The sequence below is a fragment of the Myotis daubentonii genome, chromosome 3 (assembly GCF_963259705.1).
Source record: "Myotis daubentonii chromosome 3, mMyoDau2.1, whole genome shotgun sequence".
In the NCBI taxonomy this organism is placed as follows: Eukaryota; Metazoa; Chordata; class Mammalia; order Chiroptera; family Vespertilionidae; genus Myotis; species Myotis daubentonii.
Genome location: NC_081842.1, coordinates 128,621,677 through 128,910,034, shown reverse-complemented (window position 1 = coordinate 128,910,034; position 288,358 = coordinate 128,621,677). Strand labels below are relative to the sequence as shown.

Below are 288,358 nucleotides of genomic sequence, written 5' to 3'. Positions count from 1 at the left end.
TTGAGTGCAGGAGGCAGCACAGAGGTGCCCAGAGGCAGGGGACAGCATCTGCTCTCCCCAGGAGCCTGGTGAGCTGCTTCCACCTCACACTGGCTCCAAGGAGATATGTTTTGAACAAGCTGTGAAGGGAATGCTTTGCAAAACTCACAGAGGTGCCAAAGAGCGCAGGAAGCTGGGGAAGAGATGAAGGGTAGATCTGAGGGTTGCCTGTGGGGATTTGAAATTTCAGGCCTAATGTTGAGGGAGGAGCAGGGAAAGAATTGAGGATTCCTAGATGGTTAGGCCAGGAGAGGGCCTCAGGATCATCTAGTCTGACTGCTTCACTTAACAGTTACTGGGCTGGGGGTCTTGCCTAAGAATGAGAGATGGAAATGGTAGAAAAACTAATTTAGGATCAACATCCTTTTAAATAGGCAGCTACCCTACATGGAACATGCACCTTTTGGAACAAAGAACTCCTCTTCATTGCCAATATGTCACCTGTAGAAGGTATGATGATAAATTTTATGTGACTACTTGACTGGGCCGGGGGTGCCCAGATATTTGGTTAAACAGTATTTTGGTTATGTCTGTGAGAGTGTTTCTGGATAAGATTAGCATTTGAATTTATATACTGATTAAAGCACATTGTCCTCCCGAATTTGGGTGGGCCTCTTCCAATTAATTGAAGGCTGAATAGAACAAAAAGGCAAGCCTCCCTCTAGTGAGTAAGAATTCTTCCTATCTGACTGTCTTCAAGCTGAAATATGGATCTTCTCCTTCTCTCAGCTGGAACTCACACCATGACTTTCCTAGTCCTCAGGCATTTGGGCTCAGACTGGAACTAACCATTGGCTCTCCTAAGTCTCCAACTCACTGATAACAGATTTGGGGACTCTCAGCCTCCATAATCACATGAAACAACTCTCTCTCTCTTTCTCTCCCCCTCCCTCCCTCCCCCCCACTGACTAATGCAAAAGTGTTCATAGCAACATGGTCCCATAGAAACATAATGTAAACTGTGTATATCATTTTAAAATTTCTAGACATCTCATTAAAAAAAATAAAGAAAACAGGTGAAGCTAATTTTACAAATTATATGGTTTAATTCAATATAGCTAAAATAGTATCATTTCAACATGTAATCAATATTTAATATAAAAATTACTGATAAAATATTTTACATTCTATTTTAAAATCCAATGTTTCTTTTACACTTAGAGCACACCTCAGTTCAGGCTAGCCATATTTTAAGTGCTAGCTGGCTGTGGTCCTATGCCAGAGGTAGGACCAGATAACTTCTAACATTGTTTATTCTCCCTAAAAATAGACTTATCTCCATTTATTAAACAGATATTTAGTAAGCACTTACTATACTTAGGCACCATGTTAAACTCTTCAATGACAATGACTAAACTGTGATTTAAAAAGTCTTAATGATTGAGATAAAAACCCACAGTGGATGGAACTAGCTTGCATTTCTCTATTTCATTTCCTTGTTATTGATGGGGGGAATGTGATAATTATGAATTTATTTACTAAATGGACAAAGAAATTAATATTTGGCCCAAATTAGCATCTCCTTCACCTATGATGGCTCATATACCAAACCCATGCCTTGGGTCTTCACAGCCTCACTGACAAGCTCCAACTGGTCTTATTTGGCCGATCACAAGCTACGCTGTATATCTCTCATTCAGAACCCCTACTGCCTGCTTATGCATTGTCATTGTGAAGCTGGGCAACTGAAGAAATGGTTGTGCCAGCATTGGAGCATAAAAATTGGAAGAAAGACTGGTCTGGAGGGGAAGATGAGAAGGTTGAGCTAAGCAATTTTGTTTGAAGACACAATTAAATTTCCAATTAGAAATATTCAGCAGGAAATTGAAAATATGAGTCTGGCCAGAAGCCTCAGCTCTGCAGGCACCTTCGCTGTAGAGAAGTGATGGCTGAAACCATGTAAGTGGATGAGTTATCAGTGGGGATGGGGAACGGGGGTGGGGGACACTGAGAAAGAAGCTCAGAGAAAATAGCACTTAACCAGACATAACACAAACATTCATGAAAGGAAAATATGCTTCAATTCAACTCAACACCCCACTGTCCGAGTGCTTACTATGTATCGGGTGCTATGGAATTTATGGCTGTAAAGGTCGTTGCAACCTCTGCTCTCAAGGAAGTTGTGGTCTACACTTTCTGAAAAGATCAAGAGGACATGTTAGAAGTGGAAGACTAGCCAAAATCCACTTATTTCAACCTCAGTATTACAGCTTAGTGGTAGCACAGCTCCAGGCTGATCCCTTCCAGAGTGGACAGCAGTATTTTCCCTTCTGGGGAGGCACTAAATCAGAAAGTTCTTTGACAGCCCTCTGAGATAGGAGGATAGACCCCAGGCCCCACACATTACATGGTATGGATTTCCATCTCCTCAACATTGGGATACTTGTCTCTGAGCTTTTAATGTCCATGCCATCTTAAAGTACACACCCAGAAGAGTTCACAAAGCTCTAGCTCTCATTTGGCCAGCAAGGACAGGAAGATGACTGCCCGAATGAGGCCACAGCATGTGCCAGGCACACACTTCACTAGATGCTTGATAGCCATTCAATCAATCACTGTCTCATTCATCAATGAGAAAAGTTAGATTCCCATGTTCTATATCTCAAACTTCTCTAAACATACCCCACTTCACTTACCTAATTCTCCTTCTTAAACTTAACAACTACCACCCATGGCTCTTAGCCCACTTCTCTTTTTCCCCCACCCCCAATATGGATGTTGTTTTGGACTCAACAAAGACGAAGACTTAGCAATTGGCTCATTGTTCCAATCTGTTGATTTCTTATTGTCTTCATTGTACAATCCATCACAGCAGGTAAGTTTCTCAGCCTCACAGAATCCAAAAACTGTGAATGACATAATATCAAAGTTTTTATCTGAGATACTATCAAATTTTAATAAGACATCATCCCTCATGTAATCCAATCCAGAGTAGTCTAAAGCCAGGTGCAGAAACAAAGCTGTGAATACTGGAAATACATTTTTAAGAAGGAATGAAGTGGTTAGCAATGGCAAAGGAAGAAAAGAAGTCAAATGGTGATATTCCTGGGAAGGTCCAAAAAATTGATCAAAATGTGAGTAGAAATCAAACAGGAGGTAAAAGTGAGAACAGGTAGAAAAGTGAAAATAACCTTCATACACCAAAGAGTATCTTAAATGTGAATCCACTCCATTAACTTCCTGCCACATATGAGTATAAGCTGTAGAAAGAAACTAGTCTCTAAGTGTTTAAAATTCTTTGAAATAATTTCTACTCAATTCAAAATATTTCCAGATACAAAAAGTGGTGTTATTTTTTCCATCATTAATTTTATTCCTGTTACAATGAAGCCACTTTAAAAAGGAGGGAATGAGATAGAGGAGGCAAGGTAAACTCAATTATCTTCATCCTGGGTGGGTGCTCTAGAATGTCTCCATTCTATGGTAAAAAGAAGAGTAAGCATTTTCAGAATCTAATTTCTTATTTGCTTGCTTGCTACTATTCAGCTTACTCATAATTTTTATCTATGGAGAAAAAGCTGTGAAAAACAGGAAATTTCATCATGCTGCAGGAACTGTCAAAATGGTTGTTTAGCAAGAAACTAAATATCATGCTAACCACAATCCCAGTCCTGCCTCTCATTTCCTTTGTAGAATGATTGGCCAGAAAAGAAGAAAAGAAAACACTTAAAATAAAGCAATATTCTTGGATTTTAAATATTATCTCTTAATAACAATAATGAAAGTAAATAGGTTAATTATTAAAATAATTTTTGACTATTTAGTATGTGATGGTCTCTAAGTTAAGGACTGTACATGTTTTATCTTATTTATTTTTCAGATAACCCTATGAAGTGTATATGTTTATTATCATTATTTTGTAGATTTGAAAATGAGGGATAGAGCTAGAAAGTGACAGATCTAGACAGAGGACACCAGAGTCCCAGATTTTAATCAAAATCTTATATTGTCTATACATCACATAGCACGCCCTCTAAGCATCAGTAACACACCTTTCATAAGTATGTAGGGAATGAATAAAGAATAAATAAATAAATGTCAGCAACAGGGAAGCAGTCAGAGAAGCAAAATAAAGCTTAGAAATAAACTTTATTAATCACACAAATAAGCTTGTGTTGATCACACAAGCAAATTATCTCTGTGAAATAAAGAAATCAGTAATAAAAACAGCAGGTATATTATCACTGTGAATCAACATGATAACTGTAAGTAAGACAATAATACAAATGAAACATATCCTGTAAACAGTGACCTTTTGTAATTAGACCAAATCCATGCATATGGCAAGAGGACCACAGAGCAAAGAAGCAATTATGTTTTAAAATCAAGGATCAGAAATGAAATAGTTGAAACAGTGATTATTTAGAAATAATTTAAATTTCCTGCAGAATTAGAAATGTTCTATGTGTGCTGCTACCCACATGTGGCTACTGAGTACTTGAAATGTAGCTAGTTGACTGAGGTGCCGAATTTTACTTTTAATTTGAATTAATTTAAATTTAAATTACCACATGAGCTAATTGCTACTGTATTTGGAAGTGCAGAGATTGAGAATGTAATAATTTCCCCCCTAGATCATATGTCCATTAAAAACAGCAGGAACAACAAAAGAAACAGTGAATTAATTTAGCACCAAATCTGAGCTTGAGAGATTTAGGATTTTCTCATTCTGACTGAAAGGGGTGGGGTTGTCTACACACAAATACCCAACCCACACCTGAATAAAGGGGGAAATCAACGATTCCCAGCTACCGGAACATTAGCTGAAATCACAGAGTGTATTAAAACACTGAGCTGCTGGGGAAGGGTCCTGGGAGCCAAGTGGATGACATCCACTCCAAATTTAGCAGTAGTTAGTGTCATTTTACTGCAAAAGACCCACAGCTTGAAAAGAGGTGAACTTGCAAATTCAGATCTTAGCCAGCAAGTCAGACTGAGGAGTGAGAAAAGGAGGAGTCACTCTCACTGGCTTTGGTTTGAAGAATGCCAGTTTGTGGGAAAAATCAGGGGGCACCTGAGAGGAAATCACAAGGGACCTTCAAACTATGAATACTCCTCCATAAAGGTCTGTTGCTGTTGTATCTGGGTTGCCCTGTGCATTTGAGTAGTACCTATCTTTTCCTCCCAGGGGTGAAGGTGAATGAGGCTGTGGAAGGCCATTTTCAATTACAGGTGAGCGATCTAGCTCTGTTCTCTCAGGCCCCTTCCGCACTCACTTCCCTCTCTGTTCAGGGAACAGAGGTGTTTCTCTCTGGCCAAGCTCTGAGCTATGTCCTGGACAAGGAAACCTACATCTAGTTAGTCACCAAATTCTGGATAGTCTACCCTTAGAGTGTCTCTTGAATTTATCCCCTCCTCCATTTCCTTCTATTTGCATTTCTATTGCTACTGCCCTAATTCAGTAATTACCCTTACCTACAGTAAACCAGTAATTACCCTTGTGTTTCCTTGCTGCCTATGCATCCCACACAATGCCAGCAGAGGTCTAGCTTGCTGAGAAATAATAAGTGCGATAATGTTTTCCCTGCTCAAAATCTATGCTGTCTCACCATTACATATAGAATAAAACACAAACTCCCTAGCCTAGATTTTAAGATCCTCCCTGCTATGGGACAAATTGTGTCTCCCATATATTGAAGTCCCCAGTGTATTAGAATGTGACTGTCTTGCTGGGTAGTGTTGTTCAGTGGTTGAGTGTCTATCTATGACCCAGGAGGTTACAGTTCAATTCCAGGTCAGGGCACATGGCCGGGTTGCAGCCAGCCAATTGATGATTCTCTCTAATCATTGATGTTTCTATTTCCCTCTCCCTTTCCCTTCCCCTCTGAACACACACACACACACACACACACACACACACACACACACACACACAGAACAAAAACCCCCAGAATGTGACTGTCTCTAGAAATAGATCCTTCAAAGAAGCGAGTACATTAAATTGATGCCATTTGGTGGGCCCTAATCCAACGGGACCGGTGAGGATACAGATGTGATAGGGAAGACCGTATGGAAACACAGAGACAAGATGCATCTATAAGCCATGGGGAGAGGCCACAGAAGAAACCAACCAGCTGACACCTTGATCTCAAACTTCTGGCCTCCAGAACTGTAAGAAAACATACTTCTGTTGTTCCAGCCACTCCGTATTTGTTATGGCAGACCAGTCAAACTAGGCACTCCCCAACTAGCCTCCAACCTACATGTTCTAACTGAACTCCAGTACCTTTCCTCACCTGCCCATATGCCCTAAACCTCAAGGTTTTACATGATTTATCGTCTCTAATTTTCTGTCTTTGCTGTGATAACCCCACTACATAGATTTCCCTTCACCCTGTGCTTGTGTCTGGATCCAGCTCAAATCCCACATCCTCTGAAAACATTTAGTGGAGCATCACAGATGAATGACTTCTCTTTGCCCTATACTTGTACTGTTCACACCAAGTCCATTCTCCCCTTCACCTTTCACTTTCTGTTTTGTTGAAGGGTGATCAGCAAAGTGTCCAGGTAAAATTGTATTTTTCAGCCTCTCTCTCGAAAGGGGGTTTTGTGGCACTGATCAGTGGAATGTTAGTGGAAGTAGATGGGTAGGATTCAAAGTGAAAGCCCTAAAATGGGCTGTCAAAACAAACCAACAAGAACATACAGTTCTAGACTCCAGAAGTCTGAGATCAAGGTGTCACCAAGGTTTGTTTTTCTTGAGGCCCTTGTCCTTGATTTGCAGCTGGTGCCCTCTTGCTGTGTCCTCGCATTGCTGTGTCCTTCCTTTGTGCACAGGCATTCCTGGTGTCTCTCCCTCTTCTTCTTCTTCTTTTTTTCTTTACATTTTTTATTGATTTTTTATAGAGAGGAAGGGAGAGGGATAGAGAGTTAGAAACATTGATGAGAGAGAAACATTGATCAGCTGCCCCCTGCACACCTCCTATTGGGGATGTGCCTGCAACCAAGGTACATGCCCTTGACCGGAATCGAACCTGGGACCTTTCAGTCCACAGGCCGACGCTCTATCCACTGAGCCAAACTGGTCAGGGTCTTTTTTTAAAAAATATATTTTTATTGATTTCAGAGAGGAAGGGAGAGGGAGAGAAAGAGAGAAACATCAATGATGACAGAGAGAATTGATTGGCTGCTTCTTGCACGCCCCACACTGGGGATCAAGACCGCAACCCAGGCATGTGCCCCTGACTGGAATCAAACCTGGGATCTCTCAGTCTAGTGGCTGACACTCTATTCAAATGAGCTAGGGCTCTCCCCCTTCTTATAAGAACACCAATCATATTGGCTTAGGGCCCACTCTAATGACTTCATTTTAACTTACTCATCTCTTTAAAGACCTTATCTCCAAATATGATTACAACATGATTTATTTAGTCCCAAACAACCTTCATACATGGTTTACACCATGTGACTGTGTGTGTATGTGTGTGTGTGTGTGTGTGTGTGTGTGTACCAATTAATGTAGAAAATGACGAGAACTGAAGGGACATTAAAAAATACTTGTCCCAAATTCCCATTGTAGACATGAAGAGATCCAGCAATGATTTTGTGGCCAAGGTGGACAAGGGACTTAATGAATTTCCACTCTATTAAAGAAATAAAGGTAAGAACATTTTAGTTTATAAACTAGGTCTGGGACAGCCTCTTGAAATTAGGAAGACACAATAGATTATCAATCTCCATTCAATGTTCAAGATACTAAACTGTTTTCTAAAGAACATTATTCTTATTGGCATTTATGATATATTTTCTGGAGTTTAGGAAGTTTGAGATGAGAGAGAGAGAGAGAGAGAGAGAGAGAGAGAGAGAGAGAGAGAGAGAGAGAAGGAGAAGAAGAAGAAGAAGAAGAAGAAGAAGAAGAAGAAGAAGAAGAAGAAGAAGAAGAAGAAGAAGAAGAAGAAGAAGAAAGAGGAGGAGGGGGAGGGAAGAGGAGGAGGAGGAGGAGGAGAAGGAGGAGGAGGAGGAGGAGGAGGAGGAGGAGGAGGAGGAGGAGGAGGAGGAGGAAGAAAAGGAAGATATATAGGGAGAAAGAAAGAAGGGAAGGAAGGAAGGAAGATAGTATCAGAACAGACAGATCAATGAAACTGAATAGAGAGCCCAAAATAAAACTAGGCATACACAGTCAATTAATTTTTGACAAAGGATCCAAGACTCTTCAATGGGGAGAAAAACAATTTATTCAATAAATACTGTTGGGGTAAGTGGCTATCCATATGCAAAAGAATGAAACTGAACCCTACCCTCTACCATATACAAAAAAGTCAACTTAAAATGGATTCAAGACTTGAACTTCAGACCATACAACCTCTAGAAGAAAACGTGGGGGTAAGCTTCCTGACATTGCTCATGGCAGTGATTTTTTTGGAATTGACATCAAAGCAAATTCAGCAAAGGCAAAATAAGCATATGGGATTACATCAAAGTAAAATGCTTTGCACAGCAAAGAGAACCGTCAACAAAATGAAAAGGCAACCTACAGAATGGGAGAAAATACCTTATTAAGGTATTTAATAAGAAGTTAATGTTTAAATTATACAAGGAACTCACGCAGTTCAACAATAATAATAATAATGATGATGTAATTTAAAATGGGCAAAGAACCTGAATAGACATTTTTTCCCACGAAGACATACTAATTACCAACAAATATGTGAAAAGGTGGGCAATATAATCACTGGGAAAATGCAAATCAAAACCACAATGAGCTATTACCTTGGGCCTGTTAGAATGTCTGTTATCAAAAAGATAAGGTGTAAATGCTCCCAAGGATTTGGAGAAAAGGGACTCCTTACACTGTTAGTAAAAATGTACATGTGTGCCGCTGTTATGAAAAAGAGTATGGGAATTTCTCAAGAAATTAAAAATGGAACTACCATATGATCCAGTAATCCCATGTCTGGATATATATCCAAAGGAAACAAAATCACTATTTAAAAGAGAGATCTGTATTCCCATGTTCATTGTAACATTATTCACAAAAGTCAAGGTATAGAAACAACCTAAGTGTCTCTCAACAAATGGATGAATACAGAAATAAGTTATGGAACATTATTCAGCCTTAAGAAATAAGGAAATGATGTCATTTACAAGATGGATGAATCTGGAGGGTATTATGCTAAGTAAAGTGAGCCTGACAGAAAAAGACAATGTATGCTACCAGTTATATGTGAAATATTAAAAAAAAGCTGTAACATAACAGAGTAGAATGGTGGTTGCTATGGCCTAGGCCCTAGGGAATGGGGAGAATAAGGAGAGCTGGTAAAAAGGTACAAACTTTCAGCGATTAAATGAGTAAAGTCTAAGAATCTAATGTAGAACATGGTGACTATAGTTGGTAATACTGTATTGCATAAATGAAATTTGCTAATGGAGTACAACTTAAGTGTTCTCTTATAAATACAAAAGGTAAATCTGTGAGGTGATGGATGTGTTAATTAACTTAGCGGTGGGAATCCTTGCACAATGTTATACATATATCAAATCACCACATTATACACTCTTAAATAAAGTACAATGTTATTTGTTTTATTTACTATATTTTAACACAACAAACCTAAAACAAGAAATTAACACTGTGCTCCATAACAAACAACTTGCCTGTAAAAATATTTAACAAGTGATAAAGAAACAAAGGAAGGAAGAAAGGCAGAAAGAAGAAAATAAATTTGTGGCTGTTTCTTAATTAATTTGTTTTAAACCACAGAAAAGCATATCCCTCGGGAACGATACTCTCTTTGTAAGGGGTGGCCCCTGCAGTGAAATCGCTGTGTAGGTGGCATTTACAAACGTGATTCCTGTTTTATAAGAGAAATAAATTTGCTTGTTATGTGAGAAACAGTGGAAAATGAGCAGTTTTTACTGCACACCAAGATCTCACCTTGAAGTCAGGGAGGACAATGGCTAAGAAAGCCTTGGAGGGGGAGAGACGGAGCCTGCAGCTGCCTCTCCTGATGGGCTGGGTGGGGAGACATCTGTGCGTGGTGGGGCGTCCCGGGACCTGTGCTGCCTTATTCAGTGTGGGGTCATGACAAATGAGCTTGTTTGGGGTCTGTGGCTCATAGGGTCAAGGTGACGTTACATATGTAATGTGGCTCTTTCTGGACATTTAGGGAAGGAGGAAGTGAGGCCAACAGCATCGATGCATGCCTCATTGCTTCTGTCTTGCAGAAAACATAATCTCAGGTTGGTGACTGCCCTCAACTTTCAAACCCTATTTTCCCAAATCTATTTGCTCACTGCACTTACACTTCACTGAGTGAAAGTTACAGAGTATAAGAAGGATAAATACTGTGACATTTTCTCTAAGAATCCTGACATCAACATATTGCATATTAACTGGGTTTATATGTGCATTTTAAATGTTTTAAAGTTCAAACCTAAAACATCTAATGTTTAATGGGTGTAAGTGGAAATAGCCTTCTGTATGAAAGTCTCGCTTTTCTGGTTTTATCTAAGAAAATGTCTTAGGGAAAACTGAATTGGTGTAGTGTGAGAGTGGGTATTGCAAAATTTTAATGAGGTCATTTATTCACTCATTCATACAGAAAATGTGTATTAAGAACCTGCTAGGTACTATGGCATCAGACGAAGGATGACCAACCGAGCTTTCCAGGGACTGAGGCATTCCAGGGACATGGGCTGCTGCGAAAACCAAAGGGATGTGGTGACTCTGGTCAGAGCTGAGGCATCAGTGACAAATCAAATATGACTGGGTAGCAACGTGATAGTGTTTTAGAAGTATTATCTGCTTTCTTGTAGGAACACACAAACAAGCTACTAATTGGCCATTTCCAGGTATTTTTTAAACTTCAATTTTGAAGACCCTTGATTGAATTTGTTGGAGGTGGGTGGTTAAGGCTGTGTTCTAGAACTCTTTGGCTGAGACTGAATATTGGAATAATGATTTTTAAAATGCAAATAGCATAACAGTTTAGATAAGTTGGGGAAAAATAAACCAACCAAATGAGAAAAAGGAGGAGGAAGAGAAGGTGGAGGAGGAGGGAGGGAGGAGGAAGAGGAGGAGGAGGAATAAGAAGAGAAGGGAAAGAAACTGATGTGCCAAACTTTAATGGACAGAGTTTATGGGACACAGCCTAGAATTGTACTCCATCCACCTGCTCTTACATGAACGTCATCACCTTCACTAAAGCCCTGTGAGAGGCAATCGAGTCTTGCTAAACTCTGAAACCTGGGGTGTGGGGGAAGTAAAACCAGACAGTGCCACATCCTCAGCAATTCAGCTACACAAGGCCTGGGCCTTGTCTGTTTTGTTTAGCACTAGAGTCCTGGAGTCAACTGGTTCTTGGCATGTCACAGCTGTTCAGTAAGTGTTAGGTAAATAAGTGCATAAATAAGAATAAATCCTGGAATTGTGTAAATGATTCTTGCTCCATATGAGAAGAACTTTAATGATTTCTTGATATAGCTACTTCTTACTTCCCCACAGTGACCAACTTAGTTATATCTATACTAGAGGCCCGGTGCATGAAATTCGTGCACAGGTAGGGTCCCTAGGCCTGGCCAGTGGTCAGGGCCAATCAGGTTTTGCCTCCCCGCCGCTCTGCCTCCCCACATCCCTGCCTCCTCCTTCCCTCACTCTCTCAGCACCCTGCTATCACCGCTGATCGCCCGCCATGTTCCGCGCCGCCCCCTGGTGGACAGTGCACATTGTAGTGAGCCATCAAACTCCCAGTCTCCTGAGGGGGCAATTTGCACATTAGCCTTTTATTATATAGGATGCATTTTAAAAAGTTTCTTTTTGTTGCACCTGGCTTTCTTAGAAATACATAGGCTTATTATCTAACCTGAGAGTTTACTGGAAAGTGGATGGCATCTTTAGAATGATGATATTTGCACCTTTAGTGTGCTCTGTATCACACTTCGGTGTGCAAACATGAACTAGTTCACTTTCCCAGACAGGTGAGTCTATTTCAGGTGCCTGATTATCCACAGAAACCAGGGCAGTGTGCATCATGGCACAGAGCCTGTTGAGGTGGTGCGCTACCTCTGAAGGTCTCCTCATACTAGTTTGATTTAAGAACAGGAGAGCAATCACACCACAGTTGCAAATCATAGTTGTGACAGTTGTGATACTGTGTCTAGTGCCTCTTCTATCAACTCCATCTACTCTGTCTCTACCTTCACCAGTGCCTCTGCCTGCTCAGTGCTTTCATGCATTCTGGCCCCCTCCCCTAAAACCAGGTCCAGAAGATGTGTTGGGGGCAGAAGGGGGCTGCAAAAGTACTTCTCAAGGTGTGCTTTTTAAAACACAAGTCCCAGAGGCCCTCCAGAACTATCATGCTAGTTATTGTTTGCCTCTCCCAGACCTCCCCCCCTTTCTCTGCTTGGTCTATGTCCTGCCAGGTCCACCCTTGCTAATGGCATCTCTGGCTTTCAGTCTGATGTCTGGCCACTAATTGGGTTTAGTGAATGGGAGGCTCCAGAGGGAGATGAAAGAATAGGAGGGGAGAGGGGTGAGCTTACTTCTTCCAACTCCCTCCCAGCTTTGTCCTCACCTCCCTGCAGTACCTGCATCCTCATGGACGGATGGATTCTCTTGAGAGACAGGCCCTCGTCTTGGTCAGGGCCTCATCATAGCTTCAGTTTTTATTGGGCTTGGGTGACACAAACTCTGTCCTCTGCCTCTTCAGCCTTTGGAGCGGCAATGTTTTCCTGCTGCCACTGTTCTCTGGGTGCTGCAGCATCCCTGTTGGCCTTGTTCAGTCATCCACATCTAAGTAAGTAGTCTCTCATCATAGTTCCTTCCTCTGAGCCATCTAGGATACTTCTCCTGATGAGACCCTAACAGATATGCCTATGCAATCAGCCCTCTTGACAGCAGGCCCCAGGAACCTACTCTCCCCACCTTTGTATTATTATTTTAAACTAGAGGCCCGGTGCACAAAAATTTGTGCACTCGGGGTCCCTCAGCCCGGCATATGTATGCCCTCTTGCAGTCTGGGACCCGTCAGAAGATGTCCACCTGCTGGCTTAGGCCCACTCCCTGGGGGATCGGGCCCAAGCTGGAAGTCAGACATCCCTCTGGCAGCCCAGCAGCCCTCGGGGGATGTCCACTTGCCAGTGGGGAGCAGGCCTAAGCTGCAGTCGGACATCCTTAGCGCTGCTGAGGAGGCTGGAGAGGCTCCCACCACCACTGCTGTACTGGCAGCCATTAGCCTGGCTTGTGGCTGAGCAGAGCTCCCCCTGTGGGAGCGCACTGACCACCAGGGGGTTGCTCCTGCATTGAGCGTCTGCACCCTGGTGGTCAGTGTGTGTCATAGTGACCAGTCATTCCCAGTCGTTCTGCTGTAAGGGTCAATTTGCATATTACCCTTTTATTATATAGAATAGAGGCCTGGTGCACAGGTGGGGGCCGGCTGGTTTGCCCTGAAGGGTGTCCTGGATCACGGTGGGGGTCCCACTGGGGTGCCTGGCCAGCCTAGGTGAGGGGCTGATGGCTGTTTTCAGACTGACCAAACCGCCTGGCAACTGAAGCTCCGGGCCTTTCCTTTTTTTGTTTTATTTATTCGCTCCAGCTCCGTGGCCATGGCGACTGGAAGCAGGTATCTGGGGTTTATTTACCTTCTATAATTGAAACTTTGTTGCTTTTGAGTGGAGCTCAGAGCCGGCAGCAGGCTGGCTTCCTCCATCACTGGAGCAAGTAAGCCTCCTGCTCGCTCAAGCTCCGTGGCTGCCGGCCGCCATCTTGGTTGGGTTAATTTGCATATAGTCACTCTGATTGGCTGGTGGGCATGGTTTAAGGCATAGCAAAAGTACAGTCAAATTTGCATGTTTGTCTATTATTAGGTAAGATTGTGGTAAAATATAAATATATATATAAAAGCCCAAGTGACCATTATGACCAAACGACCAGAACAACCAGAACAACCAGTTGCTATGGCATGCACTGACCATCAGAGGGAAGATGCTCAATGCAGGAGCTTCCCCCTGGTGGTCAGTGTGCTCCCACAGCCAACCTCCTGTGGCCAGCGGCTGGCCAACCTTCCATGGTCCCTCCCCCTGGCTAAGGCTCTGGGCACCAGAGAGTCTGAGTCCAGGAAGCCTGTAGGAGGAGAGCAACCCCAATGCTGATCGAGACAGAGTAGCATCTCATAGGGGGCGGAAGGGGCAAGGCAGCAGCCTAACTGCAAAGACTTAATGTAAGCACCACCAACATCTTACCTCGGCCGTTGCATTGCACCGTGTGCTGCTTTCCCTTCTGCCCTCATCAGCCACTTCTAGCTTAGCCCCACACCTTTCCAGTATCCCAACCACTGGTTGGCTAGTGTTCCTATGGTGGTGTGCCAACATTGGCCAAAGTCAGCTACCTATCGTGCTTGGGGTGGAGCCCCAAAATGTGCAGCTGATGTAGGAGAGACGACCTATCTGTCTGTCAGTAACTCATCTTTGGGGAGAGTGAGGTGGCCCAAGTGCGGCAGCGGAGTAGAGCTGTATTTCCACCTCAGAGCATAGCTGGGGTTCAGACCATTTTGGGGTGCTCTTTCTGAGGTCTTTGCTTGCCACAACCTCAGCACATCTACACAACTAGATCGGGGCCTGCCAGCCAACCTCCTGTGGTCCCTCCCCCACCCTGACCCCCATGCACGAATTTGTGCATCAGCCCTCTAGTATATAACATAAAGTTTACCCTTTAAAATATACAGTTTGGTGGCAGTACACGCTCACATTGTTGTGCAACCATTGCCATCATCCATCTCCAGAACCCTTTCATCTTCCCAAACTGAAACTCTGTCCCCATTAAACACTAACTCAGCCCCTAGTAACCACCATTCTACTCTCTGTCTCTATGACTTTGTTCTAGAGCAGGGGTGGGCAAACTTTTTGACTCGAGGGCCACAATGGGTTTTTAACTGGACCGGAGGGTGGAACAAAAGCATGGATGGAGTGTTTGTGTGAACTAATATAAATTCAAAGTAAACATCATTACATAAAACGGTACGGTCTTTTTTTTTTTTAGTTTTATTCATTTCAAAAGGGCCGGATCCAGCCCGCGGGCCGTAGTTTGCCCACGGCTGCTCTAGAGACTTCATGTATATAGAATCACACAGTGTTTGTCTTCCTATGATTGGCTTATTTCTTTAGCATGACATTTTCAAGGTTCACATGGTAAAGGATGTATAAGAATTTCCTTTTTAAGGCTGAATGGCATTCATTGCACGTATATACCAAGTTTTGTCTATCCATTCACCTGTCAATGGACACTTTGGGGAATAATGCTGCTATATATGAGTGTACAAATATTTGAACCAGCTTTTTTTAATTATTATTCTCACCCAAGGATATTTTTTCCATTGATTTTTAAGAGAGAGTGGAGGGGAAGGGAGGAAGGGCAGAAAGAGAGAGACACACCAACATGAGAGAGACACATCAATTGGTTACCTCTCACATGAGCTTGACCAGGGCCAAGGATGAAGCCTGCAACTGAGGTAAATGCCCTTGACCAGGAATCAAACCTGAGAGCCTTCGGCCCTCGGACCAGTGCTCTAACCACTGAGAAAGCCAGCCAGGGCTGAGCCTGCTTTTAAGTAGGATGCCCAGGTAATTCTTCTTCTTCTTCTTCTTCTTCTTCTTCTTTTTTTTTTTTTTTTTTTTTTTTTTTTTTTTTTTTTTTTTTGCACACTGCAAACATTTTAATAATTGTTGAGTTGTTGAGCATACATTTTGGAAACATTTTACTTCAAACTGCAACAAGTTAAATAAATGTTTATAATATAACATAAAATTCAACCAAAAGTAAAACTTATTTTAAGTGTGCCTTGCATCTAGACCAGTGCTTTTTTCTTTCCCCCTTAATATATCTTTATTGTTGAGCTGCATACACACACCTAAGAATATTATCTTTGTAGTATGGCATTTAGGAAATAAAAATACACTGCTTGTTAATGTTTAAAGCCACTGTGCTTAGGAAGTTAGAAAAGATCTGACATCATTATTTTTATTTTGGCTCAAAATATATAAATCTTAAGAAGTTACCTCTCTGAAGGCATTTTATTTTTAACTAGAGGCCCAGTGCATGAAATTCGTGCACTCGGGAGGGGGGCAGTCCCTCAGCCTGGCCTGCGCCCTCTTGCAGTCCGGGAGCCCCACGATCCATCGCCCGTAGAGGGAGGGCCTGCCCACTTGCCTCAGCACCGTCGGCCGGTTAGCCTGGGCCTTCCTATGCAGGGGCAATTGTGGGGCAATGGTGGGGGCCTCCCGACCAGTCACATCACACCCGCCTTGGCTGGTCTGGCGCCAGTGCATGTCATAGCGTGGTCATTCTGCTGTTCAGTTGTTCAGTCGATTTGCATATTACACTTTTATTATTATAGATTATGGAATGAAACATTTATTCTCCCACTTTGTTAGAGGCACTACTGACTAAATAGGTATTTGGGGGCTTGAGGGACTCTGACCTTGCCCTGAAGTCATGCTGTCCTGAAGGACTGTCTAAGGACAAACCCATTGAACCTGTTGCTGATATTTAGAAAGTGTTGAGTGGAAGGATCTGGTTGACCTCCCTGAGCTTTCTTAACAGCTTCCTTTACTCAGACTTCTACATGGGATACTTGCCCACCACCTCTCTGGCTGGATCACTCATGTTTAAAGTTAAATTAGATGTCATCTCTTTAGAAAGGTTTTTTTGGAGCCCAATTCCCAAATAGGATTACCAGCCAACCCCATGGGTTCTGCCCACTCATTACCATTTATCTGTCTAGGTCCTCACTATACTTTAAGTTCTCTGTTGGTGGGACACATGGATCCCCAGAGTACAGCCCTGCTGCCGAAGGTGCCCAGACCATCAGCACAGACGTGTGGGTGGAGGGGCTGTGGAGAAAACACTGGGATGCCCTGTGCACACAGATGAGGCACAGGACACTGTGCTCAGCAGGATGGGTGTGGAAGGGAAACCTGGGTATCCATTTGTTTAATTGTTTGAGAGCACCTGTGGGCCATGTCAGACGTGATGAGCATTTCTAGACAGTATCTGAGAAGTCATTAATATCGATACTCACTATACAATCAGCTAAGTTAGAAGAAAAAAATATCCTATTTATTCGACAGTGCAATTAAAGTGATTTATTTATGAGAACTGACCATTCTGAAGTTCTATGGAGTATTACAATAATCATATATATTATTAGATGTTTTACATTGTTGTACATTTGGAATCAATGGCAGTAGAATATCCTATGCAAGTCCTTTGTTCTTGTTTGCTCCTGGAACATGTTTGTCTATTTGCAACTCGGAAAAACGGACTGTGCTAAGAACACCGGAGATGTTCCCATGATGCCCAGGGCCTGGGACTGAAGCCATCTAAACCCAAATGGGGGTAGGGGGTTGGGACGATTCCTGGAGGTGTCTGAACTCTGCTTTAGAGCAAAAGGGTATATATAGGATGCCCCCAAAATGTATACTAGTACACACACTCTGAATAATTATACAGGCAGTGTATATTAAAAAATATTTCATTTTCAAAATTGAAATGTGTGTGTCAGAGGATTTGAAGACATCCAACCTTGCAGGATACTCTATGACTACATGTCTTGAGATTGGCATGATCTCTCTAGGCACAGGAGGGTATATGGAAGGTATGTGTGTGGGGGGTCAGGGGGTGTTGGGGAATTGAATTGATGAAGGATTGTTTTGCCTAAATTGGTATGACCTCAGAGGAGCTTGGATTAGGCTTATAATAATGTGGATATGACTGTAGTTCTGGAAAATATCCTTCTAGATTTAATAGGCTCCCTTTAAAGGAAATTTATAATCCCTTTCTTGATATTATCAGGTGGATAAAAAATGTAATTCCTTTACTATTCCCAAGAACTAGAAAAGGTAACCAGAGTAATCAGTTCCTAATGCTAGCTGTGCTCCAGAGCTGGTTCCAAAAATACCTGAGCTGCCCTAAAGCAAGTCCCCACATTTCGCTGGCTTCATTTCTTCATCTATGAAATGGATGGTTGCACAAATGGTCGCTCAGCTCCCTAGACCTTCTACCTCAAACATTCTGTAGTTCAGTTACTATCCATCTTCTGTGGCAGTGAAATAAACTGGGGCTTATTTTAATCCCAGGAGACATCCGGCAAGCCTGGAAATGCTTTTGGCTGTCACAACTTGGGGGCAGGGTGTTGCAGTGGGCACCTAGTGGGCAGAGGCTCGGGATGCTGCTCAACAGCCTTCGGTGCACAGGACAGCCCACCATTAAAAATTATCCAATTCCAAACGTCAAACGTGCTGAGGTTGTGAAACCCGCTGAAGGAGGAGAAACTGACGCTCACATGAGGAAATGGCATGGTCACTTTCTCTGTAGGTGTGGCTGGGAAAGTTGTGACAGTTGCTGTGCCATGAGCTATGAGGAATCACATAACGTATTAGGGATAACATGTAGATAGGCTTCCCCCTTGTAGAGTGTACTACACTATTAAGATGAACTATCATTTCTCAATAGCTTTCATTTAAAAAGATGCTGAAATAAATTTTAATTGAATGCACCATCTGGGAACATTGAACTGCATGGCGAGAGCAGTGGGCTCAATTCACAGCATCCTTCACACCCCCACGGGGTAAGTCTGAGTGTGAAATTCCTATGTACTCAGTAGTTATCGTGCTGTGCATTTTGAAACACTTTTCTTTAAAGCTCAGAGTGCTACATTTAACTTGATAACACCACTCCTCTGCTTCTCTTAGTGTGGTGCACGCATTCTAAGGGAAATTGGAGTGCAGCTGGTATTGTGCAGCCTATATCTCAAGAGCAGTGGTGGACTTGGGATCACGAGTTGACTCTCTGGTTCTCAGCACTAGGTTCAACTCATTAGCATATTTTGCCCATTGCCAATGTTTCTACGGTATGTAGGTGTTCTGTGTAAGCTGTGACTCTTCAGGAGAAGCTACTGTAAGCCCTACTTGGGAGAATTAAATAGACAATGTATAAGAAAGTATCTCATGTAAAGCAGATGCTCTGAAAATGTTGTATTCTTTGAACGGGCCAAGCTAATGCTGAGTGGCAGCAGTGGGAACATCTTAAAATTAAATGCCACCTCCATGCTGCTCCTTCTCCTCAGCCCATTGAAGCAGGTGGTGATGGAAACTTAAGGAGGTCTGTTCTGTCCAAGTCTGGATGTGCTCCATGTTTGGGTAATGGGGGCGTAACACAAGTGGCACAAAAACTGCCTGTTTCAATTCAGTGACCACGAGGACTAGTTGCTGTGCTAACAAGAATGCAATTTATTCCGACTTGCCGGGTCAATGGACACATTCAATTCTCTCATGCACAGCTTAGGTCTCTTCCTCCCTCTGGGTGAGCATTCCAAAGTCCTCCCTCCTCAGTGTGGGATACTCCTTCTGCAAGGGAGGGCCCCACAGGCTGCTCTCAGTCAGTTGCCTTGTCTAATCAGCTCTAGCCTCTCTTCTATATCCCTCTACCAATACAGTGTTGTTGGTTTTTTTGTTTGTTTGTTTTGCTTTTCAAATTCAAAGTATGTATGCTATAAGTAGAATAAATCCTAAGAGGTTATGTGAAAATCCAGTTCTATTAGTTCTGGATAACTGAAGGAAACAAGATCTTGAAGGGGTTAGAAAGAAAGAGAAGAGAAAGCAACTAGCATACAATTTAAAAGCAGACATTGTCTTTTCCTATAAGGATGGACCTCAGTTTGGTCCCGGATGGATGATTCAGCTGTTCTGCTGGCAGCACTTTCACAGGCAAGACTTGAGTGATTGGATTTATTTAGGGAAGAATACTCAGTGTTTCAGAGAGTAAAGCTGTTTCTAAAGTGCCTATGGCATTGCCCCTCTTAAAGATGGACTTTAATGGATTGCTCGAATACCAACACCAACTCAATGCCAACATATACTCTTCTATATAAACTTTTACTGCCATATAGCTCTGGCCAGTGTGGCTTAATTGGTTGGAGCATTGTCCCATACACCAACAGGTCCCGGGTTCGACTCCTAGTCAGGGAACACACCTAGGTTGAGGTTTTGATCCCTGGTCAGATGCATATAGGAGGCACCCATTGATGTTTCTCTCTCTCCCTCTCTCTTCCTCTCTATAATCAACTGAAAAACTAATAAACATATCCTTGAATGAGGATTTTAAAAATGTTTTTAAAAAATCTACCATCTAATCTTAGCCACTTACTAAGGTGCGAGCAGCTAGTATACCAGTAAGTTAAATTTCTTAAAGGAGTTGACCTAAACAACCTTCAGGGTGTGGTAGGGAGACTAGACTGAGTTTAAGGAATGTTTATACTGCACTCAGACATGACTAAATATGTTTGGGAGTCCAGTGGATTGTGGTCTACAATGATCTACTTAAATAAAGGAGACATTGATCTGGGTTATTTTTTGGTTGTAAATTTGAGAAATTAACAAGTTTTTTAAAGGGGATGGGAGGAGAATGTGATGACTCTTCCAGTTAATGTGAGCTTTAGGCTTGACTGGACCCAACTGCTCAAACAATGTTGGCAGGAATTTCCATGTCTTAACTGAGGGTTGTCTGTTGGCTTTATTCTTTGACACCAAGTTGATAGCAAAGTGGCTATCAGTCATATTCACAATTCTACCAGCTTTATCCCTGGTGGAAAAAAATGGAAAGAGAACTCACTTTTCATCCATCAATTGGACAAGTTCTGGGATTGGATTTCTTTTGTTTGGTTCTCATTTCTCTCATTTTATTCCCTTGAAACTATTCTTCTCAAAATCACCAGACTAGGATGACCATATGGCTCAGTTTTCCTGAGTTGCTTCATATTCATATTTATATCTGTTGTCTGGGCACAAATATTAATAATACTCTGTTGTTGTCATCCTCTAGGATGGCCCCAATTATCCTGGCCTCCAGTTCTTCACACCCTCTCCCCCCAGGCTGAGTAGAGCTGTCATGTGAAACCATTTCAGCATGCTGTTAGGGAAGTGCTGAGGCCTCCACCAACAACTAGCCATGAGGTGAGCCACCTGAGGGGCAGAGCTTGTAGTCCCAGTCAAGCCTCTAGGTGACTACGGCCCTCGCCAATAGCTGACTGCCATCTCATGAGAGGTCCTGAACCAGAACTGTCCTGCAGAGCCATTCTCAAATTTTAGTCCCACATAAACTGTATGAGATAAAGAATGTCTATTGCTATGTTAAGCTACTAAGTTTGGGGGTAATTTCTTACACAGCAATAGGTTACTAATACACATATCTTTCATTCTAAAAAATTTGGGAAATAAATGTTCATTTTGTCAATAACCTTCATGTTGCCAACAGTAGTCTTCAATTTTCAGCCAATCCTTAGACTCATCTTACTCAATGCATCCACAGAATTTGGTGCAGTTGATCTCTCCCTCTTCTTTGATATGCTTTCCTCACTGGGTCTTCAGGGTACCACTCCCACTGGCTGCTTCTGCTCAGCCTCTTGGCATACTTTCATCCTTTCCTTGGTTCTGAATGTGACAGGTTTCTAGGATCCTTTGGAAAAGGTCCTCAGATCTTTTATGTACTAACTAGAGGCCTGTAGCATGAGTGGGGGGGGGGGGGGGCACCGGGGGAACAGGCATGGATTCGTGCACTGGTGGGGTCCCTCAGCCTGGCCTGTGGGGATTGGGCCAAAACTGGTTCTCCAACATCCCCCAAGGGGGTCCCAGATTGCAAGAGGGTGGTTCTCAGGTGACATACCCCAGAATCAGGCTTCCTCCTCTCTCTCTGGTTCCAGGTGCATCACCCAAGAACCACAGCTGCCAAGTCACCTCAGCTCGGCAGTTCCGAGCATCTGCCCCTTGGTGGTCAGTGTGTGTCATAGCTACCAGTCAAATGGTGGGATGGTCGCTAAGGCTTTTATATGTATAGATGCTTAGTACCTAGTTGATCTCACTTAGTCCCATTGATTTATATGCTGAAGACCCCTCATTTTAAATCACCAGTTCAGACTCCTTTGCACTCTAATCTAATAGAATCAGCTGCCTCATCATACTTTTCGCTAAGTAGGTATCTTAAAATCAAAACTTGCATGGTTTTGATTTTATCCCACCAGTTTGCTTCCCCCTCAGACTTTCCCAACCCAATTAAAGACAACTAACTCTATTCCTCATTTTACTCAGGTAAAAATAAACACATAACCTGGAGTAATTCTTTGTTCTCTTCCCTTCCACCTCACATCCAATATGGCAGCAATTCTCAGCCCAGCACATTCTCCAAACCCACTACTATTATCCTCATCCCAGTTACCATCGTCTTTCACCTGTATTATTTCAATAGCCCCAAAATTGTCTCCCTACTTCCCCTCTTGGCTCTTATCAGTCTATTTCTTTGCACCACCACCAGAGTGTGCTGATTCTGAAACCTGAGACAGATTGTATCATTCATCTGCTTGATCTTCACAACGGCTTCTTATCCAACTCAGAAGAAAATACGAAGTCCTTTTCTAGACCTGTCAAGCTCTATGTGGAACAAGAAGACTCTATGGGATCTGACTCCTCTACCCCCGGTCTCATTTCCACCTCATTCACTCTGCTGTAATCACACTTGCTTCCTTTAGGGTTGCTGGAAGATGTCGGCTGCAATCCTCCTATCTCAGGGCTTTCCCACTTGTTGGTCCCTTTGCCAGGGGTGCTCTGCACATGGCCACCTCCTTCTGTCTCAGCTCAAAGGTCACCTTGTCAGAGTGACCCTTGCTGACCACTCTGTATAAAGCAGTATTCCCAACATTACTATCAGTCTGTTTATATTATTTTGTTTTTCCTCTAAACAGTGGTTACCATTACCTCATAGAGTTATAAGATGTCAACAACATGCGTGTGGACAACTCTGCCGCAACGGGACGTAATATCCTGGCTTCAGCATCCTCAGCCCTTGTAGGCCTTGGTGTGGTCTTCCACATCTTTGACAGGTGTACTGCCAGCCTTGAAGCAGTTTACAACTCAGAAGCTAGAGGTTGTAGCCAGACTATTGGTTGCTCTCAGACTTGAAATTTTACTGTATTCATTTTTCTACTATTGTCATTCCTGGTATTGATGTCAATAGAAATAAGTCTGCTCCACATTCTTTCTTTAAACACTGAAGTTTTCTGGTGTTCACTGGGTTACTTGTTGACTCATGCTACAGGAAATCTGGAAATTAATGATATGAGCAGATAATTAAGTCCCAACTCTCTCAAATAAACTCCTTCCCCCTTTCCCTTATTTCCTTCTTAACTTTTTATTATCTACCATGTGCCAAGCACTATGTGGTACACTGGGACTAGAGTGATAAAATATATCAAATTGGTTTAACTTTCTTTATTTTTAATAATCATGACCTTAAGATATTTTTCCATTGATTTTTTTTTTAAAGAGAGAGTGGAAGGGAGGGAGGGAGAGAGAGAGAGAGAGAGAGAGAGAGAGAGAGAGAGAGAGAGAGACATTGATGTTAGAGAGGCACACTAATTGGTTGCCTCCCAGATGTGCCCCAACTAGGGCTGGGGTGGAACCTGCAACCCAGGTACATGCCCTTGACCAGGAATTAAACCCATGACATAGTGGCAGATACTCTAATCATTGAGCAACAACTGTCAGGGCTGTTTAACATTTTTAAAATAAGTATTAACAAAAGGTGAACCATGATCCTTGAAAAAAATACAAATTACTATTTTAGTTTAGACTGAAAAATCCCCCTGCTTTTATCCTGTATGTTGAAAACTGGATCTTGTGATATAAGGAAGAGATGTGAATGCCTAGGGCAGTGATGGTGAACCTTTTGAGCTCGGCATGTCAGCATTTTGAAAAACCCTAACTTAACTCTGGTGCCGTGTCACATATAGAACTTTTTTTGATATTTGCAACCATAGTAAAACAAAGACTTATATTTTTTATATTTATTTTATATATTTAAATGCCATCTAACAAAAAAATCAACCAAAAAAATGAGTTCGCGTGTCACCTCTGACAGGCGTCTCATAGGTTCGCCATCACTGGGGAATATGATCCTTAAAGGGGTTGCCATCCAGATGTTAGATAAAAGAGACTATGACTCATTCAACTAGGAAACTGGGCTTTCGAAGGCCCATCCAAGTCATGGTGCCTTTGAGATTTGTCTGTTAGCATTCCAAACTTGGTATGTGTCATTGAATGTAAATATTATGCAACAATTTGAAAACGAACACCAGATTGAAAGACATAATAACAGTGTCTTATACCACTGGTCTCCACCTTGTGAGTAGAGGTTACCAGAGACCACACTGAGTGAACGACAGCCCACAGACCAGACTGAACATATGACTATGCTAAATTCTGCTGCTATTTTCAGAGCTTGCTGCTTTTCAAAAACACTCCTTGGGGCCAACCAGGAAGCCATACTTTCCTGATCTATTTTCTGCAGTTGCTTCATTTACTGTTCTTTTCTCTTGACTGGCTGCTGCCTGATGTGGTATTTCTGTGCCTCCTTGTTAAAGCTTTTTGCGCCCACATTTTCTACTCTAAATCTGCATGTTTGAAGACCATTTTATATAACTTCCGTGCTTTTGATATTTTCTGGGTTCACCACAGACTCAGTAAATAACATACAATGACTTCAAGCCAATATGTTTTCAATGGATTTCTTAGCTTCCTGCTTAGACAACCTCACTCCGCTTACAAATATTTTTTTTTATTGCTGGTCTGTTTGCAGATGCATACGCAGTTCTATACAAAGAAGTAAGAACATGCTGAGTTTAGGACTGCTTTTTATAAACTCCCATCACTGCTTCATTCAAAAGAGGAATGGAAATATACAAGTAAAGCCACATATGTTGACAGAAATTTGGTAAAAAATACAAACTCTTCAGAAACCTGATTTTTTTTTTTTTTTACTCAGAAACATAATGTGGATACACAGAGCTCTACTTTCCCCATTTTAAGAATTGCATGGCTTTCCACTGTATGAGTGTGCTATAAGTTATTTCAACAAGCCCCCATTAACTGACATTTGAGTTGTTTTCTCTTTTTGATAATTTATAGATAATGATACAATTAACATCCTGAGACATCTTTGCATATCTGAACAAATATGCCTATAAGATAAATTCCTAGCAGGGTAATTTTTGGCTCAAAGGCAACATACATTAAAGCTGATAGATATTGCTAAAAATAATTCCTTTCTGTATCCTTGCCAACTCTGGGTATTAACATTTTTGAAATTAATATTTTAATTATAGTTCACATTATATTAGTCTCATGTGTACAATATAGTGATTAGGCATTTATATACCTTATGAAGTGATCACCACAATAAGTCTAGTAGCCATCTGACACCATACAGAGTTATCATAATATTATTGACTATATCCTAGTCTATCCTTGGGTATTCGCATTTTTTATCTTTTCCAATTTGATGTGTCAAAAACCGTATCACTGTTTAATTGTGCATTTATTTGATTCGTAAAGAGTCTGAATATCTTTTATACTAAATAGCAAACATTTACTAGCCATTTTTCTTTCATTTGAAAATTGCCCATTCATGAGCTTTGCTCCTCTTCTCATTCACTTATTTGAGTTCCTTATATAGTATAGAGAGAAACTCTACTTTGCCTCATGGCTGCAACTATTTTCATATTGATCAATTTTTGATTACTGTGAAGTATTTTTCTATTTTACTTTATTATTAAAATCACCCTCAATTGGCTTTCCAAGCAATCCTGTAAATGTTTGTGATAAAATTATGATAAAGCCATTTATCTTAATCTATAATAATAAAAGCCTAATATGCTAATTAGACCCAACAAACTTCTAAACAACCTTCTGGATGACCTTACGGATGACCACGCTATGACACCCACTGGTGCCAGGCCAGCCAAGGCACATGCGATGAAATTGGTCGGGGGCCCAGCCATCGCCCTATGATTGCACCGCAGAGGGAGGCCCAGGCCACTGACCAGGGGGCTGTGGCTGGTGGGCGGGGCCTCCCTCTGTGAGGGAAGCCTGGGTCCCGGGTGCCAGAGGGAAGCCCGTGCCGGCAGCTGGGGGAAGGAAGGCCTATTCTTGCATGAATTTCATGCATCAGACCTCTAGTATTATTATAAAAAATGAGCAGGAACCATTGCTTAAATATGCAAAGGCTATGGAAATGCCTGTAAGAATAAAACTTGCTTTTTCCCAGAAGATTCTGGAAGCCTGGAAATTCTCCAAGGCCAAGAGTCTTGCACTTCTAATGGGCATTTCAGGCATAGAGAGAGGCTTGTCTGCCTCACTCAGAATGCGCCACCATCAGCTCCAGCAGGACTGGGATCATAGAAAGAATCTGGGGAATTCAGACATTCTGGCTCATTCTTCAATCACGTGGCCTGGTCTCCCAGAGCCACTTTCTCATCTACAAAGTGCACATGATTATACTGAGGTGTAGTGTAGGCCTACTGTGATTATTAAATTAGATACAATATACAAAATACCTATGCAGAATGGATGCTCCAGAAATATTCATGTTCCCAATCCCAGGAGTTAAAGAAAACTTATACCTCTGATTTCTCAGCTGTGACAGGAACATTTTTAAAATGTAAGATCACCAACAAGTCAAATGTAGCGGTGCAGCATGCTTGAAAAAAAACTGCCAGATTCCTCTTCAAGTGCCAAAACTTCTCACACACACGTATATCAAGACCTACTTGATTTTCTGGAATGAGGTCGAAGTGATATTCTCTGTGATCACTCACCTCTGTGCATCTTAACTAGTTAGTGTTGGTGCTGGCAGTGCTGTGTACTAGGGAAAGAGCATGCTGGACGATAATTAGGGTCCACAAACCATGTGAGTGAAAAGAGTCTAGAAAGTGGGTCAGTGCATCCAATAGGTCCCTTGTAGGCCCACTTTTTCCAGAAGTCTCTTAAACATTGTTTGGCAACAGTCTATGGGGGAGGGAAAGCAGTCCCTGACATGTTGATAGCATGTCTTGATTAGCATACAGTGGTTTTCCTCCCTCAAAATCATAACTCTTGTCTAATCATGACAAAAGCATCAGACAAATCCCAGCTTAATTCTGCAGATGTCTGGTCAGTACCCCTCAAACTGTCAAGATTATCAAAACTAAGGAAAGTCTGAGAAACTGCCACAGCCCAGAGGAGCCTCAGGAAACACGAGGACTAAAGGTATGTGGAGTCCTGGATGGGATCCTGGGACAAAAAAAATAGAGCTTAGGGAAAAACTAAGGAAGTTCAAATAAAATATGGACTTTAATTAATAACAATGTATCAATACCGATTCATTAATTGGAGCATGTGCATCATACTAATGTACGATGTTCATAACAGGGGAAACTAAGTATGAGGCATATGGGAACTCTCTGTATTGCTTTCGCAATTTTTCTACAAATGTAAAGTTGTTCTAAAATAATAACTTTATTTTTCAAAAGGCTCCCTGGATTACCATTTATTCTACTTTGACATAGTACCCTAAAAAACATAAAGGAAACTTCCCCCAAATGCCAAGAAGGTTAAAGTCCCAGCTCACACATCAACATTTAATTTTCTCCAAATGCACCTCAAATACTCTCTCCATCTGGATTGCCCACTGCTTTTGGGGCCACTGTTAAGGGAGGGACATCAGGAGGCTCAATAAATACTAATTGATACAATGCAATAAGTAAGCCTTCATTAGTGAATTCTGGATTCTGAAGAAACTAGAGTTCTTGCCGTCAAATAAATTTATCCTGCAAGAAGCCAGCCTCCAGACTGAGCTATGGGGGCAACCCCGATGGTCAGCCTGCACATGTGCATACAGTCAGCTCTGCTCACATTCCCATTCACACGTGGCAACAAATCAGTCCAGGACATAGAGTGTAAGATTCAAAAGTCGCAGTTGTGTTTTAACAGTGGACATCACAGCCCTACTCTCCTTGTCTGAAAATTTGGTTGGGTATTGACATGGTCTTAAATATAACCAACGAGTTCAGGCAGAAATCACTGATTGAACATTTTAAAACAAACAAGCAAACAAACAAAAGCACATCATCTCCCAGTCTCTCAGCTAAATAGAGTGCTAGGAATTTGCCAGCATTTTATTTAAATTAATGAACCAAATAATTTATCTGACTGAGTAAATGATGACTATACATTTACATATTCACATGAACACATATTCCCAGCGATTTGGCATGTTATCCATCTATACACCCCAGAGTACTGTACTGTTGGCAAGGCATGTGGAATATAGAATAATATCAAGGTCATGTCTCATGCGTGTGTGTGCATGCTAGTGGATGTATAGATGTGTTGGTGTGATGTTGGTTAATAATGTTGAGCCAGAAAAAGGAAGGGGCAGGAATATCTTGTATTTAGTGGTCTTTCCAAATCAATTTTAAATGAAATTGTTGCTTAGTGTTTTCTTTTCTGTTGATAATGAAAATAGTGGGGGTGAAGGCGGAGTGCTGACTTTTCAGGTCCTGAGATAGTAACAGAAGGAGCCCAGCAGGCCTGCCCACTCCTGTTGTTAATTAAAGCATTTTCACATTCTCCAGGGTGTAATGCACTCTGGGCACTCAGAGTGGTGTGCAGTCTGATGATCACACATTCAAATAAATACAGTGGGGGGGCCACCGGGGGAACAGATCACTTCCCCCACCTCATTAACGGCTGCAATGCTTAGCAAATGTCTGAGATGCTCCATTTCTTATGAATAATAAATATCCGCCAGGCTCCCAATTGCTCAGTGTCTCAAGGTACCGGGACCCTGACCTGCTCGGCTGAGACCTGCAGGAGGCAGGAAGTGGGGCTGACATTTGCAGCTCAGAGCTGTCTCCATTGCATTCACTAAGTGATTCTTGCCAAGGCAGATTTCCCCCCACTTACTGCACCCCTGTGTCTGAACTGCACTGTAATTCTTATTTGTTGGCACTGACAAGCCTGTCTGCAGATGAGAGGTGAAGCGCTTCACAAAGCTGATTGTGAGTTGTCAGGAAATGTATCTTGAGGATCTCAAAGCCTCAGGGAAAAAATACATTTTAAATACTGAGCAGCTTTTCAAATGGTTAAATTGTATATAAATCTTCCCAATACTTGTAATTGCAGTTGAAAGAAAGCAGGGGCAATTTTACTTCATGGAGATATATAGTAAAAAACAAACAAACAAAAAAAAACAAAAAACAATGTAGGAACCAGATAACAAAATAATGCCAGGATTTTGACACTTTCAGGTGTTTTAGAAGAGTTTACTCCCATTTCAGTTAGGATAAAACAAAAACATAGATTAACAAAAATAACAACTTACATTTTATTGTATTGTGGACAAAAGGGGCCACATGCCAACCTGACAAGCTCAGGGGAAGCCTGCATGGCAGTCTTGCAAACTCAGAGACCTAAAGTAACCACAAAGGATGGTCTGAAATTAAACTTTCACTAAAAGCAGTTATGGTGGGTAGTTAGGTCCTAGGCTTGTACCTTCACTGACAAGGTCAACCTTTACCTTAACTGAGCCTATCTGTCTTTATGCATCTATAATAACATAACCTAGAAATGTCTGGGTAACTTGTAACTTCCCTTTTTCTGGACCCTTTGGGGCACAACCTAATGTGCTGGGCCCCAGGACAGATACCACAAATTCCTTCATTGTTAATCATGTTAATTGTTCCTGCACCCACCTAAGTATGTGTCTATCATTTTACTTTTTATCCAATCCCAGGGGTTCCCCAGCTCCCCACCTGCTTTCTTTCTCCCACCTCTCTAGCCTATCACCAATGGATTTCATGTAACCCACCTACATCCCTTCCTTTGATTGTAATGTATAAATATAGATGTAACCCGCCATTCTCTGGAGCATTATCTCAATCCGTTGAGGTTCTGCTTCCTGACAATTGTCAACAGTTTGACTCAAATAAACTCACAAAAATTCTTCACAGGTTTGAAAGTTTTTATGTTAACACTAGAGGCCCATTGCAGGAAGATTCCTGCAAGAATAGGGCTTCCTGGAAATTGTCATTTTGGCTTCAAAAAACTCATAAAAATTTTCTACAGGTTCGGACGTTTTTATACATCGACAGTATAAACAATAAAATTGAGTCTCAGAAGGTTAAAAGCACTGGTCCCAGATCACAGAGTATATGCAGGTTATCCTCAAATTCAGATCTTCTGATCCTAAGAATGTTTGACATGATAACCGTGCTCCATGCTGGGTAGAGATTTACATGTTTCAGCCTTTCGCTTCAGTGAATATCCACCCTACATCTTCACTTTGTAAATAGCTGTCTTATAGCTGTGACATGTAAAAGCGTAAGTTTTTTTTGACATACATTGTTGTCAACTGCCCCTGGGCCAGTTGTGAAATAGCTTGGCTGCTCTACACTAAAAAGTTTAAGTTAGCAAAATACCAAATTTTGCTGAGCCATTCACTTACCAATAGCTTCAATTGAATTAATTAATAAAGTTGAGGTGGTCATGTGCTATTACACTCCTTAATATATGGAAGATACATCAGATACTCATGATCAAGGAGGCGGAGACGGAGGAAGAGGAGAAGAGATTCTATGTTCCAGCCCCCCCACTCCTCCTCCCCAAACTGGTATGGTTGACTATTGTGATCGTGATATTTTGTATTTGTGTAATTTTTGTGTGTGTGCAAAAAAGAACTTTTGTGGTTGGTGATGTTATTTAAGCTTCACAAAAGCCATAATGAGTAAGGAGATAATATCCTCAATTAAGGATGAAGAAGCTGAGTCATAGTTTGCACATGAAAAAATCTTAGTCCTTTCTCCCTTCCCTGTACATGAGCTGTTGTGTCCAGGGCCACACACAGTGGCAGAGGAACGGCTTTTAATTCAGCACTTCTGACTCCCAGTCTCACCCTTTCTTACCAACACAATCTCCTCATTTATGGCTGGGCAGAGACTCCCCCAAATAGCTTCACACCCTAATTGCACAAAGCATGAGTTTGTCATACTCATCGGGGCAAAGCAGATGCAAAGAATATTGTACTTGTTCGTTGGTAGGACAGTGACCTAAGTCCATCCCTGCCCTCACTACTGCCTGTTAGAGTTGCCATAGGAAATATAGAATGCCCAGCTAAATATAAATAAGTTTTTATGTATAAGTGTGTCTCATGCCATATTTGGGACATACTTACACTAAACAATTACTTGTTGCTTATCTGAATTTTATTTTTATTTATTTATTTTTTTTAGAGAGAGTGGAAGAGAGAGGGAAAGACAGAGAAATACCCATGTGAGAGAAACACTTCGATTGGTTGCCTCCTGCATGTGCCCTGACCAGGGCCTGGGCCAGGGAGGAACCTACAACCACAGTACATGCCCTTGACTGGAATCAAACCCAGGACCCTTTGGTCTGCAGGCCGACACTTTATCCACCGAGACAAACTGGCTAAGGTGTTTATCTGAATTTTAAATTTAACTGGCTTTCCTATATTTTTATTTGTTAAATTGGGCAATCCTACTCCATGGGGGTCTGGGCTCTGCCTGCCCCCTGGGCTACTTTGGACACTGGTGTGTATTCTCCTTACATCTTTCAGAAAGATGGTGGGCACCATAGGACAATGGCTCTTCTGGGATCTGTCATAGGCACTATGTGAGTGAAGAAAGGGATTTATAAACGTTGAAAGCCTCAGTGTAGGCCACCTGATTCTGACATTGGCATTTTGCTCCATGAGGCCTCCTCAGGGAAGCAAGGTGGTAAGGGCACTGGGTCTGAACTCCTGTCTCCAGTTTTAAAATCTTATTCCTACTTAGATCATAACATCCTTAAGACACTGTCCAAGTAACTGCTAATGCTATGGGAAAATACTTTAACCCTTGAGTATCTGATTGCATTCTATATTCAAACAATGACTTCATTCAAACAATGTTAAGGGATAAACAGCTTCAATGTAGAACTTAATACATGAGTAGAATTTCCTAAAAATGAGAATAAAACTAAAGTAGATAATAATAACATAAAAGGTCAGTGATGATCAGTAATAACGAGTTAACAATAGGATTAACAAGATGAAGGTCTAGGATTTTATAATAGTCAAGTCAAGAAACGTTTACACTTACAATAGAATTTTTTTGTCCTTTGTACCATTTTAAACTAGATTTAGACTGTTTTTATTAGAGGTAAATAAGTGAACAGCTTAAATGAAAACCTTGTGAGAGCAGATTTCCTGACTGTTCATACTCTTTAGTATGAATTGTACCACAACTAGCATTTGTTGCCACAGTTAACAAATTTATCATCTATAACTTTGTACAATGCCTAAGGCTTTGCAAAACTGAATTTGAATGGTCAGAAGGTATGGATGAATATAGCCCCAAATCATGTTAGAGAGTTTGTAGCCTGGAAAAATATCCATGTAAAAATTTGAATACTACCCAACTGCTCAACTAAGTGTGACTAAATCCTCCTCACAGGTCCATGTCCAGTAGAGAGCGAGTAGAGAAGGAGTGCACACAAGCTGGGGGAATTGAACCGGAATGCAAAGGCTGTGGAGTCAGAGGGTCTGGTGGGCACAGGCTCTCCTGCATGCTGGTTGGCTGACCTTGAGCCTGTTGCCTAACTTGCCCATGCTCCAGCTTCCTCCTCTAAGTGGAAATAAGAAACGCATTTGCAGTTTTTTTAAATTAAATCCTTATTGTTCAGATTATTACATTTGTTCCTCTTTTTTCCCCCCATAACTCCTCTCCTCCCAGTTCCCGCCCCACCCTCCGCCCTCACTCCCCACCCACTGTCCTCATTCATAGGTGCACGGTTTTTGTCCAGTCTCTTCTCGCATCTCCCACACCCCTTTCCCCCCGAAGAATAGTCAGTCCATTCCCTTTCTATGTCCCTGATTCTATTATGATCACCAGATTATTTATTCACTTGATTCTTAGATTCACTTGTTGATAGATGCATGTTTGTTGTTCATAATTTGTATCTTTACCTTTTTCTTCTTATTCCTCTTCTTAAAGGATACCTTTCAGCATTTCATATAATACTGGTTTGGTGGTGATGAACTCCTTTAGCTTTTCCTTATCTGTGAAGCTCTTTATCTGACCTTCAGTTCTGAATGATAGCTTTGCTGGATAAAGTAATCTTGGTTGCAGGTTCTTGGTATTCATCACTTTGAATATTTCTTGCCATTCCCTTCTGGCCTGCAAAGTTTCTGTTGAGAAATCAGCTGACAGTCGTATGGGTATTCCCTTGTAGGTAACTGAGTTTCTTTCTCTTGCTGCTTTTAAGATTCTCTCTTTGTCTTTTGCTCTTGGCATTTTAATGATGATGTGTCTTGGTGTGGTCCTCTTTGGATTCCTTTTGTTTGGGGTTCTCTGCGCTTCCTGGACCTGTAAGTCTATTTCTTTCACCAGGTGGGGGAAGTTTTCTGTCATTATTTCTTCAAATAGGTTTTCAATATCTTGCTCTCTCTCATCTTCTGGCACCCCTATAATTCTGATGTTGGTGTGCTTGAAGCTGTCCCAGAGGCTCCTTACACTATCTTCGTATTTTCGGATTCTTTTTTCATTTTGCTTTTCTGGTTGGGTGTTTTTTGCTTCTTCGCATTTCAAATCTTTGCCTTGATTCTTGCGCTCCTCTGGTCTGCTGTTGGGAGTCTGTATAGTATTCGTTATTTCAGTCCGTGTATGCTTAATTTCTAGTTGGTTCTTTATCATAACATCGAGGGTCTCATTAGATTTCTTGAGGATCTCACTACATTTATCGGCGGCTTCTAGACAGTTCTTAAGAGACCTTAAAAGTGTGGTTCTGAACTCGATATCTTCCATTGACAGTTTTGTCCTGTTTCTTTGTCTCCACATTTTTTATGCTTTCTTGGTGCACCCCTTAGTGGTCTTTGTGTGCAGTCTTGTTGTAGTTAAGCCTTGATTGTTGTCGGCAATACTGGGGGTGATTTGACCTCCAGGCAAACTGGCTATGAGAGTCCGCTGTGTCTGCAGTGGGAGAGCTTCTGTACTGGATCTCTAGGGCGGTGCTAATCTATCTTTTGCCTGAGGCTATCGGGCAAATGGCTCTGCACAGGGCTTGGGTGGGGTGGGTCCCAGGGGATCTACTGGGTGGGCCTGAGTGAGCAATTATGGCTGCTCTCAGTTCTGTCCCTAGGGGCTCTGCCTCACAGAGTCCCAGCAACCGCTGCAAACCTCGGAGAGAAAGCTGCCTTCGAGTTCCGACCGAAGCCAGACAGTCCCGCTTCTCCAGTTTGAGTCTGGGTCCCTATAGACTCGCCTGGATCTGGAGCTCCGAGTCTGAAACTCCCTCCCGATTGAAAACAACAACCGCACCCTCCGCCTCCAGCCTGCTCCGTGTGCACTCTGCACCTTAGTATTTCACTTCAGCACTGTGCCTCCTCTGAGTCTGGGTATGATATTCTCTTTCCTCCTAGTTATAGAATTTCCACTCAGCCAGCCTTCCTGTGGTTCTGGATGATGTCCGTTCCGTCTTTTAGTTGTTTTTGGAAGTGGTTGTTCGAGGCAGCAATCTCCGGCGTTAACCTATGCCACCATCTTGGTTTCTCTCCTGCATTTGCAGTTTTGAAGTTATTGTGAAGATGAAATGAATTATCATTTACAAAGGGCTTAAGAGTGCCTTACACACAGTCACTGGTATGCAAATATACCTATGAATTGGTATGTATGTATTTGTGAATGAAATAAAAGGTGTACATATGCTGTATACGTGTATATATTTTTTCCAAATTAATTTTTTTAATGAAATCTGGTTTCATTAAAAGCCAAGGTCCTGTTTAAAAGCACTAGGGGTGATCTCAAAGCAACCAAGACTCACAGTCACAGTTTTGCTGGGGGATATGCAAGCGATTGCTCTGACTCTTGCAAAATCCAGGCACCAGCACCAATACCTGCCTACCCACCACGAGAATCAGCAGCTTGAGGATGTCCTAAATGTAGGTAGGTGGCTTTCTCTGCAAACCTCTTGTCAATGATGGCAGAACAGGGTGAACAGTTCCCTCCCAAATGCTTGGCTGACTTCTTTAAAGAGAGCTTGTGAGGACAGTTTTGAATCTGTCAGTTCACCAGACAGTGCTTACAGCATTTAGGTCTCAAGGCCCCTCGGGTTAGCGGCCTGCCCTCAACTGGTGGGCTGAAGTTCCAGGCAGGGCTGAGGAAGCCATACTGCTCCGGGTGTGCTGGATTCTCACACAACCAATCTTTGCCCACTTTACAGGCTTCTCTGTGCTTCCCCCTGCCTCTCCTGAGCGTGAGTGGACTTTGGTGTACTCCTCCTCATCCCCCCTTCTCTCCCAGGTGGATGGCCAACCCCGCTGCACGCCCCCCCCCCCATGCTGTACCCAACCCTGCACCTGCTCCCCTGTGAATACAACCTCAGGAATTTTGCTTTGCAGGATTTCACTTTCTTGTCAGGGACTTGATTGTGCTCCTCTGCCAGGGAAAACGCCTGCTGACAGCCTTTGGGGAAATCCCCTGGGTTACAGCCACCTCTGCACCCATTTTCTTAGGACAGATGGTATTTTGTGACAGCTGACAGATTTACCAAGACCTTCTGATTCTAGGAAAAGAGATTCAAGTGAAGGCGGAAAGCTTCCTAGGGAGGGGAACCTCACAGGTTTCAGTTCTCCCTTCATTCAACTGCAGATTGCCTGTGCTCACTGCTTGTCACCCCTCCCGCGCCCCATCCATTTTTGCACCCATGCTCTGGGGGAAAGATCTGTGCAAAAAGGCAAGTGGTGTTATTTTATTAGGAGTAATTTTCTTGCATCATGGTTACTGTACATTTCCACTTCGACCACTTGATTTGCTGCTTTCAAGATGGATCCTAGCAGTTTTTACTTTCTGGAAATGAATGGCTCGCTTCATCTCCATTTTAACGTGTGTGTGTGTGTGTGTGTGTGTGTGTGTGTGTGTTGTGTGTGTGTGTGTGTGTTTTTTTTGCCCCAAGTGACAAGTATTCTGAAATATCTTTCAGTTTTCAGCCTATCTAAAGTAGTATATTAGAGATCACAGTCATCACTCATCTAAATATTCTTCCAGGATAATCTGACTGTCACCCTATTATTACAGGGTCCAGGGTCCATGTGACATTGCCTCTTCTCTCTTAAGCCATAGATGATTAGACCAGAGGTGGACAGCTGTCATAAGGTGCTTCTATGCATGTCATAGTGAACCTCAGTCCTGCCACACACGTCTGAGTGGGACCAAGCAGATGGGCCTGAGGTATCAGGATCACTGGCAGCGGGTCAATAGCAGGGCCTGCCAGGTAATGTACGCTTGGGACCTGGGAATGCTATTTGGAAGCATTTGTGGGGCAGGTCAGTAGAGAAAACTGGTGAGATGGAAACAAAGGAAAACATAGGTGAAGGAGAGCGTGTGGCTCCTGAGAGACCATGGAGGGAAGAGGCTCAGTCTCTGACGTTTCCATTCCAGGCAGCATGAGGCCAGGGTGTAGTGTCATTCCCATCCATGCAATCATCTGATAGAGCCTTAAAATAAGTGTTCCTCTTATGTGACCTTGTCTTTTTATAATCAACGTTCCCAAGAGCATGTTCTCTATGACTAACAGCACTAGTTTATTCTAGTATCTACATCTCCCTGTTCTTGTGTAATAGAACCCTGATTCTTAACTAGCCCACTGATACTTAGCATATAGACTGACTTTCCCATTTTCCCTTGCAGCTACCAGTGGTCAGGTGATTCTGTACTGGGAAAACAAAGGCATACTATATAATAAAGCCCTAATATGCAAATCTACCAAACGGCAGAATGACCGGTCACTATGACGTGCACTGACCACCAGGGGGCAGACATTCAACACAGGAGCTGCCCCCTTATGGTCAGTGCGCTCCCACAGGGGAAGCGCCACTCAACCAGAAGCCAGGCTCATGGCGGGCAAGCACAGTGGTGGTGGCGGGAGCCTCTCCCACCTCTGCAGCAGCACTAAGGACCCCTTGGGGGATGTCCGCCTACCAGCTTAGGCCTGCTCCCCAGCTTAGGTCCCTCAGCCTGGACTGCGAGAGGGCACAGGCCGGGCTGAGAGACCCTCCCCCCCTCCAGTGCATCAACATAATGCACCGGGCCTCTAGTTCTATTATATAAGCACACCACAGTGCAAATCCTAAAATCAAGAAACTAATATTAATACAATTCTATCATCTAATATATAGACCTTATTGCAATTTTGCCAATTGTCTCAATAACATGTTTTACAACAAAAGAAAATCCCAAATTATGTATTACATACAGTTGTCTGTTCAGTTAGTCTCCACTATTATTATTATTATTATTATTATTAGTAGTAGTAGTAGTAGTAGTAGTAGTAGTAGTAGTATTTTAGTTTCCTTTAGTCTGGAATGGTGGTCCTCAGTCTTTGCTTGATTTTTGTGACTCACATTTCTACAGATGTGGACAGGTGCTTTGTAAAATGTCTTTTCATTTGAATATGTGTTTGTTTGATGTTTCCTCACAGTGAGGTGCAGGCTGTGCATTTTGGCATCAGTACTTCCAAAGTGCTGTTGTATTCCAGTACCACCTATCAGAAAGCATAGGGTGTTGATTTGTTTCATTATTGGACTTATCAGTCTCTTGGTTAAGGAGGTGTCTGCCAGAGGTTTCCAGTATAAAGTTACTGTTTGTCCATGTTTATTGTGTTAGAGCTGCTGCTCATAGTGGGGGCTTGTCTGTGCAGCTGTCCCTTTTTTGATGACTGACAGATAATTACGAAATAGGCACGCAAGCATAGTTTGCTCTGTAAGGCTCAGTGAGATCGTTTTGATAAAGTGGTTGAGCAAAAATTTAAAGACCTGCCACTTTGTGAAATAGACCTTTTTAATGCAGTGCTGGCAAAAATAAAACAAGAAGAGGCCAACAGACTATCACTAAACAGTTCTTTTTGTTTACAGAAAGTACAGTGAGCTAACTGTATACTAAATGAGTGCAACATACATATTTCAAAATAGAAGAGAAGCAATTACGAGAGGATGCTTCAATAATCCACAGGATCAAAATTACTAATATGGACTGTACCCACTTTTTTAGTTTATAGGGTCTTTCAACCATCCAGGAGGCACTTGATGGGAATTTATCTGGAGTACATGTGGCTGCAGTAATACTTGAGGATTAGTACTATATTCAGTAACGAATTATTGCTTTTGAAGTTCTGAGCCTGTCGCATCTGATCCTTTAAAGACCCAAATCCCATAAGGATAAAAAAAATCCATATTTATTCACCTCTTAATTCCTAAAGTATGAGTAACTTCTGTGTTTAAAACAAGCAGCATCCAGCCGTAGACAGTTTTGCTCAGTGGATAGCGTGTCTGCCTACAGACTGAAGGATCCTGGGTTTGATTCCGGTCAAGGGTGTGCACCTTGGTTGTGGCTCGATCCCATGTGAGAGAAACACATGGATGTTTCTCTCTCTGTCTCTCCCCCTCCCTTCTACTCTCTCTAACAAAAGCAATGGAAAAATATCCTCAGGTGGGGATTAACTAAATAAATAAATAAATAAATAAATAAATAAATAAATAAATAAACAAACAAACAAACAAACAAATAAATAAAACAAGCAGCAGCCACGTAGAAAGCAGTGTCCAGAGATATTTTGTTTTTAAAGTCTTTATTTAAGACAGGGCAGGGATAGAAGCCAATGAGAAATACTAGTCCATCCGTAACCCAGCAGGTTTGACTCCTGTGGTAGAGCATGAGGTGAAATGATGACAGCATCTGGCAAGCCTGTCCAGCAGGCCTCCTCCAGCATTGCACTGCCCAGCACCTTTAGTAGTTGGCATCAATGTTTACAGTAGCCAGTTATTGGAAGATGAGAAGTTAAAAGTTCAGTAAATATGAAATTCACAAATTTTATAAACCTAACTGATGCAAATGCAAAAAGGTGCATTGTCAGAAACAATGGAGTGGTGTAACCCCAATGTAGCAATAACTGCAACAACAGTTATTGTGTGTCCACATTTTGTGTTAGAATGAGGTAAGTTTTGAGCCATTTTGAGAATATATTTATCTACCATCATCAAAAATGTATTTCCTTGTAATGATTTTACAAAATTAATATAGACTCTTGGTCAGTATCTTTGAAAAAATATGCTATGCTGTCCAATGTATTCTTTATTCCTTTATAGCCCTTTCAACATCAGAACCATTTTTAAAATTATCACTCCCCAACCAGGGCCGGGGATTGAATTGCAACCAAGGTAACATGCCCTTGACCCGAATCAAACCCAGGACTCTTCAGTCTGCCGGCCAATGCTCTATCCACTGAGCAATTATTTTTTATAATTATTGAATGGAAAATGCAGCCTAAGGATTAATTAGATACTCTCATACATTGCTAGTCAAGGTAAGACTTACTACAAATGTTTTTAGATGACTATTTAAAAATATGAAATAATAGCCTTCAAAATTTTCATGTCTATTGATGCTACATTTCTGCTTCTCAAACTCTGTTCTAAGAAGAAAAGGATTCTAATCATTATTGCTACTATTCAACATTATTCTGAAGGTTCTGGAAATACAATACAAGAAAAAATATGGGTTTTAAATACTTTGAAAAAGAGACGAGAACTTTGGGTGTTTTTTGTTTTTGTTTTGCAGATGGTAAGGCAGTATATTTTTTAAATATAAGAACCAAATTGAAAAATAATTTGAACTAATGAAAGAACTAGCAGAGTGATCACTTATTAGAACAATTTCCAAAGAATCAGTATATTTTTTATAACCAATAACCAACTGACCTTATAAAGAGAAAGAACAATTTATGGTAAGAATAAAGATCATGCAACCTGAGATATAAACTTTACAATAAATTAAAACAGAAGGATGGATCATGTTAATTTAAAGGAAGATTCAGTATTTTAAAGACAGCTATTATTCCAGAGTCAATATATAAACAATGCAACTTCAATTAGCATAACGCCAGGATACTGTGTGGAAATTGGTGCGCATACTTAAAGAATTTTCTGGGAGAGTAAATAGACAAGAATAGCTATGATAATTTTAAAAGAATATCACAAGTACAATGAGAACTTTGTGTGTGTGTGTGTGTGTGTGTGTGTGTGTGTGTATTCTATAATAATTGAACTGAGGTTGTGGCATGAGATGATATTAATAGATCAATGGAAAAGAACATTGGATAGAGCCACAGTCTTGTGTCTATATGGAAATTTGATGTATGAGAACAGTGTCACTTTAAATCAGCAGACTGAGAAGAAATTCAACAAATTATATTGAGATATTTGGCTATCCATTTGATGGGGAAAAAATTTTCTATCTCACACCATACCCAAGGTAAACTTCAGATTCAAAGTCCTAAATGTTAAAAACAATATTATACATTTTTAGGGGATTTTTTGTTGGTAATTGAAATAGAGGTCTTTAAAACAAAACACGAATGATTTGCAGACATGAACTCATAAAAATCAGTATCTTCTCTATTAAAAAAGACATTTAAACAGTTAAATGACAAATTAGAATTGCATGAAAATATTTGCAATATCTGCAACAGTAAAGAAATGAATGACTACAATAAATAAAGAGTTTCACTAATTAATAATTAAAATACAAATAACCAATAATACATGGACAAAGAATAGAAACATATAATTCACAGAGATCAAATTATTTAATTAAATACATTAAAGTTTGCTCAGCTTCATTAGTGTTAAGGGAAATTAAAACAATGGGATTTGATTTTTTATAAAAGTAAGTATGATTAAATATCAACTTAAGTTTGATAATATGTTCTGCTGAAACTGGGGAAACTAGTACCCTCTTACAATGCGAGTTGCAATGTAAACCAGTATGGCTATTTTCATGGGAATTTTGGCAATATCTATTAAAATGCGAAATATCCATTAGCCATTCTCCGTGTCCCTGCAGTTTCTTTTTTTAGTATCCCTGCAGAAAAATTTGCTTTGTGAGGTAATTTTAATCACTAAATAATTGTTTATGTAGGGGGATTCATTCTAGTTTTCAAAACATGAGTGTGCAAAAATAAAAATAAAAATCTTCTTTTCTATTACCGAGCTCCTGAGGCCTTAATTTCTATAAATGTAATAAAACAATACAGTTAATTTAAATTTAGCTGGAGGGTAAACAAATTGAAGTAGGGCTCAGGTGACGGAAAAAGAGCAGGCGAGCTCAGGCCAGCTGGTCTCTCTGGTCTTGGGAGGAAGGACTTGTTTTCTGCCGCTGGTTTTTGTCTTTTGCATCCTTCTTTCTCCCACAGCAGGAAAGGTGAGCTTCAGAACCAAGGCCAGGTATAGTTTGGGGGAGAGGGGATAAGGAGCAGCCTACTTCCAGTTTATGCCTTAGGATGATGGATAAACAAAGGTTTTGAGGCTCAGTTGTTATTTGCTTAGTTCCCTAGGATAGGAAAATCCAATAGGGATTGGGGACCCAAGTCTCAGCTATGCAGAATATGTGTGTTTTCATAGATTATTATGGCATGATGACTGACTATTCCTGTACAGAAGTGTGCAAGCCAACAAGCCAACAGGCTCTATGTTATGCTCAGTCAAATCGTCAAGCAAATCTCTACTTTAGACCTTAGTTTTCAGGTTGAGGAGTAATAGGGGCTTAACTACATGATCTGTAAAGTCTTCTTTAGTTCTAAATATTACACATCCAGATTTTACATGAAATAGATAAGAACACAGTAGGTAATCTGATAAATTCAGTGGTTTAAATTTTATCAGTTTCTGGAATGGTGCTCTCTACAGTTATAAATTCCTTACTTAGAGATTCAGCTTTCTTCTTCACAGTGATGAGTAGAAACTTCTATATAAAGAAGGCAACCTACTCAATTTCAAGGAAAATTAAGTGTTGGTTAATTACAATTCTTGAAGACTTTTGCCAGTGGCGCCCCCCCCCCTCCCCCCAGGAAAACCAAACAAATTCTTATGATTTGTGAGCTGCTATTGTCTGATGTAACATTGTTGCCTATTGAAACCCTGCAGCTGGAGATAACCTGGTTACACCTCTAGTTATGGTCATCTATTTATGACCCTTAAAATTTGTCACGCCAGACTTCTAAATATTGTGAATAATAAAATTTCAGAATCCCTTCTGAAGATGGTCCCTTTTCTTGCAAAAAATGCTTTATCTTAAACCTCTTAGCAACTTATCAGTGAAATCATCTGAAGCACAAGCAGGAGTTAGTCATGTCTGAGCTGGTCTGCAGCGAACCCAGAACATACATTTCCTTTTTTCTGTTAGGTCCATTCCAGGTAGCCTTCCATCCTGTGTTAAACAGGCTGATTTCATTAAATACTGCTATTTTGTTTTTCTATGGACTGTATAATAATAAAATATGTGGTTTTATTAACTGAAGACTTTTCTTGGAGCTCAAATTTGATTCATCCAAGAAGTGCAAGTCACCTAAGTCATCTAAGAAATCCCTCAAATGTCAATCTGATTTAAATGATTCAAATATCTGCACAATAGTTGACAGAATAGTAAAGACTTATGCTTTTGTGATCAAATTAATTTATCAATGTTCTTAGTTTTAGAAAACATAGAGCTATGAGAGGCTATTATTATTATTATATTATTATTTTATTAGTTTTTAACTTGTTTTAGTAGGGGGTTCTCTACAAACTGAGGATCCCTGTAAACTTCTGCTCACACTCTATTTATTTTGCTTTAGGATGTAGTAATATTGTTTCAGCTTATGAATTCTAAAGAAGTGACTAAGTGACTGATTAATATCAGGTTCTTTACATAATTCAAAGAAGTCATTTAAAGTAAAAGGTTTAGGAATTTCATTTCTTATAATAAACAAAGAGTTTATGTGGATCAATTCTTCTTCAAAATATAAAATTAACTACCTGAAGCTCCTGAAGAATGACTACAATCAGAAACCGGAGGAGAGGCCATGCTTGGAAAAAGGAAATAGCAGGGGGTCAGTTTCCTGTTTTTCTCAACTAAGGTCAGGCCACAGACAGTGACCTGCAAGGCAACCCACACGCAGACGGGAACCAGCCATTTTATGCTTGAGAAATCAGAACATAGCCTTTGGTTCCACCACAGCAACTGGAACATGATGGGAGGAATCTTGGAAAAGAGAGAGAACATTAGAGGGAAGTTCCAATTTCTGCAAACAAAATTTACTCAAATCTTTGCTAGCCCATGAAGCATACATGCTTGAGGTAGATTCCAGGCAGCTAATCTAAAGCTAAAGTAAGTAAACAGAGATTTCAGCCACTGCCCACCTCAGAGGAGACAGAATTTGGACTTTGAGTTCAGTCAAGTTAATTGACTGTTAAGACAGACAAAGAAACAAATCAAGACTATTTGGAAGAACATAACACAAGTCATGGACTCTATAATATATTATTTTTAATGTAATGGTGCAATCCAGGGTTACTACAAATAAAAACAAACAACAGGAAAACATGGTCCACACTCAAAGGAAAGAAATTACTGGTGATGAACTTTGAAACAACTTAGATATTGAAATTACCAGACAAGTATTCTTTAGTAGTTATGATAACCATGCTCAAAAACATAAAAGTAAGTGTAGTGATAATGAATAAACATATAGCAAGTTTTATATAGGAACATATAGGAAAGTTTAATTGAGAAAAAAGCTATAAAAAACAATCTACTTGATTTCTCTCTCATCAATAAAAACCATATCCTTGGGTAAGGGTTAAAAATAACTAATTAACTGAATAAATAAATAAATCACAATGTACTAGCATAAGTACAAATTATCTTCACAAACACATTACAGAGCAAAGAAATTAACTAGGAAAGTTTGGTTTGTCAGTGAAATTCTATAATATCTAGAGTAGCCTCAGAATTTGAGAAATGAAAGGGACTTTTAAACTCATTGAAGTCAGTGAGGATGTTGAGGCCAGTGATGGTTTTGAAGCCAAACACTCAATTCTGTTTCCCAGTTATATAGTCTTGGGAGTTAGTTAATCTATTCTCATTTGGAAAACAGGTTTTTAAGAGCACCAAATGAGGAATTTGGGCACTTACCACAGTATTTGGCTCAACTGTCCACAAAGTTAATACCCATCCCTAGTGATTTGACCAAGGGCATATAGCCAGTTAGACATGTATCTACCCCCAATTGATCTTGGACTCTACCCTTCAGTGCTTTTTCTCTCCACATTCCCCACTCTTAAAAATGTTTTTTTTTTTTTTTTTGGGGGGGGGTGTCCTAGGAACATACTGCATCCAGAAAACTCAAATCAGACACCACTTCTATTTCTTTGGAATCCAGAAATGGCTTCTTGAAGAAACTACTCCCCAACCTGAGACCTCATTTTAATTATAATTTTGATTTAATTATGATATCCATCATTATATCTCATCTAATTATTTGAAAATATGGTTGTAAGATCAACAGGGGGCATTAAATGGAAGTTACATCAAGGTATAGTAAAAAGAGTACTAGAGAACGTCTCGTGTCACCTCTTCCCACCTGTGTTCCAGTTATAGAACTTCATTTTTCTGGCCTAGATTTTCTCACCAGAAAAAATGTATGAGTCCCTATTTCTCTATCTTATAGAATTCATGTGAGAGATAAATGGAATAATTAGTGTAATGGGGCTCTGTATATAATAACATACTATTTAAGTGAGATTTCATATTACACATTTATGGAAGTTTTTCCAAAACTTACAGCACAAATCAAAGACTGGTTATTATTGGAACTACATTTGTTTGCAATGTGCTTCATTCATATGAGCACTCCCAGCATCTTTGGTTTATGTAACGATCAGTCATAAATGTGGCACCAGATGTTCCTTGGTCCCTGAGTTCTGGGAATCATGTCAGAAAATGTCAGTGGTGACCACTGAGAGGCATACAGAGTCACCCAATACAGCTCTTGGATCTAAAACTCACAGCAAAAAAGACAGATGGTTTTAACTGTTTAGTGCTTAATTTATAAGTCAGTTGATATTTAACTCAATGTGCTTATTTACAAAAGTTTCTATTAAGATATAAGACTCCACAAATAAATATAAAAAATCCTAAATGATAATTATCTAAACTACAAAAATAACATGTAGTTTTTAATTTAATTAAGATTTGTTCTATACTGTCCTCTTTCTCCTTTGAAAAGTATGGTTGAATATAGAACAAGCTAATTTTCTTGTTTGTTTGCAAAATACAGATGAGGTTCTGCACTACAATAATTTTACAAATGATGTAATGTCCAAAGGAGAAGCAAAATAAGGGTTGATGACTAAGAACAGATGTGACATTACGTCTATCATTACTGAAAAATTAAGAAATTTCTTTCAGTTTGTGAAAACACTTATCTCCTGTAGAACTCCAAATTGCTTCAAGATAGAGCTAAATTCAAAATTGACACTATTGTCCCAAAGCTTTATTATATTGTAAGTTATATGTCCTTTTCATTTAGCCATCTTCAAATGAAATCCAAGTATGTATCTCTCTTTATTGACCCACTGAAATAGGACATACATTTAATTTTTTCTCCCGTCAGGGGTGAAGGATTGCTGTAAGTTCCCATAGCTCATTCTCAGCCCTCCCTTTGATGTGAATGGCTGGGAAAGACACGGGAAACAGCCTGAAACCATGGAATAGAAGTTCATGGTTATGCTACATCAGTATTTTTATTAATTTTTCTTATTTTAATAAAAATGTGGTTAAATAAATATGCCTGCATATACGAATAAGTGAAGGAGAACAATATGCTCAACACATAATTAAATGCTCTCTCTCGACATTGGGCAAACAGATCAGGAATGTGCCATCAATCTATTTATAGTCACAGACTTTCCAGAAAAATACACAAATATGCAAGATTTTTCATTCCATTTATGAATCCACCAGATAACAATTGACCTCAGAGTAAGAAACCTTAAAGTGTGAGGAAGGAAATACCTTTTCTTGTTTGTTTTTTTAAAGGCCTTTTATGTCCTCCTCTGAGTAAAGGATCAATTTTGCATTAGTGTCTGATGGATGGGTGCTTGTCCAGAAGCAGTGGGTCCCAAATGCTATTCACGGAGGATATCATTTTCCATATTCCTCAACACACGAGGAAAAATGAGCACAGGCAGAGGGTGTATGTGTGGTAGAGTAGGATTTTTCACTCCCTTGTCTCTTTCTTTACTTCTTTTTCCTTTGAGGAAGACAGTGCTTTATTAATAAAGTAATACTCAAAGCTGTCCCATAAAAAGTGGTTGATATTAGCAAAAATGGGTGGTTTTGGTATGTTTTGTCTGTAGATGCTTCACTTGGAGGAATCTCAAAGCCCTCAGGCCCCCTTCCTCAAGCACAGTAAGGATCAGACTTCATGTATCTTGGTTGGAGCCAGGAGCAATTCTCAGAACCGTGGGGACCTAGTGAAGCTCACCTAGAATGGAGCTCAGACCCTGGGAGTGAACATAGGATGGGAAATGCTGAAGGGTGTGCGGGAAGATGGGACAAGAGCGAAGGGGAAGTGATATCAGAGAGAGGGAAGGAAACCCAAAGAGAATTCTTTATGGGCTGATTAGTAACTTGAAAGGAATAGCAAGAATAAGTGTTTTGCACCATTATAATGACTCTCTATATATGTGATTATTGTACAGTAAGAGATTTCTTTCAGGTAATAGACTGAAATAGCACGCCATTCCAAACACTGCATTGTTGGAGAAAGACTGGAAATTCATTGCTTGAGAAAAACTGGCCTTTATTCAAATAGAATGCATGCTTCCTTCATCGCAAGTCTTGTTATGAAAAAACAGCTGAACTACACAGTACAAACAATTTGTAACTGGTCCCTGGACCACAATTTGGGTAACACTGAGCTAGAAAACATCTAAAGTAGTTGAAATTACAAATAGAGGACTTGGGCTCTGAAATCAGGCAAGTCTAGATTTGAATCTTGAGCGTGCTCCTGAGCAAGTTACTTAATTTCTCACTCATTTGATCAGTGGGATCTGATTGGGCTGTCAACATTCAGAAGGAACACTTGCTATAGTGTGTTTTGGCAAGTTATAAGTCCTCGATAAATGTTAGCTGTCAATATTATTTTATCTTATTAATTAATTACACATTTATTAAGTGCCTACTTTCTACTGGGCCCTTGTAAGTATTAGGGGTGCAAAGATGAATGAAATGGAGTTTCTCCCCTTAACAACCATATAGCTCATGTTCTTTCTACTTCGAGATTCTAGACCAAGTGGATACTTGCAAATGCATCACCTTTATTGCTTCCTTCACAGCCTGCTGAGTGAGTGCAGAGAAAAAATTAGCATGGATGAGTACTTCAAGTACAAGGAAATGAAAATTTCAAAAGTCTTTGTATGCAAGAACCAGAAGAACCAACTCCAGCTGCCTGAAGCAATAGGAAATGTGTTGACTCATGTAACTGCAAGTCCAGAGTAGGGTCAGTTTCAGTGTTGACTTAATCCTATGGTTCTGGATCCATTTCCCCCAACATTTCTTTGACTTAGCTTTTCTCAAAATGCTGGTTTCACATCTAGAGTGGTAGAGAGATAGTGATAACATTTCAGATTCTACATCCTGCCCCAACCAGGTCTAGAGAAAGAGAATAGTTTACTCAAAAACATTCCATGAACATTCCAAGAATCCTTTCAATTCACTGTTCCCCAACCTGAGTCACAGTCCCATTTCCAAACTAATCGCAAACAAAACTGGTTCCTCTTAAGCCTTGGGATTTTATAGGAAGGATGAAGGAGAAAGCAGTAGTGGTCTCAATAGGTGTTATGAAAAAAATGACAACAAAACTTTTTAGGAATTCCTAAAGGAATGAATAGCTGCACATAAACATACTAAAGGTCAGATCCTAAAAAGCAGTTAAAAATAATCTATTGAAATTCTTCAGTCCATAGAAAAGGAACTCAAGACAAGAAATAAATTAAATTGTCCAAGGTGGCTAAGCCAAAGTTGGTAGAGTTGTGACTCTAACTTCAGCATTGTTATTTCAAATCAATTGTACTTTCAACACCAGCCTAATTTTTTTTCATCTTACCTAATAAAAACAAAGCACATAATTCTGAATTTTTTTTTCCATTGCTTAGGGATTCTAGCAGCTGTTGAGAACCATAGCTCATACTGAGGAGAAAGGTAAGTGCAGTTTCTGTGATATAACTTGTTTACAATACCCTTTAGTTTCTTTTGAGGATATAGATTACCTTTCAACATTCTGGTCTTGTGTAGTTATTTTGTCCCTTATCAATAAAAATTTAAAAGGGCATCCAGTGCTCAGAAAAGAACTATAGTACTTGGGGAGCAAAGCTGCATTAATTTGTGATGACTGCTGTTATGTATCATAACCTGTATCTTATCGAACCAAGCTTTATTATGGATGGATTCTCGAGGTTTCATTATTTATTTGTGCAGACTTTTAAGATTATTAGGAAGAAGTGTCTTATTTGGAGCTATTGCATTATTTCTTAATGCATTATTTCATTGTATTTAGAGTGGATCCCAGAATAACTCTTACATATTGAAGGCCTTAGACTTAATTATTCTAAAAAATAACCACATACACTGTAGTGAACACTTATTGGTTCATGTATCTGAAACAGTTTGGGGGAGGAAGAGATTAGAGTAGGAAGCCTCACTGGTATTCTGTTTTAGGCCAGCAATGGAACCATTAATGTAAATCTTTAACATCAAATCCTTAATATAAAAAATCAGTCACTGAGCTGTCAAACCGGGCACTTTCATCTGGCCTGTGATCACTCCATCTCTTCTATCCCATAATAGGTTTAAGGGGGATTTTAGTGTTACCATAGAAAGACACATGTGAAACTGGTAATACCTTTTGGATATGCAGTCTCGTTGATTGTTTCTCAAATCCCACTAAGAGGTCTTGTTTTCATAGAAAAACCATTCTGATGTTTTAACAAAGTATATAGGTTGTGCATATTTAAACCATATAACCTAAATTTCTTATCCTTTTGGTTTTTTCCAATGAGTATTGTACCATTTCTAAAGATTTGATGAAGGCAATAAAGTACATTAGCCCTCCACACTACAGTGACCCATGGATTTACTCCCAGTTGGAAGCACTTCTGTCCTAGGAATGCTAAAATCAGTGACCTTTTGGATGTCAACTTGTTTCTCCAGCTGTCCCACATGAAGATGTGAGAAATTGCACTGGTGCTATTACGCCATGCTTTCCTATGTTTGAGTGTCAATATGTGTATTCCTATGTCGAGCTTCTTTGCCAACTTCTCAGGCATGTTCTCTCCCTTCACTTGAGTGAAGATAGCTCACAAGTGAGGAGTGTGAGGATGAAGCCTAAGGTCTGTGATCCATTCCCAGCTTCTCTTTTGAGTGTATGGTTTCTCAGAGTCTCTTCTAATGTTCTAGTCTCTTTACTAGCTCCAATGAGACCAGCTAAATTATTTCTAGCTAGGTAATGTTAATTTAGGTATAATGTCATGACTTATAGGAACATGTGTTTTATTTTTCTGAATTGTCATCAGTTTTGTCATATGGGGAGTTAGAGCAGTATACCCTGTCTTAATGACAGTCTATGAAATAATGTTGTATATGTGTCAGTAATTAGAGATTAAAAGGACTAGATGTATTTCTAATAATTTCCAAGATTATATCACCTATTTTATTAAAGGGCATTTGAACCAAGTAGGTCATTAACTCTGGGCTTTGTTGTAAGTCTTGATTTTATGAATTATTTTTCAGTCTTGTATCTTTGAATGGGTAGAAGGGAAGAATGACTACCAACATATCAGTCTGTATTGTCTGCATATTATCCCTCCTGAACTTAACACTAATTTTGGTATATAACACACAAAACATCCATTTTATACTGTTTTATACTATTTTATTAGAATTTTAAAATTATGCTTCTTGTTCTGGTTATTTCTTGTCATATGCTTCAAAGACTGATGGTGTATCACATTGTACACCTTAAATTTATACAATGTTTTACGTCAACTATGTCTCAGGAAAGATGGAAAGAAAGAAAAAAGAAGACTGATGGCTTACTGTTTGGATCGGAAACCCTAGTTCTGAAAATTAGGTACCTCCTGGTTCTAACCCTATGTGTATACTTTCTTCCTTTCTCTGGCTAGTACTTGAGTTTGAGTATCTCATCTGGGTCACTCCCTTAGCCTCCACATCTCATGTCAAGCTCAAAGATAATCCTGCTGAGGTATTTCAGGCTCTATAAAGCATCATACAAAAAGAAATTGTGTTGACCAATTTGACTTTTTTCCCTTCATTATGAATTCCTTGAATCCTGGGATCATGTCTTGCCCCAAGAATGGAATATACTATAACTTAGTGCAGTGTTCATTATATACCAGAGGCATACACTGGTGGCCCAGGCATAGGGCCAGTTCAAAGATGTGCTTTATTTGACCACAATGCATGTTTTATTTATTTTTTAAATATATTTCTATTGATTTTGGAGAGGAAAGGAGAAGGAGAGAGAGAAACATCAATGATGAGACAGAATCATTGATTGGCTGCCTCCTGCATGCCCCATACTGGGGATCAAGCCCACAACCCAGGCATATGCCCTTGACTGGAATTGAACCCTGGACCCTTTAGTCCCCAAGCTGACACTCTATCCACTGAGCCAAACTGGCTAGGGACACAGGCATGTTTTAGAAAAACCTGCGTGCATCCAGGCAGGGAATGGACTCTCGGGCTTTGAGCATGAGTTCCTGACACTCCGGTAGTCTTAAACTGTACTCCATTTACATTACCTGCTTGTCCCTGAAGGATTAGAGATTGATATTGTGAAGCCTGGCTTTTTACCAGGCTTCTTTCAAGAAAACTTACCCTTCCATCTTTTCTAACCTGAGGCTTTCCTGGTGCTATGATATCGACATTGCCTATATAGTTGACATGGCATTACTTTATTCTTGGTGATAACACAAAGGCAAACAAACATCAGTGGCTGGATATAACAACCTCTTATCATCCTGTGTGTATGAGCAGCTCTAATTCACTAGAGTCTGTGAGCATGAATAGTTACTATTTGTGACTCCAGGGTGATTCAAGGTGACAAAGGCAAGAGCAGTCCTGTATGGTAACAATACTCTTCCTAACCTTTAAGACCAATATTATTCCCTGCTCTTTGATTATTTTGTTATGTGTGTTAGGAATAGATTTGGTTGCAAGTGATAAAAAAATCGTGCTTTACATTAGACACCTGTTTATTTTGCTTTCACTTAAGGGCTGGCATAGGAGCTCCACAGCCATCAGGGCCCCATGCTCTTTCTAATTTAGTCATTATTTGCCATCCTTAAGGCTCATAAAGGTGTTTAGCTCCAGCCCTCAGGTTCACATTCCAGCCAGCTGTAAGGAAAGTGCAGCAAGAAAGAGCACACCCCCACTTTTAAGAACTCATACCAGAAATTTCACACACGTCTTCCTTTGTTCCTCATTGTCCAGAGTTCTGTCACCTGGCCACAATTAGTGACTAGAGAAATTGGGAAATAAGATTCCTCTTCCAGAGAAGTGTTCAGCTGAAAATGGAAGGTTCAATTACTGTAGAAAAAAATGGAAAAATAAATATTGAGGTGTAGCTAGGAATCTATACATCCATATACATAACAGAATAATTATTTCTATAACTTAATTTCTTATCTCTCGTGCAATAAACACATACATATTGTTCCCCCCCCAGAAAATATACGTATATCCAAACGTATTCAACATCTCTGAAATCAAAGCCGAAAAAGCCCTAGACACCAGATGTATTATTTATTTCCTATGAACTGTTTAAATGTTAAAATATTTTACATTGAGTGCCTATGGCCATTTTAGTTTACTGGGTCAATCTAATATGTGATCAACTTACCTGTTGAATTTTTCCATGAGAAATAAATTGAAGTGCAATAAATAAGCAATTCAGTAAAAAGGAGAAAGGAAGCCCTAACACATGCACTTCATTTAGGGAATTAAATTCACTAGACATCCTGGGAGCCACATCAGGAGGAGTTTCCGGGAGCAAACAAAAATGAGGCAAGCAGGAGCTGGTCTAGAAACCTGAAGGAAGGACATCTCTGCTGGAAGACTGGCAGCCCAACTCTGTGGCCGAGCAGCTGCAGACAGATGGTGAGTGCAGAAGGTGTTCCTGCAAAGCCTCAGCATAGTGGCTAGGGAGCAGTGCTGTGGAGCCTTTGTAAGTGCTTGCCAGGAAAAAAGATGACCTCGCTCAGTTGCTTGGGGCCTGCAGGCCTGTAGGATGCTAGCTTTGTAGGACCCCTCCTGCAGAGTTTCCATTTCCCTCCATCAGCAGAGGTACTGGGTCCCGCAGCTGTATCCATCCAGCAAGAATCCGCAGGACTCCCCTCTATCGGGGGACTTGGGAGCTTCTGCAGAGAGCACTCCGTTAAGTTGTTCTTTCACAGGAGGTTGGGAGAAAAGTGACCCTTAGTCCTTGACGGCTCCCAAGCAGCCCTGGCATCTCTGCAGGGATCCAGGACTTGGCTTGTGCATTGTGAGTAGCAATGCAGCCCAAGAACTGGGCTTTATTCAGGGGCCACTGGGCCAATACCTTTTCCAGGAGTTTACTCGTTATCGATCTGGGGGATTATAGAATAAACAGAACCTAGGTGGGGATTAGGAGTGCTCAGAAAAAAAGAAAGGGACACTCACAAAGTCACCTGGTAAGTGGACTGGGGCTACAAGCCCCAGAAAAAAAATGGACTGTCAAGAATAAAAAGTATATAGTAAAATAACAAAATAAAAGGAGAGATGACATCAGGACAAGCCCATAAAACCCTACAGTACCCAGGTCTTTCTAAAACAAAAATGAAAGACTGAATGTGCAAAATGGACAATGGTCAGACCATATGTAAAAATGGCTCTGCAGCAGCCTGCATAGAAAACACCCTTATTCACAATAACCAGTCCAGGAAGCCTACCTGCTCTAAGCCAGAACTTCCAGGAGGCCACACTGCTATCCCAAGTAACAATCCAGAAAGCCAAGCAATGGCTGCTATAACCATTGGCTCCACAAGTCAGGACAGAATGAGTGGAAGCATCTCTAATTTTTGTTACCAGTTCTAATTTAGGACTGACCAGAGAAAGCAGAATATGTACCCCTAACCAATCACATGGGGTGCCCACAGCTAGTTAGCCCGCCTGCAGCCCCCTCATGCCAACAGCCTCCAATCAGGGCATGCCTGAAGCCTTTCCTTTTTGTTAGTATAAAACTTTCCCGTTCCTGTCTCCCAGTGAGTCTGCCAGAACACAAGTGCTGGCAGCTGACTCCCTTGCCTGAGCAGGTCAAAATAAATGCATTTTGCCTGATCTCATTTGATTACGTCACCATTTATTTCCACAGAAACTATGAACACCAATCTCATCAGCTCTCAGTGCAAACTCCACATTCAATCACCACCTTTACTGTCATGCAATCCCCTTTATTGTCCTCTTCCAGAAAGCCTTTCCCTCTCTTCTCACCCGCCCATGGCATGCGCTTTCCTCAAAACCCTGCCTCCTCCAAAGCCCCAGCCCAGGCTAGTGGTAACTACGGTGACCCTTGAACAGCACAGGGGTTCGGGGCGCTGACCCCGGTGCAGTGGAACATTTGCATGTAACTTTTGACTCCCCCAAAACTTAACTACTAATAGGTTACTGTTGACCAGAAGCCTCACCAATTACATGTTACATGTATCATGTGTTGTATTCTACGTAAGATAGGGAAAAAGAAATATTAAGAAAACTATAAGGAAGAGAACATGTATTTATGGTACTGTATGTATTTATTTTTTTAAATCTGCAAGTAAATGGATTCATTGAGTTCAAACCTGTGTTGTTCAAGGGCCAACTGTAGTCTGATAGATACCTTTGGCCCACATTATTCTCATCACCTCCTGCAGGCCCTTGGCATTCGTTATCTCCAGTGTGCACCTGGGGACTCGGGTTATTTGGTCCTGTGTTACTGGTTGTCTTAATCTCTAATTTAAATGTGTTTGTCTTTCCAGAAACCCCTGAAAATGCCTTAAGGGGTCTCTCACAGCAGTGCTACTCAAAGGGGGTCCACAGACAGCCACCCCTTGGAACTTTTGATTGGACCCTGGCCCAGACCTTTGTGAACCAAAGCTCTCCGCGTGATTCCATGCACGGCACAGCGGCGAGACCCTACCAGCGGCCTCCGGCACTGCTCTCAGGCCGGAGGAGGTGTTCAATGAGCTCTCGCAGAATTAAATTGATTGCTCCCCTTTGAATGAAGCAAAGCTTCAAGTAGAAGCACTGCCTTCTGCCTTCAAGGACTGAACAAATGTGACTGAACAATACGTCTGTGCCCTGAGAACACAGGGGAAAACATTAAAAGGCAGCTCCTCCCCGCACATTCTGTCTTCACACACTTGAGAGACTTCAAGGAGCAGAGGCTTTTATGGTCTGTGACAAGTGAGTTAAATACTAGCCAATTCAGACTTCACAATAGTGCCAACGCTGACTACAAGATGGAAAGTCTTACAGAAGAAAGGAGGCTAATGGCCATGGAGAGTGTCGATTCCTAACCAGGGCTGGATCAAAAGCCCGACACTCAAGTGAATGAAGTCTCCATTCCTTCTAGCTGTCACTGCACCAGAGGGAGTAGTGCCATGAAGCCAAAACTGCCGAAAATGAAGTATTTTCCCCCAAACATAGTGACTACTGCAAAATCTAGACTCTGTAAACAGATTAAACCAACTGGAGCAATCAAGAATGTGAGCTTGTGTTGGGCGGGGATGGGGGGGGTGGGGGAGGGGCCTGCCGTCTACAGGGTGTGTAGCTGCAATCACTGCTGAGAGGAAATGAGCTGCAGTAGGCAGATCCTATGCATTTCTGTCAGCTTCACTTTAAGGAAGTAAGGCCAGAAGACCAGAGTTTTTCTTTCTTTCTTATTTTTTTTTAGAAAGCGTATGAAGTTGGCAAGAAAAAGAACATCTGAAACTAGAAGGATTGTAGCTCTGGCCTTGTGTGTGGAGTCCTGGCGACCAGCCCCTCCAGGCCCTGTCATTTCTATATCACACTTTTCTAAGTGGCCTGTGGGGTTCTTTGGTAATGGGGGCTACAAAGGGAGCCCAGGGACAGGCTATGAGAGCCACCCGCTGTCCACACGAAGAGGAGGGAAGATGCTCCTTGGACCCGCAGGCCCCGTGTCACACCTAAGCAGGGAAGCATGTCTCATAGGAAGAGCGGGCTGCAGCTTACACAGGCCTGGACCCTGCTGCGAATGAGAAAATAGAGTCGGAGGTGTGTTATTGGAAATGCTCTGTATTCTGTGCCACCAATATGAAAAACTAATAATAAAAAGCAAATATATAAATAGGTCAGTAATTCCTCCATCTCCATCCTAAAGGAAAAATATGATTAAAATGCCACGTGAAGACAAGAGCCTGCCTGCAGATGGGAAGGCTGGCAAGTACATTAAAGCCACCTTACAATGTGAGTATCATGGAACCATCTGAGCAATTAGACATGACAGTGCAGAATAAAGAACTAAAAGCCAATTACCAGTCCCCTGGGCCCTAGAGAGATTTCATAAAAAATTAATACCAGGTGAAACAGAAATCATCTGAACTGCAGCTGGCGAATGCATGTGCTGCACTTCGACCGCCAAGGCCCAGCACCGAAGAGTCTTTTCTGTTATCATCTGTTAGACTGGAGAGTCCTTCTGTCGTATTTCTTGCCCGTGTTGAAAGGCATTTTTGGATGAAAGAAGAAGTGGTGGGAAGTGAGGGGTGGAGTGACGGTGGTCATTGGCTGGTATATTCAGAATAACTGGGTGGTCTTAACCTGCTGTGGCTAACCAAGGGGTCCACAATATGATGAGCAAAATTCCTTAAAGCCAAGTCATCAGCAATTTCTTTAAGGGGTGGGAGTATCAGGATCAATGTGTTCAGGACAATAATATATGTTGCTCTTTTTCTTCACTGATATGAGCTTAAGGATAACCTCTCTCTTGTTCCCTGTTGAATGTCTTGCAGCACCTGGCCCACACAGCTGACCGGGAGTGCAGTGAACCAATGGTGAGCATCCTGGCAGCGAGAGGGCTTGGTGGACCAACAGGTCACTCCCTGCCTTTGGCCTCTGAGTGTGGTCCTGAGGGGTGGACAGTACTGAGCACAGCCCTGCCTTATAGAGTTTGCTATTGGCTCCTTCTGAGCTTCAAGTTCAATGGGAAATTCCCCTATATCAATCAATTAATTATCATCAATCTCCTGCAGCACCTAGCAGAGTCCCTGGCTCAGATTCTCTGAGCAGTGACATAGGAGCAGTGCACCTTTTATGTGGCTCTCAGATTTGGAAACTGAAGTTTACAGTGAGTGGCTAACGGTTAAAGGCAAGAAAAAATAAAATGAAATCCAGCTCTCCATACATAATTCACTGAAAGTCTTTACTTCCTATTTTTTGTCAGCAACCGACATTACTTTCATTGATCAGAGATAGTCTATTGACTTTAATTTATTTATTATTAAACATATATTTTGAACATATATGCCAGATTATGTCCTTATAAAACATATCTATCTGGTAGCAATAAAGAAAATATTTTGGAAGTTTATGAAATCATTCAAAAAGTCACCCACAAAGGCTAACTTTTAATACAGTTTTCCCTTCTGGACTGTATGCTTTAAAGATAAATATAATTTCTTATTTATTGCTCAGTTCACCAGTAGTAGGTATTTGATAAATATTTGTTGGATTAATGTGTCTCAGTTACCTTTGCTGTATAACAAACTATCCCAAAGCTTAGTGGATTAAAATAAAAGCCATTTTATTTAATTGTTCAAAATTTTATGAATATAGCAGGACTCAAGTGGGCAGTTTGTCTCTGCTCCATGTGGCATCAGCTGGAGCATCTTGACAGGGGCGGGGCATCCGCTTCCAGTTGGCGCACTCACATGGGCAGTGAGCTGGTATGAACCGGTGAAGTCTGGGCTCAGGATGCTGGAACAGCTGGGCTCCTCTTTCTCTCCATGTAGTCAGGGCCTCTCCATGTGATCCATCCACATGGTAGCTGACCTCCATGAGGATAGCTAGACTTTTTCACGCTGGTATACATCCCAAAAGCACGAAGTGGAAATTGTTAGGCCCTCCTAAGGGTTAGGCTGAGCACTGGGACAGTGTCACTTCCACTGCACTCCGCTGGTGAAAGCCCAGTTCACTGTGGGAGGGGACTGTACAAGGGCAGGAATGCTTGGAGGCATGGGTAATTGAGGCTATACTTGCAAAATAGCTGCTTCAAGAATAAATAAATAAATAAACACAATCATTAAAGAATACTTCAGATTAGAGAGAGAGAGTGTTTTAGAACAAGTGGAAGAAAGTACTGCATAAAACCATACGTATCTATATCTATATCTATATCTATATCTATATCTATTGCATAATGCAAAGTTCCCTAGAAGGCTGCATACAAAATGAAAATATAATAGAGAAATGCATGGCTGCATGGACACATTTTAGACCAAGTCAATATCCATAAAGTGCAATGTTACTTATACAACATTATTGGTTCTATTTCCCCCTCTGAAAATCTTTTTAATGGGCTCCAGGGGGAATACTTTGTAAAGTATATGATTGTTTAACCACTATGCCATACACCTGAAACTAATACAAAATAATATTAAGTGTAAACTGTAATAGAAAAAAATTAATAAAAAACTTTTTGAATAATCAAGGATAATGTCCTATAATAAGTTATGGCTGTTAGAGAACTTCTTTCTGGAATTAATGTTAGACTATTATCACACATTGAATATAAGAAATAAGATGGACCATTCAAGACCCTTAATATTCTAAGTCACAATATCTGAATTTATTAAACATGAACGTGTGTGTGTGTGTGTGTGTGTGTGTGTGTGTACTGTTTATTTAAGTTAAAACGAGTTGTGGGAACTATTCTCAGTGGATCACGACATACGTCCACACCATACAGCTAATATTTCCAGTGCGACTTTAGCAGCTTACAGTGCCCATTGCGACAGGAAAAATGCACTAACAAGGACACATGCTCAGGAAGCGCTCTGGCATGTTTCTTGGCAAACCTTCTGCAGAAATTGCTGAGTGAGCATCAAAGAAAAGAGAACTTGCCCTTTCTTTGACTGCATTTTAGTGCCCATCCATATGATTATGCAATGGCCTTGGCTTGCTTTGGAAGTTCAAAGGTCGTTATCCAGAAGCTCTGCTGCTAGGAAGGCCTTCCATTCCCAGCCTGGCTGCACTCGAAGCTCCTCTCCCAGTTTCCAAGTTTCATGTTCTATCTCTGCTCTTGCTCCCCTCAGAACAGCCCTGCAGGCCTGGTTCCAGGGCTTTTCCTCTCCAGCAGGAAGGTGCTGGGCATTCCTCAGAGGGAGCAGCCGGTGACTGCCATAAACTGGGGAGACCTGCCCGGCATCCCGGGCCTCGCTGGGAGAGTCAGTGAGATGCCTAAGGAGGCCTGCCCTTTGACCCACCCGGATGTGGGCTTCCAAAGAGAGCCTGGAACCAGACAAAACCTGATCTGTTCACTCGACATACGTCATTTAAAATCTTCCGGACCCACTCCCCTGCCCTGACAGCTTCTTTGTGTTAGAAGGTTTTTCATTGGCTTCAGTTTGAAAGAGATCCGTAGGCATCCTCACGTATACAGGTGCAACCAGCCAGTTATAGATCTAATTCCCCACCCACAAGGGTGAGTGGCAGACGAAAGCCCCAAAGAGCTTCCGGACTGAAAACTAGGACAATAAATGCTGATTATGAGCCCCCCAAATATATGAAATTATTAGCAAGTTACATATTCGCTTCTCAGATAGTGAGAAAGTATGAATGGTATCAATTATTAGAAAAAGTTAATATAGTCCTCATGGATGAGTTGAGGTTGCTCAGTTCAACCTCCCCCTATTGGTAATGCTTAGTATTAGCTTCACACACAGCGTTGCTTAATATTCTCTTCTTTGATCTTCATAACCTGTGAGGGAGACACTATCATGATCACTACTCTGCAGGTCAGGGAGCTGAGGTGCAGAGACAATAAGTAGTTTGCCCAAGGTCACCTAGGCAGCAGGTGAGGAAGCTGCCACATTACCCTCGGGGACACTGCAAACTCCTGCTGAAGTTGCACCCGCACATGCACACACAAGTGCACACCTGCACACACACAGATAGTTGGCATTCTGGCAGACTGAATGAAGCAAGCATTGCTTGTAGTGCATCTTTCGAACAGCCTTGGGGGAGTTTTCACAAAGTCTGACAATCACATGTAAAGGCCCAAGAAGGATTTATTTCGCATTACTTCTATTTTTTTCAATTAATAAATTTATGGTATTATTATTAGGTTTCACTACTTTGATCATTTTGTTCATAGGCATTGCTATGTTACCATTTTAATTGCTTTTTCCCCCATAATTCTTTGTTATCACTGATTGCTTTTTCTCCTGAAAAGTGAAGTAAGTGGGATATGTGACTGTCTGGGCCACAGCAGAGTAAGAAATGGAATCAAATAAACCCAGCAGGCCTTGCCACGTTTCTGGGCTGTAAGATCTCATGGGGCTGCTTAGAGCATCGAAAGGACATCTCTCCCCCTTTGGATATCTTTAATCAACTCATATTTTATAAAAAATTTACTTTAAACTTGAAAGTCTTCATCTAAGAGAACCATTTCTAGTGAACTTTTGTTATTTTATAAAGTCTTTATAAACCAGTCCAGCCAGAACTCAGGAGGTGCTTGAAGCCCATGGAGAGTGTTTTCTGGAGCTGAACCTCATGGCTGAGACGCCGAAATGTCCACTTGGGAGTTCTCCAATCCTCCCTATGTCCCTGAAAACACACTCACCTCACACACACATTCACACAGAAGAGCATACACTCACATATAAATGCACACTCATAAATACAATCAGACATGCACAATCACATGCACTATGCACCCCATGCAGGCACACACAGTTACAAATACCTTACACACACACACTCACACAAGGACTCACATAGATGGGTACACACTCATGTATAAACAAACTCACACAGATAAACTCCCATACAGGCACACACTCACAAATACTCATACACACATACTCACAGAGACAGACACATTCACAAATACAGCCAGACTGACACACTCATATAGACAATGTACTTCCATGGAGGTATGCACACTCATAATTCTCTTGCACATGCACTCATACAAATACACAGGTCATATGCAGATGTTTAGTGGGTATAGACTTTCAGTTTTGCAAGATCAAGAAATGCTGGAGATTGCTTGCACAAGAGTGTATGTATTTAACACTACTGAATTGTACACTTACACATGGTTAAGATGGTAAATGTGCCCTGACATGTTTGGCTCAGTGGATAGAGCTTCGGCCTGCGGACTGGGGGGTCCCGGGTTCGGTTCCGGTCAAGGGCATGTGCCTTGGTTGCGGGAGCATCCCCAGTGGGAGGTGTGCAGGAGGCAGCTGATCGATGTTTCTAGCTCTCTATCCCTCTCCCTTCCTCTCTGTAAGAAAATCAATAAAATATATTTTAAAAAAGATGGTAAATGTATGTTATGTGCATTTTACCACAATTACAAAAAGCAATAATAATAGAGATATTCACTGTAAGCATGCGAGTGCATTAGTGATATCACTCATCTCCAGGAGAAAACAGCCTTCCTGCACTCATCCTCCTGGAGGGCCGGCATGAGGCAAGACAGCCCAGCAATGCTGCTCCTCCAGAAGGGAGAGGGGTGATGGCAGGTGATGGCAGGGCACTGGCAAGAGGCGGCCGTGCCCAGGGAGCTGAAGCAAGCAGAGGCGCCTGCCATCTGGAGCTGTCACTGGCATGGATTACATCTCTCCTAACAGGAGAAGAGGGAGGAAAGGTCCTCTCTTGGACCCCCGTTTCATTGTGTGGCGGCTGTGCTGGTGCTTTATAACTTCCTTCCCGGGCTTTGTGTGTCATTGTCAGACTTCGTGAGAACTCCCCTGAGCTTTTCTGAAGATGTGAAGGAAGGCAGAGGGCCACTGTCCTTCACCAACTGCTCTCTACTGCAGCCAGAACGTGATTATAAACATTTTGCCCAGCTCCCTCCCATCCTCAACCTATCCCACCTCCTTCTGGAGTGGAAAGTTTCCCCCAAAGTCCTAAGGCTCAAGGGCATGGAGGAGAAGGGCTTCCCAAGAGATGGATTTGGTCATTTATATCGGAGGGTTTAACACCTGCATGCCAGGCCAATTGTTATTTATATCCACTCAACCTCCTGCATCTACATCTGTAACCAACAAAATCCTGGTGGAAAAACACAGCAGGAACCAGACACAACTGGGTTTTGTTTGTTTTCTTTCTTTTTCTTTGGGATGTGAAGTTTTGCATGTAAATCAAATAGTTTGCTGGAAAAGTCATCCCCTGAGCAAATACCGTCTGCTTCCTGAATATTGGCAAGAAGGAGAAAGTGCTTTGTCTAGAGAGAAGAGGACCCCTACCTTAGAACTAAAAGCTCAAAATTAAAGTCAGAGTAAAGCAATGTAGGTCCCTCTTCCTACGTGTTTTCTGTCACATATCACTCCCAAAGGTTGCTGGGTGATTCTGACAGGAGCCAGGACTCCTGAGTGCTGCTTAGGCATTCTTGCCTTGACCCTGAGCAGGCGATGATGTGTAAATTGCGGCTATCTTCAAGTTTCAATCCACAGGACATTAGGATTATTGTCCCTTCAGTTGCAGAAAAGTGAGAAGGTGTGCCAGGGCTATGCACTCAGAGAGAACACAGTCCCCTCAGAGGTTCCATGCTGAGTCTGTGAGTCAGGGTAAGTGGGGGAAGGAGTTGCATGACCCCAGGGACTTTCCTCTGGAGTGTCCTTTTGCTCTCGGACATTGCTGTGGCCCAAAAGCATGTCTGGCGGGACTGTGAGGAAAGATCCATTGTTTGAGGTGCCAGACCTGGAGCTCTTGCTCTGAGGTCCACTCCTTCCTTTCCTCTGCTCCATGGTCACGGGTCAGGGTGAGGAGAGTGTACAGAAAGGAGTCAGCCCAGCAGACATGGCCCTGCTCCCCTGAGAAAGGCCTCCTTACAAGGCTGGCCCCTGGCTGGTGTCTAGGAACTGGGTTTCAGGAGTCATCCCTCCGATCCCTAACTGATAGCATGGTTCTGCGCCTACACAGTTTGCACAGACAGTGTGGCTTATGGTGAACACTGGCCAGCTGCTTCCCTTCAGAGAGCGTGGTGTTTGGCACGTGCCTATGTGACCAACCTCAAATGAAATCCTGGGCTCGGTGTCTCTAAGGATATCCCTGGTAGACAACATTTCACGCATGTCACACCTCTTTGCTGGGGGAGTTGCGCATGTCCTGTGTGACTCCAATGGGAGAGGACTCTTGAAAATGTGTGCCGGGCTTTCTCCTGTCTCTGTCCCATGTGCCTTTTCCCTTTGCTGATGTTGACTTGTAACTTTTCACTGAAATAAATCATAGCTGTAAGGATGACAGCCTGGTGGATCCCCTTGTGAATCGTTGAATGTGGGGGTGGTTTGGGGACACCCCCCTCCAATATAGGTGTGGTGGTGCCAGCTGTGCAGGCTGTGTTTCCCAACTCCATTGTCAAGTGATTGTAGATGAGCACAGCAAATGCGAGACAATGGAGGGGGAGGCAAGCTAGGATCATTCTTCCCTCCTTTTGACCTCAGACAGTGATTCATGTAATAACTGAATCTCAGATGACCCCAGTCCTTGCCACATAACCCCAGCCCCATGCTGTGATGACACCAAACTCCCAGTGCTGCTGCTAATGGCTGGGTTGACTCAGCTTCCCTTGTTTGGCTTCTTGTCTCTTCTATCACCCATGTGAAATTCCCTCTTTCCTCACAAAAATACCTAAAATGGTTTTTATTTTCCTGGTGGGACCCCACCTGCTATATTTCTTAAATACCTACATTGTGCCACCTCTGTGCCAGGCAAGGGGCATTCAGAGATAAAAGATACTACAGACCTTAGTGCTTCTGAAAAAGTCATATTTTCTGGCACAGCCCAAGGTTCATCACATGGCCAGCAAACTTTGTTCTGATTTCTAAGTCACAGGACGGTGAAGAAGGGTTCTGTCACGTGGATGGTCTTCAAGCGCGTGCTTGGGCTTGGCACACTCAGACTCTCTCTGATTGACACTATTTGTTAGGCACAAGTAAAGCCTTTGCACTTTTAAGGCTTCTGGGTTGGTAGTTTGGAAGAGTTAGGAAGTTAACCAGCATGTGTCACAATAATCAGCAAGTCTGGGGCCAAGAGTGACACTGGGGTGGAGGCTGTGAGGGTGACAAGCCTGTCCTGCAATTCTCAACATGGCCAGGAATCCCAGGGGCACCTGGCAGCTGAGCAACCTAATCTGGAGGGTGTGAGGCTGACCACTCTTCCCAACCCCACATGGGCCAGGGTTGGCAGGATCCAGCACACCCAGGCTTGATGTTTGTGGTGACACTTTCCCTAGGGCTTTTCTCTACTACGCTGCAAAGAATATGGGAAGGATGGGCTCTAAGTAACCGAATGGCCTGCAGTATCTTCTTGGGGAGCTCTGGTTGGATTTTCTACTCTAGTCTAGTGAAGGGGCAGCCCAGGAAACCAAAAATCCCCTACAGTGTAAGGAGCACATCACCAGGCAAGCTCCTTGCAGGACATCCTAGCGACTTAAGTTGAGATCTGGAGGGTGAATAAGAAACAGTCTCATGGTGAGAGGAGGGGAGGGAAGAGGCACAAGGTAAGTTCATTGCAGCTGGAGCATAGAATGGGGTGAACAGGGTGTAGGTGGGGGTGGGGGTGCCAGAGAGAGTGAGAGAGATGGGGCTGCAGAGTAAAGCAAGGCCTAGACCAGCCGTGGGCAAACTACGGCCCACGGGCCAGATCTGGCCTTTTGAAATGAATAAAACTATTGAAAAAAAAGACCGTACCCTTTTATGTAATGATATTTACTTTGAATTTATATTAGTTCACACAAACACTCCATCCATGCTTTTGTTCCGGCCCTCCGGTCCAGTTTAAGAACCCATTGTGGCCCTCGAGTCAAAAAGTTTGCCCACTCCTGGCCTAGACTGTGTAGAACTTGTCAGCTGATGCTTGGAATTTTTAGTAAAAGCAAAGAGAAATAGCAGCATAAAGGCTTTGTTCAAAGTATTTGATTTTAGATTTAAGTTCCACAAAGCTCATTCTGACTGCCTTGTGGAGAATGGATTAAAAGGGGTAACGGTATATTAAGAGATGTTTAAGAAGTAAAGTAGAAAATACTTGTTGAAGGTTTGGATTTGGGGGTTGAGAGGACAAGAAGGGAGGGTCAACAATGATGCTACATGTTTGGCTAGGCAACTGGTTGCAGGGTGTTGGCATTCATTGATATAGAGCAGTGGTCAGCAAACTCATTAGTCAACAGAGCCAAATATCAACAGTACAACGACTGAAATTTCTTGTGAGAGCCAAATTTTTTAAACTTAAACTATATAGGTAGGTACATTGTTATTAACTTAATTAGGGTACTCCTAAGGCTTAGGAAGAGTCAAACTCAAGGGGCCAAAGAGCCGCATGTGGCTCGCGAGCCACAGTTTGTCGACCACGGATATAGAGGACTCCTGGGATGAGCCAGGTTTGCAGGGAAAATGACACATCTCATTTTAGATATGATGAATGTGAGTTATTGTGACATGCCCAGTAAAGATGGCTGGTAGGCAGTTTGGCATTTTGTAAAAAATATCATGGCTAAAGACCTAGATTTAGGTGTCAGGACACAGATGGAAATTGAAGACATGGGAGTTGCTGAGATGAGCAGGGGAGCTTGCACAGTGCTGAGGACACCCCAGAGAGTTCAGTGTCTCCGACACCAGGGGAGAAGACCGACACAGCGAGAGTGGGCAGCAGAGTTCAGTGTGTTTGAAGGTTAAGTACATGAACATGGAATCCTGTCCTTTGGACTTAATGGAGGCCATTTAACTGCAGCTTCAGTAGAATGATGGGGTAGGAGCCGGGTGGCAGAAGCTTGCAATGAAGAGGAGGAGAGAGAGGAGAATAATAGGTGGGTGGATGTGGATGAAGAAGAGTTTCAAAATTACAGAAGAGTCTTGACGTGAAGCTGTGCACGTGCTGCTGGGAAGCAGCTGCTGAAGGGCAGGAGCGAAGGCTACAGGAGGGAGAATGGCTGGACAGGACAGCAAGGCCTGGAGAAGAAGGGGCCTGGAGCACAGCAAAGGGGACAAGGCTCACCTGGCCATGGAAAGGGGGGGGGGTGGGAATCCATCCCACTGTAGTAATAAGAAAGAGGGGAAAGATGTATGAGGTTGTAGGTAAGTTCATAGAATTGGCAGCAGAAAATTGAGAGAATGCGTAACAAAAATGGCATCTTTCCTTTTCTCTCCCTATGAAATTAGACCAAGGTCAGGGTTAGAAATTTGGAAGCAGTAAAAAGAGGGTTAGAAATAGGCATGACTTAAAATAGGAGTATTTAGAGATACAAAGACTCAGAAAAAAATATGGAAAATTTTAGAAGAAAATTTATTTTTTTCTCAATTAGTTGAAGATAAACCAAAGTGGTTTTCCAAAAAAAGGTGTTATTTTCTAATTTTTGTGGCCCTCTTAAAAGTATTTATTCACTTTCCCTCTGCCTGGGCATGCCCTCCTACGGGAAGTGTGTGGTTCGGTGTTGGCTGTGGCTCCGTGGATGGTTCAAGAACATATAGGCCATGTCCCTCAGCTTTATTTATACAAGAAGGACCTGGGCTCTTGCTTTACATGTGGTCACAGCGGTCTGTGACGACCTGTCTGCTGAAGTGCAGACCCTCCTGTCTGCCAAGCCCCACCTGCCTGGATGGCAAAATCCAGACCCTTCCCTGAGGCTGACCTAAGGGAAGGGGGCGGGGTCAGGCTGGCACTGCAGGGTCATTAGCTGATCCTCCTGGCCACCAAGTGAGGAGGGGTCGGCACAACTGGAGGTGGGCCTGGTGGGGAGAAGTGGGCTGGGAAACTGGGGGTCAGGGGGTGCTGGGCGGGAGGAGGGGCGCCTGCCAGAAGAGCAGAGCAGAATGGCAGAGTAAATAGAAAGTCCCGAAGCCGCTCACTTGTTCCAGCTGTCAGCAGGGGAGGAGAAACCCTGTGGGACTGGGGAGAAGGGAGGGAGCTGTTAGGAAGTTATTTAAGAGCCAACTTTCTTGTCGTTTCTTCCTGCGTCCTTTTGAGGAAGTACCCTAGAGACACACAGAGCCAGCCTGTGCTAGGACACCTCAGGAGGGGACCGCAGGTAAGCAGCCGGCCCTCCGGCCAGCATAGGCTTAGCCCCGCACCCAGAGGCTCCCCAGGGCCTACTGTGTCCACCCCCCCCCCCTGCGTCCCTCAGGGGGCTGCTGGGAGTGCAAGGGGCTGGAGTCCGAGGCAGCCCCACTTGAGCCATTGCCTGTTCTTGGCCCCTAGCTCCGCACCTACCTGGCCCTCTTCTGAGCGGGACTTCTCTCGGGTACCCCCTGAAGCTTTCTTGAAGGCACTGCTTGCTAAAAGGCCACCCAATGGGAATGGGGGGTTGGGGTCTTCCTCAGGGGAGCAGGCTAAGAAGAAGGGACACAGAAGGTTGGAGGGAGGAGGAAGTAGGGCTGTGTCGCCATGTGGGAGCTGAACTTGAGCACCTTCCCCTCCCCCAGACCTGGGAGAAGGGGTTGCTTCTGTCCACCTGCACAGGCGCTCAGGTCTCTGCTTTAGGGGTTCTCTCTCTCAGTTGGTACTGCATAGTTGCAAGTTCTGTGCTGTGCTCCCCTAAGCCCTCCCCTCCCTCAGGGACCTCCAGCCTCCCCTCCTTGCTATTTCCCACCAGAGGTCTGCTGTTTCCTGCCTTCTCTTGCCTCACTCCCTGCCTCCCTCGTTCACTAGAAACTGCCTGTAAATATGCCTGCAGGTATTTATGGCTGCCTGTTCCGACCCTATACTTCCAAACAGTGCTGTCTCCTTCCGAGACCAAACACCTTAGAAGTGATTCTCTTGTTTCCGGCTGTGTTGCCTTTACTCATCATGTTCTGGAACAGTCTCCTCTAGTTGCCTCTGTAACAGTGGCTCCTCATCTTTGGAGGGTGTGCCTGTTTTTTTCAAAATAGCCAAATCACCGGGAGTCATGATTGTGTAATCCAGGTGATCAAGGGACGCTTCATTGGGGCCAGAAACAAGGTCTCCCTTCATTTGGTCAGTTGATCAACAAGTACTTTTTGGGCACTGGCAGTAAGGTGTGGCGTTCACACTGGCTCTCTGCCTGCACACACTCCAATGGAAGGGAAGCGGGCTTGGAGCGAGGGCATTGCCAGCACCGCTGACCAAGTAAACTAGAGAATGGACTATTTACAGCCCTATCTACGATTGCACTGGTGCCTCCCTCTCTCTTGCCCAAACTCTCCATCTCCCATATTCTATTCCTTGTGATCTTGGAGCCAAAGCAGGTACCACCTTCTCACACCCTGCCCAGTTTACTTCCAAATTTTGTTGTGCGGGACCCTAACCGCCACTAGACCAAAAGCTCCCCAAGGCAAGAATCCTTCTGTCTTATCCCCTGAGGCATCCTGAGTGCCCGGACCACAGCCTGGCACGTAGCGGGCCCTCAATAACTATGGGTTAAATTAAATTGCAAACACGAATGCTTGGGAAGACACCACTTACCTGCACATGGTTGTCTGAGTTTATTCTTCAAAGTCTATACGAAGTGGGCCTGTGTACATGCACAAGAGAGTCAACATTTCTTACAAACATGTCTTACGTTTCTTACAAAATATTGCTTTAGGGGCAAGAGAAAAAAACCTTGCTCCCCAAACCTGTTACATTTTTTCTTTCTTCACATCAGCCCCCTTCCTTCTGCTTTCCGTATGCTTTGACAAATCTCCCCGAGATCCTCGGGGAACTCTACTCCATCGTGAGACGACCCATCACTGCCACTTCTCAGTTGTTATTTATGTGAAACCCAAAATGTGCTGCTCAAGTGCTATCACAGAGTTACGTCTGCGTCTCTATTTTTAATCCTTGTGTCAAATGTAACTGGCTTCGAATTCCTTTTCTGTGTGTCCTTTTCCCCTCCAAGGACTCGAGAAACTGAAAATGACGGAGACCCCCAGGCCCGCCTTTGGAGGCAGGAGAGCTGTCCCCCTCAACAACTCCAATGCTGAAGAGAACAACCCCCCCACTGAGGAGCTGCTGGGCCTGGTGCCCCGAGGTGTCAACCTGCAAGGTACCGGCCCCTCTGCCCCAGGCACACCGCCTGGCCCTCCCCCCACAGGCGCTGGCTCAGCACCCTCTGTCTCCCACAGAACATCTCTGTTTTAAAGAAAGGCCTCCAAAATCCTCGTCTGAGTGGTCAAATCACTGAAGACCTCATTCTTGTCCCAATTCTGCCACTTAATAGCTTTGTAATCTCAGGGATGGCACCCCTAGGAAGCGAGGGCACAGTAGTGGTCTCTTCCAGCCTTACCACTCTGTTTTTAAGAATGTTCTCTAGCTGGAAGTTTCCACTCCCAAATATTGTTGCTGTTTTGATTGTCTGGCTTGTGCTACCTTCCTTCTCCCCCTCCCTCCTCCCTCCTCCATCCACTGCTGTGAATTTCAGAGCTGGCGAGAGAGCCAGCCTGACAGTAATGGAGATGGAAGTCCTCTATTTCTCTCCAGAGCAGCCCGGAGGGCAGGCGAGGCAAGCTGCTTTCCCTGCTCTGGCCCCGCTGATCCCCAGGGACCTGCTCTGGGAGCAGCAGCCAGCAACTGACTTCCCCTCAGCCCTGTCAGCTGTGACAGGGCCCAGGTGCCACTGGTGGTTTGGTGGCACAGACACCATTCTCTTGGGCCAGGCAGGGACATTCAGACCCTTGTTCCTGAATGGCATCCAGCAGGGAGCACTTTTTGTCAGTAGCACACATGTACCAAGACCCACTTTTCCTCCTGACTGTGCTCTGTGTCTGGTTCCACCCGGGGGTATAAACACCCACGGTCACCCGGGGGCTGTGTGGTTAAGCCGCCTCCTCAGAAAGAGCCCAGCAGTTGAAAGAAAAGGAAGCACAGTGGTCATTTCCATAGTCCAGAAGGTCAGACACCACCTGACTGTGCCACCCTCATGTTCAGATGATTTGATATCCAATTGTGAAAACAGAGAGATATTCAGTACCATCCGTCAGGTACCATCCAAATTTGGAGGAGGGTCTTACAGAACAGAGGGCATCTTTAGCTGGGTAGAGGAACCGTGCCAAACTTGTAAACTTGTGGTTGTGGGCTCTCTCTCCCAGCAAGGGGCCACACTCTCTAAATCTGCACCATTAGAGTCACAGAACTGAGTTTCAAAGGACTGCTGCTCAGCTCATCTAAGCCCTCAGGTTTTAGGTTAGGAAACGGAGGCCAAAGCTAGAAATTGATGTTCAACTCCTTCACTGCCCAGAGCAGGAGTCTTTTTTTTTTTTAAGGCAAATAAGTTGGAAAATGTGCTGATGCCAAATTATCAAGCAGGTTACCTTGATGGATTCAGTTTTCTAGCACAATTCCCTTCTGGCAGAGAAGCCTGTGGGCCCTGGGGCAGGGTGCTGGAGGGAGTGGCAGAGAACAGAGAGGGGAGGCTCGGACCCACCGCTGAGGACTGTGAGCCTCACAGAGGCAGTGAGGGAAGTTCCTGTTCCCCAGCTGCCCCTCACTGCCCTGGGACTCAGGGCAAAGTCATGTAAGTGCCCCAACCACAATGTTTCCATCAGCAAATGGAAGCAACTTCACAGTTGTCATGAGGCTCAAATGGCCAGTGCCTGTGAGAGTCCCTGGCCCACAGCGCATGACCAATAAATGCTCACTGGTTTAGAATGTCAGTTATCACACCCTGCACGGTTCCTAGGGGGAATATGTACAGCCTACTCTCCTGTATATCTGAAATTTGAACAATATGTTGTCAGTGAGGAATCAAAACTGCCAGAGAACTTGAGCGTAGAGGTCAATTTTTAAAGAATCTTGTTTTACTGTTTTTTTGTTTATTTATTTTTGGAGGCAGAGGTGAGAATTATTTTGAACTAAATTATTTTGAAAAAATCTGTCCTTACTTGCTTGGTAGTCATATGTCCACAACCAAGTGACATTCTGGGGTAGTTTTACAGACCCTGGCATAGGAGTGTGAGTTCCCAAAGACTGTTTGTAGAATGAACAGTTGATGGCTTGAGAATTGAATGACTCAGCAGCCCTGGAGTCATTATAATCCTATTATTAGTAACAGCTTCCAGATTTCATAAACATGCACCCACTTACTATTTCTCACACAGATGAGCTAAGTGCTACATGCTATGAGGGTAGGGTCTCTGAACCCACAAAGCAGAATAGTAAGTCCCAGATGAGTAAGGCAGAAAAAAATAACAGAATATAGATCATCTGACCAAGTAAATCTATCTCCTAGTTATCTTTGCATTTCAAATTTCTGTTTAACTATGCTAAAAGAGTTTTCTGGCAATAAATATATCCATTTCTCCCCATGTGTCTAAATGCCATGTGTGAGAAATGCCATCTCCTTGCAGTTCACCCAGTGGCATTAGTGGCTCCAAGAGGACTTGTATCTCCCTGACTCCCTGTCTGACCATGACTTTGGCTCCAGGCACACAAAGCCCTAAATCAGACTCTCTCTCTCTCCTCATTTATTTCAATGGAAACTTTTTTCTAAAGTGTCCCTTAAGCAAGCTGCTCTTGTGTATTGACTGACAAAGGCAGACAAGCAAGAGGAGAAAGGGCGGGGCATGGGGTAGGGGGAGGAGATGGCAGATTTTTAATAATCCTATGGCAGTCAATGTATAAATTATATACTGAATGGATATAATACCTTTAATTCACAGCTTGCATAATTATTTGGCTAAGAATTATTTAGCCTATAACTCAAATGTATAAACTTAAGTAAGTTTCCTCCCATACAACAGCACAATATCTAAGAAAAATTGAAATATTTGAGGTGACAATGGAACCTTGGAAGTGGGGTCAGTCAGGGTGTTTGATGTCATTTGTGTTTCTAAGGATCCTTAATGCCCCCCTTTGAACTCAGTTATAGCTGAGAAAAGTATGTGAAAATCTCCTTAGATTGTTGGAATTTGCATCTATTCCTAATAGACTGCTCTGTATGCACTGCTGGTGTTTCTGAAAAATCACTCCATAACCTTCTTGTCTCAAAGGTTATTTTAGCAGGAGATGTAATGTTCAGGATCATAACCTTATATTCTTGGGCTGGTTTGACTCTGTATTATTAACAATAGGTGATCATTTGCAAGAGTAAACATAACACTAATTTGACAGGTCTAATGCACTGAATTCATACTGGAAAGCAAGTCTAGATCTATTCTTAAAAACCAAATGCAGGCAGAATCTAGTATTTATTAGCTTAATGAGGTCATGTGTCTTTCTGAGAATTTCTTCCCTCCCACTACTCCAAGCCAGAACTAAATCAACTAGTTAACTGGTTAATTATCAATTTGCCCTTTGTGCAGAGTAGACCTCTCTGGATTTAAGGTGATTGAAAGAATAAGAAAAGCATTCACAGTATGATTAAGAAATGATGTTGCATAGAAACAGTTCATCCTCTCGTTTGGTTTGAGGAAAACCACTTAGTGATGACCACCTATGTGTCAGGAGCTACACCACACTCTCTGGCGTCACAAAGATGAGTAAAACAGTCCCTGTTCTCAAGCATCTCTCCTTCTGGTCGATGAAACAAGTTAAAAGAATGACTACTAGTGTCAGTGGAGAGGAAAGGAGGGTGAGAGAGATGAATAGGAGTGCTCCAGGTAGACAAGTGCAAGGGATTCTATTTATAGCAGAGGGAACAGTATTTGTCAAGTAATGAGGACAAGAGAGGGAAGATGAGCCTGGGACAAATAGGCAGGCATCACACCATGACGGACTTTGAAGACCTTACTTTTCTTCCTGCTTGCAAAGGATTCTAAATAGTGGAACGGAATAATCAAGATTATCCTATCTAATAAAAGAGTGATATGCAAATTAACCATCACTTCACAATAAAGATGGCAGCACCCAGAGCCAATAAGGAGGGAATATGCAAATTAATGCGACAAAGATGGCAGCGCCAGCCAGAGAGTGGGCAGGAGGCGGAGGTTGGGTTGCCCCCACTGGCTCTGTGGCTGCCACCCAGACAAAACCATAGTGGCAGGGCCTAGGCAGAGGTGGTTAGGGGCAATCAGGTCAGGAGGGGAAGGCTGTTGAGGGTGATCAGGCCGGTGGTGGGGGAAGTTGTGGGCGAGCAGGCCAGCAGGGGGGGCCAGTTGGGGGCGAGTAGGCCAGCAAGAGGGGGGGGAAGTTGGGGGCAAGCAGGCCAGCAGGGGGGGTAATTGGGGGTGAGCAGGACAGCAGGGGGGTATCAGTTGGGGCCAAGCAGGCCAGCAGGGGGGGCAGTCAGGGGCAAGCAGACCAGTAGGGGGGCCAGATGGGGGAAAGCAGGCTGGCAGGGGGGGCAGTTGGGGGCAAGCAGGCCAGCAGGGGGGTGTAGTTGGGGGTGACCAGGCCAGCAGGGGGCCAGTTGGGGGCAAGCAAGCTGGTGGGGGCAGTTGGGGGTGATCAAGCTGGTGGGGGGCAGTAGGGAGCAATCAGGCCAGCAAGGGGGGGCAGTTGGGGGTGAGCAGGCTGGCAGGCAGAGTGGTTAGGGGCGATCAGGAAGGCAGGCAGGTGAGTGGTTAGGAGCCAGCAGTCCCAGATTACGAGAGGGATGTCTGACAGGTTCCAGATTGGAGGGGGTGCAGGGTGGGCTGAGGGACACCTCCCCAGGCATGAATTTCATGCACCAGGCCACTAGTGTTTTATAAAGGGAAAGCTCATGGTGAGGAGAAACTGGAGAGGAGATAATTTAGAGGCTGTTGAGATACTTTGGGGTAGAAAGAAATTGATTAGAAGCTGTTAGCCCCTGGGGAAGATGTTAGCCTCATTTCTCTTATTCTAGCTTCCTTTAAGCAGCTGAGCATTTCTTATACATTCTAGGTACAGGACATTTTTTATAGCAACAGTTAAAAAGCAAGCTGATTAAGAAAATGTTTTTAATCAGTCTAGCTAATGATACTTTAACGGCGATCCAAAACAAAAGAAATATTAGGAAAAAAACCTTTATTTTGTAGTTCTCACAATAAACAGACCATCTTCCTCATGGGCAGTATGTATGCCTATCATTTGGTAATAATATTAAAAAGATTGCAGGGAGAATTCAATTCACTCGGGAATTCCGAGGATATGAACCTAAACATTTAACTTATTTCAAGATTCCATCTGTGACAGGTATAATCATTTTTGGAAGAACATTTGTATAACCAAAGGAGAATATAATCCACTTTTTACATATTAGGGAAAGGGTAGGGGGACAGGGAGGCAGCTGGCTCATGGGGAGAGATTATTTTTTAACAATCCATTTTCTGATGTGTTTAAAATTAGGCTAAATTGTGGTAAGTAGACTTTTTGAAAGCTGTCACTTTGAAAGAGTGAGCTGCCAAGTTCCCAGCTATAATATTTCTCTAAAAAACAAAAAAGTAACTTAGCAATGAGTTGCCCCATTTTGCCAGGAACTTGGCTTGGACAGGGAGAAGCAAATTAATTTCCTGTTTGTGGCAAATGGAGCTTGGATGATGAGATGGCTCTTTTGGTTTAAACTACATTTCGTTAAGCAATACACAAAGCAAAAATCAATATGCCAGCTTAACAAATGTATATCGAGTACCTCCTCCATGGGAAGGGGCAATACTAAGAAAAATGAACAACAGGAAAAAACTATATTTGTAAATCTATGTTTGACTTGATCCCTGGATGACTCTCCAGACTCTGGAGTCCAGAACAATGAAAGAAGTGTTGTTTAATCAGTGGTGTTGGGGACGTCAGCTCATTGCCCAACGTTGGGGCAAACCCTAGTAAGTGTATAGACCTCTTAGGGGATGGCACTGGAAGAAGGGCAGCCTGGTCGCCACGTCCTTCTCCTTCTAGAGAATAAACTGTGTGTCTTCTAAGTTCCACTACAGGCTAGATCATTGTTTCTTTAAACTCTTGACTTCTCAGTGTAGCTTTTAAGCTTTCATAGTTTAGTCTTTTTATTTTTAAATAAAATGTTTTCCTTCACTTAAATCATCTTAATAATTTTTAAGAAATCATATGGAGAAATTGTATTTACCATTGCATTTGTTTTTCCCCTATTTAAAGGACCAATGTGATTTCTTATGATTTTTTTCTTTCTTCCTGAAGGCATTGAAAGGAGAAAATTATTCCATCTACCTATCGACATTTGGGAAAAGAAAAGGAAGTCTGTGTGCTCAGAAAACATTTTATTATTTAGTCCCCACACTACCACCATTTTTCAGATGAGAAAACTGAGGCACAGGAAGTTTATATAACTTGTCCAAAATCACAAAGATAGTAAATGTCAGAGTTGGGATTTAAGTCCAGGAAGTCTGGCTCCAGAATCCACACTCTTATCCACTATGCTATTCTGTCTCCTAATAATAACAATAGCTACATAATAAAAATTGTTGATAATTTACTTGTTGCCCGACACTGTGTTGGAACACTTTACAACATGTTTTTCACTCGATAAATTTTTTGTTGTTGACAATATTACAAATGTCTCCCATTTACCCACTTTGCCCCCCTCCACCTATCAACCCTATGAGATACTTTGTTGCCTTTTTAAATATAAGAAAACTAGGCTCAAAAACATTAAATAACTTTTTTGAGGTTGCACAATTAGTAAATAGTGAAGCACCTTCCAAAACATGTTCTGCAAACTACTCCACAAAATAGTTTGCATGGTCATTTAGATTTGGAAAACATTGTAGTGGTAGGACATTTGCAATGTGTATTAGCATGTTAAAGCCTCCCATAAACCTCACAAGAGTCCAGCATTTCCCAAACTGCTTTAACGACCATGGAACTCTTACTTATCCCAATACGTATCAATATCCCATGGGACTAGCCCTTTCCCGCACTACCTCAGGGATGGACCGAGGCACTACATTAGCAGGTTCACTAGACTCAGGTGCAGAACTGGAAAGTCAGGTTTCTGTCTGCAGTGAGAATTAAAGCCAGTGAGAAGTAGATACCAAAAATATGTTTGAATTTCTCTCTCCAGCTTTATGTTTCCATGTAGGCAGAGCTGCTTGGGAAGCCAAGGCAGTAAGCTAACCTGCTCATTCCTCAGGGGCATATTATCATGGGGATGGGCATGGGAAGAAGTGAGGCAAATCCTGGCAGTACTGCAGGACCAGAGCATTCATTCTCTACAGGCAGACTAGACTTGCCCATCCCTCACCTGGAATGCTGCAACAGCCTCCCAGTTGACCTTCTGCCTCCAACCTGTCATCATCCAATCCCTTTTCCAGGCTGCCACCAGAAGTACTTTAAACGTGTATAATCATGACAGTTTGCAACTTCAGATTCTTCCCTAGGTCACAATAGTGCAAACTCCTAAGAAGTCTGCAGGGCTTGTGGGAGCAGCTCCTGCCTACTCTGCCATTGTGATCCCACTACCATGCTTCAGACAACCAATCATCTTTCAAATTTTTAAGTAAACCAAGTGCCCTCTTGCTTCAGTCTTCACTCATTCTCCTCTCTCCCTGAAACATTCTTCTCCCCACCTCTTTCTACCTGCATAACTTGCTCATCTTTCAGACCACTGCTTATGCCTCACTTCTTCCAGAAAGCTTTCTTAACCCCCTCTAATCTGGCTTAGCGGCTGTCCTATACCTCCTAGAAACCTCCCTCACCCGATATCCTGTACTTCCTTTATCAGAGTATTCATGACACGTATCAGAGCTATCTGTTCACTTTTTAGTGTCTACCACTGTGCTTGTATTATTTAGGTCATGACATAATCAGCATTTATATTCATGTCTTGAATGCCAATATAAAATAGCACACTTATAATACGCCTGGAGGACAGGAAGTTAGAAAGGATATTAAATACATTGAATATATACTTAGGGTCTCAAATTATCTTAAGAACTTGGAACAATTAACCAAATTTAATACAATGGAATTCAATATTAGTGCATGTAAGGCCTTAAAAGTGAGCTAGAACAGAGAAAACAATTGCATAAATAGATGTGGCTAAATAGCAATGTAATTAACTGGCTTGTATGAGTCTGGAATGAATTTTAATCCACTACTGGTAAAAATTACATCATAATGTCCTTTTAAGGCTTTTGCTTCACCAAATGCTTAATGTTAATCAACAATATAAGAGTATTCAAAACACTAATGATAGCTTGGCCTGAACTAGTAGAAACATACTATTTCTTTTGACAGATGTAGTGGTCTCACTGTTTTTCATCTAGAAAACGAGAGCTAGAGTAATGTATTATTTATTTATTTTTAAATTTAATTAAATTTAGTTTTTTCCATCACCATTTATCCCCTCTATACCCTCTTCTCATGTCCTATACCTCCTAGAAACCTCCCTCACCCAATATCCTGTACTTCCTTGGTTTAAGTCAGACAGAAGGATAAATACTGTAAGATTTCGCTTACATGTACATGTGAAGTTAAAAAAGCAAAACTCAGAGACACAAAGACAAACTGATGTTGCCAGAGGGGAGGGGAGTGTGGGTATCTGTGAAAAGGTGAATGGCATTAAGAGGTACAAAGTTCCAGTTATAAAATAAATAAGTCATGGGTATATAATGCACATAGAGAATATAGCCATTAATGTCATAAAGACTTCTGCAGATGGTTACTAGACTTATCATGATGATCACTTTGTATGATATCAAATGTCAAATCACTATCTTCTCCCTTCCCCCGCACAATTACCACACTGTTGTCCATGTCCATGAGTGAAATAAGCCAGTCAGAGAAAGACAAGTACCATATGATTTCACTCATATATGGAATCTAATGAACAAACTGAGTTAACAAGCAAAATAGAGACAGACTCATGGAGAGCAGGCTGACAGCTCTGGGAGTAATGGGGGAAGCAGGGGTGAGGAGGGATTGAGCAATAAAGAAAAAAAATAGAATATATTTAATTCCAAGGAAAATACCACAGGAGATAAATTTATAAAATGGAATATATATTCCAGAACAGAGTAACGAGTAAAAGATATGGAAATTATTTCTTAAGAAATAAAGATATGAAGAATGCTTTACTTAGAGGAAACCTTACAGTGGTCTTTAAACTTGGAGTGCCAGATGAAATGAATAAAACGTATTCTATATTTATCCAGAAGTCAGAACCAGGATCCATGGTTAAAAACATACAAGGAAGCAAATGTCAGTTCATATTAGGAGGATTTTTCAGATAATTAGATTTGTTTAAAAAAAATGAACTAGGGACATCTATAATACTTGCAACAATAAAGATAATTTTTAAAAAAAAAATGAACTGTTTTTTTATGTGAGATGGTAGGTTCCCTGTTCAGATGGAGGCCTAATTATTAGGGCTTTCATGGAGATATTTTATGTAGTATATAGCAGGTCTCCAGATGGTCTACAAAGTACTTGTGCTCTCTGAGATTCTGTGAGGCTAAAATATCAGTATATTTTTCCTATTGTTGCTGAAGAATAAAGAGTTAATTAAACTCTACTTCTGAGGAATTAAGATATTTAGACTGTTTGAAAAAGAAACATTACTAAAAACATAGTCCAAAAAAAGAGAACCAGGCAAGTTGGTTACTAAGGTCCTTTTAAACTGGGACATTTATGATTCTTCAGCTCTTTCTTTCCTTTATCTTAATTAAAGTACAGTGGGGCCTTGACTTACGAGTTTAATTAGTTCCATGACGGAGCTCATAACTCAAATTACTCGTATGTCAAATCAAAAAGTGAACGAGTGAGACAGGTGATGCTGGGCTGATGTTGTGGCGTTCACTGTGACGTTCGCTGCGCCAACTAGCGGTGGGGTATCTGAAGCTGGTTCGTAACCCGAATTTTAGCTCGCAGCTCAAAGCAAAAAATCGGCCGAGAGATGGCTTGTATCTTGAAAAACTCGTTAGTCGGGACACTTGTAAGACAAGGCCCCACTGTATAGTTGACATACAATATTATATTAGTTTCAAGATAGTGATTTGACATTTGATATCATACAAAGTGATCATCACGATAAGTCTAGTAACCATCTGCAGAAGTCTTTATGACATTAATGGCTATATTCTCTATGTGCATTATATACCTATGACTTATTTATTTTATAACTGGAACTTTGTACCTCTTAATGCCATTCACCTTTTCACAGATACCCGCACTCCCCTCCCCTCTGGCAACATCAGTTTGCCTTTGTGTCTCTGAGTTTGTTTCTATTTTGCTTTGTTTGTTCATTTGTTTTGCTTTTTTAACTTCACATGTACATGTAAGCGAAATCTTACAGTATTTATCCTTCTGTCTGACTTAAACCAATCACCATTATACCCTCTAGGTCCATTCATGTTGTTACAAATGGCAATATTTTATTCTTTTTATGTCTGAGTAATATTCCATTATATATATATATATATAACATCTTCTTAATCTATTCATCTATAGATCTATAGATAGACACTTAGGTTGCTTCCATATCTTGGCTATTGTAAATAAAGCTGAAATGAACACAGGAGTACATCTATCTTTTCAAATTAGTAAATTTTTTCTTTGGATAAATTGTCAGAAGTGGAATTGCTGGATCATTTGGTAGTTCTATTTTAATTTTTTTGCGGAACCTCTGTACTTTTTTTCATAGTGGCTGCACCAATTTACAATCCCACCAACAGTGTCTGTGGGTTCCCTTTTCTTCACATCATCACCAACACTTGCTCTTTGTTGTCTTTTTTATAACAGTCATTCTGACTGTGTGAGGTGATAACTCATTGTGGTTTGGATTTGCATTTCCCTGATCATTAGTGATGTCATGCATCTTTTCTACATATGCCTGTTGGCCATCTGAATGTCTTCTTTGGAGAATTGTCTATTCTGGACCACTGCTCATTTTAGCTAGATTATTGTTGTTTTATTTTGAGTTGAGTTTTTAAATATATTTCGGATACTACCCCCTTATAGAATATATTATTTGTGCATATCTTCTTCCATAGGTTTATTATTATTATTATTATCATTATTATTATTTTAAAGAATAGTTTATTGATTTTTAGAGAGAGAGTAAGGGAGAGGGAGAGAGACAGAAACATCTCTGTGAAAGTGCAACATCAATCTGGTGCCCCCCACAAACCCCCTACCAGGAATGGAACCACAATTCTGGCATATGCCCTGACTGGGAATCGAACTGGCAACCTCCTGGTGTAAGGGACCACAACCATCTGAGCCACACCGGCCAGGGTGGTTGTCTTTTTGTTTTGTTGATGTTTTCTTTGCTGTGCATAAGCTTTTTAGTTTAATGAAGTTCCATTTGTTTATTTTTGCTTCTGTTGCCCTTGCTTGGGGAGACATACCCTAAAGAATTATTGCTAAGACTGATGTCAAAGAGTTGATTGCCTATATTTTCTTCTAGGAATTATGGTTTTACATTTAAATCTACAATCCATTTTGTGTTTATTTTTGTACATAACATAAGAAAATGGTCCAGTTTCATTTTTCTGCATGTAGCTCTCCAATTTTCCCAGCACAATTTTTTAAGAGACTGTCTTTTCCCCATAGTATATTTTTGCCTCTTCAGTTATAAATTACTTGATCATATAAGTGTGGCTTTATTTCTGGGCTCTCTGTTCTGTTCCATTGATCTATACATCTGTTTTTGTGCCTGTACCATGCTCTTTTGATTACTGTAATTTTGTAGTATAGTTTGCAATCAGGTAACATACTTTCAACTGGTTCCTTCTTTCTCAAGATTGCTTTGGCTATTTGGAATCTTTTGTGGTTCTATAACAAATTTTACAATTATTTGTTCTAGATATGTGAAAATTCATATTTCATAGAGATTGCATTGAACAATATTAGTTCTTCCCATCAATGAGTATGATATATTCTTCCATCTATTTGTGTCTTCTTCAATTTCTTTCATCAAAGTCTTAAACTTTTCAGAGTACAGTTCTTTCAACTGTTTGGCTAAACATTCCTTTTTGAGGCAGTTGTAAATGAGATTATTTTTTATATTTCTCTTTCTGATATTTTATTATTAATGTACAGGAATGCAACAGGTTTCTGTATATTAATTTTGTATCTTGCAACTTTACTGAATTTATTTATTAGTTAATAATAGTTCTTTGGATGAATCTAGGATTTTCTATATGTAGTATCATGTCATCTTCAGAAATGAAAGAGGAGAAATGACAACTGATACCAGAGAAATATAAAGGATCATAAGAGAGTACTATGATCAATCATACACCAACAAATTGGACAACCTACAAGAAATGGATGATTGACCTGGAATATTGATAATTATAGGGAAATTGACCTATATTATATTTTTATTTTTTATATTGTCTTTGTCTGGTTTTGGTATCTGGGTACTGCTGGCCTTGCAGAATGAGTTTGGAAGCATTCTTTCCTCTTCAATTTTTTGGAATACATGACAGTTTTACTTCTTCCTTTCCAGTTGGATAGCTTTTATTTCTTTTTCTTATCTGATTGCTATGTTTAAGACTTCCAATACTGTATTAAATGAAAGTGATAAGAGTGGGCATTCTGTTTTTATTCCTTATCTTAGAGAAAAAGCTTCCAATTTTTTCAGCATTGAGTATGATGTTAGCTGTGGGGTTTGTCATATATGACCTTGATTATGTAAAGATACATTTCCTCTATCTCCAAATATTGAGCGTTTTCATTATAAATGAATGTTGAATTTTGTCAAATCTTTTTCTGCATATATTGAGATGATCATGTGCTTTGTATATTTTATTTTTGTTGATGTGGTCTATCACATTGAATGTGAATATTGAACTATCTTGCATCTCTGGAATAAATCTAGATTAATCATGGTGTATGATCTTTTTAATGTACTGGCAAAATCATTTTGCTAATGTTTTATAGAGTATTTTGCATCTATGTTCATCAGGGATATTGACCTGTAATTTTTCTTTCTTTTTTTATATATTGCCTTTGTCTGGTTTTGGTATCAGGGTAATGCTGGCCTTGCAGAGGGAGTTTGGAAGTATTCCATTTTCCTCAATTTTTTGGAATACTTCGGAAAACTTTGAGAATACTAACTTTAGTTAGTAGTTATTGCTCTGTTCAGATTTTCTGTTTTCTTCTGATTCAGACTCAGAAGATTGTATATTGATAGAAATTTACCCATTTCTTCTAGGTTGTCCAATTTATTGGTGTATAATTGATCATAGTATCTTTTATGATCTTTTGTAGTTTCCTGGTGTCAGTGTCACTTCTCCTCTTTCATTTCTGATTTTATTTATTTTTGCCCTCCCACTTTGTTTGTTTGTGGGGTTTTTTGGTAAGCCTGGCTAACAGTTTATCACTTTTGTTTGTTTGTTTCAAAGAACCAGCTCTTAGTTTCATTGATCTCTTCTGTTGTTTTATATTTATTTATTTTTTCTAAAAAACATTTATTCTTTTTTTATGATTTTTTTATTGCTTAAAGTAATACATAGGGTATTACATATGTGTCCATTTTTCCCCCCCGCCCTAGACAGTCCCCTAGCCTCCCCTACCCCCCAGTGTCTTATGTCCATTGGTTATGCTTATATGCATGCATACAAGTCCTTTGTTTGATCTCTTACCTCCCTACCTCCTGCCCCCCAACCCTCCCTGGCCTTCCCGCTGCAGTTTGACAATCTGTTTGAGGCAGCTCTGCCTCTGTATCTATTATTGTTCAAAAGTTTATAATGGTCTCTATTATCCATGAATGAGTGAGATCATGTGGTATTTTTCCTTCATTGACTGGCTTATTTCACTTAGCATAATGCTCTCCAGTTCCATCCATGCCGTTGCAAATGGTAAGAGTTCCTTCCTTTTTAGAGCAGCATAGTATTCCATCGTGTAGATGTACAACAGTTTTCTAATCCACTCATCTACTGATGGGCACTTAGGCTGTTTCCAGATCTTAGCTATGGTGAATTGTGCTGCTATGAACATAGGGGTGCATATATCCTTTCTGATTGGTGTTTCTGGTTTCTTGGGATATATTCCTAGAAGTGGGATCACAGGGTCAAATGGGAATTCCATTTTCAGTTTTTTGAGGAAACTCCATACTGTCTTCCATAGTGGCTGCACCAGTCTGCATTCCCATCAGCAGTGCACAAGTGTTCCTTTTTCTCCACATCCTCTCCAGCACTAGTCGTTTGTTGATTTGTTGATGATAGCCAGTCTGACAGGTGTGAGATGGTACCTCATTGTTGTTTTGATTTGCATCTCTCGGATGATTAGTGACTTTGAGTATGTTTTCATATGTCTCTTGGCTTTCTGAATGTCCTCTTTTGAAAGGTGTCTATTTAGGTCTTTTGCCCATTTTTTGATTGGATTGTTTATCTTCCTTTTGTTAAGTTGTATGAGTTCCCTATAAATTTTGGAGATTAGGCCCTTATCAGATATGACATTGGCAAATATGTTTTCCCACACAGTGGGTTTTCTCGTTATTTTGTTGATGGTTTCTTTTGCTGTGCAGAAGCTTTTTATTTTGATGTATCCCATTTTTTCATTTTCTCTTTAGTTTCATGTGCCCTAGGAGCTGTATCAGTGAAGAAATTGCTTTGGCATATGTCTGAGATTTTGTTGCCTTTGGATTCTTCTAGAATTTTTATGGTCTAAAAACATTTATTCCTTTAGTTCTTAAAAGCTTTATTACTGAAATTATTACATATGTCCTTTATTTTGCCCCATTGACCCCTTCTAGCCTGCCCCACCCCACACCCCAGGCTTTCATCACCCTATTGTCTGTGTCCATGGGTTATGCATATATGGATACAAGTTCTTTGGTTGATCTCTTACCAACCACACACCCACCCCTGCCTTCCTTCTGAGGTTCAAAAGTCTGTTCCATGTTTCTATGTCTCTGGATCTATTTTCTTCATCAGTTTATTTTGTTCATTAGGTTCCACATATGAGTGAGATCATGTGATACTTGTCATTCTCTGACTGGCTTAGCCTAATACTCTCCAGGTCCCTCTATGCCAGTGGTACTTAACCTTCCTAATGCCATGACCATTTAATACAGTTCCTCATGTTGTGGTGACCCCAGCCATAAAATTATTTTCGTTGCTATTTCATAACTGTAATTTTGCTACTGTTATGAATTGTAATGTAAATATCTGATATGCAGGATGTATTTTCATTGTTACAAATTGAACATAATTAAAGCATAGTGATTAATCACAAAAACAATATGTAGAGCAGACCCACAGGTTGAGAACTGCTGCTCTATGCTGTCTCAAGGGTAAGAGATTCTTCTTTTTTACTGCTGCATAGTATTCCATGGTATATATGTACCACAGCTTTTTTGTCCACTCATTTACTGATGGGCACTTGGGCTGTTTCCAGATCTTAGCTATTGTAAATTGTATTGCTGTGAACATAGGGGTGCATACATTCTTTCTGGTTGGTGCTTTGGGTTTCTTAGGATATATTTCTAGAAGTGGGATCACCAGGTCAAATGGCAATTCCACATTTAATTTTTTGAGGAAACTCCATACTGCTTTCCATAATGTCTGCACCTATCTGCTTTCCCACCAGTAATGTATTAGAATTACCTTTTCTCCACATCATCGCCAACACTTGTCGTTTGTTGATTTGTTGATGATAGCCATTTTAAAAGGTATGTCCACTTTGGAGAAGTGTCTATTTATGTCCTTTGCCCATTTTTAAATTGGATTATTTATTTTCCTTTTGTTAAGTTGTATGAAGTCCTTATGCATTTTAGATATTAACCTTTTATCAGATGTATCATTGCCGAATATGTTCTCACAAACATCGGGCTCCCTTTTCATTTTGTTGATGGTTTCTTTGCTGTTCAGAAGTTTTTCAGTTTGATGTAATCCCATGTGTTTATTTTCTCCTTAGTTTCCTTTGCCCTAGAAGATGTGTCCTCAAACATATTGCTACAAGAAATATCTGAGATTTTGCTGCCTGTGGTTTCTTCTAGGGTTTTTATGGTTTTGTGACTTGCATTTAAGTTTTTCATTCCTTTTTAGTTTATTTTTGTATATGGTGTGAGTTGGTGGTCTAGTTTCATTTTTTGCATGTATCTGTCCAATTTTCCCAACACCATTTATTGAAGAGACTCTCTTGACTCCGTTGTATGCCCTTGCCTGCTTTGTCAAATATTTTTTTAAATATATTTTATTGATTTTTTTACAGAGAGGAAGGGAGAGGGATAGAGAGTTAGAAACATCAATAAGAGAGTAACATTGATCAGCTGCCTCCTGCACACCTCCTACTGGGGATGTGTCTGCAACCAAGGTACATGCCTTTGACCAGAATCGAACCTGGGACATTTCAGTCCATAGGCCAATGCTTATCCACTGAGACAAACCGGTTAGGGCAGCTTTGTTAAATATTAATTGAGCATAACAGCTTGGGTCAATTTCTGGGGTCTCTGTTCTGTTCCATTTATCTATATGCCTGTTCTTATACCAGGCTGTATTTACTGCAGTGGCTTTGTAGTATAACTTTAAATCTGATATTGTGATCCCTCAACTTTATTTTTCGTTCTCAAGATTGCTGCTGCTATTTGGTGTCTTTTTTGGTTCCATATAAATTTTTGGAGTATTTGGTCTAGAACTGTGAAATATGCTATTGTTATTTTAATAGGGATTGCATTAAATATATAGATTGATTTAGGTAGTATGGTCATTTTAATGATGTTAATTCTACCAATCCATGAACACAGTATATTCTTCCACTTGTTTATATCTTCCTCTATCTCTTTTTTCAACATCCTGTAGTTTTCTAAGTACAAGTCTTTTGCCTCCTTGGTTCAGTTTATTTCTAAGTGTCTTAATTATTTTGTTGCAATGGTAAATGGGATTGTTTGTTTAGTTTCTTTTTCTGAGAATTCATTATTGGCATATAAAATGCCATCTATTTCTGGATGTTAATTTTGCATCCTGCTACATTGCCAAATTCATTTATTAAATCTAGTAGTTTTTGGTGGAGTCTTTAGGGTTTTCTATGTACGATATCATGTCATCTGCAAATAATGAGAGTTTTACTTCCTCCTTTCCATTTTGGATGTCTTTCATTTCTCCTTCTTGTCTGATCACTGTGGCTAGCACTTCCAGTACTATGTTGAGTAAGAGTGGTGAAAGTGAACATCCCTGTCTTCTTCCTGTTCTTAGGGGAGATGGTTTTAGTTTTTGCCCATTGAGTATGATGTTGGCTATAGGATTGTCATATATGGTTTTTATTGTGTTGAGGTATCATCCCTCTATTTCCACTTTGCTGACAATTTTTATCACAAATGGGTGTTGGGTCTTATCTAATGTTTTTTCTGCATCTATTGATGTGATTATGTGATTTTTGTCTTTAAATATGTTTATGTGATGTATAACATTTATTGATTTGCAAATATTGTATCAGCCTTGCATTCCTGGAATAAATACCACTTGGTCTTGGTGTATGACTTTTTAATATATTGCTGGATGCCATTTGCTAATATTATGTTGAGGACTTTAGCACATATGTTCATCAGGGATATTGGTCTGTAATTCTCTTTCTTTGTAGTGCCTTTATCTGGTTTTGTTATTAGGATAATACTGGCCTCATAAAAAGATATTGGAAGTGGTCCCTCCTCTTGGATTTTTTGGAGTAGCTTGAGGAGGATAGGTGTTAGTTCTTTGAATGTTTGGTAAAACTCCCCTATGAAGACACCAAGGACAGGGCTTTTATTTGCTGGGAGTTTTTTGTTTGTTTGTTTGTTTTTAATTACTGCTTCTATTTCATCAGTTATTATGGACCTATTCAGGTTTTCTGATTCTTCCTGATTCAGTTTTGGAAGATTGTATTTCTCTAGGAATTTGTCCATTTCAACCACAGTGTCCAGCTTGTTGGTATGTAGTTATTTATAATATTTTATTACAGTCCTTTGTATTGCTGTGGTGTCAGTTGTTATTTCACTACTATTGTTTCTGATTTTATTTATTTGGGTCCTCTCTTTTTGTTTCTTGATGAGTCTGGTTAAGGGTTCATCTATCTTGTTTATCTTTTCAAAGAATCAGCTCTTGGTTTCATTAATTTTTTCATTGTTTTTAGTCTCTATGTCATTTATTTCTGCTCTAATCTTTATTATTTCCTTCCTTCTACTTATTCTAGGCTTTTCTTGTTTTTCTAATTCTTTCAGTTGTAAGATTAAATAGTTTATTATTAATTTTTCTTGTTTTTGAGGTAGACCTGTAGTGCTAGGAACTTCCTTCTCAGGACTGCTTTTGCTGTGTCCCAGAGATTTGGGATTGTTGTTTGTTCATTTTCATTTGTCTCATTTATTACTTGATCTCATTGGTAACACATTCATCCTATATAATAAAAGGCTAATATGCAAATCGACTGAACAGCTGAACAACTGGTAACTATGACATGCACTGACCACCAGAAGGCAAATATTTAATGCAGGAGCTGCCCCCTGGTGGTCAGTGTGCTCCCATAAGGGGAGCACCACTCAGCCAAAAGCCGGGTTCACACTGGAGAGTGCAGCTGTGGTGATGGGAGTCTCTCCTACCTTCACAGCAGTTGGACATCCCCTGAGGGCTCCTGGACTGTGAGAGGGCTCAGGCCTAGCTGAGGGACACCCCCCCAAGTGCACGAATGTCGTGCACCAGGCCTCTAGTTGTTTAATAACATGCTTTTTGGGCTCCATGTTTTTTAATGTTTTTGTGTGTTTTTAATGTGGTTGATTTCTAATTTCATTCCATTGTGATCTGAAAAGATTCTTGATATAATTTCAATCTTCTTGAACTTGTAGAGACTTACTTAATGTCCTAACATGTGTTCTATGTTTGTGAAAGATCCATGTGCACTTGAGAAGAATGTATATTCTGCAGCTTTGGGTGAAATGTTCTATAAATGTCAATTAAATCCATCTGATCCATTGTGTCATTTAGAGTCATTGTTTCCTAGGGGAGCTCAGCTAGCCCTTTCATACCTCAGCACTTCCTACCAGTCTCTCTGCAGTCTCTTCTTTCCATCCTGGGTCTCTCCAACTAGTCTTTGGTTGAATATTCAGGACTATAAGCCCGGTGCACAAAAATTTGTGCACTGGCAGGGGGGAGGGGTCCCTCAGCCCAACCTGTGCCCTCTCACAGTCTGGGACCCCTCAGGAGATAATCACCTGCTGGCTTAGGCCCGTTCCCCTGGTGGCAGATGGCATGCCCAATCCTGCAGTGTCTGCCCCGTCTCCCCAGGTCGCACACAGCAAGCCCAGATCCCACACTGGGGCGGGCAGTGGCTGGGGATCACGCTGCCACCTGCCCCACCTGCCCCACCCGCCCTGCCCCGAACACAGCAGGCCAGGATCTCGCTCTGGGGCAGCCAGCAGCTGGGAATTGGGCTGCCACCAGCCCCAGGTGGGGAGGCTCAGCAGATCTGCCTGCAGTATGCAAATTAGCAACCTTCTTTGTTGGCAGTTAATTTGCATATCACACTGATTAACCAATGGGAGGTGTAGCAAAGGTACAGTCAATTACCATGTTTGTCTATTATTAGATAGGATGGTTTTCCTGTGTTTTAGTTCTAATTCCAATTGTAGTTCCTGGGAGTATGTTAGTGTAGCTCCCAGTTACTCAGCTTCCGCTGCCATTTTGCAATCCCTTTCTATTGTTTTATTTATTTTTTATTTTAGTATTTACTTCACTTATTTTTTTCTTATCTTTGTTATCTTCATTCTTCTATCTTTTTCTAGTTCTTATAGATTTGAGCTTAAATGATTTATTTGAGATTTTTCTAGTTTCCTGAGGTAGGCCTGTGTCACTATAAATTTACCTCTTAGAACTGCTTTTGCTGTGTCCCAATGATTTTGGAAACTTATGTTTTTGTTTTCATTGGTCTCAAGGTACTTTTTTATTTTCTCTTGATTTCTAAGATGAACCACTGTTTTTTGTTGTTTTTTTTAGTAGCATATTGTTCAGCCTCAATGTATTTGATATTTTTCTCCCTGTTTTATTCTTGTAATTGCTTTCTAGTTTCATACCCTTGTGGTTAAAAAATATTATGTTTGATATGATTTCAATCTTCTTAAATTTATTGAGACTTGTTTTGCAGCATAATATGTGATCTATACTGGAGAATGTTCCTTGAGCACTTGAAAAGAATGTGTATTCTGCTGTTTTGTGATTGAAGTTTCTGTATATATTTATTAAATCAAGCTGGTTTAATGTATTGTTTAAGGCCAATATTTCCTTACTTATTTTTGGTATGGATGACCTACCTATTGATGTAAGTGGGATGTCAAAGTCCCCTACTATTACTGTATTACTACCAATATCTCCCTTTATGTCTATTAATATTTGCTGTATGTATTTATGTGTGCCTATGTTGGGTGCATAGATGTTTACAAGTATTATATTCTCTTGTTGGATTGATCCCTTTATCATTATGTAATGCCCTTTTATGTCTCTTGTTACAGTCTTTGTTTTAAACTCCATTGTGTCTAATGTAAATATTGCTACCCAAGCTTGCTTTTCACTCCCATGTGCATTAAACATCTTTTCCCATCCCTTCATTTAACGTTTTTGTCTTTAGATCTGAAATGAATCTTTTGTAGGCAGCATGTATATGGGTCTTTTTTTATCCATTCAGACACTTTATGTTTTTTGATTGGCACATCTTGTCCATTGACACTTAAAATGCTTATTGATAAGAATGTACTACTGCCATTTTGTTAATTGTTTCCTGCTTGTTTTTGTAGTTCTTCTCCATTCTTTATTGCTCTCTTCTCTTGTGATTTGATTATATTTTTTAGTGTTATGTTTTTATTCCATTTTTCTATTTTTATGTGTCTTTTATAGGTTTTTTGTTTGTGGTTACCATGAGATTTATACATAACAAGATATGTATATAGCTGTCTATATTAAGTTGATGGTTGCTTATGTTTAAATGCATTCTAAAAGCACTACCTTTCTCTCCCCTCCACCCCCCACAACCTGACATTTTATTTTATTATGTATTGTTTCTATGTATTTATTTTTCTTTTTTATTGATTAAGGTATTACATATGTGCCTTTATCTCTCCATTGCTCCCCCCCACTCCTACTCATGCCTTCAACACCTGGTATCTGTGTCCATTGGTTAGGCTTATGTGCATGCATACAAATCCTTTGGTTGCTCTTTCCCTCCATTTTATTTTTTTGATATCATAGTTTGCATCTTTATGTATATGTATGTATTTCTTAACTATTTATTATAGACATAAATGATTTTTGTTGTAACCATTATATTAGCTTTATAAGTGATTGTTGCACTACCTTTATACTTTATGTTTTCCTTTATTAGTGAGATTTTTTTCTTCCATATATTTTCTTTTAGTTTTGGCCTTTCTTTTCCAATTAGAAAAGTCATTTTAACATTTCTTGTAATGACAGTTTAGTTGTGATGAACTCCCTTAGCTTTTGCTTGTCTGGGAAACTCTCCTTCAATTCTGAATAATAACTTTGCTGAATAGAGTATTCTTGTTTGTAGGTTTTCTCCCTTTAACCACTTTGAATATAATGCCACTTTCTTGTGGCCTGCAAATTTTCGGCTGAAATATCAGCTAATAGTTTAATGGGTGTGCCTTTGTACCTAACTAGTTGTTTTATTCTTGCTACTTTTAAGATTCTCTCTTTTTCTTTAACTTCTGACATGTTTAATTATTATGTGTTTGGTGTGGGTCTCTTTGGATTATCTTGTTTAAGACTCTGTGATTCCTGAATTTGGATGTCTGTTTCCTTCACCAAGTTAGGGAAGTTTCCAGCCATTATTTCTTCAAACAGGTTTTCTTTTCCTTTCACTCTCTCTTCTCCTCTGGGATTCCTATACTGTGAATGTTAGTATGCTTGATGTTGTCCCAGAGGGACCTTAAACTAGTCTCATTTTTAATGTTTTTGCTGTTCAGATTGGGTGATTACCACTACCTTGTCTTCCAGATTGCTGAATTGTTCTCTTAAATCATCTAATTGTTGTTGATTCCCTATAGAGTTTTTTTTTTCAGTTATTGTATTCCTCAATTCTAATTAAATTTTCTATCTCCTTATTGGAGTTCTCACTGTGTTAATTCATTCTCCTTCTGAATTTGGTGAGTATTCTTATGATTATTATTTTGAACTCTTTATCTGATATACTGCTTATCTCCATCATCATTTAGTTCTCTTTTTTTCTGGGATTTTGTCATGTGCTTGTTCTTTTGGAACATATTCCTCTGTCTCCTCATTTTGCCTAACTCTCTGTATTGTTTCTATGTATTTGAAAGATCAGTTATGTTTCTTGATATTGAAAGAGTGGGCTTATTTAAAAGGTGTCCTATGGGCCCAGTTGTGCAATCCTTCCTATTCACCAGAGCCAGGTGCTCCAAGGTCATTCCCTGTGTCAGTTGCATAGACCAGTTTTGATTGGGCCGAAGATGCTGAAGGCATGTTGGTAGGTAGGTATGGCCCCAAGCCAAATGCTGTGAAACCCTGTCACAATTGTTTCAGATACTCTGTGGACAAGGGTTGGTTCTAGGCCCAGCTGTCAGTGAAGCCTGGGCATGACTATTATGGTTGCCCTGAAGGGCAGGGCTGCGTGGTTGGTTGTGAATCCAAGCTGCAATTTCCTTGGGGCACTAGTGTACAGGTAGACCCCCTACATGGCTAACCACAATGTCAGTCTCAACTGTTGTGGACATGCTGATGTGTGGGGGCTAATCATGTGGAGTGAGAGTCACTTTGTAGGGACACTAGTCCTAGACAAAGCTGCCCACAAGGTATGGATGGGATGGTAGCTGCTCTGGAGTGATGCTAGGTGGCTTGGGAACATTGGGTAGGATGGAATCTCAGGGGAACACCAGAGCAGAGTGAGTAACATTAGAAAAGTTAATGGAGAATGTTAGAAATGGTGCCTGCCAGCTCTAGGCCAGCTAGGAGTATAAAAAATAAATGGTGTTTGTCAGTGCTTTTGTCCCCAGAGAAAACTTGAACAGATTCCTGCCCCTCCATCACTTGCCCTAAAATTAGTCAACACACCTCCTTCATGTATGACCCAGGAGTTTTTCAAACTGCTGCCTCAGTGCTGGAACTCCAAGTGAGTGAGTTTGTGCACAAGCCCTTTAAAAGCAGAATCTTGGTTTCCTAAAGCCCTTCAGCTCTCCTGGACATAACCCCACTGTTTTTCATAGCCAGATGTTATGAGGACGTCTCTTCCTGGCTTAGATTCCCCCAGGCTGGGGAGCTCAATGTAAGGGTGGACCTCCCTGTTGGTGAAATACCTGCAACTTGTGGGAAACCACACTGGGGATGTAGGTCATGACTACACCCTCCTGTCCTTTTTTAATGTGACTTTTCTCTAAATCCTAAGTTGTAGAAAATCTATTCTGCTAGTCTTTAGTCATTCTCAAAGATATTTTTTCTACACATAGTTGTAGTTTTTGTGTGTCCATGGGTGTAGATGAGCTCAAGATTTTCCTACCCCCTGATCTTGATGCCCTCCTCTTCACTCTTTCTGAAACTGGATTAACACTGGGGATTGTGACTTTAATAAGGCCAGAGAACTTAGGGGAAAGGCAGCTTGCAGGAGAGAGGTTTAGAGAATTAAACATCTTTAGCCTACAACATAATGGAAATAAAGTATCTTTCAGGGCCCATGTACTATGGCAGGGTTCTGAGGTAAAAATAAAACTGCATCTTGCACTTTCTGTTTGCTGAAATGTTGCAGTCAGAATAGCCCATTGAGCACCACCCCATGCAAAATGTAAATTAGCTCCATCAGAGCTCATATTCAGTGAGACACAAGTAAGCCTATGACCCCACTCTGTGCCAGGCATAGTTCCAGATACATTGCATCATGGTGTCATTGGGTCTTCACAGAAATTCTCAAGGTATTAGGATCCCCATTTTAAAGTTGAGAAAAATTCAGCTTCTGAGATACAATGTTCCTGAACTAAGTTACAGTAGGTCCTCAGGTTACGTCGGAGATCTGTTCCTACAGCGTGAGGTAACGCGATTTTCGCTGTAAGTCGGAACCCACCTACATAAGCACCTACGTCACTTACATGGAGCACATACACAGCAGTAATGAAGTGAAACAGTAATAAATAAATAAATAAAAGATAACAATTACTGACCTTCACTTGGGATAAATAAATAATAAAAAACATAAAGCACATATGTACATACATCAAAATGACAGAACTTTTTATATATATATACTAGAGGCCCGGTGCACAAAAATTTGTGCACTCAGGGGGGAGGGGGGTCCCTCAGCCCGGCCTGTGCCCTCTCGCAGTCTGGGACCCCTTGGGAGATAACGACCTGCTGGCTTAGGCCTGCTCCCAGGTGGCAGAGGGCAGGCCTAATCCCTAGGTGCAGCCCCTGGTTGGGCTCAGAGCAGGGCTGATTGGGGAATTGGAGTGCCACCCCCTGTCATGCACCGAGTGGGGCGGATTGGGAGGTTGTGATGCCACCCTCAGTCACGCTCAGGGTAGGGCCAATTGGGGGGTTGGAGCACCGCCCCCTGTCACACTCAAGGCAGGGTCAATGGGGAGGTTGCGGTGCCACCCCCTGTCACGCACAGAGCAGGGCCAATCAGGGGGTTGGGGAGCTCCCCCCTGTCATGCACAGAGCAGGGTCAATCAGGGGGTTGGGGAGCTCCCCCCTGTCATGCACAGAGCAGGGCAGATCAGGGGGTTGGGGTGCCGCCCTCTATCACCCACAGAGCAGGGCCGATCAGGGGGTTGGGGCGCCGCCACTGTCACACTCAGGGAAGGGCCAATGGGGAGGTTATGGCTCTACCCCATCACACACAGAGCAGGGCCGGTGGGTTGGGGGGGTTGGGGCGCCGCACCCTGTCACACACAGAGCCGCAGCGCGATCAGGAGGTTGGGGAGCTCCCCCCTATCAGGCACAGAGCAGGGCCGATCAGGGGGTTGGGGCGCCTTCCCCTGTCAGGAACTGAGCAGGGTGGATAGGGAGGTTGTGGCTCCGCTACCTGTCACACACAGAGCCACAGGGCAATCAGGGGGTTTGGGCGCTGCCCCCTGTCATGCTGATCCCCGTGCCAGGAGGCCTCGCGGCTTCGCTGATCCCGGTGCTGGGAGGCATATTACCCTTTTACTATATAGAATAGAGGCCTGGTGCATGGGTGGGGGCTGGCTGGTTTGCCCTGAAGGGTGTCCCGGATCAGGGTAGGGGTCCCCACTGGGGTGCCTGGCCAGCCTGGATGAGGGGATGATGGCTGTTTGCAGCTGGTCACACCCCCTTCAGGGTGGGGGTCCCCACTGGGGTGCCTGGCCAGTCTGGGTGAGGGGCTGAGGGCTGTTTTCAGGCTGGGACTGAAGCTCCCAACTGCTCCTTTTTTTCTTTTTCTTTTTTTTTTATTCTGAGCCAGCTTTAGCTCTGAGGCTCCAGCTCTTAGGCCTCCACTCCTGAAAGCAGGTATCTGGTTTGTTTAGGTTCTACAATCGAAACTCTGTATCAACTCCAGGTCTGAGATCCCGGCTAGCTGAAAGCTGGTTTCTGGGGTTTTGTTTAGCTTCTATTTTTGTTACTATGTTTCAAACTGCCAGCTCAGAGGCCTGCAGCGACAGGCGGGGAACGTTGGAGTCCTCCATCACTGAAGCAAGCAAGCCTCATGTAAGTTTCAAGTTGCCTGGCTGCCGGCCGCCATCTTGGCTGACAGTTAATTTGCATATCTCGCTGATTAGCCAATGGGAAGGGTATTGGTCATACGCCAATTACCATGTTTCTCTTTTATTAGATAGGATATGGGAGATGGTGACATAACCACGAAACAATGTAGGTCAAGTCCGACATAACCCAAGGACTGTCTGTATTATGATAGCTGAGATTCAAAATTAGGATTGCCTGAATTTTGAATTAATTGTGTTTCAGAAACTCCTCGACTTTAGAACTGGAGAGTATCTTAATGAGCGCAATTTCTTGGTTTCCCCAATGAGAAAAAGAGTAAGAGTGGAGAAAACCAGGTGCCCTACACAGATTCCTGTGTAAAAGCAAAGGAGTCATTGGAGTCTTACAGAGTGATGCCCCAGCACACGCTCAGCAGCTGTGCATTCCATGTACACTGTGTTCACAGCTGTGAGCGCAAACCATTGAGCAGGCTGGGTCAGGGAAAGGGAGGGAAGGCAAGAGGCCATTGCCTTCCCACCCAGCCTTCTTTCCCCAGGGCCCCATTAGAACTGCAAATGCACAGACAAAAATCGGTCTCTAGACTAGACTTTCTAAATGATAGTTGTAGTTAGCTTCACATTCAGTGATCATTTGCAGAGGGAATAGGCAAAGGCAGGAGGATATGTAATCTTTATCCAGTGCTATCTTGTCTCAGATTAAAGGTATTACTGACAGTTATACTCTCAACACTAAGAAATCTGTAGATTTTGGCATCAGACCAGGGTTTGCTTCCAGATTGGTTGATTAGTAGCTAGGGAAATGTAAGCCTTGTTTCTGTATGTGCAAAGTGGAAGCAATTATAAAGTGGAAACATTTTTCATAGAAATGTTAGTATCTTTTCTCCACACCTGTTCCCTTTCTTTCCTGACTTTGAAGGACAAGATCTACTTTAAGAATTACAAAAGGAGGGCTATTTGACCTTCTTGAAGTAAGAAAATAATTTGGGGTTAATACTCAACTTTGTCCTTAGAACATTTTTACAGGCTCTGTCAGATTTGATTCCTCCCTTTTTAAAGATAAGAAGATTGAGGTGGCTACTCCCTGCTTATCTCTAGTTAGTGATACAGTGTGGTGGTAGTCACCATGAGAAGGACCTGACATAAGGAAAACCAGGGAATGTGAAGACTTTGACTTCAGTACTGGTATCTCTGTATCTACCAGGGGTGGGCAAACTTTTTGACTCGAGGGCCACATGGGTTCTTAAACTGGACCGGAGGGCCGGAACAGAAGCATGGATGGAGTGTTTGTGTGAACTAATATAAATTCAAAGTAAACATCATTACATAAAAGGGTACAGTCTCTTTTTTTTTAGTTTTATTCATTTCAAACAGGCCAGATCCCGCCCACGGGCCTTAGTTTGCCCACGGCTGATCTAGACCTATACAATAGGCACTGTCAACACCTCTCTATTTGTCTCAAAGCCAATGCTGTATGGTCTAGAATGAGATCAGAGTGTGAAAAAGCTTTTTAAAAATCCTCTTTGAAAGCAAAAATGTCACAAGACACTGACTATCAAACCTACCAGCCCTCTGAATAGAGTTTTACCCAATAGACCTTCCTGCTTCAATAAAAATTATCTTGTCTTTGAGGTTTACATCTAAATAAAGTTACAAAATGTTTCCCCATTTTTTTTTCTTTTTGTGCAGACTACCTTCATGTTACTACTGTTCACCTGTTCAAGGAGCCATGGGACACCAACAAAGTGGATCACCACACTGACAAGTATAACAACAACAAGCTAATTGTGCGTAGAGGACAACCTTTCTACATCCAGATCGAATTCAATCGTCCATACAACCCCAGAAAAGATTTCTTCAGGGTGGAATATGTCATTGGTGAGTGCCATGTGCAAGCCATAGTCATGATAGTCCATCTGTGTCATCATGTCATGTTAGTTATGATACTATGAGTCACAAAATATATATTTTAGAATCATACTTTAACAGTTGGCTGAAGCTGAAAGTGTATTCAGCCTCTATAGACCGTATGGTTAAGATGGGTCTGTACAATGCCAAACATCAATAATTAGGGCCTAATCAGGCAAAACTCTGGGTATAAGTAAAAGTGAGTATAATTGGCATAAATATTAGTTAAATTAATTTTTCCCAAATGATTTTGGCATCCTATACTTGCGACTTTTAATTTATCCTCTGCCCTCATGATTTAATTGGTCTCATATGCTGAAATATTTGCAAATCTTAGCATACAATCTCCATTTAAGCATTTCCAAAAGTTGTTCTGCTTAACAAAGCACCAGAAATTGGTCCATGAAAAGTGGATGGTCAAATAAAGTTCACTAAACACTTTGTACCCTAATCTCTTCTTATAAGTTGACAATGCACATTAGCTGTAATGGTTCTGAGAAGTACCATTTAACTGTTTGATTCAGTGTTTCTCTAAATAATTTGGTCATGGAACCCTTTATTAAATTATAGCTGTTAACATTTGACACATTTGATAAATATTTATCTAGGAATTTAAAAGAGTAGCAAGTAAACACATGCACAAAAAAGCAAGGATGGCTCAATATCAGGAAATCTGTATATATAATCCTATACAGAAGTAAATAAAAAGAAAAATCAGGCAATCAAATAAATAGTCAGTAAAAACTAAATGATTAAATTCAACAGTAGTTTTAAAAAAAATCTTTAAATATAGCAAAATAGAAGAAATCTCCTCAATTATACTAAAGATTATTTACCCCAAACCAACAACTTTTGGTATATTAAATTAAAACTTAATAATTTTAATAATGATCAGAAATTAGAGATGCCTGCTATCATAATTCTTTTTTTTAAAAGCATTGCTCTAAAGGTGTTAGCTAATGAACAAAATTTGAGAAATATATACTGTAAACACTAGAAAATAAGAAAAAAGTATACTTTATTAATGCAATGCTTGTACATGTAGAAAACCCAACAGATTAAAGGAAAAAAGCACAGAACTAATAAAACTTTGAAATATGTCTAGATAGAAGTCAGTAGCGTTTCTCTACCACTAAGGACCTAGAAATAAAAAAAAATATTCCATGTATCCTAGTAAATATAAAGTCATGAAATGTAGAAAAAATTATAAAACAAAATCTATGTAAAGCACCTATAAAATCTTAATAAAAGTCATGAGAAACCAATAAAAAGGCGAATATGTTCTTGGATGTGAAGTCTCAATATATTTTATAAAATGATCTCCCAAGATTAAAGTAAAAATTTAATTCATTTCCAATTAGAGTCCCAATGGAAGGGTGTCTTTTTTAAATATTTTTTTTCCTAATTTCAGAGAGGAAGGGAGATGGAGAAAGAGATAGAAACATCAATGATGAGGGAGAATCATTGATTGGCTGCCTTCTGTAATTCCCCTCACTGGGGATTGAGGCCACAACCCGGACATGTGCCCTGACAGAATTGAACTGTGACCTCATGGTTCATAGGTCAACGCTCAACCACTGAGTCATGCTGGACGGGCTGGAAGGGTGGTTTTTTTGTTTGTTTTGGGCTGGATAAAATAACAGTTACTTTAAAAAAATAATTACCTGACAATAACCATGGAAATTACAAAAAGAAATAATAAGGAAATAGCATTTTATATCAGAAGCAGCTATAAGGGCATATAATAAAAAAAATTATTTAGTAGAACAGAAGACCCAGAAATAGACTTCAGTATATACGATTACTTAATATAGTTGTTTAAGGGAGTAAGAAAAGTATGTGTATATTTTGTGTTTTGTTTATTGCTCTTTTAATAAATTAACTGATGAAGAAACAACTGGTATTTTGACATTTTAGTATACATATGAATGTGTATTTAATATACTAGTATGTAACATGTAGTATATGAATATGTGTATTTATTAAATACATACCCTAATACCACAAGTGACCATATATGTAACCAAAATATAAATACATGACCAAAAATAAGGTCAATGGAACAGAGATCTGGAAGAATATTGAAAACATAAATTAGAGATGAAGGGTAACATAGATACCAAAAAGCTCTTATAAATTGCCAGAGTAGAAGTTGGAGAGGACAAAAGAGAATCCTGAGTCCGAATAAACAGCATCAGTGCGATGCTTGGGTTCTGCACAGAATTGCTCTTCATCCCAGTTGTGGACGAAGAGAGGGAAAACTAAATTCCTGGCCCTGCGTTAGGGAAAATGAAATAAACACAATCTAATTACACTTAGGGGACAGACCATTATTGTTAATATTTTTTAATAATGGGTACTTTAGTTGATAAAGGAGTTCACAGCTAGTATTTTAAACAATATTTTAAAATCTGATGAAAGTTATTTTATTTCTTTCCCTAAGTTTATCTATCTGTCTTTTTTGTGTGTTTGTGCACATGGTTGTTCGGACTAGATTTGATTAAAATGCCCTTGACACATTTATAATGGGATGATCATTCCATGAATGTCAAGAAATACCCAATTGGAATTCTGTCCACAGTTTTGCTCCAACTTCGCAGTAATTTTTATCTCTGTCTTTAGCGAAGCAATGTGGGCAATGAGAACAGGGCAGGAAGCTTTGCCCCTGCATTGACCTGTCTGAGGCCTGAGACCTTCTCCCACTGAGCATTCAGACAATAAATATAATAGTGAAAGTCTTAGGAAGACTGAGAAGCTGAGGGTCTCAGATTGGGTTCTCAGGAAATGAACCCTGAGAAGGCAGTGTGTGTGGAGAAAGCTTATGGGGAGTGCTCTCAGCATTGGCATCTCCGAGGGAGTCGGTGTTGCGAGAGGGAGGGGTTGAACTACCATGAACAGAGGCCTCTGTGGACCGCATGCTGAGTCCTAGGCCTGGACTGGATCTCCAGCACTGTCCAGTCTTGAGGCAAGGATGTGGGCCTTTCTACTCTAGCATGCACTGGACATTGGCCACAAGCTACCTGCAGAACGAGGATCATGACCCTCGTGGGCTGTCCATGGCTGAGGGCAAACCTCGAAAGCGGCTCAGCGAGAGCTGTGAGCCACCACCCTCAGCATCAGGGCCATGATGCCTGCGTCCTGCACAGAGGCAGGGCCTGCACCGCAGCACCCACCACAGGGGCATCCGAAGTCCTCTTTCTACAAAAGGCACGCTGTTACTTGTGTTCCTTTAGTAAAAGGTGGGGGAAGGGAAGCATAGCAAATTTGTCTTTGAGGTAAAAATTTATATATTATTTATGTATTTAAAAACCCAACATGTGTTTTAAATTCCTCTTAGAGACCATAAAATTTACTTTCAGAGGTAAGCTGTAGTCCAATATGGGTAGCCAATTACAGGCATTATTACAGTAAGTCTCACTGAACGTCGCCTATAGATTCTTGGAAATTGCCATTTTAAGCAAAATGATGTATAATGAAACCAATTTTTACTACAGGATAATTGATGTAAACAAAAGTTCCTATGGCATATTTCTAGTCATAAAAACATTACCAAACTTCTAAATAAAGACCCAAAGGACTTCTAATATTAAACATTGAAATAAATGTGAACTATACATACATTTAAGTAAGATGAATAAAAACATGTAAGATCATTATTTTCCAACCCACTGATTCCAGTTCAGGATCATGGTTGCCCAGAGCCTATCCTGAAAGCTCAGGGCAGGAGGTGGGGCCACCCTGGACAGGCATGGCAGGGCACACACACACACACACACACACACACACACACACGTGCGCACGCTCAGACTGGAACAACATAGACTCACCCATCTGCTTTCAGGGAAACCAGAGTCCTTGGAGAAAACCCACACAGACATAAGGGGAATATGCACCCTCCATAGACAGTGGCTCTGGCTGGGAATCGATTTTTCTCTTGGATGTTATAACAAAATGTTATTATCTGAGGACCTGCTTTGTATCTGAGAATTTTTTATTTCCAAATTTATTATGGAAACAAGAAAGGAAAATGACAAGATTCCACATTCTGCTATTTAGTGGATGAGAATCAAGCACATTCCTAAAGGCCTTAAGGACAAGTGAGGGAGGTTTTATCCCAATCAGTCTTTTCTGCATCTCACATCATTCAGGGGGCCGCACAGCCTCAGGCTTCTCGGCTTCGACAGGGCTAAGACCGAAAAAGAGAACAGTGTTGGACACTCCCTGGGACTCAGAAGTAATTCTCTTAAAATGCAGAACTTATTTCAGTAGGATTGAATAAAGCAATGGAAACTCGATTTTAAAAGTAACTCTTGTAATGAGAAGAGACAAGTATCGAATATGAACTAAAAATGAAATTAAGTGTAAACGCTTGTATATGTAGGAGTGCCCCAATTTCAGGAAACCTAGAATGTGAAAACAGTGACTTCAAAAAAACAGAAAAGATAATACTGTGCAAAAAATAAAAGACACAAAAGAATCTCTTCAAAGATTTCTATTAGAGTTTACATAGCAAGATTAGATGTATCAACAAAGATCAATATAGGCACTACTCTTAAAGAAAATAACTATGCCATAGAGCCACTCATTATTATATTAAAAATAAAGAAAAAATAACTTTACACTTAGTTATTTTCAGTTCACATTCAGTTTGTTGTTATTGTATTTTTCTTTCCCTGTGGCTTTAGGTTAGATGAGTTGCCTTGTGTTAGTGCACTGCGGTTTCTCTATGTTGGTGTCTTCAGAACCTAGATCATGGGATTTATTTATAAGCGATTCTGCCTTCAAATCAAGTTTTTTTTCTCTCTTTTAAATGTTTAATTGCCCCTCTCAGATGGTCCCAGATAAACCCACTGTGTGCTGGGTTCTCTGATCAAGGGAGGTGGGCAGGGAGCATGTGCTGCGGGTGGCCCTAGGGCTTTGAGAACTGCATTCATTAGTTGCAGGCAGAGCACAGCCATCTGTGTGAGGTAGATGAGAGTTGTTAATGAATTCGAGGAGGTAGGTGTGGATGAAAAATATGCTAGTAGTCTGTGGGGTCTTTTGTCTCTCCAGTTCTGAGCCTGCAGCCCTGGCAGATTGTGAAAGGCATGGGGCAGAGTGTTAATGATAGGTTTTGTTAACCTGTATGTGGAGCTGTGAAAATTTAGGAACAGCTAGTGGTGTAAATTGCTATTACTTTAACATGGCTCCCTATTTCTTTGACACCCTGTTGAGAGAGGGTCATTGTAAGGAAAGAATGCTCAACTGTACTTCTTCCCAGCTCTCCCCCTCAAAATAGTAGATGCCCCCCTACCCAGTGAGCCCTCTAAGGTTAACGACACAGTCCACGAGCAAGTTTCTTTCACCCTGGAGTCTAATCACAAGAGCCCAAGGGCGTCAAGGCCAGCCCCTGGGAGGTTCTTTTAACCCACAGCTCCAGGCTTCGTGTTTTTGTCCTGCAGAAAGAAGGCAAGGATGACATCAGCAAAGCCTGCTCCTCTTGTCAGAACAGTAGCGTTCCCAGAAGCTGTCAGCACGCCATTCATGTCTCATTTGCTACCCTGATTTGTAAGCGAAGCATTTCATTTTTCCAGTCTCTTTAGAGAAGAGGGACAGGCAGAGCGTGGTTGCCAGCAGACACCAGTGGTGTGTGCCAGAAGTGCCTTCCAGCTTTGCCGTCCTGTGAGTCAGCAAGTGCAGCCCTTACAGATTTGCATACTGAGGTATGCAGTTCATGAGGGCAGTTGTCATGTGCCCAAGCACTTACAGGACCATGTCAATCGCACATGTCCTGCATTATTAACCCCTTAAAGCACTGAAATATCCTCAACACTTCAATGTTTTTTATTTCACTTATTACTTGAATAGCATTTATCGAAAACTGGCTAGGGAAGCAGATTCTGGTGGGTCTTAGGATGGGAGTGACTTGACCATTCTCAGGTAGAGTTCAAGACTGGAGAGGATGTGCTAAAAGGAGTGAGGACGAGAGCCTGGATGAGGGCAGTAGTACTAGAGATGGGGAGGAGGGGCTGGATGTGAGAAATATTTAGGAGGCACAATCTACAGGATTGTAGCCTGCAATGAGTGAGAGGGAAGAAAGAGTGGCTGATTTGTGTGACTGTGACAATAGTTTCTCCCAAATGGAAGAAAGATTGTAGGGAATTCGGAAGAAAAAAATTGAGTGTGAGGAACGATGGTGGTAGTGGCTCCCATTGATAACTTACTCACTGACCCTGGGTACTCATTTAATTCTTTAAGCACCCCCCTGGGCACAGGACTCTGATTATCTCCCTTTTCATCAGATGAGATTAGGGTTGACGTGGTTACGTTTACCCAAAGTTACACCTAGAAAGTGCTGAAGCTTCCATTTGAACTCAGGCATTCTCACCTAACCACAATGCATAGGACCTCCACCAACAAAACAGTGGAAGGTATAAACATGACTCTACTTGAGCCTGATGAAATTTGAGAGACTTGAGGGATTTCCAGGTACGTTTGTCCAATTGATGGTTGCATAGATAAGTCTGAAGCTTAGGAAAGAGGTTTGGGTTGGATATGTGAAAATGTGAATATCATACACAGAAAGGTGGGCAAGATCATTCCAAAAAAGTAAATCAAGTGAGAAACGGGCTCTGGCACTAGGAAAAAACAACTTTTAAAACATCAGTCCAGGAGCCTGAGCTCCTGAAAGAGACAAAAACCACAGTCAGATAAATAGGAGAGACATCAGGGGAGGGCAGTATCACTAAATCCAAAAGTGACCAGCTTTATCTGATACTCAAGGAGATTCAGTGAGGAACTTTCCACTGGATTCAACAGTCAGGGAGACACTGGCTACTTGAGGAGAAACCAAATTTTAATGGTCTGAAAATAAATGAGATGTGAACAAATGGACATAGCAAACGTGGGTTAATCTTTTTAGAGGACATGAAAAAAGGGAGGGGTGCTTTAGCTTGAGCGCTTGTTTTAGGATCAGAGATACCTGAACGTGTATGTAGTCAGAGGGAAAGGAGCCAGTAGAGGAAGAATCTTGAAGGTTCAGGAGAAACATTGAGTAGCTGAGGAGAATGCTGGGGGAAGTAGAAGCACAGAGCGAAGTGGCAGAGATGAGGGACTGACAAGGAAGAAGAAGCCCTTTGCCCTGGGAGGGGTTGGGAAAGAGTAAGGGGCAGTGTGGCTATATTAGGTAAAGAGACAGGGAACTGATCATCACGCCTGGTGATATAGGAAGAGAGCAGATGCTGCAAGAGCTTACAAGGGAAAGGGACCATTTCCTATACCCAAGGGCATCACCCAAGTCCTTTAAGAGTACATGTCTCTATGGGTTTTCGGTTCAGAAAGTCCAGTTAAAATTGCCATTTGTGATTTTCAAGGACATAGCACATTTTTCTGCTGAGAAATTTCTTGCCCCAAATCATGCAGCTGGTAAGATATGAAGAAACATTTAGCCGATGCTCGTTCCGCTATATTATCCTGTGTGTTGATGAGAATAGGCTACCTGTGTCATTATTTTGAAGCAACATTTATATAGGCTGTCTTTTAAATATTTGCTTCTGTGTGTTTTGGCAGTGGGCTCATGTTTAAGTGCCTCTTGAAGTGACTAATAATAGCATCTGAGAAACTAGGGCAGTGTTTCCCAGAGTTAGGGTATGAACGTCTGATATGTGAGATGCTCTTTAAAACAAGTTCCGTGGACAAACACTTCTCAATATTGCTGTGTTTCATGCCCCTTCTCAGAGTCCCAATCCCAATACACATTAGTATATTAAGACCTCAGAGGAGGCAGAGAGTAAAAAGAAAAAAAAAAAAAGAATCTTCTCTAGCTTAACATTTCCCCAAATCGCTATATTATAAACACTACTCTACCATATTTTTATTTTATAACACCCTTTAGTAAAATGTAGAACTCACTCTAGAAAATGCCTAACTACTGTTTCAAATTACCTTTATTCTGTAGAATACGAAGGAGGGTGGGTGATGGAACCTGAATGGATTTGCAGTCTATAAGTTATGGTAACTTAATGTAATATCCATTTCTTCCTTCTGACACTTAAGATTGTGTGCCAACATTAAAATAACTCTATAAATCTGGCATTCATATCAAGTAACTTTTGTTTTCAAAAATGATTACTTTACTTTTTTATATTTATATATTTACGAGAGGCCTGGTGTATGAAATTCATGCACTCGGGTAGGGGGGTATCCTTCAGCTTTGCCTGTGCCCTCTCACAGTCTGGGAGCCTCACAATCGATCGCCCCAAAGAGGTAGTCCCTGCCCACCCAGCCGGGGCTCCGTGATGGATCGCCCACACAGAGAGAGGCCTAGGCTACCCACCGCAACGTTGCTGGCCAGTGGCCTGGGCCTCCCTCTGCAGGGCAACCATGGGGCAATGGCCAGACTCCCAACCAATCATATTGCACCCACTTTGGCTGGCCTGGCGCCAGTGGGTGTCATAGCATGGTCATTGGGAAGGTCATCCAGACAGTCGTTCTGCTGTTTGGTCAGTTGATTTGCATATTATGCTTTTATTATTATAGATTTTCCAGGTTTTTATTTGGCTTATTTTATGATAAAGCCAATTTACTTTCTTCCTGAATGTGTTATTGAACACCTTTCATGTGCACAGCACTGTATTAAGATTAGAATAGGAATACATAAATGCTTATCCTCTGCCCTCAAAGAGTCTGGATGGTTCAGCCTGAACAGTAGCAGTTGGGTTCAATGCCAGCCTCTTAGACAAAATACTTGGAAAGCAACTTGGAGCGAGACATTGTGAGGCTAGTAGGAAGAGTCTCTATGAGCTGGGTCTCAAAGGATGGGTAAGAGTTGACCCAACTGAATGGATATATTATAGAAAAAAGGTGAAGTTCAGTGGAGAAAAAGCACTTGGAAACCTATTGGTGGTCTTGTACACTCAGATAAGACATATATATCTTATACTACAAACAGATAGGAGTTTTTATGGAGGAGTTTTAAGTGGAGTCTTAAAAGATCTATGTTTTTACTTTTTAGATTATTGTTACACTAGTAGCCCAGTGCATGAAATTCGTGCACATTAAAAGGGAATTAATTGCCCTAACCAGTTTGGCTCAGTGGATAGAGCATCAGCCTGCAGACTCAAGGGTCCCAGGTTCGATTCTGGTCAAGGGCATGTACCTTGGTTGTGGGCACATCCCCAGTGGGGAGTGTGCAGGAGGCAGCGGATCGATGTTTCTAACTCTCTATCCCTCTCCCTTCCTCTCTGTAAGAAATCAATAAAATATATTTCTTTTAAAAAGGGAATTAATTAGCAGAGATATTTTAATATTGCTATTTGCCCTTTCTCTATAATAGAAGTGTGAGAGATGAAAGGAAACTAGTAAAATGTATATGAAAATAATATATAAATTTATTAATAAATAAACAGTAACAAAAAGATATAACAACAACAGAGGCATGATATAAAAACAACAAAAACATGATACGAAAACAACAAAAACATGATATAAAAACAACAGTGATGCAAACAATGACTGATAAAGTGATTAAACTTATTCTAATATCTCCCTGTACACCACATTAAGAGTGAAAACACTTTCAGAGTGCTTGACTAATTTCCCTTGTGATGAAGTACTTAGAACTTTAACTGTAACATCACAGGCTCTTCAAACTCGAGAGAAAGCAACATATAATTGACCATGTGCAAAAACGGGTTCAGGTAGGAATATGCTTACTTTGTCTAGAGTTTGTTCTTGTGATTTATTAATAGTTATCACAAATGCTGGCATCACGGGAAACCATCATCGAATCAATTTAAATGGGAGGCCAGTGTCAGATGGGGAAAGATTAATTCTTGGAACCAGAACAACCTTTCCCTCTACAGATCCTGTTAATACTTCAGCTTTGATAATGTTAGTTTGTAATGTTTTGATAATAAATCTGGTACCATTACAAAGACCCCATTTACTATTGAGATTTCTCAATAGCATGATGATTGCACCCACTTTCAATTTTAATTTATGGCACGGCATTCCCGAAGGAGTAATACTATTAAGAAATTCGATAGGAAAATTTTCCTTTTCAGCATCATCTGTGGAATCAATGGAATCATCATTCAAATATGGGTGAAAATCTCCATTGAGAATATCCAAATTTTCTTCATTTAATATCTGAACATGCTCATTTTTTTGGACAAAGAATTGCACATTTAGATATATTTTTAATATTATCTAGAGCAGTGGTTCTCAACCTTGGCTGCACATTAGAATCCCCTGGGAATCTTTTTAAAACCCTGATTCCTGGGCCTCATCCTCTGGAAATTGTTTCTTTGTTATGGGGTGGGGCCACAACATTAGTAACAAAGAAACAGAATTTCCAGAGGATGAGGCCCAGAAATCAGGATTTTAAAAAGATTCCCAGGTGATTCTAATGTGCAGCCAAGGTTGAGAACCACTGATCTATATAGTATTTCCAAAGGTAGCTTCAATAATAGATCCATTACAAATCATTTCACTTCCATGCTCCACTCTGAGGGCGGGTTCCTGCCTGAAACCTCTCCCTGAGGGCCAGTTCCTGCCTGAAACCTCCCCCTCCAGGAAACAGCTGGGGGAGGGTGCAGCCGTTTACAAGACCACCCATGCAGGACTGACTTCCTTCCGGTTGGTCACAGTTCTGGCCGTGATGTTACAGCCAGGGTTTTTATATAAGTAGATTGTTCAGTGGATTAATTTGTAAATTCTGTCTAATGTCCTTGACTGTCACCTGTAAATGGAGACTTTTGCTGAGGCACTAGCCTAACCTGACTCTGGATACATGTGACTCTTCAAACAGTTTTCTATGGGATCAACTTCTCCATTATTAAGTATCCACTCAGTAATGCCCACCCCACTCTGGGTCTGAAACCATAGGGGTGAGAGAGAAGATTCCCACCCCTCGCCCTATGGTGACCCCTTAGACTTTATAGTCAACACCAGTGGTGCTGGATGAAGTTCTCCAATGAAAGACTAGCACTAAATGAGAAAACATTGTCAAAAAGGTAAATAGGAGGCCATTGCTTTCTGTTTTCTCTCTCTGGTACCAAGCAAAGATAACAATCACCAAATCTACAAACGAAAATATCCAGTGTCTTCATGCTGACAGCCAAATCAGTCAACTCTGACAACCCACAGGCCAAGTTCTGCCAGGAATTCTTTACCCACAGTTCTAGCTGAAGTGACAGAGATTTTTTTAGTGTCAGTGTAGGAGGGATTGGCATCTGTATTCTAGTGCCAGAGACCTACAGGGAGCCCCTTCGCCCCTGCCTTGTGACTCAAATCTCATCCTGCAGAGCTCGAGTTTCTAAGCAAAGCTCAGTGTCATTAGGGTAATAGAGTGGCCAATGTGTTTCATAACATCAAGTGCAGTGTGTGGAGCACTTGTAAAGGACCATGGAGAATTCCCACACAGATGCCTGACTTCCCCCTTCTTCCTCCCCTTTCTTTTTTATCTCCCTAATTTGCCTTCATCTTCACTCCTTTCTTTGCTTCTATCTTCTTGCTTGTGTCTTACACTTATGAGAATTCATAACAGTGGCTAATTAAGCATCCACATATTTGATACTGTCCTTTACTGGACACTCATGATCTGAAGTCGAGGATTATACAATGTAGGTATTCCCTGCCTTTTCCATATAAATTCTAAGAAATTCTTGCAGGATGTGATGTTAGGGTTAGAAAAGATGGGGGAAAACTATTTAATGAAACCTAATGTCCCCATTGTTATATCTTGCTCTAAGTCTCCAATCTGTGAAATGAGAGATGGCATCCAAGCGAAATTAAAACCCACTGAAGAAAGAATAAAAGTGGACTAATTACTCATAATCCGTGCCCTCTCATTATGCCATGAGTGTGCTGTGAGGATTGATGAGGCACTAATTGGAAAGCTCTGGGAACTCCTGGTGATAGTTGCTTACTAATAAGATGACCCAATTACCAGCCTTATTTTGAATATTACAACTGTATAGGAAAGTTAAATCCTTATAGTATTCCTTAAGGAGGAATAACCTTCATTACAGCAGTCAGAGCCAGACAGGTACTAGAGAAGCATAAAATAAGCTATAAATAGCTCTACCTCCTTTATGCTATCCTTTTCACCCTTTCTTCTCAACATCTCAGCCCTTCTGTTGTTTTCTACCCTTTCTTATAATTTTTTTATTCTCCATCTCTGTCTGTTTCTCTCCTGCTCTCACTCTCTCCTGTTCTCTCTCTTGTACACACATAAACACTGTCCTATGCATGAATGTTTTATTACTTATTCATTAGTTAGGGAACTTACAGGTGTTACCTTCAGTAGGTGGGTATAAAAACTTTTGTATCTATTCACAAGTGTTTCCTCAGCTTTCAGGAGGCCCAGCCAGATGTTCTAAAGGCCCTGGGTTTTGGGGAAGCACTAACTCAAAAGGCTCCAAAGTTTTGAGGAACTTGCAGTGGTATGCAAGGCCCATTCTGGCAGGCCCATTTGAGAAGTGCTCACTTATAGAATCAGTTTCTCATGGTTGTTTGTTGTGTGACTGCACCTTGGGACAGTGAAATTCAGAGCTCAGTTTTTTCTGCTTGTGTAGAGGTGAGTTGTGGCATCTGGTGTTTCCACAAAGCGGAATCATTATCCTTCCTAAACAATCCATTTCCTCATATCTGATTAAAACGTGGACCATGATAAACTATCCTTTATCAGGAATCGGAATCTCATTAACATGATCAAATGCAGTTAAGTTACCATTACTTTTCAAGAACATTTTAAAAGGGGCTCAATAAATGGCACAGGTCTCTGTACACATGGGAGTAAAGAGAGACTTGGATGATATCCACCCCCTTTACTTATTCACCTTCTTTACTTACATGCCTATGGAAGAGGAGCGAGGGGGCATATATAATCCATACTTTTCTGCTAACCTGGAGATGATCAGATTCTCATACTTTACACTGTGAAAACAAATATATATTTTAAAAATTAAAGGTTTCTGGGGGAGGCATGCGTAGAGTAAGAATAATATGGGTGTGCCAGGCCAGCTCAGTCAAGGGTTCAGTGAGCCTGAGGGGTGGTGGTGAAGGATGTAGAAAAGACAAAGTGAATAAGCTGGGTCTAGTTGGATCTCCTGTGCCTGGCTAAGGCTACAGAGAGAAATCCAGAAGGCAAGCTGAGCCTTTATTTTATAGCCAGAGGTAAACAAGGTAGTGGTCACCATAGTTACAATATTCTTGTGAGTTTCACTTGTTTTGGCAGCACTTGTTGCACCTCCCACAGCCCATTGCTACCCAGATAAGATCTAGGAGAGTCATAAGGTCAAACCTAATTATGCTAACAGGGCTGTGACTTCTAAGCTGGGACTTATTTGTGACTTTGCCAACAGGTCAGTCCGAGGCTTAACCCTACAGCCGCTCCCTACAGCTGGGTTATAATAAAAAGATTTATTTTCAATCTCATTCATTCATTTATACAGTAGGTTCACCAATCTTATGTTGATGAACATAGGATTGCCACCTGCCAGATCTGTAGCAGATGGAGAGACTGGGAAGGTGTTCCAGCAACAGCATGTTGAATTCCTTCATAGTAGTTACTCCTTTGAATTAATATGTACTTCTGAACCTCCCTTTGCAAAGTGAAAATGCTTTGTGAGAATAGATAATACTATACAACTGGCTGCTATTTATAAATTTGCAGAAATTAGCTTTGCATAATAACTAGTTGACATCCTGCAGAGAGCAGTGTCCTAAGAAAATAAGATATTCTAAGAGTCTGTTTTGAGAAAAGATAAAGAGCATGGGGAGTCAGGCATGGACAGATGAAGGAGAGGAAGGTACCATGAGTTAAAAGGAAGTAGAATGAAGATGCTGAGGGCTGCGTTTGTATTCAAGGCAGAAACAGGAAGCTAAAAGAGGAGGAAAACTGCCTGGGCACAGTTGTCCACTGAGTAATTAGGATTGGTTGCTCCAAAAAAATCATGCCTTGCTAGATGTTTTACTGTATGCATGTGCTCTCTGTTAAAGATAAAGCAATCCAAAGCTTGGTGTGTTGTATAGAATCACAGAATCAGAATTATTAGGGCTAAAAGGAATCACAGGAATCACTTTTACCACCCACTTGGTTTACAGGTCTAGAAAGTATCCATATCCAGTAAAAGATTCAAATATATTCGTGCACAAGGTCAGCCCCGGGATGGATGAAGTTCAGTCAGTCACAGCCAGGGTAATGCTATAATTTATCCTCCAAACCAGGACACTTTTTGAGAGAAAAGGAAGGGCTAAATAGATGGGATGCTAGAAAAAAAGGCATAAGCAGGAGCTTAGCAAACCTTGCATATATTGTTGTCAAATCAGAGCTGAAAAGGAAGCTACTAGAAAGCTAGAGGAATGTAGAGGCCAAAAGGGAGCTATTGCATGGTACTAGCAATGGGTATAGCTGTCCAAATAGGGCACAGAAAATTTGTGCCAGCAAGGGGAGACATCAGGAGCCTAGGGCATTGGATTGGGTGGGGTATAGTATTGATTTGGCTTTGAAAGTTCCAAATCAATGGAGGTGGTGAGTTCATTGAGAATAGGTGAGATCAAACAGAGATATTCACTCAAGATAAGGCAAGACAAAGGGAAGAAGATCCAGTCACATGAAAGGGTAAACAGACACATAGCTGGAAGCTTCCCTAGTGAGCCATCTAAGGCATAAAGGAGGCTCTTTGTACCTCCTCACTACACGAGCAAAGAAACCTGAGGGGTTGAGCAAGAAGCCAGCTACCTGTGCATTCTACCATACAAGAGTTAAGCCTCTTTTCACATCTCTCTTTGGGGGGCTGTGCAGGACATTGATACAGGACTCTATAACCCCTCAGGGTTTCAGGTGAAGGTGATAGCCTTGAATTAGCTGGATGTTCAGTAAGGTCATCTGGGAGAGGACTAGGTCTTGAAAGGGCAGGAACAAATGGCGAATAAATGGGTCAAAGTCACATGGGTGTGGCTCAACCACTGTGGAAACCCAGGTCTACTGGTACAGTCATTCTCTGTGCATGTGATCTAGCTATAGAAGGTAGTTATAATTGTGATTCACCTTTTGCACATGAGGAAACTGAGTCAGTAGCCTTCCAAATGTACCAAGAATTTTTCACTGCCACTTGCCTGATCAGAAGTCATTATGCTGGGACTTCCCCTGGACCTGCTTTCCCTGGAAGCAGCTGATCACCAAACACCTCCACACTGTACCCCATAAACACAGTGTTTAGCAACTCCTTCTAGGGGGAACTGGTATCAGATAACTGCTAGTTGCAAAATTCTAGTGAATCCATTCTTACTAAAATTTTAACTGATAAGACTAATTTCACTCCTCCCACCTCCATATTTACTCTTTATGAAATTAATTCCCTAACATTTTAAATAGCTAAACTGTCATAGTTGAATTCCATTAATCACATAAGATTTGGAGAGGAGGGTGGGTTCCTGTCTTCACTTCCCATTCAGGGGACTCCATATTCTTCCAAGACCTTTCCAGATCCCTGCCCAGCATCAGGTCAGGAATACTATGAATAACCAGTAATCTGGACCTCAATTCTGTTGATTCCTCCTTGAGGAGAGAGTTTAGGTATAAGAAACGTGGTTAAGGTACTTTGTGGGCAGGACAACCTGAAGGCTTGGTAAGAGACAGAGGATGAGGAAGAGAGATGAGACATTGCTCTGAAGTGAATGTTTGTGTTCCTCCCCTCCTCCCAGCAAAGTCATATGTTGAAGCTCTAACCTTCAATGTGATGGTATTTAGAGGTGGGGACTTTGGGAGTAATTAGATTTAGATGAAGTCAAGGGGGTGGTGCCCCACTGAGGGATTCATATCCTTTTAAGAAGAAAAAGAGAAACCAGAGAGGACATAGAAAAAAAAAGTTATCTGAAAGCCAGGAAGAGGGCTCACCAGGAAGCAAGTCTGCCAGTACCCAGCACCTTGGTCTTGGACTTCCCAGCCTCCAGAACCGAGAGATGTAAGTGTCTGCTATTTAAACAACCCAGTCTGTGGTATTTGTTTTAGCGTCCTCATACATCCCCGAAGTCCAGAGCTAAATGAAGTGTGGGAAACACTCAACACTGTAGTGTTACCTGAGGGGAAACACATGGGCAGGTTTTTTTTTATATATAAAGCAGTCATCAACATAATGCTATCAACTCTTCCAAGTATCAAGCTTTTCATTTGAACATATATCCTAAGAACTAACATTATTTCTAGTCCTCTTTCCTTACCCAGGAAAATACAAAGGCAAAATATTTTTTTCTCTCAACCTCATAACTGGCTCCCAAAGAGAGAGGCCACATTAGATGTTCAACATCTCAAAATTAGGTTGACATGTATGCTGTTAAGTACCCTGGAAAACTACTGCACCGGATAGACAAGAGCCTTTGGTATTCTGAAGCAATTACTTTCATAAAAAAAAGAGACAAAATGTGTGATTCTATGACTAAAATGATGGACATGAAGTAGTGAAGACAGCTAGGGTGGCGTTTTTCATCAAACAACGTCTTTATTTTGTGTAACAAATTTCTAAGTGATGGAAAATGACACACTGTCTCCATTACTTCATTTCCATCATTTCAATCTTTTCTAACTTTCATGTTGGTGAAACAAATTGCTTTAAACATGTCAAAGTCACTTGAGTGGAGTGTTAGCCAGATTTTTAAAATAAAAATGATTCATAAAGACAGCACTTGTGTTTATAACCATCAAGATAAAATTTCAAAAAAAAATCACAGTCTTGATTACTTAGGGCACATGTACTGGTATAAGATAATCATTTTCAGAAAGTAAAAAGAAATTTTCTCTCTTCCTCCTTTCCCCTAGATTTATATGGCACAGTAAACCTGGTCTTGTGGGTGCTAAATCATCCCTGTTTCAATGATTTACTAAGTCCCCCCTAAGGCATATTGATTACTTCAGCCTTGGATTTTGGATGCATTTGCATTATTATGCAACAGGTTGCACTCTTCATTGACGTCCTGCTTCTTACCAGTTAGTCTTATATTCTTTCAGTGCTGATGCTTCTTGAGGTGGGGGGGGGGGTGACCTTTTTTTGAGATAGGAGGCTGCCTAATACAGAGCAATTGGAGATACCTTTAGGCACATACTTTTGAAGAATTTTATTGGTATGCCAATGAGAGAGAGCTCAAAATATATTGCTCATCTTAAGAAACTTGGTTAAGGTACTGTGTGGGCAGGACAACCTGAAGGCCCTTGGTAAGGGACAGAGGATGGAGAAGAGAGATTAGACATTGCTGTGAATTGAATGTCCTCCCTCCTCCCACCAAAGACCTACATCATTGATAGCTTAAAAAAAAAAAGGAGGACATGAATATCTATAATAATAATCTATAATAATAAAAGGATAATAAAAGGCTAATATGCTAATTAGACCGAATGTCCTTCTGGGTGTCATTCCGGATGAAACCAGGGCCAGAGAGAAGCAGCCAGGTCCTGGGCACCTGCCATCAGCAGCCAGAGCGAAGCCCAAGTCTCAGGTGCCAGAGGGAAGCAGGTTCCAGCAACCAGGGGAAGGAAAGCCTATTCTTGCACGAATTTTTGTGCATTAGGCCTCCAGTACAAGATAATTGTACAAACAGTGGCTATACATGTTATTCTCTTGTTGATGTTACTGTTGGAAAGCTTTTAAATTTTGAAACAAACTCCACTTTACAGAAAATTTACAACAGTGCAAAGAACTTGTTCCCCCCCCCCATGCCAGAATCATTAGAGAGAGGTCAACATGATGTCCCATCATCCCTGAATACTTTAGTGCAAAGACTCTCTCCTATATAACTATCAAAATCAGGATATTAACATTTGTATGTGACTAGAAGCCCAGTGCAAGGGTGGGGTCCCTCGGCGTGGCCTGGGGGCATTGAGCCGAAACCAGCAGCCCAACACTGCCTGCCACTCCTGCCTGCCACTCCTGCTCACCCTGGCCCAACTGTGCCTGCCCCAGGCTCGTGCCCAGTCAGTCCTGATCAGGAGAGGCTTGCGCCGCCACAGAGGCACTTGCCAGCTGTGAGCCCTGCATCTAGCACCCATCAATCAGCTGAGTGGCACTCCTGCTGTGGGAGCACACTGACCACCCGGGGGTAGCTCCTGCATTGAGCGTCTGCCCCCTGGCGGTCAGTGCACATCATAGCGACCAGTCGTCCAGTCGTTCGGTCACTTAGGCTTTTATATATACATGATCATCTGGTCTCCAGGCCCCATTTGAGTTTCAAAAGTTCTTCTAATACTGTCCTTGATAGCAAGAGGATCCAGTCCAGTATCCATGTGGCATTTTGTTGTTATGTCTCATCTCTTTAATTTTTTTTCTTCAGTTTGGGACAGTTTAATAATCTTTTATTTTGGCTTGCATTATTTGACACCTTTGAAGTTTTATTAGGCAGAATGCCCCTCAGTTTGGGTTTTTCTGTTTCCTCATGATTAAAATCAGGTTATGTATCTTTGGCTGTAATAACGCAGAGTGATGCTGCGTTCTTCTCAGTGAATCCTATCTAGTTACACATAATTTTTTACAGGTTTCATTACTGCTGATGTTAACTTTGATCATTTGATCAAGCAGTGTTACAGGTTGGTGTCTTAGTCTGTTTGGGCTATTATAACAGAATATGATATACTAGGTGGATTGTAAACAACAAAAGATACTCTTCTTTCTCACAGTTCTGGAGGCTGGAAAGTCAAAGATCAAGGTGCCAATAGATTTGGTGTCTGGTGAGAACCTATTTTCTGGTTCATAGATGACATAGATGGCTGTCTTCTCACTATGTCCTCACATGGCAGAAGGAGTAAGGGAGCTTTCTGGAGTTTGTTTTATTGTAAGGACACTAATCTCATTAAATACCTAATCACATTCCCAAAGCCCCACCTCAAAATGCCATTATATTGGGGGTTATATGAATATAGCAATTGGGTTCCCCAGGAAATAGGCTTTGAAATGAGCATGCAAGAAGATGATTAAGGAATATTCTTAGGATAAACCCCTGTGGAAGAAAGCAAAATTGGCAAGCGGAGAAGTTGAGCTATGATGAAGTCCCAACAAAGACTACAGAAGGGTCTATGGAGCTGGGATGGCTCTTCAGAATTCTCCTGTGTGGAAGCAAGAGGACTGGCTTTTGTACCCCCATGGTGTTCATCCATCGGATGTGAGATGCCCCTAGAATGACGCAGTTTACCTTAGCTAAGGCAATTCCCAAAGAGGACTGACCCACTGAGGACCATCTTCTGACATCACTTCCAGCATCTTGGTGTAAGTCTGTCATCATTCAGGGATGCTTTGTAGCACATCACAGAACCCAACACAGTGATGTCTGTCAGGGTCTGCACTGAAGAATTACTCTCTGTTCCCTTTGTAGTTGACAAGTGATTTATAAGAAAGTACCTTAAGACTATGAGATTATGTTATTCATCATCAAATTTTTATTGATAGAATAATAGATTGATATCAGCAAGAATTCATAATTTTCTCTTTAAATAAATGGCTTACTTAAATCTGTTAAATAATTTTATGTTCAAATTGTCCTAGATTTTGCCAGTTGGAAACTCTTCCAATTGGCGTCAGTATATTTATTTCCTTATTTTTTTGCACAAAAAGATGTTTCAGGCTCATTTTATGTTTTCCCCACCCCAGTCCTGAAAACAGTTTCTCTAAGGAGCTCTGCTCTTTTTTAATAGAAAGTGATATTTAGAAATCAAAATCTGGGCTCGAGGTATGTTCATTGCTATTTTTTACCTCCTTTCAGTATTGCCAAATCTAACCTAGGTTTATCTCCCTTACCATTGTTTTTGCCTCCTTGGTATGCCTTTGATGACCCCTGACCAAGACCCCTGAACTTCATAACATTTTTCATCCTTGAAGTTTTTCTTAATTCATACCTGAGGAGGTTTGAGTGAGTATGAGTGTAAGATCTATAGCAGTGATGGCGAACCTATGACGCGTGTCAGAGGTGACACGTGAACTCATTTTTTTGGTTGATTTTTCTTTGTTAAATAGCATTTAAATTTATAAAATGAATATCAAAAATATAAGTCTTTGTTTTACTATAGTTGCAAATATCAAAAAATTTTCTATATGTGACATGGCACCAGAGTTAAGTTAGGGCTTTTCAAAATGCTGACACGCCAAGCTCAAAAGGTTCGCCATCACTGATCTATAGTAACAGCATTCATAAAATGACTTGTAGAGAATCTTCACAAAATGCCAAAATGTGCCTTGTGTGTGGGTTAGTTTTCTATTGCTACTCTAACAAATGATCACAATCTTAGTGGCTTAAAACAACAAATATTCATTATTTTGACATTAAACATAATGACAATGACTTGTCCAAGTATAATGATACCTTAATTGAGCTCCTCATACCTAATTTCTTCCCTCAAGGAGGAATCAGTAGAATTCAAATCCTTATTACTAGCATTCCTGGCCTGACACCTTTCCTGGAATCTGGAAAGGTTTGGAAAGGATATAGGGTCCACTGAATGGGAGCCCATATCCCTTCCAAATTGTATGCGATGAATGGATTTAAACTATAATAGTCATTCATGGAAGATATTAAGGAATTATTTTTTATAGGGGGTAAATATGAATGTGAGAGAAAGTACAGTTCATCTTATCAGATATTAAAATTTTAGCAATAATGGATTTAGTAGATTCGTGTCATTAGCTGTTAACTGAGACTAGTTCCCTTAGAATGAGTTGCCAAATGGCTGTTTTTTGTTTTGTTTTTTTAAATATATTTTTATTGATTTTTTACAGAGAGGAAGGAAGAGAGATAGAGAGCTAGATACATCGATGAGAGAGAAACATCGATCAGCTGCCTCCTGCACATCTCCTGCTGGGGATGTGCCCGCAACCCAGGTACATGCCCTTGACCGGAACCGAACCTGGGACCTTTCAGTCCGCAGGCCGACGCTCTATCCACTGAGCCAAACCGGTTTCGGCCAAATGGCTGTTTCTATGGGTTGCAATGTGGAGATGTTGGGTGACCAGAAGCTTCCGGGGAAGGCAGGCCTAGAGGAAGTCCCAAAGTAAGGATTATTTGGCCACTCAGCAGATAATGTGAAACTTAAAAATACGTGCTTCAAGCCTGGAGTTAAACTTTGGAGTTTAGGAGCAGTGACAGAGGTTTCAGACAAAATTCTCTAACTGCCATTTTCCAAAGGACTGGACTTGGCTGTCATTCATGGAAGGCAGAATTAAACCTCTTCTGTCTATAATAAGGTATTCAGCAATGACCTTTATTTTAAAAAAAATTTAGGAAATCAGTAGGTCAAAAGTAACTGGAGGGAACAAGGGAAGATTGAAATATTTGCCAAGGCCTTGGGGAGATATGATGAACAGTCACCTTCTCCTACAAGGTGTCCCTAGTCAGGATTCACAGTCCAGCCTAGGATGTGGTCCCTTTACAGCCTTATGTTTAAACAAGGTCTTCATATTCACTTATAAAATTGAGGTTTGTCAATTATGGAAACCAGGTTTGAATATAGTTCTTTTCATGATGCTTTCAAATGTACGTAGTGATTAGCTCATGAAGCAACTATGAACATCCTATATAATAAAAGGCTAATATGCAAATCGACCAAACGGTGGAACGACTGCTTGCTATGATGTGCACTGACCACCAGGGAGCAGATGCTCAATGCAGGAGCTGCCCCCTGGTGGTCAGTGCACTCCCACAGGGGTGGCGCTGTTCAGCCAGAAGCCAGGCTCATGGCTGGTGAGTGCAGTGGTGGTGGCGGGTGCCTCTCCCGCCTTAGTGGCAGCGCTAAGGATTGGGGAGTGGGCCTAAGCTATCAGTCAGACATTCCCCCGAGGACTTCTGGACTGTGAGAGGGCACAGGCTGGTCTGAAGGACCCCCACAAGTGCATGAATTTCATGCATTGGGCCTCTAGTCTATAATAAGCAAATAAACAACCACACATCAACACACATATATCCTATCTAATAAAAGAGAAAAATGGTAATTGGCGTACGACGATACCCTTTTCATTGGCTAATCAGGGCTATATGCAAATTAACTGCCAACTATGATTGGCAGTTAACTGCCAACTAAGATTGGCAGTTAACTGCCAACTAAGATTGGCAGTTAACTGCCAACAAGATGGCGGTTAATTTGCATATGTAGGCACAATGCAGGGAGGCGAAAGGGAAAGCAGGAAGAAGCCCCCTGCCACTGACAGTGATCGGAAACCCAGGGGGGAGCTAAGAGCTGGGGGGGCAGGGCAAAGGCGGCCCTGGGGCCGCCTTTGCCCTGCCCCCCAGCCATGATCGGAGAATCAGACGCCTTTGCCGCCCTGGCCAGTGATAGCAGGAAGTAGGGGTGGAGCCAGCGATGGGAGCTGGGCACGGTCGAAGCTGGCAGTCCCAGGAGCTAGGGGTCCCTTGCCTGGGCCTAAAGCGGAGCCCACGATCGCGGGGCCGCTGCAGCTGCGGGTCCCCGCTGCCCGAGCTGGACGCCTCAGCCAGAGGCGTCAGGCCTGGTCAAGGGGCCGATCCGGTGATTGGTGATCGGAGGGTGATGAGGGTCAACTCCTCTGGCCAAGGCGTCAGGCCTGGGTGGGGGGCGGAGCCAGGGATTGGGGGGATATGATGGTTACCTTGCCCAGGCCTGAAGCCTGGGTCAGAGGCGTCAGGCTTGGGCGGGGGGTGGAGCAAGCGATCAGAGGGAGATGGGGGTCCCCTGCCTAGGCATGATTCCTGGGCCAGAGGCCTCAGGCCTGGGCGAGGGCCAGAGCCAGTGATCAGGGGGAGATGGGGGTCCCCTGTCCAAGCCTGACACCTCTGGCGGAGGCGTCAGGCCTGGGCAAGGGGCTGATCAGGCGATCCGAGGGTGATGGGGGTCTACGCCTCTGGCCGAGGCATCAGGCCTGGGCAAGGGGCCGATCCTGCGATTGGAGGGTGATGGGGGTCAACGCCTGAGGGCTCCCAGTATGTGAGAGGGGGCAGGCTGGGCTGAGGGACACCCCCCCCCACACACACACCCAGTGCACGAATTTCGTGCACCGGGCCCCTAGTAAGTTCATAAAATACAATACGTATGTCCTTCTTTCTGCCCATCCTTCAGGTTCTATCTTTGTTATGTCTTAGTAAAGTTGTTCTTGTAATATATATATATATATATATATATATATATATATATATATATATATATATATATTATTGATTTCAGAGAGGAAGGGACAGGGAGAGAGAGATAGAAACATCAATGATGAGAGAGAATCATTGATCGTCTGCACACCCCACACTGGAGATTGAACTCACAACCCAGACATGTGCCCTTGACTAGAATCGAACCTAGGACCCTTCAGTCCACAAGCTGACGCTCTATCCACTGAGCCAAACCAGCTAAGGCTAAAGTTGTTCTTAACTCCACCAGCAATCACTGCTTTTGGCCTGTTACTGTCACGTGACAGTAGTCTTCAGGCTTGACTTACAGACCAAACTTGGATGTCTGATTGTAAACTCACTGAGCACAGAAAGTATATCACATACATCTCTTATATCTACACCTGTCACCTCAAGGTTAAGTGATACTACTTTGCTCATAGTTAGCACTAGTAAATACTGGTTTAAATAAATGTTTATTGAGCATGTATTGTCAATATCCACATGCAGACTGATACCAAGTGGACTGCATCCTAATGTCAGGCTGGATTTTGCTTTACTAGCATTTGGTTTAATCTCTGGCAATGCAAACTCATTTAACAATTGATGTTATTGTATTCATATATAATGTATTTAAAAGACAGAGACATATTTTGTTAAAACTGCCAATGATTTGTCCTTTTGTTGTTGCCATTAAATCATTAATAAGAATTAACTGTTTTAGTGGAAAATTCATCAGAGGCCTGTTTTGTTTGGAAGACATTCAACCAAACTTTTGATCTTATCCTTGTTGGCTAACGATAATGTTTTTTAAATTAGCTTCCATGATTTTAACTAAATAAATCTTTCTCTTAATACCCACAAGCCTCAGTTTACTTACATGATGGGTAAAACATACCCAAATGAAGCTTTGGCTCCACAGATTGCCATTTGCTGATCAAATGTAATTCTTGTAAGAGAGAATTCCTTATGGCATGCGTCCTGAAGCTGCCAAAATCATGAAACAGGCAGGCCCCAAAGCTGCTGGCTGCTGCATCTGGTCAGTGGTCCCTACTTTCAGTCTGAAGTATTTCCCACCCCTTCCAAACCTGCCTTAGGCTTCCAGAGCTCTGCTTGCAGGTGACAGAACCTCAAAATATGTGGAAACATCCTCTGCCCGTTGAACGTGTTGCATGACTAGTTGGAGTGAGGAGGGACAAACAACTGGTATGCAGTTTGGTTACAATCATGAAATCCATCAAAGGACACTAAACTAGACATGTGACACCAACATCCTATCACTTTCCTCCATATCCCTCATTCCGAGTAGGGTTCACCCTCAGTGGACTGATAGAACAACAGAGCCTCATTTAAACGCATGCTGGAAAAGGGTTAGGGATTGCCCTAGAAACAATTGTGATGTAGATAACCTTTATACTTCAAGTGGCCACATTTTTATAGCATCCTCTATGAGCAAGTTTCCCTATTCACAATGTCCAGTTCTCTCCCACTTGTTAACACCAGCTTTTAGAAAAGGTTTCATATCACAGAGTAACAAATTTAAGCAAACATATTGCCTTTTCCAGGGATAAAAGCATTTTAGCATTATCTCTATTAGAGGGTTTTTCATGATCAACAATCAAAATGGGAATATTGCCCTGACCGGTTTGGCTCAGTGAATAGAGCGTCGGCCTGTGGACTGAGGTGTCCCGGGTTCGATTCCGGTCAAGGGCATGTACTTTGGTTGCGGGCACATCCCCAGTGGGAGGTGTGCAGGAGGCAGGTGATCAATGTTTCTCTCTCATCGATGTTTCAAACTCTCTATCCCTCTCCCTTCCTATCTGTAAAAAATCAATAAAATATATTTTTTAAAAAAAATGGGAATATTGTGGGAAGTCAAGAGATCTTTATAGCAATCAAGTTGTTCTCCTTTTTAAAATCCTGATTTCTGGGCCTCATTCTCCAGAAATTCTGTTTCTTTGTTACTAATGTTGTGCCCTCACCCCATAATTTCCGGAGGATGAGGCCCAGAAATCAGGATTTTAAAAAGATTCCCAGGTGATTCTAATGTGCAGCCAAGGTTGAGAACCACTGTTCTACAGTCTTCACACAGCAATCAAAGTGGTCTTTAAAATAACTTAATGTAGTCCATGTCTCTTTTCTAGTGACTACTTTAATCAATCAGAATAAATTCCTAAGTCCTGACAGCTGTCTACAAGGCCTTATTTGATATCCTAGTTCTCCTTGACCTGATCACTTATGGGTCTCCTTTTAGTTCCCTCTACTTAGGCACATCGCTCTACTTGAGTATGCCGAGTATCGCCTTCCTCAGGACCTTTGCACTTACTGCAATGCTCTTCTCCCCAGGTTTACAGGGCTCATTTCCTCACTTCCCTTACATCACTGTTCAAATGTCACCTTAACAGAGTGTCCTGCTATGGCCACTCTCTCCCCATGAGCACACCCACCCTCATCACTCTGTCCCCTTAAGCTACTTTATTTTTTCATAGCACTCATCTCCATTTGTCATAGTATATATCATATAAGTTCACGTTTATGCTCTATGAACATATCTGTGTTGACATTGCTGTGTTCTCAGTATCTAGAACTGTGGCTGGCAATTACATGGTGCTCAATGATTTTTTTGTTTTTGTTTTGGGTTAACTTTTTATTTATTTATATTTTTATTAAAAATTTTTAATGTTGCCGAAACCGGTTTGGCTCAGTGGATAGAGCGTCGGCCTGCGGACTGAAGGGTCCCAGGTTCGATTCCGGTCAGGGGCATGTACCTGGGTTGCGGGCATATCCCCAGTGGGAGATGTGCAGGAGGCAGCTGATCGATGTTTCTCTCTCATCGATGTTTCTAACTCTCTATCTCTCTCCCTTTCTCTCTGTAAAAAATCAATAAAATATATTTAAAAAAAATATTTAATGTTGACACTATTGCAGATGTCCTCTCCCCTACTCCCCCCTAATGGTCTCCTCCACCCAAACCCCACTTCCCCCTCCCTTGGCCTTCACCACACTATTGTCTGTGTCCATTAGGTATGCAAATAGGTTCTTTGGCTAATCCCTTCACTGCCATTATCCAGTCACCACCATCCCCTCCTCTCTGGTACCCATTAGTCTGTTCCATGCTTCCATATATCTGGTTCCATTTTGTTCATCAGTTTATTTTACTTATTAGATTCCACATATAAGTGAAACCATATGGTATTTGCCTCTTTCTGACTGGCTTATTTCACTCAGCATAATACTCTCCAGGTCCATCCATGCTTTCGCAAAGGGTAGGAGATACTTCTTTTTTGCAACAGCATACTATTCCATTGTGTAAATGTATAATTGCTATTTTATCCACTCAGCTGCTGATGGGCACTTGGGCTGTTTCCAGATCTTGCCTATTGTAAATAACACTGCTACGAACACAGGGGTGCATATATTCTTTCTGATTGGTGTTTCTGGAGTTTTAGGATATATTCCCAGAAGTGGGATCACTGGATCAAAAGGCAGTTCCATTTTTAATTTTTTGAGTAAACTCTATACTACTTTCCATAGTGGCTGCATCAGTCTGAATTCCCACCAACAGTGCATTAGGGTTTCCTTTTCTCTACATCCTAGCCATCACTCGTTGTTTGTTAATTTATTTTAATAGTAGCTTTCTAACAGGTGTGAAGTGATACTTCACTGTAGTTTTAATCTGCATCTCTCTGATGATTAGTGACCTTGAGCATTTTTCCATAAGTCTATTGGCTAAATGTATGTCCTCTTTGGAGAAGTGTCTATTTAGGTCCTTTGCTCATTTTTGAATTGTTTGAGTTGTATAAGTTATTTATATTTTTGGAAATCAACCCCTTACTGAAAGTATCATTGCCAAATATGTTCTCCCATACAGCGGGTTCTATTTTCATTTTATTGATGGTTTCTTTTGCTGTGCAGAAACTTTTAGTTTGGTATAGTCCCATTTGTTTATCTTTTCCTGAATTTCCTTTGCCCATGGAGACATATCAGCAAAAATATTGCTTCAAGAAATGTCTGAAATTTTATTGCTTATGTTTTCTTCTAGAATTTTTATGGTTGAATGACTTACATTTAAGTCTTTTATCCATTTGAATTTCTTCTTGTATAGGGTATAAGTTTATGGTGTCGCTTCATTCTTTTGGCATGAACCTGTCCAATTTTTCCAACACCATTTATTGAAAGAGACTGTCTTTACTCCATTGTATGCTATTGTCTCCTTTGTCAAATATTAATTGACCATAAAATCGTGGATTGATTTCTGGGCTCTCTGTTCCATTCCATTGGTCTATATGCCTGTCATTATGCCAGTTTTGATTATAATTGCACTGTAGTATAGTTTGGTATCTGGTATTGTGATCCCTCCAACTTTGCTCTTCTTTCTCATTACTGCAACTTACCAGGGGTTGGGTTTTTTTTTTGGTTGTTCCATATAAATTTTTGAAATATTTTTTTCTAGATCTCTGAAAGACGCATTGGTATTTTAATAGAAATTGTGTTGAATCTATAACTTGCTATGGGTAGTATGGACATTTTAATTATGTTGATTCTTCTAATCCATGAACATGGTATGTACTTCCATTTAACTGTATTTTCCTTAATTTATTTCTTCAATGTCCTATAGTTTTATGTGTATAGGTCTTTTACCTCCTTGGATAAAATGTATTCCTAGGTTGCTTATATTTTTGTTGTTGCAAGAGTAAATGAGGTTGTAGTCTTAGTTTCTCTTTCTGAGAGTTCATTATTAGTGTATAAGAATGCCATCAAATTCTGGATATTGATTTTGTATCCTGCAACTTTGCTGAATTCATTTATTAGATCTAGTAGTTTTTAGGTGGAGTCTTTAGGGTTTTCTATGTACAATATCATGTCATCTGTGAATAATGACAGTTTTACATCCTCCTTTCCAATTTTGATGTCTTTATTTATTCTTCTTGTCTGCTCACTTTGGCTAGAACTTCCAGTACTATGCTAAATAAGAGTGGTGAAAGAGGAAAACCATCTTATATCTGATCTTAAGGGAAATGCTTTTAAGTTTTGCCCATTGAGTATGATGTTGGCTGTAGGTTTGTCATATATGGCCTTATAGAGTTAAGGGATGATCCCACTATACCCACTTTGCTGAGAGTTTTTATTATAAATGCATGCTGGATTTTGTCAAATGCTTTTTCTGATTCTATTAATATGATCATATGATTTTTATCCTTCATTTTACTTATGTGGTATATCATGTTTATTGATTTTCAAATATTGAACCATTCTTGCATCCCTGGAATAAATCCCACTTGGTCATGGTGTATGAATTTTTTTAGTGTATTGGTGGATCCTATTTGCTAATATTATGTTGAGGATTTTAGCATCTATGTTCATCGGGAATATTAGCCTGTACTTCTTTTTATTGGAGATATATATATATATATATATATATATATATATATATATATATATACATCCTATATCATAAAAGCCTAATATGCTAATTGTCCATTCATCTGGTCGGCCATTCAACCAATCAAAGCGTAATATGCTAATGATATGCTAAGACCACTCAACTGCTTGCTATGATGTGTACTGACCACCAGGGGGCAGATGCTCAATGCAGGAGTTGCCTCCTGGTGGTCAGTGTGCTCCCACAAGGGGAGTGAAGCTCAGCCACAAGCCAGGATCATGGCTGGTGAGCACAGCAGCAGTGATGGGAGCCTCTTCCACCTCAGTGGCAGCGCTAAGGATGTCCGACTGCTGGCTTTGGCCCACTCCCCTGAGGGCTCCTAGACTGTGAGAGGGTGCAGGCTGGGCTGAAGGGACCCTTCCCCCTCCCCCGAGTGCATGAATTTCATGCACCAGGCCTATAGTATATATATATATATATATATATATATATATATATATATATATATATATATATAGTTTTTTATGTTATTTATTTCCACTCTGATCTTTATTATTTTCTTCCTTTTACTTACTCTGGGCTTTTCTTGTTTTTGTTTTGTTTTGTTTTGTTTTGTTTTGTTTTGTTTTGTATTCTTTTAGTTATAGGGTGAGGTAGTTTATTAGAGATTTTTCTTGTTGTTTTTAAGTAGGCCTGTAGTGCCATGAACTTCTTTCTCAAGACTGCTTTCACTGTGCCCCATAGATCTTGGGTTGTTGTGTGTTCCTTTTTATTTGTCTCCTCCAGGTAACTTTTTATTTCTTCCTTGATCTCATGCATATTAATTGTCTAATAATATCTTATTATCCTTCATATGTTTAAATATCTTTGAGCTTTTTTATCGTGGTTGATTTCTAGTTTTATGACATAGTGATCTGAGAAAATGCTTAATATAATCTTAATTTTCTTCAGTTTGTTGAGTCTTATTTTGTGTCCTAATTTGTGGTCTATCTGTTATAATGTTCCATGTGCACTTAAGAAGAATGTGTATTCTGCAGCTTTGGGAAGAAATGTTCTATAAATACCAATTAAATCATCTGATCTAGTGTGTTGTTAAAGGTGTTGTTTCCTTGTTGATTTTTTGTCTTGAAAAGCTATTCATTGATGACAGTGGGGTGTTAAAATCCCCTACTATGACTACATTGCTGTTGCTCTCTCTCATAATGTCCACCAAGAGATTTTTATATATTTAGGTTCTCCTATATTGGGGGCATGTATGTTAAACATGGTATATCCTCTTGTTGGAATGATCCCTTTAGAATTATGTAGTGACCTTCTATGCCTTCTGTTATGGCCATTGTTTTGAAGTCTACTTTGTCAGATATAAGTATTGCTACCTCCACTTTTGTTTCGTTTCCATTTTCATGGAAATTTTTTTTATCCCTTCACTTTCATTCTGTGTGAGTCATTTGTTCTGAGATGGATCTCTTGTAGACAACATATATATTTGTCATATTTTCTTATCCATTCATCTACCTATATCTTTTGATTCGAGCATTTAATCCATTTACATGTAAGGTTATTATTGATAGTTCTTTATTATTGCCATGTATTTTCTTTATGCCTATGTTCCTCTCTCTCTGTCTCTGTCTGTCTTTCTCTCTCTCTTTATTCTTATTTTTATAGCAGTTGCTTTAGCAATTATTGCAATGATGCTTTGGTGTTAATAAACTCCTTTATTCTTCTTTTATCTTGGAAGAACTTTATTTTGCCTTAGATTTTAAATGATAGCCTTGCTGGATAGAGCAGTCTTGGTTGCAGGTTCTTGCTTTTCATTACTTTGAATACTTCATGCCATTCCCTTCTGGCCTGAAGTGCTTCTGTTGAGAAATTAGGTGACAGCCTTATGGGAATTCCCTTTTAAGTAAGTGACTATTTTTCTCTTGCTGCCTTTAAGATTATTTATTTGTCTTTAATCTTGACTATTTTTTATTATTATGTGTCTTAGGTTCATCTTGTTTAGGACTGTCTGTGCTTCCTGAACTTGTGTGACTTTTTCCTTCACCAGGGCTAGGGAAGTTATCTGTCATTCCTTCAAACAGGTCTCTACCCCTTGCTTGATTTCTTCTCTTTCTGGTACCCCTATGATGCAGATATTGTTGTGTTTCATATTGTCCTTAAACTATCCTCCTACTTGTTTTTAATTTTTTTTATTGATTTTAGAGAAAAAGGAAGGGAGAGGGATAGAGAGCTAGAAACATTGATGAGAGAGAAACATAGATAGGCTGTCTCCTGCATGCCCCCTACTAGGGATTGAGCTTGCAACCTGGGCATGTGCCCTGACTGGGAATCAATCTTGTGACCTCTGGGTTCATGAGTTGATGCTCAACCCTAGCCCCTCCCATGAACACACAAGTTTAGCAGACATAGACACAAACAGCGAACAGAGTGGTAACTATGCACAGGCATCCCAAGGCCAGTTACAAATAACATCTATAGGCTTCTTTTAGCTTAGAGCTGGGGGCCGATGTGTGGTTGGACTGAGGCTCCCTGAGGTCTGCACCCACCTATAAACTATCCCACCTACCCCTGAGTCTTCCAAAGAGTCTTTAGGATGAACTCAGTCTAGCCTAGCTCTGGCTAGTGGGCCCCCTGCTTAGAGATTACACAGTCAGGCGCTCAATGAGGGGAAAATAGTCTCTGCTTCAAAGCCAAACACCTCAGTCTACCACAGACTCTAACTCTACTTCTTAAGGGCACTTGCTGCAGGTTCAGGTTGGGTACAGCCTCCAGTCTCCTCTGCAGGAGCAGGTTCAGCTGCCCTGGGCTCAAGGGGATAGATCAAAAGAGTCTCTGATTCAGAATGTTGCCTGCCCAACCCGCGAGGGGTAAGCACTTCCTCCTGGTTCCAGACAAAAGCCTCTGTGGGTCTCATACTTTGAATGTCTGGGTCTGAGTTCCTCTCTAAGCCAGCACAGAACTTCACCCAGTGGGGGTATTCAGGACTTTACAGAGCTGAACCAAATAGTCTTCTGTTGGTGATGGTATTCACAGCCTGCAGGGGGTGGGGACTAGCTCTACTTCTCCTTCCAGAAGCTGCCTGGCTGAACTCACAGGAAGCTTGGAACAGCCTTCGTATGGTACAGCCACAGAGTTCAGCACTTGGCTATCTGTCTCCCCGACAGAAGCCTTCTGGGGGACAGAATCTAAAAATCCCAGCTCTGAGTGGTACCAGTGCTCTCTTGCCACCGAACCAAGCAGGAGAGGGTAGAAAATCAGCCCCTTACAGGACTCTGATCTCTCTCCTCAGCTGGTCTCAGCAAAGTGGGGACCAACATTTCCTGCTCCACTTGGGCTCCAAACTCTTCAGGATAGCCCCAAAATTCCAGACCTGTGTCACTGCCCCATGCCACCGACCAAGCCGGCTGGGGCAGCCTGAGCAGCTCCACAGGTATGGGGAGGGGTTCCAACCTTGGGCTCCAGGTGGGACAGACCTTTCTCCTTTTCCTGAGCCAAACAGTTTAGTCACTAACTAGGGCTCTGCACGTTGCCTTTCAAGAAAGTAGAGGGTCCCTCAAGGTCACTGCTAGGTGTGCCTGCAGACCATTCCCCTGGGCCCAAACGTGGCAGTGCAGCTTCTCCAGCAGTCAGAGCCCAGAGCGAATTTATTAAGCTGGGACTGCGAACAACAGGAGTGCTCCTTCACTGGGAAGGTGTGATTCAAGTCTCTCAGACAGACAGAATCCCCCTGGATCCCTCTGCCCGATGCTACGACGCTACGCGGGCTCTGCTTCCAGTCTCTGCTGTTCTGGGTTTGGGATCCCTGCAAGGGGTTGAGACCCTACACTCCCAGGGTGAGGGAGGTTTACAGCCATGATATCCTCCAGCCTCTTAGCCATCGTACCTGCTTGAGGGGGGCTCTTCCTTTCCTTGACTACACTCCTCTTACCAGTCTCCATGTAGATTCTTCAGTGCTCCTTACATATAATATCTCTGATCAGCTACTCTTCAATTGGTTTTTCAAGTTGATTGCTCTGTAGTTGAGAAGTAAATCTGGTCCCTGGCTGGGAACATCGGCTCACAGGCTGCAGCTCTACAGCCATCTTCGATTTGGGTTTGGTGCTCAATAATTGCCTGTAGCGTAAAACCCAGCCCCCTTCTTTATTACTCATGTGGTCATACTCAGAAGTAAAAATAAAATAGGTGTTGTAAGTTTTCTTTGCTGTTGTGACCACAGATACCGTATAAAAATGAGAGTAATAATAATTTGTTCAGTTCGTGGCATGGCCTTCAAATATATTATTATTTAATTCTTACCTTTTATAATTGCCACTTTACATATGGAAAATAGACTGAGTGTTTCATTAGCTTCCCTAATCATGACTGCTGGCCCAAACAGACTTGGGTTCAAATCATTGTTCGGCAACTTGAGAACTATGTAACTTGGAGCCAATTACTAAGTTCTTTGAGTCCCAGTGTCCCCAGATATAAAATAGATAAAACTTTTAAAGCCAATATAGAGTGTTAGTACAATATCTGATGCATTGCAGGGTCCAGACAATAAAATAAAAAGTCCTCTAGTTTTATACTCAACAGAAGTTTGTTTATTCAAAGGAATTGCTTATGCTGGTGAGAGGAGAGATCAACTAAGAAGTCAGACAGGTGACACAGTGAAGCAACCCAGGAATTAGTAACAGAAAAAACTGCCACCACACCTGGAAGGGGAGGCACATGGAGGAGGAGGTCCCACCAAAACCCAGAAGCCAGCTAAGAGCTGGAGCCACAGCAGGGGAGCACCAAGGAGACTTGGGTTCTCAGGAAGGAGAGAGAAGGGGACTCACCTTGGTGTCTCCCCAGCTCTGTCTCCAAAGCCTCTCACTGGCTAAACTAAGTAAAAGCAGAGGGTAAAGGAGCCTGGGAATAGGGCTTCTTGTGGAACCAAAAAGAGGGTTCTGGAAGGTGTGGGCATTGGGTCAGAGAGCAACCAGGCAGCCAGTTGGCACAGTAGATAAGCACAGACAGTAGTTACTAGTCCACAGTGTACAATCTGGAACTCAAAATAAAATTCTCTAGCTCCTGCTCTTCCTTTTCCCTGGGAATGGATCAGTACTATAAACAAATTCACAGTGTAGTGTTATGCTTATAACCAAGTTTGTCTAAATAGTTGAGATGTTACATTAATTATTTTTTTCTTAAAGACTAAAGATATTCTGTCTTCTCTCAAATGAGGTTACATACACATGTGGTTAAGGGAATTTCCAGAACACCAGCTTCATGAGTAATTCCGCATAGCGGTTAACCACACCAGTCCCTAATTTTTGGAGCAAACTCTTCAAAACAGCGTGCTCATCCAGGCTTTGGATGAGCTTAGTCATGACCCCTAGGGTTAGAAGAGATTGCTTGTATGCCCGACATCTAAAACAGTGCCTGGCAACTAGTCGGCACTCACAACCTCTTTGGTGAAGAATGAACCAAACCTGAGGTTATCTTTGGCTCAGCCCCTCTCACTCAGAGCCAGCATCTCATTTCTGACCCAGCTCCCTGCTTCTACTCTGTACGTCTCCACTTACCACCTGCCAGAGCCAATCATTATCCCTCTGGAGGCACTGTCATGCCTGGCCTGAAAACTTCAGCAGCCTCTGACTGGTTTCCTGGCTCTGCTCTTGCCCGCTCCTGATCACTCTCCATCCTGCAGCCAGTAGTCTTCTGAAGTAAGTGCACATCTCATAGGCCCTTAGAGCATCTCAGTGGCTCCTGCCCCTTTCCAGCCCCTCCTGGGATGCAGCCTAAAGACCTCTGCACGGCATCAAAGGTCCCTGGGGCTTTCCTGTTCAAGTCAGCTGCTTCTCTTGCCACAGGTGTCCTGAGAGTCTCCTGGCTCCCTTGGGCTCCAGGCTTGCATTATTCCCTCTGTGAGGAAGGCTCCTCCCCACCTTGTCCACCTTTAAGATCATATTTCAAAGCCACATTCTCTGAGGGGTCTTTCAGACTTTTGTAGGCAGTTTCTGGGTTTCTACTACACCCACCAGTTGTGACAATTTATGTTTCCGAAGCCCCCACCACACCTTGCTCCTCAGGCCAATAATCCCAGCTATAGCCTGACATACTGTGGGCACATTTCAAATGTGAGTCAAATTTGTCAGAGGAGCGCTATAGTTTTATTTCACAGATGAAGAAACTCTCATCTCAGTGCTGTTGAAGGTTTTATCTGCTGTCCTTTCCTTCCTCTCTCTGTTGCTGGCAGCCACCTGAGCCAGGGTCTCATCTCTGCATATCCAGATTATGGCCTTGGTTGGCCATCGAAGGCATGTGCTTTTCATGAGGACGGTCAGCATCAGGCGGTCACCTTATGATTTTTTCTGAATCATTCAGAGTCTAGCACAGTGCTAGTTTCATATATATTCCACAAAATTATACCCTACTCCAAAAGGTTTTAAGAGATTGAGGTAGCCCTCGCCAATTTGGCTTAGTGGATAGAGCATTGGCCCGTGGGCTGAAGGGTTCTGGGTCCCATTCCAGTCAAGGGCACATATCTCAGTTGCAGGCTCAATCCCCAGCCCTGGTTGGGGCATGTGTGGGAGGCAACCAATCGATGTGTCTCTTTCACATCGATGTTTCTCTCTCTGTGTCCCTCCCCCTCCCTTCCACTCTCTCTAAGAATCAGTGGAAAAATATCCTCGGGTGAGGATTAACAAAAACAAAACAAAACAAAACAAAAAACCAGAAAACCCAGAAATCGACACAAGCCATTATGCTCAGTTAATATTTGACAAAGGAGGCAAGAACATACAGTGGAGTCAAGACAATCTCTTCAATAAATGGTGTTGAAAAAATTGGACAGATACATGCAAAAGAAAAGAATGAGGTAGGATTGAAAGAAAAGTGAAATAAAATCAAGGTAGACACGACATCTTAAAAAGTATCTACCTTCAATTTACCAACTATTTATTAAACACCTACTATGTTCCAAGCATCATGCAAGCCACTGGATATAAGAATTTAAAACTCAGTCCCTTCCTCAAGAAGCTTCCTTTTCCTTCCCCAGTTTGCTGGAGCCACAGAATAAGAGCACCAGACAGCTTTCTTCCTTTAGGAAACATCATTTATGTTTACCCATGTATCCATGTATCTTTGTCTATACATCTACACCTATACAAAATAAGGGGTGAAATAGAAAGGGCGGGTTCCTGGGGGTCCTTACTAAATTATTTGCTTAACCACTTTTGTTTCTCTCCTCTTTGTTGCTATCATCTGAGATTTCTGTGCCTTTTTGATTGTTTCCTTTTTTTTTTTTTTTTTTTTGGTGTTGTTGTTGGTCTTTGTAGTTAGTAACCTGATGTTTCTAAAAACTATTCAGGGACTTCTTCCATCCTGGTCTCTGCATCCGCATTCCATCCTGGGGCTGTTGGAACAGGCTTGTTTCCCTTCACAAGGCACTGCCTCATGCTTCCAGCTCTGCCCAATGCATCACGCTGTCACAGAAATCCTTCCAGGGCCCATTTGGAGATAGATTGATTACTTTGAACATGAATGGTGTGTCTTGGGGAAAAAAACAAATGAATCAAATGGAAAAATGAATGAACATCATGAAATTTACCTTACCAGCTGGAGACATGACATATTCATGAGTTCCTTGGAGACAATCCGTTTAGAAGAATTCACTATTAAAGAAAGTCTGCAGTTAGGTGGAGTCAGAGTTCAGCTTAAATGTATTTATATCTGAATGGAAAACACCCTCTGAAAGAAAAAGTCTAGAACTAGAATTTTTTATTTCATGTGAAGGGCGGTTGGAGTGTTGGTGGGCTTGCTGCAGGCATCTCCTCTCAGGCCTTCTCAAGTCTCTCTGATGTGTTTAATGGGATTGGGCATCTGCAAAAGGTTCTGTTCAGTCCCATTGACATGTATTGGCATCCATTCGGTGTAAGGCATTGTGACATCCTGTGGGGCTATAAGGACAAATAAGATAATGTCTTTAATTCAATTCAATGAGAAAAATAGATGTCTAAGTAAATAAAGGGAAAAGGTTTTGTTTGGGGTTTTCTGGTAATTAATTAAGACTTGCACAACCAGAAGTGTTGCTATCACTAAGTATAGTATGGAGACCACAGATCATGGCCACTTGATTTACAGTTGAGATGCCCATGAGATGAGGGAAATCGGGTGCCCTAATGTAGGAGCTTCTTCATGTCAGAGCATCAGGACAAAGTGACTGACAGGTGGGGGTTTGTCAGCTACTAGGACCTACCTCTCCATGTTGAGTACGTCCTTCCAGGTTCTAGACACGAGCGAGGGGAAGTCTGATTCATTTCATTAGCAATAATATTCACTGGTACTGACCATCCTATGCTAATTAGTGGCCATCCTGGGAACCTAATCACCACATAGGATGTGTTTTTAATGTGAAAATATTGCAAAGCCATCAAATGAATAAAAAAAATAATTTGTGAAATGCAACACATTCCTCTGTGGGGTACTATCTATGTACAGCTTTGCCTGCAGTGGGTTCTCAGGTATGAAATGAATGTTTGAGAGTGGATTTTCCCAAAATCACAGAGCTGAGTCTGAGCTGGAGGTAGATTTCTCCTACTAACTTGGAAGAAACACTAATGTGAAGAAGCCATGAAAAAGCTCAGGCCCATTGAGCCAAGGTTGGTATAGAATAAAATCTTAAAGGAATGAAATATTTTCACCATCTTTTGCCTGATTCCAGGCTTGGTTAGGGGGGCGGGGAGGTGCAGGCAGGAGGATGGAGTAAGGAATTAAAGTAGTTGCATTTCTCTGTATCCCTACAGTTACATGTAAGGAGAGAAGAGAAAAGAAAAAATGCGATTAAAGAAAGCATGAGGGGATTCCAATATAGGCATATGATCTAGCCAAATTTTGCCTTACAAATAAATAGTATTTCTGTGGCCTCAAATATAACTTACAGATTGAAACCAGCATTTAAACTAAAAGTGTAAGTTAATTTCTAGATCACTTGGGAAGATGGCACCAATTTTAGATAAGTATGAAAAAGGCAATTGGTAATTATATTTTTCATGTTTAGTAGTCTATATTATTGAAAATAAAATGAGGATCTTTTGGAGATATTAAATGTCCTGCTTCTATTTTTCTTGCTCACATTTTTAAACACAAAGATTACACAATTTGGGGTTGGGGAAAACAAAACCTCTCTCTAGGCATATACACCTCAGCAAACGTGTGCACACGCTCACCCGAGTACGGCAGGCTTCGCCCAAGCTGGTCCCGGGCAGCTGATAGGCGGCAGTCGTGGATGTTGATGTATGGGTGCTCCGGAGTGCAGCCCGATTGTGGTTTCTTAAACATGCCACGTCCTGGGGGTGAGAAGGGCTCTTTAGTGAAATGAAATACTACTCTGTCACAGTTTCCTTGCTCACAATTCAATCATGGCAAATCCTTCCCCAGTGCTGCCACTGAAATCATTACATTCAGAATTAAACATGGTGTAACAGAGCAGGCGACAATACCCTGAGGTGCTATTGACATGTCAGGTCTCACATCAATAATCAGCTTTCCCATACAGTGAATATGAAAAGGCCTGCAGATGCGGATTCTTTTTTCTCCCTTTGGAATGAGTGTAATCACTGCCTGTTCCTGATTCACTGCCATCTGCCTGTCCGGTGCCACATGGCCTGAACTGTCATCAGTGCTGCTCCCCCTTCTCCCTCCAGTCACTGCCCTCATTCTAGAAACCTGCCCAACTCAGCTCCCTAGGAGCCTTGAGACCCTCTGTGCAGGGTCTTCTTTCTCGCCACCAGTGAGCAAGCCCTTGGATCCAAACTTTTTTCTGATGTACTACACATCTACTATCCACCATCGTGTATCCCCTCACTCTCCTCTTGCCTCATATCCTTCAGATTTCCCCACTTTCTTTTCCTCTTGGCTTCCTTCATCTTTCTAATCCCTCCAGCACCCTCCCCCTCGCCTTCGTGGAAGCAGCATGATGCTGAGGAAGGAGAACAGCTTTCGCAGCGCAGAGAACTCGATCCCAGTCACACTCCCTGTTACATGATGTCCTGCATGTAACAAGCTCATGGAGCCTCAGTTTCCCACACAACGTTGTTGTAGGGACCCAAGGAAACAAACCTTTATTCCTGTCACTTTATTTCCATCTCCATGTGAAAGGCCTTGGCAGCTTTTACACTAATAAAATTGAATATTTTAGCTATGTATAGTGGAACAAGACTGAGGAATTTAACTCGCAGGCTTTAAGGAAACTAAATGTTGACCTAATAATAGGGCAGATGTTTGTTGTTGGTTTAATAACAAATTTTTCTTTGGAAGGAAAAACTAGGTGATGGTATTTTTTTCTGAGTCTGAGACTTCTGTGTCTATAATAAATCATCCCAGTAAACTGTATAATTCTCTAAAGGAAAGTGGGCAAAGTTTTACTGTAAGGGCCACATGCTAAATATACTAAATACAAATAGGCATTGCAGTTCATATGGTCTCTGTGACAGCTACTCAACTCTGCTGCTGTAGCACAGTAATACCCAAATGAATGAGCTGGACTGTCTCCCAATAACACTTTATTCACAAATAGGTGGCAAGTTACCTTTGGCCCCTGGACTCTATTTAGCCAGCTCCTGCTCTGGGGCATGAATGGAGATTACAGTTACCGTAAATGATTAAGGAAGTCAGAAATTATGAGTGAGTTACAGGTCTCAGGTGACTCTTTCGTGATAATTCTAGAATCATTAAGGCTTTTTGGTTAATAATGAACATCATTGTGTGTGTGTGTGTGTGTGTGTGTGTGTGTGTGTGCATGTGTGTGTGGCCTGTATAAAGTTCTCCTGACAGAAATATTAGTCAGCGCCAGATTTTGGGATGTAGAGTAAACAGGCCCTTGAAAGCAGATTTGGGTTCTATAGGTTTGTTGGAAGTTGGTAAACCCATCCTGGCTTCCTGGAACTCCTGGAGCTGAGAAATCAGAAAGCCTGAGAGAAGGGGGATAGCAGTGATGACTGACATTCATTGGGCTGCCCTTCTTGTCACAAACTATGGCCACGATTCTCTGCACTTTAAGTGAAGGTTCAATTGAGAGAGGATGAGTGCTCAGCCCACACCCACACTTAGGACAGAGGCTTCTTTCCCTGTGACCACAACAGTCCCCTCAACAAAAGTGACTGCCTTTCCCTGGGACACCCACCTTTCTCCAGATTTAGAACCAGAGCAGGTAAAATGGTCTCTTCTTCCTTCTATGTTTACTTTCCAGGAGCGGTTTCAAACACCAAACAATAAATATATCCTGAGTCACCCAATATGGCGTGCTGGGCATAAAGCTTCCACTATATTATATTTTATTGTTTAAATATATTTTTATTGATTTCAGAGAGGAAGGGAGAGGGGGAGAGAGATAGAAACATCAATAATGAGAGAGAATCATTGATTGGCTGCCTCTTGCATGCCCCACGCTGGGGATGGAACCCGCAACCTGGGCATGTGCCCTGACCAGGAATCAAGCCCAGGGCCCTTCAGTCAGCAGGACGATGCTCCATCCACTGAACCATACCAGTCGGGCCTTCATTATATTTTAAATTTTCTTTTCTTTCCATTTCCAGAACTAAACTGCAAAGAGACAAGAAAATGAAAGCTCAATTAAGAAATCTGCCCAAAGCATCACCAATAACTAACTGTGAAGTGATAACTTGAACATAGTTCTCACCAACTGCAAGCGTTCTCTATGCATATAACTGCTGTGGAGCAATGGCTAACATCGCAGGCTCTCAAGCCTTACTGACTGGGTTCAAATCTCAATTCCACTACTTACTAGCTGCATCACCTTGAACAACCCTGTGTCTTAGTTTTCTATTTTATCAAACTAGAATGATACTGATCCCCCCACATGCACAGCTTGTCCTAAGTAATGAAGCAGTAACGGGCACATAATAAACAGCCCAGGGACTGGCTCTTTCTGTGATCGCAGGAGTCTGTCATTCACTGCTGTGTCTCTAGCACTTAGAATAACTCCTACCACATAGTCGGCAACATTGTTGTATAAATGAAAAATGTTCAAACAAACTAGTCTTTGAATTAGGTCATGTCTGGGTTCAAAGCCAACTTTTCTTTGTATCGTGTGAATTTGATAGGTCAAATTTTATATGAGTCTTTGAAATCATGATTTGAAATGTAGTAATGGAAACTACTGATTGTCTTAGTTATTTCAATGCTCCCAACAAAAGTGGATGCTGTACAAAGATGGTGCTGAGGTTCATAGCACACAGCACACGGCACACGGCACATTCACATATATTCTTGTTCTTTGCTATTCCCGAAGGAGTGTCCTTATGTAATTCATTCTAAAATTTCCTTCATCCTTTTTTAAAAAACAACAACAAACAAACATCTAAGTCTGTCATTATGGCATAGACTTTATCTCTGAATGTTTGTACTAAACTTGTGCCCTGTTTAATACTGTATATTTTAAATCCAAGCTAGTATTTTGTGACAACAGCTGCTGGGAGTTACTGTAATAAGTGAATTATGGTCCTATTCAGCTGGCAAGATTGCCTTTGATTGCACATCAGCAATGATGGGAGTACAGAAGGCAACAGTGACTCCAGAGGGGGCATACACAGCCCCCAGTGGACCATACACAGAGAGGAGCACGTCCAGGAAATATGGGGATGGAAGTGCATTTGAAACCATCAGCTTTTTCAGGTAGAATTTCATGCAGTTTCTCAGAAGCTGAGACCTGTAGCCCCAAGAACACCATCTAGACACTGTCACTTCTTGGCAGACAACCATTTTTAAAGCTTTATCAGATTTACAATAACATTCGTTCCGAGTGGTGATTAGCAGATACCCCTAACACAGCAAAGCACTGGGGTTCTAATCTTTCTCCCTGTCTTACACTGTAAATTATTTTCATTAAGATTAAGCATCTCATAGAGTAACTTAGGCAACCACCACCTCAGAAGGCTCTATCCCAACAGTACATGGACCAAAGAATACTTTAAAGACCTCAGCAACTTCAGATGCCAACATGAAGCATCATTTTTGTTTGTTTTAATGTAGTATCCTCTACATGTTTTGTTTAAAACAATTAAAGTGAATAAGTTTTACTCTTGAAGTTTCTTCTGTTTACAATCAAAATGATGTACACACTTAGTCTGATATGTATTTTCTTCAAGTAAAGAAAAATCAAATATTAAATATGTTTTGGAAATATGTACAACTGAAAAGTTTGCCTCAGTTTAAATTATTGATGCATTTGATTACCTTATAAACTAAGCTGTAAATTAAACTGTAAGTAAGAGAGTTAAAGAATACTGGGAGGTTGAATTTCCACATACAGTGAAACTCTGATTTTTCAGGAACCCATTGGTAAAACATAGTTATGAGATTAACATATGAAATAACAATTTGGTCCTAAATGGAGTAATAAAGAGAAATAAGATTTACCCTGAGATAGTTTATATTTAAAGTATGATGAGTCTGAAAACATCGTAAATTATAACAACGTTTAATCTTCTATTGACATAACAGCTAAAAAGTTGTTATGTATGAGGAATTATGTCCTATGTATCTTACTTGTATTATTTTATTTCATTCTTAGATAGTATTATTACCCTCATTTGCTGATAAAGAAAAAGAGAAGAAAAGAGGGATTTGTAAAGGTCAAGTAATTTGCCAGAGGTTGCAAGGATAGGGAAATTGCAGAGCCAAGATTGAAACTAGATAATTTGCCTCAGAAGCCTGAATTCTAGCCTATGACACAAGCTTACGATGTTAATGAGACTGACAATAAACACATGTTTTGGTTGTGTATGAAAATGGTTGCATATGACAACCTATACATATAATGCTATTATAGGTAATATAACAGATAATACAATTGCATACAGAATAGAAATAAAAATAAAACATTTGCCTTATGTCCTTTAAAAAGCAATTCTACCTTTTTAGAGAGCAGAATTTCAGGGAATGATAACTTCACAGTACTCTATAATAAACTCCGTTTTTGTTTTTGCATTCCAGATTAGTATTTCTATATCTTATTAATCAACCAATTAAAATTTCTATACAAATTGTTATTGCTTTTTAGCTAGACATGACACATCTGAGCCTCAAAGAAGTTAAGAAAATGGACTACCATCATGTAGGTAGTTGGGAGCAGAAATTATATTCAACCCAATTCTTATGATTTCAAGTGTAATACAATAATTTTTTTTCCACCTTCTGCTGTAAGGTGGCAGAATGAGGACAAAATTGGTTTGTGAAATCTACTCAACACTACACTTGTTCTTTCTTCGCATAGGGCGCTACCCTCAGGAGAACAAGGGAACCTACATCCCAGTTCCTGTCGTTCCTGAGCTGCGAAGTGGCAAATGGGGGGCCAAAGTCATCAGCAGAGAGGACAGGTCTGTCCGGCTGTCTATCCAGTCTTCCCCGGAGTGCATTGTGGGGAAATTCCGCATGTACATTGCCGTCTGGACCCCCTATGGTGTACTCCGCACCAGCCGGAACCCAGAAACCGACACCTACATTCTCTTCAATCCTTGGTGTGAAGGTAAAGGGCAGGAGTCTGTTTTTATCATTAAAAACAATTCATATATTTACGATGTTTCTCTTTTTTGAAGTTATAGCAGAATTATTGTGGAAGACATGTTTCTTTTCTACATACACTCCCCTCCACACCACTATTAACAGACAGAAAAAAATGAGAAATTTGTCCTTAAACTATATGAGAACAAAACCTGTATACATAACATTAATGCTGCTATACATTTATTCCAGGAAAAATGAAAGATTGCCTAAAGTTGCACAATTAGTTAATTGTCAAGTTATAGTTTTATGGCATGACCTCTGTGTTTGTGATTTCTCTGTGAACAAAATAGGCTTATGAAACTTGACTTTCAAACCTATTAAGATCCATAATCTGGCTTCAGAAAAATACCATAAAGTTGATCCTGTCCATAGTGGAACTAATTTCACTATCTAATTCAAGAATAGACAGCCTTAAGGTCTAATGATCCCATAAATTTGTTTATATGCATAGTGGATGCAAATTTCATAAGCCATAAGTCTGGATGTGCAAACATATAACTTTATTTTAATGGAATACAACTTAATCTCTGATGCTATTTTGATTCTTCTTTCTGTCTACTGCAGCTTAACCTAGTTTTACTTAAATAAATGAAACCAAGTCCAAGAATTTCTCTATCAATGCAGTTTAAAAACTCAGTCCTGCACCATAGTTCCTCCTCATGCCCATGTCTATCCTTCTGCCTCCACTCTGGCATGGGACTGATTTTAGTTCCAGAGGCAGCAGCACTGATGGGAAAGGAACCACTTTTAGATCTTGAGAAATAAGTAATGAAACATGTAAAATCTGACATTGCGTGGGAGACTTCTCACATCATCTACCCCACATGCATTGCTCTCTAAAATCTCCCAAAAGGACTCAACAGTATTGTTAATTTTGAGTGGCTGTTGTCTGTGAGAGGTGTTCTCTACTTCTATATAACATCAACCTGGATCCTACTGACCTTTTCCTTGAATTATCTCATCCACAAATGTTGGCAGATGGCACTGCGCTAATTCTATACTCCCCTCCCACCAACCCTATTATCTTGTACCAAATAGCCTTATCCATGTGACAGATGTTCAAGGTTGATGGTATCGTGTTAACTGGCCCATGGGCAGTTCAAAGGTGCACTCCTGCTTACAGTCATCTTGTTAACCAGATAGAAGGCGTTCTGCAGCTGAGCGAATGGGATGTTATTTGCAGGATTGAAAAGACTGAGGCACAGAGACAAACTAAGATTTTGAAAATATTAAGTTAGAGATAACTTTAGATACCAAACAGAAACTACAGTGGAAGCACTGGAGTGGAGGAGAAGATGGATTGGCGATTTACTTTGGACTTAGAACAGAGAGTGCAGAGGGATTAAACATGGGAGGCGAAGAAAAGGTGGAGTCAAGAATTATTCTGTGTAGCCCAGCGGGCATGGCTCAGTGGTTTATCATTGACCTATGAACCCAGAGGTCATGTTTAGATTGCCAGTCAGGACACATGTCCGGGTTGCAGGCTCGATCCCCAGTGTGGGGCATGCAGGAGGCAGCTGATCAATGATTCTCTTTCATCTTTGATGTTTCTATCTCTCTCTCCCTCTTTCTTCCTCTATGAAATCCATAAAAATATATTTTTTAAAAAAGAATTACTCTATGTATCTGGTTTAACCAACTGGGTTGCCATTTTCAGAGCTGCAATCAGAAGAACATGCTGTCACAGAGGCAGATACATTGGTTGATTCAGGAAGGCAGCAATCAGTTCCTTGGGGTGCTGCTGATGAGCTGAATGATAAGGAAAGACAGTGGCCATGTGTTTGGAAAATACACAAGAAATTAGGGAATAAAATGGATAGTTTTATTAGAGAAAGAAGCCAGAGAAGTGGGCGTGGGGTACAGTGTAATGCAAGGTGAGGGAGTGAAGATAACAGGCATTGCCATTTCCTTCAGGAAGACTTTCTGTGACACCAAGATGGTGATGTATGAAAGGAGAATTTTTTAAAACAGTAGAGAGTAGGCATAATTTATGGTGATGGAGACAAATCTGAAAAAGGGCTTGCTGCCCAGAGAGAGGGTAGTGGCTCAGATCCTTGGATGCACATTGAAATGACCTGGGCAGCTTTGAAAATTACTGATGCCTCAGTCTTCCATTCAGACATCCTGAGGTAACTTGTCTGGAGAGCAGCATGGGCCTTGGGGTCCTTACAAAGCTTTGCAGGGGATCCTTAGAGCCAAGGCTGAGAAGCACTGACTTCCAGAGTGGAATCTTTGAGGGGGAGGGATGCAGGGAACAGAGATCTGAAGGGCTTGACAGATGGAGCTGTCCACCCTCCATTGTGACAGGAATAAAGCAGGAGGTGGGTGAAAGCATGGGTTTCTAGAATCAAGGAGGAGGATGACGTTGTTGCCACTTTGTGATTCTCTTTTGCTCAGTGAAGTGTAAAGCAAAGTCATCTGTGGAGAACAAGAAGCAAGGAGAGAGTTTTAGAGGCTTAAACATGAGTTGGGAGCGGGAAGTGGGCCTCTTACCTACCAAAACAAGGCAGGTGGGTCCTCCCTGCTCCCCAGAACACAGGGACACTACTGCAGACCCCCTCACCCCCAATGCCTTGGCCTGTGAAAGTCCAAACATTTCTGCAAACCCCTTAGGGGTTTCTGTCCTTAATTCCATCTCCTCCTCCAGGAATCCTATTTCTCCCAGTGCTGACACCAATCTGCCTCAAAACCAACAATGCTCCTCCAAACAGCATTCCATGAAACATCCAGAATGACTAGAAATTAATTGCGATTTGATGTGGAGGGTGAGGGGTGGAAAGATTTACTCTGGTTCTGAAGCTTGATGCACATCAGAATCACCTGGAGGGCTTGTTAAAACAGATTTCTGAGCAGCATCGGAAGGTTGAGCAGGTCTGGGGTGGGGCCTGAGAATTTGCATTTGTAACCAGTTTCCAGGAAATGCTGATGCTGCTAGTCAAGGACCACACTTAGAGAACCACTGGCTCTTGTAATAATCATCAATCAATAAATACAAAATGCAGGAGAGTATTTTTTTTACTCTTAAATTTGTGTTGACTCCTCCCTACACCTAACCCCAGGCTCTCCCTATCTCACTGCCTCTTTGTTTGCCCATTCTGTTCTCCCTTGTTCTCCAAAAGTCTCTCCCATCCTCTCTTCAAAGAAAACTCTTTTTTCCCGCATGCAGAGTGGTTCAGCAACCTTTTTTATTTTGTTGTTTGTGCTCCTCCAATAGTCAGGCTTTTGGGGACCCCACACTTTTTGAAGACCATTCCATCCTTCCAGAAAAATTCTGGTGTCAGCTTTTCAGATAATAACTTTTTATATTCTACACTTGATCTTAGCCAAAAGGCCGAGAAGCGATAATAACTTTTTATATTCTAACTAGAGGCCCAGTGCACAAAAATTTGTGCACTCGGGGGGCGGGGAGGGTCCCTCAGCCCGGCCTGTGCCCTCTCGCAGTCTGGGACCCCTCGGGGAATGACCACCTACTGGCTTAGGCCTGATCCCCAAGGGATCGGGCCTAAGCAGGCAATCAGACATCCCTCTGGCAACCCTCGGGGGATGTCTATTTGCCAGCGGGGAGCAGACCTAAGCTGCATTCGGACATCCTTAGCACTGCTGAGGAGGCAGGAGAGGCTCCCTCCACCACTGCTATACTGGCAGCCATCAGCTTGGCTTGTGGCTGAGCAGAGCTCCCCCATGTGGGAGCACACTGACCACCAGAGGGCAGCTCCTGTATTGAGCGTCTGCCCCCTGGTGGTCAGTGTGTGTCATAGTGACCAGTCATTCCCAGTCTTTCTGCTGTTAGGGTCAGTTTGCATATTACCCTTTTACTATATAGGAGAGATGCCTGGTGCATGGGTGGGGGCTGGCTGGTTTGCCCTGAAGGGTGTCCCGGATCAGGGTGGGGGTCCCGCTTGGGTGCCTGGCCAGCCTGGGTGAGGGGCTGAGGGCCATTTTCAGGCTGGCTGGCAACTGAAGCTCCCAGCCTCTCCTTTTTTTCTTTTTTTATTCTGGGGTTTATTTACCTTCTATAATTGAAACTTCGTTGCTGTCACTGGAGCTGAGAGCCGCTCACTCCAGCTCTGAGGCCTCGGCCTGCTGAAAGCAGGTAGCTGGGGTTTGTTTAGCTTCTATAATTGAAACTTTGTTGCTTTCGGAGCTTAGAGCCGGGGCGAGGCAGGTGGGGAACCTTGGCTTCCTCCATCACTGGAGCAAGCAAGCCTCCAGCTCGCTTCAGCTGCGTGGCTGCTGGCCGCCATCTTGGTTGGTGGTTAATTTGCATATCACCCTGATTAGCCAATGGGAAGCATAATGAAGGTACGGTCAATTACCCTTTTTGTCTTTTATTAGATAGGATGTGAATATTCACTGATATCTCCCAGGGAATGTTAATGAAATGGGAGAAAGAAGTCATCTCCTCATTTCACTTACTGTGTGATTTTCCCAAACTACAAGCTAAGGCATAACCCCAAAAGGGGATCTGTGTCATGAACCCCAGACACACTCAAATACATGGTTGCCTGACAGTCACCCAGTTTTTTGCTTGCATATGCTAATTCATAACAAGGGACTCTTGAAGATATGGTCTGACAATTGGAAAGTAGATAAAAAGAGAGGGGTTTGGCCATTCCCCAGGTGGGAAAGATAACAGAAGAGAAAGTCAGAAATTGTCAAAAGAGAGCAAGCTGAGCAAGATGCTGAAAACAGCACACTCAATGTGGAAGTGGCATCCAAGGTGGCTTAGGACACTGGGTTGAAATTCTAGGGGCATGTACAGTACTTATTGATAAAAGCATGCTCAGCTGTCTTCCAAGGGGCCCTTCAGCTTGCTTTGTATTCATCAGTGATCTATCCTTAATCACTAAATCATTAATGGTGATCAATAGCAATACCACACTAGTGAGGGCAGGGGTGGGTGCAGGGAGAATTATTGGCTAGATTTTTTAATTTAATAGCACCAAATGGGCTTCAGATAAGTTCCATGAGGGAGCCCTTCTCCAGGAGGTTTGAAAGAGAACTAACTGTACCCACAAAGGCAGCAGGAGTAAGTCGGACAGTTTTGTGAATTCTGATTACTCAGAAACTCTGTATTATTGAATGCATTTTACTACTTAAATTTAGAATTTTCCAGATTGGTAGTCTAGCTTTAGTGCCAAATAGTATGTTCTGAAAGATTTAGATGTCCCGTACCTGTGTTCTGTCCTTCATCCAGGCCAATATTTCATTGGTTGAGCATCATTTATTATTATGGGATATTTCCTTTCTTGATGACTTGTTTCCTCCCATATTCTCCAGCATTGATTTTCTTTACTTCATTCAGTCTTGTATCTAGCTCCTAGCACAGTACGTAGTACATGCTTAATGTTTAATGAATATTTGCCGCATTGATTTAATAATTCCAAATAAATGCTTTTTAGGTTCACACCACCTACCATCACAGATAAGTTGTAAATGTAATCTTACACCGAACCATCTTGAAAAATGTCAAAAAACTATATGGTGTATGTTGGAGTGTGTTTGTGGGAACGTGTGTGTGTGGGTTTTTCTCTCTCAGCATCTGACATCAAAATAGCACCTGGGATTTCTACCTATGGATTCCATGTGATTTCTTTTTTTGTATTTCCCTTGAAACCAAGAAATCAATTACAATTAATGTAAATAAATCAATACATTTCTAAATATCTGGGTGCTTTTAATAGGTAGTAAGTAAATATGACCAGTTTGTATTTTATTATGAAATTCATCCTTATACTATTTTCTTTGTAATTATACATGTCTTTTATACCCTTCAGTACAGAATGGAGTAATCACCAGGACTGGTATTTCCTGAGGTTACAATGACCAACACTTTTTATCTTGGAAACCCTTGTATCCAGATCAGAATTCATACCCTCAGACTAGAGCCATTCACCCATTCAATCCATACATATTGAGAGTATGTCTTCTCTGCACCTCCAGGCCCATGACAACATAAATACCCATGGGTAGTACAACAATATTATTTATTTACTCACAAATATGAAGGGTTAATGCTATATTAGGCACTGGGCATATGACAGTGAAATAGACAATCTTTGCCCTCAGAGAGCTTCTACAAAGGTTTCACAAATGGTAAAAGTACTAAAATAAATCATGGCACAACAAGAACATATAATAAAAGCATCTGGTTTAGTTGGGGAGAGAGGAGACTTCTCTAGCCCCTAGAATAGTGCTTGAATGCAATAGCACTCAAATAGTTGTTTAATTGAATTTTTGTGAAGTTTTAATAAAGCTTATGTAAAACTTTAAGCCCTTGCTTATTCAAACCTTCTACTGAATAAAAGTTCATATATCACTCTTCCCAGTGTCAGAATCATTAGAGGCTCATTCATCATTTTTTTACACTAAGTGAGTATCGTTCATTGTGGTATTGCAATCCACAGGACCCCAGAGAACAAAAAGTAAAAATTCTTTTAAATGGCATACATGTGACCCCAGAATCAGGGTCAAATCACATTAATCTGCAAGTTCATGTGTTTTACAATTCTTTATATGTGTAATATTTTTATACTCCTCAAAGCATGCTCATGGCCAGGAGCTCCCTGCATTGTGTGTTTTGGAAAGCAGAATCCTTCTCTCATTCAGCTTAGCATGGTGCTAGGCACAAAGTGAATGTTCAATGAATGTTTACTTAATGGAATTGATGACCATTACTCTGAGAGGCAGGGAGAAGATTATTAGCCTCATATTTCAAGAGAAAAATCAGACTTGTGGTGTTATATAAATTTCTCAAGGTCACATAGAAAATTAAGAAACAAGCTAGGGTTGAAAGTTGAATTCCTGGTTTGGTACGGATAAGCTCTTTTTTTTTTTTTTTTTTTTAAACCAGAACATTGGTATTCTGTCTTGTGTAATATGATAAACAAGAAGTAAATGCCAGCCAGAAAGCTTCTATAATGTTCTAATCAGCATTGGAAAGGCCTGCCGTTAAAAATAAATTAAAATAAAGCCAGGTTGATAACTATAAGATCAAACAAAAGTTTTCTTTGAAAAAAATGTAAGCGTGCCAACAAGGGCGCAGGCTCCCTTTGAGTCCACATGCTAAGTAAAGACTCTCTGACACTGTTCCCTGTGGAGTTACTTCATGAATAATAGCCTGCCTTTGGAAGATATTGGAGTATACTGAAAAGTCCTTAAATGGCAAAACAAACAAATCAAATCAACTTATCAAGCTGATCTGAGCTGTAATGTAATGCAACATATTTGCCTGTGTTTTATGGATTTGTTTCATTTGGGTTAATAGGAACAAAGGCAGGCCTCTAGAATGTATTGAATCATTTTAGGAAGACAGTGGCTTTAGAACCTTCCAGAAAGAAAGGAAGCACAACTAGCTGGTGTGGCTCAGTGGTTGAGCATCAACTTATGAACCAGGAGGTCACAGTTTGATTCCTGGTCAGGGCACATATCCAGGTCACAGGCACAATTCCCAATGTGGGGCGTGCAGGAGGCAGCTGATCAATGATTCTCTCTCATCATTGAAGTGTCTATCTCACTCTCCTTTCCTCTCTCTGAAATCAATAAACATACACACACACACACACACACACACACACATATATATATATATATTTAAAGCATAGACTCTGGAAATGCCATTTCTTATATGCTCTGTGGACAAGAAGTTATTCCTAACGTGCCTACACAGAAAGCCTGCTGGAGTCCCCAGCCCTTCTGATTTACTTTGAGATGGACAAACATATCATGATGACACCAATCTGGGATCACATTTGCTCTGCAGATGGAGTCACTCCCTCGAAGAGTGATTGCACTTGGCCAGCATAAGTCTTCCCTCTGTCTCTAGTGATGTTCAGCTTTTATACAAACGGGAGGGGAGTAGAAGTTATTCCTAATACCCTCACTCAAAATTTCTCCCTTCACTAAAATGATGACACATTTTGCCTTTTTGAAGGGTCCAAACCATCATTCCTTCTAAAGGATGAGATACAAATCCAGACTCGAATGTAAACCATCAGGCAGCCTTTGCAGAGATAACTTGCACAGTGGCATTTCTGGCCACTATAATTTCCTTTGATCCCTGAGTTCGCTCTGCTAGGCTTGACTTCATTGACTTTGAGATGGGACTTGCTTTAAATTTAAATGTAAATAAGCAAAAGAAATTTTTCAGCCCAGGTGATGATGAATAACCCTTTCTTCCAAAGACCTTATACAGATACTAAAATCAATAGGCTCAGCATTCATTTTTACATGTTTGTTATAAATTCTTACTTTCTCTGGGTGTGGAGGCAAGTGGTAATTTCCAAGGTTACCTGAAATCAATCCTACTGAGTCGTAACATTTTTCAGCCCATAATGCTCTTTCAAAACTACCTCATATTCCCACCAGAGGAGCAGTAAAATGAATGAGATCATTCTTGTTTACTAGTTGCCTCGTTAGTCACCTGGAAGAGTGGGTATTCACAAGGAACATTGAAGGTCTGCTCTGTCTGGTGGCAGAGCTGCTAGACACAGTTGGTGGAGGCATCGGGCCACATTCACCAAGGACGCCAGGCAGGGGCTCTTTTCCTGTTGAGTTTTATGTGGGTGATTGTTTACGAGGGGTCACTGAGAATCAAGAAGTTGTCTGTAGGTCAAGGTGCTGCCACACCAATTCCATGAGCTATCTAGACCTAGCCTCTCCTATCAGTTCTCAATCACTGCATTATATATAAGCACATGCCCACACACACACACACACACACACACACACACACACACACACACACACACACCTGCCTTCTAACACTTAAAAGTGCTGGGTTCTACAACACTGAGCTCTTGGTCAGTTTGTTTTTCCTCTTAGTAGTACCCTCCATTTTACTAAGTGAAGAATGAATTTCCTCCTGGAACTACAAAACCCCACCACGCCTCTAACACTAACCAAATTCTTTTTTAAACAACACCAAAACAAAAAGCCAACAACAAAGTCTCCGAAGGCAGATGATTAAGTTTTCCTATTTTTTTAGCCTATCAAACATGGGGGGGGGGGGGGCGGGCGGTTGGAGTTTCTATAGTGATGTGTTCGTTTGTTTTTATCCAAGCTTTGGACAACTATATTTTAAAGTGACAGATCTGAGTAAAAACATGAACTAAAGCAGTACCTTCCACTCTCAATCTTCTTTTAAAGTCATAAATAAATTTAAAATTAAAATCAAGGCTTCCCGTTTGACTTCCTTGCCTTGGTGAGGATTCATGATTATGCCGCCCATTCTCTGGGAAGATTTACTTCAGCTGCTGGAAGGAAAGGAGTTGCCTGGTCTTGAGCTACAGAACTCCCTGCAGTTCACAGAGCACCACCTGAATTTATAACTCCCCATGAATAGTAACCGAAACCCAAAGGCAAATCCTTCATTTTCTTGGACTTGTCTCTCAATCTCCAAACTCCAGACATTCATCCCCCTCTCATTTTCTCAGTAGGCGCTCTGTGCTGGGTGGTGGGGATACACTGAACTGATCTCTGGGACTCAAGAATCATAGTCCACATGTATTAGTAGTCAAAGCCTGGCTTCATCTTTTACAGGCACTGTGGCCTTGGGAAAGTTGCTCTACTTTTCTCTTCCTCGGTTTCCTCATCTGTAAAGCAGGGATTAGATAATATCTTCCTCTCAGCGCTATTGTGTGTTTCAATGAGTTTATTTGTTTTTGTACTGCACTTAGAAAGTTCTTGGCACATAGAAAATACTGAATACATGCTTTTTCGATAAATAATTAAATTTTACAGAGCAACCTCCTTCTAGTGGGATGGATGCTACCACAGCATCCATAGGACACTAAGGGAACAAGGCTTAATCTAGTCTGTGCTAGTAAGAAAAGGGCAGAGGGAGACTTAAGGAAGGAGGAAAAATTATGATTATACTAGAGGCCCAATGCACGAAATTTGTCCCCTCAGCCAGGCCTGTGACCTATCATAGTCCCAGAGCCCTTGCGGGATGTCCTATTGACGACCCGCTCCTTGGGGGAAGCCGGCCTAAGCCATCAGTTGGACATCCTTAGCACTGCCGGGGAGGCGGGAGAGGATCCTGCCACAGCTGCTCCACTTGCCAGCCATGAGCCCGGCTTCTGGCTGAGCAGTGCTCCCTCTGTGGGAGTGCACTACCACCAGGGGGCAGTTCCTGTGTTGAGTGTCTGCCCCCTGGTGGTCAGCGCACATCATAGTGACCAGCTGTTCCATGTTCAGTCGATTTGCATATTAGCCTTTTATTATATAGGAGTAGGAGCCTGGTACACGAAATTCGTGCACTGGGTGTGTGTGGGGGGGGGGAGTGTCCCTCAGCCCAGCCTGCCCCCTCTCACATACTGGGAGCCCTCAGGCGTTGACCCCCATCACCCTCCAATCGCAGGATTGGCCCCTTGCCCAGGCCTGACGCCTCTGACCCAGGCTTCAGGCCTGGGCAAGGGGACCATCATATCCTCCCAATCCCCGGCTCTGCCCCCCACCCAGGCCTGATGCCTCGGCCAGAGGAGTTGACCCTCATCACCCTCCGATCACCAATCACTGGATCGGCCCCTTGACCAGGCCTGAGGCCTCCGGCAGAGGTGTCAGGCCTGGGCAGGGGACCCCCAGCTCCCCGTGGTTGCAGGCTCCGCCCTTGCCCAGGCCTAATGCCTCTGGCCTAGGCGTCTGCCCCGGGCAGCGGGGACCTGCAGTGGCAGCGGGGGGCGCCACAATCGTGCGGGCTCCGCCCCTGCCCCTGCAGGACACCTCTAGCTGAGGCGTCTGGCCCGGGCAGCAGGGACCCGCAGCTGCAGCGGCCCCGTGATCGTGGGCTCCGCTTTAGGCCCAGGCAAGGGACCCCTAGCTCCTGGGACTGCCAGCTTCAACTGTGCCCAGCTCCCATCGCTGGCTCCACCCCTACTTCCTGCTATCACTGGCCAGGGCGGAAAAGGCGCCTGATTCTCTGATCATGGCTGGGGGGCAGGACAAAGGCTCTTAGCTCCCCCGTGGGTTTCCAATCACTGTCAGTGGCAGGGGGCTTCTTCCTGCTTTCCCTTTCACCTCCCTGCATTGTGCCTACATATGCAAATTAACCGCCATCTTGTTGGCAGTTAACTGCCAATCTTAGTTGGCAGCTAATTTGCATATAGCCCTGATTAGCCAATGAAAAGGGTAGCGTCGTACGCCAATTACCATTTTTCTCTTTTATTAGTGTAGATGATGATACTTAATAAGGACAGTGATAATAAAAGAGTACAACCATACTGCTCTTGAAGAAAAAGTAATACATAAAAGTTGAACTTGGTTACCTCTTATTAAATTGGTAGTTTCAATTAAATGCAACCACATTTTAAAAACTGCTTTTTCTGATTATGAAAGTCTTATAATAGAAATAAAAGTAATGAAAGCATAAAAAAGAACTCAGAGATCTACAAGTCAGAGACACTATTAAATTTTGGTGTGTTTTCATCTACCTAATGTATTTTTGAGTGTTTTAATTTTTAATTGACAATTAATTGACTGCATTGTCCTTTTCAAATATACACAGGTACTCATGTATATGGTAAAAAGCAGACTTTCTCTTTTTACCATCCAATCCTAGAAAATCTCCAGAAAAAACAACTTTAACTCTGTATATAGTTCTGGATACTTTGCTATAATTTTACCTATTAGTGTCTATATATATACATACATTGATAAAATTTGGAATTTTTACCAACAAATTGGATTGTGTTATGCATGTTACTCTACACCTTCCCTTCTTGCACAATATATTTTGGAATGTTTTATATATCCTTACTAATAAAAGGCTAAGTAATCGCCACATCCTCATGCGTGATGCCTTCATGCCATCACAAGATGGCTGCGCATACAGCAGGGTGTGTGCAGGTGGGCAGGGCTGGGCTTGATGCTGCATGCATGAGGGCGCTTGAGGGAAGTTGACCAGGAGGTGAATTGGGGGAGTCCTGTGGGGTGCTGGCCAGGGGAGGGACTCCAGGACTCTGGGGAGTCCCATAGTCCCATGGGGCACCAACCCCACGGGCTAAACATCAGGGCAAAGGGCACCACCTCCACTCCACCTCCCCCTGGGGGAAATGAGATTCAGCTCCCGTGTCGGGATAAACCTGGGGTAGTGGGAGCTGCCCACATTCAACGTCCTCCCCCCAGCCTTGACCTGGGGTATGAACATGACAGAAAACCTCCCTGGTCACTGCCTGGTCCCCTACCCTGAGCTTCTCCCCACACAAGAGCAGTGATTTCATTTCCTGACAAGAGCAGTGACCTCATTTCCTGACGATGGAGCCCAACAGGCTTTGACACTGCGTCCCCATGGGCGTTGCAACAGACTCTGACAGGAAGGAGGAGGGAGCTGGATACCCACACCCAGGACTTGGCAAATAGTGATATTAAAATATTTCTTCTAATTAATTCTTTCAATGTGCACAAATTCATGCACCGGGCCACTAGTCAGTACATAATATTCTTTTTAATAACTGCTTGATATGGTTGCATCATTATTGATATGGTCTTTTATTTACAAACTAGAGGCCTGGTGCATGGATTTGTGCACTGGTGGGGTCCCTTGGCCTGGCCTGCGCTCTCTGGCAATCTGGGACCCCTCAGGGGCTATTGGAGGCCCAGTGCATGGATTCAGTCCAATCCCTGCAGGCCAAGCTGAGGGACCCACACCAAGCCTCTGTATGCATATAAGATCTTTGGTTTATCTCTTCCTCCCCTCTTCCCTCTGAGATTCACCAGTCTGTTCCATGTTTCCATGCCTGTGCATTGAGTATCTGCCCCTGTTGGTCAGTGTGTGTCATAGTTACTGATAGAACAGTCACTTAAGCTTTTATATATGTTTAGATAAATACTTAAATTGCTTCTCATTTTCAATATAGCATCCCATACTGTATTAAATGTCTCGCATACCCTTTGTACAAACATATTTCTATAAATATACACCTGAAATAGCATTGCTGGGTCAAAGTGAATTCACATTTTAGATTTTCATAGATACTGTCAAATTACCCTATAAAAAGACGGCAGTATTTTATAATACAGCCACAGCACATGCGAGTATCCATTTCTTCATGCCCTCATTGACACTGTTACCATTTGTTTTACAATTTGCTGGTATAATATGATATTTCATGATTATTTTAGCTTATATGTCTCTATTAGTAAACTTGAGCATTTTTACATTTGTATTTCTCTACTTGTACATTTCTGGGACAATTTATGTGAATTAAGGATTGGAAGGAAGAGACACAAATGTACTTTTAAAATCTATCACTAAACTTTGTTTATAGCGAGAGAAAGAGATTTTACTGAAAAAAAATTTTCTCACATTAATGGCTAGTTGTCAAAACATCATTTATTGATCAGATCTGTCATTATCTATTACTTTTAAATGCCATCTATATCATATATTAAGACTAAATGTACATCTAGCTCTATCCTTTTATTTACCTACTAGAGGCCCAGTGCACAAAAATTTATGCACTCGGGGGTAGGGGATCCCTCAGCCCTGCCTGTGCCCTCTTGCAGTCTGGGACGCCTCGGGGGTGACCACTTGCTGGCTTAGGCCTGCTCCCCGGGAGACTGGGCCTAAGATGGCAATCAGGCATCCCTCTGGCAGCCCAACAGCCCTCGGGGGATGTCCACTTGCCAGCGGGGAGCAGACCTAAGCTGCAGCCAGACATCCTTAGCGCTGCTGAGGAGGCAGGAGAGGCTCCCACCACCACTGCTGTACTGGTAGCCATCAGCCTGGCTTGTGGCTGAGCAGAGCTCCCCACTGTGAGAGTGCACTGACCACCAGAGGGCAGCTCCTGCATTGAGCATCTGCTCCCTGGTGGTCAGTGTGTGTCATAGTGACCAGTCATTCTCAGTCTTTCTGCTGTTAGGGTCAGTTTGCATATTACCTTTTTACTGTATAGAATAGAGGCCTGGTGCACGGGTGGGGGCAAGCTGGTTTGCCCTGAAGGGTGTCCCGGATTAGGGTGGGGTCCCACTTGGGTGCCTGGCCAGCCTGGGTGAGGGGCTGATGGCTATTTGCAGGTGGTCACACCCTCTTCAGGGTGGGGGTCCCCACTGGGGTGCCTGGCCAGTCTGGGTGAGGGGCTGAGGGCCATTTTCAGGCTGGTGGGCGACTGAAGCTCCCAGCCCTCCCCCCTTTTTTTTTCTTTCTGGGATTTATTTACCTTCCATAGCTGTCACTGGAGCTGAGAGCCAGCTCCAGCTCTGAGGCCCGGCTCCAGCTCTGAGGCTGTGGCTGGCTGAAAGCAGATATCTGGGGTTTGTTTAGCTTCTATAATTGAAACTCTGTTGCCATCACTGGTGCTCTAAGCTCTGAGGCCCTGGCTGACTGAAAGCAGGTATCTGGGGTTTGTTTAGCCTCTATAATTGAAACATTGTTGCTTCCAGAGCTCAAAGCTGGGCTGTGGCAGACGGGGAACCTTGGCTTCCTCCATCACTGGAGCAGGCAAGCCTCCTGCTCGCTTCAGCTGCATGGCTGCTGGCCGCCATCTTTGTTGACAGTTAATTTGCATATCCTGCTGATTAGCCAATGGGAAGTGTAATGGAGGTATGGTTAATTATCATGTTTGTCTATTATTAGTAGGATTACTGTGCCAAAATAAATTTTACTTAGAGCTTGTTTTAATTAGCTATAATCACAGTAATATTAACTCCATATGGAAAAAACAAGAAACAGGAAACCTTATTGATATACAAAAAAATAAGCATTTATTCTCATGATTCTGGGACTTAGCTGTGGTTGGGCTAGAGCAGTGGTCAGCAAACTGCGGCCCCTTGAGTGTGGCTCTTCCACAAAATACCACATGCGGGCATGCACGTACAGTGCGATTAAAACTTCGTGGCCACACTCAAGGGGCCAAAGAGCCACATGTGGCTCACGAGCCACAGTTTGCCAACCACTGGGCTCGAGTAGACCGAGCTTGATTGGCCACCTCTGCTTCAGGTGAGGGTAGGTTCTACCCTCACTGCATTGCTGTAGGGGAGCTCTGCCCCAGGTGTGTCTCATTCTCTTGTGACTAATGAGCTTGCTGGGGTATGTTTTTCTCGTGGGGCTGGCAAAATCCAAGAGCATATACTTAATTGCTCAAGCACATTTAAAACTCCCACTTGCATCACTTCTAACATCCCTGTAAACAAAGTAAGCCCAAAGTTAAGAAGGGGATATTCCACCTTTAGAGAGAAAAACAGCTAGTGACAAAGCAAAGAGTATGGTTACAGGAATGGGGTGAATTGGTATCAAAAGTTCAATTTACCATGAGGCAAGCTTCCAAATTTTCTTTTTCTTTCTTTTTTTAAATATATATATTTTTTAATTTCAGAGAGGAAGGGAGAGGGAGAGGGAGATAGAAACATCAATGATGAGAAGGAATCATTGATTGGCTGCCTCCTGCATGTCCCCTACTGAGGATCAAGCTCGCAACCTGGGCATGTGCCCTTGACCAAAATTGAACCCAGAACCTTTCAGTCCACAGGCTGTCACTCTATCCACTGAGCCAAATTGGCTAGGGCCCAAATTTTCTTTTACAACATTTTATTTTTTGGCTATTTTTTCACATTGTCTTTTCAGATAAACTCTCTTTTTTTTCAATTGCAGTTAAAATTTAATATTTTATGTTAGTTGCAGGTATATACCATAGTAGTTAGACATTTATATAATTTACAAAGTGATCACCCCAAGAAGTCTAGTACTAACCAGGCACTTTACATAGCTGTTACAATATTATTGACTATATTCCCTATGCTGTACTTTACATCCCTATAACTGCTTCACAACTACCAATTTGTACTTCTTAATTCCTTCACCTTTTTAACCCAGTCCCCAGTACCCCTCCTATCTGGTAACCATCATTTTGTTCTCTGTTTATGAATCTATTTCTGAATTCATTTTTGTTCTTTAGATTCCACACATAACTGAAGTCATGGTATTGCCTTTCTCTGTCTGACTTATTTCACTTAGCATAATACCTCCAATCCACCTATGCCATCACAAATGGAGAAATGTCTATTCAGGTCTTCTGCCCATTTTTTGCTTGGATTGTTTTTTGTTTGTTTGTTTGTTTTTTGGTGTTGAGCTGTATGAGTTATTTAAAGATTTTGAATATTAACTCCTTAAAGGGTCTACCACTGGTGAATATGTTCTCCCATTCAGTAGGCTGTCTTTTCATTTTGTTGATGATTTCCTTTGCTGTGCCAAAACTTTTTAGATTGATGTAGTCCCATTTGTTTACTCTTTCTTTTGTTTCCCTTGCCTTAGGAGATGTATCAGAAAAAATATTACTAAGAGTAATAATGTCAGAGATTTTATTGCCTATTTTTCTTTTTGAAGTTTTATGGTTTCAAGTTTCTATTTAAGTCTTTAATCTGTTTTGAGCTTATTTGTGTATTGGGGGAAGAAAGTGGTCTAGTTTCATTTTTTTCAGGTATCTGTACAGTTTTCCCAACAGCATTTATTTAATGACTGTCTTTACCCCACTGTATATTCTTGCCTTCTTTCTTATAAATTATTGATCCTATAGGTCTGGATTTTTCTCTGGGGTCTCTATTCTGTTCCATCGATCTATTTGTCCTTTTTATGCTAGCACCATGCTGTTTTGATTACTATAGCCTTCTAGTATAGTTTGATATCAAGTAGTATGATACCTTCAACTTCATTCTTCTTTCTCAAGATCGCTGTGGTTATTTGAAATCTTTTGTGGGGTTGTTTTTTAAATTTCTCTAATAGTTCATCATTAGTGCATAAAAATGCACTTGTTTATGAATATTAATTTTGTATCCTGCTATTTTAATGAATTCATTTATCAGTTTTAATAGTTTTTGGTAGCACCTTCAGGGTTCTACTATTTATTATTATGTAATCTGCACATGACTTTTTTACTTCTTCCTTTCCAATTTGAATGCCTTTTACTTATTTTTCTTGTCTGATTTCTGTGCCTAGCACTTCCAATTCTATGTTGAATAAAAGTGGTTAAAGTGCTCGTTCTTGTCTTGTTTACGGTATTAAGGAAAATACTTTTAGTTTTTCCTTGTTGATTATGATGTTAGTTGTATGTTTGTCATATATGACCTCTATTATGTTGAGGTATGTTGCTTCTATTTTCACTTTGATGAGAGTTTTTCTCATAAATGGATGCTGGCTTTTGTCAAATGCTTTTTCTACATTTATTGATATGATCATATAATTTTTACCATTCATTTTTTAATATAGTGTATCACATTAGTTGATTTGTGGATATTGAACCAACCTTGTATCCCATGAATAAATCCCACTTGGTCATGGTGTATGATCTATTTAATGTATTACTAATTCAGTTTGCTAATTTTAAAAAATATGGTTTTTTTATTGATTTCAGAGAGGAAGGGAGAGGGAGAGAGAAATAGAAACATCAATAATGAGAGAGAATCATTGATCGGCTGCCTCCTGGTTGCCCCACACCAGGGATTGAGCCCGAAACCTGGGCATGTATCCTAACCAGGAATCAAACCGTGACCTTCTGATTCATAGGTTGACTCTCAACCACTGAGCCATGCCAGCTGGGTGGTTTGATAATTTTTTGTCGAGGATTTTGCATTTATGTTCATCAGGGATACTATAGTTTTCTCTTTTTATATTGTCTTTTTCTGGTTTTGGAATCAGGGCAAAAGTGGCAACATAAAATGAGCTTGGGAGCCTTCCCTCCTCTTGAATGTTTTGGAATAGTATGAAAATAAGTGCTAACTCTTCTTTGAATGTTTGGTAAAATTACTCTGTGAAGCAAACCAGTCCAGGACTTTTGTATGTTGGTAGTTTTATTATTATTATTGTTGTTGCTTCGATTTTATTAGTAGTGATCAGTCTGTTCATATTTTCTGTTTCTTCCACATTCAACGCTGTAAGATTATATGTTTCTAGGAATTTATCCATTTCTTCCAGATTTTCCAATTTGGTGCCATGTAATTGTTATTAGTATTTTCTTGAAATCCTTTGTATGTCTGTCATGTGAGTTGTCACTTCTCCTCTTTCAATTTTATTTATTTGGGTCTTCTCTCTTTTTTCTTGATGAGTCTAAATAAAGGTTTATCATTTCAACTAACCAGCTCTTGGTTTCATTAATCTTTTGTATTGTTTTATAATCTCTACTAGGGGCCCGGTGTCCTAGCATGCAGTCTACCCTGAAAAAATGTTCTATGTAAACTTAAAAAGAATGCATATTCTGTTGCTTTGGGATAAAAAGCTCTGAAGATATAAATTAAACCCATATGATGTAGTGTGTCATTTAAGGCTACTGTTTCCTTGTTGCTTTTCGGTCTAGAAGATATATCCATTGATAACAATAGGTTGTTAAAGTCCCCTACTCTGACTGCATTATTGTCAATCTCTCCTTTTATGCTTATCGATATTTAATTTATATATTTAGGTGCTCCTATGTTGGGTGCATAAACGTTTAAAAGGGTTATATCCTTTTGTTGGACTGATCCCTTTATCATTATGAAATATCCTTCTTTGTCTTCTATTTTAGCTTTTGTTTTAAAGCTACTTTTTCTACTATAAATATTGCTGTCTCAGATTTTATTCCTTCCCATTCAAATGAAATATCTTTTTTCATGCCTTTACTTTAAGCCTGTGTGTCATTCAATCTGGAGTGGGTCTCTTGTAGATAGTATATGTATGGGTCTTATTTTCTTGTACACTCAGCCACCCTATGTCTTTTGATCCATTTACATTTAAAGTGATTATTGATTGGTATGTAGTTATTGCCATTTTATTATTCATATTTATGTTCTTTGTTTTCCCTCTTCTTCTTAAAGAAGTCCCTTTAACCTTTCTTGTAATATTGATTTAGTGGTCATGAACTCCTTTAGTTTTTTCTTGTGTTGGAAGCTCTTTATTTCTCCTTCAATTTTGAATGATAGTTATGCTGAGTAGAGTAATCTGAGTTCTTGATTTTTATCACTTTGAATATTTCATGCCAATCCCTTCTGGACTGAAATGTTTCAACTGAGAAATCAGTTGACTGTCTTATGGGAGCTCACTTATAGGGAATTAACTGCCTTTCTCTTGCCACTTTCAAGATTTTCTCTGTCATTTGCTATTTTAATTATGATGTGTGTTAGTGTGGACCTCTTTGGGTTCATCTTATTTGGGATCTTTGCACTTCCTGGACTTGTGTGCATTTTTCCTTCACCAAGCTGGGGAAATTTTCAGTCACTCTTTCTTCAAATATGTTCTCACTCTCTTGTTCTTTCTCTTTTTATGATGCCAATGATGTTACACTTAATGTTGTCCCAGAGATCCCTTAAACTATACTCATATTTAAATTCTTTTTTCTATTTACTGTTCCAATTCAGTGTTTTTCCTATTTTGTCTTCAAAAATTGCTGCTTTAAACCTCTGCTTTATCTAATCTGCTGTTGACTCCTTCTAGTATATTCTTCATTTCAGTTATTGTATTCTTCATTTCTGATAGGTTTCTTTTATTATTTCTATGCCTTTTTTATACTTGCTATCTCTTTGTTGAATTTCTTTCTAAGTTCCTTGTGAACTTTTTATAACTAGTGTTTGAACTTTATATCAAATAGATTTCTTGCTTCCATTTCATTTAATTCTTGTTCTGGAGTTTTCTCCTGTTCTTTCATTTGGAGCATTTTTGGGGGTCTTTTCAATTTGGCTACCTCTTTGTGTTTGTTTCTGTGTATTAGGTAGATCTTCTATGTCTCCCAGTATTTACAGTGTGGCCTCATGTAGTCGATGTTCTATGGAAACAGTGGCAAAGTCTTCATGATCACCTGATCTGGGTGCTCCAGGAGTATCCTTAGTTTGTGCTGTGTGTTACCTCTTATTGTAGTTGAGCCTTGATTGCTGTTGGCATGTCATGAGTGGGGTTGACCCACAAGCAGACTGGCTGAGAGTATTGGCCACAACCACAACATAGCAACTGCTGTGTGGGGGCTGATCCCATGGAGTAGGATTTGCCCAGAAGGCTCTGATGCCTGCCAAAACCATCCTTTGGATGTGCCACTTCAGGAACTAATTATGTTGTGCTCTCTATGGTCTGAAGCCAGCCATTGTGTATGTGGGACTGGGGCCCCTTGAGAGGTGCAAGATAGTGACAACTTACCCTCTAGTCCTTGCTCTAAAGTCACACAGCTCAGTTTCTCCCTGTATGTCTCTGGCACCCTCTCAGCCACTGTCCCTCTGCTAGAGCCCAGATTGAGTGCCTTGCCTAAGTGAGTGAGTTTCTGTGTGGGACCTTTAAGAGGACACCTGGGTTTCCAGCAGCCTTTTATCCTACCCAGATGGGCAGAATTCATGCTTCATACTTAACTATGAACAAGTAAATGGGACCTAAAGGTCAATGGGATTCCAGCTCCAGCTGCAGAGGGAATGATGGTGCACCAGGACTGAAACACCAATATTTTCATTTAAAAAGCTGATTAGTGGCTTTAACTTTGCACTTAATTACAGACCATCTATACCACAATCTTTTCAAATGGCAAAAGTACAAAGAAGTGTTGCAAAATATTTTAGGAACAGTGCATAGTGTAAGTGCAGAGTAAATAAAAGCATTGAAAAATATCTTGCTAGAGGGAGTTCAGCTTGAAAAAGTTACTACCAAAGCTAAATATTTTGTGTAAGTTTTATTTTATATGAACTATACTCAAAAATAGATTTATGAGACTAATTTCTGTCTAAAAATATAAACAAATATATTAGTCCAGAAACAAACACTTTAACTGACATGAGTGGATAAAAGAAACCAGGACTTTGCCTATCCCCAAAGTCCTTGCTCATTAAGATTTTTGCAGTATTACTGTCTAACATATATCCCTAATGACAGAATATGATAAGCATTGAATTATAATGGAACCTCATTTCTCAAACTGAATTTGTTTTGGAAAGCTGTTCAAGAAACAATTTGTTCAAAAACCTAATTAATTTTCCCATTAGAAATAATGTAAATTGAATTAATTCATTCCAGAGCTCCAAATGATTCCCTGTTTTAACCTTTCTTGTATACAGTACATGTCTAATGTACTGTTTAATCTACAAGCAAACATTTCTTTTCTTAAATTATTTGACCACCCCTACGAGCTTTAAAGGAATCCTTTCAGCACTCACTCCAGGGGCATCTTTCAGGAAGTCAGTGCCCAGCATCTTCGCTTTTTCACATGTCACTGCCTCTGAAATGTTGTAACCTGCTAACTGCTTTTCGTTTATCCAAATTAACAACAGTTTTTCTGCCTCTTCAATGGCCTGTGATCATTGTTTCTTTCACACCTTTAGAAACATTATCACTCTTCATGGCCTCTTTATTTTAAAATTGTGCTAATCCTCCATTTTGCCAGCAACAGAAGCAAAAAAAAAAAAGCACAAAAATATTCACAGCACAATTTCCTGAGATGTTAACAAGGCAAGGTTTAAACTGACTCGCAATGGTGCATTCTCTCCTTTGTTTTTGGCCTGAGAGATGCTTTTTGTGATGTATCAGCATTAGAGGGCTGTTAGTTCCAGAACCAAAGTTAACAGACTTTTTTCCATGAACAACCTGGTTGAGAACTGAATTGTTCAAGATGGGAGGCATTCAAGAACCAAGAGTTGATTATAATTATTGCTAAAATCATTTTCAAATGAAAAAGAAGACAACAAAAAATTAAGCCTGATACAATCTGACCAAACATGTATCAATTTACAGTTTCAAGATTATTTTACAAAATACCTACGTTTACACAATAGTCTCCAGACAGCATTTTAAAACAAAAGTTTTAATTTATCTTGATATGCTGCAAGTTAATAAATTAAACTCTTTAAGCAATTATTTAGTGTTTATTTATTAAGTTTGCTTATTCAATAACTTTTTCTTTCTCTTGACTCAGGAAGAGAAAGAGAAAACAGCACACATGTAAGATGGTGAGAGGAAGTGCAAGCACACAGATAATTTACAGAAAAGATGGTGGCTGGGGAGGATCAGCAATCATGTGAACCTCATGCAATGCAAAGCTCTCCAACAATAAAAATCAATCTTCTTAGAGCCACTTAACAAGGATTTTAAAGGAAAACTCCATTTTGTAGTCAAATCCTTTAACATTTTTATTCTGATTTAAAATCAGTCCAGCTGTTAGTCTGCAGCTGCAGTACTAAGTATCATATTCTGCATGAAAGTCATTTGAAAAAGAATGTCTTTCCCGGAAGGCCGGGGAGGGTTGGGGGGCAGGAGGGTGGGGGGTAAGAGATCAACCGAAGGACTTGTATGCATGCATATAAGCATAACCAATGGACATAAGACACTGGGGGGTAGGGGAGGCTAGGGGACTGTCAAGGGCTGGGGGAAAAAAAGGAGACATATGTAATACTCTTTGTAATACTTTAAGCAATAAAAAAAAAACCACATAAAAAAAATTTTAAAAAACCAGCAGGAAGGCCGGGGAGGGTGGGAGGGCAGGAGGGGGGCGGGTAAGAGATCAACTGAAGGACTTGTATGCGCGCATATAAGCATAACCAATGGACATAAGACACTGGGGGGTAGGGGAGGCCAGGGGATTGTCAAGGGCGGGGGGGAAAAAAAGGACACATATGTAATACTCTTTGTAATACTTTAAGCAATAAAAAAAAAGTAAAAAATAAATAAATAAATAAATAAATAAATAAATAAATACAAACTTTCTTAAATAAAAGAAGTGAGGAAAAGTAATACTAAACCTAGGATGATTTGCAAAGGACTATTATGTAACAAATGCCTTAAATTTAGTATATAAGGTTTACATTTTCATTTCTTTGATTTTGTTTATGCATTTCTTTTATCCTGCAAATCTTGGTCTTTAATGTCACTAAGCTGGTTGCTTATGTTATATTAGTTTTAAAATATTAATAGCAATATTATTACTAATAATATGGTTACTAAAACAGCTTGACTTTTTTATTTCTTTTGTTTGCTTATTTTGCAGTTTTCTTGTCCTTTTGTTATATTCTACAGGGAGTGTACAGTGAAATTGCTCTGTCTATAACTTGAAGCAATTCTCTGTGGTTAAGCCACCAACCTATTACACAGTCATGTTCATATGTTTCTTTTTGGTTTCATTTATTTAGAAAAGTGCTCATGGCATTCTTTCTTGGTTTCTACCCCTAATGTATATCTAATTTTCTATAATCTCAAGGAATCTGCAGAAATAATGGAGGTAGATGAATGCATCAGGTATCTTTACAAAATTATCTCAATTTTAATTATTTTTACATATATATTTTATACATAATTTTGTGTTTCACATTTAAGTTTTCACTTGCTACCTGTGTAGTTCCAGTGTCATTAAATATTTTTGCAAAGTATATTTAAATGGTTTATACTATTCTATTTTGTGGGCCAGTAATTATTTGGGAGCATTTCAGATTTCCCCCCCAGTTTTTCACTATTATAAGTAGTGCTCTGATGAAAAAACTCTACACATACATTTTTAATGCATTATTTCTAAGGGTAAGATAGATTTATTACTCTGAACAAAGACCACATATATATTTTCAAGGCTAAATTTTAAACATTTAGAAAAAAGAAAACAAAAAAAATACAATCTCATCAGTAGATTGGTGATTCATCACACAGTTGTTATTGAGTATTAAGTTCAAATGCATAAATAAGTTAATATATACGCATATATTTATTTCCTTTTAAATTTTTGCAGTTCTTCAAATACTGCTTAGTTAAAATTGTTTTTATGAATACATGGTCACATTTTCTCTTCTGTGAAATGGTTTTCCCTTTGCTGACTTACTTTTAAACACTTTATGATTTTGCTGTTGTTGTTAATCCTTATCCCAGGATATTTTTTCCACTGATTTTTTAGAGAGAGAGGAAGGAAGGGGGAGAGACAGAGAGAAAGAAATAAAGATGTAAAAGAGATACATAGATTGGTTGCCTCCCACACGTGTCCCAATTAGGGCCAGGGATCAAGCCTGCAACTGAGGTGTGTGCCCTTGACTAGACCACTGAGCCAAACCAGCTAGGACAACACTTTATGGTTTTTGATGATTTTTGTATTTGCATCTTTCTCAATCAGCACATTTATTAACTTATTGTAATTTTTTACATATAAGGGAATTTTACTAACATTCCTGTTAGTAAATGTTTTCCTAATTTGCTATATACTTTAAATTTTACCACATATGAACATCAAGTTTTATATTTATGTTAAATAAAATGCATTAATTTTTCTCTGTGATTTTTTTCTGTTATTTTTGTTTAGATAAAACTTTCTCATCTAAAGACCAAATAGATATTCACCTTTATTTTATTTGAGATTTCTTATGCTTTCTATTTTTAAATTCAGATTTAAATTAAGTTTCAGTTTATTTTTATGTACAGAAAATTTACTTTTCCCAAGCAACCAATTTTCCCAGCTGAATTTAATACTCATTCCCTTTGATTTGCAATATTGTATTATATATTAATTTCTGAGGTAGATATATACATATTGTAACATCTCTTTCTAGGCTATTTATTTTGACTCATATTTTTTATACGAATTTAAATGTTCGTAGCTCTATAATCCAATCTACCATCTAATATCTTACAGGACAAGTCCATAAACATCCCATATTATAAGGAAAACAGGTTACAAACTTTCCAAATGGCATTTCTTGACCTCAGTTGTCTTATGAGGAAATTTTTATCTCAACAACAGGCATTTGAAACCCTATGGACTAAAATGTTTATTATTACAGGAGTCCCATCAGCTAAACCACTTTTACAAAAGAATAAAAACAAGAGTAACCTTTTCTTGTCAGGACGCTTGATAGCATCTGGCGAGTGCCATGTGCGTGTGACCATCAATGCCATCTCTCTCACACCCTCACGTTATTTTCTTTTAAAATGAAAGTCTTCTTTCATGCTTTTCCCCAGAAATACTGACCTCAAACTCAGTTGTCACTTCTTCATGTGTTATCCACTTGGAACACAGCTGTCATTTCCATTTAGAGTCCTAGATGTTGCTGGTAAACCGCGGCCTGCAGCCTCCAGAATCCAGCAAGGGCAGCAGTTTGAGGCAGCAAAGCTCACACTTGCAGGGCTCAGGAAAGGTTGACACATACTTGCCATGTAACTGATTTTTTTTTAGAAAGATAAAATGACTCCTGGATGAATAAACTATGGCTACCCACTACAACAGGAATGAATCTCAAAATAATTAGCCTGAGCCCGGCCAGTGTGGCTCAGTGGTTGATTGTGAAACCATGAACCAAGAGGTCACCAGTTGGATTCTGATCAGAGCACATGGCGGGTTGTGGGCTTGATCCCCAGAGGGGGCGGTGCAAGAGGCTCAGCCAATTGATGCATTTCTCTCATAGATGTTTCTATCTATCCCTCTCCTTTCCTCTCTCTCTAAAATCAATAAAAATACATAAAAATAATAATAATTAGCCTGAGTGAAAGAAGCAAGACCCCTCCAAAAATGTATAATTCTATTTACATAAAATTGTATAAAATGCAAACTAATTTATAGTGACAAAAATCAGATTAACAGTTTCTTGGCAGGCGTGGGGGATCAGAGAGAGGCTCAGAATGTTAGTGCGATGAATATTGTTTTTATTTTGATTATAAAATTTTTCAGTTTAAATGTATAGTTTATTGGACATTAGAATATTTGAAATGTGTGTGCGTGTGTGTATTTACAGTTGCATGAAACCAGGTAAACGGTAGGCAAGAGACAGAGAACAGAAAAAGGAAGGGACAGGAAAGTCTTGGAGAGCAGGCAAGACCAAGGAATCTCCAAAGGACTCCATCAAAGCTATAATACAGCCCAGAACGGGGATCGAAGCTGGTTGGGCTGAGCAATACTTTGCAAATCTTATTTTGTACATAAACCCCCCTGGGGCTGCTGTTCACATGCAAATTCTGATTTGTTCGGTCTGAGCTGGGGCCTGGGACTCTGCATTTCTCATAAGCTTCCAGGTGGTGCTTGTCTTCCACCAGAATGTGAGTAGCAAGGACTAGAGCATTTTTGTCAACTTTGGTTTCATATGAGAATCACTAGAGAGCTTAAAATAAATCAACAAATAAATGAATATTTTTAAAGCCCTGATGCCTGGTTCTCATCCAATCCCAAAGATTCGGATTTAATCAATCTTGAGTTCAGTCCAGACATTTTTAAATCAGAAGTTTTTAAATCTACCCAGATGATTCTAATGTGCAGCCAAGATTGATAACTACGGTTCCAGAGAGAGTGGTAAAAGCCTTAATCGGGAATGAGGAGGAAAGAACCCTGAAAAGGTGGGAGGGATGGCAGGTCTGATCTGGGCCAGAGAAATGTCATGAACCATGTCCCTAATCAAAACGCAAATTGACCCCGTTCCAAACATGAAAATGTACCGGAGTGTAATTTTACCTTCCTGGTTCTGCCTTTGGTAAAGATGCGTTTGCTGCTTCCACACCTGCCCTGGGGAGAAGTTTCAGACTGATATAAGTAGGCAGAGGGGTAGCATAGCCTTCTTCTGATTAGAGCCACAGGGAAGAAAAGTCCTTGCAATGGAGGAAGCTGATCAGAGAGGCTCCTTGGGCTCCTCCTTCCCATCACAATTATCCATTGAAAGGAGACAACCCCCAGCCTCCCTCTTCCCATTGGTGATGGGCCATAAGCCAGGCATGACAGGCGATGGGTCTTCTAATATGCCCCAGACTTGTTTTAAAAATCACTTTCAAATAGGTTGAAAATTATTTCTTATCTGGCTACAGAATTGTATCTGCATCATAGAATTCTGCTTCTGAAACTACGGCTGCATCAGAATCCTAATTACTTAAGGAGACTTGTCAATTTCATTGTGCCAGCATTTGTCTGCATTTTGCTGACAAATGTCATCATTTGCAGACTGACCTGGTCTACTGATTAGGTTCACCATTGCTAAAATTACATATTGGGAAAGGAGTTACCTTTAGTGAAACAAAACATTTTTATTTTTAATTTAGTTGGTTAAGTTGCAGGTTAGGAGCAAAACAACTTTGAAACATATGACCGCAGCCTGGTTTGGTAATGCTCATTATGTTTGCCTTCCGATGCAGACGATGCTGTGTACCTGGATGATGAGAGAGAGAGAGAAGAGTATGTCCTGAATGACATCGGGGTTATTTTTTACGGAGACTTCAATAACATCAAGAGTAGAAGCTGGAGCTATGGTCAGGTGAGCCATTTAAAATTTGTCATTGTCAAGGACATTTTGCTTAATATTTTTGTCACATGTATCACTGCAGGCTGCCATATGTCAATATGAGACAAGCATAATTTCCTGCTTTGCAGGATCTGAGACTCCAAGACAGAGAACCCAGGAGTAGAGACTTGGAAAGGCAACTGCATAATTCATCAGCTGAAATCACATATCTTAGGTTATTGTGATGTTATAGAGTCTATAGAAAGCATGGCATGCTAGTGAGAAATGCTGAGGCATCTTGGTGCAGTGACATCTCATAGCTTAGACCTGGCTCTGCAGCCGGGAGAGGACTGAGCTTCCCTTTCCTTGCAAGGAGAGGTGCCTTGATAATGATGCAAAGGGTACTGCAAGGTGTGTGCCCAATTCAAAGAAATAACTTTTTACAGTGTTGGTATAAGACACAGCTAAAAGAAACAGGTGTTACCATTTGGTCAAAGGGCTTTTATTTAAGGACATTTTATCAGTTGCAACTTCAAGTTTCTGTCCAGATATAAAATATCTTACATGAATTTCATTTAAAATATTGAATAACTCGCACTATTTCAGTTTGGTATCTTTAACAAAGGAACAAACGGATATTTTACCATATTTCCAGAAATGAATGCATATCCTGTGATTCAGAAGAAACTTTTCATTAGCAGCATGGGAGGATGAGTGTGCCCTTTCTCAGAGAGTCTTGGCTAAGACGACTGGGATGTGCACTGTTCTGGTGCCCAGGGTGGAGAGTTCACGAAGTCTGGTCTCACCAGGTCGCATGACACTTTCTTGGCTTCTTGATGCTTTGCTTTGACTTCCATAGGGCCCTCCCTTCATCCCTCATCAGTGCTCCACACTGACCAATGGGTCCCAGGTCATCACTAGCTCCTGTCCACTTGGCATTGTGTCCTGCTCCTTCCCCCTGACTCCTGAGAATCACTGCCCTCCTGTATTTCTGACATCCTGTCAAGCTAATGACCTGTGTTTCCTCCCCCTGTTTTGGATACCTGCCTGACTCCCTGCTTATAAGCCCTTCCCTGCCCAAGTGGCATACAACTCTTGATTATTGCCTGTTGTCTGGTGCTCTTGCTCTGGGTCCCTGATTCCTAACCTCTAGGTGTGATTCTCTCTATGTTCCCAATGTAACAATATAGAGGGATAATAAGAGACAAGTCACCACGGTGGGGAGCAAAGAGGACTTGAAAGGGTCCTCCTCAGCCAGAATCTCTTTGGTAGTCACCCTTGAACACAGCCACTGTCTGTCTCTACTCATCTGGAGTTCATTAATTTGGTCCTTCGGTATAAAGAACCAATTAACCCAGTAGTGTGAAGTGATGCAGAGAAACAACCAGTTCTATGACTACTCTTTTACCTCTCCAGTTCATTGATATTGTGTCCCACACAGTTGAGAGATGCTGCTTAAGAAGAACCAGAATAATGAGTTCTTTATATGCTTGGAGAACAAGTGCATTACCCATTACTGCATCCGTCACATGTTTAGGTACATGCAGAGTTGGTATTTTCACTGGATTTAATAAATTATTACATGGTAATTAGCCATTGAGATTGTGGTTTCTGTCACAAGTGCTTGCATGGATAACTGTAAGATTACTGTGTTCAGGAAAATCTGTACACAGATACATACAGGTGAAATCTTCCCATTTTGTCATTTTATTACTACTTTGTCTTCATTCCTTTCCTAGAAAATGCTAGTGTTGCAAATGGCTAGCTTCTCCCTCCAAGGAAATTGAACTGACTATAGGTTGTTCCCTTGATAACATAATCTACTTAGCCCTGCCCTCTCTTTGAGTCCACCTTGTCTCCAAAGAGGGAAAACCCTAGACAGACATTCACTGCACAAGGTCTCCTATTTCCCATGCAAGGTAAGGTATATAGACCTGAAGTGCCTTCTTGTGATATATCTGAGAGCCGTTTATTTTATGGATGCACAGGGACTCGTGTTACTTTTGAGGTCTCGAGACTTTGGCCTGACTTTGGTAAATCGCTTATTCCTTTGCCTTGGGCACTGGATCCAATGTGCTGGAGAGATCCTCTAAATTAATGGGTACAGTTTCCTGAAGAATTCCAAGTCAGTCCACAATCCTTAAGTACATCAGTTCTCTAGTAGTTCTGTTTCTAGTTCTAGCTTGCTTTCAAGTCCTTATTTATTTTACTGAGAAATAAAAGAGGATGTCTCCTTCATTCCACTTTAGTATGAAATATTAAGTATAAAAGATTATGAGCAATTACTATATAGGAATACACATTTCTAAACATTGGGTTGTGGTTTCATTTTATTATTTTGCCAGAGAATATCTTGCTTACAGAGTAGACATTGAGTAGTTTCTCATTTTTTTTCTAGTTTGAGGATGGCATCCTGGACGCTTGTTTGCACATGATGGACAAAGCACAGATGGACCTTTCCGGCCGAGGGAATCCCATCAAAGTCAGCCGCGTTGGGTCTGCAATGGTGAGCAACCAGGACTGATTGCTAAACCAAGTACATGTCATTTGCCTCAGTTTAGATGTCAGTTCATTAAGAGCTATTGAAATGGTGACTGAAACTTAGTAAACTTTTATTTGTAATAGCCTAGAATTCTCTGAACTTGTCATGTGCTAAAAACAAAATTCTTACCTCAGTACTATATGTTTCTTTAGCTTCAGACAAATGGTGAGAGATGACATGATACCAAAGTCCACTTATTGTTAAGAATCTCTTGCCTAGGGACTAAGGAGTGACTTGGACAAAAGGTCAGTGACTAATCAATCAACAAACAGACAAACATGAAGGAGCACCAAAATACGTACAAGACACAGCTTCTCTCCATTTCCACACCCACAGAAAGAGTCAAGGAATACATGGCTCTGTCTAAGCTCAGCTTCTATACCTCATCATAGGGCTTTATTGTTCACAAAATGGGTTTTGATTCTTCATAGTAATCACAGAGATAAGTAGGGTGGGTATTACTCATGCCACTTTACAAGTCAGGAAACAGTGTGATGACAGGTTGTTGGTGACAAAGCTCCCCTGGAATCCAGGTCTGCTGACCCCAAATCTAGAGATTCTCTGCCTCCCATCTGCTCTCTGTGAGAGATCCGGAAGCATCATTGAGGATGCAGATCCTGGATTGTAGCACCTCCCTGGGCGAGGAAACAATTCCCAGGAGTGAGGAGGTTGTAGTCAGGCATGGGAGGTGAGCTGCAGCGATGCCCAGGTCCTGTGCAGTCCTGGATGGATTGATATACACAGCGCACAGATCCTGCCCATGGTGCATAATAGCACATTAAAGCTGATTCCTGAGAAGAATATTCCTGAAGATACACTAAGCCATGTGCTATTTTATTCCATCAAAGACTGAGCAAAAATAATTCTTGTGTCACCAATTTTAAGTTTTCTATAAAAAATTCTCTCTTTGGAAAAAATAATGAGTTTGGTTTGAGCTCAATAAAATCAATATTGTCCAATCAATCAATAAGAGATTGAGAGTGATATGAAATTTAATTTCTGATTAGCTCATAAGAAGGGTTGTTTTTATTAATAACTAAGCTACATGTGAATTTAAGAAATAGTGGAGCATAAAAATAGGAGCTAAAAACTAACCTCTAAAGGCATTTTTGCTTTCTGTTGTTAGTTTACATTGCATAATGAAAACAGTGAATTCTAAAGAAAGAATTTAGGATTTCTGTACAAGAAATATTTATAGCCACATGCATTAAGCCTGCAGTCAATCCCTATTTTTCCTGTTTCTCAGACAAAATTTCCTTTTTTGTTCTCCCTTGAAGTCACCGTGACAGGTTTGCAGTGAGAAGGGAAGCAATGGCTAGTGGTTGAAAATAAATGAATTTCTCATAAGCATTCTAAAATGGCCTGCTCATCAGCCTAAGCTTCCTCCACGCTGTGTGTATCTTCACTAATCCAGAAGCCACTGCCAACCACAGCCAATGCACGGGGGAAGCAAACATGAAGCCGCCAGCCCAGCACTTCCCTCACGGCAGCTGGCCAAGTGGAAGCTGTCAGATTTTGAATTAATCACATAATCCCAATACAAATGGCCTTGCATTTTATGAGTCATAAAAAGCTATGGCATTCTAAGTTTGAAAATCTGTAACCTAATTACAAGATTTAGCACTAGACAGCATCTGTTTGGGGGACGGCTTGCTTTGCTTTGCTTGTTTTTTGGAGGGGAGGTGTCAGGTGTTGGGGCTAATACCTCTATTTTCACCAACACCATTGCTTACACACACAAAATGCACGTTTGATCATTTTCAAAATCTTTTCTCAACTATTATCTCTTTTCATCCTTAAAAGAGCTCTGTGAATGTTTCCAATATCTATCCTGTTATAATGATTTTAGAAAATAAATATTGAACCTCCAAAAATCACATATAAAGGCAACACTTTAAAATAAAGTCAACTGTTGCCCTGGCCAGTGTGGCTCAGTTGGCTGAGCATTGTCTCGAAAAGTCACTGGTTCAGCTCTGGGTCAGGGCACGTGTCCAGGTTGTGGGTTCAATCCTGGGGTCAGGGTGCATGCCAGAGGCAGCCCATCGATGTTTCTCTCTCAAATCGATGCTTTTCCCTCTTTCTCATGCTCTCTCTCTCAAATCAATAAAAACATATTTTTATAAATAATGAAAAAAAGAAACTTTTCTAATCATTCAGGCAGTTCCTCTCCTATTAACACATTCTGGAAATCTATAATGAAATTTCTGAATGAAGTTAAGCAATGACTGAAAGAAAAGAAAACAACAAAAAACTCTCAAATTCTCAATTAGAGATTTGCTTCAAAATATGAGATGTATTTAGAAAGCTCAGAAGGAAAATATTCTCAAGTTGCCAGTCTAGCCAGACCAAGGCGGATGGGCTGTGTGGCTTCCCAGGGCTGGCCCGGTCCACTGGGGAGTTCTTCTCAAACATCCCCGCCTGGCCACCGAGGCTGGGAGTGCCTTTCACAGGACACAAGTGCTGGAACAGAGATGCGTCGTAACACAGAAATGTTCTGGGGAGGGTAACAATCTGACTTCACTTCATGCCTTGCTGAAAATGACAGGAGGCAGATATTTTCTGGGCTCAATTGCTATCAGGAAGGAGTGGAGAGGAGCAGCCTGGCACCAGCTGGGCACCTGGAAAGGTGAAGTGGGGACAAAAGGAAGGAGCAGAAGCCTGGGTCACGGCAAAGTCTAGCACTGAATGTTGGCGAGGAATTTGAAGGGAGTAGGTGGGTGCATGATGCTAAAGGAGCACTGATAGTAAACCATGCTGTGCAAACTTTCTAGTAATAATAATAATTAATAAATAATAATAATAATAATATAAATCTGGATTTTATGCACACAACCCCCCGATAAATATCATTATTGTCCAGTGTCTATGGCCTCGGGTAGTTCTTTGTTGTGGGGGTGTCCTGTGCACTGGAGGATGTCTGGCCGCATCCCTGGCTTCTGTTGATGAAATGTCAGTAGTATCCCCGCACCTCCTGCAGTCACAATCAAAAATGTCTTCAGACATTGCCAAACGTCCCCTTGGGATCAAAATCACCCCCGTGAGGGCCTCAGCAGTAAAGCCCTTTGTGGCTCAGTTTCCCTGCCTCTGCAATGGACAAAACCCTCTCTTCTTGACTGCATAGGGTATCTGTCTTTTTACCTCACTCAGACCTGTTGGTTTTCATTCTGCCACAGAAAAGAAAGAGGAGGCAGCATCGATCTGAGCTGCCCAAGTCCGAGGAGACCTCTCGCTTCTGACCCCGCCACCCTCTGTGTGACCCAGGGCAAACCACTCAACCTCTCCAGGCCTCACTTTCATCTTTAAAAGGAAATTTTGCTCCTGTACTCAAACCACATTTGTTATTCCCAGTGGCAGCAAAATATCCTTTTGTTCTTCAAAATTATGTTCTTCTTTCTTCTAGTGTTTCCTCTATAAATTCAGTATCTTATTTGGTTCTTCTTTTAAGTTGCATTACTTCACTTTGATGTTAAAATAGGAAAAACTTATGATAATTTGGATAGCCCTGGGCTATTGGATTCTCCCAGGAGAAAATCTAAAAATTTTGTAATTTCATTGTCTGGGGTTTGGGCCGGAGGTGTTATAACCTTACATAAGGTACCTTTTACTTAGGCTTTTCTAAATACTGAGTGGTACATTTTACCACAGCTACATTGCAGATTGATGAAAGAGAAATTTTTTAAAAAGAGAAAATTATAAAAGGAAGAAACTTGCCAGAGTCATACTTTCTCCTTTAAAATACATTGCTTGGCTGCTGTTTTCTTTGCACCTCATATCTGATGTGGCTATACCCACCAGGACAATTGCCAGGAAATGTGCCAGGAAAATTTTAGAAAGATGCTTTGTGCCATCTGAAACATATTTCGCTCCCAGGGCATTAATAAAGCATTCCATCGTTGGCCCTGAGTTGCTGTGAAGAAACCACCATGGACTCTGAGCCCCAGTCAGACACCAAAACAGCTGTTCTCTGCCATGTTGTGACAAGGACAGCATGGTCCTGGGGAAAGGGAACACAGCGACAGTAGCTGGCATTTCCGCTGCATGGTTGCCTATCTCTGTTTCTACCCCTTGACTGACTGGATCTGGCAGCAAACGTGGGTAGAGAAGTTCTCCAGGGAGGCGCACTGTTGCTGCAAATGGGTGCTGTTGCTTATCATAAGTTTATCTGCTTGTTAAGCAGATACCGCTTGCTTGTTCACTGTGAAACCCCGAACTTCTCACCTGAGTGCAGGTTTGCTCCTTTGGGTTGAGACTTTGTCAATAGAAGAGCTGTGTTGAAATGCAGAGAACATGTACTTGAGATCTGGATGATGCTCCAGGGGTCTTCTGGTAAAGAGCAGATGCCCTGGGAAATGACGTCACTCAAGGTCACACAGCAAAGAAGTGGCTGAGCTAGAACTAGGTATGGTCCTTGCTCTCAGATCATATTACCTCAGAGGGCCATTACCAACACATCAGTAATAACATGATTACTATATCAAATTAAGTAGCTGTTTCCTAGGTGGGGAAAGGACCCAAAGGAATGGAGTTCAGAGACAGGTGAATTTTGAAATAGGGGAATATGTGAAGAAAGGTGTAAATCAGAGAATTCTTAATAGCCAGAGGTACTAGGACTTTGGAGGAAAAGGTTCTAAAGAGAATTAGGTACCAAATATGGTTTGATGGTGGTATTAGTGGTTGTGCTGGTGCTGGTGATGATGGTGGTGGTGGCGATGGTGATGGTGGTGATGGCAGTGATGGTGGTGATGATGGTTGTGGTGATGGTACTGATGGTGGTAGTGGTGGTGATGGTGATGATGGTGGTGGTAGTGGTAGTGATGGTGATTGCTGTAATGATGTTGGTGGTAGAAAAATATTATTAACTCACTCATTTAGCAAGTATTTATTGAGACTCTACCAGTCTAGATACTGAGTATAATTGAGAACAAAGCATAGTTTCTTCCTTCACAGAGTTTACAGCCCAATAGAGAAGACAGACAGGTAAGTAGACATTTTCAACACAGAATGGCAAAATCTCTGATTAAATAAATATATGAGAAAGCAAATCTCTCAAGCTTTGCTCAGAGTTTTCCCAGAAATAAACACTGGCCTACCAGGTAGGATATTAGCTCACGGGGTAGAAGAGTAGTCAGCGAGGGCCCATAGCAAGCATAAACCATGCTATTACTCATGGGAACCCTTTTTCCGTGGTGTAAATTATACCCAAAGATCCAGTCACCAAAAGCACTGAAAGAAAATGTAGGCCTGGGTAATTTGCTCCTCCAGGGGCTTGTTTGATTTAATTAAAATAATTTTTAAAAGGTGACATTATTGGGGAGTTTTTGAAAGAAGGAAAAGAGAGGGAAAAAGGTCAATATAGTTACATATTTTAAAATTGCAGTCCTGATACTGTTGCCAGCTTGAACTTTGCTATTTCCCTTGAGGTGCACACGTTTATTTTTAACCCTGGGTCTTTTGCTAATATCGAACCACAACGCCATCATTAATCCCCATTAATGCCTGTTCTGACTGTGCCTTTTGGAAACTAACTCAGATCGAACTTTTTTAAACCAATCAATGTTCAGTGTACTCTGTAATGTTATAAAAAATCATCTGGAGCTCCAGCTAGTAAATCAAACTGACCACACTGGAGGCAGATCCTGAGGTTTCCTAGGGCCCAGGACAAGATGAATGACCGCAGACCTTTGAGATAAAATGGACTTCAGGGCTTGCTGTCTAAGCATATGCGATCTCATAGACAAACTGAAAATAAAGTTATTTTTCACTTTGTCCATCTTTATTCCCCTTCTCATTGTCTCTGTATTTAGAAAGTTATTTTTTTCTTTCCATGCATGAAAAAAATCAGTAATGCCTTCACTCCTTTGAAATTTTGCCAAGCAGCTCCACAAGACACTTTTTACAAAACCATGTTTTTATTTTTATCCGGTTGTTTACCTGGGCATCTTATAGGAAGCTTCACATTCAGCAAACCTCTTCATGCAACACGCTATAATGACTATTAATATTGTGTTTGAAAATTCATTGAGCTAGGAATTCTACCTTTCAATCTCCCAAATGAATTTCAGAGTCAGAAATAAACGCATAAGGTCTATTCCTGATCATACCGACCAACCACGGCACAGCTCCCTGACCATTTTATTTTAAAAAATGAAATAAAAAATTTAAAAGCTCTAGCTAATGGTTCCTTTGGTTCATAAGCAGCTAAAGCCCCCTTCCTTGGAGTGAACTATCCTGAAAAATCAGCACCCAGGTGCTCAGTGGCCATTGTCGGCAACCATTTCACCCCCGAGGGGCTTTTTCACACTTCTCCATATGAACCTTAATTTTGGAAAAGTGAAATCTATCACAAGAGCATGATTATGTAATAATAATTTGTTTCCAGATTTTTGTATCAAAGATTCATAGTAATTGGCATCAGAACTTCCTATGGAGGATGGTGGTGGCCAGCCCCAGATCATCAGGGCAGACACTGCACAGGCTCCAGTGCCGCCTATGTGAAGATGAAGACACAGCTTCCACATGGTATTTTGGAAGAATGGCAATGACTCACACACCTGCATTCTAACTTTGCAAATGCCTGGCTGGTGACCATTGTCGGATGTGGGCTTCAAGGTGGATTTTAGTCTCCATTTAGAGTCTGGGTTTCTAACCCTATCAGCTTCCTTATTTTATTTTATTTATTTTATTTTATTTTATTTTATTTTATTTTATTTTATTTTATTTTATTTTTAAATACGTTTATGTTGATTTTAGAGAGAGTGTAAGGGAGACAGACAGAAAGAGAAACATCGGTGAAAGAGAGAAACATCAATTGGTGGCCTCTTAAATACCCCCTACTGGAGATGGAGCCAGCAATCTGAGCATGTGCCCTGACCACTGGGAATCCAAAAGCAACCCTCTGGGTGCAGGAGATGATGTTCAACCAACTGAGCCAAATCAGCCAGGGCCTGGCTTTCTTATTTTAAACTAGAGGCCCGGTGCATGAAATTCATGCACTCGGGAATGGGGTCCCTCAGCCCAGCCTGCACCCTCTCACAGTCCGGCAGCCCTGCCATCAATCACCCCGCAAAGGGAGGCCCCGCCCACCCAGCAGGGGCTCCGTGATCAATCACCCCAAAGAGGGAGGCCCGCCCACCCACCGCAGCCGGCTGGTCATTGGCCTGGGCTTCCCTCTTTGGCGCGATTGTGGACCCCCCCATTGATCGCCCTGCCGGCCGGTGGCCTGGGCCTCCCTCTGCAGCACAATCATGGGGCGATGGCTGGGCCCCTGACCAATCACACCCCGACCAATCGCACCCACCTTGGCTGGCCTGGGGCCAGTGGGTGTCATAGAATGGTTGTCTGGATGGTCATTACTCCGTTCGGCCATTTGGTCAATTTGCATATTACACTTTTATTATTATAGATTGTTATTTTCTCTCCATGATTTATGCTCAGGAATATCAGGAATGCTGTTCCTCACTTTGGAATAGTCAAAAAAGATAGAGGCCTCTGGTGCTCTTCATAACCTTTTCAATGGTGACACAGCTCAATTGGGAGGGGCTTCCAGTGGTGGCAACATGGAGAATCTATCAGTGAAAACTAATGAAAAATGTTATTGTGGTCCAGCAGAGTAAAATACTAAAATGCCAATTCTAAGATTTTTTTTTTAACCCTTAAAGTTGAAGCTTCAAGATATCCCTAAGCATGGGAATCCAATGACAAATGGGAGATACAGTCAAGACAATTTCTAGGTCACCTTGCTCACTACAAATTTTTATTTCTGTGGGGTTGTTTTTTTTACGAATTCTTAAAATTTAATAAACATATTGTAAGCCAGTGTGAAAATAGAATTTTCCTAACAGAAAATTTTCCATAGTCACTTTTGAGAAATTATATTTATTCCATAAATAATCGAAGTGCAGATAAAAAGACTGAGGTCTCAGGCCGTTAAATGACTTACACAAGGTCATTGACAGAACTGAAAACAGATTTCATGTCGCCTGCTGAGCCATCCCATTCTCAATGTTCTATTTCCCTGGATTTTCTCTTTGTCTGTTCTCTCTTCACATCGGATGAGCTCCTTGGGTACAAATATAATGTTTTCTACAAGCTCTGTCTGATTCAATCCTTATCTTTCAGAGTGGGGGGGCAGGAGGAGGGAACAATGAGTTGTTCAGACATCATTTTTCTTTCTTATGGTAAAAGCCTGCGATGTAATGAAGTTTTCATTTGTGGGCAAACAGCTTGGTTTCTCAATTATTAAGCGTACATTTCTTATGCCTGTTCTCCCCATATTTTTGGAGGAAAAAAACAGACATTTATTACAAACCATCTCTCGAATGTGATCATCATAGTCAATCTAAATGTCTGCTTTCCTTGAATTGCTTCCTGGAATGAGGTTTCAATGCTGCATCTATTTTGAAATTGCATGGGCTATTTCTTATACATGGGGATGTTTTGAGCACTCTTTCTAGGCTGTGCAGTCCAGCTGTTCTGGTATCCCAAGCAGACATCCCCAGGACAGATGGATAGAAATGCAGCAAAGCCAGCACAGCTCGTTAGAATCTGCCCTCACGCCTTTATGCATCTGGGATCCCCATCTCACCCTCTCTCCTTCCCCTCTCTCCTCCCTTGAAATCCTTCTTTCCTCTTCTCTCTCTGCTTTTTCCCCTTTTCAAAAAATTTTGGGTACCGGTTCTACATCTGCCCTGTACCATGCAGCAGTGGTATAGAAATTTTTTAAAAGCAGACATTAGAAAAGCTTAAAATCTCGATATCTCTCTCTCTCTCTCTCAGTCCACATTGGGTTATTTCTCTCTTGATGGTCAATTAGTAAACTATGTTTTGGCCAAATAAGGATCCTTAGTTACTAAGGGAAACAAGGATAATAATCTCTAGTTGTAATGGTTTCCATGAAAAATGAATCTAATGACCCACCCCTGCCAGAGTCTGTGTCAAGTGTGTATACCAAAGAACATTTGCACAATGGTGGTCAGCTGCTTCACAATATAGGTTAGGGTTAATCCATGGTTTTTTAACTGAAGTAAAATTTACATATAGTGAAAAGTATGGGTATTAATGCAAAATTGAGCTAGTTTTGATTAATCACCACCCAACTAAAATATAAACATCAGTCCAGAAATTTCCCTGTGCTTCCTTCCTAATCAATCAAGAAAATTTCTTGGAATAGATTAGATTTTCCATCTCAAACTCCCAGTAAGTGGGCACATATATTATTTGGGTCTGGCTTCTTTTACTCAATCAGTTGTTGCACATGTCTTTAATTTTTATTTTATTGCTGAGCGGTATTTCATTGTATTTTCTATATCACAAACTATCCATTCATCTGCTGATAGACATTTGAGATTTTTTTCAATTTAGGGTTATTATAAATAAAGCTATTATGAACATTATTGTACAAGTCTTTTATGTAAATGTGTTTTCATATCTCTGGAGTAAGTAGCTAAAGGTGGCATGTCTAAATCATAGGGTATGTATATGTGTATCTTTATAAGAATCTGCCAGTGTTCCAAAGTAATTGGACCATTGTATATGTTTATCTTTCTAAGAATCTACCAGTGTTCCAAAGTGATTGGGCCATTTTACATTTCTGGCAGCAATACATGAGAATTTCAGTTTTTCCACAGCTTCATCTATTCTTGGTGTTTTCAGATTTCTTAATTTTAATCTTTCTAATGGGTGTACAGTGGTATCTCATTGGGATTTTAATTTTCATGATGACTAATGATACTGAGCACCTTTTCATGCATTTATTGACCAATTATACATATTTTTTTGTGTGGTATAATTTCAAGTTTTTGCCCATTTTGTTATTGGATTATTTGTGTTTTTATTAATGAGTTGTAGTTGCTTTTTCTATATTCCTAATACAATATATCTTATGTCAGATATGTATTTCAGATATTTTATTCCAGAATATGGCTTGCCATTAAATTTTTTAAATATTGTATTTTAAGGAACAAGATTGTACATTTTATGAAATTCAATTTTTTAAAAAAATTAAGAATTAGCCCTAGGAAATGTGTTATTTCCACAAGATCATGAAGATATTTTCCTGTATATATTTTATAATTTTGGCTTTTATGTTTAGGTCTGTGATCCATCTTGAATTATCTTCCTACATGGAATGAGGTAGGGGCCTAGTCCCCCTACTTCAGTTTACCCATTTGTTCTAGTACCATTTGTTGAAAAAACTGTTGGAAACTAATTTTTTTAAAAGACTTTCAGTTTTTGAAAAGACTGTCAATTACCCCCACCTCCTCCACCCCATTAAATTGCTTTGGTGACTTTGTTGAAAATCAAATGAGTATAAAAGGGTGGATCTATTTCTGGCCCCATTCTGTCAGATGGTCTATTTATCTATCCTTATATAGCATAGTGTCTCAATTGCTGCAGTGTTATAGTAAATCTTCAAAGCACTTATTCCATAAACTTTGTTCTTCTTTTCAACATTGTTTTGGTTGTTCTAGAACCTTTGAATTTCTCTATAAATTTTAGAAACAACTGGTCAATTTCAACAGAATGCCTATTGGCATTCTGATTAACCCATTTGTCTTCATCTAGTAAAGAAAAGATGGCTTACACCCACCTTCCACTGATACCATATCTATTAATTTAGCAAAACTCTTTTAGTGTCCACTCCGTGCTAGCAATGGGAATTCAAAGTCAAAACAGCATGGTACCTTCCTTCCTTGTGGGAATGTACACCTGATAATGGGAACAAAGGCAATCAATCAATGACACAAGGCAATATACTAAATAGAAGGGCAGTATTAAGTAAATAATACTATGTCAGCACAGAGAAAAGACGTCCAAATGAAAAAGATCAGTAAAGATTTCCAGAATGAGCCCTGACCGGTTTGGCTCAGTGGATTGAGAGTTGTCCTGCAGACTGAAGGGTCCCAGGTTCGATTCCAGTCAAGGGCATATACCTTGGTTGCGGGCATATCCCCAGTAGGGGCTGTGCAGGAGGCAACTGATCGATGTTTCTCTCTCATCGATGTTTCTAACTCTACCCCCTCTCTCTTCCTCTCTGTAAAAAATCAATAAAATATATTTTTTAAAAAAAAGATTTCCAGGATGAAATTATCTGAGTTTTAAAAATCAGTAGGTAAGGAAAGGGTTTGAGTATGGCAGTGCATTCCAGAAAGACAGAATAACCCTTCCAATAGCACTGGGGTAGAAAACAGCTTGTTGCTAAGCCCACAACAATGAAAAGCGAAGAAGACTATAGATAGCATTCCTTTTCTTTGTTATGAGGATCCAGGCAAGGGACAAAAAGGAATTCTTGCCACCCGTATTTTTCTCTTATGTGTGTTTGCTGGGAGGCCCGCCCATGGAATAACTTGTCTAGGAGTACTTCATCTTCAGCTCATTTCCCTTCCTATCCTCAGCACGTAATTTGGAAAATGGCAGAGAAAACATAAGAAACATCTCCAAATTTCCAGACCAATGGGCTTTCCAATTTTACTTTTTGGAACTATTTTTTAAACAAATATCAATTGAACCTAAATATATATAAGAGAAAAGCAGAGTTGTTGCTATTGAAGAGAGATGATGCCTGAAGACCCCACCATTCCCACCACTTGGTAATCTCCTTCCCCAAACCCAAGACAGTGACTATTGAGGTTCTTTGTAGAACCCTAGAGGGTCATAGCCCAATTTGACATCTTTATGACTTGTACCTACAATTAAGATTGAGCCCTAGACAGTTTTCTCAGTGGATAGAGCATCAGCTGGCCAACTAAAGGGTCCCAGCTTTGATTTCAGTCAAGGTCACATACTTTGGTTGCAGGTTCCCGAGCCCTGGTCGGGGTGCATGCAGGAGGCTACCATTCAATGTGTCTCTCTCATGTGAATGTTTCTCTCTGTCTCTCCCTCTCCTTTACACTCTCTCTAAAACTCAATGGGAAAATATCCTCGAGTGCGGATTAACAACAACAAAAAGATTGACCACCACCAGATAGCTGGGGGCTTGTGGTTCACGTATTTGGAAAGGATCTTATTCAAGAAACAACCTTTCTCTTTTCCAAATTTAACTCTCCGCATTCGAAGCTAAATCATGTTACCCAAAATTTATAACCAACAGTCTTTGAGAAACTATTATAGATAAGATTAGATATACAACTGTATTCTACAAGAGTTACAGAAATCCTAACCTTTATGAGAACATAACGTTTAACAGTGAAATTTAACAGAATACCGGTTTTAACAGAGAAAAGTCACTTTGTTATAATCATATAAAATGTGCACACAGGATAAGAAAAATACATTTACCTTTAAAAAGAAGCAGAAAAAATAGTAACTATGCAAAATGTAAAGGTATGTGCTACAGAAAATTAGAGAATCAAGAAATATCACTTTTTTTTCCAGCATCGAGTTAAAATCTGCTCAATCCCCCTTATCTGAAATGGAGAAGTCCAGTATCGGTCATGCTTTAAGGCCTGCCCTGTCCTTTCAATTGTATAGGGATCCAGGGCTTATTCTGACCTCAGGGTGAGAGTTACTCACTGTGACTCCAAGGCCAGGTCCTAAAGGCAGGCGGCTCCACTTTAGAACCAAGTACAGGCCAGCCATCGTATTTAAGGGGCCTTCCCCCAAAGCATGGCATTTCTGCCTGGTTTCTCCACTGTTCCCCAGTCCCTGCTGGCCCACCTGCTGAATGGTTGGCCTCCCTTGTCAGCCCTCAAAGACCATTGCCTCTGTCCTTCCTCATATTTGAACAACCCCAGTTTAATCGCTCCTCATGGACCTAAGCCTTGACTTCAGAGAGGCAGCCAACCCCTCTCAGAGCACAAACAAAATTTTATCTATTCTGTCCTCCATGATAAGTATTTGGGGGAAATTCTAAACATTTTTAAAAGTATAAATAAGAAAATAATTATATATTCGCACTATAAGAATTGAACATAAGTAGTACCTTGGCATATCTGTTTCTAGTCCTTTTTTTTTTTATGAAAGAAGGCAATGCTCTCTCTAAAAAGAATTTGAACATTCCAGAAACATTTTTAAATGAAAGTTAAAAAAAATTTTCTCTCAAAAAAATCATTCCAAGTTTTAGCACCAAGAAATAATCATTATTATCACTTGATGTACATTATACCAACTAGATATATAGATTTATTTTTATCCTCACTTAAAATGTTTTTTCCATTGATTCTTAGACAAAGTGGAAGGGAGGGAGGAAGAGGGGAGAGAAAGAGAAACATCGATATGAGAGAGACAAATCTATTGGTTGCCTCCCACATGCACCCTGACCTAGGCCAGGGATCAAACCCACAACTAAGATATGTACCCTTGACTGTGAATTAAACTTGTGACCCTTCAGTTCACAAGTGGGCCAATGCTCTATCATTGAGCCAAACTGGCCAGGACTAAATAAATAGATAACTCAAGAGATAAATATAATTTAAAATCATAAATAAGATTATACTAGAATGCTAGTTTAATTTAAAAGTATTATACTTTTTTATGGTTTTATTGAGATACTAGAGGCCCGATGCATGAAATTTGTGCAAGATTAGACCTTCCCCCGGCTGCCGTCACTGGCTTCCCTCTGGCACCTGGGACCTGGGCTTCCCTCTGCCACCAGGACCCGGGCTTCCCTCGTAGCCCCGGCTTCGTCCAGAATGTCATCTGGAAGGACATCTGGTCTAATTAGCATGTTACACTTTTATTATTATAGATTTTTGATATACAATAACATGTACAAATTAAAATGCACAATTTGATTACTTTGCACTCATGAAACCATCACCAAAATGAAAATAATGAACATGCCCATCACTGCTCAGAAGTCTCCTTTGTGATTTCTCCTTTTGATGCCTCCCTGCTTTGTCTGCCGTCCCCAGGTGTCAGCACTCTGCTTTCTGTCATTAAACATAGATTTATATTTCTAGAATTTTACATGAATGAAATAATGCAGTATGTGCTCTTCTTTGTCTGGCTTCCTTATGCTTCTTTATCCCCTTTTGAGATTCATCCATGCTATCATTGTGTGCATCAATAGTTCATTCCATTTTTTCAGGGTAGTGTTGCATTGTATAGATGAACCACAATTTGTTTATCCATTCATTTGTTGGTGGACATTTGAGTTGTTTCCAGTTTTTAGAATAAAGCTAGGAATATTCATGTAGAAATCTTTGTACAAACATATCTCTTATTCCTTTTAGATAAATACCTAGGAATATGGTGGCTAAGTCATATGGTCAGTATATGTTTAATTTTTAAGAAACTGCCGAAGTATACCATTTTACATTCCTTTCAGCAGTGTATAAGAGTCCCAAGTGTTCACATCTTCCCCAACAGACTGTTATGATCAGTCTTTTTAATTTTAGACTTTCTAATATGTGTATTGTGTTATCCCATGAGAGTTTTAATTTGCATTTCCTTAAGATCGATAATGTTGAGCATCTTTTGTTGTGCTTGTTATCCATGTATCTTCTTTGATGTATTATCTGTTCAAACAGTTTGCCCATCTTTTATACTTTTTTTCATTTTCTTATCATTGAGTTTCAATATTCTGGTTACAAAACCTTTATCATATATGTGATTTACAAACATTTTTTCCCACTCTGAACTTATCTTTTCATTTTGTTAACAATGTCTTTCAAAGAGTACTAGTTCTTAATTCGATGAAGCCAAATTTGTAAATATATTCTTTATGGGTTATACTTTTGGTATTATATCTAAGGAGTCCTGGACTAACAGAAGGGTACAAATTTTTTTCCAATGTTTCATTCTAGAAGCTTTATAGTTTTAGGTTTTAAATTTAGGTCTATGATTCATTTTGAGATAATTTTTTGTCTATGGTGCAAGGTATAAATCAAAGTTCATATTTGCATATTAATATCCAATTGTTCCAGCAGCATTTGTTGAAAAGATTATTCTTTGTCCCTGAAATTACCTTTACAACTTTGTCAAAAATTAGTTAACTATATTTCTGGAATCTCTTTCCGTGTTTTCTGTTGTGTTCCATTGGTCTGTTTGTATTTATGTCAAACAGGATTGTGCTATTTAATTTAAAATACTACACTTAATTGTATTCAAACTCTATTAAATTTTAAGTTTTATTTAATTTTACTTTTCACAGAAGAGGAAAACTGAATTACCATAGAAGAAATGGTTAGCTTTAAATAAATGTTTCTTCACTACCAGAAATACTATTTTCTAACAGATCCCTCTAAGGCTATTAAAAATGTATGGAACCATTAAAAGAATAAAGTAATTATATTTTTAAATTATACTTTAATGTTAGATTATGTCAATTAACTAAGAGAGATCAACACGTTAAAACATTAGCAATCCTATTCTTTCTTTCCTTCCTCATGTCTAATTTTTCTTAGGATCATTACTGTTTTTACATTATCAAATTTTATAGTTCATATTCATTCTATTACTACTTTAATTCCCAAAGGTTTTTATACTCAAATGAATTTTCTCACCACTGGATTCCCCCTCCCCTCCCCAAACACACACACACACACACACACACACACACACACACACACACACACACACACAGACTCTGCTTCTGGGTTCTTTGTTTGATTCAGCCCGTAATTTTCTTGATGTCACTTTTCAAGTAGTTTGGTTTTGATGGATGCTATATTTCCTGAGATGCTTCATGTTTGAAATCTGCACTGATTGTCTTTATATTTGCAGAACATCTTAGCTCTGTATAATATTCTTGGGTCAACCTTTCTTTCTCTCAGGACTATTGATTGACTGTGCTTTGATTGACTGTGTTTTGCCATTGAATGGTGCTATGGAGAAGTCTGAAGGCAGCCTAACTTCCTCCCTAGTTGCTAATTTGCATTTTCATCTGTATTATTTCTTTATCCTTAAGTTCAAAAAGCTTAATTAGTTCAAGTTTCTAGGCAATGAGCATTCTGCATCAAGTTACCCTGAAGCACAGATTCTCTTTCAGTGTATAAATTCAACTTTTTCTCAATTTGGTAAAATTTCCTTATGTCATGAATAGATCTTCTGTTTCATTTGTTGGGCTCTCTGTTTTAAGGACACTAATTATCCTTGTCTTTCATAACTATTAGCTTTTCTCTGAAGAACTTTGTCTCTTTATCTTTTTCATTGGTATGTTCTTTATGTCAAGCTTTTCTTCTGTCATTAATTATATTTTTAGTAGTATCTATTGTTTCTTATAGTTTATCATTTTTTAGTTCCATGATGATGTAATTTGTCCCTCATTTTTTTTCCCTTTCTGTGATCTCCTAAGAGATTGTGAGAAAATTATTTGTTTCTTAATTTTTTTCATACAAGTATTATTTTAATATTCTTCCTCTCCTACCCCTCCCTTCTTTCCTCACTGCTTCTTTTCTTTTTATTCATGTTCATACTAGTATACCTCTTCTTCAACTGGTCTATTTACTGGGATATAATGTAAATAATATCTTTACTATTCCCAATCTAAGATTAGTTTGATTTCTCCTCTGCATATCAGTTTCAGGCCAATGTATTTTATTCTCTCTACTGGGAAAGATTGGAGCAGGGAAAGGAGTTTAGCTGAAGAAATGACAATCTTTTTTAGAATACGTGTGGTCTGGTTTTTAAGATTCTGTCAAATTTCTCATTCCTGAATCCACTCCACCTGGTTGGAAGCATATCTCACTCCCATGGGTGAATAACTCTCAGGCTTTGTATCATTTCTCACTGTCCCAGAATCTCTACCTCTTCAGAGATTTAGACTTTCTTTAACCAATTTGTCCACAGCATTTGTGTCCTCTATTCTTGTCAAGATAAGAAAAAGAACTACATTTTCATTCAGTTTGTTTCTTTCAAGATTTTCAGTTACAAATGAGAAATCTCAGGATTGTGTAGAGTTGACAGGTTTCTGAAGAGCTGATGGTTAGGATTAGGGTTAGGGTTTGGGTTCGGGTTTGGGTTCAGGTTAGGATTAGGAGCTGAGCCATGTTATCTTTCTCCTCACTCCACAATCCTCATCTTTTCTGGGAACCAGATTTTAAAGTTTATTGAATTATGTTATGCACCTGAGTTGCTAACAATGACTTTTGTGGGAGGGCTGGTATTTCATGTTTCCATATTGTAGCTATTATGGGAAGACAATTTCATGCAAATCTTAATTAAGTTTAATAACGCTCCCTGTCCAAAGTCCTGGGCTCATGTTGTCTCCTTGACCATCTGTGATGCAAGACTCAGACATTTCATTCTGTTACTGGTCTATCTCTGAGTTCATAATAGGGTGTTAAAATAGCCCAATGTGGCATAAAAAAATGATGCCTTTAAAGTGTCCCAAACATATCTTGTTGTGTAGGGAGGAAGTTATTACTTTAACCCTTCCCATATGTAGCTAAAGACTTACCTGTTTCAGTGTCTGGTCTCCCCAGAAATCAATGTTCTAATTAGAAAACAGTAGCTAATCTGGCCAAATGCTAATAAATGATAGTCGTGATTTATCTAACAACAGGGGGAAAGCTCAGCATTAACAATTAAAAGGTCTGTAGAGGAGATGACTTTTTTCCCTTACTCTTCCTTTTAGCTTATTGAGTTCAACCATAAGCTATAAATAGCTTCTAATTAATTGCTTTCTGTTTGAAAATCAGTCATCAAACCATAGTTTAGAAACTTGCCCCTGAGATTCATAAGACCAATTCTATTTCTCAATGATAAGGATAAGGAAATGGTCATGTGAGTTAGAGTTGAATCTATCTGTCCACAAAGACCAAACCTCATCATTGCCCTAGAAAGCATTCTTCAGGCTCCATTATAATAGTTGCAGAATTTTAGATAATCATGCTGAGCCATTAGTGGGAAGAATTTTAGATAATCAAATGCAGTGAGAAGTAGTGATCATGAATAGAGCCAAAATGGCTGGTTAACCCCTGTTTCAACTTAGTCATGTCATGGTGTTACAGAATGAAGTCAAAGTTTACATCAAAGGCATGAGTTTGTTAATAAGGTCTTTCAGAAATCTTCAAAGAATTACATTTTTTCTACATTAAACAAATGATCTGGGCAGTAACCTTCACTTTAACCTGGTTGGACAGAGTCAAAGGAGGAAAACAGTATGTCTAAGTCAAATCTTCTACAGAACACTCCCAGAAGGGCCCTCTTTGGGAAATGCCGCTCAGTGATAGAGTAAATTTCATATTTTAGTGGAGGGTTTGTCATTGAGAGTAGGAGGTATTTGCACATCTTAATTGTTTTCTTATAGTATTTTCTATTTCATCCAACATTGCCTTCTTACATGATACCCAGACAGAGCTCCTAGCAGGTCCCTGACACTGCCACATTGTTTCATGACACCAAGCATTTGTTGGAACTGTTTCCATTATATAGGTGGCCTTTTGTAGCCACCAGCCCCTCAAAACCTAGCTTTCATGTCATTTCCCCTATTCATCCCACCAACACCACCATCACCATCTTCCAGCCTGATAAAACAGATTACACCCTCTTTCGGGCCCCCACGCAACCTTTCTGTCTTAATACCAGTCACCTTTACCTGCGCTTGATTGGTTTCTTATCTATCTCTCCCCAGGGAGATGGTCTTATTCTTATCCAGTTGTACAACTCCTATCTTTTTGTTGAATATATGAGTGATTATTCAACTACTTGAGCACCTGTTCTTTGCCAATGCTTGCTAGAAGTCAGAAAGACAGATGTTTATCTCTGTTCTCAATTAACTCATGGCCTATTGGGATAGATAGATTCTTATACAGCTAAACTCAGCAAGCCTATGAGGGGTCTGGGCAAGGGCTAATGCTGAGCCATTAGTGGGCAAGGTAGTGAACACATAAAAACTCACCATATTTTCATAAATCTTATGGGGTTTTCACAATCCAAACACATCTGTTTCAATTGCATGTTTCACTTTGCTTACTAATGTCTTCTTAGTCTAGTGTAAACCTATGCTTCCAAAACTAATATAGACACAAATAACCTGAGGATTTTGCTAAAATTCAGACTCTGAGTGAGCAGGTCCATGGAGGTGCCTGAGATTCTGCATTTCCTTGTGTGAGGCTGGGACCTCCCACTTCTCAGGGGGGACCTCCATCAACTGAGATATTCCTCCTAAGTTTTAGCAACCTTGGTGTGGGATGAGACCATTCTGCATCTCTGCCCCTCCTACCAGTCTAGATGTGGCTGCTTCTTTAATTCCCTTGTTGTAGGACTTTCAGCCAGCTCATTTTCAGGTGATTCTAAATGATAGTTGTTCTGTAGTTCAGCTGTAATTTTTATGAGATTGTGGGAGAAACTGAGTACCATGTTTACTTATGCTGCCATCTTGACCGGAAGTCTCTTATTAACTTTAAATGGTTCCCATGTCAGCATCTGTTTAATTTTTCAATTCATTAGAGTCTGCCACTCATCATCAAAGTCAAAATCCCTTAAACCATGAGACTTTGGCCCCTCACTCTACCTATAAACCTTTTGCATTTGTAAGTTTTAAATTATCCTTCTACAAAATCCCTACTTGACCCCTGCTTGAACTGTTTTCTTATGCAAGCTTCTTCCTCTCTTTCTCACATCATTCTCCAGCACTCTTTCAACCAAACCAAATACCCTATGTGCATCTTCTCCTAAGCACATGGAGAAGACATGTCAAGTCTTCCTATCTGCTATTCAACACCACCTTACTAAAATTATATGCTGTTTTAGAGGCAGTCTAGTTATTTCATTTCCCCTTGCGCACTTAGTTATGACATCACTTTCCCTGACAATACAACAGTGGATTAAACAAAAGTGAACTGTTTTCATCATGTAGGATATATGGAAGACACTGGAAGTCTTATCTTGCCTAATGTCAGATCTAGAGGAAACTTTTCTAAATGACATTTCTTTCTTCTCACCACCTGTGGTCTCATTTAGGTTAATTCCAAAGATGATGAAGGTGTACTGGTTGGATCCTGGGACAATGTCTATGCCTATGGTGTGCCCCCATCAGCCTGGACTGGAAGCATTGACATTCTGTTGGAATATCAGAGTTCTCAGAATCCAGTTCGGTATGGTCAGTGCTGGGTTTTTGCTGGTGTCTTTAACACATGTAAGTATCCAACTGAGTAATATGTTTTTAATGTAAAGGAAATTTCACTTCATGCATTTTATCTATAACCTGGCAAAGAGACCTAGCAATCCCTGTTGGCTCCATAGAATTTATAGATGACTCTTCTGAGATGTAGTCAATGTGTAATTAAATTATTCCAGGCCATATATGCTCATAGTTTCTCTTTGACTTCAGAGTCTTTATAGAAAGAATGATGGGCTATTTCCTACATGATCCATCATTCTACATCCAGAGAAACGGAGGGCGGGCCAAGTAAGGGTGAGGAGGTAAGAATATGGCATTTTCTTTTCAGTAAGCCCCCAGCATTTAAAAAGGGTTAAATTAGCCAAATTTAAAATAAAAAAATAATAACAAATGCTTACTTGTTATTGAGAAGTTTTATAAATATGCTTAGCTGCTTATTGTTTATCACTGAGAGGTTTTGTAAATGTATCTATTTAATTTTAGTGTAGCTATGGAAGGGATTGTGGCAGGTGGTCTCATCTCCATTTTTTTAATCTCCCTTTTTACACGTGAGTCTCGATGCCCCTGAGCAATTAGGTATCAGAAGTTAATGAACAATCATCACTCCCTAGCTTCCTTTCTGGCTTTTAATTCACCCAACATCCAATCCATAGCAGAAAGCATATGGGAACAGAATTATTCTCTTCAGCCACATGCCATTTCTACAGTCTTGGAGAAAACATCAAGCATAAATTTGAGTGTCCTTTCTGCTTATTCATTAATAAAGGATGTTTTACTAAGCTAACATTTTATTATTATTATTATTATTATTATTATTATTCAGAAAAATCAAGGTGGGGTCAGAGGCTAGAAGCAGGGATAAGACCGTTTTTAAAAATAAATTATTATGAAGTCTGTCAGTTTCAACTCAAAGTTGTTATGGTCTGAGAACTAGCCTGGCCTGTATTGCTTAGTGGCTTGAGCATCATCCCATGGACCAAGAGGCCCCAGTTTCAATTCCTGGTCAGGGTAAATGCCTGGGTTGTGGTCTCAATCTCCAGTAGGGAGCGTGCAGAAAGCAGCTGATCAATGTTTATATCTCTTTATCCCTCTTCCTTCTTCTCTCTCTAAAATCAATTTTAAAATATTTTTTAAAAAATAACTAGCCAGTGATCCAAGTGAGGAGAAATCATGAGTTTTATATTGTGGGTTGTTTTTCTTCCCCCTGGCATCAAATGAATAAGATTATTTTCTCAGCCATTTGAGTATATACAAGGACTAAAGGAAAATATGTATATTTCCTGAGAGCAGTCAAGGTCAATGTATCTGTCTCCTAAAAGGGCTGGTCTCTGAAGTTCTAGAGAGAAGCATGAACTTCAAGATAGTAGCTCCCCTCCCTCATGGTTTGCAAGCTAAGCCTACAGCACCCAATGGAGGCAGCCACTCTTATGAAATGATTCCAGGAAAACCTAAAGGGCCCTCTGACTTCCCATGTCCTGCTGTGTACAATTTCATTATCCCAGTGTAATTCCTTCAGGCTTAGAACCAGATGAAATAGTGAACACCTTCCATCCATGTATGCCTTTTGTATAAGAGGGTCACCAGACCTACTCCAGGCTTTGATGGAAAGTTAGAAGAGGCAGAAGCATGATATGGAGAAGGACAGTGAGAATAAACCCAAAGAGGGAAGTCAGAGGGAAGGAGGTCCTAGTGCCCCAGTGTCGAGCTTCATCTTTCCAGACTCCACTGTGAACTCCCAAAGGTGTTCTATTGAAGGAGGTGGATAGTCTTTGGTTAAAAATGCTAAACTATTCTGAGAAAATAAAAGGCTAGCCAAGTCATTAATCTTAAAATTGTCAGCAGAATTATTTTTAATGAGCCCTGATGTGTGGTGTCCTGGGAGCCAGGTAGGGCATTTGGATTAAGTTTAGTCAATAGGTACATATGGCAAGAGATGCATCCTGGCAATTCGTTACCTAACAATTAAAATGAATCTGTGGTGTCACCCTCCACCAAGCATCACAGAGCAAATTCCATCCGAGAAAGCGAACCCCACTGAGGACCTGCTTCGTACATTCCTAGCTTCCTATTAGCTATTTTTAAATTTTATTTTCAGAGGCATAGTCTCCTTAGCTGGGCTAAAATAATACCACTTTGACAATCGTATGGTTTGCAACAAACATTTGAACGCTGTTACTGGGTTTCTGTTCCAGCTGATTTCACCTGGCCCAACTGCAATTCTGAGTGACCCTGCAGCAAGGTTTCTCTCTGCAACTTTGGTCCTGATAATAGCCCCTTCTCCAGCATGGAATATCTGAGGACAACATGTACAAATGGGGCTTTTCAAATTGGCATTAAAATGAAAAACAGAGTCTAGCCTAGAAGATTTCCTGAGCAGAAACAGTTTGCTCAGACAAAGCTCACTTGAGCTTATTTTGCAAGGCTAACATGACCTTGATCATTTCTTGCTTATGCATATGAAAATCATGGGCAAACCTTAAACTGCTTCTTAAGGTCGATATAATAAATAAATAAATAAATAAATAAATAAATAAATAAATAAATAAATAAATAAATAAAGTAACCACTGACCAATTCCCTATCTTTTAAGAATATCCTAATATAACCAATCACTGTGAAGAATAAACAGGCACCGTTTCCTCACTATATAAGCTGGTTTAGGATAATATATCCTTGCACCTCCTTCCATGTTTTGTTTTGAGTGTTCCTGGTTAGTGAACTGTCTTTTTGGTATATGCACAATAAACTAATTACTACTTTTGTGATTCATTGGTTTTACTCTTGTTATTTCTGACTTTTTGACATTGTCAAAGAAGAAAGTCCCTATGAGAAGGGATTGCTCCCTATGTATTTATTAATTTTTGGTGACGTGGTTCGTTGTGGTCCTTCTTTCCTGCAGTTTTGCGATGCCTTGGGATACCAGCAAGAGTTGTTACCAATTATTTCTCTGCTCATGATAATGATGCCAATTTGCAAATGGACATCTTCCTGCAAGAAGATGGGAATGTGAACTCCAAACTCACCAAGGATTCAGTGTGGTGAGTTTGATTTACAAGAGCATTTGCCGATATCAAAGTAAAGTGACATTACGCATTTCCCACAAGACAGACTTAGTCTACTGTTTCTTTCTACTCTATTTTAAGGACTGTTCGATACCATAGGCAGAAATGTCTGATTTTCAGAGAGTGTTTTCACCTAATGAATGAGAAATGTTACTGAACAGGCAGTTTGGGTTCTTAGTAATAAAGATGGGCCAACTCATTATGACAGAAACCACTGATAAAGGCCATTGTTTTAGTGGCTAGAACCTACACTAGCTCTTCTCTACTTTAGTTTATGAACATTATGGTGAATGGCAGAGATATGGGAGCCCAGCATTGTCTATGTCAATACACTCAGGGTCATATAGCTAACATTTACTAAGCAATGACTACGCACCAGTTTCTGTGTTCATGATCTTTTCTAATTCTTACAAGTTGGTGCTTATTAATATCTCCATTTACAGAAGAGGAAACCGAGGCCCAAAGAGGTTAAAGTCATTTACCCAAGGCCACACATCTGGTACACTGAAAATAAAACCCAACTGAACTTTGACCATAATCGTTTTTTTGCCTTTGCAATATAGGATTGATCTTTGAGTGTAAAAAAATGTTGTTCTCCTTGATTTGTGAAATCATCATTCATTCAGAGATAGAAATAAGAGTCAGGTTGACATTGTTACCAAATACCAAACACGCAGTTCTTTCGCTGCCCTGAACAACTGCATCACAGCTGGCTACAGGGAGTTTAACATTCCAAAGGAATTTCCTTTTTCCATGGCACCCACTGAGTCTTAAAAATATTCTAAAAAGAGGGGGGAAATCGCCCTGGCCAGTGTGGTTCAGTTGGTTGAGCATTGGCTAGTGCACCAAAAGGTCGCCAGTTCAGTTCCCTGTCGGGGCACATGCCCAGGTTACGGGCTGACCCCTGAGTGTGAGAGGTGGCTGATCAATGTTTCTCTCTCACATCCATGTTTCTTTCTCTCCTTCCCTCCCTCTCATTCTAAAAAATCAATAAGAACATATTTATTTTTAAAAGAATTCAAATTTAAAGTACATTTATGAAGGTCTGTATGGGAGGAAATTGCCAGGCATTGAACTAGGTGGGATTTCCAAGCCAAAAATGTGTCTCCTCTGGGTGTTCTTTCAAAGAAATAAAGCTAAAACACTGTCAGTTGTAAAAGCAGCCAAACGGGGATGGTAGGAAGTTATAAGCTCATTTTAAGAGAAATTAAAAGTTAGAAGTGCCTTAACTCCCCCATGTTACAGGAATGGATCACAGTTGTAAGAGTAGTATTAACTCGCCAGAACCAGTAAACGCTCTTTTGAGAATGTTGAAAGAAGGAAATCGCTGAACTAGTAGCAAAGTGCTGCTATGAATAAAAACCAGCAGTTCATTTGCAGGGAATGAGCTGAGCAATGGTAAGCTGGAGAGTTCAGGCAAGACAAAACCTCACCTCTGCAAACTGAACAGTAATTCCAAGCACCATTTAAGCCCGTGGAGTCACAGTGTAGCAGCCCTGCATGTGTATGAAATGACAGAAACAGACCAAAATAGTCTCCCCAAAAGCCTGTTGTGACAGTTGAAAATGGCAAAATGAGAATTATTTGGCCTTCTGCATTACACACACACACACACACACACACACACACACACACACACACACACAATGCCTTTGTAGTCAACTGCAGTTTGAAATTATTCCTCCCTATTCCTTGATCCAAATGCCTTCCATCATAAATCCCTAGGAAGCCATAAACAAAACTGATACAAAATTGTGAAGCTGATAGAGCTTGGTCTTGGTAACCCTTTCATCTTTCAGCTCCCTCTCCAAATTCCTTTCCCTGTTCTTTTCACCCTGAGCTCCTTCTTCACCTTCCCCAAATTTCCCATCACCCTGGGACTATGTTCCCTGGTCTGGGACCCTCACTCATCCTCCACAGCCAGGCTACTGCCCTGGGCTCCTTTCCCCTCCCCGCATTAGGGGCTGGCATAGCAGGCTTCTAATATATAATAAGAACCATCTGGCTAACTGGATGGCTGATGTTAAAACTCATGGCATGCCAGACCATGTGGCACAGGGAAGAAAGAGCTCAGTCAGGTCTGTGTCCGAGGCCAGGCTCTGCCACTGACTAGCTGTGTGATCTTGAGCAAGGCACAACCTCTCTGTGCCTTTCTTTTCTCCTCTGGAGACAAAATTTTCTACTTGACTCAGCACAGAGCCAAGCATAATAGGTGCCTAATAAATGTCAGTTGTTATCATTGCCTTCATTATTACCACACAGCTGAAATTCCTTAGAGGCAGTATGTCGCCATCAACTCAAGCACAGGGAAGCAGTCAGAATAAGAGGGGTGCCAGTGTGCTAAGATGACTGTGCTATTTCTATTACTTGGGGGTATTTTTTAAAACAAAAACAGAAATTTGTGCCTCCCCTGTGCAAAACACTAGTGGAACCTAGAAGCTACAGATGTTCCAGAACAGAAGTTTTTCTAAGCACTTCGTTGATTGAGGGGCTCGTGGGGCTGCCCTGATATATTGGCCAGCACATGGCCACCACAGTCACAGGGACTGGCTGCTTATTTGCCTGCTTTCTGGTTTGCATGGTGGGTTTCTCCTCTGAGGAGCCTCCCTCACCGGGGGCAGCAATTTTGCACAGAGTGGGCACAGTGTTGATGCCAACAGAGGAAAGAGTCAGCTTCTTAGCCATTCAGGAGAGGGAGGGGCCGAGGAACTTAGCCTGGCAGAGTAATTGGACCTCGGGGTAGCGAATGAAATTCCGAGCGGGCCAACGCAGGTAAGATATCCTGGAAGGAGCAATTTAAGCTGCCTGTCCCCAGTGTGCTGACGGGTTTTGAATTATGCGCAACCTCTGGGGAAGGCATCAATGAATCACTGTGGACACTTTAATGAAGATGCTTGAGCAACACTGCGCTGCAGATCACAGTGAATATGGACATGAGGGCTCATTGAGGAGGAGAGTACCAGCTCAGTCCGATGGGCAGTGGAGAAGTCTCTGTTTGGCCTCACCTTGAAAAGGGTCAGTTTAGTCACCTCATTACATGACAATCACAATGGAAATGGAAACAATGATAAAAGGGATGGTGGCACATATTAGGGTTGTGAAAGGTATTTCAATGAAAGGCTTCTCTAGCTAATGAAAGCATTATCCTGGGTATTTTTGCTGCAGACGACAGAGCAGAGTTGGTCATTCTAGGTGAAAGAACTCTGCCTATCTTTTGGCTTGCCCTCACCAGAATGTAATCCCTACCATGGAGAGCAATGTCCCATCTAATTTATTTTTGTTTGTTTTGCCAGCATGTAACAGAGTGCAGGGCATAGAACAAGAACTTAATAAATGGAATTAGTTGAAAACAATGTGAATGCTCATTTAACCGAATAAATGTCATTTAATTCATTCAACAAGCATTATTATGCACCATGTCCAAATATCTACATGCAAAGGATTCAGAAAGAAATTAACCAGGTCACTGCCCTTGAGGAGCTCCATCCAGTGTTGGTGGGTGAGATAAGCACATATAAAACACTCCATAAAACATATAAGGTAGGCTGTAGTGTGAGCCAGAAGTCATGGAGAGGAGGGGACGGGCTTCCAACCCGAGTCCAGGAGAGTAAGGGGGGAGGCTGTTCACATGCTGAGATGAGAAAACCACAGATAAATCAGTTTTGAAGACCAGACAGGAAGGAGTGGAGTTTCATACAGAATTATCCTGTATTATCATGACTACAGCGTTGAATATGAAACTCACTCTAACTCTCATGATCTATCTAGCCCCTTACAGCTTCTTCACATGCAACATCAAGGAAGCCTAGCTCTTTGCCTGCCTTTCTGAAGGGGCTAATTCCTCCAGGGCCTAGAGTCTGGCAAGGGTTGGGCAAACTTTTTGACTCGAGGGCCACAATGGGTTCTTAAAATGGACCAGAGGGCTGGAACAAAAGCATGGATGGAGTGTTTGTGTGAACTAATATAAATTCAAAGTAAACATCATTACATAAAAGGGTACGGTCTTTTTTTTCAATAGTTTTATTCACTTAAAACGGGCCGGATCTGGCCCGTGGGCCGTAGTTTGCCCACAGCTGGCTAGGCCATGCACTCACAAGGAGTGGGTGGAGTTAATACTGTTTAGGGGTGGGGATAGGGTGTTGTTACCTCTCTACACCCTTCTATCACTGCTTCTGCTTCTCTACCTTCTAGGCGCTAATTCTAGGTTCTGACTCCTCTGAGATAAACGCTCCTGACCCTCTCTTTGTTTTAGAGCAGCGGTTCTCAATCTGTGAGTCGCGACCCCTTTGGGGGTCGAACGACCCTTTCACAGGGGTAGCCTAAGACCATCGGAAAACACATATATAATTACATATTGTTTTGTGATTAATCACTATGCTTTAATTATGTTCAATTTGTAACAATGAAAATACATCCTGCATATCAGATATTTACATTATGATTCATAACAGTAGCAAAATTACAGTTATGAAGTAGCAACGAACATAATTTTATGGTTGGGGGTCACCACAACGTGAGGACCTGTATTAAAGGGTCGCGGCATTAGGAAGGTTGAGAGCCACTGTTTAGAGGGTCCAATAGTAACAGTGTTCCAGATTCCCTCTAGGAGCCAACAGCTTTCTAGACCCTGTCACTCCTTTTTGTCCAGCTTCTAAGCCCCTTCCTCATGTAACCCTTTCCCTCCTGCACATGTTCCTGAGAAAGATGTTCATCTCTGGATTGTGGGGTTCCAAGTGGGGTCCGGGAAGCATGTGCTGGTTATGCCCTCAGACATGAAGAGAAGGTGCTGAGCACATGTGTGTACACCAAGGCCCATAAGCTGACCCTGTGCTTCTCAAACTCTAGCTGATTGGCCAATTAATGGGTAGATGTGAAAAATAGCCTAACTCAAAGTTTTAAACATCTTGTATATATTAATGATAATTTAAAAATGTGAGTGCTAAAACAATTAGCAAGAGTCTTTATTTCCTTTATTGTCTTTTCCTTTGAAATTAAATAGGTTTGATTAAATTGGTGCTTTCGATTTAATCTTTTCAAATAATTGTGAACTAGCAAATTTGTATTTATCAGTTTCAGCTCAAAGTTTCAATAATCTAAGAACTATGTGATCCAAGTGTAAAGAAATCACAGTTGTATTTTGATTGTCCTCAGGGTGTCATACTATTCTTGTAAATTTTTTCCCCCCTTTCTCTCTCGATGGTGCAATGCAATGTGATTGGCCCTGCCACAAATTAGCTGGGTAACTTTGGGCAAGTTGCTTGATTTCTCTGGATCTTAGTTTTCTCAGATATAAATGTATGAATGTATGAGTTCGGTTTTAATGAGCTATAGGTCATTTCCAGCTCTACATGACCTATTTTTAAAATAATTTTCACTATTCTTCCAGCCAGAATTCAGCAGGTTCTGCCACTTGCTTTGTGTGAAGACCTGCTCATCTGCACAGGGCCAGGCTGTGATCCGCTTACTCACATTTAGCACCTGCTTTGCAAATTGGCTTCACATCAGCTCCTAGGAAAAGGGAAAAAAAAAGTAATCAAACATACCACAGAAAATATTTGTAATTTTTGGCTGGCCTCAATGCATCTGGTTTTTTAAAGAAAAAAAGGGCTAGAGGAATGGAACAAAGTTTTTGTATGTTATTGAAATTAAGTTGCTATTAATCTGAACTAGATTGTTTTAAATTATGATGTTAATTATAATCCCCAGGGAAACTACTAAGAATAAAACTGAAAAACATACAGTGGGGCCTTGACTTACAAGTTTAATTCGTTCCGTGACAGAGCTCGTAACTCAAATTACTCGTATGTCAAATCAAAAAGTGAACGAGTGAGATACGTGATTCTTGGCTGATGTTGTGGCATTCACTGTGACGTTCAATGCGCCAACTAATGATGGGGTATCTGAAGTTGGCTCGTAACCTGAATTTTAGCTCACAACTCAAAGCAAAAAATCGGCTGAAGAGATGGCTTGTATCTCGAAAAACTCGTTAGTCGGGACACTTGTAAGTCAAGGCCCCACTGTAGTAAAAAGAAACAGAAAGAATATTAAATGATACTAGAAGATACCTATTTACACAAAATAAGGAAATAATGGAGGAACAGAGGAAGAAAAAAGACACCATAGCAAAATGGCAGGTGTAAATCCTATTTATCAGTATCAGTAATTACATTAAATGTTAATGGATCAAACTTTAAGATTTGTTTTATGGCCAAACATATCATTTATTCTGAAAAATGTTTGATTTGCACTTAAGAATAGTGTGCATTTTACTATTTTGGAGTAGTGTGTTCTATAGCTGTCCATTATGTTTAGTTGGTTTATTATATTACTAGAGGCCCGGTGCACAAAATTCATGCAGCGGGGGGGTGGGGGGGGGGAGGGGTGTTCTGGTGGGATCAGGCCTAAATGGGCAGTTGGAAATCCCTCTCACAATCCAGGACTGCTGGTTCCCAACCACTTGCCTACTTGCCTACCTGCCTGCCTGCCTGATTGCCCCTAACTGCTTCTGCCTGCTAGCCTGATCACCCCCTAACCCAGCTGTGGGCAAACTATGGCCCACAGGCCGGATCCGGCCCATTTGAAATGAATAAAACTAAAAAAAAAAAAAGACCGTACCCTTTTATGTAATGATGTTTACTTTGAATTTATATTAGTTCACACAAACACTCCATCCATGCTTTTGTTCCGGCCCTCCGGTCCAGTTTAAGAACCTATTGTGGCCCTCAAGTCAAAAAGTTTGCCCACCCCTGCCCTAACCACTTCCCTGCCAGCCTGATCGATGCCTAACTGCTCCCCTGCCAGCCCAATTGCTCCCAACTGCCCTCCCCTGCCAGCCATCTTGTGTCCACATGGGGTGGCCATCTTGTGTGTTGGAGTGATGGTCAATTTGCATATTACTCTTTTATTAGATAGGATTACTAGGGGCCCAGTGCATGAACTCAATCACCTTGAAATAAACTGGGTTGCAAGGATGCGATGAGCATAGGGGTGGGTCTCAGCCCATCCTCCGTACCCCCGCCTGGCCCCTCCCACCGTGGCCTCTGGTCCCCTGTCTGCCGGCAGCCTCGTTCCCACCATTGCTCCCATGCACTGATGGCACTGGCCCCACTTTCACCCACTGACAGCACAGAGCAATTGGGGCCAGTGCCAGCAGCGGGTGCAAGCTGCAGCTGCTGCCCCAATTACCCCTCAGGAGCAGGGGGAGATGGAGAAATCCTCAGGGGTGATAGGGGCTGGCAACCACCGCTCTCATCTGCTGACAGCACCAAGTGATCAGGACTGGTGCCAGGCACGAGTGGCAGCTCTGGCTCCGGCTGTGGGTGTGAGCAGGGCCATTGCCAGCAGTAGGTGCGAGTGATGACGGCCGGCCCCAATTGGCCCTCAGGAACAGAGGGGCGATTGGGGCTGGCAGCCACCCCTCACATCTTCTGACAGCTCCGAGCGATCAGGGCCAGCACCAGGCGCTGGCATTGGGTGTGAGTGGGGCTGGTGCTGGCAGCAGGTGCAAGCGCCGGGCAGGACCATGGTGCATGGGAGCAAAGAATTTTCAGTAACCACGAGAGGCTCACCTTGGTGACAGTGACTGGCACCCCACCTTGGTCTGGTGCTTCCGCTCACCTGCTCCACCATCCTGCCGCAGCTGACACCCACCATGTTCTGTGCTCTGCTGCCTGCTGCTGATGCCCGCCATGTTCCGCACATGCCCCTGATGGTCAGCACACGTCATAGTGACCACTTGTTTGGTTGTTCAGTTGTTCCACCATTCAGTCTATTTGCATATTAGGGTTTTATATATATAGTTTTCTATTTCCTTGCTAATGTTTTACCTGTTTGTTCTATCCATTATTGAAAGTGCAGCATTAAAGTCTCAAACTTTTATTTGTTTAATTGTTTACTTTATTTTTAATAAAGTGTAATTGACACATATCACTGTATTAGTTTCAGGTGTATGACAATCATATATAATAAAAGCTTAATATGCAAATCGACCAAATGCCAGAACGACCAGTTGCTATGATGCACATGGCCACTAGGGGGCAGACGCTCAATGCAGGAGCTGCCCCCAGCCTGCAGGCCCCAGGCCAGCCAATGCAGGTGTCAGTAGGGGCCTCCCGATCCCAGTTGTTCCACAGAGGGAAGCGACCTGTGGTGGTGGTGGGGGGATGGGGCCAGATGGCAAATAGGCAGTGCCACACCCCAATCGCCCTACCGGTCGCCTCCAAGGTGGGTGTCAGCATGGGCCCCCCGATTGCCCTATTGGTCACCCCACAGATCGGCCCTGATTGCCAGCCAGGCCTAGGGACCCTACCCATGCACAAATTTCATTCACCGGGACTCTAGTAATTCAATATTTGTATATATTACAAAACGATCACCACAATACGTCTAGTTAGCATCCATCATCGTACATAGTTATAAAATACTAGAGGCCTGGTGCAAAAAAAAATTGTGCACTCGGGAGAGTCCCTCAGCCTGGCCTGTCCCCTCTCGCAGTCTGGGACCCATTGGGGGATGTCTACCTGCTGACTGCAGCTTAGGCCTGTCCCTGCTGGCAAGTGGATATCCCCCGATGGCTGCGGGACTGCCAGAGGGATGTCTGATTGCCAGCTTAGGCCCAATCCCCTGGGGAGCAGGCCTCAGCCAGCAGATGGTCATCCCCCGAGGGGCCCCAGACTGTGAGAGGGCACAGGCCGGGCTGAGGGTCCTTCCCCCCACTCCCAAGTACACAAATTTTTGTGCACCAGGCCTCTAGTATATATATAAAAGCCTAAGCGACCATTATGACTGAACTGAAATGACCAGAACAACCCGGTCTACCAGTCACTATGACACACACTGACCACCAGGAGGCAGATTGCTTAATGCAGGAGCTGACCCCTGGTGGTCAGTGAACTCCCACAGCCAACATCCCGGGGCCCCTCCCCCTGGCCAACCAGTCCCCCCATCAGCCCCATCAGCCAGCCAACCTCCTGTGACCCCTCCCCTGGCCGGTGCCCCCCCACACCCCCCTAATAGGCCTCAATCGTTGGCCAGGCCAAGGGACTCCACCTGTTCATGAAATCATGCACTGGGCCACTAGTTTTAAATAATAAATATGGTAACTCTGAAAATCAGATGTCCTGCTCCCCAGAATCTGTGGATATGTGTTACTGTTTTTATTACTGCTACTGCTGCTTGTTTGTTTAGTGACTTTTCTGGACTAATTCTGTAAAGTCCGTATTCTTTATCATGTCTGGTCACTAAAGTTTCTCTACTGAGTTAACTTAGTAGGCTGCTAACAGTTGGACAGATTTCCTTAAATACCCTGAACCAATAAGTTCTCAGTTTTACATGGAGCTCTGTGTGCATGTATGAGGGGGAATGTCTTCAATGATCCAGCAGGAAGTTTACAATCAATTCTGCTGTAGCCTTTGCTCACTGCTTGTACAGAGCCTCAAGGTCAGCCAAAGGTGAGAGATTAGGACTTTGTTGGGGCTTTCCTGGATATGCACACAGCCCCATACTCTAGACGCTCAGAGTATGTTAGAGTTGTTCAAAACCCTCATGGGCATCTCAGTGCCTAGGTTTTTCTTTTAAGTTTTTTGGAGCAGCCTTTATTATACCCAACTTGTATCCCTTCTTCAGGCAGTTATGGTGTTAAATAGTTGCTCCTAATTGTTTTTGGAAAACATCCTAAGAATAGGGCTATTTGCACGGAGTGATCTCTGAATCTGATCAAATTAAAATAATCCCTGAGAATGGATTTTTAGAGAGCTTCCAGACAGGTTAAATAGTGACAATTCTTTGGCGATGGGGTTTCCAAAAAGCTCCAAAACCATTTTCTCCCTTTCATTTGTTGTTGAAAGGCTGCAATTTTTTTTTTTTATCACTTCTATAGTTGTGAGGCTGTTGGCTTTCAAGACTACCTTGGAGAAGTGGAGAGAGGTGTGGGAATAAAGCAAATTAAAATGTCACAAAGGTCACTGTTCTTACTGAAATTCATTTGTCTTTAATGAATAAATTCTCCTTAGATTGTTGGAAGTCTTTGATTCATTTTCAGAGCTCTAGAAAAGTTGGTCATGTTTACTAATATTCTCATTGCCTTTATGGAGGAGAAGTTTTTGGAGGTCCTTACTCTGCCATTCCAGTAGTGTTTCCCAGGAGCGTACTCTTAACCACTACAGTGCTTCCAAGTTGGGGTCTACCATACTCCTTAAAGGTTCTACATTTTGTAGGAATATTTTGGTGCCTATTATCATCTTCCTGACATATATGCTCCTACTCCTCCACTTCCTGGTACATTATAGGACATTATATTGAAACTTGAGAAATTATGTGTATAGAAAGCTATCTATGGATTTCATTTCTGTATAATAAAGGGCTGCTGCAAAATAATTGATTTAAAATTAGAAAGGGACTTTTCTTCTGCAGGTTTAAAGCCACTGTTCTAGACTCTCCTCACATGCCTATTATACACCCACCCTAGTCCCGCATCTAGAATATCTCCTAAAATGGCCTGTAGTTCCTATTCTACCCAAGTTCCACTTGAAAGTGAACAAAAAGAAAGTTTGGGAAGTTAAAAAAAATTAGAGGTTATTACAAATACCTCTCAGGAGATTAGAATGAAAAAGAAAGTGGAAGCCAAAAGATAAACCACATAGAAAGCAGTAAGGTATTTCTATGAAGACATTCCAAAAATGTCTTCATAGAAATAAGAAAAATGTCATGTTTTGGTTAATCAGAAATTCTGCCTAAGAGAGTCATCATATACACCAGCCAAAATTTACCAGTCTTCAAATAATTAAAAGCTAATAAAATATGCACCAGCTATGCTTTACTTTAAATTAATTTCTTCTTCTGATGAATAAGACCTCTATAAAAGTTTCATATAAATAATATCTATCAACCTTGGAATCGTATACTCGTGAATAGCTTTGTAATGCAAAACAGTAACTTTGGTACCTACAAAGACTGTGCTTATATTTTTAAAACACTTTTTTCAATAATTATTGATAAACTTAGCCAGAATTTGTTACAGAACGTTTTTTACATATTAGCATGATCCAAACAAATACTCTGAAAATCCAACCTTTTCTTCATTTTTAGGTGGAATATCAATTCCTAATTGCTATTACTGAGAGAGTAGTAAAGAGGGACAGGGCCTTATTTTCAAAATGAATCCAGCAGAGGGAACCCAGAGTAGTAACAGAACTTCTACTAAGCAGTGATGGCAAATGTGCCTTATGTGAATGAGTGCTACCTACTTCTTGAGGATTTTGGAGGGTTTTTTGTTTATTTGTCTTATTTTGCATTGTTTTTGGCCTTATGTAGTCTTATTCTGGCTGTTCTATTTTCTGGTGCCACAGTGAAAAAATAAAACAGATAATCACAAAAGGGGAACTATCAAATGAAGAGGTAAAAGAAATCCATATGATCATCCCCCAATTTTCTAAAAATTATTGTTAGTGAAGTTGCTGTAGAATTTTCTTAATAAATATTCAAGAAATCAGTATCTGGAAGCCTAAGAGAGTTAAAAGGTTATACTCTCGAGACTGAGGAAAGACACACTCCCAGATAACTATGAAAATGGAAAGAAACTTAAGCACTATCATACTGTATATGTAATTTAATACATTTGGGTTGGCATTTGTCCAGTATGCAATGGTAGGACTTAACTGGCATGAAGAGTGAGTGTCCTTTCTGATTGGTTGCAGCTTCCATTTGGCTCATGTCTGTGTCTGGGTAGTCATTAACCATTTTGATTATCACCACTATTATAACTATACCCCATACTTTCATTTTAGAAGTTACAGTACATATTTAAGCCTGCCCCCATCTTCAACCCCCTCAAATAGAGTCTCTCCTGCTATATCAGACTGTGCTTAAACCTACTCCTCAATGAGTGTTGTAGGGCCCCTTCCCTGCTTGAGACAAGCAAAAGCAAACATCTTATCTTTTTTCTTGATAGTCAGTGGTCCCTATACGGGGGACTGGTGTGGTCTCCACCTGGCTGGGCCTCTGGCCTTTGACTGACATGATCCCAGAGAGACCCTGCGTGCCCTCCTGGTTCGGCACTCTGGTAGCCCTGACAGTGGGCAGCTGCACTCGAGGCAGCGTGTGCTCCAGGTCTCAGCTCCCAGCAACTCCGTGGGTCCTCTGGCATGCCTCCCTTCCTCCGCGCAATCCCTTTTGGTGGTCTTGCTTCATTACCTTTCCTAAGTGATGAGTTTTTTTCTGGGTCAGAGCTTTCATTTTCACTTTGGAATGTCTTCTTAGACACACCTCAGAATACAGTAGCTTGCCCCCTTCTTTCCAACAGCTCCAACCCCACCCCAACCCTGCTGCCATTGAAATGGCCAAAGCTTCACAGTTCCAGGATGTGCTGTCGTGTTAGCCACCAATAGCACTATCTGTATTAGTAGTATATCAGCACATCCAGAGCTGTGGCACTGTGCTCATTTTCTATGAACATACAAGCAATTTGCAAGTTAGATGAGTGACTTTCTTCCACCCCTGCCATTTTTAATATAAAAGAATTCAAACACTTGGTTGACATTTGAAGTTGGTCCAAAGCATCTCCTACAGGACTTTCTCTGGACCTTGCTTGTGCTCTCCCTTGAGCCCTTGCAAAGCCGCAGAAACAAAGTTACAAGCTCATACCTCTTTCTTCCCTTTTAGGGAATCCATTTCTCTGAAGCCTTTCTGGACCGTTTATAAATGAGATGACCTAGGGAAGTATTTAAGCAGTTAGCAAAGTTAAAGGCAGTAAAGGACTCTTGGCTTCAATCACCCATCCTATTTTCTTTGAATTAATAGCACACTGAGTTCTGAAGCCCGTCGTAGTCTCAGCCATTTTCTCGTCTACTTCTCCACCCTCCCATAGGCGCTAGCAATCTGGACGAGACCTTACCCAGCTGTTAGAACCAGGGCAGATTTTGAACTGTGCTCTACCTTCTTTTAATAAAAACTAGTCCTCTTAATGTTTTTATTGCGAGAGGGTAACTAGTACATATTTATTACAAAAATTTCAAGCATTGCAGGAAAATAGCACAAAAGTAAGATTCATATTCTTTCTAACTACTCAACATTATCAACATTTTGGTAAACATTCTTTGATATGTCTCTGAATATTGTATTAATTTTTGTATTGCTGCATAACAAATTGCCAAAAACTTAGCAGCTTAGCATGAATTTATTACCAGTTTCTGTGAGTCAGGAGTTTGGGCACAAGTAAACTGGGTCCTTTGCTCAGGGTCGCAAGTGGTGGCACAGTGTCACTGGGACTGTTGTCCATCTGATGTTCAGGGCTCATTTAGGTTCATGAAATAGCTCAGTTCCTTGCAGCTTTAACATTTATGTAAGCGACCTTCTTCTTCAAGGCCGGCAGTCAATGTCTCTGATGCTTTGAATGTCTCTGGCTTGTTCTGTCTCTGACCTCTAGGCTCATTTAAAGGACTCACCTGATTAAGTGAGGCCCACCTTGGTAATCTCCCATTTAATTAACTCAAAGGCAACAGATTAATTGCCTGAATTATATCTGAAAAATCCTCTTTGCCATGTAAAGTAACATAATCTCAGGAGTGATATCCCATCTTATTCATAGATTTCAAGGGGAGAAAATTATACAAGAGTGAGGGTCATTTAAAATTCTGCCTTTCACACTTTACATGTACATTGTATATGGTGTTCTGTAGTGTGCTTTTAAAAAATTAATATACCACAGATATCTTTTCTGCCTAATAAACATAAATCTGCATTTGTATGGCTGAATAGTTTTCTATCTTGTGTTTCAGATCACTAATCACATATTGGACAGTTGGGCTGTTTGCGATTGTTCCTTCTTACAAATAATGCAAGGATGAACATTCTTATGTACTTCCCATTGCATCCGTGATTATTTCCTGTGTGCAAATTCCAACGAAAGGGGTTTACTGAGTCAAAGGATAACCTTTGGCTCCAAGGGTCTCCAAGCAATACATGGTGCTATTTTTCTAGCGAGGTGCTGCCTTTGGTGGAGACTTTCTGGGTCCTTTGTAGTGAAACTGCCTAATTGAAAGGCTCCCCAGAAATCACTGTCACTGCAGGAAGTGTACAGGAAATGACATAAAGCAAAAATGTGTTCTTCACTAGTCACCTCCATCATTATCCACCCCAAAAAAGTTATCTTCAACCTGATTAAATAACAGCACTCAGTGAAATGGGGGCTTTGTTTTAATTTTGACATTGCTACAAGGCAACAAGGGAAATAAATAACTTTGAGAGTTTATGTATTTTTTAACTTTAAAGGGACACTGCACATTTCAATGGTATAGTGCAAAGTCAGGCTTCAAATGAAGCTCTGAAAAAAATATAAAACTTTGACTCTTAAAAACAAAGGTTTAATTACACCTGCCTGACATTTTAAGCAACCATGACTTTGTGAGCGCCTCCCAAGGGCTGGCTCTGGTGCTGGGAACATGATGGTGAACAAGACAGAGCCCCAAATTGAAGCCACACACTCTACACATGCGATGAGACTGCAGGATGAAAGCAGAAAGACTACTGAGCATCTAGATAATGAAGCTATAAATAGGAAGCATGTATATTTCCCGACCTGGAAAGTTGGGAAATGTCTGTAATTATCAGCCTGTTTCATGGAGGAGCTTGAAATATAAAAGGTGAGTACGTATACCCAGAAATACTTAACATCCAGCCAAAAGGGAACCCTCATTCCCCTGGCCATTGCTGAACAGGGAACAGCATGCTGGAAGTAAGGCTCATTGCTTCAGAGATATCATCCTCTCCCTCTGCTCACCACCATTCTGGGAGCCCAACCATTGGCTTTCCAAGCATTGACTAGAACCCAACCCCACTGGAACTCATAGGCACTGGGTGAGGTGGACAGCACATAATTAGTTCTGTCCATCTCTCCCACTGCCTACAAGTTCCCAATCCTTTTAGTAAACTCTTCCACCCTAAATATACAAATAAGGCCTCAGTCATAGCTTAAAGTGGAAGAGATCGCAAATAGCTACTTAGATATCATAATGAGAGAAAATAAAACTTTACCCATCTCCTGGTTATAGGAAACAATATCATCCTCAAATAAAAGTTTTTGTCTGAGATCTTTACTGCAAATCTTGTTTATCTTGTTTAAGACTTAACCTTGCCCAAGGTACTTAAATTTAAATCAGGAGATTCTGGAGCCTTTTCATCTAGGGTGGCGGTGTCTTGGTGAAAGTCAGGGTTGGTAAGCAGCACATGTTGTGTAAGAAGCAAGACTGTGTCCATGTGGGATTGCAAATGTTTTATTGCTTCGTTTTCTGGATCTCTCTGTCTATAGTGCAACCTTCACCGTTCTAAAGGAAGGCAGCAGTCATTGTTTAATATGGCGACCTTTCTCCCAGCTTCAGAGCAAAGACAGAGGCTCTCAAGTAGAGCCAACCTCATGTTCCTACCCCAGTACCTCTATACCCCACCCTGATCTACTAGAGCAGTGGTGTGCAAGCTCATTAGTCAACAGAGCCAAATATCAACAGTACAATGATTGAAATTTCTTTTGAGAGCCACATTTTTTAAACTTAAACTATATAGGTAGGTACATTGTTATTAACTTAATTAGGGTACTCCTAAGCTGGCCTTTGCTAAAAATGTCCTCAATCTGATTGAGGTACATTCGCTGAGGTTGACCCCTTCCAACTCTCCCATCCACACTTGTCTTGTATACTTGTTTCGTCTATCTCCTTTCATTCATCCTCTCTATATGTCCAAACCATCTCAACATACCTTTCTCAATCCTTGACACTATATCTTCTTTCATTCCACAGTGTTCCCTAAAATTAACTTAATAAACTTTACTTAAAGTTTTAAGTCAACTTAGCACTTTACGTGCACGCCCGCATGGGTATTTTGTGGAAGAGCCACACTCAAGGGGCCAAAGAGCCACATGTGGCTCACGAGCCGTGGTTTGCCGACCACTGTACTAGAACATCTGCACCTCCCTCCCGGCAGCCAATGCCTCACTCCCCACACCTGTCCATGGTTCTGTTTTGACCCCTTGCATCCTCCTTATTGGAGCCTTCTTTTTTCCATCCCTCTTTATTCTTTCTTTCTTTTTCTTTTTTTTTTAAATCCTCACGGAAGGATATGTTTTTATTAATTTTTGAGAGAGAGGAATAGAGAGAGAGAGAAACATTGATGTGTGAGAGAAACTTCCAACAGTTGCCTCCCCCTATGTGCCCAAACCAGGGATGGAACCTGCAACCTAGGTATATGCCCTGCTTGGGAATCAAACCTGCAACCTTTTGGTAGAAGAAACTATACTCCAATCAACTGAGCCATTAGGCCAAGGCTCCTTGTTTTTCTTCTATTCTCACTCTTTCTTGACTGATTTGTTTCTCTAAAAGCATGACAATCTCTCCTAATGTAAAAATAAGCAAAACAATCTTCCCTACATTGCATTCTTTCTAGCCATTGCCCTATCTTCTCTTCTTCCTTTCACAGTCTAGATCACTTTTGGCTGAGAAATCTACACTGCACCTCTCCCCTTCCCACTCACTCCTAGTCTGGCTCTTTCCCTCACTCTCCTCCATCATCAGTAAAGATGCCAGGGGCTTCCTCCTCATCAAATCCTGAGTGTCACATGTGTATATAAAAATCCCTCTTGGGTTTCATCTCCTGGATTTGCCACAGGCACTCAAGTTCATCATATCCTAAACGAACTTGTCACCCATCCAGCACCACCTCCTTCACACAAACCTTCTTCCCTTCCTCCTTCATTCACTCTTGGTAAACAGAACCATCATACTGCAAATGTGAAAGACTTCCTCAGCTCATCTGGTTCCTCCACATCTCCATAAGACAGCAGTTGAACCTCCCAGTGGCTCCTCTCCCTCTCCACTGTGAAAACCACCTCTTTAGTGAACAGATTTTTGATCCATTGCAACTATTGCATTATTTTGGTGTGTGTGTGGGGGGGGAGGGGGTAACTTGGTTCAATCTCCCATATTGCCTCTTCACATACCTTTCACAAATACAGAACCGCAAATTTAACTTTCCTAAGAATAAAGCCCAAATATTTCACTTGGGATAAAGGGATTTCACAACCTCACTTTTATCTATGGCATAACTCAGTGTTTAAGAGCATGGACCCTGGAGTTGTATTACCAACTAGCTGTGTGTGACCTTGGGAAAGAGTCTTAACCTCTATGCGCTTCGGTTTCCTCCTTGTAAACTGGGGATAATAAATAACAGTACCCTTCTGATAGGGTGCTAGGAACATCCGATGTGCTAACATACAGAAAGGCTTTAGGACGGTGCCTGGCACTCAGTGTTGTGATTTCCTGTCCACCCTCACCTGCCATCTCTCTTCTCTCTCACACACAAATACACAAACAAGCTTCCCTCCAACCACAAGGACCGCATAGAGTTCCCCAATACACCGTGTTGGCTAGTTCATGCCTCCACAACTTTGTTCTTCCTCCTTTTGCTGACCTGCTAAACTTCAGGACTCAGTTCAAAGGTGACTTCTGCTGTGAAGCCTTCCCTTATGCCCTAAGAGTTTCCCACTGAGACGTATTGCATCTCAGATGAATTTCCTGTGTAGCATGCATCACATCAATTATTTTTAAACATCTCCGAGTTACCATTTCTGAGCATTTACCATGTGCCAGACGTAAAGTGCTTTACATGGAATATATTGTTTAAGCCTATGAAATGTTTGACTAATTGGTTTACATGTTTGCCATTTCTCCTAGATTGTGATGCTACTTAGGAGCAAAACCTATGTCTTGATCTTTGTTGAATCTCCAGTACCTAGCGTGGTGCCTGACACATAATGGGTGCATAATTAAATAAATACCTCTGAATGGAGCCAATAAACATTGAGCTGTTCTAGAGAGAGATGGGGAGATGCATGAGTTACTAATGTTGAAGGACATTTAGGAAAAGGCTGGGTGGTAGCTGGATCTGAAATTCATCAGTGCTATAAACAAACACCGCGGAAACGACCGCCCCACCGCTAACTGTAGCTCCTCTATGAGGATTTTCTGTCGTGTCGTCGGGTTCAGGTGCTCATTTGTTTCTGTACTGTCACATAATTTCAGGTCTTTTCAAGGACATAATAATACAATTCATGATGACATTATTTTCCATGCTCTTGCCTCCAGGGTCATATGCAAAGTTGTGAACAGTTTTGCATGGCCCTTAGCTTGTGGGTTGCCCACCTTTGTTTGATAAAGGGTAAAGACACACTTGCCCTGATAACCTTTCCACCTTGTTGAAGAGAAAATGGAAATTTGCCACAAATTATAGACAATTATAATCAGGAGTTAATTATATAGTTTCCATGGCAATAATCTAAACACAGGCATTTTATTGCTTAATTGTTACAAGGGATATGCTTTTTATAAATTTAATGTACATAAATATAAAAATACTCAAAGATGTACATATTTTGTTTTCAAGTAACTTCGTTCCTACCCCCTTAACAGATAGTAAGTTCTGTTTCATTAGGCAGCCGAGAATGGTTATGATCAAAACTGCTTAATGCACGGACTAGAGTATCTCTAGGGGGCCTTGAAACTGATATTAGCAGGAGAGGAGCTATGTCCAGCCATGTGAGTGTCCCTAGGGATACCAATGGGAATGGATCTGCCCTGCAAACACAAGTCTAGAACCCAGGACATCTCTGGAAGCCCTGGATTTAGTTTAATCGAGTCCAACAATTAGTAGATGGCATATCCTCAGGATTTGGGGTCACTTTTTTATGTTTTGGAGCATTGAGTGTGATGGGAAGTTTAATCTCACTGGAGTGGTGTTTTCCCAGGAACTACCACTGCTGGAATGAAGCCTGGATGACGAGGCCTGATCTTCCCGTTGGATTTGGAGGCTGGCAGGCGGTGGACAGCACCCCCCAGGAAAACAGTGACGGTAACCTGCATCCTCTCTCGAGGGAACTGTTTGCTGATTTTCATGTTGCTTTTGTGATTGCACTTGCTGTGTGGGAAACACTCCCAGGGGAAACCTGCAGCAGAAGCATGCTCCCTGTGCTCACACACAGTACTAGCCCCTGCCAGTCAGGTTTCATTTCAATTCAATGGTTGCCTTTTCCCAGATTACTTTATAACTTTCAGAAAAAGAGCATAAAACTTAACATATATAATTCTTCTACTTCTGCTCTGATAAGCAGTTTTGAAGACAGGAGAAAAACATCTGTGTCAGCACTTTAGGCTGTAAAACTTACCTCTACCCTTCCTGGTACACAGTGGGAAGAAATAAGGCAGGAGAGAAAATAGAGGACTAAAAACACTGGTGTTTTCCCAGAACCAGGTTCTCTTTATATTGCATGATTTCTTTCAAAACTTGAGAGTGTGGGTATTTGTTGTCTAACTTGCAAATTATGCTAAGCAATGAGTGGAAGTATGACCTCCCTGGATTTTTATAAACTCACATCATAAGCCTCCATTAATCTTTAATGTGGTGATACAAGGTAGTGAGTGTCCTGGGGACATTATATTTATTTCCTCAGGTGTTGATCTGAGATACTGGTGTGTGTGTGTGTGTGTGTGTGTGTGTGTACATACACGCACACATAAACATTCATCATGCAATTGCAAGAGAGTCTTTTTTTATTTTTTTTATTGTTTTATTGCTTGTGTGTCCTTTTTTTTCCCCTGCCCTTGACAATCCCCTGGCCTCCCCTACCCCCCAGTGTCTTATGTCCATTGGCTATGCTTATATGCATGCATACAAGTCCTTCGGTTGATCTTACAAGAGAGTCTTAGTGCGTTCTAAAGGAGAAAGTTCAATGCTTCCTGGTGTTCTGGATTATAGAGGGTGGGGCAAAGGAGGTTTATAGCTGTTTGGATGGAAAGTTATACAATAATTAATAAGTAATAGTAATACCAGAACAAACACCATGTTTCACACACTCACAACTGTAAACTTATTCTTGCCCACCCTATATCTTAATGAGACTCCAGAATGACTAATAGCAGCAAATCTCTTATTAACTAATGATCGCTGGTTAAAGTTTAAAAATTTTGTAAATGTATACGTGGGCCTATTGACTTCGTCAGTACAGATGGCACATTGGTCAATGTGTGGCTAGTATCTGATTTCTTCAGCCAAACTTGACATGTTTTTTTGTCTTTTTCTTTTTGCTTGTCTTCCTTTTTATTGAATTTATTGGGGTGACACTGGGTAACAAAATTATACAGGTTTCAGGTGCACAAATTTCCAAAACACAAATCAACAACACAACTACTGAGGACATCATCATTCCCAACATTGCAGACTCCCACTGTGAAAGCATAAATGTTATGTGAGCCAACAGCCTGGCACCCACCCTCAAGGTTGTGTTGGTAGGTGGAGGAATACACATGGGAATGGTGATGCCCTGCAATTTTTTATGGCTTCAAATTTTGGATTGAGGAGGCGTTTCCAAGGAAACCATCCTGATTGCACACACTGGTCACCTGCCCTCTGGCATGGAAAGCATCTGGGCTAAATCAATGACACAGTCGCCTCTGTAGAGCCGCTTCCATGTCACACCTGCCCTGTGTCAGGACAGACGTGAATACTCACACTCTCTCCTCTGTGTGATGCAGGCATGTACCGGTGTGGCCCGGCCTCTGTTCAAGCCATTAAGCATGGCCACGTTTGCTTCCAGTTTGATGCACCCTTCGTTTTTGCAGAGGTAAGTGGGAAGCCGGGGAACATGCTGCTTTCCTCCCCACCTCTCAACGCCTCAAACAATAGAGCACTGACATCGTTCCAACCCGGGCTCTTCATTCTACATGCAGCTCTTAGCTAACATTTTCTTTCCTGGATGTTTTGAGATTTTCCCCCTCAGAAGAAATTGCTTTACTAATCGTCATACTCTGGGACTAGAATGAGTAACTATTATTAATATGTGAGGCCCATGTCCTTAAGAAACTTGATTCTTTATGGGAGATGGAGTACATGAACACATCACAAGTTAAATAATACTAGTAATAGTACAAGAGATGCTATGGAACTGGCCGATGAGTTATGTAGGTGATAACTGGTCTGCATTTATATATACAGATTCATTAACTGAATAATATGGGCTGGGAACTGAAGTAGGACACCAAAGACCATGTCTAGGGTGGGGGGTGACGTGGGGACAGACAGGAGGGACACCTTCGCGACAGCCACAGTAAGAGGAGATGCCGGCGGCAGGAGCCCTGGAAGGAGCGTCTGGGTGTTCCCTCGGGGGTTAGTGTGAGAGCCAAGTCTCGAGAGGTGATCAGCAAAGGAGCTCAGAAAGAAGCCAGAGGAAGGGAAGCATTTCAGGCAGGGAGGATGACCAGTGGCAGCCCAATGGTGTGTGGGGACAGGAAACCTCTCCATGCAGGCTCACAAAAAGTGATGCGTCAGCAGGTGTCAGCGATGACAGCTAAGGAACTGGACTGAGGAACTTAGGTCCTGAGAAGTGGCACTTCACCGTGTAAAGGAGTCTCCACAGAGGGGACTGGGCAAAAGGCAATGGAGGGCGGAGAAGGAGGCAAGACTGGAAAGTGTTTAGGAAGTGCAATAAAAGTGAATATTTAGACAGCACCATCGGAAACGGGAAATACACAGAACGAGCAGGGTGTCTTCCACCACACCTCCCATCGCAGTTGCTAGAAGCCGGGAGAGCAGGCGTTGCCATGTTTGGATTTTATTCCCTCCATTTCACTTTGGGATTTGAAGATTTATCCAAACCTCCCAGCTGCCATCTGAGAGTTTATGATGCTACAAGAACCTCTTAATAGGAAATCACTCTAAAATTCACAAAGCCTTGTTTTATATTTTCATTATGCTTGACTGCTGCAAAGAAGGAGAGAGGAAGGAGCCTCCCTCCAAGAGCAAATTGCCTAATAGCTGTTAATGCAAACGCTCTTGCTATTATTAAATATAGATCAGGGGTTATGGGTGTCATCGGGGTGTGCAGATTATAATTACTCCTCTCACTGCTGCAGACTTGTCTGACAGAGTGTATGTTTGTTGCTCCTGCACAGGCTGAGCTCCAGGGCCGAGTCATTTATAAGAGCTGTGTGAGCTGTTAAATAGGGTCTGAAGAATCTTTTCCCGAGGGAACCTAAAGTCAGACCCCATGGGGGCGCCTCCATAACTCAGGCTTTGGACCTCATCCTCTCTTCCCACTCCCACCTCCTGCCTGGGGGTGTTGGCCTCTCCCCACAGGCCGCACCCGCTGGAGTCTGCCCTCCTTACCCTCTGGATGCTGACGGTCCTGGTCACTCCCCACTCACTTCTGGCCAGAGCCAGCATCACGCTCACTGAGTTTTTCGCCCTCCTCCTTTAGTGAGAGCAGAAGCCCAAATAAGAGGGGGCAGGGGGGAAAACATCTTACCTCTGCCCCTTTACTCTCCTCCTCTATTTTGGAAATTTATCCTTAGCTTTTACAGATTCCTCTCAGGGCTTAAAGCTTACTTCTCTCCCTGCTGCCTGCCTTCTCATGCCCTCGGTGCTGGTGCTGGGTGCCTTTCTCAGTTCTGAAGGGCCCTCTACCTTTTCTCTCTCCAAATAGTGGTGTCCTCAGGCCTCCAAAGAGGTGAGAAGGGAGCGGGACAGTCCTGGAAGTCTGCAGTCGTCTTCTGAATTCCGCCATCACTAAGCTCTCAGGGGCAGCGGCTTCTCTGCTAGCTTAGCTTCCTCTGCTTGGATCTGTGGTCTCCTTCACACCACTCCACTCACACCCACACACGTGCGTGCACACACATGCATGCACAGGTGCACATACACACACACACACACGCCTGCCTCCCCTCCCTGGCACTGGGCTGGGTTTGCAGCAGTCATGACGGATCCCTCAGGGCCACAGTGACCAGCTCCTTCCCCAGCGCTAGGCCATCAGTCCTCTGCGACAAGCTGTGCAGCTGCCTCTCTCAGATTCTTTATTCTCAATCCAAAGTTATTTATTTCGCTACCACTTGTTAGATGCAGCCCATTTTCTGGCACCTTCTCTTCTGATCCGAAATAATTCTTCCATTCATTCAAATAACATAAAACTTGGAAATCATCTTGGCTTCTCTTATTAACCTTCCTCAGGCATCTCGCCAGAAATGCCTTTAAAAACTGTCATTCATCAACCCTGTCTATGATCCTCATCATTACCCTCTGAGCTCTGTACAGCTCTGAGCCCTGTGGAATTGTCTGTTAATTCATCTCCCTCCTCCTTTCTTACCCCCTTTCCTATCTATTCTCCACAAATCAGCCAGAATTATCTTTTTAAAATGTAAATAAAAACCTGTCACCACCCTGCCTCCAACCATCTAACAGATTCCCATCACCCTTAAAATAAAATTGGACATCAGTCTTTACAAGATTTGGTGTGATCTGGCCCCTGGCTTCCCCTTCACTCTCATCCCCTGCTCATTTCCCTTCAGCCACACTGACCTTACTCTCCTGGAAACATCCAAACACGCTCTCATTTCAGTCTGGACACACACCATTCCTTTTGGTATGAAAGCTCTTCCCCTTCTTACGCCGTGGTCAGCAAACCGTGGCTCGTGAGCCACATGTGGCTCTTTGGCCCCTTGAGCGTGGCTCTTCCACAAAATACCATGTGCGGGCGCGCACATACAGTGCGATTGAAACGTCGTGGCCCATGTGCAGAAGTCGGTATTTTGTGGAAGAGCCAGTATTTTGTGGAAGAGCCACGCTAAAGGGGCCAAAGAGCCGCATGTGGCTCACGAGCCGCAGTTTGCCGACCACTGTGTTAGGGGAATGTTCTGCTCTCTCACTGTATCCTGGTCTCTGTTCCGGTCACCTCCTCAAAGAGGCCCTCACTCACCCACCCCTCCTACAATATTATAATCTGCTCTGTGCTCTGTTGTTTTTATCCTTCTATCCAGTCTTAGTGTTATTTCTCTCCCTGGCTTCTCATTGCTGAAAGCAAGTTCTGGACATAGTAGTCATGAATAAATACTTGTTGAATGAATGAAGGAGTCAAGCAGGCAAGCCAACAAAAGCTGACACTGAGTACACTGCTAAGAACAGTATCTCAGAGAGATAAGGGCCAAATGGCACTCCCAACCACTAGCGGGAGATGAGGCACACAGGGCCTGGCGCACGGCCAGCTGCAGGCTGCAGGAATGGTGAGCACAGGGAGGTTTACAGCAGGTGGGCCGGGAAAGCTGGTGGACCAGGCAGGTACCCACTGCCACATGTGTCCTCAGAGGACCACCACCTTCCCTACATAGCTATGTGACACACAGTTATCTCCACTTGGGAACCGATGAACAAAGAAAACTCTGTCCTGGGTTCTGAAGAAAGGCCCCATCCTTTGTGGTGGAAAGCACAGCCTCTGGCAGCAGTGGACATGTGTGTCCACTCCATGGGCACAGACAGGAGTTTGCAGAGAGGCCGCTGCAGCCTTCTGCCCCAACCCACCTTTGCTGAGTCCCTGGGGGCCTGAACCTCACTCAGGCTGTGCAGAAAGTGCCTGTGCCTGTGCCTGTGCCTGTGCCTGACCCTGAGGCAAGGCTGTGATGTGCTGAAAATAGCACTAGATTCCAAGGTGGGATGCCAGGCTCTGCATGACCACAGTCCCTTCAAATGTGGAGAAAGGACTAGGTGATCACTAAGATTCCTTCCATTCTAAAGAAATTGGCCTTAAACATAGGGTTTTCATAAGTAGTGCTGATCTACCTACCAGCCCTGTGAAGGCAGTATTATTAAAACCAGAGATTCAGTAACTTGCCTAAAGTTACACAGCCTGGGTCCTATATTTCTTCCAGCATCCTCTGTTCTTCCTATTCCACTGTAGAGCTAGACAATGAAGACATGGAAATTGTTAAAATTTTCCTTATCTTGACTCGGTCATCACTTCAAATGGAGACTGAGGCCAAGAAATTAAGAGAAGGCTGAGACTCAAAGGACAGCAATGAAAGCATGAGGAAGACCACCAAGAGCACAGATGTGTCCTTAGAGACCAAGGCTAAGATCACCCACACCCCTATTCCCAATTACTATGCACAGATTAAGGCTGGTAGGAAAAAATATTTATCTAAAATATGGTGTTGGAGGATACCCTGCACCACAGAAAATGAACAAATGGGCTCTAGAGCAAAAATGACAAAACCGAAGCTGTTCTACTTCAAGCACATCATAAGAAGGGCGGTTCTTTAAAAACGATAGTAACCCTGGGGAAAGTAGAAGGCAGTCGGAAAAGAGGGAAACCAAATACGAGATGGGCTGGCTACGTAAGAGAGGCTGTAGGAAGGAGGCTATAGGAGTTGAGGGGGACTGTTGAGGACAGGACATTGGGAACATCACTCATTCACAGTCCCCAGGAGTGAGAAGTGGCTCATGCCATGGGACGCACACCTGAAGCAGGTATCCCAAGGTTGGCTTAGCCATTTAACAGCGTCGTGAAGCCTTCAAATGTTTCTTATCATTCTACTCTACCATCTTTGTATTGTTGGCAATGTTGCTTTTCACTGTCTCGGGATGATTAAAGCAGCTCCAAGTGTCACTTCCCTTCACATGAAAACATTCAAAAGCAGGATGAGCAGGGCAAACTCTCCAAGTACTGCTCTCATTTTATAAAAAGTCATTCCCAGAAGCCACCCAACTGAGATTCTCATTTTCCTAGAAGTAGGTCACACAGTTACTGCTAGCTTAAAAGAAGTCTGGGAAAGCAAGTAACAGACATGGTACTTTCAGCTCTCTCTTAAGAGGTGGGATTTACCAGCAAGAAAAAAGGAAAGAGCTTTCGCCGGGTGGCTCAGTTGGTTGGAGCATTGTCCTGTACACCAAAATGTTTCAGGTTCCATTGTGAGTCAGGGCACATATCTAGGTTGTGGGTTTGATCTTTTGCCTGGGCATGTATGGCAGGTAATGTTTCTCTCTCTCTCTCTCTCTCTCTCTCTCTCTCTCTCTCTCTATATATATATATATATATATATATATATATATATATATATAATATATAGATAATAAGAGGATAAAAGAAAAGAAAAAAGGGGAGAAAGAAGTGATTGATGTTTAGACAGCTGATAGTCCCATTTCTAAATATTCTTAATTTAAAATACCTGATAAGTAATCTAGACTAGATTCCCATATAGAATAGTTTTTTTTAAAAAAATATTTTTTATTGATTTTTTTTACAGAGAGGAAGGGAGATAGATAGAGAGTCAGAAACATCGATGAGAGAGAAACATCGATCAGCTACCTTCTGCACATCTCCTACTGGGGATGTGCCCACAACCAAGATATATGCCCTTGACCGGAATCAAACCTGGGACCTTTCAGTCTGCAGGCCGACGCTCTATCCACTGAGCCAAACCGGTTTTGGCTAGAATAGTTTTAAAATGAGTTTATCCCTATGAATCCAGTGTGTTGGAGAAACATACCAACTCTAGGGGTAATAGATGACTACACCATTGAGAGGTAGAGATTTTGGTAACAAGGACACTTTATGACAGCTAATGCTCTCTTTTCCTGTTTTCAGGTCAACAGTGATCTTGTTTACATTACAGCTAAAAAAGATGGCACTCATGTGGTGGAAGCTGTTGATACCACCCACGTTGGGAAATTAATTGTGACCAAACAAATTGGAGGAGATGGCATGAAGGATATTACTGATAACTACAAATTCCAAGAAGGTAATTTACTATAATTGAATGACAATTTCTTTGCCCAAGTCCATTTTGTACTTACCAAGGTCACTATGAGATGTGTCCCAGAGAATGCATTGGCATTTATAGCATAAGGTAGTCAGAGCAGAAGCATAAATTCTCATGAGTGAAAGACACATCACACCCACACTTTTTCATTGCAGTTTCATTAGTATGTTTGCTTTGATTAGAATTCTCTCCACATGGCTTGTGAAATTATTTGATTTTAAGTCGTATCTACTTTAACAGCATATAGAATATATGGAAGGACAAAAATAATTTTAAATAATTCTATTGGAAAACATTATAATTTTAGTTCAATAACAGAAATTTAAACAACTATTCACATCTGTTTAGCACTTTACACACTATTCTTACATACATTGTTCCACTGAATGATCATGGAAATCCCTTGAGGTAGGTAATACAATATTAAGAGGACAGTGCAATCTTACTAGTCAGGCAATTAAGTTGAAGGCCTGTTTAAATTATAAAATAATGGCAATGTGGTTTTGTTCACTTTTATTGTGCAGAATATTTCAAATGGCACTGTTGAGTTGGTACTGGACTGATTGCCTACTCTGTGCCTGGAATAGTGTTTGGTGCTGGGGATCATTTTAGTGAGCAGGATCCAATTTCCATTCCTGGCCAAGTGACAGGATCATTGTGCAGAGAGGACTTTGATAAGAAGAAGAGGAACACTCAGTCCAGCCAGGAGACTCAGAAAAGGCAAAGCAGGGTGAGAGGAATCACAGAGCACAGTTAAAGCTGGCCGGGGTTTCCACACAGTGGTCACATGACCGAATCATGAAGCACCTGGTGCTTGGGGTCCTGCAGGCTCAGAGTGCCCAGGGACTGAAGACAAACTGCCCAAGGTCAGCAGTGGACAGGAAGTGGAGGACCTTGGGTATCTTGATAGGAAATGAGGAGTATATTTCATAGATGATTCATCATCAGAGTTCTTAGGAGTGGCATTTATTTTAGTGAAGAGATAAAAATGATGAATAATTAGCATATTCCTAAATATCCATCAGTATTCCTGAAGTGCTATGGAGTGCTGAATTTCTCTTAAATATTTTAGACAGTCTCTGCACTCTTATTTACAAAAGCAATTTGCACTATAAAGAGGAAGTTTGCTGAACTGAGAACTCTTGTGCATAGTATTAGAAATTCAAAATTTCTGTCATCTGAACTAGTGAATTTTTGCTGTATTTCTAAAATGATTCATTCTTTTTTTCTGTTACATATCCTCCATTGCACAACATAGATCAAAAGATTTTTTCTTTCTTTTTTCCCCCTAAAATGAGGGGAGGAAAAAATAAATTCAAAGACATAGCAATAGAAACAATCTAAAAAAAAATTTTGTGCTTAAAAAATAAGCATGATAAAACAAAACAAACAATGCCCTTTTGTTATGGAGTTATATGCGAAAAGGTTTGGAAAGGAAAAATAAAAGTCCATAAAATAGATAAAAGAAACTAGCTGTAATATTCATCCATTCATTCAACAACTGCTATTAATTATCCCCATATTTTCAACACTGGGTACAAATAGAGACATGCATGGCCCTGCCTTCCCATCTAGCTGGAGAGACCAGCAGTAAGCAAACCCTCACCAAGTTGTGGGATGTGTGCAGGACACAGAGAAGGGAATCCCAAGCCCGTCTTGGGGATTCTGGAGGATGTTAGTGAGGCTCACCGAGATGGAAAGATGAAAATTGGCTAGGGGAAGCATGGGGAAGTTCTTTAGGAAGAGACAGCTGGACAAGGATTGCAGATAAACAATCCTAGTGTGGAAGAAATCCTGATCAGATAAGAAAACAAGCGGTGAGCCTGCAGGGAGCTGTCCAGGCCATCAGCTGTCTTGTCTAACCTCACAGCAGAATGCCATTAGCTGTCAGCAGTGGAGGTGGCAGCGAAGTCCAAATCAAGGTCAGATGTCAAGAAAGGAAGGACCCAAAGGCAGTCTACAAAAAAGGAGTCAGGGCTTGGCCAAGGGTGGACAACAGATTAAAACAAATAAAGTGTGCCAACTCTGAGTGAGGAAGACATTTGCAATCTGGGCCACAGAGTTTGGCAAGAAGGCAAGGCTCAGATAGGTGGACCATCTGGGGGTCTGGTCTAAACAGAAGTGCCCCTAATTCCCATAGGTAGTTGTAAGAAACACCCATCCTGCTTCTGGATTAGAGCTTAATCCTAGGTAGATGGATAATTGGCCTCTTAATCAAAGATGGTGTATGCATTTCAAATTCCAGCTTTGGGAATGACTGAGTGGAGTTCTGTTTTGAGGAGGGTGCTGAGACTGCTCTCAAAGGTAGTGGGAAAGAGTAGGTGATTATCGATGTCTGTTGTGGGCCTCGAGGAAGGGGCAGCCAGCATCCATGGCTGTGTATTTGCCATGCTGATTCTCATTATTGAATCTTTCATAAAACTTCTCTATCCACAGATTCTGAGTGAGGCCACTAAAGTTTGGAGATGAGCAAAAACCTAAAAAAGGAATTATTACCATATTTAGGAATTTACTATTTTAATTAACTAAATTGTGGATAGATCATTTTTCACTTGGACAAACTAAAGCTTAACATTAATTTTATACCTTTTATACTATAAAACTTTGAAAACCAGAATCCTTAAAACTTCTTCTGAGCAATATATCTTCTTCATGATGGTATCTGGATCCATTTCCTCATCGCCCATCAATGATCCCCTGTCACTTGTAGTTTTCTCTCTCCTTCTCTGTTAGCTCCTTTCCATTAGAATTTCAGTGTTTATGCCGAAACCGGTTTGGCTTAGTGGATAGAGCGTCAGCCTGCGGACTGAAAGGTCCCAGGTTCGATTCCGGTCAAGGGCATGTACCTGGGTTGCAGGCACATCTCCAGTGGGAGATGTGCAGGAGGCAGCTGGTCGATGTTTCTCTCTCATCGATGTTTCTGACTCTCTATCTCTCTCCCTTCCTCTCTGTGAAAAATCAATAAAATATATTTAAAAAAAAAAAGAATTTCAGTGTTTAAAGAGTTTACAAAGTCTTTTTCAACAATATATCCCCTACCAAACATGCCCACACTGTCTTCCTCCTCGCCTCCATGGCCAGGTGTCCTGGGAGAGCTGCCTGCACCTGGCAGCCTTCCATGTTCCTTTCCCTTATATTCCTCACCTCCGTGCCCTACATTTTGCTACCAACATATCCTTGAAGATCTTCTCAAGGTCACTGAGACCACCTGATTGCCACGTGGAAGAAACATTTGCAGACCTCAGTTTGCCTGACCTTCCTACACCTTTTCATACTATTAATCCCAAGTCTGAAATTTGGTTTTCTTTGTTTCTATGCTGCAGTGTCTCCTGGTTCCATCCCAACCTGTTTGGTTCTTTGTTCTGTCTCCTCTCCCCCACCCCACCCCCCACCCCCAAGCTCTGCTTTCCTTATTCCCTCCGAATGTGACTTCATTCTGGGCTTACATCCTTGGCTTCATGCCCATTTCCTTGGGTTCTTTCTACAGCTGGTGTTATGTCCACATATACACTGCTCACTCCCAAGTCACTGACCCCAATTTAGACCACTTTTCAGCTCCACACTTACCTAAAGTCCCACAGAAACTTGAAATGGAACCTTCCCAAATGTCACCTCTCCCACTCCCTTCCCCTCCCTAGGTCTGTTTCTCCTCTCTGTGCCCCGGTGAAGGAAACCATGATCCACCAGAAGCAGCAAACCTGAATGTCCCTCTGAAACATCTCCCCTTCCCCGCCCCTCCTGATCTCCATGCCATTCTGAGAATCAGGTGGTATCATGTGCGGAGAACTCTTAGCATTGTGCCTGCTACCTAGAAAGTGTCCCATAAAAGTAAGCTTCTGCTACTGCTAGTAATTGTATTATTCCTACCATACCACTACTATTAGCTTGGGCTATGATGGCTTTTCTCCTGGATACCTGCTACAGCTTCCAATTCCCTTTCCTCTTATCCTCTTTCCCTCATTCTAAACCCTGCATTGCTGCCAAAGTGGCATATTTAAAATGTAAACCTGAGCCTGGTTGCCACACTACTTAAAAGCCCTCCCTCTCTTCTGTGATCTCCAGGGCATTTCAGTCAGAGCACGGCCATGCCCCTGCCATCTGCCCTTTTGCCCCCTTCGCTGCCCCTGCTAACCACATGGGCAGTTATCATAAGTAGCAGCCAGGCGAGCTGCACAGTTCCTCTAACAAGCCAGGCTGCCATTTGCCTCCAGGCCTTTGTTCTCCCTGTGGAGGGAAAAATGCTGAGAAGCCTTCCCTGCCCCTGGGTGAATGGTGACCCCTCTTCATACAGACTCTTACAGGAAAGGCTGTGCATCTCACCTGAGTACAGCGCCTGACATTAGAGCATGAAATATCAAATGAGTCGTAACTCAGGTGGCCCTTTCACAGGTGAGCCTAATTGAACATCAAATGTCTTACACTGGACTGTTCGTTATCTAGATACATAAAAGGCTAACATGTAAAGTGTCCTCTTGGGAGTTCACCCAGGAGACCGGGAGTTCAATCGTTCGCTATGATGTGCGCTGACCATCAGGGGGCGGCCTGGAATGAAGGAAGGCCCCAGCTGGCAGTCAGAAGGCCCTGATTGGCCCTGATCGCTGGCCAGGCCTAGGGACCCTACCTGTGCACGAATTTCATGCATCGGGCCTCTAGTCCATTATAAAGATGAAAGTTTGGTCTGGATGAAAGCAGAGGGCTTCTCCGAACCTCAGTCCTTTGGAGCTTCTGCTCCAGGCTAGGTCCTAGATCTGGAGGACATGGAGCTTGCGTTGTAACAGGTGAATAACATCACATAGTGATAAGTACAGGCAAAAGGAAATAAAGCCAGGTGATATGTTAGTGAGAGCTGAGAGGACTAGGGACATTTACACAGGACGTAGGAAGGGAGGGCACTCGGAGAAGGTGACATTTGAGTTAAGATCCAAACAATGGGAAGAAGGCACTTTCATTGCATCCCAGTTAACAGCCCTTCCAACTGGGGTCTACCGAGGAGTCTCAGACAATAGAATCTGGCTGTATGCCACTCTCTCCCGGCACTGAATCCAGCACTGAATTCGTGGCCTGAATCATATGGGACATCAAAGCACCAAGCACAACTGCAGAGTAACAGGGGTTCCCCTGCTCTGGGAGGCCTGCAGCTCCTGCCTCCTGTCAGGGCCTGTGCTTCCTGTAACTGCTCAGCCTGCTCTGCCTGGCACCCCTGCTCACAGGGGCAGGCTCATCCCTGGTGGAAGCTAGAGGTCCCTCCATCTATGACATGATACCGAATAAAGTTTCTTATCCCCACAAGCCTCCACTGACCCCTCCCCTCATCCCATCCAGCTCAGCTTCTCCCCCGCAAAGTAGGCACCTCTCTCACCATGTTCCTGCTGCTGCTGCTTACCCCCTGCATTTCGCCTAAATGCATATTTGGTATCCATCCAAAGCGGCAGCCATCAGTGCTCACTTTCTCTCAGAGCTATCTGCCAGATGCGTTCTGCTAAAGTATTTCACTGCACTTTCCTTGTCATAGCCCTCCTTCCCTTTATTACTATCTCCCCCTATCGATCTGCAAACATGTGCTCTAGCCAATCCTAGACAAATTGTTTCTGGCATCTCCTGGCAATCTTGACAATCAGAGCAACTGTTAATACACATGCACACACAAATACACATGTTCGATTGTTTGCAACACCTGCTGGCATTTTCTTTGCCTTTGCAAAGTACTAGCAGCTGCCAATCCTTATGCATGTGATACCTCTAATCCCCCTAACAACCCTATGATGTTGGTTGGCTTCCTTGTTTTACAAACCAGGAAACTGATGGTAATAACAGTGCCTGCGCTTTACTCTAAGGATTAAATGAGATAGTGTATGATATATACTTACCACAACACCCATCACAATGATAACCATTTGACCTCTTTGCTTTTTATTTTAAACTAAGTGAAGGATCATATCTTAAAATGAGCATAAGTATAAAAGCCAGCATTTTAATTTTGAAGTGCTTGTGTGTTGTTTTTCTTGCTAGCCAATCCCAAGACTACTTCTAAGAAGCCAAAATATTTGCCTCTCTATTTGCCACAAGCACTGAGACACAGCCAAAGGAACTAGGATGGTAAAGACCATAGCAACTACCTGTTCACATCTCCTCAATCCCTGTCCCCCAAAGCCGAGCGTTTGGTCCTGTGCTCTGTAAGGAACATGAGCCCAGTTTGGACTCGGCCGCAGCAGGCTCTTAGGCCTAACCTGTGCCTGTACTCCTCACTTCCTCACATGTACAAAGCAAGTCTTTAGTCTCCTCCTCTCTCCTCGCCATACCTTCATCCCCATCACCACCACTTTGGAAACCCTACATAAGACATATTTCGAAAAACAGCACACGTCTCAAACAGCACCACCTTTCAATAGGCGTCCCTCAAAACAATGTGTTCCGTGTCAGGTGCCTGGGAAATCTTGTTAAACAAGTCTCCCAGGAGGGCACAATCTCAGAACCTTTCATAGGCTGTTGAACATGTGACCATCCAGGAGGCACTAGAGAACCCAGTGCTCCCCAAGGGAACTTGGCCTTCAGTCCTTTTGCAGGAAGGCGTGTTAACAGTTTGCTAGATCGGAGCATGGGGTGCAGTGCACGGTTTGGGAAACAGGGATCTCTGCCCTCTGCCAGGAGCGAATGGCAATGGAGGGCAGAGTGGAGGGCCGGATGAGCTGCCCAGGTCCAGCTCAGCAGGAGCAGATGGGACAGGCCCAAGTGGAAAGAGCGATGAGGAAGACAGGTCTTGTTGGGGAGAGCCATGAACAGGGGAAAATTCAAATGCAGAAGATCGACTGGTCAGATGTGATGACTATTACCAAAATCTTTGCTTAGAGATCTTCACGTTCTAGCTACGTGGCCAGGACTTGGGGAGGGAAGCAACTGATAGCACAGTTTGGGAAGAGCTAGATTTTACCTCTTCTTCCTTCTGAAGCTTGATATAGTGGCTCTGCAGAAACGGCCATTAGAGCAAGCCCCTTAGCAACCCCGTCTCAGACAGGCCCTGGGATGGCGCCTAACTCTGCAACCTGGGCAGGTCATGACTGGCTGGGACTTGACTTGGCAGAATTTGTGACATCGGAATGATTTGGGCACCTGCCTCACAGGAAGCGGTGTGGCTGGCAGAGGCAGTCCAGCGGGCATAGCACACGGTGCCCGTGGCTCGGGGTGTGCAGTCTGCGACCTTCGCTTTGAGGGACTGCATTTCATTTCCCATCATCACCTCTGCATCTTTCCTAGGTCAAAAAGAAGAGAGACTGGCCCTGGAAACAGCCCTGATGTACGGGGTTAAAAAGCCCCTCAACACGGAAGGCATCGTGAAACAGAGGTCTGACGTGGACATGGACTTTGAAGTGGAAAATGCCGTGCTGGGAAAGGACTTCAAGGTCACCATCACCTTCCAGAACAACACCCCGAAAGCTTACACCATCTCAGCCTATCTCACGGGCAACATCACCTTCTACACCGGCGTCTCCAAGGAGGAATTCAAGAATGAGACATTTGAAGTGGCTCTGGAACCCTTGTCCTGTAAGCTAACTGAGGGGCTGTTCTCTCCGGGGCCTGAGACCTGCTTCTCTGTCTGGCTCGGGCCTGACACCCCTAATAACTTTCTGTTGAGTGAAGGTTCTGCCCCAGAGTTCAGGAGCGTGGGCCACATGGGAGAACCAACTTGTTTTAGCGAGGCCTCATCTTTCATCTTCATGCCTCTTGCACAGGAGCGAACACTGGAATTTTCAAAGTCATGAGCCAGCCCAGGAGTCATGAAAATTAAATATAGCATAACTTCCTGCTACTCAAAGTGTGGGCTGGGGACCTGAAGCATCGGCATCCCTGGGGAGCTGGTGAGAAATGCAGACTCTCGGGCCCTCCCAGGCCTGTCAATGAGGATCTGCATTTTAACAAGGTCCCAAGGGCACTGAGTGCATGAGAAAGCTTGTGAAGGACACATCCCAGCACACAGGCCCCCTGCCGGTGTCTCCCTTCCAGTTAGGCTTTGGGGGGACGGGGCTGTTCCCGCAGGAATGGTGGGTGCTACTTTACCATGCAAAAGGCAGGGAGATCTAGGCTCTGCATGAAGACCATTTCTGCAAAAGGATCTGTGTGATACACAAGGAGAGGAGAGAGCCCAGCCTTGGGAGAGGAGATGGGAGGCTCAGGTGTGCTGTCCAGGAGCCTCCGCGGGGGTTTGCTCTCTCTGCCATCTCTCAGGGGCTCTCTCAGCCTTGACCCCTTCCAGCATCTTCTTCTAAAATATCTTAAGTAGGATTGGGATGGGCAGGCTGCACTTTGCACTGGGGGTTGCAATTTCAGTTAATTTCATTTCTTGGGGTCCTAGTATTTAGTGGGCACAGCAGTTGGTCACACAACTGGCAAAATGAGTCAATCGGAAGGAACTGACAGAGCCCATGGAGTTAGATAGGACAGGTCAGAAAGGACCTGGACACTTCCGGGCACCCGGCTTTTGTGGACCTGATGTGTTGACAAAAAAGGGTATATGAGTAAGTTTTGCAGAGCAGAGGACCAAACCACAGCCCCACAGTGTACAAGCTTTCTGCATTTGGTGTCTGTCCCGAGCCACAGTAAGTTCAGAAAGATATTCCCAGAAAAATGGGAAGCTAGTCCCAAAAATCCCAATCCTAAGAAACCTACCCAAACTTGGGGTGGGAAGTCACGCTCCCTCACTTCAGTAAGGTGGCTTTAACAATTAGGAAACTCATTGCCATGGTATTTCTTTGGAAACTGGAAGAGTAGCCCTTTTTCTACCCCTGGAGGTAGAAAGGGAATCCCTATAGAAAAGAGCAGCCAGGGAGGGGAGTGGTGAAGGACTCGGAGCAGAACAGTCATCCCAGCTGTTCAGTGCAGGCAGATGCAGTGGCCTTTAGAGCCTGAGCCCTGGAGTGAGACAAGTCTGGATTGAGGTGTGACGGTCACCTACTAGCTGAGTGTCCCCAGGCAAGCTCCCCTCATCTGAGCTCACTCTCCTCATCTGCACATAGAAACAATACCACCCACATAAGAGGGCTGTGGATTCACTCCTCACGCCTTTATTTTGTGCTTACAAGTCCAGCTTCTGCTTTATGCTGGAGAGGTAGCAGTGAACAAAACAGAAGTTCTCACTACCCTCATGGAGTTTGTAGATACCTGTGGTGGGGTGGGGGCTCAACAATATACAAGCAAACAAGTGAATATATAGTGTGGCTGAACCTGTAATAGGGAAATAGAAAGCAGGCTAAGCAAGAGAGGAAGTGGTGGTAGAGATGAGGTGGTCGGGGAAGAAACCATTTAAAAGAAACCTGACAGAAGGGTGGGAGTGAACTTTCTAGCCAGAAAAAACAGTAAGGGCAAAGGCCCTGAGGCCAGAGCATATCTGATGTGTTCAGTGAACAGCAATGAGACCAGAGTCGGGAACAAAAATGGCAAGGTGAGAGTGGTGGGCGAAGACCATGAAGAGTTGTAGTACGCACTTTGGCTTTATTTCCAAATGAGCTGAAAGAACCATTAGAGGGTTCTGAGCAGAAGTATGGCATGATCTGACTGAGGTTCTGCAAGATCACTCTGGCTGCTGTACTGAGAATAGACTCTTGGGGGAGTAGGGTAAAGCTTAGAGACTAGTTAAGATGTTATTGCAATAGCTTAGTGAGAGATGGTGGGGTAGCGAGGGAGGTAGTGAGAACTGGTCAGATGTTCTGAAGGTAGAGCCCACCGGATTGGCTGACAGATTGGATGTGTGGTGTGAGAGAAGGCGAGTGAGGAGGAAACGAAATGAGATAAATATATTTGAAATGGATCACATATGGTAGGCTCTCAGTAAATGTTAACTTCCAACATGTTTACATTTTGGGAAACTGAGACTGAAAAGATGAGTTGATGTGTTCAAGGTCACACACAGTAATTAGAGGCAAAGCAGATAACAGAAGCCAAGTCCAATTCAGGCAGGGACAGTGAGCCTACTTGCTGTAACCTTGGGCTCCAAGTGGGCCAGTTTCCTTACTTGTGCCCTTGCTACCTGGTGTCCAGCTGCTCCTCCCTCCCCTGAACAGGGAACTAGATGCAATCCTTTTCCCACCTCACAAGAGCTCCATCTCTAAATCCCCGTCTCCTCTCCCTAATTCAATAAATGATTGAGCTTAGATGAATTAGGGAGCTAGGATGATGTACTACATTAGCCCTCCCAGTCACTGACCAAACCTAAGCCAGACTTCATATTAACACAGGTCCCACCCTCTCAGCCCACCCCAAGGCTTGTCCTGTGTAACTTGAAGGGAGTTGAAGACTATTTCTTGCTTTGCCCTATAGATAGGCGGCATTAACTGCATGCAATAAGTCGCATATTGCAATATAAATAAATTGCACAATATTGCAAAATATGATTCTAGACTATGATTTAGAAGGTCAGAGTACATTGCTAGGAGGCTGTACTGCAAAGAAAGTTTTCCAAGCAGAATGGGAGGCATACTTTCCAGATTGATGATTAAAGAAACTGTGTGGGCTAGAGTCAGCTTGGAAGACTTGAATAACTTAAACCTTCCAGTACCTTCAAAGGTGCTATCATTTCCACTTGGCTATATTTAGTTTTCTCTGCTTTTTGGAAAAGAGATGAGGCAGCTCCAGTCTGTGTCTCCCTTGGCTTTCCCCAGACACCGTAAATGATATTGGCAGCATCCCAGCTCCACCGCTCATAGAATGAAAATCTATTCTTCTTTCTCTTGCCACATTTAATAAACTTTATCTAGAACAATTTCTTGTGCGGTGGCAAAACACAGCACTTACATAACATACTATTTCAGGAGCACTGTTCTCTTGGGCTGGAAACACAGCCCAGTTTCCTCAGTGCTATGATTTAGAGGATGCTCTGCCCCCAAGATAAAGGGGTCCTGATGCTGACATTGTAAAGGTAACGAGGGCCTCTGCAAAGATTTCAAGAAAGAAGTCAGGCATATCCCACCAGCCTAAAGGAACCCAGTGGTCAAACACAACCATGTAGAAAGAGCCAGACGACGCCCATATTTTATTACTGGCGGTAGATGAAGGCAAAATGCATGTTCTTCAAGACCTGTCATTTTACCACTCCATCTGTGCAGATCTGGGGAAGTGAAAAGCAGGCCCCATGTGCTCATCCGAGGTTGCATCTAACTGAGGGGCAGAGTCTTATTCATCTGGACAATTAATTTCTGGGAGAGCCATGGAAAGTGGAATCTAGGCTCAGGCCCAAAGAAGGCAGCATGATTGGCTATTAAAAAATGCAGAATTCAAGGGCCAACATCAAGGCCAGTTCATAAATGCAAAAGGCTGGCTCTGAATGGAACAGGACTGCCCAGGAATCAATCCAAGTCCTTCAGCACTTGTGTAAGATGGACCAATACCTTCTAATACCTCTGCATAGCCTAGGGCAGGGTTTCTCAGCAGGAGCACCATGGATGTTCCAGATGGTGGATAATTGCTGCGGGGCCGTCCTGTGCATTGCAGGAGGTTTAGCAGCATCCTTGGCCTCCCTCCACTGGATGCCTGCCAGTAGCAACCAGTTCTGACAACCAAAAAGGTCTCAGACATTGCCCAATATGCCTAGAGGTGGGGGGAACAAAATTGCCCCCAGTTGACAACCACTGGTCTAGACTAACCAGCCTTTCCAGTTTGCCAGGAATTGAGTAGGTTCTGGGGTACAGAACTTTTCATTTTAAAACTGAGACTGTCCTAAGTCCACCTTAACTCTGCCACTTCTGCTGCTAAAAGCTTCTGTCTCTGGGAGCTTTGCAAACCTGCAAAGCCATCATCTGGGCATCTTAGTCAAGGGCAGACCCTGCCGCAGTCGGTGGGGTGGGGTGGGGTAGGGCTGGAGAACCTGCGTCTGTAACAAGCTCCCAGTGGTGGTGTCCGCTGGCCCACAGACCACACTGAGAGCAGCAGGCCTGGGTTGGAAAGGCCATTCTTGCCCCTTTGTCAGGGCTGATTCTGTGGGGAACCCTTGGGGGTTGGGGCACTGCTTCTCAGCCCCCAGCTGCACACCAGAGTCCCCCTCACTGAGCCCGGCCCCTGAGATTCTGATTTGATTGGTGTGGGGTGAGGTCTACCAGGGAAGGTTCTTAAATAGCCCCAGGTGACTGTGATGTGGAGCCAAGACTGGGAACTCTTCAGCCAGAGGGCTGGAGGCGGCCACAGCACCTGCTCATCTGTGAGGAGCTTCCAAGTGGGTGCTGATGCCTCTCAGCCGTGATCCAGCTGGCCAGGAGACCTCCCTGTGCTCCGGCGCCGTCTCCATGCAGCCTTCCTTCCTGGCTGCAGGGGCCGCTGCTCATTATGGAGAGTTGTCATGAACTACGCTCTGCCCTTGAAACTGGCAACCATGACAGTTATTTCCTTTAATAACTTTTGTAGGAAGGAGGAATCTTTGGCAAAAGGCAGGCATTGGGCAGGGAAGCAGTGGTGGAGACATGCAATTCCCTGAACGCCTACAGACCCTGTGCTCTGTGTCTGGGGGTGGAGGCACGAGTCTGTTTTCCTGCTGGGCGGCTGGCTGACGATGCCACACTAGCACGTGGCTCTGCCCAGGCAGGTAGCAGCCGCTGTGGCACTGGGGCCTGGGCTCGGCCTGCAGCAGGACCACGCTTTGCTCTCTAGAATCCTGGGCTGCGGGAAAGGAGAGTGATAGAGCAAGTGGGTGATGCAGCCACAGAGAACCTCATTGCTGTGGCCAGAGCCACAAGGTAGAGTCCCCGTCCCCAGGCTGATGGTGAGCAGAGGGAGCCAGACCCTCCCCCCCCCTCCAGATGTCCTCCTGAGAGCTAACCTCAGTGACTCGAGGAAACAAGCTTTTGGCACAGAGGCCTGTTAAGTGGCAAATAGGAGAGAAGGTGGGAGGAAGCTGAATGCCTATGGTGAAAACTGGTTTCAACAGCTTCTTTCTCTTCCATAGAAAAATCATGTCAGATTAGTACAGGAAAAGCTGGAAAGAAAACACAGAGCTATAAGGGGGTGACTGACAGTGTTGCTCCAGCATGGCCCAGGGCTTACACGAGATGCTGCTTATTGCACAAGGGGTCGGCACTTGGAATGGTGCCCTTGAATGTCACCGCTCTGCACCCGCCATCCTCGGATTGTCCCTCCCAAATCAAAACAGCCGCAGTCAAAACCCCTGGGTCCTTGGTTTTAAACATGGCACATATGTTACAACAGCAGAAGCACTGTTTGGAAAATCCGACACACTTTCTCCAGTAGGACCTTACTAAATATTAGATTTCCAGCACATTCTTTCCTTACCCAGAAGCAGGAGAGCTTATCCCTGATCCCTGATTGACTGTTCCACCTGCCCCTCCCTCACCTTTGCTTTGTTCGGTGGGTGCTGTGCTAATGTGGGAAAGAGGGGGGCGCTCGGGGGAAGGAAAGCGGATCCCATCTCAGTCCTGATACCCAGCATGTGTTTCTCTCTGCCAGTCAAGAAAGAGGAGGTGCTGGTCAGAGCCGGCGAGTACATGGGCCAGCTGCTGGAGCAAGCATCTCTGCACTTCTTTGTCACAGCCCGTGTCGATGAGACCGGGGATATTCTGGCCAAGCAGAAGTCCACTGTGCTGACCATCCCCACGATCATCATCAAGGTCAGTGTTAGCATCTCAGACAAGGGAGAACAGTAAGATTGTTGATGAGTTATTCAGGCTTACTGTGTTTTACTGTGAGTGAGTGAGTGTGTGTGTGTGTGTGTGTGTGTGTGTGTGTGTGTGCTCAAAAAAAAAAAAAAATGGAGCTAGGATCCTCCTGTTCTTTGAAAGAAGTAAACCACCCAAATATAGACATGCACATATAACACTTTTCTCTCCTCTCCAGATCTAAATATATAGATCTGGCTGCAGATATAAATATAACCTGTAGGTATGAACACACTTGTGGAAGAAGATAAAGATGTGTAATGGATACATATACTTAGAATTCTCACTGCCTCCAGCTTAAAGTGGGTCAAGCCTGGCATGAGATGGAAACCGCTTGGATCGTCTCCACCTGCACTTTGGACAGTACTGCTGTTCACTGCGATATAGTTGTAGCCAGTAGAATGCACAAACTGAAAGGTCAGCGAGATGGCAGTGACTTTTCATCCAGGTATTCACCTTGCAACCACCAGAAAATGTCCCCATGCCTTTTCCAGTAAATGACCCCTCCCCCATCACCAGGATAACCACCTTCCTGACTTTTGTCACCACGGAGGTGTTTTTTCCCCCACTTGGCTAGTAGTTTTAACATTTTCTCCCCATTGAGCACCAGAAATCTCTGCCCAGGTGGCTGGAAGGAACTTGGCAGAGGAGGGCTGGCTGTGGCAGCCTGTGTGCTCCCGCATCTCAGGAGCACCGGCAGCATCGTGCAGCCGCATGGCTCACACCTTCCCACCCTAAGAGCAGGTACCCAGCCGCAGCAGGGTCCTCGGAGTCCCACACCTCCTGCCAGCCTCCCCAGGACTTAGAGACCTCCCCAGGCCGCTGGGGAACATTGTCCTTGAAGTGACTGAGTGATTAGCACAGCTCCTGAGCTGCATTCCTCAAAGTGATAGACAAATCAAAGTTTGACAAAATTTTCATATTTTAAATGCCCCTAGAGTTGGGAGATGGGCAATGGTCTAGGAAGGGGGAGTTGGGCCTTGTGTCTTATAAATAATTTTCTGTGGATCATTTGTAAAACGAATCATTGTTGTGTAGCATTCAAAGTGGCAGCCTTTATTGGGTCTCAAGACATGTGGGTGACTCTGATGACCACCATACAGTGAGTGACCCCAGGACAAGGCTCATCCAAACAGACATGTAGTGCCCTCCGAGGGCAAGAACCCCAGACCCTGCATTTCTAGAAAGGCTTCCATCATCATCTGTGGTTATTTTACCCCAGTCACCTCCCACAGGTGAGCACCAGAGGCCTTGAGAGGCAAATTAAAATGAGGATGTTCAGGGCCTGCAGGCCGAAGAGGAAACAAAGGCAAAATGGGAAAGTGCATTGGTATCCCTCCAGAGGTGCCCTCAGTGCGAGAAACCATGAACCCGATAGTGAGAGGCTCTGGGTACCATAAGCAGGGGGCCTGCCCACCACCCCCAGTGGGCAGGCTGCCCCCATGGCCTGCTGTCCCTGGGAGACATGGGGCAGTGCCTGCAGGGTCATCCCAGCTGCACTCAGAGGCATCCCTTACCCTTTCCCACCAGAACAAGGCCTGCCTGCTCTCCCCAGTTATGAAGCCACAGCCTGTCCCTGGGAAGGGCTGGGAGAGAGCATTCCAAGCTGCACAGTGATCAAACCACAGCATGAAACAGAATTTAATGGCACCGCTGATAATGAACTGGGTGTATAAAAGAAACTAATAACTTTCATCTCTTAGACATTATTAATTTGAAGGTTTATTTGTTAGTTATCTTCTGGGTTTACTTAAAGAGCAGTTTCACTCCCCAGGGGCAGAATCAAATACCATCTCCAACAAGTTGAGTGAGCTGGGCAGGGAGGGTGCACTTTTTAAAAAGTTGTGTTTTTGTTTTATTTTTAATTTCCATTAAGGTGTCAGGGATGCTGTTTTGGGAGGAAACTTAGTCAGAGGCAGAACCATTTGACTGGGACTCAAGCGTGAGAGAAATGGATGTTGTGGCTTCTGTCCAGAGCAGAGGTTGTTCAGGAAAGGAGGCAGGAGGCAGCCTTGCGTGAGCTGCCCCTTAACCACTAACCCCATTAACCACATTAACCTCAAAACAAACTAAGTCTCAGCAGGGGAAGAGGTGTTCCTGGGTAAAGCACCTCACACTTTAAAAGCCACCCAGGTGTTCCTGAGCTGTGAGAGGCCTGATTCCAGAAACTAATGGCCTGGGGGCCTGGAAGGCAGCCTAGCCTGCTGGACATATGAAATACAGATGGCAGTCCTCATCCTGAAAGTGACTTAGGGAGGGAAAGACACAGAGGAAAGGCAGGAGGGTGGGGGGAGATGGGAATGTGTGTAATGTTTATGTTTGTTCGTTTCCCCCCACGTCCTGCGTGGTTCAGGGTTCAGGATCTGGAAGAGGGCCACACGCAAATGAAAGAGACAAGTAATAATTTGGAAATATTGGGGAGCCAGGCGGGCAAGTCCAACTCAAGGGGAAGGACTTCCACTGGTGCTCAGGCCTCGCCAACCTTTTATTGGTTTGGGATACACCCATAGCTCTTAGGTAGGCAATTTCCAGTAACAGGCAGACTAGCCCATCAGCAAGAATTTACATAATAATAAATGGGGAAGTTGCTTCAGCTACCATTGTCTGGACTAACAGTGGGTGCATAGCCCTGACCTTTGCCAGGGCTTCAAGGGTCACCAGCCTTCCGGGTTCCTTGTCCACACCTCTCTGCTAGAGAAGACAATAGGCAGCTTCCCACAGGAAAGGAAGGGAGGGAAAAGGGGAAAGGAAAGAGGAAGAAAGAGCAGAGGGGGAGGAGGGAAGAGAAAGAAAATGTTACACTGAAGTATTACACAGGAGACCTTAGGGAGAGGAATCAAATAAACTGAATAAAACAGTAATTGGAGAGGGAGCTAAATGCAACAAAAGTAAAAAAAAACACAATGGCTCAGAGGCCCAGAATTGCCAAATTCTAGGAAAATGCTAGAACTCTGTGCATCACTTTGAGTCTGACATGGTCTACAGCTGACAGAACCTCTCAAGTTCTCTACCATGAATGTACTGGGCACAGGGAGATGACATGTAAGCCAAGGGTTAGGAGGACATGACCTTCTCCTCTTAGCTCATGGGCAGGAGGAAGGAAAAGACCAGAACACAGTGATGACAATGATAGCAGCTAGAAAATATTGAGCTCTGTATTATTATACTTCTCTTGTATTTTCTTATTTAATCCTCAATACCATCTTATGAGATGGATATTATTATAATCCACACTTTACAGATGAGAAAACTAAGGCCCAGAGAGGCCCCCTGTGGTATAGAAGTCAAGACATGGGCTTTGGGACCAAACTATCTGAGTTCAAAACCTCTTTTCTCAATATAATAAGTGTGTGACCGTGGACACATCACTTCTCTTTCTTGGAATCTTTTTCTCATCTGTAAAAGAGAGATAATGGCAATACTTCCTTCATAGGGTTGTTGTCAGTATATAATGAGTAAATGGATACCTAAGCCCAAGTCAAAGTCAATGCCAAGTGTATGTTGGTTGTTGATATTATTGTCATTGTTATTGTTCATAAGCAACTCACCTGTGAGCGAGTGCCTGCTAAGGGAAAGAATGAAGCTTCTAACCCAGGTCTTTTGCAGATGACCACTAGGCTACATTGCTCTCACACTGGTACTTCTATAGAAAGTGGAAGATGGTGACTGCCTTCACGAAGTGTCTGTGTTTTTCAAGGGAGAGAGATGACCCGATCATGAGTTTGGTTGAAGTGGGATATCAAAAATTAAGGCAGTAGATGATCCTCAATGAATGACAGCATTTCAAGCAGTAGCAATGGATGAAGAGACATCTCCAGATCCTAGGAAAAAAACCTAATCAAGGACAAGGAGAGAGGTTGATGGCAGGTATGGGGAGCAACTAGAGCCTGCTGTGGCTAGAGTTGAGGCTGGAAGCAGGGGACTAGTGGTTATAAACCTAGAATAGCAGTTTGGGGCCATTTTAAGATGAGTCTAAAAATTTTGGATTAGAGCTTTATATTTGAGTCCATGAACAAAGACTTCAGTGAAGACTCTGGAGCATAAATATAACATTACTAGAGGCCCAGTGCACAAAATTCATGCACCTGTAGGGTCCCTAGGCCTGGCTGGCAATCAGGGCTAATCTGTGGGGCGACTGGTGGAGTGATCAGGGGCCCCCTGCTGGCACCCGCCTTGGCCAGCTTGGGGCCTGTGGGCTGGGGGCAGCTCCTGAGTTGAGCGTCTGCCCCCTGGTGGTCAGTGTGCATCATAGCGACTGGTCGTTCTGCCGTTAGGTCAATTTGCATATTGGGTTTTTATTATAAGATTGTCCCCTTCCCAAGAGTTGGAACCTCTTTTCTTTCTCTTCCTCAAGCCTTTGCCCAAGTCATCATCTTATTCTTGGAATCCCCAGCTCAGCCTGGGGACTGCAGTTTCCTGGCAGCAACTTTGCAGCTGTTCTTAATGAACCCCCTTTTTAGAGCAAATAGAGGCCAACCTGGAACAATATTGAGCCCTAGCAAAGGAGTTGGCCAGTGGACATGTACTCACATCCTTATGGACCCAGTCTTGGATTACATTCTTCCCGCCAATCATCATGCATGAGTCATAGTGTATGATCCGCATATGGAAAATGGCAGGGAGAGACATTCATTAAACTTTAATGAGCACGCATCTCTTTTTCCATGCTATCACAATATTTTGATGAAAAAAAAGTATATTTTATTAAAATCAGACATAGAATTTTTCTCTGCCTTCCCATGTGTTGATGGTTGTAAGAAGCTTTAAGTCAGAAAAAGACTCAGGCATTTTGGTTTTTAATGAACATCTATTTTTAGGGAAGGATGGAAGCAATGACGGGAATTCAGCTCCAGGCTGCAGACTGGTTTGTCTGGAATCTGTGGTGTGTGATGTGGGAACAGCATTCTGGTGGGGCTCTCCCACTGTCAGTCAGCAGTGAAGGTCTCACATTTTTTCTGCTCTCACCCAAGCCAGCTAGGACAAGAACACCAGGAGCCCCTTTTGTAGAGACACAGTAACCGATAATACTTAGAGATGGCTCAGTCAGGCCACCTGGGGTCACAGTCCTACCTGCTTTGGGCTAATTACTCAATCACCTCAGAAGTAAAATGGGTACAATAATAGTACTGACCTCACTGGGTTTTGGGGAGGGAGCAAAGAAATCCTATATAATAAAGAGGTGATATGCAAATTGACAGTCACACCCTTGCACAAGATGGCTGCCCCCATGTGGTCACAAGATGGCCATGCCCATGTCATCACAAGATGGCCACCCCCATGTCATCATAAGTCAGCTGCCCCCATGTGGTCACAAGATGACCATCCCCATGTCATCACAAGATGGCCACCACAAGATGGCCAGCAGCGGAGGGCAGTTAGGGGCAACCAGGCCAGCAGGGGAGGGCAGTTAGGGGTGACCAGGCCAGCAGGGGAGGGCAGTTAGGGGCAACCAGGCTGGAAGGGGAAGGTAGTTGGGGGCGACTAGGCTGGCAGGGGAGCAGTTAGACATCGATCAGCTGGCAGGGGAGTGATTAGGGGGTTATCAGACTGGTAGGCAGAAGCGGTTAGGGCAGCCGTGGGCAAACTACGGCCCGCGGGCTGGATTCGGCCCGTTTGAAATGAATAAAACTAAAAAAAAAAAAAAAAGACCGTACCCTTTTATGTAATGATGTTTACTTTGAATTTATATTAGTTCACACAAACACTCCATCCATGCTTTTGTTCCAGCCCTCCAGTCCAGTTTAAGAACCCATTGTGGCCCTCGAGTCAAAAAGTTTGCCCACCCCTGGGTTAGGGGCAATCAGGCAGGCAGACAGGCGAGCAGTTGGGAGCCAGCAGTCCCGGATTGTGAGAGGGATGTCCGACTGCCGGTTTAAACCGGCAGTCGGACATCCCCTGACGGGTCCCAGATTGGAGAGGGTGCAGGCTGGGCTGAGGGACACCCATCCCCCAGTGCACAAATTTTGTGCACCGGGCCTCTAGTAATTCACATAAAGAGCTTTGCATGGTACTATGATCATAGTAAGTACTCAATGAAGACCAACATCTATTAGCTTTTACCACACACATTTTTCTTCTTCTCCTCTTTTTCTTTCTCTTCCTCTCTCCTCTTTCTCCCCTTCTCTTCTCCTTCTCCTTCTCCTTCTCCTTCTCCTTCTCCTTCTCCTTCTCCTTCTCCTTCTCCTTCTCCTTATTCTTATTCTTATTCTTATTCTTATTCTTATTCTCATTCTCATTCTCATTCTCATTCTCATTCTCATTCTTTTTTTAAAAAAATATATTTTATTGATTTTTTACAGAGAGGAAGGGAGAGAGATAGTCAGAAACATCAATGAGAGAGAAACATCGATCAGCTGTCTCCTGCACATCTCCTACTGGGGATGTGCCTGCAACCCAGGTACATGCCCTTGACCGGAATCGAACCTGGGACCTTTCAGTCCGCAAGCCGACGCTCTATCCACTGAGCCAAACTGGTTTCGGCTCATTCTCATTCTTATTCTTAATCTTATTCTTCTTCCCCTCCTCCTCTTTCTTATTCTCCTCCTATTACTTCTCTCTCTCTCATCTCTCTCTCTCATACACACACACACACACACACACACACACACACACACACACACCCTTTCTCTCTGAACTTCAGTGTCCCCTTTTGCAAAATAATTAAGCCACTAATATTTATAATACTATTTATTGTAATTATAATCTATACTAATAAAAGGGTATTATGCAAGTTGGTCAGGACGCCCTCACATAATGACCAAACAGCAGGCTGCGTGGAGCGACAAGGCTGGCAGGGGAGTTAGTGAGGGATAACCAAACAACTGAACAAGCAGGCTGCATGGGGCGACCAGACCAGCAGGGGGGGTAGTGAGGGACAACAAAATGATTGAGCAGCAGGCTGCGTGAGGCAACCAGGCAGGCAGGGGGGTGGCAGTTGGGGGCAATCAGGCCAGCAGGGGGGACAGTTGGGGTGGGGTGTGATCAGGCTGGTGGGGAGGGGCAGTGAGGGGCAACCACGCTGGTGGGGGGGGGCAGTTGGGGGTGACCAGGCCTTCAGGAGGGGAAGTTAGGAGCAATCAGGCAGGCAGGCAGGTGAGCAGTTAGGAACCAGCAGTCCTGGATTGTGAGAGGGATGTCTGACTGCCAGTTTAGGCCTGGGGATCGGGCCTAAACCAGCAGTTGGGCATCCCCCAAGGGGTCCTGAATTGGAGAGGGTGCAAACTGGGCTGAGGCAACCGCCCCCGCTCGTGCTATAATTTCGTGCACTGGACCTCTAGTTACATATAAAAGACAAAGTTTCTGTGGGTTAACATCTGTAATGTTTGTGAGAATGCTTAGCCCATGCCAAGACCCATCTATGCCTGGAAATCCCACAATCACGCCCTGAGAACTGCTCAGAGCAGCATGTGGCCCTCTAGCCTAAAGTGAAGGTAACACTCACCTGGTGGCACTGAATCTGACTGCTGGGTGTCAAGAGTGTGCGATGCTCCCTATGGAACCCTCATGTGTGGGAAGCCAGTCTTTGAAGAGCCTGTAGCAAGGCTGGGCGAGAGAGCAGAGGACCTCCATTCAGGATCTGGGAAATAAACTCTTCTGAGTGCCATTCTAAAACCGCTCAGGTGCCAAGACCTTGGTAGTATTATCCTGTAAAACAAGGCCTGCATGATTTGCAGAACATCTCTAAACCCCTGTAGAACTCATCTTCTCATATGTGTTAGGAGTAATGCTGCTAAGAGAAAATATAACCCTTTCTATGTATATAATTTTTAAAATTACAATCGTGAACACACAGGTGCTCCAAAAATTTTAAAAATTTTTAAGCACTTAAAGTAAGAACAATTGGCTGTTTCCAAGACTTTTAAACATGAGTTTTAATGTGCTTCACTTCCCTAGGGCCCCCACAAGTGTAGTTGTTGGCCTAGAGTGGCACTAATAAGATTGTAACATGCATTTACCCCTTACTTATTTGTTTAGTTGACTAAAAGAAATTTCTAGTGTTTATTAATCTTTTAGTTTAGTCTGTCACTCATTTATTCATTAATTTCTTGAATTCACTCAACAAATAGTTATTTGGTGCTCCCTCTGTAGAGAATTGTAGAAAATGCTTTTAAAAAATTATCAGAGAAAACTCGGCATTAAGAACATTTTTATTGACTTTTTCTTTGAAAGATTGCTGGTGATGGCATTCAGCAGTGCCCACCCTTGGTCAGCAGCAGGAGCACAGCTGCACTGTTCTCTCAGGGGCTGACCACCCCTGCCACCAGCCTATGGGGTTCCTCCTGCATGGACAGTGTCTACAGGGCCTACAGAAGTTGGCAGTTCATACAAATCCACAAGCAGAATGTCTGCTCCACCAGCTCTGACTGGCCAGGCCTCTGTGCTCTGGACTTGCTGCAATGAGGATAACTAACGCAGGTCACACGAGCTATGTCCCTGCCAACCCTCTCCAGGGTGCTGGGACCTACCTCTAGGTGGGCTCCACTCCAGGTTTGTGCAGACTGGGGGATGGAGTGGCTGTGAGGGCACTAAATCCAGCCCACTCACCACTCACTAAGCCATGCAGAGAGTTGCACCCACCCCAAAAAAAGGGGTGCCCTTGTCTAACTTGTGCAGCCACACCCCAGTGCTGGCTCCACGTCCTGCTCTCTTCTGATTGACACACTATTTGGCTTTTTAACAACTGTTCAATGTTGTGTTCTAACGGGAGCCCAGAGGTTAGGTGTGGAATCCTCCTCATGCCCTGGAAGCCCCCACTTTCACCAGAGCATAGCAAGGCTGGGCTGCTTGCTGTGGTGGGTGCCTGGGCCCTGCTCCTACAATATCCCAACTCATATATCTTTATCCCACAGAAAAGGTTAAACTTGGGGAAACCATTTGAGATGTAATAAGTGCTTCCAAAATGCTTGAGGGCCAGTGGGTAAATTGTAATTAACTACAGTTTTGTGCTGTTCTGTGAAAACCTGAATATTTGAAACTTTCCATCAAGACAGAAAATGAAAAGACAGACCAGGTTCTAACCCTGAACCCTGAACCATTTCCCCCCATGTCTCCAACCAAGCACTTTTCTCCCTTCCCACCTTCCCATGTTCTCCCTGAATGTCACGTGTCCCAGGACACACACCTCTGCCCTGCCGGTCCCATGGCCCTGCAGTGGGAGGCGGGGGCAGGTGCCCCAGGGTTGGACTCCTCCCCTTCTCTTTAGAAAGTGTTGGTGGAAGCTCCCAGCTTGGCGGTTCTCCTCCCCACACCTAAGAACCGAATCCACCTCATTTCCACAGGGGAACTCGGGGATGAAGAGGTCCTCATGTTACCCTGCAAGAGTGTCTTCCTTTAGGCCTCAGCAGCATTTAGATGGGTAAATGCTAGCTTGTTTCAGATGCTCTGCCCGATCCTTTCACATTAAATCCCCCGGTAACCACCTAAGAAACCAGGCCCAGAGAGCTCAAGCCACTTGGCCCAAGGACACTCCGTGGCAGCCCCCATCCTCCTCCCCATCTTCAGGCCTGAGTCCAGCAGGTTTCCCCCCCACTCCCCCCTGGATGGTCACTGTGTTCTCAGCCACTGTGGTTGTGCCCCTCAGTGCTGTCCTACACCGTTTCCGGAGAAAATCAAACACAATTGTCTGAGCTCCCATAATGAGGTGCTCTGAGCAGATAAAGCCTTGTGGTCTGGGACTGTCCCAGGCAGGGCACCCCAGTCATGGCTTTCCATACTCAAGTGCTGACTCTCCACCCACTGATGGCCATTTGTCACAGAGGAGCAGACAGTGGGGGTGCTCCATCAGCCAGGAGGACACACCCTATGCCATGGTCGCGGGAGCCCTGCCGCCAGAGTGTGCACATCTCCATCTCCCTCCGAAGTCCAGCTGCAGAACAGCCTGTACTTGAGAATGGAAATGAGTACCTGCTAACCAGGTGCCTAAAACATAATTAGCTCTATGCTTATCTGGTTTGCTATTTTTCAATCTTAGTAAAAGACACACATAAAATAAAACATCAAGAATAATGACTCCCATCTACCTTATCATAGAATCCCACTATGTTTAGGCTACTGGTTATTTTTTTAAATGATTATCTCCATCTTTACCCTTAGTAGAAAATCCTGTTATCATCAAGTAATGTAATATATCAAGGCCCCAAGGCTATCTTGCCACATTTCACTCTGGCATAGAAATCTAATTCTCTCCCCATAAAGTCGAAAAGACAAAGTTGGGTAGTATATATGTTTTCAAATTTAGTTCAGGGTCAAGTTATAAAATCATTGTGCTCAACTGATAGTTTAGTGATAGTATAAGGTAATACAGTCAATGATTCCTCAATGGGTTTCAGAGAATAATGAGCCTATTTCCAGCAAAGAAAAAGTCACCATTTTTGCTTCTCTGCTGTGAAAGATCACAGTGTATGTGGTGTTTAAAGATGAATGTTTTGGAGTCAGAAAGACCTAGATTTATAGCTGGGTTCTACCAACTTACCATCTCTGTAACTTGGGCATTCTGTCTATTGTCTAAGTTTCAGTTTCACATCAGCGAGATGTGTAATGATCATGTCTACTCCCAAGCTGTAGGGCAGTAGGAAGGACTAACCAAGATAATACAAATAAAATGATGAGAAGAATCCCTGCATTACTAAGTGAACAGCATAAAATGTAAGTTATCATTAATATTGTCGTTACTAATCAGAGTAAGTTAGGGGTGTGGTTAAGCAATGACTGGGGCACTAGACTGTTTGCATTTAGGTCTCCCTTCCCCTACTTACTGTCTGTGTGAACTTGAACAAATAACTTGTCTTCTCTGTGTCCCAGTTTCCTCATCTGTGCAATGAAGACTCATAGCATCTACTCCACACAGTTGTAAGGATTAAACAAGTTAACAGCATTGTTCTATGGGACTTTCTATGATTATGGGAATATTCTAAATCTGTACTGTCCTATGTGATAGCCACTAGCCACATATAGTTACTGAGTACTTGAAATGTGGCTAGTGCAGCCGTGGGAAAACTACGGCCCGCGGGCCGGATCCGGCCCTTTTGAAATGAATAAAACTATTGAAATAAAAGACCGTACTCTTTTATGTAATGATGTTTACTTTGAATTTATATTAGTTCACACAAACACTCCATCCATGCTTTTGTTCCGGCCCTCCGGTCCAGTTTAAGAACCCATTGTGGCCCTCGAGTCAGAAAGTTTGCCCACCCCTGGGCTAGTGCAACTGAGGAGCTGAATTTTTAATTTAATTCACTTAATTTAAATGTAAATAGCCACACGTGGCTAGTGGCTACCATTTGGACAATGCAGACTAAGAACATTGCCCGACTGTCTTAACCCATTAGCACTTCAACAAATGCCAGCATAAGTGTGTTAGCCAGTAGCGGCCGGTGCTGATGAGCATAGGTTACACACAGGCACCTGCTTCTCCCTGCAGTGACTGTGATGAATTGAATGTCAGCAAAAAATTTTAACAAGGATGGGGTCGAGGATAGGTAACCAGGCATAACTCCAAGTTTCCCACTCCCAGACATCTGCGTGTCAAGGTCCTGATTAGACCCTTGTAACTGTAAATCAAGGATGTTTGTAGTTTCTGTGAATAAAAGCTTGCCGAGCACCAAGCTCGGGGCTGCTGCAGGAGGAGAAAGCCTATGGCAGTCACTGGCCAGTTCAATAAATCCTCGTTTGCTGTTTAAGACCTAATTGGGGTCAGTGGTCTTATTCTCATGAATGTTAGTCCACAGCATGACCACAGGCTGAGGAGGAGAAGAAAGTTCATGATTGAAAGCACTGGAAGTAAGGGGTGTGGGGTGAACTCCTAGATCATATGGATCACATTGCCAACTAAATTCATTCTTTCTCAAACTTTTTCCTTCAACCCCACTTCAGTTTTGAATATAGTTATGTATATTGTAAAGCATATACTACATGGAAGAGATCTTGTGATTTCCTAAAAGGTAATTTCTTCCCAAAAGTGTGTGTGTGTGTGTGTATGTGTGTCAATAACTTTCTTGTTTACCAAAGAATCAGTTGTCATTATCATGGAATAGCATGAAAGGTAAGAACTAAGTATGATAATATTGGTGAATGATGTTTAAAGTGGAAAAGCATTTTTTGTCAATTTTTCAAAACAGAGATATTTTACTTATTTTTTATTTTTATTTTTTTTTATTGCTTAAAGTATTACAAAGGGTATTACATATGTCTCCTTTTTTCCCCCTGCCCTTGACAATCCCCTGGCCTCCCCTACCCCCCAGTGTCTTTTGTCCATTGGTTATGCTTATATGCATGCATATAAGTCCTTCGGTTGATCTCTTACCGCCCCCCTTCTGCCCCCCTACCCTCCCCAGCCTTCCCGCTGCAGTTTGACAGTCTAAAACAGAGATATTTTAAATGGAAAAATTTAAAGAATCAGGGCCATCAAACCTGGAAAATAATTTAATAACACCGAGTATACATATGCTTTATCCTTTTCTCTGGTTCAAGTAATAGCTACCCTTCTCTAAGATGAATACACATAAAAGTGTCTTCTTGATCTACCTCTCTGGATTGCTAAATGCTCCCTTTACTTGAGGTTTTATGAGAGCAAGGAAATCAGAAACATAATTATGCTGATATGAAAATTATTTTTACAGCATTAAAGAAAAGCAGTGCAGATTCCCTAAAAAAAATTAGATTTGAACAGACATTTTCAGCCACAGTGGTCATCATTCGCAGCATTTCATAGATACCAGAGCATGGCACACCATTCAAATAAACACTCAACATGAAAATACTGTGCCTATGTTCCATTTTCCTCAACAGAATGAGGGGAAATATCCCCACTTAAATTCCTAAGCAGAAAATAGTGATGTTAAATTTTGGGCAGGCTTTTACATTTGGTTTGGTTTGAGTTTTAAGGCTTATTATCATCGCAGTAGTTAGGCGAAGGAAGTTTAAATTTGGGTATAAGACACAGATGTCAGGAAAGTGACACTGAGTCTTTGACAATTGCAAAAGAAGCATTCCTCAACCTGGAAGGGCCCTCTTTTTTCATCTTCCTACCCCTTCCAAGCCCCTTCTCCATCCTAGGACCAGGAAAGGCTGGGCAGTATTTATATACTTCAGCTGCATCTAATTATAGAGATAATCTCTGGAAGCAACCTGATTAGACATGACATGAAATTACCTAGAAGACTTAATATTTTAAGCATATTCATATCTAAAGCCTACCCATGAAGGCCAAAAAACACAGGCCAACTTTTCAAATACCTGATTTCCCCCGTCACTGTCATCAGTGACCAGGAAAGATGCACATGGCTTTCCACAGCCGGATCTTCCCGTGGTGCTCACCTCCCAGTGTGGAGGTGGTTCTCATCCTGGAGCCCCTGAGCCCCCAAGGGCCATGCAGTGATCACAGGGGTCTATCCAAATGAACCCCCTAAAACTACGTGCAGTTGTGCGTGTCTCATATTTGTCACTGTATAAATCTGTGTGGAGGAAGAATCAGTAGATATTTTCAGATGTTTTAAGGGGCTTGTGCTCAGACTTATACAAGTATACAGGAGGCAGATGGCTCCAAAATATCCACCCCCCCAAATTAAAATGATCAGAGCAAATAATGTTACTAGTAGTGTCTCTGAAGGAGCCCTACTTTCTTGAATTTAGATAGTTTTTGTAGATGTTATCTTTAGTTTGTATTTTTTTATGCAAAAAATTTTTTTTCAACTTAAAGTAGACAAGCTCTACCGCCTGAGGTGCTAATGTAATTGTTTGGGGAGGGCCTAGACCTCTATAATTTTAAAGTTTTCCAGTGATTCCATTGAGTGTGCCAGGCTGGGGACCACGTACTAAAGTGCTACTCACACTGCCTGGCTCACAAGCCATGCTCGGTGGTGACAGCTGCTGTGGTCACCATCATGGTCACCGTCTGCTCCACCCCTGATTCTTGTGAGCCTGCTCTCCACCCAGCCCACCCCGGGAGATGGGGATCCGATTGTAATAAATATGGATGGGGAATCAGCTACAATTTTCATTTTTCTTACACATTTAAAAAATCCCATAGATACAGGTTTAGTCACAAACTGTATGTTCTAGATTAAAGCCATAAAGTTCTATTCTTGACTATAGAGTCTTTTTCTCCGGGCAGTGTATTTCCCCTTTCATTAGGAAGTGTCATTTCCACATGACATTTTCTATATGACACACACTGCTTAAAGAAATAAGGTATAATAATGATTGGGTTGTTGTATAGGAAAATCAAATAACCACTAAATTCCTTTTTTAAGCAGTCAGCCTAATTGAACAATATTTACTGGGCATTGGCTAGATATTGGAGTGAAAAGTAGGCTAGAATATAAGGTGAATAAGACAAACTCCCCCAGCCTGGCTGGTGTTGCTCAGTGGTTGAGTGTCAACCCATGAACCAAGAGGTCGCTAGTTCAATTCACGGTCTGGGCACATGCCCAGGTTGTAGGCTCGATTCCCAGTAAGGGGTGTGCAGGAGATAGCTGATTGATGATGTTTCTCTCTCATAGAAGTTTCTATCTCTCTGTCATTCTCCCTTCCTCTCTCTCAATAAAAACATTAAAAAAAAACTCCCCCAAGCTTTGCCACTTCAAAAAGCAGAAGCTACAATGCATTAGCCTTTACCATGTGTCATGATGCTTTATATGTACTATGTAATCCTACCCTTTTATTGCAATGAAGGACTTTTATTATTATCTTGTTCCCAAATAACTTAGTGCTTTACAGTTTCATCCACAGGATACACAGTCCCTAAGCAAACAAGCTAATGCTATAGGCACCTGGACATGTTCCAGCACATTGTATTGGTGTTGGGAAAGCATGTAGTTCTGGGTGTGTGGCACAGTGCGGCACAGAGTAAACACAACTACTGGTAATAGCATTCCCTTAGATCACCCCATAGAAGTGTCAGTCAGTTCAGAGCCAAGGAAACAGTCTCAGAGAGGATGAGGAAGTCACAAGACCCCACTCTTAGGAAGTGTTGAAGTTGGCATTGAACTCTGGCATCTCCTGCCCAACACCTGATCCTGCTGAGATATGGATAAACTCACCCACAATTAGCTTCACCCTCTCCTGACTCAGATGTTGTAGCTGCAAATGAAGTCTCTTCTGACTATTTTAGTGTCTAGCTTCCTCTCTTCAAGTTCACCAGTGAGGACTCCCTCTTTGAACATAGTTCTTTATAGTGTTTCTAATAGTGAGAAGGCACCGGCTCCCTGGAGCATTTTTTTCCTCTTGAACTCAGGAATTCCCCAAGTCCTGGCAAGAAACCTGAGCCCTATCCAGAAGCAGAGTTCATCTGGCCACCCTCACCACGAAATCTGTTACTACACCAAATGCATTTCCACCGCCTGCTGACAAAGAGCAGCCAGTAGCCAGGCTATTAACCTGAGTTCTAATGAGGGTGGTTTTTATAATGAGGAAAAGAGTGTGGTTCTAATTAGTAATTTTCCATCTTTTTCTCGGTAGGTATCTCCCAGTCAAAGCAATAAGCTATCTGCATCTCACTGGTTCCTTCCCTTGCCAAAAAATAATCCTACTGCAAAACAGAAGCAAAAGTGAAGGTGTTTGAGGACACAGGAGAGCAGGGAGAGGTTTTATGTGCTGCTGATGAGCTGTGTTCTCCCCCCAACTCCTCTCTTAGGTCCGTGGCGCTCAGATGGTTGGTTCTGACATGGTTGTGACAGTTGAGTTCACCAATCCCTTAAAGGAATCACTGAAAAACGTTTGGATACGCCTGGAAGGTCCTGGAGTGATAAAACCGATGAGGAAGATGTTCCGGTATGTGCTGAAGGGTTGTGGGAAGGTGACGTGGGGCTGTGGGACATTTAGTTCTCCGTCTCTTTTCCAAACTTACACCTAATTCCCAATGAAAATGTCTCAGAAGCTGCCACTTCCTTACTGGCATTTCTGTGGGGCGTGAAGTAAAAATAGGGCTGGTTTGATCAAACTTCCATCACTTAATTCCTAAAACCGTCCAAATGAGGTGGGTACAAGTATTATCTTCCTTCGGGAGGAGAGGAATTTGAGGCTTTGAGAGGTCAACTGATTTATCCAGAGGTGCACAGTTTATAAGAGTGACACCAAGATTCAGACTCTGCTGATTCCAGAACCAAGTGTCCAGCATTTTGTGCCTTACCACTTCCTCATGTATCAATTCTACTAATGTGTCAAATATGTTACTAATAGCATATATGTCAAATCTGCTATTCCTTAAGTGTTCCTTTTCTTGGATTATTTCTTCCCAACTCCACCTCCCAGACTTCACCAGCCCAAGCACTCAGGAGAATAAAGGTGAGTCTGAAGAGTTCTAGACTTTGTTTCCTAGTCAGGGAACCAATGACTACCCCAGGCCCGTAATATTAGAAATGAAAGTCTGCTTCATTCCAACCTAGCACCATCAGATTGTGCCAGACAGTTCTCAGCTTCTTTGGCTTCCACTGACAAATACCGTCACCCACAAAACAGACCAGAATGCTCAGCTAGCACTAATTGTTAAAAAAACAATTGTACCTTTTGATCCTACCAATGGTCTGAATTCTGTCATCTGGAGCTATACACAAAATAAGGCCCATCTCTCTCCCATCTGATTACTTGCACATGTTTGCAAACAGCTGTCACATCTTCCTTAAGTCTTCTCTATACCTGCCCTGACTTTATTCCTCTCGCCTCTAATATGGTTTTAGCTCCCTCCCTCTCCCACATCCTCAATTTTGTCAGTATTCCTCTTAGAGTGTGACACCCAGAATAGATCCCAATCTCTGAGGTTTATTACTTTCATTTCTACCACAAATAAGTCCCTGTCGGCATCAATCAATCTAGCAAATTTCCTGTGGGGTGACCTTCTAAGGTATAGAAAGGGAGGTGGAGGGCTTTGGAAACTGCCTGATGACCAGAATAGTTGGAGATTGTCCCAATGTCCTTTATAGAAACAACCCTGTTTTGTAATCTGTGGGGCAACTACAAGGCCTCCTTCACCCCTTCTGGGGCACCTTTAAAAACCAATTTGCCCACTAAGGGCTCCCTGCATTTCTTTCAAATTACAGTGCTCACAGCTTCTGCACACCAGAAGAGATGCCTGATGCTGGTGGATGCAATAAACAGCAGAGAAAATAACTGGAGTGCTTAAAAAAATGCAAGCACAAAACATAACAACCTTCCTGTGCTAATAGGAAAGTTGCAGGAGGAAAAAAGAATTAAATTAGAAATACAACCCTAGCTTGAGGGAGAGGTCAGCAATAATAGCCCTGCTTTGTCAGAAACCATAGTCTCACTCACTCGTTCTCGCACCTTCCAACCTGAATCATATGCAAGAATCGCTTGGCAAAGTGAAACGTTTCTTCTTCAGCACAACCCCCTGCTGAATTCAATTTTTGCTTCTCAATCAGTAACCCCACAAGCCTCATCTGAGGCTACTTTTGCACCTTTACTCCTGCTACCTTTATAACTTGGCTGTGCCAAGAATCCCACCTTGATCGAAAGCCAGTGCATGAAAGAAACAATCTGTGTGTTAGAAGAAAGAGTAATGCTCACACAGTACAATGACCCACTACTTCGGAGGTATAAGGCTCAAAATAGGTGCATTGATTATTGTTAATATCTGACCTTGGGGTGGGTAAAGTAGAGTGAATAGGAAAGGATGAAAGAGGTTAGTCCTTACATGGGCATTAGGCAAATGTCCCACCTATACTCTGCCTTAAGGTACTATTACTAGTTACTTCAATATATTGATCTATGGCAGGTAGGTAACAGACAGGACGCCAGTTCCTCCGTCTCTCATGGGAATTCAGATCCAGGGGTGGATCTCTCCAAAGTCAGGCAGCTTTATATTTCAGAAACTGTCAAAAATTGTAATATATACATATATAATCTAGTGTAGGCTTGGGACTTTGGGGAGAGCACTGCTTTATCCATTTCCTCCTGACTCCAGCACATACCTTCACAACCAAGAACTGAGCCTGCGATGCCCACAGCCATATTGCCAGATAGTTAGAAACACTCCAGAGTGCCCTCTGCTGCCAAGATCTGGTCTAAGCGTGGCAGGTCTATATAAGGACTTGGGCTCTTGAAAAGGGCAATTCTGTAGAAGCAGAATCCTTCACAAGGCTGAGTTCCTTTCTAGGCCACATTGGAATAGTAAAGGGAGTCACCACCCTGAGGTCCACCCACACCCCTGCAGGGGTCCTAGAAGGTAGGGTGTGTCTTGCTCAAAACAGTGGGTCTGGAAAGTAGGAGCTGGTGAGCTGGGAATTGAACTAGGAACAAGGAAGGCAGTGGGTGCCGTGTCATATTCCTTGATCAGGATATAAGCTAACTCTGCTCTGAGAAGGTTTACCTTCCTGCTCTTCCCCCACCTCTTCTCACAGAATCTCAGCTTTCAAGTTTCTGCACTTGATATTCCCAGGACATAAAATAATTCATCTTCCAGATTCATTTTTCTCTTTTAAAAATGATCAGGTTCAGGGAGTTATTTCATGAGAAAAGTTCCCTGACTTTGTGATATTGTTTTAAATGTTGAGTTTTTCAAGTAGGACGGAAGCTGAGGGCTAGACCCATGGAGGACAAAGCATAGAGAGTTGCAGTTTATTGTAATAATAATCCCATTTGCCCGCGTGTGTTCAAGATGATAAATGGCCAGCATATCCCGATGGCTCAGCACATTACCAAGAACCATTTATCACCACGTCCATCCGCAGGCAAATAAGATTATTCCAGTATTACTCCACTCACCAAGGTGGGGAAAGGATTTAGTTCTCTCTTTCTGCATCTATTTGTCTGTAGGCAAATGCATACTTAGACATGCATGTGTGTCTTCATGTAGCATCTTTGTGTGATGCTCAGATGTGATAAGTGTACACATGTACATGCATGAGATACAGGTGTGAATATCATCATGTGGGCAAGTTTATGAGTGAGCACAAATAATGTGAAGTTCAGAGACTACGGTTTCGGTCTGAGGGAGCTACCTGCATTACATGGCTGCAGGCCAGGTCCCTGAGCAAGATGACTATTTCACAAAGTGTTTCTGATTGATCACTTGGGGAAACCAGAGAAGGGAAAATGAATGGATTGGGGTAAAAATAGCACAATTTATTGAGAAATATATATCTCAAAACTATATTCTTATTGAACTAATCACTGCAAATTAAGGATGGATAACTTTTTTTCCACATACAGGCAGGAGGAATCTACTGTCCTAAATTATTTTGCAGATCGTCCAGGCAGAGAAAACAGCAGCCACAAAAGTGACTGTGATAATAATAAAAATAACACCACATACCTAACACTTGGCACTTCCCATGCCGTGCCATAGTTCTAAGCACAGTACAAATATAAACTCTTCACACCCTGTTCAATATCCCATAGTATCCACCTTCTACAGGCGAGGAAACCCACAGTTAGGTCAGTGATTTTTAAATCTTGAATCATAAAATCAATTTACTGAGTTTGAAAACTACATATATAGGTTATATGTGTGTCCTTTTCACATAGTTTGGCTTTTCTTTAACTGATTTAAAGAATTTATATAGTCGCATTTATAGAGAAAAAAATTATAAAAAGTGTTAACAAATACCAAATTAATGGAGACATTTAGACTATCAGTGTAAAGTCAGTGCCTAGAGCAGCCCGAGAGGTTCCCAAGGCCTCGGCGCCTTTCTCAGTTCACTGGCCACAGATATGACAGAGACAGGGACTTCTTATTTACTAACTGGATTTCTAGGACTTGGGCCTCTTTCCTTTTTTGTCCCAGAGGACACACCCACAGCCAGTTGAAGTATATATTGTTATAGTGACATTTGAGAAAATCTTTGGTTCCAATTTTACATGGCATAGGTCAAGCACAGGTATGTGGCCCATGTTTCTCCCTTCACTCTGGCTCTGTCTAAAGTGATTTAGTGTGGGTCCAACCCCGAGAGCAAATGGGAGCTCATGTGGCTGAGGCCCTTGGACCACTCCACACTTCACGGTTCTTCCTTGCCACACCTCCAACCACCCTGAGTCCAAAGCTACAGTGTTACCCCCAGATCCTTTGGTCCCCCAGGTCCCTCCACGGTGTAACAAAGATTCCCTCCTCCAGTCCCTGGCCAATCTATCTATGGATCTATCCACAGAATTCCTCTGCACAATGCATTTCTCATTTCTGAACACAAGTGCCCTTGTTGTGTCCCCCAGTGTGTCTTTCTTTTTCCATCATCCCTGACCATCGGGCTCTGTGGCCATGTAAACTTCCATATGTCCCTTCGGATCTCGGTTTCCTCATCGGTAGAATGAGACCATTGAACTAAGTGATTTCTAACTGCTTTCCAACCCTCACATGCTGAGCCTCAGTACCCCCTGGAAATAATCAGATCCCTTACCCCTCTTATCAATTCAGTTCCCTGATGCTCTCCCAGAAAAGCACTGGCCCAGGGCCCCATGCAAAGCCACCCAGTATGTGCCCTCCCTGAGAGTCAGAGAGCAAAGACCAAGAATCCGCCATGAACAGCACTTACCTGAGAAATCAAGCTTGTGGAAAAGCAAGCACAGTGATCAAAAAGTCATCTTCTTATAGGGTATAGTATGAAATACACTATACAGTAGTAGAAAGAGCATGGATTTGGAAATCAGATAAACCTGGGTTCAAATCTCATCTCTGCCCAGTAACAGCTCTGTGGTCTTATAAAAGTTGCTCTGCTTGTTTAATCTTCCATTTTTCTTAACTTTAAAATGTGTCAAATAGTATCTAGCTCAACCATCATACATATAAAACCTGCTGTAATCTCCTCCTGAAGCTGACATGGGTGATATATGTGATATGCCCCAGAGAAGCTTAAAACCTCCTAACCCCGATTGACCTGTTACGCACCGCAGTGGGCTTGGCCATGAAGCTTAGGAAGGCCTCAGAGCATGGGCTGCAGAGCAAGAGGAGAATACCAAGACCATCAAAGGCTAGGCTCTCTATCAACAGGCAATCGATGAGGAGCAGAAAAGTGCATGGGCAGAGGACCCAGTTGGGTGGTTGAAACAGGATTACGAATTACAGAGCATGCAGATACTCCAAGTCATTTGGCAGCAGGCAGGGTTATGATCTTGGGCCAGGGAAGAGGTCTATCCCAAGGAGGCTGGTGAGAACTAATCAGAGTGTTGGCACCTCAGCAAAGGCGTCCAAGGGATTCAGATAGGAGTTGAGTCCCAGATGGGGACTAGAGTGTCAAAAAATGAGCCAAGGCAGTTCAGTCACATTGGTGAGGCCACTATGGAGGCTTGGGAACAAGTTAGAGTTCAGTTAACTCATGGGTGGTAGGGCTCAGCCCAGCTCCACCATACACTGCGTGGACCACATATACTGAGAGACATGCTGATGCATCCACGAGGAAAAAAACCATGGCCCAAGGGACTGTCACTGGCAGGCTCTGGCAGAGCTTCCTCCTTTGGGTTGTAACTAGCGGAACCAGCCGGTCTTCTAGCCGCCATCAACTGAGAGAAGAGAGCAGGGCTTCTCACTGCCTCCTGATCAAGGTGGGAAACTGGATCTGCCTCTGCGGGAAGTAAAACCTTTCCTCTCTTTTCATCCTTCCAGTGAAATCCGGCCCAACTCCACCGTGCAATGGGAAGAAGTGTGTCGGCCTTGGGTCTCCGGCCTTCGGAAGCTGATGGCCAGCATGACCAGCGACTCCCTGAGACATGTGTATGGCGAGCTGGATTTGCAGATTCAAAGACAACGTACTGTGTAAATGCACAGGAGGCTGAGATGGACCCAGGCACTTGGCCTCTTCTAGTCTTGGCTGAGGAACTCCTACTGCAAAAATAGTTAGCTCTTGCTTTAACTTAGTTGTGAAGACCCAGGCAGGACTGGACAGGGTGCCAGAGCGGGGATGCTGTGTATTTCAAAGATAGACTTGCCCAAACTCAGGCTATTCATAGTGGGAGCTAGTTTTTCATCGCTCTACCTTCCAAAGGATTCTGAGGATTAGCTTTAATTAAGCCCTAATTAAACTCTCATATCTCATAAGAGTAAAAGTCATCATTTATCATCACAAATGGCTGCAGCTTCAAATATCAGAGGACTTCCCTTAGCAAGGGGATTTGCTAAATACCTGGTCTCATGTAAAACAAGATTTCTGGTCCCCCATTCTTACTTTTATAAGGGTGATATACTCCCCCAAATGGAGGGAAGCACATGATTCAGTCCTAAAATTCTATTTCCCTTTCTTAGAAGAAGGTTCTGCCCTCCGTGTCAGAATATTTTTCCCATGGATTGAGTACAACATCATTTGTCTTCTTGGCAAAGCTCAGGAAAGGTCTTTTATCTTGCACCTGCAGCAAAGTAACTGCCTGCCAAATTTCACAGATTTGCCTTGTGAGAAGATGTGGCCCCCTATTAACAAATTGCATTTGTGAGAAACTTAATCACCTAAGAGGAACTAAGAAAGCAGGTGCAATGCTCAGATCTATTAAATAATGCAGTTTTATGGTGCATTTTATAGATGGTGTCACACCATGGCCTGATTAGCAGGAACCAATAGCCCTTACTTTAACCCTTTCTGGGCTGCAGTACAGGCGTACCTCAAACCACCACAATGAAGCAGAGTATCCTAATAAAGTGAGTTGTAGTTGTTTTGCTGGTGAAGGGTCTTGCCTTCAATTTGTAAAAATTGCAAGGATGCCTGTACTAGAAATTAATGAGTCTAACTAAAGGAATCAGGAATTAGACTCTTTAATTAGTAATCATACTTCACCTGTCTCTCTGGGATCATTTTGCATAATGACACATTTTAGAGACAGAATATGCCCAACAATTTGGAGAAGCAGGAAGATTTAGTGACCAAACCTGTGGGAGGATGGGCAGCCACTAATTCTCTCTTGTCCTTCACATCACCCATGTTCAGACCTCAGGTCATCGCTCAGATGCTGAGAGGTAATATGGACTCTGCCTTGCAAGCAGCTAGTAGTACTGCAGACCCTATAACAGAGGATGCTGACATCATTTGTATTGTGCTCCGAGGTATTTATTTGCAAAGCTGATGCATGGTCAGAATTACCCCACTGATATTTCTAGGGTGTGATTTAGGTCAGTAGATGGTGATTCTTAACAAACAAACAAAAAAGAGCAGAAGAAACCTGAGGGAGAGGCCAGAATGGGATTCTTAGTCTATATAACCACATTTCTAAGTCTTTGAGAATGTTTATGAGCTTTTAGCACCAGGAGTCCATGAAGGTAGCTAGTCCCCTATGGGAACATCATACTAACTTTACTAAGTAATCTCCCAGCATTTGCCAAGCCTTCCAATATCCAATTTTAAAGTTAAAGGCATTCTGTGAGACTGTCAAGCTGACTTAATGTAGTATATTCTTATTAACTAGACTGTAATCAAAGCTTAAAATAAAGTTAACCTGATTGTGTTTGCATCTGCACAAAAGCGAATGCTTTGAATTTTCAGTATAACATACTACTACTCAATTGCTCAATAAATCACCCTTCATTAGTAGGTCACCCACCTGGACAAGAAGAAAAGCATTTCTCCTTTCAAAAAATTGACCATAGTTGGTATTGATGTCAAAGTAAGTTCTCCTTGCTGCTTTCTCTACATTTTAGCCACATTCACTGGAGGAAGAGGTTTACATATTTAGTTCAAAAACCAGCTTCTAGAAACTTTCTCATGAATGATCTCATTAATCATTTGGGTAAATCAGTGGACAAGCCAATGTGAATACCTATCGTAATGAATACTTGTCATAATGAACACCTTTTGTGGTCTTAAAATAGAGATAGAAAATATATGGCAAATATGCACAGGAGAGCCTACATTCATGGTAGACATCACTCAACAATTGAAGCTCATATTGCACCTCAGAGACCTTATCAACACAATACTCCAGGAAGCTATTACCAACTAATTTGAAGTTGGCATACAAAACTTGTGTGCTATGTCTACTTTAGAGCCAGTCCAACTCTTTTAATAGCTGAGATTCTATACCATATAATAATACTGTGGCTCTACAAATTCTATTTTAGCAATGGTAAGCAATGTATCTTAGATAGCAGCAGAGATTCTAAATTCTAGTTTCTGCCTATACTAGTCATCTGGGCCTTTGAAAAAATCCTTATTTGCGTTTATGGCTTCAGTGGCTAAAGAGGGGTAACAATACTTACATTTCCACAAGGTTCTTCTGGGGAATATATCAAGCAAACCTTAACAACAACACATGCAAAACTATGGGCAGGTAGATGATGATAGATAGATGATAGAAGATAGATTAGATAGATAGATAGATAGATAGATAGATAGATAGATAGATAGATATCGTATGAATATATATGTATATATATATATGGTTTTTTAAAAATACTTTTACTTCATCAACCTCTAAAAGAAGTAAATATAATTATTTCCAAACTGTTGAAGAACTTAAAAAGGTCTAAGAAGCCATGTATCATGGCAAATTAAGCGGGGGCAGGAGTATGCAGTGAAATCAACCTCCGGTTTTCTGTACACTCTTTACATCCCTTGTCTCCCCAGAGTTTTAAGAGTGCTGATCTAAAACTGACTTCAAGATTCTTTAAAGAGCTGCAGTATAACAAACAAAAACATGCACAAATTTATAATAGTAATGTGGAGGGAAATAGAGTTTGTGCTGGTCTCACTGGCAATTAAAAGGCACAGAATTCTAGGTGTAAGTTTATTTATTAACATCCATCCAATATTATTACAAAGTTAATAAGTAGTCAACCAACCCAACCATCCATTTATTCACCTTTTCTACCACTCAGCCATCCTCCCAAAATTCAGACAGACAGCCTTCCAACGACCTATCCATTCTTTATTCCAACCATCCATCTAACCACCCAACCATTCATTAATAAATGTATGCAAGAATGAATTTTAAAAGTATTTATTGAATTTTAGGCATCATACTAGAGTTTAGGGATTCAAAAATGGAAAACCCATGGTCCATACCCAGACAGAGTTCACAAGCCAGAGGAGGAGCCAAATGCATAAATCAAGTACAAAGGGATAGATATTAGTACAATATCCCCAAAGCACCATGGAAATAAACAGAAAAAGATGCATGAAAACGGAACCCCCACAATCTGCAAGGATAATGGGAAAAGATTTAAATAGACTCTTAAAAAAAGAATAGGAGGTAAGTTGGAGATTATTTGACAGGAAAGAGCTCGTGTAACAGCCTAGAGGAAAGAAAGAGCATGGCCCTTTTAAAGAACTGAAATTAGCTTGGCATGACGAGGTGGGGAATATCCAGCAAGGGGAGGCAGAGCTTTTCATATTCACCATAATGATGCATGAAATCATTCATGAGAAAGTATCTGCAAAGATTCTTAGCCATAGAAATGCAGGTTTGTATCAGAGCTAGAGCACTTCCAGGAATGAGAATTTGTTCTTCTGGGCCATGTTGTGGAGGGAGGCTAATAGAGGCTACTAATAGCACACTGGATGCAGAACTAAAAAATATCGGTGGGTCAAGGCCCAAAGAGTATGTTATAGAATACCTAGCTCAGGTCAGTGTGGCAGGTATAATATTGGGGTGTGGCTGCATTTGGCTTCAAACACGGGAAATGAGATGTAGACAAAGTGGAAAAGGTGGCATGTTGGAGGGTGCTGTCCATTTCCAAAACTGATACAAATGTGTGACAGACAAGTTCCTAGAGGCTAAAATTTGGGTTCCACTTAGACATGACAATTACCATGCACAAGAAATGCTGAAGACCCAGGATCTTGTTCTGAGGGCCATGCTCACTTCTGTCTTGAAGGTAAAGCTCTCCAACTCAGTACCCAAGAAACCAACTGATTCTAGAGACACTTGTTCCCATCTTAAGGCAAGATTTCCCCTCTCTTCTCAGTACCTCAACTCATTTAGACTCAGTTTTACTTTCATAAGACTCTATAAAAAAGGAACACAGGACAACAATAACAACATCTTTTGAGAATGTCTGTCAGAAATTACTCTAAAAGCAAATATAAATAAATGAGAAGTGGGGAGAAAGCACCTCAGTTGCAGCAGGAAAACTTACTAGAAAATTGTGCTCACTCCAAAGACAATGGACTTTTTAAAAAAGTTGCTTGGGCCCTAACCAGTTTGGTTCAGTGAATAGAGCGTCAGCCTGCGGACTGAAGGGTCCTAGGTTCGATTTCGGTCAAGGGCATGTACCTTGGTTGCGGGCACATCCCCAGTCGGGGATGTGCAGGAGGCAGCTGATCGATGTTCCTCTCATCGATGTTTCAAACACTCTATCCCTCTCCCTTTCCCTTCCTCTTTATAAAAAAAAAAATCTAAAAAAAAAGATGCTTGGTAAGCTTACTGCTGATACAATTACTGAACTCCTATTAATTTTCACATTAATTAATCATTGTTCTAGGACAAGTAATTATCTAAGCAATATTTCACCATCCCTGAAACTAATCAAACATAAGGGTACTAGTGAATATTTCTATTAGTAAAAGCAAGTGCCTATAACACAGAAAGGATTCTTCCTCTTCTTTCTGATTTGAGCAAGTGGGAAAACATACAAGTGAAATAATTACAATCAGACTTAGAATTTATCTTAAAGTGATGGAGTATCATCCTGGCCAATATGACTCAGTTGGTTGGAATGTCATCTTGTGGGTTGTCATCCCAAAGGGTTGCGGGTCATATTCCAGGTCAGGGCACATACTCAGGTTTAGGGTTCAATCCCCAGTCAGGGTGTGTACAGGAGGCAACTGATAGATGTTTCTCTCACATTTTCTCTCTCACGTTCTCTCTCTCTCTCTCTCTCTTTCTCTCTCTCTCTCTCTTTCTCTCTCTCTCTCTCTCTCTCTCTCTCTCTCTCTCTCTCTCTCTCTCTCTCCTTCTCTTTTCCTCTCTAAAATCAATAAAAACTTACCCTTGGGTGAGAATTTAAAAAAAAATGCATGCAAGAGATTTTTTTAAAGTCATAGAGTATCAATAACCATCAGATATCGTTAACTCCTCTTATTGAGAGGTGGGGTGCAACTCTCCTCCCCGTGATTCTATATGGCCCAATGATTGCATTGACTGATGGAATGTGTTGGAAACAACACAATCAGTTCTTAGCCAGGGCCTTGGGAAACTGGCAACTTTCAGTTCTTGTCTCTTGAAATCCTTCTCCATTGAAGTCTTGAGTTTCCATGTAAAAGCTCAACTACTTTGACAATGTCATACTGAGGAATCTGCATGAAGATGTTCTTGTCAATCATTCTTGCTGAGCTCAGCCTTCCAGCTACTCCCATCAAGGCACCAGACATGACAATGAAGCTATCTTGGGCCCTCTAGACCAGTCCATCTACCAACTGAATACCATCAAGTGACCTCAGTCAATGCCATTTAGAGCAGAAGACTCACTATGCCAAGCCTTACCCAAATTCTTGACCAATCAAATTATGAGATATGTAAAATGATTATTGTTTTTAAGCCACTAGGTTTGATGTCATCTATAAAGAGTAAGACATAATTAGAGCACTTACTCCAATAATCTCAGAAAGGAGAACAATTTACTGACCAATACTATATACTTGCTTTAAAGAAATATCAGTGTTTTGATCATCATTTTTCCTTTCTGAAAAATATATAGACATATAAAGTTTGTTGTTTCTTAACAGCCTCCATAGATTTGAAGAGACCTAACATGTGTACTCCCAAGTCTAATTTAAGTATTGCTAGTGCCTTTAATTCTTCCTCTTAAACTATGGTTTTTCTGGATACTTCATCACCTTCATCTCCATCAATATTTGGTTAGATGCCATTAGGGATAACTTGAAGTTGAGAGAGAGGACACAAAAATGAAGGATAACATTGCTCTTTCACAAAGACTTAGAAAATAGGGCCACTCCACTGAGAACCTCAAAGAGGTTTCACATCCTCTACCACCCCCACAAAACCAGCATTCCCATGAACTGAAATACTAGGAAATAGTTAGTCTGGTCATTAACCTACATTCCATTTTTTTCTCCCTGAACATTTAAAAATGCCTTCATTTGCACAGAGATATACACTGATTTATCTCTGTGTGAAATACAATAGAACAAAGTAATTTATTTTTATGTTAGTTATACCTAAACCAAAATTTGTGGTCACTACTACAGCTAAGTCCAATAATGGCCTAAAACCTGTTTCTGGTTAAAGGTGATTCGTAAACTAGCCATAGAAGTAGGAAATGTCATCCTTGTGCCACAGTTGATGGCATGACACTAAAACAGTCCTGCCCTCTAGAAATGTGTCCTCTGCATCCACCAGTGGTTATAATGAGTAGCAATTTTCCTGCCCAGCCTCTCTTCTACAAGATTCTTTGTGCCACAGATGTGCCCCACATTTTTGTGCACTTTCATCAAAGCACCATCCAAAACCCACAGAAAGTCACCTGCCCGCAGTTCCTGACAGAGGCACCGAGTTAGTCTTTCTGATGTACCCTCATTGCTCTTGCCTGTGCTCAGCAGGACAGCATGGCCCTCAGAAAACAGAAGAGCATCTAATTTTTCATTCTATACCTTTCCCTCAGATGAGTAGAGCATGCCCTTACATTATAAATCATGGTGTTTAATGTAGGTTTTGAAGGTTTTCCTACCATAATGACACAATGATATTTTATCATTCACTTAACCTTTACTATTTCTGGTGCCAGTTTCTTATGGCTGTTGCCCATATTTCAAATATGGACATCCGTATCTTTCAGAAACTTTCAAATGACAAGTTCACACCCCCACCAAGACCAAGCCTCTTCAGGCTGAAGTGCCCATGGTGTTGACCTGCTGCTTCCAAGCTTACTTTTTCATACATTGCTTTTATTATAGATGTAAGGCTGAGCTCATGATGATTATTATTTTATCTTGCCTATAACCATGAATTCAAAAAATACGATTCCAATAAAGGAATCTGCCTTTTATGCTGCTCATTAAAAGAAATGCTTGGTATCTTCAATAATATCCCAATTAGCTTCATTGAATATATAATTTTAAAAGCCCAGACAGATCAACAAAATGTTATTACTGACATAAAATTGAAAAATAGGTATAATACAATAAAAAAAATTTTATGATTAAAAAACAAACAATAGGTTTCAGTGATAGATTCACTAGCAATGTTGAGCAAAAAATGAAGGTCGTCATCTGGCAAATTTAAGGGGGAAAAAGCCTGAGCTCATCTAGGTAACCTAACTATTGAGAACACAGAATAAAAGAATTCTACTTCCACAATTTTTTTTCTTTAATCCTGGGTATCTTCTAAAAAACCTAGTTTAAAGACAGCCCTTCCAACTAATACTTAATGTGATGTTCTGTTAGTGCTCACTACACATCAGATAACAGATAATGAAGCACTGGCTGTATATGGCTCTTCAAAAATTAATACATCAGATAATTAGGTATCCAAAAGCTACCTCGGCTATTATGATTCTTTTTATTAGTATTATTACTAATATAATATTCCATTAAAATTCCATGGCATACGTGGTCTTGTGCTGAATTGAGAAGGAACAAAGAATCCATCCAAAATAGTAAAATAATAGGTTGGCCTTGGGCACTGCGAGAAAGAGTGTAATTGGTACAACTCCTTTCAAAAATTATTTGGTGGCATCTATTAATCTGAATTTATGTAGTGACCCAGTAATTCCACTCCTAAGTATAGTTCTGACAGAAATATTTACATATATTCACCAAAAGATAAGAGTGTTCAAAAATGTTCATAGCATTCAAAATAATCCCCCCAAAAGTTAGAAATCCAGACATGGATAAGCTGGGTGCTCTGGCTTAAAATTTCTCACAAGGCTGAGATCAAGGTTAGCCAGGGTTGTGGTCTCATCTGAAGGCTCAAGAGAGACTTTGCTTTGAAGTTCATTCATGGGCTCCTTGCAGACTGGTGAACTGAGGGCCTCTGTTCCTTTCTGGCTGTTGGCTGGAGGCCTCTCTCCATTCCATGTCATGCTGGCCTTCCCAGAGAGCCACTCATTACTTGACACCTGACATCTGTCACAGTGAGAAAGCAAGAGAGCAAAATAAGGCAAGAAAGACAGAAGCCAAAATCATTTTACAACCTAAACTCAGAATGACACCTATAATTTTTGTCATATTCTGTTAAAAGTGAGTCACTGGGTCCAGCCCACAGTCAAGGGGAGAGGATAACACAGGCCATAAACATTAGGAGGTAGAGATCATTGTGGTGATCTTAATTATACCTCAATTTATGGAAGAAATTATTCTTAGAATTGCTAAGATGAAGTCACAGGATCTTGCTACACAGATGTTTTATTTCATAGTGATCTTCCATGGCCCGAGGATCTGTCCTTCAATATATAATTAGTTTTCTTGGAGGTTCTTCCTCCTTAACAGAAGTCATCAAGCTTTAGGGTTCACTCTTGATAGACCACCATCTGACTGGACCCAAATAAGCCTCTTTAACCAGCTAGTCTACTTCTCTAGCTAAGAAGGCAAAATCTAGATGCTAGGGAGGGAAGAGTTTCTGTTTTCACTCCAGCATCACATTTTAGACATAGCCTAGAAAAGAACCTGGAAAATCAGTGTTCGTCACCATTAATATTTGGGCCCCTTCAACTGGAACTCACCTCATGGTATATGAAAACCAGTAAATACAACAGAAATTACATGTCAGACCTATATCTTAACATGTGGAAAAATAATACCCTATAAGTTTAAAGTTGATTATTGCTGGGGCTGACCAGTAGCCCCTGAATGACAGATGAACAGATTTTTCCAACACAGCTTCACAGTGGAGGAGAGGGCTAAGGGAAGGCCCAGCTGAAGAAGCCAGGCAGCCTCGATTACCTGTCTCATTAGGTTTTTATTGGAATTTTTATCTTTAGATACAACCAGTAGGGTGAGTAATCTTGGGAGGACACATGTGTTTACATTCTCCTCTATGCAAGAGCATCCAGGGGTTAAGCATAAGGATTCCAATAAACACCCGGGGGTCTGCACATGCACAGACTTGTTTGGAAAGGTCAAGGAATAATTAAGGGTGCTGCCTTCGACACCCCCCTAAGCCTCCCCTAAATTGGAATTCCGATAATCAGTGCAGGCGACCTTCCACACACTTCCCTTTTCTCAGAATGTCCTCCTCACAAGCTTTCCAACCAAGTCTCATGCTTCCCCACAGATTATCTCTTTCCATCTCTGTTGTGCCTTGGCATGACTTCCCTGACAATTTCTGCCAAATGTTGAAAGAAGTTGTAGTTATCTGACTGACCCATCACGATGATTTTCTTTGCCAAAAATGACTAACAGTCCCAAGTGACTAAAATAGGTTCCATTTAGGCAAGCATCCACTTTTCAACTCAGAAAAGAAATTCTGTGGTTCTGGCGCATGCATCGCTATGTACCCAGTACAGAGTAGCCTGTCAATAGGCATTTTGTGGATGAATGAATGACCAGAATGGAATAGGGATGGAGTGTTACTCTCCCTGGACTCCATCGTTCAGGCTGCCCCTTGTCATTTTGCTCACTGCCATTCAGGCATTTTCCATATCACTAAAATCTCAAAGTCCTTTGTCTCCAGGTAGTTTGTTTCCTCTTTACCATTCTGCCTTCTAGAATTGACCTAAGCAGCAAAGCCCAAATAATATCAAAAGAACATGGGTCAAGATGAGATGAGAATCAGAACTCAGCTGTTGAGCACACTAGTCCACTGTCTCTCTGCTCCTCCCTGGAAATGAAATACTTGGAATCATTCTAATCTAATAATAAAGTTTTCCCAGAAACATAGCTCCCATTTTCTCATGACAAGCACCCTCAAAACAATAATCAGAAATAGCCCTTTTCCCTCCTCTTGCTACTGCCAACGTGATTTTAAACAATTCTGCCGAAAACATCAGTCACTATAAGCTCCTTCTGTTGCTAAGGGTGAGGGTGGTTTTAGGGAATCTAGAGATGAAGCTAACAGAAGAAATAAGTTGAGCTTTCATTTTATATCTCAAAACTAAGCACCATGTATTAACCTTCCAACAAATACTTCTCACAAATGTCTCACCAGAAACCAAACAACTATTCAAGGCAGTGAGCACCAAATTGAAGATGTCCAGTGGCCTTGGCACTCAACCGACTCATTGGGAATGGTTTGGTGAGGATTGCTAAACTAGGCAAAAGAATGATAAGATGAGTCCTAACGACACTTCCAATTCCAAGAATCTATTATTACAAGATTCTCTATTTGATGTAATATAACATTTAATATTTCCCCACCAACACTGAGAGCTGAAATACTCACTGTGTCATTCATAGATTGTGTTTGTAGTGTATGTAAATAAGAATTTTATTAGCATACCCTTAACCCATAACTTAAGCCTCATGAGTATGCCTTTCTAGCTAACTGTTTTTATCAGATAAAGACAGTATTTCCTTTGAGTGCCAAATGTGAAAGATTTCCCAATTTATTAGTTGGATTACAGGCTTTTTCCACAGCACCTGAGTCCCAATTTTTAATGACAATTGCATCCCTATTAACAATCCATTCAGGGAAAACAAAGGCCTGGAAGCAATGAGATGTTAAAGTCTACAAAACTAATAATAACCCTGGCTGCAAAAATGACATACTTATGTTAGCAGGTTGGAAGATTTGAAGTTTCAAGAAACACAGCCTACATATTAGAGGCATGCATTTATTGGAAAATACATGGCACCCTGTGTTGCATAGACTTATTCCTAGTTAACCACCATCCAGAATATGGATGAGCTTTCAGACAGCTAGGATGAGAAGACAGGTCTGGGGGGAAATGCTGTCAGGAGCAATTCAGCTGAAGCCCATGTGATGAGATGAAGACTTATCCTCCATCGAAGTTAGCTGGGAGAGGGACTCCTCCTCTAGCATAGGAAGGGTTAGGGACCCCGGGTGGAAAGGGTAGGCCAGTGAAGGACCTAGGCCCAACGGGGACACTATAAAATAGGAAGCCAGGGCATTTGAGGTAGCAAATTGTCCCCTGCTTTATCAATTCACATCCACTTAATGTTACCCCACCTTCTCCGGCACACCTCCTCTTCAGAATTTACCAATTTTCTGGTACTTTGGCCGTGGTCCTTAGGAACCATATTTCTCTTACTTTATCCACCAGGGGGCGGTAAAAAAATCTTCCGTGCAGCAGAGCTGAGCCCGCTGTTACTCTGAAGGTTCAATCCCCACAGTTTATAACCCTACTGAAGGTCATAGAAAATGGGATTGTGTGTTTTATAAAGAATAAGGCATTATGATATATAATTATAATTATTATGTTTCTGTGTCCTTCATCTTAACAGAGGGGAAGAAACACCAGCTCTGGGCAGAAAGAGTGATGTTCAAACTCCATTCTTATGTCTGTCCTTTCGTCTCTGAAGTAATTTTCTGGGAAAGAAAAAGCCTGTAATTCCAGATATACAGATGTCTCATTTAGAATTAAATATAGATGTCTATTATTTCCAAATTCTTAGGGCTTTAAAGTATAAGAACTATGCTCGTGGGGAAATATGAATTAAAAGAAATGATGCTATGAAAAAAAGAAAATTTATTGTCTCAAAAGACTAGTGCTGACATCATATCCCCAAATGTAAATGCATTGGCACTGAGTCCTAAGAAAGGGTGGGAGGGCCTTCACAGACTGGAAACTGACACACCATGACTCAGGGCTGCCTCTTTTCATAGGCTTCATCTCAGACTCACAACAGCTCTCCCCTCACTTCTCCTGGCCCTCAGGGAAGGTTCTCAGTGTTTTTACCTCCCCTTCACACCCCCTCTCTACTTGGGCTCATTTGCATATGCATGTGAAGAAAATTAGATTGTGGAATTCTAGGAAAGTATAATAAAGATGCAGGGCCTCACTGTGACTAATTCTTAAATGGATCCAAATTAAAATGTGGGCAGTGCTGAGCACTGTCAACCAGAGAGCTCAATAAAAGGATTCTGGATTTATATATTAAGGAAGCTTAAGATAGAGACAATAGCCTTTGTCTCTATGCAGTCACTCTTAGTGGGATCTAATTTCATTGACTTTTATGATAATTTCTCTTTAACTCTGTTATATTTAATTGCTTCTTATATATAAAGAGAAAAGAAAGATATGAAAAAGATTAGTGAAACGCTATTTAGAAGTTAAATGATAAAGATATGTTTTTTATAATCTCAAATGGTCTAAGTCATCTGCTCTATAAGCCAGCAGTGATTATTTCGTTCCATGTTAGTTGTTGGAAGACAGTGTCATTTTAGTCTTAAAAAGGCTAATTCATTATCTACTTTTTGGTAAGTATTTATCTCAAGGAGGTAGCCTCTAGATCAGAGGTTCTCAACCTGTGGGTTGCAACCCCTTTGGCGGTCAAATGACCCTTTCACAGGAGTCACCTAAGACCATCCTGCATATCAGATATTTACATTACGATTCATAACAGTAGCAACATTACAGTTATGAAGTAGCAACAAAAATAATTTTATGGTTGGGTCACAACATGAGGAACTGTATTTAAAGGGCCAGAAGGTTGAGAACCACTGCTCTAGATATTAAGGCTTACAAGTGCAAACTTATACTTTGTGATTTACAAAATAAGTTATCTTTCTTATTGAATCACCTGAGCCAGATTTAATCAACCATTTTTTTAAAGCCATCCCAGTAAGATTAGCTAATTCATATGACTTATCTAACATCTGTGTTCTCCACATCAGCTGTGTAATGCTTTACATGTGGTACATTCCAAATTAAAGAGGAATTTGACAGTATCTTCATTTATTATTAATCCTCATGGAAAACAGCCTCCTCTGTTACAACAAACTAAAAACATACCTTTTTATATTTTTCTGTATTCCTATCAAGAGAGTGAAAACTATTTAAGGTCAGCTTCTCATGGTATCACAAAATGACCAGGCCCAGGAAATAGACAGCAAATATTGTAAGCACTCCAAAGTTCCAATAATGTGTGCAGAACAGAGACCCCACTGTAGCCCAGTCCAGGAAGATTAACCAGGGAGCTAACAAAGGCTGGAGGACCACTTACTTTCACAGAGCCTTTCCAAAGACCTGGGGGGGCGGGGGGGGGGGGGAAGGGGTCTTGGCATTGTTTTCACATTGTCATAGGTATTCCTAAAATTTTCAAAAGAAAGTTATCTTATTTTTTAAAATCTTTATTGTTGGAAGTATTTTTTCCCATTGACCCCTCCTAGCCCTCCCCACCCGTAACTCCGGGCCTTCACCACACTATGTCTGTGTCCATGGGTTATGCATATATGCATACAAGTTCTTTGGTTGATCTCTTCCCACCCAACTACTCACCCCCACCTTCCCTCTGAGATTCCACAGTCTGTTCCATGCTTCTATGTCTCTGGACCTATTTTGTTCATCAGTTTATTCTGTTTATTAAATTCCACATATAAATGAGATCATGTGATACTTGTCTTTCTCTAACTGGCTTATTTCACTTAGCATACTACTTTCCAAGCCCTTCATGCTGTCTCAAAGGGTAAGAGGTCCTTTTTTATTGCTGCATGGTATTCCATGATGTAAATGTACCACAGCTTTTTCGTCTACTCATCTACTGATAAGCACTTGTGTTGTTTCCAGATCTTAGCTATTGTAAATTGTGTTGCTATGAAGGTAGGGGTGCATACAGTCTTTCTGATTGGTGTTTTGGGTTTCTTAGGATATATTCCTAGAAATGGGATCACTGAGTCAAATGGCAATTCCATAGTTAATTTTTTGAGGGAACTCCACACTGTTTTTAATAATGGTTGCACCAGTCTGCATTCCTACCCAACAGTGTTCCAGAGTTCCCTTTTCTCCACATCTTTTCAAGCACTTGTCATTTATTATTTGTTAATGGTAACCATGCTGACAGGTGTGAGGTGATACATCACTGTCCTTTTAACTTGCATCTCTCTGATGATCAGTGACTGTGCATTTTTCTTATGCCTCTTGGCCATCTGTATGTCCAATTTGGAGTAGTGTCTATTTAGGTCCTTTGTTCATTTTTTTAATTGGATTGTTTGTCTTCCTATTGTTAAGTTGTGTGAGTTCCTTATATATTTTGGATATTAACCCTTTATCAGATGTATCATTGCCAAATATGTTCTCCCATGTAATTGGCTCCCTTTTCATTTTGTTGATGGTTTCTTTTGTATATTTAGTATATATATAGTTGTCTTGGTTTCAGATCCTTGCTTTTTATTACCTTGAGTACTTCATGCCATTCCCTCTGGCCTGTAGAGTTTCTGATGAGAAATCAGATGTCAGCCTTATGGGAGCTCCTTTATTGGTAACAGTTTGCTTTTCTCTTGCTACCTTTAAGGGTCTCTCTTTGTCTTTAATTTTTGACATTTTAATTATGATGTGTCTGAGCATGGGCCTGTTTGGGTTCTTCTTGCTTCAGACTCTCTGTGCCTCCTGAAGTTGTATGACTTTTTCCTCCACCAGGTTAGGGATGTTTTCTAACATTACTTCTTCAAATAGGTTCTCTATCCCCTGCTCACTTTCTTCATCTTCTCTTACTCCTATGATGCAAGTATTATTGTGTTTCATGTTGTCCCACAGCTCCCTTAAGTGATCCTCCTGTTTTTTATTTTTTTTTCTTTTTGGTTCTCTGATTGAGTGATTTTTTCTACCCTGTCTTTTAATTCACTGATCCAATCCTCAGCTTCCCCTAATCTGTTGTGTATTCCTTCAAATGTGTTCATTATTAGTGCTATGTCATTCTTCATTTCTGACTGGTCTTTTATAATAGTTTCGATATCTTTTCTCATGTTGTTGAGCATCCTTGTGGTCATTATTCTAAACTCTATATCTAATAAACTTATCTCTATTTCATTTACCTCTTAATCTGGAGAATTATTTTGTTCTTTCATTTGGGGCTTGTTTTTGTCTCTCCATTTTGGCTGCCTGTTAGGGTTTGTTTCTATATATTAGGTAGATATGCTACAATTCCTTGTCTCTAGTGCAGGACAATGTCAGACACAGTTTGCCATCAGCCCTGGGTACCCTGTTTAGAGCTATCAGCAATCCGAAGCTTGTGGCTCCCTCTGTTGGGGCTGGGTGCTTTTGGAAAGGACCAAGATGCGCACCGAGGTCTGCTTTTCCTAGCTCCAGGTCTAGAAGCAGATCAGGCAAAGACTCAAAGCCTCCAGAATCTGCCTCTGCCTACAGTCTGGTTGTTATTCCGTCTTAATTAGCCTCTGGCTATTGACCACAGCAAGGTTTAGATTCTACTGGGTAGGGCGAGAAGTTTTCCAACAGGGTGGGACAATTGCTGTCCTTCCAAGCAAAAGCTGCTTGGATGGTAAAGGTCTTCCTGGAAATGATGTCCTCTGCAGTATGAGGGAATGACTCAGCACAGGGAACCAGGGTGGGTGCCTTCGGAAATCTAACCATGGAGTCCCCAACCCTGGATTCTCCTCACACAGTCCACTCTGCCCTCCCTCTGTCAGAGTCCAAGGTGAGTGGCTGCACTGAAATTTTGTGCATTCGCCCTTTAAGCGGATACCTGCATGTCCAGCTGTCTCTTCCTGGCAGGCAGCAACTCCACTGCTTTTCACAGCCAGATGTTACGTGGGCACCTGCACCTTTCTTAGTTCTGATCCTCTAGACTGGGGAGCCCAGCTTGAAATTTAATACTCGGAGTTCTCAGTGGGACCCACACACACACAGTTGAGATATCCCTCTGGAACTTCAGCTATCTGGCAATCCCTTTTGTACCTCTGCTCTTCCTACCAGTCTCTACGTGGTCCCACCTTCCAGGCTTGGTTATCAGGGTTCTCTCCAGGTAGTCTTCAGTTTATTATTCCGGATGGTTTTTTTCTTTATTTTAGTAGTAATTCCAGTTCGGTCCTGGCAGAGTGTCAGTGTAGCTATAACTTACTCTGTCACCAATTTGGAACTCTCAAAAGGAAGTTATTTTAACTATAATCAGTTAAATTAGCAGTTTTCTTTCTGTCATACTTTCCTTTGTGCCATGTGACATTAGACTTTCCACAGGCATTTTGAGGACCCTGATTAGAAAAGATGGATTAAGGATAAATCCACTTTGTATTTAGTTCCATACCCTCATGTGGTCTTGTCTGTAGTGAAGTTATTGCTAGTTGTTTCAATGTAATAACAACTCCCAGGAACCATCTCTTACTCACAAAGGTGGAGTGAACTCTACCTTGGTACAAATGTGACCGAGGTGCTCCTCAGAAGTATGTGAGATAAACTATATTTAAAATATAGAGAGCTGGAAGCTAGTCTGTGTAAACTTGTAAACTATAAATTCAATTCTTATCGATACCAAGTCAAAATGAAAGAGCTCTTCTGTCAGCAATATTCTAAAAAATACAGCATGTATAATTCTAAACACAACATATGTCTGGCTTTTTATGTGAATAATGTAAAATAGAATTGTGAAAATTCTTGACTCTATAGCACACAAGCAATTACATCAACATCTATACTCACGTGTTTTGTACCTCCCAAATATCAGCTCACATGTAAACTACTAAGATCATTTTCCAGAGCTCTCATAGGACTAAGAGATAGCTGAAAAGCAACAGACTTCAGTAGAAATCCCAGAAAGACAATGCCTTAGAAATAGGCTAATCTAGTCCTGAAGTAAAGGCTACTCTTGACTTTCCCTAACATAACTTAAAAACTAGGCTTAAAAGGTTAGAGTTGTTGCTCAAGGAAATTAACTGCATGTAATAACAAATATTAATACTCTATTGATTTAGACAACAAAACACAGAAACTCAAAAAACAGTTTCTATAAATATGTAGCCGCCATAATACAATTAAAATGTACTAGACATCCAAGGAAACAGGAAAACGGTACCCATAACCAGGAGAAAAATAAGTCAATATAAACAAACTCAGAAATGACAGAAATGATTATAACAGTCAATAAACAAACAACCACAAGACCATTATAACACTTAATATAAATATGGGCCAGGGATTCTAGAAAAGTACACACCTAATAAAAGAAAAAATGGAAATCTTAATAGAGAATTGGGAAATATTTTAAAATAACTACATGGAAATTCTAGAATTAAAAATCTTTAATTACAAAGAAATTACAAAGTTAATTACAAAGTTAACGGGATTTGTTTGACAGTAGGTTAAACAATTGAAGACAGGGCAATAAAAACTATTCAGAAAATAGTACGCAAATGGGAGAAAAAGATAAAAAATGAATAGAGCCTCAGTGACATATTGAACAATGTCAAATGATCTAATATATATATAATTTGAATACTATAAAAAGAGCCTGAAGTAGAGAGGAGAGTGAAAACAGAAGACGCATATGAATTAATAATGGTTTAAAATTTCAATATTTGATTTTTTTAAAATGAGTTCCTGTGGGCTTCCAAGCTGCTCAATAAATCTCAAGCAGTATAAACCAAGACATTCACATGGAAGCACACTGCAGTCATGAAAAAAAAAAATGTTAAAGCAGCCAATGAGAAAAGATACATTCTATACAAAGGTGGGGGGGCGGGGGGAACCAAAAACTTAGCAAAGCAACAATGAAAAGAACTTTCCAGAACCTGATAAAAATTCACATTTAACCTAATCATTTATGGTGAAAGTCTGAACTTTCCCCTTTTATGATTGGGAACAATCTACACTAAGAAAAGACAAACATGCAAATTGACTGTACCTTCGCTATGCCTTAAGCCACGCCCACCAGCCAATCAGAGTGACTATATGCAAATTAAGCCAAACAAGATGGTGGCCGGCAGCCACGGAGCTGGAGTGAGCAGGAGGCTTGCTTGCTCCAGTGATGGAGGAAGCCAAGCTTCCCTGCCTGCCGTGGCCAGCTCTGAGCTCCACTGAAAGCAACGAAGTTTCAATTATAGAAGGTAAGTAAACCCCAGATACCTGCTTTCAGCCAGCTGTGGCCACAGAGCTGGAGCGAGCAGGAGTAGGTTGCCCCTGGCAATGGAGGAAGCCAATTTTACCGCAGGCCTCCACTAAAGGCAACAAAGTTTCAATTATAGAAGGTAAATAAATCCCAGAATAAAAAAAAAGAAGAAGAAAAAAAAGAGAGGCTGGGAGCTTACGTCACCAGGGTGCTTGGCCAGCCTGAAAACGGCCCTCAGCCCCTCACCCAGACTGGCCAGGAACTCCAGTGGGAACCTCCCCCACCCTAAAAGGGGTGTGGCCAGCCTGAAAACAGCCATCAGCCCCTCACCCAGGCTGGCCAAACCTCCATGGGTGAGGGTCCCCACTGGGGTGGACATCCTCTGAGGGGTCCCACACTGCAAGAGGGCATAGGCCAGGCTGAGGGACCCCCCAAGTGCACAAATTTTTGTGCACTGGGCCTCTAGCGCAAGTATATTCTTTTTTACTATTTCCAATCAACAGTAGAAATGGAGGTCCTATTCAGGGCAATAAAAAGTAATAATAAAGCAGACTTGAGGATTAATAAAAATGTCTTTATTTACAGATGACATGACTTCTACCTAAAAAATCCCAGAAAAGCCAGACAGACTATATGATGCCATTTAAATGAAATACAAGAATAAGCAAAGCTAATCTATATTGATAGAAATCATAAAAAGTATTTCATCTTATGGGTACAGGTGTGGGCAAGAATGGACTTTGAAGGGATTTGAAAGATTTTCTGAGATGATGAAACATTCTGCATCTTGATAGGGCTGGGTATTACTCAGGCATATGGTTCTTTCTCTGACCTCAGGTAGTTTTCTCACAGGCATACACAAACCAATTATCTGCTGAACACTGAAGAACACGATTCTTGAGTAGGACAAGGCTGCACAAATGGCTTAAATATTTTGGGGGCTAACCTATATAAAACAAACAAATAAGGAAAAACTGTGTGTTTGTATATTTTATGCAATTTGGAAGGATAGAATGAAAAGCATTATACAATATTCAATAAGAGTAGCAGGTCTAATACCAATCCAGTATTTTCTTCTGATCCAAATGTGATGGGGGACAAAAAGAATCTGGGATTAAAATCAAGTCTCATCTCCTAGCAGACTCCAATCATGCATCAGATGGGAATATTTACAATATATCCACTGGTAGCTGGTTTCAGACTACATAAGAAAATGACCTGATTAACTCCACAAGTGGCATATCCAAAGGCAGATCTCAGCAGGCACCAGAACCTTTGGGGCAAATTTCGCTTCATGGGTTAAGCCTCCACATGACATCTCAATACAGTGTAGTTGAGGTCAATCTTCACAGTCAACCAGCCTGAAGATCAACCCCACACACAGATGAGCCAACAGCAATCAAGATACAACTACAACAGGAGGGCTTACATAACTCATACAAAGGACACTCTTGGAGCATCCAGCTCAAGTGATCAAATGAATTATACCACTGAGCCCCAAAGGACACCTATTATATAAGGCCACCCTACCATGGCTAGGAGACATAGTAGATCTATCTAATACACAGAAACAAGTACAGGTAGTCCTCAGGTTATGTCAGACTTGATGTATGTCATTTCATGGTTACATTGCTATCTCCCATTTATTTATAAAAAATAAGCTCCGTCATTCCGACGTATGTACATATGTGCTTTATGTTTTTTATTATTTATTTACCACAAGTAAAGGTCAGGAATTGTTATCTTTCTTTTAATTTTTTTTTTACTGTTTCACTTCATTACTGCTGTGTATATGCTCCATGTGAGTGACGTAGGTGCTTATTTAGGCGGGTTCCGACTTATGGTGAAAATCACATTATGTCATGCCATAGGAAAGGATCTCCAACATAACCTGAGGACCTACTGTATAGAGACTCAGCCAAAATGGGGAGACAAAGAAACATGTTCCAAATGAAAAATAAAAGGGCGGGGGGGGGGAAATCTTCTGAAAAATAATTAAATGAAATAGAGACAAGCAATCTACCAGATACAGAGTTTAAAACAAAGGCTATAAGGATGCTCAAAGAACATAGGGGAATAATTGGTAAACTTGGTAAGAACTTCAACAGAGATAGTAAGCATAAGAAATTACATAGGAACTATGAAAAAGAACCAGTCAGAAATGAAGAATACAACATCTGAAATAAAAAATATATCAGAAGGAATCAATAGAATATTAGATGAAGCAGAGGATCAAATAAGTGCTTTGGAAGACAAGGTATCAGAAAGAATCCAATCAGAGAAGAAAAGGGGATTTTTAAAAATGAAGATAGTTTAAGACAGCCGTGGGCAAACTACGGCCCGCGGGCCGGATCCGGCCTGTTTGAAATGAATAAAACTATTGAAAAAAAAGACCGTACCCTTTTATGTAATGATGTTTACTTTGAATTTATATTAGTTCACACAAACACTCTATCCATGCTTTTGTTCCGGCCCTCCGGTCCAGTTTAAGAACCCATTGTGGCCCTCAAGTCAAAAAGTTTGCCCACCCCTGGTTTAAGACCTCTGGGACAAAATTTGCATCATGAGATACCAAGGGGGGGGGGGGGAAGAGAACAAGGGATTGAGAGCTTATTTGAAGAAATAATGACTGAAAAATCTTCCTGACATGGAGAAGAAAAATGACACACAGTCCAGGAAGCAGAGATCCCTGAACAAAGTGAACCCAAAGAGACCCACACCAAGACATATCATAATTAAAATGGTAAAGATTAAAGACAAAGAAAGAATCTAAAAGCAGCTAGAGAAAGAAAGTTACCTACAAGGGAGCTTCCAAAAGACTCTCAGCTCATTTCTCAACAAAAACATCTCATGCCAGAAGGGATTGATCTGATATATTAAAAGTTATAAAAGGCAAGGACCTACAACCAACACTACTCTACTCAGCAAGACTATCATTTAGAAATTGAAGGAGAAAAGAGCTTCCCAGAAAAGAAAAAGCTTAAAGAGTTCATCACCAGCAAACTGGTATTATAAGTAATGTTAAAGGGTCTTTTTTAAGAAAGAGAAATTTTAAAAAATAAATATAAATATAAATAATAAAATTGCAATAAATACATATCTATCAGTAATTAAGTGTAAATGGATTGTGCTCCAATTAAAAGACATAGGAAGATGAATGGATAGGAAAATAAGATGTATGTGTATTCGTTGTCTATAAAAACCCCACCTCAGATCACATAGACTGAAAGTAAAGAGATGGAAAAGATATTTAATGAAAATGGAAATAAAAAAACTTGGGAAGCAGCACTTACATCAGACAAAATAGACTTTAAAAGAAAGGCTATACTAAGAGACAAAGAAAGAAATTACATAATAAAATGAATGAGAAGTAACAACAGACACTACAGAAATACAAAGGATTATAAGAAAATACTACAGATAATTATATGTCAACAAACTAAGCAATCTGGAAGAAATCAATAAAATTCTTAGAAACCTATAATCTTAAAAGACCAAATCAAGAAGAAACATAAAATCTGAACAGACCAATTAGAACCAACAAAATCAAAGCAGCAGTGAAAAAAACTCCTAACAAACAAAAGTTCTGGTCCAGATGGCTTCACAGGGGAATTTTACCAAACATTAAAAGAAGAACTAACACCTGTCCTTCTCAAACTATTCCAAAAAATTCAAGAAGAGGCAAGACTCTCAAGGCTATTTTTTGAGGCCAGCATGATCCTGATTCCAAAACCAAATAAAAACAACACAAAGAAAGAAAATTATAGTCCAATATCCTTGATGATCATGGATGCAAAAATGTTCAACAAAACATTAGCTAACCAAATTTAGCAATACCTTAAAAAAAATCATACACCATTATCAAGTGGTATTTATTTCCGGGATGCAAGGATGGTTCAATATGTACACATCAATTAATATGATACACCACATAAACAAAATGAAGGATAAAAATTATATAATCATATCAGTAGATATAGAAAAAGTATTTGACAAGATCCAGCACCCATTTATGATAAAAATTTACAGCACAGTGGGAACAGAAGGAACATACTTCAACATAATATAGGCCATATATGACAAACCCACAGCTAACATTATACTCAACAGGGAAAAACTAAAAGTGTTTCCCTTAAGATCAGGAACAAGATAGGGTGTCCATTCTCACCACTCTTATTCAACATAGAACTGGAAGTTCTAGCCATAGCACTCAGACATAAAGAAAAAATAAAAGACATCCAAATTGGAAAAGAAAAAGTAAAACTGTCATTATTTTCAGATGGCATGATACTATATAGATAGAAACCTAAAAATTTCACCAAAAAAAAAAACTACTAGAACTAATAAACAAATTCAGTAAATTAGCAGAATACAAAATAAATATTCAAAAATCAGTTGCATTTTTATACACCAATAATGAACTATCAGAAAGAGAAACTAAGAAAACAATCCCATTTACATAAAATGAAAGAGGATGCATCAAAAAATACCTAGGAATAAATCTAACCAAAAAGGTAAAGGCCTATACTTGAAAAATTATAAGACATTGAAGAAGATACAAATAATTGAAAGCCTATACAGTGTTCATTGATAAAAAGAATTAATGTTGTTAAAATGTCCACTCTACCCAAAGTAATTTATAGATTCAACATAATTTTTATCAAAATGCCAATTGTATTTTTTACAGAATTAAAACAAATAATCTAAAATTTTATATCAAACCACAAAAGACCCCAAATAACCACAGCAATCTTGAGAAAGAACAAAGTTGGAGGTATCACACTACCTGATATTAAACTATACCACAAAGCTATAGTAATCAAGACAGTATGGTACTGCATAAAAACAGATACATAGATCAATAGAACATAATAGAGAGTCCAGAATAAAGTCATACCTGTATGACAAAGGAGACAAGAACATACAATATGGTAAAGAGAGTCTATTCAATAAATGATGCTGAGAAAATTGGGCATATACATGCAAAAATATGAAACTAGACCACCTTCTCACACCATGTACAAAAATAAACTCAAAATGCATTAAAGACTTAAATAGAAGACCTGAATCCATAAAAATCCTAGAAGAAAACATAGGCAGCAATAACTTTTCTGATACATCTTTTCAGGCAAAGGAAACTAAAGAAAAAAACAAATAGGACTAAATACATCAAACTGGAAAGATTTTGCACAGCAAGGGAAACCACCAACAACACTCAAAAACAACCGACTGAATGGGAAAAGAAATTTGCCAAAGATACTTTGATGAAGGCTTAATATCCAACATCTATAAAAAATGTATATAACTTAACACCAAAACAAACAAGCAATTCAATGAAAAATGGGCAGAGGATCTGAATAGACACTTCTCCAAAGAGGACATACAGATGGTCAATAGACATATGAAGAGATGCTCAACAAATGATCATCAGAGAAATACAAATTTAAAAATAAAATATTTCATACTTGTCAGAAAGGCTATCATCAATACACAACAAAAAGCAAGTATTGTGAGGATGTGGAGAAAAAGGAATCCTTGTGCATTATTGGAGGGACTGAAAATTGGTGTAACCACCATGGGAAATATAGTATTTAGGTGTATCACAAAAATAAAAACAGAACTACCTATGACCCAGGAATCCACTTCTGGGTATTTATCTGAAGAATTTCGAAATACTAATTTGAAACGATATATGCACCTCTATGTTCATTTCAGCATTATTTATAATAGCCAAGATATGAAGTGCTCTTCAATAGGCAATTAAATGAAGAAGATGTGGAACATATATACAAGGGAATACTCGTCCACAAAAAAGAATAAAATCTTACCATGTGTGTCAGAATGGATGGATCTAGAGGGTATTGTGCTAAGTGAAGTAAGTCAGTCATAGAAAAACAAATATTATGTCATTTCATGTACATGAGAATCTAAAGAACAAACTAAATTAATAAACAACAGAAACAGACTCATAGACACAGAGGACAAACTGATGACTGCTAAATGGGATGTGGGTGGGTTGGGGACCTGAGTGAAAAAGTTTAAAGGATTAAGAAGTACAAATTGGTAGTTACAAAATAGTCACAGGGATATAAAGTACAGCATAGGGAATAAATGCAGTAATATTTTAATAGCCTGAGTGGTATGGCTCCGTGGTTGAGCATTGACCTATGAACCTGGAGGTCACTGGTTTATGCCTGGGTGAGGGCTCGATCCCCAGTGTGGGTGTGCAGGAGGCAGCCAATCAATGATTCTCTCTCATCATTGATGTTTCTATCTCTCTCTCCCTCTCCCTTCCTCTCTGTAATCAATAAAAATATATTTAAAAAATAAAAATAAATAAATCCTTTGTTGTCATTTCAAGTCTTCACAGCATTTTCACCAGGAGTAGATTCCATCTTAAGAAACTTTCTATCCCTTAAAGATTTATCATGAGGTGGTGGCAATTCAGCCACATATTCAGGCTTCACTTCTAACTCTAATTCTCTTGTTGTTTCCACCACATCTGCAGTTAGTTCCTCCACTGACATCTTTAATCCCTCAAAGTCATCCATGGGGACTAGAATGAACTTCTTCCAAACTCGTGTCAATATTGATAATTTGACCTCTTCCCATGGATCAAAAATTTTCCTAGTGGCATATCTTGAAAGTGAATACTTTCCAGAGGATTTCCAACTTACTTTGCCCAGATCAATCAAAGAAATAGTGTTATCTATAGCAGCTATAGTGTTATGAAATAAATTTCTTAAATTATAACATGTGAAAGTCGAAGTTACTCCTTGGTCCATGGACTATAGAATGGATGGTATGGTAACGATATAAAAACATTAATCTTGCTGTACATCTCCACCGGAACTCTTTGATGACCAGGTATATTGTCAATGAGCTCTAATATTTTGAAAACAATCCTTTTTTGAGCGGTAGGTTTTAACAGTGCGCTTAAAATATTTAGTGAACCATATAGTAGACAGGTGCTGTCATCCAGGTTTTGTTGTTCTGTTTATAGAGCACAGGCAGTTGCATCTTACAAGGGCATGCCACAGCCATTAAGTTTAGCATCTTACAAGGGCATGCCACAGCCATTAAAATAGTAACATCAATGATTACCGATCACAGATCACCATAACAAATATAATAATAATGATAAAGTTTTAAATACTGTGAGAACTGCCAAAACATGACAGAGACATGATTGAGCAGATGCTGTTAGAAAAATGCACCAATGGAGAAACCAAGATGGCAGCATAGGTAAACACCTGAAATTGCTGCCTCCTACAAGCACTTCAAAACTACAACTAAAAGACAAAACAGACATCATCTACGACAGGAGGGCTGGCTGAAATTATACAACTAGAAGGAAAGAGAAAAGCACACTGAGACTCAGAGGAGGTGCAGAAGTAAAGTGCAGAGGTACGGAGGCACACACAGAAAGGACTGGCAACTGAGGATGCACTTGTCTTCTTCAATCGGGAGGGAGTCTCAAGCTCCTGACTGCTCTGAACTCCAGTTCCAGGCAAGTCTCTGGAGAACCAGACTCATACAGGGAGAAACTGGGCTGTCCGGCATCGGGCAGAACTCAAGGGCTGCTTTCTCTCAGAGGTGCTTGCAGTGATTACCGCAGGAAACTGAGACCCGGGGCCTCTTAGGGCAGTACTGAGGATCAGCCATAGCTGTTTGCTCCCCACCGTTGATTCCCTGAGACCCTGCCCCACCCAAGCTGTGCGCAGAGGCTTTTGCATATGAATGGCCTGGCCCTTTGCAATCTAAAATTACCTAACAAACTGCAGCTGGGTCAGAGAGACCCAGAACACCCAAAAGAAGGTCCAAGGCCCCACTACAGCTTGCATTGCTTCACAGCTGGGCCTCATCTGGGCACCTCCAAATCCCAAACAAAGAAGAGGAATCTGCAGATCTCTCCATAGCTCCTGCTGGGTAGCCTCAGGCAGAGGCTAAATTAGCACTTCCTTAGAGATCCAAGACCAAGTGTACCCAGTGGTCAGAGTGGGACCATCCAGATTACAACTCCTCAGATCCATAAGAGACACGCTCAGGGGGCATATTCAGTGAGCACCAAAGCCCCACTGAAGCAAGTCTTGTGCTGGAGGGGTGTCTCCAGCACAGAAGTTCTCCCACAGTAGACACAGCTGATTCTCACAGCCAATTGGCCTGGAGGTCAATTCCTCCCAGTGTTATCTACAACAATCAAGGCTTAACTACAACAAGACTGTGCACACAGCCCACAAAGGGGTGCACCAAGATTTTCCACCTCAGGTAATTGGGGAGGCTGAGCCACTGGGCCCTATCGGACACCTAGCACACAAAGCCACTCTATCAACACAGGGAAGCAGCCAAAATGCGGAGACAAAGAAACAGGTCACAAATGACATAAATAGAGGAAAGTAAACTACTGGACATAGAGTTCAAAACCACAGTTATAAATTTTTTCAAGAATTTTCTAGAAACTGCCGATAAATTTAGTGAGACCCTTGATAAATCTAGTGAGACCCCTGAGGATATGAAAAATGACCAACTAGAAATTAAGCATGCACTGACTGAAATAAAGACTATTATACAGAGATCCAACAGCAGACTAGAGGATCGCAATACTCAAGTCAAAGATTTGAAATTAGAAGAAGCAAAAAACACCCAACCAGAAAAGAAAGACTCCAAAAAATGAAGATAGTGTAAGGAGCCTCTGGGACAACTTCAAGCATACCAACATCCGAATTATGGGGGTGCCAGGAGAAGAGAGAGAGCAAGATATTGAAAGCCTATTTGAAGAAATAATGACAGAAAACTTCCACTACCTAGTGAAAGAAATAGACTTACAAGTCCAGGAAGCACAGAGAACCCCAAACAAAAGGAATCCAAAGAGGACCACACCAAGACACATCATAATTGAGATGCCAAGAGCAAAAGACAAAGAGAAAATCTTAAAAGCAGCAAGAGAAAAACAGTTAGTGACCTACAAGGGAGTACCCATACAATTGTCAGCTGATTTCTCAACAGAAACTATGCAGGCCAGAAGGGAGTGGCAAGAAATATTCAAAGTGATGAATAACAAGAATCTATAACCAAGATTACTCTACCCAGCAAAGCTATCATTCAGAATTGAAGGTCAGATAAAGAGCTTCACAGATAAGAAAAAGCTAAAGGAGTTCATCACTGCCAAACCAGTATTATATGAAATGCTGGGGGGTATTCTTTAAAAAGAGGAAAAGAAGAAAAAGGTAAAGATAAAAAGTATAAACAACAAATACACATCTATCAACAAGTGAATCTAAAAATCAAGTGAATAAAAAATCTGATGAACAGAATAAACTGGTGAATATAATAGAATCAGGGGCATAGAAAGGGAGTGGACTGACAATTCTCAGGAGGAAAGGGGTGTGGGGGTGCGGGAAGAGACTGGACAAAAATCGTACACCTATGAATGAGGACAGTGGGGGGGGGGTAAGGACAGAGGGTGGGGTGGGAACCGGGTGGAGGGGAGCTATGGGGGGAAAAAAGAGGAACAATTGTAATAATATGAACAGTAAAGATTTAATTAGAAAAAAAGAAACAAAATGGCACCAATGGACTTGCCTGATGCAGGGATGCCACACATCTTCAGTTTGTTTAAAACAAACAAACAAACAAACAAACAAACAAAGACTGAAGTGCCACATAGTAAGGCACAGTAAAATGAGGTATGCTTATAATAGGAAATCTGAACACACCAATAATCAGTAGATTGAATCAGTACTCAGAAACTTTCCAACTAAAGTCTGAAAGCTAAGCAGAGAAAGAAAATATTAAGAATTCTTTTCCTTCACTCTCCTTTCCTCTCTTTGTCAGTGTGCATATGTGTTCACCTAAACTAATGGCACTTTTGCCTTTAGACATGACTAATGTTTGCATTAGGAATGATTCAGTAACATGGGGGGACTTCCTCTAACCTTCTATAGATCGCTGCATCAGAAGGAAAGTTTCCTTAAAAGGACCAAAGGGAGTTAGAAAAGGTGAATTATAAAATGGGAGAGGTGTTTCCCAGAAGAGTGGAGAAGGGTGAAAGGAAATTCTTTGCCTCAATTCCATTAGGAAGTTGACCCTAGAAACATTGGGCTTTGTGAGAACATTAATCCATTAGCGACAAGGAAGGAAAAACAGAAAAATGCTGTAAGGCATTTAACCTCAATATTATGACTGTGAAGGGCCTTCATGATTGGATGGTGTCTGGAAACTTGGAGAATTAAAGCACAGAGGATGCCCTCATAGTTCCATCACAGTGATTTGATACAAAATGATTACAGGTAAATGCAGGCAAGGGTCTTTAGAAAAGAAACAGTTAATTTACTGCAGGTAACTTTACCCACATCAGAGACTGTGGATTTATGGCTGTAAGATCATCATAGTATTTCCTGCAAAGTATGGTGACTGCTCAGCAGAAAAGCTTTGACGAAATAGTCCCCAAACCCTTCTGGTTTTTATTGCCCATGGAGTACACATCTGTCACTGTTGGGGCTTAAGCAGGACATCACAGCAACCACAGTTCAAAAATCTACCACAGTGGATTATGGGGATTGGCCAGGAATATGAAGTGGTGTTAAATAAGTTAGATACTGTCATGAGGCCATGAAGAAAATACAGAAAACACTCTCATCCCCACTTCACGGTTTCACACAGTGTGATCAGGGTTTGAGGGGGAAATGCTCAAATTAGAAGTAAAGACGTTTCTCTTTTTGTGGATTCCATCCAAAGTCGAGGAGGGAAGGGGAGAGAGGGTAGAAGTCATTCTGAGTGCCCCAAAGGGATGAGCTTGCAAAGTTGGCGCCCACTATCCAAGCCCTTCACATACAGTGGGTAGTCACTTTATCCCGTGAACATTACACATTGTTGGAATCGTTTTATACATTTTTCAGTTGTAAAACAAAAGTCCTGTGACTCATAAAATGGTTCCAAATGTTACCAGAATCTCCAAATATCCCCAGTCCTTCAAATCCAGAATAATTAATATAAATGTTGAAAGTTCAATGTTATTGCAATCGCTACAATACTCTAGGCTCGTGTCTTGCGGGGGAGGGGGTCATTATTTTATGGCAAAAGAAAAAGACAGCTATATTTTAAGGCTCTTTGCCTCAATGTGTCAACTTCTCCCCATTTTCCTTTCGAAGTATTCATTGGTGTGCTTGAGGGTAAGAAGTGACTTTACACCTAATGCAGCCAGGACTGGCCATTTCTATCTTGTGATGGCCTCTCAAGAAGTTTCTACTCATACCCCTTGGCCTTTCTTTTGCCAAGAAAGTGTGCTAAGTAATTAGGCTTTAATTTTACTCTGATGTTACTCCTATTATCTCCCCTCTGGATGCTGTAGATTGAGACTTTTCCTCTAATGGGTTTGTTAAAAGCAAAAGCAACCATCTCAATCAGCTACACGTTACATTTATTATTTGTAACCAAAAAGACACTTGTTACAAAAAGCAAACTTGTCAGCCAGGGATCTGGCCTGTGATACTATTGGTGGGTTGACAGATCTAGTCACACTGCCTTCCTATAGTAGCTTCACCATTGTTGAGCGAACTCAGAGCATCATGTTCTGACAGCGAATGGGCACACTAATTTGTGTTCACATCTCTCAAAAACCCTAACAATATACATGATTGGTCCAGTTTCATGGTTTCCATAAACTTGGAAAGCTCTCACTCAAAATGACCTCTGGCCATTTATGCATTGGATGGTCCAGGCATGTGACAAAACTTTTCTTCCTATTATTTACAAGCTAGTAGGGGCTGGGAATATCAACAATTTTTGGTTAGTCCAGAAATCCCCATTGTAGCCATTGCTCTTCCCATGTTGGCTACTGTCATATTTATTGAAGGTAAGTAGAGTCAGTCACATTACCATATTGTCCAAAGGTTGAGAGGGTCCAGAGCAGCACTGTCCAATAGAAATGCAATTCAAGCTACATATTTAGTTGTAAAATTTCTAGTAGCCACATTAAAAAACAAGTAAAAAGGAGCAGGTGAAAATAATTTTATTACTATATCATATTCAACCCAATCCAAAATATTACCATTTCAATATGTAAGGGAACAGATTAGTTTCCTATTGCAGCTATAACAAATTACCACAAATTCACTCGATTAAAACAAAACATTTATTACCTGAAATCCAAAATGAGTCTCATTGGGCTAATCAATGTGTTGACAATGCTGTGTTTCTTTCTGGAGGCTCTAGGGAGAATTCACATCCTTGCCTTTTCCAGCTGACCACGTTCTTTGGCTTATGGTCCCTCTTCCATTCCCGACGCCAGCAGTGTTTGGTCGTCTTTCTCACGTGGCATTACTCTCACCCAGAAAATCCCATTGACAACATTAATCCCATCTTCAGCTTTAAACTCTTTGCCATGTAACAGAACGTATTCACAGGTTGTAGGGATTAGAATATGGACATCTCAGGGGAAGTATTATTCTGCCTGCCACTGTCAATATAAAATTTATTAATGACACATTATCTTACAGTCTTGTTTACATGCTATCTTCATAATCTTCAAATTTTGGTGTGTATTTTTCACTTAGAGCACATTTCCATTTCAATTAGCCACGTATCTAATGTTCAGTAGCCACATGTGGTTAGTAACTAACAAACTGGACAGCAGAGTATCCAAAGCAATGGTTTTCAACTTGGGCTGCACAGTAAAGTCATGTAGGAAGCTTCTTAAAATTCTTGATTCTCAACCCATGCCCCGTCCCAATTGAACCAGAACCTTGAATCAGGTTTTTTAAGCTCCGGAGATGATTTCAATATGTAGCCAGGATGGAGAACCTCTGGTGTGAGCAACTGTAAACATCATTTTTTCTATGCTGTCGAGACATTTCCCCAGTCTCTCTTTCGCTCAAGAACAAGAGCTATTTCCCTGGTGTCAAAGGCTTGCTGGTTGTGTCATCTTAGGCATTCAAAGTGTCAGACACCAAATGAGTGTGTGTGTGTGTGTGTGTGTGTGTGCCAAAAACAATCATTCTGTCACCCAGAGCGATTGTGAGGAACTGTTCTTTGGCAGAACTTCTCTTGCCTTTGATTCTTTCTCCTCTTTCCTCACTTCACTTTCCTGGAAGTAGTAAAAAATGGAGGGTGGGGGGAATCCTATATAATAAAAGCTTAATATGCTAAGTGTCCAACCGTTCATTCAACCGTTCAACCTGTCGCTATGATGTGCCCTGACCACCAGAGAACAGATCCTCCAACCAGTAGGTTAGCTTGCTGCTGGGTCTGACTGATAGGGACTGGGCGAGATGGACCAGGCACACCCTAAAGCTCTTCCATGGTCCCTCCCTGGCCTCAATTTGGCACAGGTGAGGTTCCTCAGCCTGCCCTGAGCCCTCTTGCAATCTGGGACCCTTCAGGGATGTCAGAGAGCTGGTTTCAGCCCGATTCCCACAGGCCAGACAGAGGCACCACACCGGTGCACAAATCTGTGCACTGAGCCTCTAGTCTTTCAAATAAAAGTATGTTTAAAATCTCCTTGATACTAACAAAAATGTGAAAGTCACAACTTGGGAGACTGTAATGACCAAAATACCCTTGGCCAAATAAGCCCAAGGACATTAGATACAGAGAGAGCCACCAAACGAGGTCTGGTTTGCTAACCTAGGAATTTCTACAGGGCTGTGTAGTCCTCTTGAGTTCCCAGTGAAACAGGCCAAGGTTCAGGAAGGTCCACAAATGTATATACACCACTCACAGGTCTCAAAAATAAAGGCCCGCCCCCACATTCTGACATTCTGGTCTGCAGGGCAGAGCTGAATAAGCAGTTGGCCTGCCGGCTAGAAAGCTCTGGGGGATTGTGTCCAATAAGAGGCAGAACACTGCCCGACTTCCCCATCCATGGCCCGCCTTACTGGAAGAGATGGAGCTCTGAGAGGTTCATTTCCCTTTTTCTCTTCCACTAAGACCCGTATGGTTTTCTAATGGCATTTTAAGCTAGCCGTTAATGAAGGTAATGTAGTTTGGGAAAAAGCAAAAAGGCCCAATTATAAGAATCAATATATTATGTGAAGGGGAACAAAAGCCTCTATTAAATATGAAGCAGGGCTTCAATTCCAGCCAGAAGCAGGCCAACAAGCAAAGCAAAACCATCGCATGAGATGGATGTGAGAGAGAGGAGCGCTGCTCTGAGCCCAGCGTCTTTGTTCCTCCACCTGCTGGAAATGCCACAGCCTTTCTGGACAATTAGATAGCTGAGTAACTCCAGGCCCGACCGTGCCTGCACACTGCACTCAGCAGGCCCTTAGTAAATATTTGTTGAATTAATTCATGAACAAATGAATATATCAATTAGTTGATGAATAGCCCTGCCCTCCCTTACCTATTTCATTTAGATCAGTACTTTCAAAGGGTGGTCCCCTGACCAGCGGCATCAGCTTCCCCTGGACACTTGTTCATAAGCAAATGGTCCCTCCCCAAAACCAACAGACCTGCAAAATCAGCGATCTGAGCAGGGCCCAGCAATCTGAGTTGTACCGAGCTCTGCAGGCAGTTCTGACCTGTCTGAGAACCTCCACTTCAGGCAAAGCCTCAGGTTTCCACAAGGAAACCTGCCACTCAAAAACCTCACATTCTTAGCACTACAGGGATGACCAGCTGAATCTGACTTGCCCCTGCCCTTGAGGAGTCTTTGTCATTGAAGCAGTGGCACTTACAGGGTTCAACCGGAAAACTTTACTCTTCTTCCCACAACCCCTATAAAGACGGCTCAAATCCAACTGTGGACTAGGGTGCTCCCAACCCCCAATGAAATCTCCTGCAGGGTGCAAGATTCTCCCATCCCTCTCAGAGAACAAAAAGATTTTGGCCCATTTTAGTTACAGGAATAGTCTCATTTCAGTAATATCTACTAGTAGTTCAGTGTAAAATCACGTACACTGTTCTCTCCTTCCTTCAAGCTCTGCCTTGCTTCAAAGAGGAAGTAGGAAAGGTAGAGAATAAAACTTATCCTTTATTTCCAGCCAAGTTCTTCTGTGATTCCTTCCCTAGTCACCAAGCTGTGTCTGGCTCCTCCAAGATAGGCAGGTGGGGAGGTATGGGGAAGGAGGAGAGGCAGGAATACTAAGGGTCTTACTTGACTGGGATGGAAGCTATTGGGCACCCTTGGGAACCCTCCAGCTTCAACCTCCTGGATGTGGGCACTGCCTGGCAACTTGGGACTCTTCATCCAACCTCTGGTATCTGTTAGGACCCCTCCTTTGGGGTCATCTTCACTACTGCAGGCAATTCTTTTGGGTGAAAATCGCAGAACTGACCCTAGACTGGCATCCTCCACTTAGTCCCCACGCAAAGCTTGCACCTTTGGCCCACCATCTCTGGGAGTGATGTTCACATCCAAACTAGTCATCTTTCTTCATTCCCTAGGTGGGCAGGCAGAGTCCCTCATAGCTTTCCACCTCCCAGGGGTAGGAAAAGTCAGCAATCTCCGGGTCCTCCATACCCCAGGAGACAAAGGTCACTTTTGCTCCTCTTGAAGCCCCTCTCATGTAGCTTGAGAGAAGGGAAATGCCACAACCTTCCAACTCTCCCTGGAGGATCCTGCTTCTAAGTTCTAACTTCTTTCCCTAAATTCTTAGCTTTCAGTTATATAGCCTGGAAGGTGAGCAATGAGTGAACAGTCACAAAACTCATTTTCAGAAATCACCTTGGACAAACCCACACGGAGTGTCTCATGCCTCACTTTGGAGTGTGTGTTTGGCTGGCGTCAAGGCCTATGGGATCTGAGAAACTGAGATTCTATTTTGATATCCTTTTATACTACACATATAAATAACCAATATTTATATGGTGCTTCCCAGTTAATAAAGTGCAGCCGGCTGTGATAAGATATGTAATGACTTTGTTGAAAAGCAATAAAATTTATAAGAAACAAAAAGGTAGGTTTCGAGTTTAGAATTTTAAACTTTCACCTGGGGGACCAGGTAGCCACAAGTGGCTCCTCATAGCAATATGGGTAGTAAAGCTCACTGCTGAAACCTTTAACAAATCACCCTTCAAGATAGCTCACTCGGATAGGTCACGGCTGTTATACAACCTCCCGGCCCACCCTGCCCTTCCCAACTTCTCTGATAACCCTGTTCCCACCATGTCACCTTTCTTCGACGACTTTCGTAACTCAATTTACCAAAGGCCCTGTTTGAGACCCTCTTAAAGCAGACACCAACGGCCAAACCATCCTTCCGGGGATCTGTACTGATAGTTAGGCTGTACTCTCTTTTGACTATGTTTTAAGGCTGTTACGGTCTGAGTTTTTACCGCAGAGAGCAGAGAGTGGAGGGATTTGTGAGCAATGAAGTCACACCATGGTTTCAGCCTGGGAGCTGAATCCGCCTGGCCCTCGGGCACTCTGCCACACTCTGGCCTCCATGCCCTGACCAATCCCAGACCTGGACACAGAGCATAGCTCATTCCCTCATGTTGATGAAGTTCAAATGAAATTTCTGACTCAAACAGAATTCAGAAGAACTAGTTTATTCTTGACCTGGTTCTGCAGACCCTGAAGTTCATCTGCCCATCTGCGCGTCAGGTGTCCCGCACGTAACCCATCTCTAATATGCCATGGTTGTGGTCTACTGTCAAGCAGACATCAGCAGAAGCACAATCTCTAGACTTAACCCGAGATTTCAAATATTGATAAAGCTTGCCCCTCACTGCCCAGGCCCTGGCCAGAAAACATTAACTATTCAACAAAATGCATAACGCTAATTGCTAAACAGCACTCCAGAGCTGGGTTCTCCATAAGGGGCAAGTAATGGAGCATGAGAATAACTTTACAACACAAGCAACACTGCCTGCAATTATACAGGCGTACCTCAGAGATACTGCAGGTTCAGTTCCAGACCACCACAACAAAGTGAATATCACAATAAGGTGAGTCGCACAAATTTTTGGATGTAATTTTTTGCACACGAAAGTTGTATTTACATTATCCCATAGTTTATTAAGTGTGCAATAGCATTATGTCTAAAATGCACATACTTGAAGTAAAACTTACTTTCCTGCTAAAAGGTGCTAACCATCATCTGAGCCTTCAACAAGTTTTCTGGTGGAGGGTATTCCCGCAATTTATTTTTAAAATGCAATCTCTGTGAAACACAATAAACAAGGCACAATCAATGAGGTATGCCTGCATAGTTAATGCTCTTTATAATGCTTATAAATGGGTTGGCCACATGTCCTGCCTGCCTTCTTCTCTCAATACTTCCCTATAACTGTTTTTGAATGCCTGGGATTAAAAAAAAAAT

At 41.6% G+C, this 288,358-nt stretch overlaps 1 protein-coding gene and 1 pseudogene across 1 annotated transcript; one reads left to right on the top strand and one right to left on the bottom strand.

Annotated features, from left to right (window-relative positions):
* Window positions 1-65,917: 65,917 nt before the first annotated feature.
* On the top strand, window positions 65,918-254,708 carry F13A1 (coagulation factor XIII A chain). The gene is made up of 15 exons (XM_059688531.1): window positions 65,918-66,045; window positions 67,855-68,001; window positions 95,116-95,304; window positions 138,066-138,317; window positions 165,363-165,481; window positions 167,847-167,954; window positions 187,836-188,010; window positions 190,895-191,033; window positions 209,842-209,945; window positions 211,625-211,713; window positions 217,498-217,651; window positions 224,924-225,211; window positions 231,113-231,273; window positions 246,953-247,089; window positions 252,869-254,708. Exons 2-15 carry the CDS (start codon window positions 67,872-67,874, stop codon window positions 253,020-253,022), a joined length of 2,199 nt encoding a protein of 732 aa, XP_059544514.1. The 5' UTR covers window positions 65,918-66,045; window positions 67,855-67,871; the 3' UTR covers window positions 253,023-254,708.
* On the bottom strand, window positions 141,620-141,698 carry LOC132231975 (U2 spliceosomal RNA; annotated as a pseudogene).
* Window positions 254,709-288,358: the final 33,650 nt, after the last annotated feature.

Coding starts and splice junctions, on each gene's coding strand:
- F13A1 (XM_059688531.1), top strand. CDS start 67,872: ATGACGGAGACCCCCAGGCCCGCCTTTGGAGGCAGGAGAGCTGTCCCC. Junction 231,274..246,952: donor TCCCCACGATCATCATCAAG/GTCAGTGTTAGC, acceptor CTCCTCTCTTAG/GTCCGTGGCGCTCAGATGGT. Junction 247,090..252,868: donor CCGATGAGGAAGATGTTCCG/GTATGTGCTGAA, acceptor TCATCCTTCCAG/TGAAATCCGGCCCAACTCCA.